Source organism: Bacillus rossius, chromosome 3, assembly GCF_032445375.1.
Source record: "Bacillus rossius redtenbacheri isolate Brsri chromosome 3, Brsri_v3, whole genome shotgun sequence".
NCBI classification, from domain to species: domain Eukaryota; kingdom Metazoa; phylum Arthropoda; class Insecta; order Phasmatodea; family Bacillidae; genus Bacillus; species Bacillus rossius.
In genome coordinates, this window is record NC_086332.1 from 14,906,192 (window position 1) to 15,134,250 (window position 228,059).

The window sequence follows — 228,059 nt, forward strand, 5'->3', positions numbered from 1 at the left end:
AATTAGAAATTAACATTGCAGTTTGCTGACAAGTCACATACTTAAAAAAAAAAAAAAAGGTATACATTAGCTTTGAATGTGAATGGCACTCTGATGCTGGTATCCATGGGCGACACACGGGTGGTTCCGAGGTTTGCTTCCACCTCTACGGACGCGCTCTATGACGCGCCGTCTCCCCGTCGACCTCGCCGCGGTCTTCATCTGGTCCGAAGATCAACCGACTGTAATGTTGCCTCGAGGCAGGGGTCATGTCGGCTCCCAGCAGAGCCTTCCGTCCTGCCTTGCCCAGCGACATTGCTCTGGTCGGGAGAAGCTTTAGCCTCTCGCCGGGCGATAAGTCCCAGGTTGCAGCCGCCCCACAGCTGCCCAAGATGGGCCAGATGCTCTGCTCTGGTTGGGCCAGACGCTGTTATGAACATTGCACTTTACCTTACACACTTCGTGCTGGTTCCTTTAAATTTATCCCTCAATTTCTTCTTGTGCAGCCACTATTTCACTCTGCATCATTTCTTCCTGAATCTTTTTCATCTCTTCCAGGTGCATCTTTATATTTTCTTGGCTCTTCTTCATCCCTTCTTGGTGCCTTTTTATTTCTTATTCGGTATTCTTCATGTATGCATTAAAGGCTCTTCTTCATCTCTTCTTCAATTTTCGGTCCATATTCATCTCTTACTGGCTCTTATTCGTGTATTTTGGCTGTTATTAAACTTTTCTTGGTTCTTAATCATATCGTCTTGGGTCTTCTCAATATATTACTGGTTATTCTTCACCTATGCTTGGTTCTTCTTGGTCTCGTTTCGGTTCTTCTTGGTCTCTTCTTGGTTCATCTTGGGGGTGTGCTTGATACGAGTGACGGGTCGTGCTGCCGGCGACCACACCCACGGCCCTGCGACTGGTGCGAAGACGCACCGACGCGACGCCGTGTTGCCCCGAGGTCGGGCCGCGGTCCCGTCGGAGCCCCCTCGGCGCCCGGCAGTCCTGGAGGGGGGGGGGGTGCGCGAGAGCCGGTATCGCGGTCCGGTTTGGTCATCGTCACGCCTCCGAGACGCCTGGCCTTGGACGGTTCATAGTTTACGCTCTTATTTGTCTCTGCGTTTCGATGTTTCGTTTTCCCCCATGGCACACCGAGGGTGCGGTCCCGTCGACAATATGAGGAACACGTTCCCGCAACGTCATACACGTGCTTAACTTCACATTCGAACCTGTTAAAACTTCCCCAATACCAAAAAATAAAAAATAACCATTATTATAGTAACATATTGTTCGCTGTTTCAAAGTTAATTCTCCTATTTTAGTCGCGGATTCCTTTTGATTTTTCACGGGTCTACAAGTTAGCAACACCTCGTTTGCTAAGCGTCACTTGCTATACCTAATTTCATTGATTCAAATCATTGGCGTAGCTGTATTCATAATGTTGGGGGGGACAAATAATGATTTTGATGTCATGTAAACCCATTCCCCTCTTACTAAGACGGGGGGTCCGGGGGTCCTCCACCGGAAAATTTTGATTTTAAAAGTGCAAAATAGCGCTTTGTAAGCAGTTTTTGTATCTAACCATTGGATACATCGATGTTAACTTTATTATAGTTTCCTTAAGATAAAATTTGATGAGTGAAGAAATAACAAATAAAGTTGGGCAGAATAATATTATAAAATAAAAATATTACGGTCTAGAAAGTTGGGGGGGGGGCGGGGTACAGTCCCCTCCACCCAAAAAGTTCAGGGGGACACATCCCCCCTGTCCCCCCCCCCCGGTTCCTACGCCCCTGATTCAAATAACTTACTTGGTTGTAGAGTGTTCAAGAACGTGACGTTACGTTATCGAAACACTATAACGTTCCTGCAACATTACAGAAAATTTTCGAACCTCAGTCATCGGTACAGTCTAGGTTCTGAAGTATTCCAGTGGAAGATTTTTCAATTTTTAGTTATTTATCTATGGATCATTTCTCTAAACGTTGTGCCAACACATACTGGGACTACACGATCTTCGTTTGCGTGAACTCTAGCTCATACATTTCCAGTCAACGACAACAGGCAGCAGCAGAGTCGAAGAAATGGTAAAATATGGGTATGTATTTCGCGTGAGAAGAGGTTGTAACACTAGAATAAGTAAAATTTTTGATGCTTACGTTGTACATAATTGCAATTTTGTAAATAATACTCTAATATTAACGTCAGATTAAATTAACGTGCTTAAAGTCAGTGAAAATGCAGGCCATTTTTTGCTCGCGCGGAGTTGATGCGAGATCATTGCCATGCACAGACCCGACAGTCGGATCACATAGAGGTTCCGAATGATCTTCGCTCAGCGCTCACAACACAATGCGGTCGAACGATGATCAGACCAGCTAGTGACTTGAGACCACGCCTGAACTCTTATGGTGCAACTGGCCATTAGTAGAGACCTGAAAAATTCGCGGGTTCATTTCGTGTTATGCTAAAATGAAAATAAATATACCTTAGTGCGGCTTCTGTCATTGGTTCACTGCTAATCTGGAGGACTGAGGGCCAATTAGAGACCCTCACTCATAGAAGTGTCGAATCACAGGCCACCCAGTCGAGACGACTCGCAAGTCAGCAGCCAATGTACAGTTGGCATTTGCCCGAGTGTGTAGAGGATATTGGAGTCCATCCTGGAGGTCATTGAACCCGCGAATTTTTCCTGTCTCTAGCCATTAGTGATTCAAGTTGAACTCAGATATATAACGTCTGATAAACGCACCTGTTGTAAGACGTGTGTTTTTTCAAGCAACTTAACAATAACTACATACATCTCACTACGTGGTTTGCTTAGAACTTGTACCGTTTTATTGGAAGTATAGATAGCAAGTGCATTTTCCTTGTCCCCGGTGGGCTGTCTGTAAACCCAGCCATACACGAAACTTGCTTCGATGGAGCACAATATTCGGGGAAGTGTACATAGCAGATACGAGGACGGATTTAATAAATAATTTTGTTCGTACACCAACACTATCCATGAAATTTCCATTCTATTTTAAATAATTTATGGTCTCAAGACGTTCTTACAGTAATTCACTGCCAAACAGTAACAATGTAGACAAAAAAAATGGGTAAAACTGGACATTTGAAACGTGATTGAATTTTTTTTTTATTATTTCGAGAAGGGTAAACCGCGAAGGAATTCATGGCAGTATTTCATCTACACTGGGTGAGTCATGTCATTAATCTGTTCGAGTTTGGGTAAATGAATTTAAGCATGGCAGAACAAGCAACGAAAGTGCACCACGTCCTGGGGCCTCGAAATCAGCTGCGACGCCCAAAATCTTTGATAAAGACCATGATTCAGTTCAGTGGCGTAGCCAGAATTTGTGTATGGGGGGTGTTAAAAAGCATGCCCCCCCTCCCCGTATTAAAGCGGTTGGTCCGGGGGTCCTCCCCCGGGAAAATTTGGATTTTAAGGTGTAAAATAGTGCTATTTTAGCAGTTTTCGGTACTTATATTTAAATATTGGTATGGTAAAAATTTTATTAATTTTAATATGAAATTTGTTTGTGTGATGAATAAGATATTAATTAAAGATTAGTGCTAAGGGGGGGGTTTGAACCCCTAAAACCCCCCCCTGGCTACGCCCCTGATTCAGTTTAAGCACAGGCGTCTCAACTGAGCGAGTTCACTTCATCTTGCTTAGAGAATTGCTTGCACGTGAAAAATAAAATGTGGGTGCGTTTAATTTTACATTTACTTGGTGTGATAAAACCTTACTTTAATTTTGCATTCAAATATTAATACAAATAAAAAAATAAAAAAAAGGACTGCAGTGATATTATAAATACGGTTGGTAAAGTATAAATTCAATCAAATTAAACAATTAATATAATACTCAATATTCAACACTAATATAAATACATGGATAAAATTATTTATTTAAATTAGTAAAATAATCAAGATAAATTTTAATAGATAATTTTTAAATCAATACATATACTGAAAGTTTACTAGAGTTTATTACTTTGAATTATTTATTATATAATGTTATATTTTATAATGTAAATAAATTATACATATGGGAACATAACCTCACAAAAACTACCATGAAAACGGCCAGAAGACTACTAAACCTTCCACAGACACTCCTTCCTAGCGACAATGGAACCTTACTCGTAATCTGACGTTGTACATACAGCAAAAAACTCACATAAATACACTTGAAAAAGTTTATAAACGCGATTTATATCACAGTATTCACTATCAGTCACTAAAATATAAGATTTAAAAGCACGTATATTATTTTTATTTGTAGGTAGCCATTTTTGTATGTAACATTTTTTTTTCATCCTATAAAAATTCCATTGAATGGTGCGCGCGCATCGTAAAAATTCACTCGCATAATTTCTTCATAACGTGCCTAAAGAAGTATAACTTCAAACATTTTTGCAAGATGGGTGCCACGTTTACTCACTCCAGAGCAAAAGCGAATTCACATTCAAACATCTGCCGATAATGCGCGATTGTCTGAGAAGAATCCAGGTGAAGTTTTTGTGCCGCTTTATGACAATGGACGAAACTCAGTCACGCCGCTATATCCCGGAAACGAAACAACAGTCAAGACAATGGGATCACATTTTTGGACCGATTTAAGATTGAAACAGCAGAGAAACGCCCGGGATCAGCAAAATAAAACGGCGATGTTTTATCATAACACACCAGTGCATTAAAACCGTACAGCACAGCAAAAATTGGTCAAGTTGCGAGTTTAACTGCTTCCGAAACCTGCCTATTCGCCAGATCTAGCTCCCTCTGACTACCACAAATTTGTGAAACTCAAAACTTTCCTGACAGGAAGAAAATTTCAGTCAAATAAAGTAGTCGTACAGGAAGTAAAACTTTTCATTTTCCAAGCCTAGAAGAAAATCATTTCCTGTAAATAATCGCAAAGCTGGCGAAAACGCTGTGGCAAGAAAGTCGAACTTCGGGACGACTATGTCAAGACTGCCCCCCTCCCTCCCTCCCTCCCTCGTAGTACTGAGCGAGTTCAACGCGATGCAATGGTGGTAGTCATACTGTATTTCCTTGGTGCGCAGACGCACTAGCATATTGCGTGTGATTTCCGACTATTCAGATTTAACAATACGTATGCTTATTTGAGTGTGTTCTAAAGATATTATTATTTGTTTTTGGTTTACTTGCTAATAGTTTTGGATAATCTATAAAGACAAATGGTTTTAAATTTTAATGAGAAAAAAAGTTGAAAACTCCAAAATTCATCATTAAAGGATAATTGAATATTACCATGTATTAGAAAAAAATTTGCTGATTTGTTCAAAAATTGTATTTTTAAATTTCAGTTTTAAAGGTTGTTTGGTTCTCTTTGACAATATCTTCAAGGAAAAAGTGGTTAAAATTTTCCCGTTTTATTTCCTCGTGAGGAAACACCATCCGGCTGTGGTCAGGTGTTTTTCGGAAACATCCCGCATGACACTTCTACCAGGAAGCGACATTCGCTTGGCGTTTCACGTCACAGGTCGCTTGACGGTATTCACTCCCGCGAGGTGCTGTGAACCATCGACAGGAAACTTGCAGGTGTTTGGGGAGAATCTACAACAAGAGGCTGAGGCAGCCCATCCAATGGCGGCTCCAGGAACACCTCTCGGGCGGGGCTCTCACACACAGGAGGATGCAGTACATTGCCCTTGGGATATTCACAAAATACATGGTCTCAAATACTGAAATTTAGTATTTTCGTACAAATTTTGATTGAAAGAATAGTTTAGCACACTAACGAAAGTATTTAAGTTGACATTAATATTCCCTACAATGAAATAAGAAGTAAAATTTGGGCTCGGAAGGGGCTGTCGCCCCCCTGCGCCCTTCCTCTGGAGCCGCGCTTGAGCCCATCCCAGCCTAGTTGACGCTACTTCCCCGGCTGACCCGTGGTTGACTCGGAGGAGAACCCAAGTCTGTGACATCTCCGGGACTCCGCGGACAACCCAGGGAGCACGGGAGCAGTGAGAGAGAGAGTGCGTGCTCCGACTCTCCGCCAAACCACCCCACTCACAAAACACCTCAGGGTCACCAAACATCCGTTATCCACATCACCATTTAAACCTAACATCTATTTTCACAACTAGAGGTAGTGGGGCGGCAATCAGCGGCCTGGAACTCTACGCGGGCCCGCGGTTCGATGCCCGGATCTTGCACTCGGACCTCGAGGCCCGCAATGGCTGTGATGACAGTACAGTTGCAGCTCACCCTGCGGCGGTATTGCCCGATTAAGCAACAAGTCTGAGCCTCCCCGCCCCGGCTTCACGAAGTCTGCATCGAGGTTGAGTGCGGTCGAACCTGAGCTCAGCTTCGGGCTGCCGGTGTTGGCGCTAATGCGCAAGGGCGTGGTTTTTTCGCCGGACCCCCCTGTCGGCCTGGTGGAGGGGGGAAGGGGGCGACGCCAACAAGGCCTGGTGGAGAGGGGGGGAGAAGAGGCCCCAGCGAGGGAGGGAGGGAGGGAGGGGGGCAGTCCTGACCTGCAAGAAGCGGCGCGGTATTCGGCGAGTCCGCCAAGCAGCGCGGACCCCCGACACCCCGGGAGCAATTGCCTCCAGTCTTGCGACCGCGAATCAGCTGTCCGCGTCCAAGTGCGCCAAGTGCGTCTCTCCGGGAGGGAACCTTCTCCTCTCGCTGCGACGACAACCCCCAGGGACCCGGGGACCACCGGGACTCGTCTACCGCCGACTGGCAGCTTCGACGAGGTAGGTTCGACCGCCCGTCTACTGCGACAGAACATCTACGCGGCGCATGTCCAGTGGTTCTTTCCTGCCGACAAGTCGGACTTGCCTAGAAACAACGTGTTGACGTCGTCTGCATGTGGAATCTTTGCCATGAAAATGGTGCACCAGCGATCTACGTATACTTCTTACAAAAAAGAAATTATATGTACTAAAAAAAAATACACGGATAGTTGAAGTAAAGTTTGAACACTTAAATATATATATTATTTTTAACTTTTTGACTTCATTTCTTAGATCTTTTATAGCTTTTGATAGGTATGGTGTTGACATACTCAAGCTTAGAACGATATTTATTTGGTAGAGAAAAAAACGGGAAAAGAAAGAATTACCACTATACCAACTCGTTTATTACGTAAATCAAGTTTTGAGGTACCGGTACTAATTTTTTTTTCACATGTCAGTTCGGAGACAGTGTTATTATATAACTTTCGAAACATTTTGTGTAAACATTTTTCTGTCAAGTTTTTCTGTCATGTCCAACTGGCCGTATTTAATAACCAGAATAAAATGAAAGGTAGAATTTTAAACCTGCAACCGTCCCGTTAAATTTTACAACACTTCAAGTACGGGATTTGACTACAAATGTGAGTGTTATTTTTGATACCGGTGGTGTTTTCCTTCGCGTATTCCATAAATAAATAAAAACAACGCAAATTTGACATTTAAAAAACAAAATTTCCGATTTATATGCACATATTAATTATAAGTGACACTGGTAGTCATTTGCGTGTTATTTTACAAGAAGATTTATGGCTGGAATGTCACTTACGAAACATGATTGCAGGCGCTTTTTATCCTGTCTTGATGTCGCTGAAACAGACAGTAGTCGTTGGCAATGGCAAGAATATTAACGCGTCGAAGCTAGTTTTTATACGAGCGGAGAACAAGAAGGCCATAACATTTATGGGTGATAATTGCAAGTTAATTTTCGTTGACTGAGCTCGATTGTCGTGCAATAGATAATTTTTTTTAATTTATTTCTTCACTTGTAAAACGTTGTTTGTGTGAACAAATTTCTTTCTTTTTAAGTGTTCAACACGTTTATTGTTCAGTGTTAAACAAATTGATTGCTGGTGTAAACAAATAGTTATCTTAACAAAATCTAGTGGTACAAATAATATATCAGTAAAAGTAGCCAGAGTTCTTTTTTAAGAATGCTTGCATGTCGACTTACAACACCTTTAAACCAACTGCCTTGGCTTTCGAAGTGGTGCCGCATCGGAGTGGTGGACAGTACAGACGTTTCGCTCCGCATTGCAGCAGGCATCTCCAGGGTTAGAAATTCAACTGGTACCTGAGCCAATAGAAAGAGGCCACTCGTGATTGGCCACAAGAAGAAGTACACACACAGGTCCAACCTTTTTGTTACTATTTGATAATTTTGTGTTGGTCTGAAATTTTCCGAGTCTTGTATCCAATATACTTTGCAGACACAAAGACAGATTTTGTCTTCAAAATAAGTTTCAGAACGTTAAAATATCGCAACTACGATTTTTTTTTAATTTAAAAAATTGTTGAAATAATACAAAGTCTAATATTTCAAGAACCCTGATGTTAAAGTAACTGTTGAAATATCACCAAGTTTTATTTTAGATATTATAATAAGCCAAGGAAGCAAATTAAGCTTTTAAATATGATGGGGGAAAATTAAAACCACTTTTGTTTTCCTATTTATAATATTTAAAATCTAAAAAAAAGATTAATATTGGAAAATTAATAAAAAGAAAGTAACCCTCATACACGATTAGCCAGCGAAGCTTGCTTGGTGCCATTTAGTGTGCGCACTTTAAACCACATTATCTGAAATCAACAAATGGTCTTAAACTACTGTTTGCACCTTCACAGCTCTACTGCAAATACATAGTGGCACGTCGGTACAATCTCCAGCAGTCTTCTGCGCGGCTCGACCTCTTAAAACCAAGATGGTTTATTGGACAATGGCCGCGAAAAGTCCGCAGTCTGCCTGCCACACCTCGCCTCCTGGTCCGGGAACAATGTGATGGAAACGTCCAGGTGCGGCGGTATGGACTCTAAACCAAGCCCTATGCCTCCGAGCACCTGGCGGGTCCTTCGTCCTGCCTTTGAATATATATATTCAAAGGTCCTGCTTGGTCTCCGAGGCAGCAGGCCTAACTGCACTCCATTAATATTACCATCACATCAGTTCCATCAGACAACTTCTCCCAAATAATCGGCAACGGTTACGGTGATTCTAATGAAGGCAGGCAGTTCCCAGTAGTTGGCGAACAAACATTCCATGGACGGTTTTTTTCTTTCTCTTCAATCTAAGGGTTTCGAAATTAATCAATTTTTCGTTGACGTACATAAAACTATTCTAAAAGATGGTCACGCTATAACACGTGATTTTGTTTCCGTGGCAGATGGGTCTAGTCTGGTGCACCTGTATACCTACTTTAATAAACTTGAAAATTGTGATTGAATTCGTTTCGAAAATCTAAAATGGTCCGGAAAATATGTTGGATTTAAAGTTATAAACATAAACCTCCCCGAAACTAAATTAATATTGAGAAACTAACAAGATTGTGTAAGAAAATTAATCAACCAAAATGCCGCCCTGCATGGCCGTAAATATTTTTTTTTTGAGCATGTAGATATATGTAGAATGTATTTTGACAAAAGGAAGATACAAAACATTTAACACTTACATATTATAAATTGATACTATTATGCAGTGTATAGGCACTACTACATATTAAGAATACTTCTTTACTTATAATTTATTTTAAGGGTTTGTTTTTCGTCTTTATTGACTGAATTGGGCACGTATTTATGTTCTATGTATAACTTACAGAAACCTACTATCCGCAATTACCATCCCCACTTGAGACTAGCCAATAAGGAAGTTTCACCAACATGGGAATAATGTCTCTCTCTTCTTACTATTTTGTTGTTGGCAGCTGTGGTGACAGTATTTCCAATACAGTTATACCAACCAATGTTGCTTCTAAAGTTGCCTGTATTTATATACTTCAAATGCAGTGTTCCAAATACACGGCCTGAATTTCATCTCGTAAGTAAGAACTTCAGCATCAGTTGCTCATTTTGCACAGACTTACTTCTCAGTACAGTTCCACACCGTGACAACAAGCAGAATGAAACTGTGACCGTGACCTTGGAGGAAGTGACAGCGTTGGCAAACCTGCTTGCGCGCGGCGGATCACAGCGCTGTTAGGGCCTGTCACTCTCTCAAACTTTCGCTTCCAATACCTTCCAATATGTTGTGTGAAATAAATTTGTAAGGTTATGACATCACAGAAAACGTCAATAGGACAGCAACAATTGGTTGAGAAGTTTGATGACTTGAGTTTCCATTAAATATTTTCATTTTGGATGGGTTCTAAAATATGTCGGATGTTGAATACAAGCCAATCGAAATCGTGCTTAGCGAAAAAGGATATGACGTTCGTTTCCAACTCAACGAATCTTTAAAATGGTGAAGAACACGCGAGCGATAACAAAGGTTATAAAGGTTATAAAGGTTATAAAGGTGAAATAACTAAAATAATGTTAGTATGAATGTCGTATGCGGAATAATGTTATATGTAAACATTACTTATGTGTATATAATCCTTAAAAATCATTGAACACTTTATGTAAATAGTATTAATGTGAGTTGAATTGACGGAGAGTTAACAAAGTTAATAAATGCACAACAATCATGAAACAACTTCAGCAATTTTATGCATAATTAAATTGCAACATAAGATTTAAAAAATTGAAAAAATTTGAGATAGCCCAGACCGAAAATAAAATTTGATAGTGTGACGTTTTTTATAGCACGTTTGAGGTTATCTGGCCGAATTGTTTGATGGAGATAATCGGAAGCAATTTTCCGTCCAGTATTACCCTTCCAACTCTATTGTCAAATCAAATGTACTTGGAGACATTATATTTGACCGCGTGACGTGGCCTTTAATAAAACGTAAACGCTATTGGTAGAGACCTGCAAAATTCGCGGATTCAGTTACCTCCAGGATAGACTCTACTACACTCTACACACTCGGGCAAATGCCACCTGTTCATTGGCTGCTGACATGTGAGTCGTCTCGACTGATTGTCTGTGATTCGACACTTCTTTGAGCGAGGATCTCTAATGGCCCTCATTACTCCAGATTAACAGTGAACCAGTGGTAGAAGCAGCGCCAAGGTATAATTATTTGAATTGTAGCATATCACGAAATGAATCCGCGAATTTGGCAGGTCTCTAGCTATTGGTAGAGAATGGAAAAATTCGCGCTTTCGATGACCTCTACGATAGACTCCACAATCCCCTAAACACTCGGGCAAATGCCACCTGCTCATTGGCTATTGACTCGTGACACTTGTTAACTGGGACGCTTGTGATTCGATACTTTTTTGGTTGAAGGTTTCCAATTGGCTAAAAGTCCTTCAGATAAACTGTAAGCCAATCACAGAAGCAATATAAATGTACAGTTGTTTGGATTCTAGCATATCGTGAAATGAATACGCGAATTTTTCCGGTCTCTAGCTATTGGTGAACGCTCAAACGCTGAGCGTCTCAACTTCAAGCGGTCCGGTTCACGAAGGCAATTAACTGTTTGACGCGAAGAAGTGTGACAACTGCGGCGTCGGAGCGGACGCGCGAACTAAGAGGTCGCAAGCGGAGCGGACAAGTAGCAACCTGTCGCCCGCAGCCGACGCGACGGCCCGCGAAGTGCGGCTGTTGTTCGCGTGCACGCCTCGCTCCCCGAGGCCCTTCCGCGCACGAAGGGCTTATCTCCGGCGTCGAGCGAGCGCCGGGGGAGGGGGCAGGGCCCCCACATGGCCAGCGATTGTCTCTCCGGACCCGGATGGCCGCCGGCCGGGTCCTTACCACAACGCCGAAATACCACAACGCCGAACGTACAATAACGCCGAATACCATAACGCCCAATGCCAAATTGACCGCAACGCCGACAGCTAGAAAACTGCTGTGTACCACAACGCCGAAATACAGAAACGCCGAAAAATGTTGCTGCTGGTGGGGGGGGTTCACAGGAGCAAAATGAAAAACAACTGAATGAATTTGTGTGTGTTTCTTAAATGTATCTTAACGCCGAAATTCTACAACCTAGCCTCACCTAGGCTAGCCTAACATAACCTAACCTAACCTAACCTTAGTGGCAGTCCTGTAATGACATTTTTCGGCTTTAATGTATTTCGACGTTGTGGTACACAGCAGTTTTCTAGCTGTCGGCGTTGTAGTCAATTTGGCATTCGGCATTATGGTTTTCGGCGTTATTGTACGTTCGGCGTTGTGGTGCGTCCCCCCGCCGGCCAATGCGAAACATCCCAGGGGGGTTGTCTTGCATCTTGCAGCGTCGTTCAGAAGCGGGAGAAGGAAAAAAAATCTTACCTCTGTCGTTCCAATCATGAATATATATATATATATATATATATATATATATATATATATATATATATATATATATATACACACACACACATATATACACATACATATATCTAACGGTCTCCGCCATAAATGGCCATTTTTGAAAGCAAAATATTATTATTGAAACTAATCCGAGGGTCTGACACATGCCAATTAATAATAAATCCCTGACATTATTTTATAACGTCGTTTTATTCTGTACAATAATCAATAAATACAATATATGTCATGTGGCAAAGAAAATAAATTATCCTAAAAACACTATATATTATTTTAAAAAAATTGACAAAATGAAATGTAAGAAAAATTAAAAAAAAATTATTGAAAAAAAGAATTTGCTTTCCACATTAACATACACGTTACCAAGGGAATACTGAATGAATGTATGTGTGAGTGTGTGAGAGAATGACAGTAGGTATCATAAGAATTTTAATTATATTAAAAAAAACATACCTATAGGTATTTAAAACCACATTAGATGGTTTAATGTTGGAATTTAACTATGTTTTAATATTTTCATATTCAATAAATTATTTTCTTAGTTTTATATTAGTGCTAAATTTGGGTGTTAAATTCTTAGACGATTCATCAGACATTGCTGTAATTCGTAATTTGTTGGTGTTTTCCTGTTTGACTACTAGTTATAACTTATTATATGTTGTTTTTGTCTCATGGTTCAGTGTCAGAGAAGGTGTAGCCTAAACGCCTTAACTGCACCGAACAAAAGTCGAATAAATGAATAAAAATAGAGTGGGAACAATATTTTTTATATATTTTCGTGAGAATATTATGGCTTCCGAGCGGTCGTCAAATCGTTTTTTTTTTTGCAGCTCTGCGCACAGTGAGTGCGCAAAGGTAAGAGGCCTCATCCAATTACAAATTTGCAATAAATTTTCCGCTCATATTTTTTTTATTTATTTGACATAGCATAGGACTTAGCTTTGGCTACTTGAATACAAAACTTCGTGAACTGGTGTGATTATAATAATGATAGTTGTAGTCGTTCGCGTGAAAATAATAAAGTTATTTCCTCGCGGCGCTTACATACAGACTTTAGCAGAGACGCACCACAACGCCGAAAAACAACGCCGAACGTACAATAACGCCGAAAACCATAACGCCAAATGCCAAGTTGACTACAACGCCGACAGCTAGAAAACTGCTGTGTACCACAACGCCGAATTACCACATCGCCGAAATACATTAACGCCGAAATACATTAACGCCGAAATACATTAATGCCGAATAATGTCATTGCAGGACTGCCACAAAGGTTAGGTTAGGTTAGCACACAAATTCATTCTGTTGTTTTTCATTTTGCTCCTATAGCCCCCCTTCCCCGCAGCAACATTTTTCGGCGTTACTGTATTTCGGCGTTGTGGTACACAGCAGTTTTCTAGCTGTCGGCGTTGCGGTCAATTTGGCATTCGGCGTTATGGTATTCGGCGTTATTGTACGTTTGGCGTTTTGGTATTTCGGCGTTGTGGTAACGACCCGAAAAGAGCTTGTTATTAAATACGTGGTTTCAACAAGGCACAGAGGGTCTGGGAGATAAGATTTTTTTTTATGTCTTGACCTGCCAAAAACTTGGGATTGATAGTTCCGAATCAGAATCACGGCGGAGGTGTGTGATGATCCAAGATGGCGGGGGCTGACGCCTCGGAAGAGGACTGGACGTAACGAGGCCAGGCGACCGAGCGCTGGCGGGGCCGTCACGACCGCGAGGCGTGGAGCAACACGCTATTGACTTGGTGCCAGCCGCAATAACATCAGGCTTTCACCCGGGCGGTCTCCCCCTCTACCCCCCTCTTTCCCGGACACCCCTCCCCCGTCGACGGCCACCTTGGGGCCGCGCGGAGACGTCCTTGGAGTCGCGTCCGAGGCGAGGCGCCGCAGTCGCGCGCCCCGTCGAGCGGGCGGGGTGATCGGATCAGGGGACTCACCACAACGCCGAAATACCACATGGCCGAAATGCCGAATTGACCACAACGCCGACAAGTTATTCTGGGCAAAAGCCCGGCCAAGCCTCACCACCTCCTCCACCTGGAACTAAACCCCAGTAGGGGTGTACCAAGTGCACTACTTTAATTTTCCAATTTTTGGCCTATATTCCCATGTTTCCATTGAGTGACTTAATTTTCGTCACTCGAGGGCCATTAACCAGAATAACTCATCCAACCTGTTTTCACCGCCGGCGCTGCAGCCAGGTTATAGCTTTGTCAAATTTTCAAATATGTATGCATTTCTTGTGTCCACAATTATATAAACCGGCGGTGGATATATAAAACTTTTACCTCATCAATCCACGTGGAATCACCCCGCATGTCCCCGGTGACAGGACAATTACTAGTACCCGGCACCGAACCCATGCAGGGGCGCCGATTCCACAGCCAGCAAGTATTTCTCTTCTTTTCCTTCCATAGTTCTATCATAAAATGCCAATCCAGTCCATCTGTTGCATCCGCAACCCTCTCCAACACCTGCTTCCAATTCCCTTACTTAATCATTCTAGTTCCATCAACCGTTGTCACTTTAGTGAGTTAATAAAATACCAAATCCGAGCATGGGCTATATCTTGATATTCTTCAACTATTGTCTCTTGTCTAACTATTCTCCACAATTGCAGATGTTATTCTCCTTCTTGATGTTCTTGAAGGTCCATTGCTGCCATCCAGCTATCGAACTCTTCTAATCTCTTGCCAATCTCATTGCAATAATTTTTCCATATCCTTTGACCCTCTGGATCAGCCAACAAACCAGAAATGTTCCAGAGGGACAATTGTAAATTTGATGCGAGGTCTTCATAACGTTGCAAATTGACCACAACGCCGACAGCTGGAAAAAACTGCTGTGTACCAACAACGCCAATTACCACAACGCCGAAATACCATAACGCCGAATGTCAAAATTGACCACAACGCCGACAGCTAGAAAACTACTGCTGTGTACCACAACGCCGAAATAACAACTGAATGAATTTGTGTGTGTTTCTTAAATGTACCTTAACGCCGAAATACCACAATCAAACCTAACCTAACCTTACCTAACCTAACCTAACCTAGCATAATATAACCTAACCTAACCTAGCCTATCCTATCCTAGCCTAACCTAACCTAGCCTAACCTAACCTAGTCTAACCTAACCTAACCTAACCTAACCTAGTCTAACCTAACCTAACCTTTGTGGCAGTCCTGCAATGACATTTTTCGGCGTTAGTGTATTTCGGCGTTGTGGTATTTCGGCGTTGTGGTATTTCGGCGTTGTGGTGCGTCCCCGTTGACGTTGATCGCTGCGTGCCGCGTGGGGAGTCGTGCGCGGGTTTTTGGTTGATGGCGGATGCTCTCGTCGAGACGTGCTTCCGAAAACGAAACTAAACTTCCGGCGCTCGCCGGTTGGCGTGCGACATCTGACCTCGGCGGAGAGGTAACTTGAATGTGTCCTCATGTTGCAAATACACCTGCAATATAGAAACTCGGACACGAAACTCTTCAAAATAACGAAAGTACGAAAATTGTATTTTTAAACTACGTTTCTTGACGCGAATCACACGTGGTTTCCCGCACCCGCCGCTAGAATTCGCTGTCAGAGAAACTACGTGAACTGTCGAATTGTTCGATGTTATAGAGCGAAAGATTAAACTATATGATGTAACGGCTCTTATAAAAGCGAAGAAGACTTGAAAAAAATATGTTAAACACCTGCTTTGTGCCTGATTTTCGACAAGGAATTTTATTTAAAAACTGACCATCTTTTAAAAATTCAATAAACAGCCACACTATATTTTTTCCCCTTTGGCTTTGCGAAATTTGGTTACACCATTCTCAACAGGAGGCAGCACCATGGTTTCACATTTACGTTCCTTGACTTCCGTTCCATTACTACTACCGGATACCGTACACCGAGATGTGAGAACTATGCGGGGCCCGCGTACCTATGGAGTATTTGCCACACACGTTTGGGCATGAAACTACTGCACATTTACCTGACTTGTTTTCACGCAAAGAAAATATATCTACACACTATACCGAACGACTACTTTCAAGACGTTTCAACATAGTCAAAAATTGAGCTTTTTTTACACATTGGTATATCTTAATACCTTCTAACCGAATACCTACGATACTACCAAATGGATGTGCATTTAACCTTGTTACACGTTTTTCAACGATAAAATTATGAGGTTGTCGCCTTAAATCTCATGCAAGAGGCACACCGTTTCGCTTACTGCCTTGGTCTTTAAGGCGATTGTGCACATGTTGAGCATGTCGGTGCACTTGAAGGCGTCTTCTATTAATGCGCGTATTTGCGTGAATCTAACGTGGTATCACCTCTACGAGCAAGGCTCAGGACTAGTGCTCAGTCTTCTCGTCGTTCCACAAGGCAGTCGTGAGATTTGAGCGGTGACCTTGCAAATTCAAGGCGTTAAAATGAAGATGAAAGTGTTCAAGGTGTTTTATAGGATCTGTAACCCGAGTTTGTTACATAAAAATTAGTCTAATAATCCTCTTTCGAGAAATTTTTATCCTAAAAATAAAAAAAACTATAGTTACCAACATAAAAAACTTAATCTTAAACACTTATTTGCAAACAAGTACCGCTTGGAGTGGTACCACTTGGGTTCGTCTGAAGTTCTTCACGCCTTTTGATAACCCATGTAGGTGGGCTCTTAATTTTCTTAAAACTCAGTTTCACCTCCCACGATGTGTTAGGGCCTACTACATTTTCATGCCATACATTTTATCTGGGAGAAAATTTTTATACGTTCCATTATATAAACATTGCATTTTGTTTTTTGTATCGAATGTTATCCCCAGATACGTGCTACTTGTTATCTGCCGTTTGTAAAAAATAAAAATAAATTTATAATTCTAATTTTTGTTTAGCTGATTTCGTTACGGTCTCTCACTGGAAATTCCTTTTCTGAGTTTCTATAGCTGGTTAACAAATACTAAATTTCTTCTATAGTCTAATTTTTCGTCAATTTCTTTACAAAAATCTGCAATGAGTGAAAAAAAACATTTAGTGCGGAGGGTGAATCCAACCTACTTGTCGTCAAACGGTTTCGTTTCAGTGCGTTATCGAATACATTGTCACGAAGTGCGTTATTCTCCAGCGTTCGTTTCACTATTAAAAGTGACTGTTTTTTTCGCATTGTAAATTAGGCACAGTAGCTCAGTGTGGTAAATTTCAATAGGCTGCCTTAGCTGCCTTAGAACAGTTATAGGGGCAACCTGGTATGACCGCAGGCAGAATTTAAAAACTTGCGTCTCGATCGCTTAGCTGCAAGAAAATCCCAAATCAAGTCTGTCACGTAACGGCGCGGAATTTCGTAGCCTTACGAACACTGAATCAGTATTCAAGTACTCTCCTGAACCAATTTTACGTGACGTAATGCTACGTGACGTAAATCTTTGTTTTAACATTTCCGTAACCATCGTGGGAGAGCGAGTTGACCCGGTGTGTCAGTTGAACCTGTTTAAAAATCAAGCTCAGCCACATACAGAGGTATGAAGTGTTGATAAGACTGTGCGCAAGTAGGCGGGTAAACAAGTTTACAAATGCTCAAACATTCAAGTGCAGGAACATGTAAGTGTTCGTTCTTTGGTTGTAAATGTGCTATCGAGCGCCCCACTCATGAGCGTAGATCTGTGGGAGGGGGAGGAGTCCCTCTTGCGCTGGCAAAATCGTGATTGTGAAGCGGGGTTGATGAAAGTAAAATTTTAAAACTATGTTTTGTTGGAAACGTTCTGTATGCTATGACGTTTTCAACAGACATGGGTGGTTTATGGCGAGCAGGCACACTGTCCATAGATGACGTGTGTCGGTTGGAACCCGCGAGCCAAACTCTAGGGCCTCGCGTGCATCCCCTGCAAATTTTCTGCGGGACCACCCTTGGGAATTCTACAGACCTTGGCCCTTGCCTGAGCGGTGCACTTCTCTCTCCCCTCTGAGCGTTGCACAGTCGTTACTCTCTGAAGACGTCTCGTCTCCTCGACTTAACCCTGGCGACTCTGAATAAAGAAAGAAACCTCGCCATGTTTTCACTGACGGCCCCGAGTCGTTAAACCCCCCCCCCCCTTCTCTCTCTCTCTCTCGCTATCCTCGCTCTGATTGGCCGGTGCTCTCCGTGATCCTCGCTCGACGCGTGGTGTTGGGGAGTGGTCGGGGGGGGGGGGGGGTCAACTTCCCGACCTGGCGCCGCTCGCGGGGTGATACGTGCTTGTTGGGAGAGGCGCCTTTCCCCCGGCCGGTACAGTGCGACACATGATGCAGCCTCTGAGCGGTCGCCACGCCAAACTACTTTCTTTGAAGAGAACTAACGTCTCTCAGTCCTTGCTCCTTCGACCCTAATTTAACAAAGAAACCAACTTAGTATGAATTTAATTAATCTCCACAATTTTATCTTTGTTTCAATTGTTTCACGATTTCGCCCTTATGAAATGAACGAAGCGCTAACAACGGATATTATATTTCCTTTCATTATAGTATATTGTATGTGCATTTAAACGAAAATTTGTTGAAAATACTTTGAGCACTACAGTGCACCGCAAATTTCCTATCTCTGCTTTTAGCGCTACCTCGTGGATTTAAATAATCATAAAGACATAAAGAAACAAACGGCGATGGAGAAAGAGCAGAGGAAAATAGCGGTTATTAGCTCCCAAATGATGTTCACCAGAATCAAAATGTCTTGAGACATTCGCGTTGGCCTTGTCTTTTCTTAGCGCCGACCTCCGTGGGGCAGTATGTTGAAGCGCCAACTTCGGCGCAAGACATGGGTACATGTGTAACTTCTGTACAGTTAAGCCTATTAGCCACCCTCTTCCACCTTTCAAATTAGCTTGCTGGCTTGAAAGCGGGAACGTTAGTAAAACCAATCAAACCTATTATTTTTTTCGTGGAATATTTTTTCCGTAATATAAATAGGGACCATGAAATTCGCGGATAAGTTTTGCGATTTGCTAAATCTCGAATATGTATAAGTTTGCGGAACTTCTGCTCTTGGCCCACGGTTTGGTTAGAGGAATGTCGGGCCAGTGAGAAACTCTAAACAAAATTATCTATTCACACACAGGCCAAGCCGTTGAGACGTCACGTCGGCACATTGGGCGGGTGACGTATGCCCGGGTGTGCGAAGAGGTGCAGGTCCAAGCTCCCACCCATTGGCATAGTAGTCTTTCTACTCTGTCCAACTATTCTTCCAGAACCATCCTTCTGTTTCCTGTAACCAACCTGCTAGTAATTAATGCATGAAATTTTGCATCCTGCATGTCAGTGCCCATGGTTTACCCTGTGTCTATGCTGGTTTTACCTGCGCAAAAATAAAAATAAAAATCCCGAAGTTGGCCGAAGGTGAATTGTTCGGGTGTAATCGGGAAATGGCAGAACTTGATGTGCATCTTAGGTCTCCCAAAGAAGTTCCTCGCGAGAACACGCGAGTCTAGCGCGCCGCACGTGGCCGCACGTGGTCGCAGCTGCCGCGAGCAGGAAGGGCGGGTCTCAGCAGGCCTGCGTGACGTGTCAGTGGGCGTCAGCCCGCCTGCAGCGCTGCGAGCGGCACTCCCGCGCAACTGTAGTCTGTGTGTCGCGTCACTCGTCTCCCGTTCGCCGGCGGTCTGCGTATCCTCCTGCCGTTCACCGATTTGTCACGTCAAAAAATTTCAATTACACTACGTCTAAAAGTAAGAGGTAAATGAATTTTTTTTTATCTGTACAAGGAAATGTAAGTGTAAATGTAAATTATTATGTGATTAAGGATCTATGGATTAATGTAAATCAAAACACCGCAAGACACAGCCACTGGAAACAGGATGTTCCATTTATTGCCAGAATACGTACATGTATGATAGAATTAACAGACAGTAAGTAGTTTTTTGACGTGAAACGTCTAATAAATCGACGAACGCCGGCTGCACGCACGAAAAAGTATCCCGTTACGCACATTGTCCCGTTACGCTGTGTCCCGTTACGCTCATTGTACGCTTGTGCCGCATCTATCTCTCTTCCACTCGATTGGAACAACCATTGATTTGACTTTTTCGAGGCACATTAAACTTGAAACACTCCCATTCGTTTCCTACATTTCCTATCATCGTCCTATCCAAAACAGAATAACACAGATTGGAAGAAGTTAAATAGCAAACATGTATAAAAGTTATAGTTAAAATAATCTCTTCGTTAAAGTAATAAACATATTTGAATTAATGAGTTCAAATAAAAGTAAATTTATCAATTAAATTGTAGATTTCATTTCACTCCTTCTTTGTATCCATACAAAATAGTGATAATTCAATAAAAAAAATTCAATTTTGTTCATAAAAGTATGCAATCATTTAATCAATGTTTTATAATGACGTTGTCACGTTAAACTATCGTCCGTAAACTGACTTTACAGACAACCTATTTTTTTTAAATATGTTAATATAAGTGCGGGCAGTAGTTAAACGTGTCGCCTGACTTACGTATTTGAAACGCAATGTTCAGATTTTAGGTTCTAAATTTTGTGAACTGTGGGTACCTAAAGAAAAACATCCTTCTAATTTACAGGTTATGTTTTATGACAAGATATTTTCTCACAAGGTGCGATATATTTTCTCTTGTGGTGTTTGATGACACTCTAAGATTTTTTTTCAGTTTCATTTGTAAGTTAAAATTTTATTTCTATGTTTTCTTCGAAATTCCATGATTTGTGTGTACATCACTTTCCAAAAATCAGTGCAGCTGTTTCAAAAATAGTGATGTGTGTGTCTTTTGCACACCTGCCAAGCATAGAGTATTTCATTCTTACTTTATAGTGGGCTTTACGATGGTACAACAAGGCAACCCTTTTTCGTTACTTTGACACGTAGATTAGTAATCAGTTTTTAAAATCCACATTATTCCTCCTCGTCACAAATAGGAGAGGGGATGAACTGTGGGAAACAAAGAAACAAAGCAAGCGAACGCGAACGCTGGATATGTATCGTACCTCATTTTAAGAATTCTGTGTTTTACGCCTATAGTAGAAAATTCACGCCTTAAAAAAACTAATGTTTTAATTTTGCAATGACCATCGCACAAAGTACAATTCTCAGCGTACGCACACGCTCTAATTACTTTGTCGCTGCAGATTACAGAAAATTTTATTGATACGTCAAATTCTTAAAGAATAATAAATACCATTCCCAGTACTTTTACTTTCACATCGCCTAGGAAACAAGTCCCCCCACGCAGAAAACTTAGTTTCAGATCAGATGTAAGTAGGCCTAGAACATGTGCTCAATTCCGAAAATTATTTACCAAACAAAGACAGTGACATGTTTTTACGGGCTGTAACATGCTGTTTCATAACATGGCTATTATGTTTTATATCTAAATAGTAGGTATATTTGGTCATTCTTCTTCAGTTTTAGTTAGAAATATTGCTATATATTATGGAACCATTTTTTTATAAACAGATTTTAAGACCATTTTTAACAATTTATATCAGTTAAAGGAAACATATGTATACATATTTTATTTACCAGATGAATTAATTTGCCAGATGTATAACATATTTAATTCATAACAAAACAGTTTGAGAATTATATATTATAAAGTGATTTTTAGTAAGCCTTTTATTCATTTTTAATATATAATGAGTTTCTGATTTTATAATTCCTGTTTTAGCGTGTTTAGAAAATATTTTACCGTGATGAACTTAAGCTTCCTATGCGGAGGCCATCCGGAGGTTTCTCCGGGTTCGTGGAGTTCGCAACTGTACCATGAAAATTAGTTAACTAAAAAATAGAGATCTCTCGTTTTCCGTGCTTTCGGAGCTGATCCAGTCTCTCAAGATGTAAGTTGGAATATCATTAATTAAATATTAAAGAGTTTTTGAGATGGATAAAGTACTATTTAGCGGAACACCTAATACCACGAAATTCCATTTGCAAATTTGACTGAAAAGCGTCTATTTGTAAGATAATTAAAACATATATACCACGCATTGCTTGACGAGGCCTAAATTTAATCATAAGATTATGTTGAAAAGTATTAAAGGTTTTGCTCATGTTAAAATAAATAAAATATTTTATTTAAATCTGGTTTTATACTGGTACACATACATATATATAAAAAAGCGTGTGTTAAAGACGATATTCCTGATTGAAAAATATGTGGTTTTACAGAGCAAAGGATTCTGCCTAAAATTTAACAGGTAATAATACTTCAAGAAAATATATACCGATAAATGGTTAAACACACAACATCGGTATACAACCACTCACTGATGATACACACTTATTTTAAGTTCAAAAGCAAATTTTTTTATATGTTTGTTTGATCTTTATTTATAACATGTTGGAATGTTACTAAAAACTAAAAAAAAAAAAATATTTTTGCAAAACTCCGTTCCCCCGGAGAAACCCCCGGAATGGCCACCGCATGGGGAGCCCAAGAAAAGAAACGGGCTCCCCATTTGGAAGCCACCTGGAAGGTTTTTTTCTGTTCCACCCACCGTTTCTTTGGTAGCCTGACTTGTTACAAGGGATTGTATTCCTACCAGAGAAAATGCCACCATTTTGTCTGGGCAATCCGCCTTGGAGGAGCCGGGGCGCGAACCCGGGTCCTACAAGTCACAAGGCAGGCGCTCTACCCCAGAACCAGAGTGGTAGAGCGAATACTTGCAGTCTTCTTAACACTGACATGATGTTATTCCACGAGTTTACTGTAGTTTCGTGTGTCCTTAATATGTGAAGTAACATCTAACCTCAGTAATGAACAAATTTATGTGTTCTTAAGTTGTTCGTTCAGCAGGAATTATGTAATATCATAACCGTGAAAAATAATTTGTATTACTAGTCTGGCAATTTTTTAGTTTATTTCCTGCAAACAAAATTACAGTCCCGCTGTACATTAATAATATAGAAAAAAAATTGGTTGTCTGTAAAGTCGGTTTACAGACGATAGTTTTAACGTGACAACGTCATAACAAAACATTGATGAAATGATTGCATTCTTTTATGAATAAAATTGAATTATTTTTTTACTGAATTATCACTATTTTATGGATACAAAGAAGGAGTGAAATGAAATCTACAATTTAATAGATAAATTTACTTTTATTTCCACACATTAATTTAAATATTTTATTACTTTAACGAAGAGATTATTTTAACTATAACTTTTATAAATGTTTGCTATTTAACTTCTTCCAATCTATGTAATTCTGTTAAATATTGGACGATGATAGGAAAAGTAGGAAACGAATGGGAGTGTTTAAAATTTAATGTGCCTTGAGAAACAAATGGGAGTCAAGTCAAATCGATGGTTGTTCCAATCGAGTGGAAGAGAGATAGATGCGACGAAAGCGTACAATGAGTGTAACGGGACACAGCGTAATGGGACAATGTTCGTAACGGGACAATGTGAGTAATGGGACACTTTTTCGTGCGTGCATCCGGCTTTTATAGATTTATTAGTCGTTGACGCGTCAAAAATTGGTTGTCTGTAAAGTCGGTTTACGGACGATAGTTATACGTGACGTCATAACAAAACATTGATGAAATGATTGCATACTTTCATGAATAAACTTGAATCTTTTTTTTAATAATAAAAGAATAAATACTTGAAATTATACTAGTAATCAGATTTTTAAAATGCAACAATAATTAACCTTTATTGCCGAAATTGTTGTTGTAATAAGTAATGAAAACTACATTAACTTTTCACTTCACTTTATAACCAGTCGACAAAACAGTTCACGTGTAGATGACTTGTAATTAATTTTTAAAACTGGTGTTTAGCTATAAATTTTTAATACAAATTATGAACAAGTTTATATATAAATAAACTGTGATCAAATATCTATCATCACTTATATGAATCATGCTGTGTCCCGTTACACTCATTGTTCCGTTACGCTGTGTTCCGTTACGCTGTCGGCGAGTGCAGTAATAATAGGTTACGTTACAATAGACTAAAAAATTATTAAATTGCCGTCTCCTCTTCTGATTGCTACAACTAGCATATACATAGCATGCTACGCTACTTACGGGAAGCCTTCTTTTCACAGACGAGAGAGCCAAAACCCGAAGTTCATGATTTTTTTCCGTATCTTTTATGTAGCTATCCTAACCAAATCAACCGTCCACGATGTTTTAAAGTATTTATAATGTAGCTAACTTAACCTAATTGACCATTAGTATCCTTTTATCAACACCGCCTTATTTATTTACAATGAACAAAAAAAATGAAGATGCACGATCGGGCGTTTGGCTCTCTCGTCTGTGAAAAGAAGGATTCCCCGCTACTTACCTCCCCCCATCAAACGGCCGTCTTCCCATTCGACCGCTAGTGCATGCGTTAGAGTGGCGTCGCCGCTGACGCACTTTCCTCCTCTACCGGTTCCCCCACCACGTACCTAACTATTCCCCTTGTGCGATAGAAATTTTCGTAACGCTCGGAAATTGTAATTCCCCCAGCAAAGAAATTTCACTTCAAAAACCGCTAACGCCAACTCTTTGACTCTTTAATCGTCTCTCCATAAACATATCACTGTGTAACGTATGAAATCAATATTGCTCATTGGTGTGGGATTAAAAAAAACGGGGGGGGGGGGGGGTTGAATTGAAATATCTTTATGAGTGGGTAACGGAGTCGACGCGTGTGACGTATGTAATGAATATTTCTCGATGGCATGGGATTTAAAATAAAGGTTTTGAATTGAAACATGTTTAGAGCCGGGTTACACAGATGGCAGCAGCAGCGCGTGATTTTGAATACTTTCCAATTATTTTTTCAAATGTGTACACACTTTCACACACTTTTGCATACTTACCCTTACTTTTTTTTGCTTACTTTTGCATACTTTCGAAACTCATAATTCGCAACTTTAAACTTTCAACTCTGAGGTTGAATCCGGTTTTAGCATTAGAATTGTGAAAATTTTAAAGTACATTTCCAGTAGGGTTATGTATCTTACCTTAGCTATCACAAACTTATTAAAACATTCTTAGATTCTATTGAAGACGTGGACAGGCACTAGAAAAATGAATATCTATTTTCGACGCATGAATGCGCGTGTTTAAAATATTAGAATACCCTAAAATGTCCTATGCATCTTATAGGGGTAGTTTCACTTCTAAAACGTGTGCCGGCCACGCAGCCATGTTTTTTTTTTAAATAGTTAGGGGTTCGAAAAGTTTTTTTCATTATGTAATGGGGAAGGGGGTCGAAAAATATATACGTATTTGCCTCCTGCCGGGATCTCAGTTTATCTCGACGGCCCTGGTCTTTAGTATTCAGAAACATGTCTCACTTGACGCACTTGACGCTTTGTAAGCGACAGTTGTGGAAACGTTACCACTGGTACTACATTTGAGGGCTGTCGGGCTAGCGACAAGTTACGTGGCACGGACTATGTACGGTTTAGCGCCTAGGGCGTGGTTTCGTCACGCCTTCTTCACACACCCACTGCTGGTGTTTCCCCAATTGAGAAGCCTAAGATGTACATCAAGCTCTGTCCCTGCCCGAACACGCCCGAATATTCACCTTCGGCCAACCTCGGGATTTGTTTTATTTTTGCGCAGGAAAATGCATTCAAATATTAAAAGTGGTCGGTTAGGTTAGCTACATTAAAACACTATGGACGGTTAGTTAGGTTAGTATAGCTACATTAAAATAAACAGAGAAATATAAATATATCTAATAAACCCGAGGTTGGCTGAAGGTGAATATTCAGGCGTGTTCGGGCAGAGACAGAACTTGATGTACATCTTGGGCTTCTCTCCCCAATTGACGGGTGTGGCAAAATTACGGACTTTTCAACGATGAATGCTTCCAAAAACCAAAGTGTCCAAAAAGTATTTTCAAATAAAAAAAATGTCAAAATTTGGTTGAATAATTTAACCAACGAAGAGATTTCTTTAATATTTATGTAAGGTTTTGATTTACTTTCGTAACTTATGTACTTGATCTTTTCCTTTAAATATTTCTTTTTACATTTTGATATATAGATTTCAATTCTGAAACAATGTTACTTTAACTTGTATTTAAATAAATTGTTCTTTTGAACTTTAAACTTTATAAAAAACTAAGTAATATTTTAAAAGTTATATTTATTTACTTATTTGTCAATTGTTACAATTTTTAATACGTTTACATTAGTCAAAATAACGTACGTAGACTAAAGTGACTAGATGCACTCATACACAAGCTGGCTCTTGTAAAGTGTTACGTTTTCCTGTTTACTTTAGTTAGTTGTAGCCTCAGTGTAAAAAAAGGGAAATAAATAAATTTATTATTATTAAGTGCCTGGCAACTCGATCTTCGTGGAAAACACGCCAGATTACGACTTAAAACTCTGTGTTACGTTGCTAGCAGGGTGAGCACGAAAGTTTTGATAATTTCTCGTCAGTTCCTAATTAAAGTAAGTTCACTCATTACCGGAAAATTTACGAATATAAACAAAAATTTATGAAGACACTTTAATAATTTGTAACCAGTATTATTTGAACATTTAACTTGGACATTTTTAATATTATACTGCCTGGTACCACGCAGATGGGACTCTGTGAAAAAAAAAAAATGTATTGTGAAGCCATGTCCACCACTCCCCAACAACTATTTTGAACATTTATCTCTCGACTCTAAATGAGAATTTCATCTCTGAAATGATCGGTTCACTATAGATACAGCTGAGGCATGCTTTCACATCATACTTTTAAAAAAATTAAGAGGAAATCACGCAATTTCCATTTAGTTATGATCTTTTGTACGTGGGATATTTAGGTTTTCTCTTCTCTTTACATTTGAATCACTGCAGGAGAATAGTGTCCCCGGAGTCAGCGGTTCAGGTCCATAAATCACTTTAAACTTATGTATTCGCCAACTTGAATTTATGTTTTTTTTACTGTATGGTTTGACGTTAGTAAAAAATCTGAAACATAATGTTTTAATGTCGACGAGAAACATCAACTGGAAATAAATAGTGGCTATAAATAAGAATATAGCTTTCAAAATAAAATACGAAATTTTTTAAATCTTTAGTTACATAACCTCACTAAGACGAAACAAAATTTAAATATGAAACCTCACAAAAATAATCGTACTGTCGAGTACACGGTGGTTACATTAAGTATATGTTTGTTTTACAGCAGCTCTTTCGCGTTAAATTTGACAACCAACAACCAGTAAACCGCGCGTAACGTGTTAAGAATTGTTAAGAGTGGAATCGATGATTAATGTTTTTCCATTATCCCGCGCGACTCATCCGAGAATGGCCGTTAAACCTGTATTCGAGGAAGCAGGGCCAGCGAGAAAAATTAACACTGGCGATTTTGTCAGCAATTAATTATGGAGTCCATCCGTCATGTCACGCAACAGCAAATCCCGAAAGCAAAACCTTGAGGGAGGCGTAATCACGATGAAAACTGCGCGCGCTTTCTTGAATACCTAATTATATATGTTGAACATGAAACAAATGATTAATTATAACTGAATAAACCACCTTTTAGCTATGCAAACATTACCATAGTTAAAATTTCAGCGAGAAAAACTATATTCTAGATTTTAGTAGACGTTAAACTGCAGACATTAGTGACTTCTTGGAGGGAGAGATATTTTAATTTCGAGACATAAATAAGAGACCTTGAAAATTCTGTGCGTTTGTAATAATATTATAATTTTATTCTACGAAATTTCTCATTTTTTTATGGCTTCAACAAAATATTGTTATTCTATACACCCCACCGAATATATTGTTGTGACAGAAAAATAATTTCGTATCTTCAACGCAATCATGTATCAGTGACAGCAATAACTTGTCACTAATAAGCCACTCAGTGGTCATTACAATTATTGTTGTGAGCGCAAAACATATTTTTTTTTATGTCTATAACAACAAAAAATATTTTATGGCGACCATAATACTGTTTTTTTTTTCAATGCGCTCTTCAAGTGATAGTATTCCCACTAGTTTCGAAGGTGATCTGGGTTCGTTTGTCGGCGGGGTGAACCCGGTTTTTTTCATCATGGAACACTTAGCCAGTGGGATTTCTCTGTATGCACTTGTTCCCTAACATGCATTGTGTCATAGTTTCATTGTTGAGGCTCAGTACATTTCATCTCCATAGGAAATGTCAGATTATAATTCAGTAAGTCTCCCTATAGACGCATGATCCGCACCCTTAAGTTTTCTCCAGCACGTCGCTATTAGTACAATTATTCTAGCATATTTATAATTAATTTTACATTTATATCAGAAATTAGTTTAAAAAAATTAGAAGCTTGAGCGTAAAAATGCGTTGTTTGAATAGACAAACCAGATTAGTAACGAGAAAATTGTTCTGTAGTCAAATACAATTCAGTTACGCTTAAATTGGAAGGCAACAATTCACATTTTTGGGAATATTAATTTTATTCTATTCAAAAATTAAAAAATCTAATAACTGTCTGTATTGTACTAATATTTAACTTTGAATAATATAAACTCATGAGGAAATCAATTAACTGTTACATACGTGTTCCTCCTGTAAAAACTAAAATATTGTCTTGTTACCTTTTACCCCGAGATCGTCAAATTAGAATTCAGCCTTATACAAATGTATTCACGACCAGCGAAATCATTCAAGAGTAACAATCATCGCGGTGACTAGATGAGTCAGGTTTGGAACGGTGACTACTATCTACTACTAGATGGGCCATGTTTGAATCAGTGGTTACATTTCAGGAGTTTATAATTCACATGTTTCTGCCAAACCAGTTTCTTTCTTTGCAGAATACTGGAAAGTCCAAAGGAATAAAAACGGTGAATTCATCAAACTCGAACATGTAAACAACTGATCTAGAAAAAAAATCACCTTTGTAGTATTAACTGACAACCACTCTGGGTCAACTTCGCAATGTGAAACCAGTCCTACGCGTGCATTTATTATCATGTGTTTACGCCGGTACGTAGACTAAATACTACGGAAAGCCTTCTTTTCACAGACGAGAGAGCCAAAACCCGAAGTTCCCCGAAGTTTATGTTTTTTCCGTATCTTTAATGTAGTTTTCCTAACCAAATCAACCGTCCACAAGGTTTTAAAGTTTTTATAATGTAGCTAACCTAATCTAATTGACCATTAGTATCCTTTTATCAACACCGCCATATTTATTTACAATGAACAAAAAAAACCGAAGATGCACGATCGGGCGATTGGCTCTCTCGTCTGTGAAAAGATGGATTCCCTCATACTTCGCATTTCGTTTGTTTTGAAGTGCGTCCTCGTTTAAAAGTACGTGAATTCACTGCAGTTTCCAACAGCGTACTTGGCGCGAAATCTCCGGGCGACGAGTTACGAACCCCCAGACACGGTAATCGCGTCGTCGAGAAAGGGAAAAGGTGGGGGGGGGGGGGGGGGAAGAGAGAAACAGCGACAGCCAATCGGGCGGTCGCTGGAAGAGTGTGGCTAGGATATGGGAGTGGTGAAGGGATAGCGGGGTGGAGGGAAGAAGGTCTTCACCGGTCGGCCTTCAGCAGTCGGCAACGGCCCAAGCGTGGAGCGCGTCGTAAATTCAGAGCATGTAGCGCTAAGTAACTGGATTCCCCTGGAGTCCGCCAGGTTAGTCGGTGGAGACGCCGGGCAGCTCGGTACCAACATCGCGAAACTAAAGCGCGGGAAAAATAACCCAGCGGCTACACTTGTAAACATGTTTCTCCCCTCTTACATTTGCGTAGAAACGTACAAAACTTTATAACAATCGTCCAGGCAGCTTCGTAAATTTACGGATATCTGCGTCGCATTAAAGATTCTGCACATTCAGGAAAGTCAGAGGAAATTCAGGGGATGTTGGAATTTGTCAGGAAATGTGAGAGCATTTACTTGTAACCCTTAAAAGTCGTACAGTGATAATTATTTGAAGAAAAATGGCATGCTTCAGTACTAAATAACCCAGAATGTGATAGTTTATCAGATGGTGTTTTATTTCATTGTTTTACGCACTGTAAAATGGCATCTTAAAATTCTACTTGATTTTCCCTTTATTTTTAAATATATTTCTAGGCTAGATATGAAATTGATGGAGCCTGTATTTTCTTTATTTCTTTCATTAAATTACCAAATAGGTATTATATTAAAATTTAATTAGTCAGAGAAATTGTGAAATTTTGGCCAGGGAAAGTTGGGAAAAGTCAGGGAAATTTATCACAGATTTGTTTGGACATCCCGCAAGTTGACTTTCTTAGAAAACATGAACTCACAATAATCAGTTTGGAAGAATAACAGAACCTTTTTTTTAAAAAAAAAACATGTAAAATCAACAGTAAAAAATCACAATCGATCCTTTCCTTTCGAGTGCCATTTTACCCTGTTTACAACAGAGCAAAGAACTCGCGAGTTATAATCCTGAGTCGTTTCAACTGAAATAACAGTGATTTTTCGAAGACCCATTGAATTAGAAATTGACAGGTCTCTTTTTTTACCCTGTTAACGCCATACTACACAGGAAACTGCTGGGGTTATTTTTACTCCATTAACTTTTTTGAGGACTATTTATAAATTTTCAACTGGAAAACTCCCTTGCTTTTTTTTTTTGTTCTGCCACAAAAAATGTTTCCAACATATATTCACTTAGTGTATGTCATGGGCGTAAAATGTGGCGCACATGAAGATAAGTGCCGAGGATTTGCGCGACTTTTTACACCCCTAATAATGCACTAAAACAATATCTGTTGAAATATGCGTGGCACAAAACAACAAAAAATGCAAGTGAGGTATCGGCTTAAAATTTTAGAAGTGTGGCCATCAAATAGAAGTAACAACGGAAAAACAAAACTGAAAAAAAATCGACATGGCCTGTGAGAGCGAGACATGCGAGAACTGGGCGAGGTACGAGTACCTGCAGAATGTTGCGGTTGGGACTCATTCCGGAAATCCCCTCCTAGAAATGGCTGGTCGGAGGCCGTCACTCTTGCTCATGACAGCCTGGCTCCAAGGCTGCAGAGCCGAAGGCCAACAGGCACTGTGGTCAGGTTCAGTGAACCTGGACACCAAAGTACTTGGTTTCATTCATCCCATCAAACATGACAATTATTAAACTAACACAAACTGAAGTCCCTGGCGTTGCCCCGGCTCCACGTGTCATGAATTCGGTTTTCTCTGACGCAACAACATATTTGGTGGGGGTCTGTATATTGTTTCATATAAAAGACGCGATCTCATTTGATCGTTAGCATTCATAAAACTAACCCGATAATAATTTTTTTGGGGGGAAAAAATTTTTACCAAATTTTCGTCAGATAAATTAATTAGCAATACCGCCGTGGATTTTTAAGTTACGTCCCCACTCCCCCACGGTTAGGCTCCACTTCGAAATATTATGGCGTTTCAGGGACCTACAAGGCCAGCCACTGCATGTGTGTGGTGCGACGCATTCCAAAGTAAGACAAGACTATGACCTCGGTACCTATCGGCCAATGAGAATGCTAAGACGCCCCGAGGACGTGCGGAAGGGATGCCTTCATTTCACAGACGAGAGAGCCAAAACCCGAAGTTCCCCTAAGTTCATGCTCGCTTTGTTTTTTCCGTATCTTTAATGTAGCTATCCTAACCAAATCAAACGTCCACAATGTTTTAAAGTATTTATAATGTAGCTAACCTAACCTAATTGACCATTAGTATCATTTTATCAACACCGCCATATTTATTTACAATGAACCAAAAAAAAACCGAAGATGCACGATCGGGAGTTTGGCTCTCTCGTCTGTGAAAAGAAGGCTTCCCCGTGTGGGACAGAGGAGTTCCAGCTAGAGACCGGAAAAATTCGCGGTTTCATTTCGCGATATGCTAGAATCCAAAATGTGTTTAACCTTTTTGCTGCTTCAGTGATTGGACCACAAGTTGTCTGAAGGAATCAAGGCCAATGAATAGAGACAGGAAAAATTCGTGGATCCATTTTACGATATGCAAGAATCCAAACAACTGTACACTTATATTGCTTTTGTGATTGGCTTAGAGTTTATCTGAAGGACTTTTAGCCATTGGGAAACCTTTAACCAAAAAAAGTATCGAATCGCAAGCGTACCAGTTGACAAGTGTCACGAGTCAATAGCCAATGAGCAAGTGGCATTTGCCTGAGTATGTAGAGGGTTGTGAAGTCTATCCTAGAAAGCGCGAACTTTTCCAGTCTCTACCAATGAATAATCCTTCAACGAAAGAAGTATCGAATCAAAAGTATTCTAGTTAATAGTTGCCACGAGTCAGCAGCCAATGAGCAGATTTAATTTGTCCGAGTGCATAGAGGATCTTGGAGTCTATCCTGTAGGTCATTAAATTCGCGAATTTTTCCGGTCCCTAGTTCCAGCGTGGAGTCAAAGAGGCACGCGAAATGACTAGAGACCTGTAAAATTCGCGATTTCAAATCCCTTAAGGAAAGACTCCATGATCCTCTACGCACTCGTGCAAATTACATCTGCTGATTTGTTACCGACTCGTAACACCTGTTGACTGGAATGATCGCGATTCGCTAATTCTTCTGTTAAAGATTTTTCATTGGCCCAGAGTCCTTCAGATAAACTGTGGCCCAATCACTGAAGCAAAATAATGTCAAAAGTATTTGGACTCTATCCTATCGCGAAATGAATCCGCGAATTCTACAGGTCTCTAGAAATGACATGATGCAGATGCGACGTGGCGTAGGTGTGTGTGCTCGATCATGTTCCCGCTGTGTGTGTGTGTGAGAGAGAGATTGGTTGCTTCCCTATTTCGAAGAACTATTGTTGGTTGGATTTGACTTCCCTACCCCCCCCCCCCCTTCCCCCACCGTTTCACCCCGAGAACTGATTTATGGTCATTTCGACCGTTAAATCAATCGTGTTTCCTTTGTTTTGTAATTGTTTATTACTCAAAATGATTTTTAATAACATTTATGCATCAAATTAATTAGGTATGTGGTATTGCCAGTTTGTCTGCTAAACACAAAAAGAAAATAATTGCCAAAATGTTTTTAAATTACTAAAATAATATTGCTTAAAATATCCGCAAAATAAGACTGTATTTATCAGTTACTATTGTTTGTTTGACATTCCAATTATTTACACAGGAATCGATCTAATGAAATAGTTTGTATATTTTTTTCCCTTTTGAACGATAAATAAACACAAGTTCAAATCTTCTAACAAGGGGACCACCAAGTATCAGGTAGTAATAGTTTCCCAAGTATGATTGAAAAAAAAAATACATCACGCAAAAATAAAATATTTCTTGACTATTTATTTCAGCGTTAAAATAAGAATTACTAAACAATTATGAAATAATAATAAAAATGTCTATGAGCAGGAAGCGAACCCTGACCGGCCGGCTGCTAGGCAAGTTTTAGATTTAGATTTATATTGATTTTATTCAACACCTAAATACTCATTACAAACGAACATTACAGCAAATAAAAGAGCATGCTCCAGCTAACTCAGCTCTTTCGTGCTTAAAATAAATATATGTCACAATAGCCTTACTTACCAACTAGGCTAGGCCGGCTCGCCTGGCGCGACGGAAAAAGTACCGGCGTAAAACGTTCGTATAAAACTTAAACCACCATTTTCGCGAAAACTAAGGCGCATTGGACAAAAACCCTTTTAGCTTAGTACTCTGGGGGCCTCCCTTCACAACATAATATATAAGACCCATTAAAATCCGTTTGTACCATACTTGGTGGTCCCCTTGTAAGATATAAGAGAAGGCCTAATTACCTTCACGCTAGTTGGCGTGAACAAAAAAACAAAATCCATGCTAGTTCAGCTGGCTGGCTACAAGTCGACTCTAAGTCTAATCGGTCTGATAACCACACAGAACTTATTTACGAGCGATGCAGCGTCTTCGATAACACGGAGAATAATAATTAATGAACCGACGGTGTTGAAACTGTGTGTTCATAATCGAAACGTTCGAATCAAGCAGCATACGTTCGCCGCATACGTGGGGTCAACGCTATATCTCATTGTAAAATTACATACCGTGCGCTACGGGCGAACGATCGCGTGTGATGCTGTCAGTATTTCCTCCAGCAAACATTCGCGTGAAAAAAAATATAGCAATTTTAGCGCCTGCTAAGCAGAGGAGAAACACACACTATAAAACATTATTACAAGCGGGATTAATCCGCTCCATATTGAATTTTTGGTGTGGAACCACTTAGATCTCGGGATACGGCATTTGGTTGAAATGGAACGGAAGCCCCCACGGAACGGAAATGTGTAACCGCGGTGCTGCCATCTGTGGCATCTGTGCCATCTGTGGCATCTGTGCCATCTGTGGCACGATAACTTTATAGTATTGACAGTTCGATTAATTTTAACAATATGGGCAGTATTTTAATAAAATTCCTTGTCGAAAATCAGGCACAAAGCCAAGTTTTAGAATTTTTTTTTCCAACTCCTATTTTCGCTTTTATCAGCGCCTTCAATTTTTTTTTTTTTTTTTTTTTTTTTTAGTTTAACCTTTTGCTCTGCAAATCGAATTATTTGATAGTCAACGTAGCTGCTCCGGCAACGCATTCTAGTGGCGGGTGCAGAAACATCGTGTTATTCACGTCAGGAAATGTAGTTGAAAACAAAATGTTCTTTTAGTCAATTTATCACGCTCGGCATTATTTTAAATAATCCAACGTTAAATTTCGTGTCCGAGTTTAATATTGTATTCGCAACATGAGAACACATGAATTTGCTCATCACAGAGGTAAGATCTTACACATCTCTGGCGAGTACTTAGACTCGCTCACATTTTTTGTATAAAATTTCTTCATACCTCACTTAATTTATTTATCATATAATTTTTTATCTGGCATCATCAAGGTACAAATAATAAGGTTAATTTTCTTGTAAAATTTGTCATATTTAGCTCCATTTATTTTTCGTTAGTCAATTTCTACCAGTAACATAAAATATGTTAAGGGGTTCGGTACGTTACGATTAGCTTTTTTCTTTCACATTTTAACTGAAATATTTTTACAAAATTTGCAAAAATATCCTAATACATTTTGGAATTATTCCATCTTAAGTGAAAATGATCTCGGATCTAACCAAATAAATAAACCAAAACTATAAACTATAATAAATAAACTATAAACCAATACCGGACAGCTCTATGATATCAATACAGGCAAGTGCACGACAAATAACATGGTGGCATAGCTAATTTTATATTTGACTAGCTGACTCGACAGACGTCCTGTAATTCAATTCAAACTGGAATACTATACTAATAATAATAATTTCTTTTTTTGTATATTTTGATATTGTATATGTTTGTAATTTTTTATTATCTCTATAACATATTGTTTATTGTAATGCTTGTTGATACAATACATTGTTAGTTTTATTTCCTGGTGCGTAAATAAATAATGCTGATGGTTTTCCGACACGGGAACAGGCGACATACAGTTGGCCGTGTGAAAAACATGGATTTTCAAGATTAATGCCACAAACACTTAACGACTGCCCTTGCGATTTATTTATTGACATTGCAAATGCAAGCCGCACTTGAAATTGTAACCATTTAAAGTCGAATGGCATGTCGTTCAGAATTATATGGATGCGTGGAATCAAAACGTCTTCGCCTTTAGACGTGGCTGGTTTATGTTTCGTAACATTATGATTACCGATCCGATTTTTAGTTGCAGGTTATGAGGTCATTATCCGGGCAATTCCAGGGAATTTAAAAATTCCGTTGGAATGTTGACAACATCTTGGTTAGTAAACGTCAAATTTATGTTTTATGGAACACTTTCTGTTAATTTTAAAGTTTTCTGCATATTGTATGCATAAAGGCCAAAATTTTGGCAGTATAAGACATAAAATCACCCTATCCATAAATGACTTTTGTCGGTTAACACTCACGTGTCCCTGCGAATCCTACAGATTTGTGCCTCTGGTTGAAACAAAAAAAAAAAAAAAAAAAAGTTGGTCCCGAAATGGCACACATCAGAACGCGTTCAGAAAACCGTCACAAAAGACGACTGCGAATGTTGGAATTGCAGATGTCGGGTAAGACCAGCAGACTGAGTTTCTGCAGCATCAAAACTCCGTTGTTGGAGTGTGCGATTCCCGCCTGGCTTATCAGCGAAGCTCTTGGCGATCATCCACCAGCTGCCAATGTCTCTACCAACTGCGCTGCTGCTCTTAGCTCCATCGGCCTTCCGCGTGTTTGCCAGCGCGCGGCTTACACGAACCAGCCGCCTCGGTCATCCTCAATAGTCCAGGGCTGATTCGATGCCTGTCTGCCGAAGTCTCGGCTGCTCCACTTGTCTTTGCCAAGTTCGCGCGTGAAAAAATCGTGGGCTTAGTGGAAAGAGTTGGTACGTCCACTTTTTTGTGAAAATGAGTTAACTTCACAGATGAAGTTGTAAGGGCAATATCTTCGCCAAGAAAACGTTTGGAAGTCCAAATAATGAATGATTGTGGACGTTTTATTCTAGCTTTATTTCAGCAAGTCCATTATAACGCTATTATAGGCAAGCAAAACTTGGTAAGTGAACTAACAGTCTTTTTCCAGAAATTAGACTTACCGACTTTTTCCACTAAGCCCACGAAATTCGGACTCTTTACCAACCTCCAGAACCTAATCGTTTTCGGTGCAAACGGAACTTTTACGAATTCCAGCAAAGTTCAAGTAATGCTTAAGATTTTATTGATTTTTCGGTTAAGTCTACTTCTAGATTTTGTTTCTTGGTTTCTTGCTATTCTAAACGTTTAACTGTGGCAAAATAATTAAAAATACCTAACCAAATATTAGTCGTTATTTCTTGGCATTATGCATGACTAAATAAACATAAGTTTTTTTTCCTTGCATCAAGTGGTCAGGAACAAAAGAAAAATGTACAATTTCGATTTTTACAGGGTTGGTTAGACATTCAAGTTTATCGTAAATTGAAATGGCTACTCCAACATGCCCGCGTACCATTCAAGGATTCGCCGCTAATATCTCTGCCAGAATGGCAATGGGTGATCGGCTTCCAGTACTCACCCGATGCTCATAAAATAATTAGTTATGAGCTATTCAAAAATTTCGGTGCGAGAATTTACCTTTTCAACTAAAATGTTAAAAAATTATAACCTTAAATTAACGAAGAACGCTTATGTCAGGTGAACGTGGAGGTCAGCTAATAAAGACCTCTTGTCGTCTCGACCATTACGACAAATCGAACGGTCGGTAACTTCGACGTTAAACCACTTTTGCACGTTGAACTGAAATTTCAGATTACACTCTTAGCGAATTGCAGAACTCAAAACGCTTTACGCTCAGGAGTCGCCATTTTTCTTTTGCGTAGGTGGCGCTGCAAGCGAGAAAACAACAGAGCAGTACTCGCGCATGAGTTTACCTAAAACTGTTTTTAGTTACTCTTTAGAGTTGTGACCTGGAACCAACACTCTACAGGGCTTAACAGTTGATAGTATTAAAATTTATAACTGGGACATTATTTTATGGACATGCTGTATTCAGATGTGCGGTCTACGAGTGTGCTATGATCGAGCGTTGCACTTTCGTTACTTTCGAATGACGTCATCGCCTACAATTGCCTGCCCTGCCGGCAGTTAAAGACGTTCCACTCCAAAAACGACGGCGGGAAGATTAGAACACCTCGGATGGCAGGTGATGGGCGGACGAGGCGGCGAAGATGAAGCGCGGGTGATTGGCGGGTTCGCACTTCGCGTGCAGCGGCGGCCGGTGATTGGCGGGTTCGCACTTCGCGTGCAGCGGCGGCCGGTGATTGGCTGACAGCCCGCGGCCTCGGGTCGAGGAGTCTCCTCTCGGCCTCACATTCACAGGCATGAAGTCAGGCGCGGGTATATATACCATTGGGTGTAGGCTATACCATTTGTCCGAGTGTCCACTTCTCCGAATGACCACTTGTCCGAGCTCCTTTTTTTTCGAAGGACCACTTGTCCGAGTGACCAATATTGTCCGAGCGGCCAACTCCCCGAGCTCTGAGGGGCCACTCGAAGTGGTCCTTCGAACAAAAGGACCTCGGAGAAGTGGTCATTCGGACAAATGGTAGGCCCCCGTCAGGCGCCCGATTCATTCGCGTTCGTGCATCTTCCTTTCTTTTTTCTTTCGCAAAAAAAGGAAAAAAAAAAATTCGTTAATAAATGTAGAGAGGGAAATGGTAGTTAGTTTGGGGAGGGGGGTTGTAGGTGGTGTGGTCATTTATGCCTCTGTAAAAGTTGTGGGGGTCAGCATGTTGCTACTCCACATGAAGGAATAATTTATAAATAATATACACATTACTTTGCCCTTCCTGGGATGCAACCCAAAACCCCGAACACGATGGCGTAAGAAAAACCATCGTATTTAAATGGTTAAAAAAAATTAGTTTTTTTGTTGAGATTTTAGGTAAAATTATAATCGGGATGTCAAATTACACCCTATGTATTGTACTTTAGTAATATTTCCAGTTCCAAAAAATTGTTATTAAGATTTATTCTGGAACTGTAGGTTTTCGCACGTCCAGATAATCGTAACCAATGTTTTGTTATGATGTCGTCACGTTAAACTATCGTCCGTAAACCGACTTTACAGACAAACAATTTTTTTTTTTCAACCAGTCTTTGCACTACACTTTTGTTTCACTTTCTGTGTCTTCATTTTCCCCGTTGCTGTAAGTAATCCAACGACGGCGAGAGCGTCGTCTGTTGACGCCTCAAGGTAACTCTAGGAGACCCGAACGTGTGGGCGCACCCCCCATTTCAGGTCTGCCTTGAGGCAGACCACTGAGGGAAACCGGAGCGTGAGTGGCCGGCCGTAGAGTCTTCGTGCACAAGAGAGAAGATTGCGCGCCATTTTCAGAGCCTTGCGCTTAGAGGCGATACCGCGCTATAAGCACCAGCGAGTGTTGCACTTATCATCCCGCCTGGCCGGCAACAAATTCACTCCCTCTACTAGGCGGGCCCCTTTAAATGAGAGCCGAAATAAATAAATGAATAATTAAAAAGGGGGTTGTATGTAAAGTCGGCTTGCGGACGATAATTTTGCGTGATAACGTCATAAGAAAAACATTGATGAAAAAATTGGATACTCTTTAGTTTTCAAATATTATTTACAGTTTTTTGCAAATTTTATTTAAATAATTTGTCTAAATATAATCACGAACAATTAGTTAAAAAGCCCGCCCTTAACCTGTTTGATATTATAAAAGATTTTCTCGCGCGGTGGTTGGCCGGTTCTCGCACGCTCGGCTCAGGCGGAACGTGACAATTTTTCGTGCGTGCAGCCGACGTTCATAGATCTATAAGACGTTATCACGAAAAAAAAAAAAGAAAAAGAAAAGTGAAAAATGCATTCCAACACCCAGTGTGGCTGTATAAGTTATCCTGAAGCTACAGTGATCACGTAACCAGCTCCCCAAGAGTCAACCTACACATTTGTTACATGATTCCATAAGAAGACTCACTGATGCTCTTCGGTGATCTTCCGCGCATGCGCGCCGTAAATAACGCGCAGGTCGTCGAGCGAGAAGGAGGGGGAGAGGGGGAAAGGAAGTATACATATATTCATCGCCTCGCGCCCCCGGGCTCGGGCAATCTCCGAGCCTGGCTCGGGCTATCTCCGAGCCGCCATCTCTGTCCGCGTCCAGGCGAACGGATACGCGCGCGAGTAAATCGCGGGCCCGACCGCCGGCGCCGGTAAGGTCATGCGAACTCGCGTAAACCTGTCGCGCGTCGTACGCGATCACCGCTAATTGTATACGCCAGGTAGCGCGAGCGCTGCGTTCGCAGATAAACTGGCGTCTGGCACGGGACGTGCAGTTTTAACATAATTTCACGCGTGGAAATCAGTGGGTGCGTGGCCGGCACAAGTCAGATTTCACACTTCAATAACACACACACACACGGACGATAAAACAAAAATATGTTTGGTAATTCACTAAACAAAAATTTACGCAATGGAGTTTTACAGTGGCATGGTGGCGGAAAATCTGCGCAGAGTCTTACAGTTGCCTGACTTGACACTTGATTCTTGTTATTCCCTCGCCATCGAGTGCCCCACTCCTGAGAGTTACACTTTGCGTTACGCTCGGATGATTCGTCGCCAGCTGTAAACAAGTTTCACTTCAAAAAACTGTAAAAAAAAAATTAAATACTCGCTTGTACACTTAAGTTTCAGTCTTAAAACAATTTAGTTTGGTTCAGTTTAGTTTATTGCATCCATTAGATAATTTTTTGTGTGTTTTGAAATCTGGACAAAGATATTCGACAAGTCTTGGTGAACAAAAAACAACTATTATAAAATAACAACGCATTATAAGGCAAATAAACCAATATTTCCTCCTATCATCTCTTCATAGACCGTCATTGGCTCCGCAGTAAGTGTAACTGGTGAGCAATTCCTTCAAAAAAAATCCACTGAACTTTTATTTTGCAATTAATTGAAAGAGTACAACAAACACAATGAATAAATCTTTTGTTCGTTCTTTAAAGAGCTTTCTGTTTGGAAAGGGTGGTTTCTGGTTAACATAGTTTCAGATTGTTTTATTGCTTGCTTGCTGAGTAAGATGGCCCTTTATTTTAAAAAGTTAAGTTTACAGAAAACCTTTTTGGGCGCAAAATGAGGTCCTTTGAGGTGTTTTTGCCACCGGATGTGACGGCCGGAAATAACGTAATCCAAGATGGCCGCCGTGGCTCCCCGGCTCCCGACCCAGGACCCGGTGCCCCAGGACCTACTAAATACACCTACTAACATAATATTTGCAAATACTAAATGATAAAGCAGGGACGTTAAGAGGGAGTTGAAAAGGGATAGATGACTAAGTCTCTGGGAGCCAAATTAGTTTAGAGATTTAAGTGTGAGTTTACCCAGATTGGACGATAATTACAAGCATAATTCAAATTGAATTAATTGGGAGCTTTACAAGGTACGCGGTACAAGGTACAGCTTACGTTGGCAGTTAAAGACACTGTAACGTGGGATTTTACACATTTTTTTGTGGTGTTTTGAGAAATTGTGCAATAGGAAATGGGGAGGAAGCCCGACAAAAATTTTTGCTTCCCGGTTCCATCGTGTCTCTCGACGGCTCCGATAATGAGGCAATGTACTGAAGTTCTGACACTGTATACGTAACGTCATTGGCTGTTATGGCCGGAGGCGACAAAATCTAGCATTTTCTTCTGCTGTGTGTATGAGTTTGGATGACACTTATTTTCAATTCTTGAAACGAAAATAAATTATTTTAATTTAACGTTGATCCTCGCTTTGCTGTAATTGTTATATAATTTGCAATAGTATGTGGTTCTTTCCCACCACAAAAAATAAATACAGTTGCTTCAAACATTAGTTTAAGTTTTTTGAAGAATGTGGTATGAAAAAAAAATATATTCCAACTTTGTCAACGATCACACAGGTGGCCAAGTTCGACGATAATAACTGCGCGGTTTTTGTAAAATAATAACGTACAATTTTGCTTGGCCCTGTGCCCACTTTCCGAGTGTAACTGTTGAGTTTTAAGACCAACCAATTCAAAAATTGGTACGCCCTTTCGTAATTGCTGTTATTACTCGCAACAGCTTTCCACGTGACGTCAAATTATCAGCCGCACTAACGCACGATGATTCTTTATGTCTCTTAATAATCTTGTGCCAATACATCAACGCAAAGAGACCCAGTCGAAAAGACAAGAGACAGAAACAGCCGCGATAGTATGGAAATTTTATGCAACGACCACGAGGCAAACTTAAATTTATTGAGCTGTTTTCTTTTATTACAGCTTTATGGTTCTGCAATATAACGTGTTGGCAACGGCTGTTTGCTTTTTTTGGTCATAAAAGAATGCTTGAAAGGCTCGTGCCAAACAGCTATTCAAAAACTGATTGAACAAATCCCCGTGCTTGGGCTATTCTCAACGACAGAATAAAAAAAAATATACATATATGGAAGAAAAAACATTCCGAAGAAGTAATTCTAGTTCGTATTTCCCTAACTATTGAGCATGAAAAAAGCTATAGCCAAATTATGTTTTATAGCTTTAATTATATGTCTCCCTCGAGCCATGCGCTGTAGGATCTATCACCCAATCAGCGATACCACTACCAGTGATTCACTAGTTGAGAAGTAGACAGAAATGGCGCGGTTTTTTTACTTATTTATTTTTAATTTTATGGCCTTAACCTGAAACAAAAAGTACATAACTAAATAAACCTTTAGAAAAACTATATTCAATAAATTATATACATACAAATACAGTGCAATGCAAACGACATAAACAATTTACTAGCAAGAGTTGAAAAATTAAACACATAAACATGATAACATGATAATAAAAACATGATTTAACGTTTTTTATATTAAAAATAGACTAAGAAAAATATAGAAGATACATAAAGAAGAAAAAATACGTTTACAACTCTAAAATATGCATAGTATTAACTAAAGTAAAATTGTTTCCTGAAAGGACACGTATAACAACGAACCAAGCAATAACCATCAGATAAATACACTTACATTTTCTAATAATAATTCATTCAAATTCGCGCACATTAATCACACATAACTGATACCACAGCTTAACCTGAGCATGGTAGTTAGTAAGTAATTTGCCTTTATTAGAAAGTTGTTTCGTTAATTTGTATAGTCAAGAAACCGTTAACTCAGATTCGAAGTTTTAATGATGTTATTTAAGTCATTTATTTTATGTAGCACACACCAAATATTTATCCAAAGATGCTTTCACAGAAATAAACAAATGATGTCGAAGCGGCTCCTTGTATATAAATTTTATTCTTACAACACACATCATACGCATAGATTTACTATTTATTTTTATTTATTTTTATTTATAAGCCCGCGTGCTCAAAAATTATATTGGATTTTAACATTTATAATGTGAAACGTTTGTTTTGTCTTTAAAATTTATATTTTTAAAATAATATTAAACATTAAATGTTAATCGGGTGTAAATTAACAGTTATTTATTGGTTCATGAAATGTTTGGACTGTTACTGGTTTACAGCAAATCTTTCTGTATGTCTGTCAAATACAAAACTTTGTTACAATACAAAGAAGCTTAAGTCTGTGTGCGTAATAACTGGCTAAATGTCTAATAGGCCCAGGAAACAAAATTATAATAAGCAGCTGTCTCAAATAAATAAAAAATAAAAATAAAATATTTGTACCTGGTTTTCAAAGGCACATATATGGAAACAAAGCACACAAACACATCTTTTTTTTTCCGCAACTCGCCATCGTAAGTGAAGCCGGATATGCTCGGGCAGCGAATGGCTGGGAGAAAATGCCAAGTCTATCATATTTAGAGACCCGTGAATTTCGCGGATTCATTTCGTGTTATGCTAAAATTCAAATAATTATACCTTAGTGCTGCTTCTGTCATTGGTTCTCTGTTAATCTGGAGGACTGAGGGCCAATTAGAGACCCTCACTCATAGAAATGTCGAATCACAGGCCACCCAGTCGAGACGACTCACAAGTCAACAGCCAATGAACAGTTGGCATTTGCCCGAGTGTGTAGAGGATATTGGAGTCTATCCTGGAGGTCATTGAATCCGCGAAATTCACGGGTCTCTAATCATATTGTAACCGTAACGATCGTGAGCAGGGCCGCGGCGCTTGCAGGTTCGGAGCTGGCTGGCGGCCCCGCGCGGCCACTGATGTCACGTGGCCGCCGCAACGTGAGACATGCCGCGCGCGCCAGGTAGATTACAAGGATGACGCTTCCCCCCTCCTTCCCTCCCCTCCCCTAGTGACGCTCTGCCTTTGAAGCGTTATCTGACACCTTGCAGCTGGGGAGTTCCGCGGGTCGCCACGCGAGCCGCCGACGCGTGTCTCGAGATTTCTGGCGTCGGGTCGGCGCGGAATGACGCGACTGGCCCCAGCTGCGCTCGTGAATTCTAGAAGTGGCGCCTGGGCCTATATAAGCCCAGGACGCCAGCCTCCAAGTTTAGTTGGAAGTTGGGAGTTTTCCGGGCGATAGTGCCGCGGGTGCGGCGGAGTTCCGGGCCGAGAAAATACTTTTTATTTCGGATTAAGTTTTTAAACTGTATTTTTAGAAGAGTTCAAAATAGCTAAAAGTGTGTTTTCAGAGTAAATTTTAGGTGTAAAACAACCAGTACAGATTCTTGAAAGCACTTTAGGGACTTTCGTTACACTTTTATCTTCATTTCTCCGCCATATAATGTTACGGTCACCGCTCAAATTTCACAGTTACCCTGTGACCACGAGAAGACTCCGCGCCATTTCAGAGCCTTGCGCTTAGATGCTTTACCGCGCTGGAAATACCAGCGAGTGTTGCGCTTATTATCCCGCCTCACTAACACACACACACACACACACACATGACCCTCTTAATGGCGGGTGATAACGTGAGTCGTGGCATTCGTCGCTGCTTCGTTTATTTCCCCCCCCCCCCCTCCACGAGGCGGCCTTGGGCGGGCGTGGGCGGTCCCGAGCGAGGCTGGCGTTTGTTCAAGGCGAACGCCACCGGCCCTAGTCTCGCCCCCACGGAACCTGAATGGCGAGCAGCAGTGGCAAGAGTGGTAGGGGGAGGGGGAAGACGCCAGCACCGCGGTGCTGCCGTCTGGCGCCCAGGCTTATGAACTACCCGAGCCGGAGGAGGGGGATTGTGCCGGCATGTAGTGCGATCGTGCTATCATGAATACTTGAGAAAGTAACGTAAAATAAAATGTTCCTAGCTATGGTATATATCAAATACGTTTCCCTTGCTAAATGTTTTATTTTTTTATTTATATATATATTCTTGCGTTATACAGAATAAGGGAAAAGTAATCACTCAAATACTGATTCTAAAAAAAAAAATCCAACCATCCTCTATAATTTTCCATGCATTTACTATTTTTTTTTGTAATTGAAAAATTACAGATATTTTTACACAAAAATAAAATTGTATCACTACAAAATAGAGTTCGTTATTAGTACTGGGCATTCTTACCCGGGAGTTTTTTTTACCCTCCAGTTAAAGCTATTTTTAAACCTTTCTCCGAATAGCTTTCCAGTATAAACTGCGCACATTACTAAGCTTGGTAAACAATTGAGTATTCTAATATCTTTTCCATGGTTGAAAATGAAAACTATGCTTGAATGAAACATCATTTAAAATATATGATTATTAGCTAATTTTTGGAAGAATTACTCAGTTTTTCTCGAAAAACGTATGTATTTCATCGCCGTGTGTTGTGCAAAATTGAAGTATTACAAACTATTACTCGGCAAGTGGTGCCAAAGGAATCTTTTGTAAAAATACAGAACTTCAGTGTGGTATTCCGAAATATTTCCAGACAAATAACATAGGTCTGCAAAAAAAAATTTGAAAAGTTTTTTTGTTAAATGGTTAATATTTGTTTCAATTGTCTTAAAAGTAATAGAAAACGGTATTCATATTATATATACCACGTCACATTTATCCGATTTAGATGATGTAGTATTTGAATACGAAAAATAATAAAACAAAAATTTAATAAAATGAATGAGAATTATTTTAGAATATTTTATAAAGTTTTATTGAGTCAGTCGACTAGATTTTTTGGGAAACAATCAATGTGAGACTTCAAAAAATGAATTTTCCGACTCATATTACAGCCTAACTTTTTATAGGCGTTTAACATTTCCTGGACAATATTTTTATACGCAGGATCTTTTGTGTTGCCTAGAAACTTAGATACCTACGACATTTTTAAAGCCATGCCAGGCATTTCGTTCCAAGGTTGTCATCACTTTTTCAAATTCTGTATCCCTAATCAGTTTCCTGATATCAGGTTCCGTAAATATACACTCTTTCAACTTCGCATCAGATAAGCTAGGGAAACATGAACAAAGATACTTGAAAGTATTTCCATCTTGCGGTAATGCCTTTACGAACTATTTGATCAAACTAAGTTTGATGTGAAGTGGTGGAAGCAATATTTTTTCGGGATCCATCAAGCTCGGATTGATGACATTTTTTCTCCAACTTTCAATTCCATTCTAATTTTTCAATCAGTTTTTTTTTTCCAATGTAAATTTTTTGCTCTACTGTCCCATTCACAAGTATAACAGGGGAATTTTGTGTAGCCTTGCTGTTGACCAAGAAGTATACATATGATTTTTAAGTCACCGCAATCTAACCATTTGTGTTCGGTGTATATTTTTCTCCAAAACATTTTTTCAAGTTTTTGTAAGTTTATTTAAGATAAACTGAATGAGCTACAAGTATCGATGCAAATTTATTGCCGATATGCAAAAGGACAGCCTTTAAGCTTCTTTTTGAAGAATCTATAAAGAGTCGCCATTCTTGTGTATTGTATTCGATATTGAATTTTTGTATTAAACCGCCAATATCACAGCAAAATACTAAATTATTCTTTTTCTTAAAAAACTCCACAAATTCTTGTTCTCTTCTTCGATACCAGTAAAATGTAGTTGCAGCATCTAATAAATTGTTTTCTTTTAGTCGAGAACCGAGAAGTTCTGCAGCGTCCTTAGGTAATCCAAGATCCCGTGCCAAATCATTCAGTTCTTGCTATTTTAAAGGTCGAGGGTCATTTGTAGGGTGAAAAATTTCACCACTGCTTTGCAGATGATCACTTTGTTCTGAGTTTTGTGATAAAGGCGTTTAGAAGCTGTTAGTGTTAGTAGGAACTGGTATGGATGATTCGGGTCCATGTGGAACTGGCTTTGTTACAGACGAAAAATCAGGATACACAATTTTGGCGCGGTTTTTAGAATTATATCCTGTTACATTGGTCAAACAAAAATAATAATAATCTGTATGATTTTTTTGTTCCCGCCACAACATAGTAATTCCGAATGACAATGATTTTGATTTACCGCAAGTCTACTGTCTTAACACTTCAACACATAGCCGGCATACTGTATGCGGAACCCACTGTTTCTCTTGGTAACATAACCTCATTCCTAAGTAAGTATAATAAGCATTTTTTACAAGGTCTGTTATTTTTAATCTGTGTTTAACTATTGAACATTGTCCGCAAATTTAGCAAAATACATTTGGATTGTTTTTGCAACTCCGAGGAGCCATAGTTACAGATTTAATAAAAAAATCATTTATTATACTTTTTTTGCAGTTTAAACCACTATGATTAGTCATAGACTACATAAAACTTTTTTTGATACTTTTTCTCACAGGGGAAAGGCAGGTTAGTAACAATAGACTATAGGATGGTCGGTCATAGAGTATAGAATAGAAATATAGATAATGGAATCAATTTTGTAAAAAAAACGAAGTTACCGATCTAACGAACTATTATATATTTATCTATATGCAAAAAGAATGTGACGTGATACGTTAAAAAAAGTTTATATATGCTATATACAGACCAACATCTACATATTTGTGATAAATTACTTTTAAAAACTTTTTCATCGCAGACCTGTATAATTGAACTGAGTGCATCAGGTTTAAAAGTGGTTTCGACAGAAGGGGTCCATAGAGACGATGAGATATATTGATAGGAGGATGGAGATCTGACGGAGTGAATGGGGTGGGGGGAAACGGGAGGACTCCGAGAAAACAAACAGTGAGAGGGAAAAGGGGGGGGGGGAGGGAGAGAGTGATTTGACCATTCGACCACTGCGGCCCTCCTCAAGGTAAATGTTGGAAAATGGTTTCTTACCATAGGTCATGTCCTATTCCAGCCCCTGTTCCCCGGGATTGTGTTTGTCGAATGTTTTCTCAAGATTAATTTACTGAAATGAAAACTTAGCAGAATTTCCAAAATCAGCCATCTTATAATCGATTACTTCCACCCCTGTATCGAATTGAAAAAGAAAATTGCTTCTGGGTAACGACTCAAAATAATAAAAGTAGCTGGTCAAGCCAGAAGAAGTCCAACCGACCTGTAGTTACGAAACAAAGAACACCTTTTTCCTGCTTTCGAAAAGTTACGATATTTTGCGTGTTGCATGTGTGGCTTCGTGTCCTGCGGACCAACACAGACGGTAAAACACTGCCTCGTGCGCCTTCTGTCAGGATAATGATAGTTTCTGCGGCCATCAGAGCTCCGGGCCTAAGCTAGCACTACGCTTCCAAATACCTAACGTCGGAATAAAACATCCAGAACAACTTCAAAACTCTGAACCAACCAACCAACAAAATGGTAATATAATAGTCTTACGTAATGTCAAGTTGCGAGAGTAAGCTGTTTGCGGGTGTGACGGTGGTCTACCAAAATACTTTGTTCGTAACCAAAAACTGGGCCAAATAAAAGATTTTTTTTGTTCATACACGAGATCATGTGATCATAAAATTAACAAAACAGCAAAGAACACTTATTTTTAATGGCGTCACATTCCTGGCGCACTGTAGGAATAAGCCACAAATCAATCAGTAATTTGTGAGCGTTTATTGGTTATTTAAAATGGGTGTGTCACACTATAGCAACTCAAAACTCTCCAAAATTTACATATAAAAACTAGTTGAGGTATAACTCTAAGGCATGTTGGCAGATATATAAAATTTGTTTACACTGTTGTATGGAGTTGATTATTTCTTTCAAAGGAAACAAACAACCTTGACGGTGAGATTTCTTTCACAGAAATTAAAACATATCCATTAATGTAGCCTATAGTTTCTGTTAAACTCGCGTCTATGGGGATTTATATATTTGCTCCAATAATCTTTCGAAACCAAAATTACTTAAAATGCGAGAGCACAGCTGGGAAGACTAGCGTGTCAATATTTGGCTAAAGTAGACATGGAGTAACATCTACCAGCAGAGGGATACTACCAGACTGGACTGGCCCTGCTGGCTTTTTTTAATAGGTACTCAAAAATTTCATGCATAAAAACATCCGTTTAAACACTCGTTTTGTCCTTTAAGCTGACCAAAAAACAAAACAAAAAATGTAAAAAAAGTACTTGTACAAAAGCTTTTAAGTACTATTATACACTTTTTAATAAACCTGGAGCGGTTTTGGAAAGTCGCTTTAAAATGGCTCTGTTTCACATGATAGAGTGAATTGAGAAAATTTATGACGATAGGTTTCGTAGATATGTCATATTTCGTCTTGAAATGGCTCACCAGATATTTAGAAAATATTCTGTAACATTAGTACAACGTCTCGCAAGAGTTCGTGATTTTGAGCGTTGGCGTGACATTTCCCAGTTGAAAAATAAAATTTAGTAAATTTCTGCTACGAGACTTTATGATCCAACAAAATATGCAAGAGAGCTATCGAAATACGTTTTGGAAAAGAAAGAAAAACCTTAGATGACACGAATAAAATAAAGCTAATAACCAAGATGGTAAGTGAAACCGACTCTTAAGGCTCAATCTCACACGTCATGTTAGGTTTAATTTTTTTGGTTTTTACTTTTTTTAAGGGCTATTTCTACCGTTTTATCTTGATACCTCCCTTGCCTTTGCTGTTCTGCTAAAAATATTTTCAATAATTATTCACTGCAAAATTCGCGGTTTCGATGGCCTTCAGGATAGACTGCACATACCCCTGTACACTCGGGCAAATAACGCAAGTTCATTGGCTGCCGACTTGTAAGTCGTCTCAGCTGGTTTGTCTGTGATTAGATCCTTCTTTGGTCGAGAGTTTATAACTGGTTGAGATTCGTCCAGATGAACAGTAAGCCAATAGCAAAATTATTTAAGAGGTATATGTGTTTTTTTCTAGCCTATCACCAAATTAATCCGCGAATTTTGCAGGTCTCTAGTCATGGGTTTAAATAGTCGCGTAAGGGATGATAATTACGACGACTTGGGCGCCTTTTTTGCACCAATGACATTACGCTAAATGAATATATGTGGAAAATATTTGTGGCAGAACAACAAATGCAAGGAAGGTAACGAGTTAATTTTTTATAAATAGCCGTTTAATGAAAGTAATGAAAAAAAAAACGAATGAATCAAGATGGCGTGTGAGTTGGATCCTCAAAGAGGGACTGCTGCCGGGTTGTTGGGACTGCAGCACCTGGGGATGTCGCGATGGGCAGATACCGCCTCCTCGGCACTTTGTCTTGCGCGGCGACGCGCCGAGGACTTCCTTCGCTTCGGGCCTGTCCCCCCCCCCCCCCCAAACACGGCCCCCTCAACCATCCTCGGCCGACCACGTGACCCCACGTCCAACGTTGGGTCCTGCTTTCCGGTGCGCCGCCGCAACCATTACAAACCCAGCCTGCAAAACACGACACACGGATATCCCTTCTTCGAATGATCCCTGCAAGAGTGGAAGATTTAAATGGGTCGTTACCACAACGCCGAACGTACAATAACGCCGAATACCATAAAGCCGGAATGCCAAATTGACCGCAACGCCGACAGCTAGAAAACTGCTGTGTACCACAAAGCCGAATTACAGTAACGCCGAAAAATAATGCTGCAGGGGGGGGGGGGGGGAGAACAGGAGCAAAATGAAAAACAACTGAATGAATTTGTGTGCTAACCTTACCTTACCTAACCTTTGTGGCAGTCCTGCACTGACGTTTTTCGGCGTTAATGTATTTCGGCGTTGTGGTAATTCGCCGTTGTGGTACACAACAGTTTTCTAGCTGCCGGCGTTGTAGTCAATTTGGAATTCGGCGTTATGGTTTTCGGCGTTATTGTACGTTCCGCATTGTGGTATTTCGGCGTTGTGGTGCGTCCCCGATTTAAATTGAAATAATTTAATGAACGCACGCCATTGACGTTTAACTATACCATAAGCGTGAATTTCGGGAAGGAACGTGAACAGAGATGAGCCGCCCCCCCCCCCCCTCCCTTTCCACAAGTTGAATAGCCCCAAAGTCCGCGCGTTCTTGCGAAATCGTTAACTGTGAAACGGGAATGATAAACTTTAATCCTCTGGGAAATCAAAAATTATTATTGTCACGAAACAAACCTCAATAATGGACAACAAATATGAATACATTAACACACGGAGAACAAGCCGATGCCATATGATGTCACATGTTAAATTCCTAAGACAGCACAGATGATTCCGAGAAATGAATGTAATGAGATAATATCACAGCACAGACAAGAAAGTGGGCTGAAAACGACGAGACAGTTGCAATAAAATAACTGAAAACAGGGGGAAAATATACACAGGATTTCTGTTTGTGCCTGGTGACGGGAACAGATGTAAGTTCCCTAAACGTCGTAACTTTTTTTGTCACAGGAAACCTATTGTGTTCATCTGTGCTGTCGTTGTTCTTGTTTCCATTTTATCTGTTAAGTTCCATTGTTTGATTTGTTTTTGCATCGATGTATCTTCCAAAGTTTTTGTTGTTGTTGTTGTTGTTGTTGTTGTTGTTGTTGTATTTACTGACTTTACTGTATTGTTACTAACGTGAGGAGGGCCGCGGCGCGTGCAGGGTCGAAGCTGGCTGGCGGCCCCGCACGGCCACTGACGTCACGTGGCCGCCGCAAAGTGAGACGTGCCGCGCGCGCTCCTGGTAGATTACAAGGGTCGACGCTTCCCGCCTCCATCCCACCGCTCCTTAAGCGAAGCTCTGCCTTTGAGGCGTTATCTGACACCTTGCAGCTGGCAGCTGGGGAGTTCCGCGCTTTGCCTTGCGAGCTGCCGACGCCTTTATGGAGATATCTGGCGTCGGGTCGGCGCAATATGTCGCGACTGGCCCCTTGCCGCGCTCGCGATTTCTAGAAGTGGCGCCTGGGCCTATATAAGCCCAGGACGCCGGCCCCCGAGGGGGAGAGTGGTGTTGATACGGGCGATAGTGCCGTGGGCGCGGCGGAGTTCCTGGCCGAGCGAGCTTCTCGGCGATAGTGCCGCGAGTGCGGCTAGAGTCCCGAGCGAAGTTCCGAGCGAAGCGTCGAGCGGTGCCTCGGCGAAGGGAAGTGCGACGGCGGCGGTGGAGTGCGGTGACGGTGGTCCACAAGGGGTGATGCGGCGAGAGTTGCGCCAGAGGTGCGGCCCAGCGAGGTGTGCGGTGTGTAAAAACTGAGTGACTGGGGCATAAACATTTTTAAGCGTAATTGATTATTAGGCATTTTTAGAAGATAATTTGTTAGTGTTGTAAATATTGGCAATCAATAAAACTGTGTAGTAATATTATCTTTAATTGGTCTATCCATTTACGATTCCAGTAGTTTTCCCACGATGATTTATTATTTTTATTTTAATAAATCGTAACAGTATTTTGTTGATTGGTTATTTTCATCATGAACGAACGTAAATTTTAATTACATTTTTTTATTAGCCTGCTATTTTTTATTGATGATAACGAATATTTTGTGACCAACTTATACGATATTTGCCGTGTGCCCGATGGCATTTCCCAAAGTTTCATCCCCTATTTAACCCCCTTAGGGGATGAATTTTCAAAAATACTTTCTTAGTGCTCACATATGCTATGTAAGGAAATCTTACGCAGAATTTCATGCTTATAGACCCACCGGTTTAAGCTGCGCGTTGTCTGACTGGCAGTCAGTCGGTGTTGGAGTTTTATTAAGTAGATAGAGCCACACCCACGTCTTGGCCGGGACTCGAATCCAGAACCCTTTGCAACGGAAGGCGGGTGGGCCACGCAGATCGGCAATAACACTTTAACGCCCTTCCTCGCACCGCTGGCCAGCGTCACTTGAAGAGCATGATACTCGAGCCTTACCGGCTGCCGAACATTAACTTAACCGAATATTATGACACGGCTGCCTGAAGCACCGGGCGTTGCCCAGACTTCATGCAGATTGAAAGAGGCTTCGTTAAAGGGTGACGGGGTTCGTTTTTATCGAAATCTCAGTTAACCGGCGGTTTTCCTTTTTATTTTTGGCCGAAAGGTAAACGGTATAAAATTTTACCAAGTTTTACACAAAACATTAGATAATATTTAAATACAATATAAATAACCACACAATTTTTTTTATCTGTATTTGTAACCTTTTATTACTATGCTTGAATGTACAAAATGTTTTTTCTTCTGTCCGACCAGAGCGCCCAGAGATTTAGGCAGTCATTTTATTCTTATTTCTAATTTCTATATGTGCAATATTTCATCTAAAAAAACAAGCCAAAATACTGCCTTAAATGATGGAAAAAATGATGATGGCATGTAGGCAGTGCCCTTTGTTTTATAGGGCAAGTGTGCAAACTTTCATCAAGCTTGGGGTAAAATTGTAAATTTGTAGAAAAATAAAACACCCCAGAGACACATTCTTCGTGTGTATAGAACACTGTAAAAAATTCTTCTGGAAATCAGCAGCGAGAAGGTTACATTTAACATTTCACGAGCGCTATAAAATCGACACGCGGCGGTAGAGCGAACAAGGGATTTACCCTCCACCTCAGCCAGTTGCCTTTCCAACGGGAATTGGACGAGATTAACCTTTCAAAGCCACAGCGTGAGCACATCGATGTATAGCGTGTGTAAGACGCATTAAAATTAAATGGCAGTTATGTGAGTAATAAATAAGAAAATAACACCCCGAACCATCATTTGTTTCCTTTTCCGACGAAAGATATTTTTTTTTGTCTCGAAGGTTGCAAACTTTCACTTTCAACGGATTCCTTTTATTGGTGTGCAACGTCTTAACTCTCGGTATAAAAGAGTAATTCCGAAAAATGTGACGGAAGTCAATGGACGGAAATGTGTAACAACCACGGTGCTGCCATAGGTGGATGGCGCAAAATGAAGTTTACAAATGCAAAGGGAAATTATAAAGTATTAAATTTTGGATTAATTTGAACAAGATTGCCAGTATTTTAATTAAATTACTTGTCAAAAATCAGGCCCAAAGAGGGGCTTTGGTATTTTTCAAGTCTTTCCGCTTTTATCGGAGCCGTTTCGTTACATAATTTAAATTTTCGCTCTTCAAATCAAATTATTCGATATTTGACGTAGCTGCTGCGGCAGCGAATTCTAGCGGCGGTTGCGGAAACTACTTGAGATTCGCGTCCAGAAATGTACTTGGAAACACGAATTGCGTATACTTATCAGACTCTGTATTATTTCAAAAAATTCTACGTTATATTTCATGTCCAAGTTTCGTATTATAATTGTATTTGCAACGTCAATTTGCTCGTTACCGAGGTTAATGTGTTAGACGTCTCTGGCGAGTACTGAAAAACTCGCTCACATTTATTTTTAACTTTGTCTTCACGTCTCGTTGGGAGAGAGTAAGTATATTAGAGACGTTTTAACGCACAACAACATCAATGGCAGCTCCATGAAAACTTTTCGGGAGGGGATATCGTACAAAGAGGGATGGAGTTGCAAAACTTATACATCGAATAAGTCAGAGATTGGTCACAGAATATTTACAAAGGCAAGACTGGTTTTACAAGGAAATATATATGCGAGGATGAAGGAATTGGTCATGGTATATAATAAATATTGCATAAAGGCATAGTGGCAAACTATCCCAAAGTTTGACTGAAAAAAAAATTGGGAAGTATGGAAAACCACAGTCAGGATTACCCAGCCAGGAATTTTAACATTTGGGTCATCCATTAATACGAGCCAATTTTCCTATCACTGCACCACCTTAGTCTCTCCTGGAGTTATTACTCTAGGTTTATATATACTGTGTAAAATCCACATTCAATAGTTACAATAATTTATAATATAAACTGATTCTCTGTAGAAAAAATAGCAAATAACCGGTTAACTATATAAATACATTCAGTTACAGCCATCAAAAAGATTGACTTTTTTTTATTGGCTGCTATATCTTGGATAACACTGAATAATGTTACCACACCCTAACATTTGTCACGCCAATACCTCGTAGCACCGGATATGTTGTTTACGCTTTTTGTCGTTCCTAAGAAGCAAGCACACATTACAATATAGCAAAGCGCTACCTTCGCCACCATTTGATATTCCTTCGCATTTGCATACTGGTTGCGTCAATAAAAAAATTATCTGAGACATCTCCGAGCAAGTTATCATTGGTTAAAAGCAAAACTTGTACTTTGAATGCAATCTTTTTTTTTTTGTTTCATATAAATACATACGTATATAGAAACATGTTAGAAGCAAACCATTATCAAGCAGCTATGACTTTATCTAATAACATGTTAGATTGTATACACACTAGGGCGTGTGTTATGTTAATGCCTGTCCACTATTAGTTAATATGTAGTAAAATAGTCTGAGCTAATACCATAAATTGATTACACTGAAATAAAATAATCTAAACGCAAAGTTATATTATTTAGAAGCAATGGATAACGAATTTTAAATAGCATCTTGAACTGTGAAATTAAGTATGTGGTCTAAGTGTTAGCATGTACAGACACATATAAAAAAAAAAAGAAACCAACGGAGATGTAGGAATTGTTTGTTTCCAGGTTCGATAACCACGTATTTATCATTTATTTACCTTTCGGCTGTTAGGCAGTCGGGTATTGCAGGCGATGGACCGCGACAACACGCCAGAGTCCTTGTCAGACCGGTGGTTCACCCCCCCCCCCTCCCCAATTCGTGCCCCGCAAGTACCCTTGTGCCCGCTGGCGTACGTCCAAGTTACACGGTGCACGCCCCACATCGCGGCTACAAGCTGCTCCCCGCGCGTCGGAACTCCACGTCGCGTCGTCTCGGTGAACTATTGCCGCTCCGAGGAAACACGAACGCCAGGTATTTTTTTTTTGACGTGACAACGTCTAATAAATCGATGAACGCCGGCTGCACGCACTAAAAAGTGTCCCGTTACGCACGTTGTCCACGTTACGCTGTGTCCCGTTACGCTCATTGTACGCTTGCGCCACATCTATCTCTCTTCCACTCGATTGGAACATCCATCGATTTGACTTTTTCGAGGCACGTTAAACTTGAAACACTCCCATTCGTTTCCTACTTTTACTATCATCGTCCTATCCTTAACAGAATAACACAGATTGGAAGAAGTTAAATAGAAAACATCTATAAAAGTTATAGTTAAAATAATTCTCTTCGTTAAAGTAATAAACATATTTGAACTAATGAGTGCAAATAAAAGTAAATTTATCAAATTAATTGTAGATTTCATTTCACTCATTCTTTGTATCCATACAAAATAGTGATAATTAAAAAAAATGATTCAATTTTATTCATAAAAGTATGCAATCATTTCATCAATGTTTTGTTATGACGTCACGTTAAACTATCGTCCGTAAACCGACTTTACAGACAACCATTTTTTTTTCTTTCGCTTATCGCGGCGAATGGAATATTCACGCTACCGCGATCAAAAATGGAGGGAAACTGCAAAATAAAGTATTACGAATATCGATCTGCAGCCGGGAATGTACGGCCACCCGTCGCGGTCTCTTCGGGAGTTGCTGCCCCCTCGCGCCGGACTCCCGACGACATTACTCACAACGGATTGATTTACACACGCGACACCCGGCGAATGGGAAACTGCCGAGCAAGTTAAGCTCAAGCGTGGGAGAATTTCGGGAAGCTAAAAAAAAGAAATCGCCTACACGAGAAATCATTCAGCCGTATCTTTTAAAGGTGATGGATGCTCCCCGGGAGTCACTTCTCAAAAAACAGGGGTTGCCTGTTGCCGAATGTCGACGTCTTCATTTGTTCCCTTTCGCGAAACGCGAGGGCCGGACTCGCCTGAGTAATGGCGGCGGATTACACGGTCTCCGCCAGCAAATTGTTCGCTACCCCCTGTCGGGAGACGGAGTTCATAAACTACTGCTTCCAGCGGCGCCGCGTCGCTTTGTCATGCCAGTAGTGCTTTGGCGGGCAGGTGGGGTTGCGAGTGTAAACGACTGGCACACACATATTTTATGCACGCGCGGTTGTTGCGATAACGTTACACGCACCTGCACCCCGTGCTGTTGAACTCTTAAGGCCTCCCAAATCGGTACTTCTGCAGACCTCTAATTTAATCAAAGATAATCAGTTATCCCTACCGAGATTCGTTAATCTTGATATTTTTTTTATATATCGTGTTTACCTGAAGTTAGTTTGGTTGATTAATTCAACCAGTTCGTTTGAGCTACGTGGTTTCATAGCGCATCACGAATGTACTGTTGGCCAAGTTACGGTCCTAAACCGTGGCTTGGCTTCCGGGATGAAGCTACCTACGTCTTGGTGGTCGCTCTTACTGACGTTTCGACATACCTTTCAGTGGGCACCTTCAGGGAGTGTTGCACTGCAGTTTGCTGGAATGCATACTGAAGAAGCAATATAGGAATAAATAAATTGTTTTCTTTTTATTCGTAATTTCAAATAACTGAATATTACTAGAAACCACGTCGTATTTCGACTTCCAAGTGACATTTTTCATTCTAAACAAAGGCAAAACCGATTAGTGGGCAAGAGAAGCGTGTCCTTGGTGTAACTTAACCAGTTTTTGACGTGAAAACGTCTAATAAATCGATGAACGCCGGCTGCACGCACGAAAAAGTGTCCCGTTTAGCACATTGTTCCGTTACGCTGTGTCCTGTTACGCACATTGTTCCGTTTCGCTGTGTCCCGTTACGCTCATTGTACGCTTGCGCCGCATCTATCTCTCTTCCACTCGACTGTTTATAAAGTGAAGTGAAAGGTTAATGTGGTTTTCATTGCTTATTACAACAACAATTTCGGTAATAAAGGTTAATTATTCTTGCATTTTAAAAATATGATTACTTGTACAATTTCAAGTATTCATTCTTTTATTATTAAAATAAAAATGATTCAATTTTATTCATAAAGTATGCAATCATTTCATCAATGTTTTGTTATGACGTCACGTTAAACTATCGTCCGTAAACCGACTTTACAGACAACCAATTTTGTTTCAAATGTTTTGTTAAAATGATACGAATAATTACCTACGTGAACTCAGTGTCCCAAAATATTTCTAAGATAGCCGTAGTTGTACGAAGATCTCGGGATAATTTTTAACCAGCATTCTTCGTAAATGTAAGGTGAAATTTTTTAACAGAGTGATTTGTGGTGGGGGAGGGCGAATCAGAGACGTGGCCAGGAGGAAAGTCCTTGAAGGTCCGGACCCCTCCCTTCCAGACTTTTTTTAAAAAAAAAAAGAAAAATAAAGCTAAGCAACCTAGCAACACAAGGTTACAGAGATATTATTTCTGAAGGATTTTTTTAATCCTTAGTTGGCTGCATTAAAGTGCATCCTCCCTGTTGTATCCCGAAATGCCTCGTGTACAGAAGTGGCAGGAATTGTGTTTCCAACTAGTCGATAATAAATTCCGGTCTACACACGTGGTTTTGTAAGCATTTCTTTTATACAGACTTGACATGAGTGTTTCATTTATTTAATAGTAAGTATTTCGACTTGTTTTAACGAATTATACAAATAATGGACTTAAGAACAAAGTACCATTGAAACAAATAAATATATATAGGCTAATGTTAAAGGTTTCTGATCTCAAGCAAATCATTGCTGAAATTTCCGTTGTGTAAAAGTTTGGAGTTCTGAAAGTCCACTATTCCCAGCGATTTTAGTGTGACAGTCAATTTCCTTTTTTAAAAACAATTAATAATAAAGAAAACGTGACTTTAATTTTTTATGAATCAAGTTTTCAATTCAGTCGACAGTCCCCATGACAGAATTGAAAACTTAAAATTTTGTTTTTAAATTTGTAGTATGAAATAATTTCTACGTCAAATGTACGCAAGAAAATTATTTTGGAATTATATCACTTGCATGTCGGTGACGCGAACCCATAATAACTTTAAAACTAGAAAAAATGAAGTTTTTCATTGAAAGAATAAAATATTATTAACTGAAATCTGCGAATAATCAACATTATCTCTAATAAATCAATAACCTGATATTTGAAGAAATTCACATCGTAAATAAATAAACAAAAAAAAATATAGCCTCAACTTAACTACCTACTAAAAAATATACCATACTCGCAATATGTACCACACAATAACGTTAAAATTTCCTTGGAAAATTAAGATAAAATAAAAAACTTGTATCTTTAAAAATAGAATAAATAAAGTTTTATCCTTGAAATATAAAAAAATTAACACTTCACGTGACCATGTCGATGACGACTTAAATGAATTTACTCCCTATCCAAACTTTCCTATATAAATTTTCACTTCAAAAAGTGCATAACTGATTGAACGTCTAATAAATAGAAAATGTCAATAGTTTATATAAAAATGTAACATATTAAAAATAATTTAAAGGCCTGAAATTCTTAAATATCAATTCAAGAACTTTGTTTCTGCATACTTTCAAATCTTTTCTAATTAAAATTAGTTTATGCAGAGAAAGTTAAAATTTAATGTGTTGTCAATAGTATTATCAACATGTTGGTAAAAAAAAAAGCTTGGCTTCCAATATAACTCGAAGGTCTTTAAAGAGGACACCACGTTTAATGTCATTATTTACTATGATAAGTGATAATTCTGATTAATTTAATTCGTTTTTTTACTAAAGGTTATACAATAAATTCTATCGTAATTCAGAGACGTGTTTTTAACTTGAAAATCAGATCTGGACAGCCGAAAAATATCTTGCTGAATAGTTTCACAAACATATTTCCCAATTATATTTTTTTTTCATCAGCATTTTTCTTGATCAATTCTTGAATGCAGTTGGAATATAATTTATTAAATATCAAAGAGTAGTTGAGATGAACTACTACTTTGCGGAACACCGAATACCATGAAAATGCATTTGCCGTCGCTCACAGCATGCTAGCGGCGGCGAAGAGGCCGTCTTTACACGGGAACCCATCATTTCACAGACGAGAGAGCCACACCCGAAGTTCCCCGAAGTTCATGCTCGCCTTTTTTCCCCCCCGTTCTATCTCATTGTATAAACCGGTGTGGCATTAAATTTTGCGGTCGATTAGGATAGGTTAGCTACATTATAAATACTTTAAAACATTGTGGATGGTTGGTTATATTAGGTAAGTATAGCTACATTAAAAATACTATAAAATCATTTTATGGTTTCTTAGCAGATAACTTTTTAATATGTAGCTATCCAGGGCTAGGAAACCGTTTACATGATTTCACAGTATCTTTAATGTAGCTATCCTAACCAAATCAACCGTCCACAATTTTTTTAAGTATTTATAATGTAGCTAACCTAACCTAATTGACCATTAGTTATCGTGAGTTACAATGAACAAAAAAAAAACCGAAGATGCACGATCGGGCGTTTGGCTCTCTCGTCTGTGAAAAGAAGGCTTCCCGTGGCTCAACACGTGCTCGGGGGAAGCGCTGCGGGTGTTGACACGTTGTTGTGTTGGTGGGGGAGGGGGGGGGGTGCGACCTGGCTGCGGCCCCACAGTCGGCCACGCGCCTGCGCCTAGCTCGTCGCACGTCTCCGCCCCTCCCCCCTTGTCCAAACATGAACAGGGCAGCGACATGCCGCTGGGAAGCCTACGATTCACGCCGAGTATTCGACACGCCCGAACATTACCGAATACTTGCCTTCGGGTGTCTTCGGAATTCTTTTTTTAGGTGAAAAAAACGTCTGTTTTAAATGCCGGAAATGTCAATGCTAACTTCTCCAATGCTACCAATGAGAAAATCTAGTCAATGTGAGTGTTACATATAATGGAAAGTTATGTATGAATGAAAAAAGGAATAAAACACAATTTATGTTTGTTTTTCTGAAATAATAAATTCGTAATTATTAAGGTGAGTAATTTTTATAAAAGGAAATAAATAATATTAAAAACAACTACTTTTTGACGAGGTTTGTCTGACATTGTGATCTAATAGTTCACCATTTTAACAAATGATTAGGTTAGGTTTATGTATTACAAATCTGTGATATAGAGAATGAAAATGGTCAGTTGGGTTAGGTTGTGTGGACAGTGGGTTATGATAGGTTTGGTCCATTTAATATTCTTTAAAATTATGATGATTGGTTAGGATAGGTTAGCTACATAGCTAAACAAAAGAATTCCGAAGTCACCCGAAGGCAGGTATTCGGTAATCTTCGGGCATGTCGAATACTCGGCGTGAATCGTAGGCTTCTCCATGCCGCTCTCCCGTCCTCATAGAGCTTCACTAGGAACAACACGCGCTATGTGGAAACTATCCCCGCTACCAGGCTGCCACCGCTGTTCACGAAACAGCATTTAAGTATCCGCTCCAGGCTGACGGGTGGTTCCGCTGACGTACTTCGTTTTTTTAAACTGCATTTTTTAGGAGCGTTAAACCGGGTTAAAACGCGTGTTTTTTGACGTGACAACGTCTAATAAATCGATGAACGCCTGCTGCACGCACGAAAAAGTGTTTCGTTACCCACATTGTCCCGTTACGCTCATTTTATATTGCTCTTTGCTAACCTGAACCTCCTAGCATTGCGACAGAGTCCGTGGCGTAATTCTGTTTTCATGCATTTCAATGTAACATTTTCATTGCTCTTTGCTAACCCCTTCCTCCTAGCATTGCTACAGAGTCCGTGGCGCAAATATCTCTCTTCCACTCGATTGGAACAACCATCGTTTGACTTTTTCGAGGCACATTAAACTTGAAACACTCCCATTCGTTTCCTACTTTTCCTATCATCGTCCTATCCTTAACAGAATAACACAGATTGGAAGAAGTTAAATAGAAAACATGTATAAAAGTTATAGTTAAAATAATCTCTTTGTTAAAACAATAAACATATTTGAATTAATGAGTGCAAATAAAAGTAATTTTATCAATTAAATTGTAGATTTCATTTCACTCCTTCTTTGTATCCATACAAAATAGTGATAATTCAATAAAAATTATTAAATTTTATTCATAAAAGTATGCAATAATTTCATCAATGTTTTGTTATGACGTTGTCACGTTAAACTATCGTTCGTAAACCGACTTTACAGACAACCAATTTTTTCTATTTCAATTGCGTCGAGCGTGTGACGATACTGAATTGAGCCTGATGATTCAGTTTTCGAATGTTGGTAGTGTTTCATTTACTAAATTCGTTTGTGAAAACTATTAAATACTTTCACTCCGACCATGTGTCTTTCGCGAAATGATTTTCAGACCAGCTTAGAGATAAAACTTTGCAGCGTTGTCTGTGTTTGCTGGATTCGTTTCAGGTATCTACATGTCTGCCGTCGGCACACCAATCACAGCCATCCAGTGCGGAAGCAATCGCGTCCTGAATGGCCCTGCCAAATATGGCAACGGCTTCTCTTGTGAACAGCCACTAATTTCAAGGAAACAATTGCTAGCGTGGGCGTACGTAATTACAGTCTAATGAGCGATGAGTTTTTTTTTCTCGCGAAAAATACATGCAGCTAGTAATGACTTTTTGGAATAATAATTAAATTTTGATCAAACGGATGTTTGCTCAAATATACTTGTTAGTATGGGGGTGGCGTATTTCATGGAAAGAATGTGTTGTTTCTATTTGTGTACTGTCGTGCGGTTAAAATAGGCAAAGTTCGCAATAATGCGATAATCGTTGTCGCATCGCGTCGTCTGCGTCGCGTCGTTCGCACCATTTTTGTTGCAGCACGACAGCGCACTCGCTGCAGTTCTACTGGCTGAGTTGTTAATGTTAGCGAGGCCTTGGCTGCGCCGTGGTGGCTGGCTTCCCCCGACGAAACACGGAATTTGAAAGTTGTTTTCCAGGACGGGCTAAAACTGTTATCCTGGTAGCTTTCAAGGCATTCTGCGGATTACGTAAATAATTAACGACATTAAAACTGCCCATATTTTTTCTACCCAGAATAAAATACCGGTATTGCTATTAATATATCTGTCGTTAAAAGCAATTCGTGCAAAAAGGTTTGGTAGCGCTAATGGGGTCTTGATTATTATCACTTGATCAATTAGTTACTCTGTGTATTGTGATGCAGAGGACTACCAATTTTTTTTGAAATCTTTTTATTTCTATTGCTTGTTCAGTATTTTACAATTCAGAAAGCATAATATTTTCTAACTTTCTAACAATAATTTTCCATTTATTATTTTTTTTATATCCGCTAATCCGTACTTCCAAAGAATCCATGACTTGAAGAAGCATTAATGCATGTCAAGGACACGAACACGAAGAAAGGTAAGCCTTGCTTGAAGCGACGGACATTCAAGATGAGAAGTTTAAGGGACGCCGCCTGCCTCGGCACACATGCGGTGTGCAAAACTTCAGAGGAAAAAAAAATCACGTGATTTGAAAACTACCCAAAATATCCGAGTGAGGTCTGTTTACGAATAAAATTTTAAGATTACGCTGAGGGCGTATGAGTAGTTCAGATTCCGTAGTTCAAAAACAAACTGTATTCTTAGAAGAGTTCAAATGGTTTCAAAAAGGTGTTTTCAGAATAATATCCCGGCATGAAATATCCGGTACAGATTATTGATAGGGACTTGTATTACACCTTTATTTTAATTTTTCCGCCATATCGTGGGGTGAGTATTACAACTATGTAACTATAAAATTAGCTAAATATGGTTAAATGTAAATAAACGTCAGACTAGGCTAGGTTTACAATACGCTACAATTTAAAACTCAGACAAACATGTTAACAAAAATTGCTCAAGTCCTCACATTTATCTCAAAATCACGAAGGAAAAAAACCATTTATATATTTAGTTACCTAGTTGTAGTTTTCACCCCATGATACAATGTTACAGTAACCACTAAAATCTCATAGTAGTCCCAGTCCACAGCCTTGCGCCTAACGGCGATACCCTGCTAGAAGCACCAGCGAGTGTCGATATTATCGTTCCGCCTCACTAACCCAGACACACCCCTGACTAGGTCCCTTAAGGCCCTTTAAGATGACAGAGGACTCCCTTCCTCCCAGTAACAGAGACTCATAGTCGCAAACTGAGTCACGTGGATTTAGCGGTGGTCCTCACGCGAGCATGCAGCCTAGTTTTCTCTCTCGCGTACCTCAGTAATCTTTCAACATAAAGGCATTTTAGTTTAGATTTCAAAGTATGCTGAACGACTGTTATTTAGTGTGTTAACTGTATTATACAGACTCGTCAAGAGTAATTGCCTTAATTTTAAACTGTTTTTTAAGTTATACACACTAGTCGCATCTTAAAATGTTCAGAAATTTTTTTTAAAGATTCAGACCTAGCCGAACTGGAACTAGTTGACCACAACACAAACTGAGCCTTCTGTTGAATGAGTCGCATCCTGCCGATCACACGGAAACTTTGTTCTTTTATGCAACATTGCGTACTGAGAACGTAACGAACATCCATTACCTTCAGAGAGAGAGCTGCAGCAATTGCAACTGTAACTGTGGACACGAATCAGAAAATGTGGCAGGCAACTGAATACCATCTGGATAACGTCAGAGTTAAAAATGGCGCCCATATAGAAGCTTGGTCTAAAACTTTAAACTTTTCTGAATATTTTAATACATACTTATTTTACAATAACAGTTCATTATCCCAGCATGTATTCTCAATGACCCTGTTTTTCCATGCTTCAGTTAAAAAAAAAAAAAAAAGGAATGTCAGTGTTCATACTGTCAAGAACGCCACCTTTATTACAACGGTTCCATAGAAACACAGGAAAGCGTAAATAAATAAATCTTACTTACCATATCGTAAAAAGCGAGGGCTACTGGCAAACTAACAACCGACGAATAGTCGTACAAGACTGTAATTTATTTGTGTCTTTAATAGTGACCGTGCAGTGGCAAAATATAATAATCCTCCCCCCCTTTTTTTTTACTTGATCCATGGAGATACTCAGGACTGATCCCAACAGTGATGTACGAGAACTGAACCCAGGACTCCAAGCCACGAGAGACAGCGCAATAGCTCTCAGCTCTGCTCGTCCCGGTCGACAAGGGGGTTTGAGGGGGGGGGGGGAGAGAATCCTAACGTACGTATCATCTTCCTCTACGAGCATTTTTCTTACAGGAGACACCCTACCAGAAAAATAAACATAATCTGTCTCCTCAGCTTCTGACTTCATCGCAACTCTGTGATGCCTCACGCTTGTATTGTTTTCGACTTTCTTTAAATGAATGAAGCAATGGAAATTTTGATTTAATATAATTTCCTGGACATGCGACCATTGTAGTTTTGCACTTTCTGTCATGGAAAAAAATTCACGAAAGCAAATTAAGAATCAAAAATGAAAACAAACCCACAGAGGGCAAGATAAAATCAGCTTATGTCAAACAGATAAACCCAACCCAATGATGCACCTAAACAGGTACAAAGTTTGAAAACTTTTTAGCTCCATAATGTGACGGACATAATATTTTTTAGTGAATTACATGGGTGGAAATTTAGCCTACATCGATTGATATGTGTGCCTTAGTGTCTTAGAGCCTGTCCACTTTTTATTTTTCAAGTTAGTGCTGCTGCAGAGTCAATATCCGTATATAAAAAGAATTATCCGATAAAAAAAAACTCAATAAAGTTTTGTTAAAGCTACGTAAATATTTGTTTCAGTGAATTTGTAAGTAAAATATAAACACTGTACTTAGAGAAGTAGTATTCATAATTCGTTTCACCTATATTGACTGCCTACTCGTTTTTGTACTTGTTCTTCCAGTGAATGTCTCCACATTTTTTTTTTTTTTTGTAAATGGAAGTGAAATATTTAGGTAAAATTACAAAAATTTGTACATTTGTACATTTATGTGAAAACAACTGTATCACTACAAAATAGTATTCCTAGTAACTCTGAGTACTGATTCTTACCCAAGCATTTATGCTTTGTGTTATCCCAGTACCTCCAATAGTGAAAGTGTCCTGTAAAACTTTCCTTGAATAGATTTCCAGTATTAACTACGAACATAATAAGCATAATACAATAAAATAAAGTCAAATTATTAAATATTCGATCATCTTATCCATGATTTAAATTTTTTTTGTTTGAATGAAACATCAATTAAAATAAATATAAAATTATGCGTCATTATAAATAATCAGTATTATCTCAAAAATAAAAGTATTTCATTTACAAAATAACCACAGTCATGTGTTGTACAAAGTTAAATATTGTTCTTGTAGTGTCAAAAACGACTTCTTAGCAACTGGTTTCCAAAGGAATCTTTTTTGTAAAAGTACTATTATTGACGTGACAACGTCTAATAAATCGATGAATGCCGGCTGCACGCACGAAAAAGTGTCCCGTAACGCACATTTTCCCGTTAGGATGTGTCCCGTTACGCTCATTGTACGCTTGCGCCGCATCTATCTCTCTTCCATTCGATTTGAATAACCATCGATTTGACTTTTTCGAGGAACATTAAACTTGAAACACTCCCATTCGTTACAAACTTTTCCTATCATCGTTCTATCCTTAACAGAATAACACAGATTGGAAGAAGTTAAATAGCAAACATGTATAAAAGTTATAGTTAAAATAATCTCTTCGTTAAAGTAATAAACATATTTGAATTAATGAGTGCAAATAAAAGTAAATTTATCAATTAAATTGTAGATTTCATTTCACTCCTTCTTTGTATCCATACCAAATAGTGATAATTCAGTAAAAAAATAATTCAATTTTATTCATAAAAGTATGCAATCATTTCATCAATGTTTTGTTATGACGTTGTCACGTTAAACTATCGTCCGTAAACCGACTTTACAGACAACCAATTTTTTTTTTTTCCTCTGTGCGCGGCAGCGGCCTCCAGCGCAGGGCTGCCTCGTGGTGAAGGGCGGCGGGGTGATGGTTGCACGGCAGGTTGTCCGGGCCCCCAGGTAGCACACGTGCCACCCGGTGCTACTCGGCGCGGGATGACAGAGGGGTTGCGGCGTCAATCGTTAATCGAAGTCTCCTAAAGTGTCGGCGGGATCTCGCGCGCACTCCGTGTGCCCCCAGGGCCACCGCCAGCGTGTTCCAGTCGGCAGATTGCACGTCGCCCATTTGCATGAAACGACCGGGTGGGCCGTCGACGGGAATCGCCACACAACGAGGCATTATTTTTTTTCTTCTCGATCGGTTGATGGCGCACCGGCGGGAACGGTTTTGCCACCTACATACGTCCTCCGAACACGAAGTGCTTTAGTTCCAACCATGAAGATCCGAGAGTTAATGATCTCCCATGACGCACGCAAAGGGAAACACTTAAGACGTCACGAAACTTCTGGCTCGTTTATGATAGTGGTCATTGTGGGTTCCAAAAAAAAAAAAGTTGCTCGGTGATTATACACAATCTCTTTTACTTTTACTTTAACGCATAAGGTGTTAAAAGAGGTTATACGTCCATCATCTTGGCTTCAGCTATTGCATGACCACATTTGAAAATTAATTTTTGAATAATAATAATAATAATAATAACAAATAAATGCACTCAATTTCTTTCATTACAAAGTCTCCTCCAACCCCCATTAACAAAATCAAATTAAAACCGGTCGCATGTGTTTAAATTATGCCTTATAAGTAGAGACCGGAAAAATTCTCGGGTTCAATGACCTCCAGGATAGACTCCAATATCCTCTACACACACTCGGGCAAATGCCAACTGTTCATTGGCTGCTGACTTGTGAGTCGTCTCGACTGGGTGGCCTGTGATTCGATCTCTTCTATGAGTGATTAGACTCTTAATGAGTGAGGGTCTATAATTGGCCCTCAGTCCTCCAGATTAACAGTGAACCAATGGCAGAAGCCGCACTAAGGTATAATTATTTGAATTTTAGCATAACACGAAATGAACACGCGAATTTTTCCGGTCTGTACTTATAAGCTAAGTGAGATAGTTTGCATTTAAGAGAGATTATTTTTCGGTAGAGCTTAGCTCAAAGCGTAGTTGCGGTCGTCTCTCATAAAGAGTTGGTGGGGGGCGGGGGTGGTGGCTGGAGAATCTTGGAACAGTGACGTTAAAACCTCCCGCAGGTCAAGAGGTCGCGCCATATTTCACCGCGCACCTGCTCCGCCGGCATTCATCACGTCGCGCCGAGGCCGCCACGCGGGGGCGCCTCTGCTGTCTCTCTCTCTCTCTCTCTCTCTCCACCCCCACTCTCCCTCGTGAGTTATGTGTCGACGTCGCCGATTCGCGAGAGGGATGCGGCTACGCCCCCCTGGCCGCTGAGGTGGGTTTTGATGCAATGTTGCGGGCGTCTTGAAATTATTTACGGCGATCGTCGCTTGAGGAATGGGGGTTTTAGTCACTTTAGACCATAGAACATTTAATATTCACAAATTTTATTCTTATAAAAAAAGTAATGAAAAAAAATAGTGGTCAAAATTAGCGATGCATGTACGCTGAGTGTAAATCACGTCATATTAATTTGCTCCTTATTTATTTAACTATAAATGGGGTCATCTAAACTACAAACAACACCGATATATTAACCACGCATGCACGACTTACGAGGCTGGTTGATAGTTGCTGCAGACGTAGTTCTATAAAATTTAGTTGAATTAAATCAGTTGGTGAATTTAACGTTAAAAAACTGTAAAGTATTCATCCTAAACCATGAATTTGGTAATGTAAATAAGTACTTGTTTTATGGAATTTTATGAATTTCATCAATTTCCCTTCCTCTTGATAAAATCAGTAATTTCTCATGAACTATAAATAAAATGGTATGTACCAAAACAAACATTTAAATACAGCATCATATGTTACATTAACTAAATATTTCACATTTTTGACACATAATTTCTAATAAACGTAGGTAATTTTGACTGTGCCTGATCTTGCCAACTTTATGAATGTCATGAATGACTAACTCAGGGTAAGAAGTTAAAAAACTCACTCTAAGTGGACACATGGGCAGAGAATCACGATGAGTTTCTCATGTCGTGGGAAATTGCCTGAAATTTCAGAAAGCGATCTAAAAGAAAGAGAAAAAAAGTTCCGATTCTGTATAATATAATCACTGTGGCTTCTGTAATACGGAGAAATGATGTGAGCATCTTCCTAAAAACACGTTAAAGGTGTGGCAAAGCACTGTCCCAGATAATTTATGATGATGTAGTCTAGCCGCTAGCATTTATTAAAGTTATATTTCATGGTAAATTGTGCCGGTTATTTTAGTTTTAAAAAAAGAAAACCAGCAATAGTTAAATGAATGATTTATTGTTCTAAATAAGTTACACTTTATTATAAATCCTAGTACCAAACTCAGTCGAGTTGGAACGTGTCGCGACTTGCAAAACTTGTTTATTGTGTGACCCTAATTGGGAAGATAAACTATATGTAATATTTCTAAGTATATTTCAGAGGTTCCCGGTTCACCATCATGTGAGCTAGCCTGGCTTTATTCATAAAGTCATAAAATACACCAATGTTTCGCTCTGCGTTGCAACAGGCATCTTCAAGCCCGGAGAGTCAACATGAACCCTAACCATCAGTTCTAATGATGTCTGCAGCTCTGATACTGAACATGGTCTGTTTCTCACCCGACAGCAGCTACGGCGAACTGACCCCATCTCGCATAAAGTACTGACTTCGATATCGACGAGAAGTTAAATCCTTATCTATTCTTTGACACTACATTGAAGTCGACGAGACGTTAAGCCCATATTCATGTAACCTGATGACTTCGACATCGACAAGAAGTTAAAGAAGTTAAGAAGACAAGAAGTTAAGAAGCTGTCACCATCCTACGACACGCCACTTCTAAATAATGTTCGCGATGAGCCGCAGTAACTAATCAGGTAGTAATTGGTGGATCCGCAAGATGTTCTGCTGAAATAAGCGCACGCGTCCTCAATTTAAAAAAAAAAAAAGTTCTACGTGGAGGATAGCGGGGGCCGAAGAAGTTGGAAGGGATGTGTGCCATGGAAGCGGTGGGTGTTTTCACGTCGCGGGTAATTGCAGCGCAAAGGCAGACGCGGTCAGGCGGGAGATAATAAACAACGATATAATTATGATGATCAACAGGTTGGCCGCGATGGCTCAGACGTGTGAGGCCTATGGAAAGAGGAGGGGGGAACATTTCGCCGGGATTTAAAGAGTTGCCTCTACGCGCTGATGCGCCCTCTAGGGGTGCGCGATGTTGTAGGCCGGTGGTCTCCGCTACACGTCACTCGTGACCGGGGTTCCCCCCCCCCCCCCCCGCGGGGGGCAGTGTCCGCCCGTCAAGTTCGAGGCGAGCTGACCTCGCCGGAGATCAAGTTCCCGGCCGGCTCGCAACACCTCAAGGCGCACAAGCCCCGAAAATTGCCGCGCTCGTTAAAATTACAACCTTGAACTTTGTTAAAACGGTTTGCTTTGGAGGGGAAAAAAAGTCAAAACCGAAGCACGGGTTACGAAAGGGAGTAGATTTATAAACAGTACCCGACCAGTAGGTAGTTGACTGTGTCGTTAGAGCTTCTGATGGCTATTGAATGAAGGTACCCGGATTCAACTTCCGATTTTTCGATTTTGGAAAAATTTTCTTCCTGGGCTCAGGACTGGGTGCGTTGATGCCCCTAAGCCGTCACACTTCATCTCGTCCAGTACGTCCCAGACTCGTGTTCAACTCCCCATGGTGATAATGGATATCCAGATCAGTCTTCAGGTCAATATAACCCATTTTTATTATAACTAGTATAGACAAATTCACTACACATTATAACATTCATTATTTACCTGTAATAGAACGATAGGCCTTCAATCTGCAAATTAGAGTCTCTATTATTTATATATATATATATATATATATATATAAATATATATATATATATATATATATATATATAAAGACATATTCGATTAAAGAGTGAATAGCAGCAAACTTTTTTTCCTTTGGAAATCTCATGTCAAAAGTTTACTAAAAAAGTTAAAGAACGCCTTTTCTGGTGGTTCTCAAGAAGTAGGAATATGATTATCTGGATGATTTGAAGAGCCAATACTATTCTTTAGTTTGTAAACTGATTTCTATGTTTAACATAGGGGTGCGTAAGATATATACTCATGACAATTACTTTGATAATAAGGAACATATCACCGGACTCCATGATAAATATTCACGTTCCATCCGAAAACATTAAACATGCGGAACCATACTAATAAAAAGTATGATTTAAAGCACAGCGATAACGGGTCTATATAATGATTTTTTAAGTAGTTAGTAAGCAGTACAAAGTGAGGAAGGTTTAATAACAATTCTCTCGGGCGTGTACGTGGTCCATGTCATTGGTACAACACTCCAAAGATTGTCTAATGGCCATGGTGACAATAATGATTAGCGTCAGATGCAATAGTTTCTGTTATATATTTCGTTACGAACAGTGTTAGTCAATGCCAATAGTACATTGTGCGCATATTCTTAATGAAAATTTTATTTCTTTGGTGCCACGCGGATTGACTTATAAATATAAAAAATGTTTTTTTTTTTTTTTTTTTTACCCCTGTTGGGTGGCATTCCAAATGCTTAAATTACAGTGTACCCTCGTTAAAATTAATTAAAAATGGCAGACTGCCGAATAAAAAGAGACAACGTAAACAAAGGCAATAAAACTTTAACTACAGTAATTCATGCAAATTAATTCAGCGCGTGTGTAATTAAATCATTCCGTAAGGTAAATTACATGTTTGCGACTTACTCGTAGATTACATTAGGTTTAATAAGCGAGTACTGGCTCCGCATTCAGTACCCCTGCTATGCTAGTTGTCCGCAAGTCTTCTACCCGTTTATAAACGGAGAGTAGAAGCATTCTCCGCCTATATATCTCTCTCTGTCTCTTCCTGCCTTTCTTATGTCTTCTTCGGCGCGCAGGAAACACTCCAGACACGGAAGACAAAGTTTCAGCGACCCCCGATCACTCCCAAACATATCCGAAGATCGCCGTTCGCTTGTGCGAATTCGCGGTCTGAATTTAAAAAAAAACACATCATTTTGTAATTATTTTAGAGCATTTTAAAAGTCGCTGAGCTAACTTAGCCAAACTTTAATACTAGCTACGAAGCTACAACTATATAGACGTCGAAAAACATTCCGTCCCATAAAAAATAAATAAAGTTCGAATTTTCGCGAGAATTTTTTTTTTTATGTAAGAGACCTAATAAAAGAAGAAAAAAGGCTGATTTTTTGTGGGCGTCTGACTCGGGTTCAGTGACTAGTAGGTTTTCGCTCCAGGCAGCGGCGGAGCGCAGGCGGAGAAGGGGCCAATTTTCGCGGGCGGCGGCTTTCATCTCGTGAAGTGGCCAGAACAGCTGGTCACCGCGACTTCTCCTCGAACGCCAGTCGGCACCGCCAATTAAACTCACTCTCCGTGGAAGATCTACCTCTGAGGAGCTGTTATCCACTCCGCTCTGATGTCCCTGGTGAATCTCCCGCAGGGTCAGAGTACGCTGCAGCGCGGCGTGTGCCGCTAGCCGCATCGCCACAGCGGCAGTAGCCTCGTAAGATCCGGAGGCTTTGCCGGGCATCAAACCACGGACCCAAAAAAAACAAAGAAAAATGGACTAAGAAAACGAAAAAATCCCCACAAATGATGACAGCACAAAAATGTTGAACCCAAAAATTTCAGCACAAGAGTTGAAACGAGACAAAAACACGACAAAACGAAAAGACGAAACAAACGCATTAGTTTTCCAAAACAGAAGGGAACGAAAAAAAAAACCACAAATGATGACAGCACAAAAATAATGAACCCAAAAAAAAATTCAGCACAACAGCTGAAATTAGACAAAAACACGACAAAACGAAAATACGAAACAAAAACAATAGTTTTCCAAAACAAAAACAAGCGACATTTCGGGAACTGTGTTTTCGTACCATGTGTGTCTCTGCATCAGGACGGGAGCAGATAGCAGTTCCCGAAACGTCGCTTGTTTCTGTTTTGGAAAACTATTGTGTTTGTATCGTCTTTTCGTTTTGTCGTGTTTTTGTCTCGTTTCAACTGTTGTGCTGAAATTTTGTGGGGTCAATATTTTTGTGCTGTCATCATTTATGGGGGTTATTTCGTTCTCTTGGTACATTTTTCTTTGTTTTTCTTTGTTTGTTGACCATATTCCTGTTATGGAATATTATGTGGTATTTATATCCTGTTGACAACAGCAATTTTTTCTTAATTTGTGTTGTTGTCTTTTGGGTATTTTTTAGTTTTCTTCTACAGAAAAAGTGCTTAGCAATGGCATATGTCCAAAACCTTACATCAAGTCAAGGGACGATAATGGTTCTCTTTTTTCAACCCGCCATAGGGTATGACGCTTCGTCACTAAAAGCGAGCATGGATCTAAAATCGTCTTTCGTTTAAGGCGTCGTCGCTATGACACCCCTGTTGTGCCAATGACGTTCGCCTGACCCTGTCATACAGCCGACCACTTGTCTCGCTTGCATTTAATACTACAAATAATTCTGTCAAATGAGCTCAATAATATATTCTCGCCTAATTTAATGTTCTACCTCAATCTCATACACTCAGAAATGATGTAGACGCGTTCTGATAGTCTCTGAACAAACTTCGAAACTACTAGTCTCCGCTAATAGCTACGCGGCATGAATATATAGTATTTTATGTTTCGTGTGAATAAGTTACATTGATTCTTAATTCTTAGTTACTTTTTAACCGCACAATACTCATTTCGCCAAAAATATTCTATATTTGAAATAAATAATCATCTGCAGTCAATCGGTCTGATATTGTCATATTAAATAACAAAAAAAAAGTAAAGGTCAGGACAGAATCACGTAATATTTTAGTACGACAACGTCACTTTAGTTAATTATTCTTGACAACAATTAAGTGTAAATCACATATAAGCGTGTTGTTTGGATAACTTCTAAAAAAACTAATTTTTTTCCTTTTGTTCCCTACGAGATAAAATATTTACAATTGTAAAATTAAAATACGAAAACTGATAAAGTTGAAAATACACAAAAATGTTGCTGGTTAAATACCGAGCAGTCTGCTGGTTATTTATAACCCTTTTTAATCACATTTAAACAGAAAGCATTTTCTCCTAAGCCTACTCCACACTAGCATAGGAGGCCAGGTTTGCTCCTGCTGTATCGCATTTTGCCACATGTTTTACACACAAAGGCTTCCCTAAAACACTTTGGAGTATGATAAATTGGAAACAATTTAGGAACGGTGTTTTAAGTAGGTTCAAGAAGTTCCGTGTCTATACTGCCGATCTCTGCATATTGTCGAGTGCCGAGCCGTCCTAGGTAAGAATCCTTGGCGATGACGGGAGAGTTACGACGATGGGATCCGTGCTCGCAATTCCACGCGGCCTTCAGAGCTCAGCCGTCGATACTGGTGACGCGTCGTCGCTGTGACGGTGGCGAGTAAGAGAACCACGCTCGTGCTGCAGGTGACTGAATGTCGCCCTTTAACCTCCTGCAAAAAAATTAATTGGTTGTCTGTAAAGTCGGTTTATGAACGATAGTTTAACGTGACAACGTCATAACAAAACATTGATGAAATGATTGCATACTTTTATGAATAAAATTGAATCATTTTTATTTCAATATTAAAAGAATAAATACTTGAAATTATACTAGTAAACAGATTTTTAAAATGCAAGAATAATTAACCTTTATTGCCGAAATTGTTGTTGTAATAAGCAATGTAAACCACATTAACTTTACACTTCACTTTATAAACAGTCGACGAAACAGTTCACGTGTAAATGACTTGTAATTAATTTTAAAAACTGGCGTTTAGCTATAAAGTTTAAATATAATTATGAACAAGTTTTCATATAAATACACTGTACTCAAATATCTATCATCAATTATATGACTCACCATAATTTTTTAGTCAATTGTAACATAACCTATTATTACTGCACTCGCCGACAGCGTAACGGAACACAGCGTAACGGAACAATGAGCGTAACGGGACACAGCGTAACGGAACAATGAGCGTAACGGGACACAGCCTAACGGAAAATGTGCGTAACGGGACCCTTTTTCGTGCTTGCAGCCGGCGTTCATCTATTTATTAAACGTTGTCACGTCAAAAATGGAATATTTTTTACAATTGTGTTAAAAGCAAGGGGTTTTTTAGATACTACCTGAGCTCGCATCTTCATTCATATCGATATTACAATTAATTCACAAAGGTTATTTAAATAGAATAAATGGGCAGTTATTATTTATAGCTATGCCGTGACTTACAAATTAATCTACCTTTTTTTACAATCAAAATAAAAGTAATGATACTTGTTATTAGATAGTAGATATATTAGTATGTTTGATTAGGAATTATATTAACAACACAATAATTTTTTACCATAAGTAGGTATTTTTGTGCCGAAGTAAGTATTTAAAAAAAAATTACAAATATATGTGTTAATTAATAACCACGATATAGCTATATGAAAATAAGATGCAGTGAAGACATAACTCAACGTTAAAATGCGTTGCGGAAATCAGTATTTGGTCCTGTATATTTATCATCATACCTTCGGAACAATTTGCGATATCATACACTATATTAATCCTGGTGTTGCTATGTAAAAGAGGTTTAAATATTAAGTTCATAAAATTATAACAGATTTGGGTTAAATTATTTCGCACGGACCGAAAAAAAAAATACTTTAAGTTTGTTTGCTAACAAGTAAAACTCTTATTATATTACAATTAAAAAATCACAGACAGACACTTCGATTTAAATTATTTTTCTTGATTGTCATTCAGTTAATTTTAATTTAAAGTAGTAACACGTGCGGTTAGAACACACTCGTCGGTTTGTTAAGCTGCTATTATCATCATAATTGTAAGGAGAGGGGTGGAGGAAAAAAAAGAGCGAGATTTGGGAGAGTGGGTTTGAATCGACGCGAAAGCAGTTTCAACTGTATTGCCTGTCCGGCGTACATTTTTACAACGTTTGTCATTTTATATACAGGTGTATTTCTATATAAGGGCAGCTTCGACAATACTTCCGTTGTACGACTTTTTCACTTCTTATTTCCCTTCAGTGACGTCATCCTTAAATTTAACATAGTGTATTTAGTGCCTCTCATACCGTCTCTACGACAAAATTAAATCAATTCCACAAATACCTCGGTAGGTTACATGGTTTGGAGCGGTATGTCAAAATCACTAGAAGCAAAACTATCACTTGTATCTCAGAGTCCAACAGAAATCACTCCTCTCACCCTCGGAGGCAACTTTTAAAGGTTCACAAACATCATATCACTGTTTGGAGGCCAACATCGTCAGGCAGTAGGCGAATTGATCCGTTTACGAAATTTCCCACGGTCGGCGTAGCCAATCAAGAACACGGGAGGTTTACTGAACCCCAAACAGCCAGTTCGCAGCCGAGTACACCTCCATCAAAAGACCCGCTCCGAATTTCGAAGGCTACCGAGGACAAAAGCTTAACGTATCATTCACTTAATTCGTGTTACTCCTCACTGGAGCACAATAAGGATAAGAAATTTCCCAATCTCTTTTAGATCGGCAGCCACACTCCCCATAATCATATATTTGCTTCTCAATCTGCTATTTTTTTTCTGTTCACGCAGCCTTGATATGCCGCCTTTTCTTTTGCCTTTAATTTGGGTGCTTCTTTGTCTTCCCACCCTCAGTGTTAACGATAAACTTATACTGCCCCATTTTAAACTTTCTCTTTTCACCAGACTTTTCTGACATCATCTGGCGTGGTGTTGCAACAGAAAAAACATTGCATTCGGGTTCAGGAGGACCGCGGTTCGAATCACTGGCCATAAATCTTGATGTTGGAACTTCCCAGGCAAATGAAGGGATGCTTCCTTGCTATAATAAACGGCCAATAACTTCCCTACGTCGAATTTACGTGTTCATCCTTCGCCCTCAAAGGGTAGCTCGGAACATTTGACATGTCTTTCAAGACATCTGATAAAAAAAAAGTGCTAATTTTCAGATTAACAGTAATTTTCCGCGAGGTTGTTCGGCTCAAATTTACAAAATTTTGTATACTGTGAGTGATTAATCAAAGCAACCCATTAAAAAATTTGTTTAACAAACAATGTTATATCTTATCAAATCAACCGAACCTAACAATTTTGTGGTCCGCTGTTACGATAAGAAGAGCCATGAAAATAATTATAGGCCTCCGTATTGTGCGAACGTGTAAGTATTCAAGTGTGCACAAACAAGCTAGTTCCTGAAGTGTTTAGTTTATTTTTTATGGAGTTATTTTACGTGTTGAAGTTAGAGATACTGTTTTTTTTTGTCAGACATTGTGGGTTTTTGAAGGTTGAAATGGTGGGGAATTGTGCCCGAGTATTCTTCGCATCAACTTTTTTGACGTGAGAACGTCTAATAAATCGATGAACGCCGGCTGCACGTACGAAAAAGTGTCCAGTTACGCACATTGTTCCGTTACGCTGTGTCACGTCCGTTAAACTGTGTCCCGTTACGCACATAGTTACGTTACGCTGTGTCCCGTCCGTTACGCTGTGTCCCGTTACGCACATTGTTTCGTTACGCTGTGTCCCGTTACGCTCATTGTACGCTTGCGCCGCATCTATCTCTCTTCCACTCGACTGTTTATAAAGTGAAGTGAAAAGTTAATGTGGTTTTCATTGCTTATTACAACAACAATTTCGGCAATAAAGGTAAATTATTCTTGCATTTTAAAAATCTGCTTACTAGTATAATTTCAAGTATTTATTCTTTTATTATTAAAATAAAAATTATTCAATTTTATTCATAAAGTATGCAATCATTTCATCAATGTTTTGTTATGACGTTGTCACATTAAACTATCGTCCGTAAACCGACTTTACAGACAACCAATTTTTTTTTGCTTGCCCGTGACTCTCACGGCCGTTAGGCTCACAAGCTCAGCTAGCGCGCGTTCATCATTGGCCCATTCTGTAGCTGGGCGTGGCCGCCACGGCCGCCGCGCGATCGCATTTGCGATACTCAGCGAACCCAACACCATCCATCACGTTCACGGCATTGGCGCGCGGGCAATCGATTTGTCCACGGGGGCGTTTCTTCCCAGAAGTATTTTCTTTTTGTACGGATGCCAGGGAAATTTCTCGAGTTGGATGGATGGCGCAGAAAACTCTCTAGCACTCGCACCATGGCGTGTCCACACTTGTAGTTGGGTGATAGCTAGAGACCGGAAAAATTCGCGAGTTCATTTCGCGATAGGCTAAAATACAAATAGTTATACCTCATTGCTGCCTCTGATATCGGCTCACAACTCACCTGGATGACTCTGAGCCAATGATAAACACCCAACCAAAGCTGTATCGAATCACAGGCTGCTACGTTGGGACGTCTCACAAGACAGCAACCAATGAGTGGGTGACGTTTGACCGAGTGTACGTAGAACTATGGAGTTCATCCTACAGGTCATTGAACCCGCGAATTTTTCCGGTCCCTAGCTATAGCTTATCTGGTACCGTCTGCAGAGGAAAAATCCCAACTAGGGATATGTTTTGGCCGAGATATAAGATAACTGGTTACTCATTCAAGTAAACATATCCTTAAAATGATCTACAACCCACCAGTGAATAACAGACAGCATAGCACCCACAGTTCTTAGATGAGTCCGAAGTGGGTGCAACCTGCTTTTCAATCAACACATCTCTGTGTTTTCGGTCGAAAGTTTCAAAGTTACACATAGAAAATAAATTATCCCTGCGTTGAACGATTTGGGTGTAAGTTAATCTTAAGTTGCGGAGTATATAATATAATAATGCTAACATTTTGTTGAGTATATTTGAAATGAATCACGCTTCCTGATAACATTGAGCGTATAAGATATCAAACGCTTTAGGGAAGTGGCTAACAAATTCAAACGAGAAAAATTTATAAAAAAACAAACTCTACCAACATTTTTAATGTAAAATATAATTTTAATATTTATACTGGGAATGAAACAAAAATTTTAATTGGCAAATACAATATTGACCCCTATAAACACATAAAAAAATATCTGTTATATTTTTAATAAGGTCTTCCAAATTTACAGGAAAATTACTTTTTTTTAAAAATTAGAGTGATCGGATGGTTCAAGATCGGAAAAGCAACAAATCGAGGATCTACACTGTCCATCTCCTTTGACATGTATGCAATGTGACTTGACGCAAATTGTCCCCGGGATCGCAACACATCGAGACTGGTGATCTAACCTCAAGACTACTGGTTGGACAAGTTTACGAACACAGCTGGAAAATGCAATGGGTCTCAGTGTAGTGATGGTAAGTACAGATGGCCCGATTCATCCGAGTACCATGTTGGGAAAGTTTACACAAGAATTATTTTCCATCAGTGTTAAGATGGTTTGAGTGTTCAGGCAATCCGGGTTCGATTCCCTGTTTATTTTTCCCCAATGGGAAACGTGGTGGACGTTTCCGTGAAGCAATGGGTATTCGGGGTTATCCCGTTTCCCCCAACTATTCATTCCATCAGTGCTCCATTTACGTGTCATTATGCTTGGCCTCTACCTCAAAGTCGACGAGACATTAAAACTCAATTAATTTAGCCCGTACAGAAAACGAAGGTCATGATTATTGACGTGCGGAACAACTTAAAACTGACGGCGGAAGACTTAGTCATGACTGCGCCAGTTCGCGCAGTCTAAAAAACCATCCCGAACAGCAATTCAGCTGCCGTAAAATGCTAATCAATTTGTCGCGCTTAACATTCTGCTGCGCTATTAAAGCTTCAAGGCCGACGGGGGGGCTCCGGAATGCAAGGGAGACAACCATAGCGCTGGCAGAAAGGACAAGTAACCAACTCTTCAGAAAAGTCGTCCAGCCGATATCACGTAAAACACTACAAAGGAGCGGAGATGTGAGCCCGATGTATACCGCGGAAGATTTACCAAAAAAATAAAAAATTGGTTGTCTTTAATGTCGGTTTACGGACGATAGTTTAACGTGACGTCATAGTAAAACATTGATGAAATTATTGCATACTTTTATGAATAAAATTGAATCTTTATTGAATTATCAGTATTTTGTATGGATACAAAGAAGGAGTGAAATGAAATCTACAAATTAATTGATAAATTTACTTTTATTTGCACTCATTATTTCAAATATGTTTATTACTTTAACGAACAGATTATTTTAACTATAACTTTTATACTTGTTTGCTATTTAACTTATTTCAGTCTGTGTTATTCTGTTAAGGATAGGACGATGATAGGAAAAGTAGGAAACGAATGGGAGTGTTTCAAGTTTAATGTGCCTCGAAAAAGTCAAATCTATGGTTGTTCCAATCGAATGGAAGAGAGATAGTTGTGGCGCAAGCGTACAATAAGAGTAACAGGACACAGCGTAACGGGACAATGTGTGTTACGGGACACCTTTTCGTGCGTGCGGCCAGCGTTCATCGATTTATTAGACGTTGTCCTTCAAAAAAAAACATGTTGAGGAATAACGTAGGCTTTTTAGCACGCGGCTAAAGCTGGTGGGTAGTCACGCCGAAGATTCATACGTCGGTTGTAAAAAGGTTTACGACGGAGTTCCTGGTCCCTGACCAAAACTTATTCGTAAGCTATGTCCCTACGTGCCCTTCCGAGGGGACAGCCAGTCCCGCGGCTTTCATTTACGCAGCAGGGGTCCCATTTTTTTCTTCCAATTTATGTGGCGACACCCGCCTGCGGAAATTATGTGGCATTCTCTCGGGACCGATGTCCGCTGGCTTCTACAAGCAAGTTCTCCGGGAAAGAGAGAAAAGAAATCCGCGTAATTATTGCTGTTAACGAACGAGCCTACACGACGGAGAGACGCTATCGCTTGCTTTATCGTGACGTTGACTGAATGTTCTGCTTAAGGGGGGGGGTGGGGGGGAACTTAGTCTCGCTGGACGGGGAATTTTTAAAACACGTGTCCGGGAGCTTGGTCAGATAAACTTTTAACGAACAGCATTCCACGTGTTTGTTGGGGCCCCCACTCAGCATTCTGTCCTGATGTCCGTAATTCGAAATTGTCAGGAAGCATATTATTAATTTTGTTTATAATCGTTCCTATATTTCTATCGAGTGGTTCTTATTCCTCTGCAATCTGAACAGCATCGTCACAGATTCAAAGGCCCAGGTGTATCTCGTTTTGACTGCTATATGTATATTAAAAATTATAAAACGAATATTATGTTCTTTGCATCGCACAATTACACGTTAAATAAAAATCGTATTACAGTACTGATATTTGGTTTTTTATATTTTTATATTTTTCTTGTTCAAAAAGTTTGATTTTATATTATTATTCCATTTTTAAAGCAATTTTGTTTAAGGATGAGTATATATTAATTGCTACGGAGCTAGTTCACACTTTTTAATGCCTAATTTTTTTTATTGGCTTATACGCTTTAAGTGTTTTAAGTTGTCTAGTAATTTTTTATGATTTTATATCTAAGTAATTTCTTTACTGAAGCGCCATAATTCCCAGCTGAGACAATTTTTCTGAAAGCTTCGTACCTAATCGATGGTTTTAGTGCTTGCAATTAGTGTGCGTTTCCATGTAATAATAATGCTAATGAATATGATATCTTACAATGTAACAATGACTAATTATTTTGAACTTTTGCTTTATTTAGAGGTTAAAATTATTTTAAATTAAATGAGAGATGGATAATCACGTAGAGACATGCAAACTTCGCGTATTCATTTCGCGATAGGCTAGCATCAAAACAACTATACCTTCGTACCGCTTCTGCGATTGGCCCACATTTTATCCGGGGAACTGTGAGCCAATGGGAAACACTTAACCAAGAAAGTGCCGAATTACGGACAGCCTAATGGAGACGTCTCACGCGTCAGTAGACAATGAACAGGTGTCATTTCCACGAGTATTAAAGGACTGTGGAGTCTATCCTAGATGTCAATGAATCCGCGAATTTTGCAGGTCTCTAAAATCAGTTGAGTATCTTCAATTATGATTTCTAAGTCGTCAGTGAGAGATCATCCTAAGATACGTTAACTTAGGAAATTTATTGAATTTTTTGCATTTGTATTCCCTTAAATTATTTGCATATCTCAGTTTGCTTCATTATATTGACAACTCGAAAACAAATATCTGGTGAGAAAATTTGTGAACCAACAATGAATACGAGATATCTGTTGGAATATAATTGCAGTTAAATCTCTCAAATAATATAAGTCACAAACAAAATATGATTAACCGGGGTGAGTTACCAAGCCTTAAGACGAAGAAAAGTCTCCTAATTATTTTCCCAAACAGCAATTCGATTTTGTGGCATCAGCCAAACAGCGTGTAGGTATTTTTTCTGTCAAAGGAAAAACTTCACTCAATGATGTAACATTCCCAGATGTGCCTCTAAAGCGAAGACCCTCTTGGTATCTTCGAACTCGGAGGTTGCGAACTCCAGCTCGCGGGTCAGCGAACTCCAGGCCGGAGGCGCGCCGACGACGGACAGAAACCACCGTCGGGTTCCCTCCTGGGCAGGCCCGCTGCTCTGGCGGGGAAGGAGGAGTCATTGAACCAGGCAGACGGAGGTTCTTCGCCTCGCCGAGCAGAGGGCAGGCGGGCGCGGCAAAAACGAGTTTCCTCCGATATCTTTATAAAAGTAGTTTAATCCCCCGCGTCCTTGCCTACGGACCCAGCGCTGCGCCGATGTGTCGGCGTGATGCCTCCCCTCCGTCGCCGCGCGCATTCCCCCCCCCCCCCTTCTTCCCCCGGGACGCGCGGCAGGTGTGCCAACACTGCCGGCCGTGTTTACCCCGCTACCCGGCGGCTTCCAGTGTTGCGCGTCGGCGCGTGTGGGAAGCCTTCTTTTTCACAGACGAGAGAGCCAAAACCCGAAGTTCAACCGAAGTTCATGTTTTTTTTTTTTTTCTCCCGTATCTTTAATGTAGCTATCCTAACCAAATCAACCGTCCACCATGTTTTAAAGTATTTATAATGTAGCTAACCTAACCTAATTGACCATTAGTATCCTTTTATCAACACCGCCGTATTTATTTACAATGAACCAAAAAAAAAAACCGAAGATGCACGATCGGGAGTTTGGGTCTCTCGTCTGTGAAAAGAAGGATTCCCCTCCGGCAACCCGGGGTCGGATTCCAGCGACCCCTAACACACACTCTCTCTCTTTCCCCCCCCCCCCCTCCTTACCACCTCCCTTCACCATCGTGTTGGAATCTCGGATTTATTGCGTGGACTTCAATGAGTTCATGTATTCATTAGTTATTTCCTCCGCAGCGCGCCGAGAAGAATAAATGGTTGTTGAGGAACCAACGTTCCACGCACACAAGCTTCCAAGACAGTTGAGACAGAGGAAAAGAAGAAGCTCTGTGGGGGATTAGCTACTGCAACGAACGGAACTGCCATGAACTACGTTTCGAATGTTCGGTACGCGGGTCATTCTGTTGCTGGAGTATGTTTGTTGTCACCTCGTGTGTCTGTTACATAACTGTTTTGCTAACAGTTATATAATAATTATTCTTTTTCCAGTGTTCAAGAAAAATAAAGTAACGACAATCTATCACTCACCGACTGATCGTAAAATCTCCAGACCCAAAAGACCAAACGAGCTTAAATCTGGCGCATGTGTTTATATCTAAGGCCCTTGAGGTGCACTAAAACTGATTCAGAAAATCTTGAACTAAGCTTAGGCTAAAACACGATTTTTGAATTATTTTCGTATCCGAAATTACTAGAAAGCTGAAATTTTGTACATAGGTTCTTCTTATGCTCAAATGTCTCACTAAGAAATGATTTTTTTTTTGTTTAGCTCTTTTGTTTTTAGATTGAAGCTAAGACCAAAACCGAGAAATATCTTATTTTCAGATTTCTTTTTTTGGTAAACTGATAAAGAAATCTGGTTTAGAAGTACCTTTTGAGATTACTTAACAAATATGACATATTCATAACAAAAATTTGGCCCGATTATTGACTTAGATCTAAGTATGGTGGTTAGGATTCAAAAATCCAAAACAAATGTGACAAGAGCACTCGAAACTCTCTTTCCTGAAAGATGGTACAACTTATTATATATGAAGAAGTATCTGAATTCACCAATGATATGATGTTCAACAACTTAGTATAAAAGCAGTCCAGAAAGTTTTCAGAAAGGTAAAAATAATCTAGGATACTTAATTTTCTGAAACAAATAACAACTACGTACTTAATTTTTGTATCGTTGCTTGTGCTTGCTGCTTGTGAAACAAAAAATATTTTTTTTGTTATCTGTAAATATAACTAAACAATTATAACTGTTAATTTTTGAAACCGTCTTTTCAGATATTTCAAGAATGTTCACTATTAACCTTTTTCAAAATTTCTCATTATACAAGAAAACTTTCCCAGTCCAATAACAGTAAATTTTAACTCACTACCTCCGGATATTGTATACGGGGTTTAAGAAAAAATCTTATTATTATTTAAGAGCTTTGGGATTTATTTGTATTTATTCTCAACTTCTATGAGCCGTACAATTATTGTCAGAGTATTATCAAAGATTTAAGGATTCGTACAAGAATCGCACACCTCGTACTGAAGTTGACTTGGTAATCCAATTCTAATCAGAAAAAAATACTTCATCAATAAATGTGAAATAAATATCACTATCCACATTTTGAATATAGGTGAAATAATCTTTAAAATTTATTAGTTTAAACTCATATGATTTCCGTAAAAATAATCTCTCTTCTATTTTGTTAGTTTTGATTGTCCGTCAATATATTAATTGCGGGTGAAAATGAAAATTATCTTGACTTCAGATAGGAAAGCTGATTAGAAGTTTCACTACAGAGAGCTCCTGTGTTAACAGCAAAAAGTACTGACACATGAGGCATTAAAGTATTTAAAATTTCACTTATATGAGTTTAAATGAAACATTATATTATACTAGTTCATTTCAAGTACCCTGTTAGTTGGATTGGTGTCAAGTATAACAATTTCTAAAGATATCTCGCTATTAAAAATTAATTAAGAAGCAATTACCACCTCTAATTGAAAATTAATACATGTTAATGTGTCTTCTCGAGTAGTTTGGGAGAAGTTTTTCCCCGTTGGTCATTAAATAAACACGTATAAATTATTACACATTCGCAAGTTGCATGACGCTAGGAAATACGTACGTCTGTTTTGTGGCTCTTATTTGTGTGATGCATCACAGAGTTTTTATTTTTTAGAAGGTGGCAAGCAGTGTGGCAGGATTCCTTCTTAATTACTCGGCGCCGGCCATGAAAGCCAACTGCTGAAGGGAAATAAATCGTAGCGGAAACACCACGAAATCATTTGCTGTGACTCTTCGGCTCTTAACGAACATGCAAATTAGCTGTCGTAATTAACTTTATTATACGGTGGCGTGGGTCAAAGTTATGCATAGCCAAACCGCTTCCAAGGCATGATCACTTAAGAGAGGCGAGAACGATTGCTACTGGGTTAGGCATTAAACAATTTCAACTTCGTACTCATAAACTACAAACGTCTTAATCGGTATTACGAATGTTCATTGTATTCTGCCTGCCGCTTCTAAATGACATCGCAAAAGTTTTAGCTTTTAACTGCATTAGCAATTCATGTTTTCTTCACATTCATATTTATTTAGGATACTAGGACAAATTTTTCGTTCTTACTTTACATTAGCTGTTTATTAGGAAATAAGTAATTGTAGACTTTACTCAACATGTTATCTTTCCTTACAGCTAGGCGATCGCAATGTTTGTTATGATACGACCGTTACGCAGCCTTATATTACCCTCATTACTACTCTCAATCTTTGGCATCAAAATTATATTCTTCACTCACATTGGATTACTTCTGTACCTTTCTCATTTCAAAAAAAAAAATCACGTTAGAGTGAGTGCATTATGAAAATCATTTAATTGTGCACAACATAGTTTTGCAGCATGTAAATTAATTTATGACTACGTTAATTTTTTTCCAATAATATGAATATTTAATACTCATTTACGTGAAAAATTATGTGTTATTAACTCAGAATAATTAATTTGACGCTAGACAAAATTTATAGTTTGAACGCTACTTATAAATTAATAATTCTTTTTCGATTCTTTATTAATTCTGAATTCATTATTAATTTAGAAGTTAATGGAATTAACATTTCCGTTAAATTAATACGCCAATGTAATTTATTTTCGATATCACAAAACAAAAAATTACAATATCAAAAATTTTAAGGTGAAATATAGACACTTGAATATAATAACTCACAGTTTTCAAAACACAAACCTTTGACTACAATTTAAAAAAATAATTTATTACTTATATGAAGATCCAATTAATACCCACCATTTCAAAATTGTCCACGACCGGTTACATGAATTTGATTACAATAACAATTAAGAGCTATTTCACTTTCCTAGTTTTGATTCATTCTGTTTTTCATGAATACATGGGCAGTGAAGAAAAGGCTAAAATTAGTATTTTTACAGCGGATTTTAGGTATAAAATATTTTTTTGTACGCGGTATTGTAAATAGGACATGTACGTACGTGCGATACCCATCTGGCCACACATGCGGTGTATATATGTTCAGAAATTTCACGCGATTCAAAAACTGCTCAAGATAATCGAATGATGTCAGTATCATACGCTGAGGTAGAAGTAGTAGTTCTGTTTCCGTATTTCGTTTTAAAACTGCATTGCTATAAGCGTGAAAATGATTAAAACATGTGTTTTTATAAAAATATATTTAGGCGTGAAACTCCAGGTACTTACCTATTCTTTAAAGCGTTTTATGTACGTGAATAATACCTTTATCTTCATTCAAGTGTTAATGGTCATCACTCAGATCTCATAGTTGGCCTATGCACGACGTAAAGACTGCGCGCTAGTTAAGAGACTTGCGTTTGAAGGCGATACCGCGCTAGAAGCACCAGCGAGGTTCACACTTTTATCATTCCACCGCACAGACACAAATAATATACCCTTGTCTAGGCGGGCCACTTAGACCCCTTTCAGACTAGGCGACTGTTGAACGGACGGGTGTGAAGGAGTGTGGTGATGTAGCAAGCAGATGATTGGGAACCGCCTGAAAAACATCACACGCAGTCAACTAGTCCGCTCTGGCGGAGGGCCAATTGGCACCTGTGCCGATCACTAGTGGACAACACAAGATACGCCTAGTTGAGTCGACCGAGGTCGTAATGAAGGGCGTTCCATCTGTCGGTTTCAATGTGGAGCAGTTTACAGAAGAAATTCGTAGTCGTTTCGAGATATGGAAGATGGGGTGTGGCTAAGTAGTTGTTGACTTAGTGGTGAGAACGCACCAGTTTCCAGATTTGTGACAACGGTTGAACTTGCACTTTTCTTCAACTGGGTTTACTTATTTTCTCTCTCTCTCTCTCTTTCTCTCTCTCTCTCTCTCTCTTCTTGCAGGAGATCAAGCCCAAGAAGTGCCCCTGCTTCCTCGAGTTCTAACATCTTACTGACCTCCCGTTAGGAAGAGACATTGACGTCATAAGATGTCTGGCATGAAACGAGCCCAAAAAGGTTCTTCACACGGCAGTCAACTAGTTTAAAGTCAACCAGGAAACTTAGTTGAATCAACCAAACCACCTCGTCTGAAAGGGGTCTTAACATTGAATATTACACCTCGAAATGATAGGGGTCGCAGCTTAAAAGTCCCGTAGAGGATATGTTGCCGCTGGTTCGGTGCCTCGCGCGTAGAGGCCGTAAGACCGCGTGACGAGCTCTAGAGCCCGCGGCGCACGCGCAGAAGGGGCGTGGTCGTCGCGCTCCCTAACCCAGCGCGGATAGCGATCAGGAACCCGGGTTCCCCCGCCCCCGAGTCGCGACCTCCGTGGGATGTCAAACCCGGCTGCCCGCTTTGTAATTGAGTCACGACTCCGGCGCGACCTCCGGACGGGCCTGGCGATTAATCCTCGCCCAGGTGTGTCCCTCGTGTCGGCGCGCTCGTTCCGCGTGTCCCAGGCGTTGTCACGCGCCGACCGCCGCGCGCGGGCGTGGTCCTTTTGTGTCGCAAGCACTCGGACAGCTGCTGCCGCTGTCGACACCTCCCGCCTCCTTGTTGCCCGAGCGCCTCGCGGGAGGATTCGACTCTGCGAGCTCTGAAGGAGGAGAGGAAAATGACTGGCGTGAGGTCGTCCTGTAGAAGAAAGGCGTTAAAGCCATCGAACTTGCAGTCAGGAGCATCTTTGTTTGAATCTCAGATCGGGATTAAAGGTATTTCTGATTATATTTCGGGGGTCAAGCAGGCCCAGTCGAACCAAACAACAGTTTATGACGGCAATGGTGCAGCCCATCAGCGCACGAACAGATATTTCATTCACCACACAGCTGTCGCAAGCTTTCCTCGCCCAAGGGTTGCATGCAAGAAGACACAGCAGCTCCTGCTGGTCGCCACACGCGGGACTCAGCTCAGCTGATGAGGAGGCGATGAAGGACCACCACACCACGGTTTCCCGAAATCACTCCAAGCAAATGCTGGAAAGTTTCTTGAGTGCAAAGCCAGTTACATTCCATCTCTAATGACCTCGCTGCCGGGAAGACGTTAATCTACTTAACTTTATAATTAAAATATATATATGAATAAATGGTCACACACCCATTGAGCTAATCGCCAAACTGCGTCCGAACTCGTCTATTCCATTTTCATCACCTGGGGAAGGAAAAACCTCCCTCAACCGCGACATTTCCTGATGTCTTCGCATGCCGAGCGTTGAGCTCAAGGGTGTCTTTGTCATCGGGTGACATGGCTTTCGAAAGAATTGTGAGCCATATTTGCCGTTTTGGTTCTGATCTGAGACTGGATCAGCATTGATTCAGCTAAAGGCGTCCCTACAACAACAATAGGCAATGGTCAGCCACCGCATAATCACCCAAAACCGTGCAGCTACCTCGGGTTACCACCCTTGAACGTGAGCAAAAAGGACACAACTTCATCATCATTATCATCATCAACAACAACAATGTCCAAAAGAGGTAAGATTTTTAAAAGGTGTTAGTCAATAAGGCGTAAATTTTTAATATTGCACTTCTTCCAGGCTTTCCGAGTTCAACTGTATTTTGTCCTGACTGATCTCCAGTCCTTCCGCGTTCTTTCACCGCCAGTTTTCTGTTTTGGTACACAGTGATTTTGCATTATTGTCTGTTACAGAAGCCTCTAAAACACCACCTACGAATCACGAGTTTATAAATAGCCTAGTAATGTATATAAGCTGTATCTTAACTAGGTTTCGAGCAGCGAGGGTTTGTATGAACAACAGATTAATCTCCAAAATTATGAATACCTTTTACATCGCCAAAGCAGTTCCCGGTGGGGTCAACCCCGGACACCAGTAGCCTACATTCCGTCGCTTTTACCACCCCACAGTTTTACGCCTTCGTTCATCTCTGATGCCTCAATGTAGACGAGGCGTCGAATTCCAGTTCATTCACTCCGCTGATGAGGATCCCAACCTCTCGCGACTGTTGCTTGGCTAGTGGACTCCAGCTGCGTCAACGACGAGGGTTGAGGATCTTGCCACCGATCCATAATGAGTGAGCGAGGACGCGAAACCGAAGTTTCTATAACTCACATTGTGCACTTTGTATTTCAATATTTCGGATGTTTCTTCGCTCCAGACGGGCTCTTGATTCACCCGCAGATTCAGCCCATCAGGCAACGCACCCTTTCTCAGGCGAGAGAAGGAGGAGACCGATACTCTCAATACGGCGACTGCAATGTCGACCGAAACGTCAGAAAAACCCTTCGCCTTCGACACGCCTTCAACCCACGAGCCAAGAGACCTCATTCATCCAGTGCGATTTCCTGAAATTATAAGGATATTTAATAGCTGTGTGTGCATTTGTTCACACACTCAACTTGCCATTGACTTTTAAGAGCCGCTTGCAGTGTCGGGTGAGTAAAGTCCAAGCAAAAAACTTTGCAGGTTAATTAGATGGAGAATTACTTTGCTTCGCCTCAAGTCGTGACTGTGCAAGCCGGCCTGAAAAGCGACCTCGCTTCGAGGAGTAACTTTCCCTTGCGGAACCCCGAAAATTTGAGGACGTCGGCCCGACGCGCGGCATCACACATCCGCGTGCTTGGCCCGGGTGATCGATGGACCCCACCGGCTGGACCACCTCGTGAGTTACGGACAGTCATTAAGTCATTTAGATAAGATGGCGTGCGGCGGGCTGTTAGCCTCCCCCGATGAGAGCGCGCCCACGCCCAGGTGTCGCTGCGGAGAATTACGACGTTCCACACCGCGGGGCGAAGCGTGGCCCTCTTTTTAGCCGGCCTTGATTTACCGACCGTCGGCGGCGCCGACTAGAGGGTCTCCGGGGACGACCTCTTTCGGGACCACGTCTCTGCAACCCGGCCATCACCGTCCACCAGCGAGTGCGCTGAATCCAGCGGCAGCTGGGAGACACGTTTGAAACAGCGAGGTTTGTGCGTTTGTCACAGGCACTTCCAAGACTGATCCATCATGTGTGTCGTGATGAATCTGCGGCGGCAAGTGTTAGGCAATTGCGCGCCCATTCCCTTCGACCAAACTCGCTCAATCGAAAATTGGGGTTACTAATTAAGACTGACAAAACGTGCGAAATTGTATAAAATAACTAGCTGAGTTCCCGGCGTTGCCCGGGCTAATCCACGCTTGATGGCTTGATGGCTATTTAACACAAGGAGCATAAATGCCGAGTTTCAAGTCTATAGGACATTTACTTGAAAAACGAATATTTTTTTATCTTTAACATCCCAGCCATCCCCTTAGGAGCTGATTTTCATAAATTCATTATTAGCGGGTGTCTGTGTAGCTAAAGGAATACACATGCCAAATTTCAATTCTGTAGGTAAATAGTCCGGAGAATTCGTGATGGGTGATTCTGTAAGTTAGTGCACGCCATTTCGCTTAGATATAGGTTATCAGACCGGAAAAATTGTTCAGTAAAGACTTAAACACTATTTGTGCCCAAAAATGGGTTTTCACTGAAGGGCACAACGATATTATGGTTTTCCCCACAATTCTTACTTACATAATATTTTGCTTCTGCCGCTATTATTATTTTTACATTGTGAATTCCCTAATTTCAAACTGCTCCGTGAAATTTTTACGATGATTAAAACCACGTGACTTATTTAGTTTCAAAATTCCTTCTTGGTGGCATAGTGAGCTGAATTGTAGGTAACCGAGCGACAACTACCAACAGGCAATGTTCAGTTCCGTTGAAATGCAATTTTTTTTTTAATAGATCTCCAGTTCTGGTTAGATTTGTTTGAATTACAGTAATTTAACATATACGTTTACAATCACCTGTACACTTTCTGACCAAATTTGTATTCATTTTGAGTAATCTCCTAGGTATTTGATCAGAAGAATATTTTTGTGAATAACATCTAACGAACACGTCTTCAAATAAATGCAGGATAAAAGAACAGTTATGCATATCAATTATTTAGACGAGACAGACTAGAGTTTCCTTTAAACTATATTTGACTACCTTGACAATGCTCGTTAATTATATCGTACACTGGGGATATTGACTGGAACATAAAGTTGTTCCAATGGTGCAGATGATTGGCTGAAGAACCATTGTTTTCAGATTAGATTTCCGACCAGGTAAAATGTTTTTGCAATTGCAGAAAAGTTTTGCACTCTCTTTCAAGACTGGCCTTTCGTTTTACTTTCCTCTCCGTGCTACGGAAGGCAACGACAACCCACTGCGGTATCTCATTGCAAAAGTCCGCCCAGCTCTTCCGCGCTTATTTCTTGGAGTTGATGAATGGTAGTGACCACTTAATAGTTCTTCAAATTTTATTATTTCAAAAATAACAACAGCGTTAAACAAATAGCTCTTTTCGGCAAATATTTGACCGCCTATTACAGTGATGCTACGAGATTAAAAAATAATAATACAAACTTGTACAAAATTTTAAATATAGGTCAATGCTTTATTTTAATGTTTATTTCAAAGACTTGGAACCACTAATTTTTTCATTTGGTTGAAATAATTTCGTGAATGTGATGGAAGTAAAGGAACAGAATTTTTTTAACAGACGGTGCTGCTATCCATGGCAAATGGTGTAAACCAAAGTTCACAAAGCCAAAGGGAAACTTTACAGTATTATTTTTCAGTGAATTTTAACAATTGAGCAGTATTTTATTAAAATTTATTGTCGAAAATCAGGTTCAAAGTCGAGTTTTATTAATTTTTTGTTTTTATCGGAGCCGTTTAGTTATATGGTTTAAAATATCGTTCTGCAAGTGGAATGATTCCACATAGCTGCTCCGGCAGCGAATTCTAGCGGTGGGCGCGGATACCAACGATTGATTCGCGTTCAGAAATACAGTTGAATTTGCGTATATTTATTTTAAGAATAGTTTGAGTCTGATTTTCGTATTATAAGTGTACATGTTTTGCAACATTAGAACACGTGAATTGGCTTGTTACCGAGGTTAGGTGTTACACATCACTGGCGAGTACAGAAAGATTCGCTCACGTGAATTTTTCCTCTGAAATCCATTGATTCACCATTCAGCAACGATTCACTTACTAAATTTTTCGAAAATTAATAAATTCACTGATAAAAAAATTGGTTATCTGTAAAGTTGGTTTAAGGACGATAGTTTAACGTGACAACGTCATAACAAAACATTGATGAAATGATTGCATACTTTTATGAATAAAATTGAATCATTTTTATTGAATTATCACTATTTTGTATGGATACAAAGAAGGAGTGAATGAAATAAATGAAATCTACAATTTAATTGATAAATTTACTTTTATTTGCATTCATTAATTCAAATATGTTTATTACTTTAACGAAGAGATTATTTCAACTATGTATAACTTTTATACATGTTTGCTATTTAACTTCTTCCAATCTGTGTTATTCTGTTAAGGATAGGACGATGATAGGAAAAGTAGGAAACGAGTGGAAGTGTTTCAAGTTTGATGTGCCTCGAAAAAGTTAAATCGATGGTTGTTCCAATCGAGTGGAAGAGAGATAGATGCGGCGCAAGCGCACAATGAGCGTAACGGGACACAGCGTAACGGGAAAATGTGCGTTACGGGACACTTCTTCGAGCGTGCAGCCGGCGTTCATCGATTTATTAGACGTTGTCACGTCAACAATCACTGGCTGAGATGTAGGACGTGTGCCCACACGGAGTTAGCTTGGTCGAAGGTGACGAGCGAGATGTCTGACGGTGGTCGTCCTTCGCCTCCCAGCTCGTCAGCCCGGGCTCACGTCTGCGAGGAGCCTTCATTTCACAGACGAGAGAGCCACACCCGAAGTTCCCCGAAGTTCATGCTCGCTTTTAGGACGTGACAACGTCTAATAAATCGATGAACGCCGGCTGCACGCACGATAAAGTGTCCCGTTACGCACGTTGTCCCGTTGCGCTGTGTCCTGTTACGCTCATTGTACGCTTGCGCCGCATCTATCTCTCTTCCACTCGATTGGAACAACCATCGATTTAACTTTTTCGAGGCACATTAAACTTGAAACACTCCCATTCGTTTCTTACTTTTCCCATCATAGTCCTATCCTTAACAGAATAACACAGATTGGAAGAAGTTAAATAACAAACATGTATAAAAGTTGTAGTTAAATTATTGTCTTCATTAAAGTAATAAACATATTTGAATTAATGAGTGCAATAAAAGTAAATTATCAATTAAATTGTAGATTTCATTTCACTTCTTTTTTGTATCCATACAAAATAGTGACAATTCAATAAAAATGATTCAATTTTATTCATAAAAGTATGCAATCATTTCATCAATGTTTTGTTACGACGTTGTCACGTTAAACTATCGTCCGTAAACCGACTTTACAGACAAGCAATTTTTTTTTGTCCGTTATCTCGGCGGTCACGTGACCCGAGCCCAGCCGAGCGCCGCCCACGCAGCGGAGGACGGCTGCGGCCGAGGATTCGCGACGCTCCTCTGCGACATTCCCGTAGCGACGCGATGGTCACGCCACGCCCGGCGACCATGGCAGGAAGGTCGAAACAGTGCGTGTGGGGGGGACAGACACTATACAATTCTACAAGCCGCACATTCATGCTCTGGAACTCATTGTATTGAGATTAGCCTTGTAGGAAACGTAAATGCATTGTGCCGAAACGGGCGCAGTTGTATCATTCAAACTGCTTTGTTTGTTTAAGCATTGACATTTTAACAATATTCACTTTTTCCTACAGCTTTGTTACACCTGAGATAGTAAACACATCTATGGATCTGCAGACTCAATGGCTACAGATATCCCATTACAAGCCAATTGTCCAGACCCCTCTAGGAGTCAATGTGATGTGTAATGATTTCATCAATGAAGTATTGATAATTTATAATACCATTGGCAAATAATTTTGTTAAATTTTAATTTTTATGTTTGGATTGTCGATATTCTACCCCTGGTGACAGTTCGTCAGCGTAGCAGTCAGCCAATCAGGAAGCAGCTTCACATATTCTGGCAAATTAAAACGTTTTGACTTAAGACGTTCTTCTGTGACTGACTAGACGCCATACTGAATATATATAATTGACTCATCTTAAGATAAACCAGTGGCGTTAGCTAGTTATCTTAAGCATCCATCGCACTAATGATGGTTAATTGAAACTACCAAGTCTGATAAAATTAAGAAAACAGTGCAATTTCTTACGGATTTGTACTTAGAAGTGAAACTCAAGTGGTGAAAGTTCTCTTAAAGTCTTTAAAAAACTCCTAAGTCACACGTCTTATTGTTGAGAACTTAAGTAACACCAACGGCGTAAAAACAGTGGCTTGAACTTTATTTGAATACTTCTGAAACGTAATGTTCTTTTTATATTTCAAACTTTCAGTGATTATATTCAGATTGAACTACTTTATTTTTATAACTTAACACACATGATAAGTCACATCACTCTCAACATCAGAGGTCTTGTTGGTTCAACCCTCCTGTTCTCTGATGAACTAACTAGCTAGACAAAACGAAACCTATAAACAAAGTAAATTGTTTGCTAAACATTTATGCGTTACGTAAATTACGTAACTATCTGACACTGAGTGAGAATAGTAAAAGTCGTTTTTTTCAAATACTCTTAAAGACTTTTGTGAGTGAGACGTGCCCTACATATAACCAAGTAAATTAGCAAGATACGGACTGGTTACAGTCCATATTAACTGTGTTAAGTATTTTTGCAAGGTTGATGAATATTGTATTAAAGTTTTAATGTCTAACTGTCTAGTGTATACTCGTTTTTGTGAAGTTATCGTGCCTGAGACCAGTTGTGAAGAAGGCATAACTTGTTTCCCTTGCATTTTCAAACGAGATATGAAATTACACTGTCATTTTTTTCAACACACTGTTGTTATCATTAATTGGAAATCCTCAGTAATTATTTATTTTACTCAGTAACTAAATTTGTTACTGACGCATAGCAAATAACCTAGTGGTATAAGTTTATGAAAATATAGATGCATATGTTCTGTATTGGTACTATAGTACCAGATATTTTGACACATATTTTTATATATTTTTTTAATATTTAGAATACACATGTACATAATAATTATATATTGTTTTAATAAAGTAAACATTTAAGAACAGACGAGCAAAGTTCACTTTATGCTCCTCAGATATACATCTTTAAGGTTAAGCAGTCATCAACAATTTTCAATTTTATTCTTAGAAAGCATGACTTTGATATGAATAAAAATAACAATATTCTCTAAGAAATTGTAAATCTGACTGACCCCCAATCAGTAGGTACCTAAACATACCGCAAACTCACCACCCACTCGTGCAATTTCGTGGTCAGAATAAATGAGAAACCGTTTTGCAAGGAAACTGAAATTTTCATATTTTAATATTACTTCAAAGGTCACACGGCGGTACACTTTTAAGCGATCTTTTATTTTAGTTGCCATTACCTAGACGAGTGAAAAATTAAATACTCCCAAAAAAAAAATAAAGAACGGAAATCTTTCTAGGATTTTAATAGGATACTTAAACAACGATTTGATGCGTTATTCATGTAACTAACCTAACTTAATCAAACATTAATTTACGTTACTATCACCTTATACAAGATAAAACCTACCGTATCAAAAAATTATTATAACTGATATTTTATTTATATAACAGGCCTATAAATATAACCTACCTTTTACATTGTACAAAAGCAAAATAAAAATCGAAGATGCACGAAAGAGTATTATTTGGAAGTCTGACTAAGGTCAGAGAATAGAAGGTTTTTAGTAGTACATTTATTACTAGAGCAATAAACGTAACAACTTACTAACAACATTTGGATGTTAAGTGCTCCGACGTCTGGGCCTCCAGGGAAGCTAAGGTGACATTACCGCCCCCAGCATCCTACGTGTTATTTAAGTGAATTCCTCACTACACTTACCAAACAACCCATTTTCATTTGCCAATTTCATTATTATTTTTTTGATATAATGGAACAGCCCAGCACAGAGAAGCGGGAGAGAAATTGGCCTGTGGTTTTCATAAGTGGTCATCCCAGGACGTGAAGAAACTGTGGAAGACCGAGATAGAACAGGCTGGACTGAAATATGGACCCGTGTTCTTCCAAAATGTAAGTACATGGCGCAGCCTCACCGAGCTCCGATCGCCGATCTCCGATCCCCCGGCGATTTGCGAGCGCGCAGATCGGTGTCGATGGTGGCGTGACGTCATCAAGTGTTTCGACATGCCTGCGACAAACCAAGGCGTTCGCGTTGTTTTCTTCTTTTTTTTGGAGGGAGGCAGGAAGTAAACAAGCACTTGGAGTAGGATCTCTGCGAACAATTTCTAAAGAGACAAGAGACCAGCAGTCAAATCATCGGGGTCCGCAATGATTACAATCCAGACGAGACCTCCAATTTTATAATCGGGTTTAATATTATGTGTCTCAGAGGGTTTCATATAAAGTAACTAGTTACTTGTAAGGATGCAGGCGCCCGTTGAAAAATTATGAATACAACAAACACTTTTATTAAATAAATGTACACAGAATAATTTATTTTAAAAAATTCAATTTGTTTTAATATTGTGCAAATGAATATTATTTCTGAATTATTTCTGATAAATTTATTTTAATGATAAAAATTATTCACAAAGATTTGTTTTTAATGAAGAACCTCTTGAAAAACTACATTGTATGTTAATTGTCTCTAGTCATTCAATAATCTTTTTTAGTTGTGGATGACAGCCATATTAGCAGTGTGATTAGAATGAAGGTGCCCAATTAAATAGAGTTCGCTACAACATAACATGCTACAGTTAAAATGTGTCTTAAAGTCTATTCCAGATCAATTTAATCCTGTCATTAGCGCTAGAAAATTAACACAACAGTGGTTGGTAGATTCATATTTTCAAGTGGAGGCAAACAACTTGAATTATATTCAACATATATACGCGGCCAAAAAGTGTAAAACTAAGCCAAGGTTCGCTACATTATTACTGAAAAATTCTCAAACTATCTGCCTCGTCAGAATATGACGCTATGTCCCCATACATATTAACTTTACGCCACGGACTCGGCAGCAGTACTAGGAGGAACAGATGAGCGAAGAGCAATGAAAATGTTGCACTGTAAGCACATAAAAACAGAATTCATAAAGCGTTACATAGTCAGTGAGTCAGTGATGAGCGTATTTATATTAAAATATTATATTAACCAAGAGGGAAATAGTGAAGACTTCACTGCTACCAATAGTGATAACATCTCCTTGAAGTACGGCAACATATTGAGCTGCACGCAGATCGGACTGCCTACGTGGTAGGGGTGAGTCAATGTTAGCTAACTATGCCAGTATTGTTAGAAAGTCTTTCCAGAAATACGTTTATTTGCAAAAAAAATAAAAAATTGGGGGAGGGGACAAACTATCACTTCTGTGGTAGTGAAATAGTTTCCAATAACCAAAATGTTGATGATTGGCACGGATATTCCTCTGAGCTTCACCTATCTTTCTTCCGCCAATTTTTCCAACTAAATTTAAAGTTTGCAAGGAACCCGACATACACTTCAGATGAATCCTGACACTATTTATATTACTTCCCATGAAATTTTTTTTGTTATTTTAATGTTACTCACGCATACATTTCAGTACACAGAGAAAAAGGTTTGTATGAATCAAACAAATATTTGTTTATATATGGCGAAACAAATATTTACTTGGTGGAACAAAATATTTTGTTAGCTTAACCAAACTCGGTAAGTAATAAAAATGATTTGTTATACCGAACCAAATATATATTTAATTTGACAAAATCATTTTGTTGGGTCCTACTACAAAATATTTGTTTGAATTAACAAAAAATATTTATTTCGCCATATATAAACCAATATTTTGTTGAGTCAAACAAACCTTTCTCTCAGTGTACTTTGACAGTATTAAAAATATATACCTCAGCTAAATATGGCCTATCAAGTTGCAGAATATCCTTCAAGGATATGTGGAACTATCCACGCATTACCTGTACACGAATATTTTACTCATCGGATATGCTGATCCACCGCAAATACAATTGAAATCTCTAAAGTAATGAGTGTGCGTTGAAATAGCTCAGCTTGGTAAAATGTTTTCTTTCCGAATAACTTTGTAAAGCACCCTTTAGTCTAAAGAAATAGATAATCAAAAAAAGACACGTTAAAGAATGTTAACCATTTTTGTTGACCTTCCGAATGGTTGGAAAGATCCTTATAGGATCTACGATGCAGCCTTTCGTGAAAGGAAGAGAACAACCTCGTGTCCTTTCAAGCATCCTAATGGTCTTTGAAGGGTTTGTAGGGCTATTTTTGAATAATCAAAAATAACGATATAAGTTACTGAGCCATGCTTTTAAGATGATATTTTACTTTAGTGTAAGTGTGTAAGTGAAATGATTAACTTGAACGTGTAAAAAATTGAACATTGCCTGAAAATAGTGTGAAATATTTATAAATTTAAAAAAAAATAGGAAAACATTATTTATATGTTGTGTTAGCATCGAAAGGATTCGGATATCCTTTCACGGCTGGTTTCTCACTGAATGCAGCCCCCAAAAGATCCTTTGGCTATGGACACTGTTCCATTTCTCGGAAACAGCGGTGGGAATGCCAGCCAAGTAAACTCCAAAAGGGAAGGAAGACGTTGAGCAAGAAGTAATACGTCTGCCACATCACTAGAAACTGGAAAAATTCACGCTTTCGATGACGTCTAGGATAGACTCCACAACCCTCTACATACTCAGGCAAATGCCACTTGCTCATTGGCTATTGACTCGTGACACTTGTCAACTGGGATGCTTGCGATTCGATACTTTTTTGGTTGAAGGTTTCCCTTCATATAGTCCTTCATATAGACTGTAAGCCAATCACAGAAGCAATATAAATGTACAGTTGTTTGGATTCTAGCATATCGTGAAATGAATCCGCGAATTTTTCTGGTCTCTACACATCACTCGTGTTAGCGCCGTGGGGGGGGGGGGGGAGAGAGAGAGAGAGAGAAAAGGCTCGGCCATTGGCCGGCCGAAAACCTGTCTGTCACCCACCGGCCCGGAGACTGGTTGCTCCCTCAGGAGACATCAGCGTGTAGGGGCCCGCTCTCCGGGTTGAAATTCGCGAACCCTTTGCCCCACCCCCGTCCCGCCAGGCTTGTCGGTTATCACTTTTCCGTCAACTAGTGATGGGGAAAAAAAACGATACAATATTGGCCGAATCGATTCATTTGAATCAGTTCCATGCAACGATCCAAAAGACTCGTTCATCTCGTCCTTTTTTAGTTCTGACCACCGACAGCGGAATCCGGCACATTTCAAGAGTCCCGATTCGTTCACCAATTAAATTAAGTATTCGTTACGTCTAGGTGGCTGGCCCTGTAGTTTGGCTGGCTGTCGCAATCTGGTCAGTTCCTCTAATAGCTTAATTTCCAGGTGTCAAGATGAATACCATGTATATATTTATGTGCATGAACACATTTCAAAACTACCGCCGATAAATTTAGTAAATATAACCTAGACCATCCAACGAACATAACCTAGTCAATCCACGTGATACTTGTTGAGTTGCTAACCTCCCCACTTTCACTCCTTTTCATGTCACCCTTTCTATTCGATCAGTTATCGTTCGCTCCTGTGAATATGTGGACGTTGCGATTACTGATTACGCTGACTCCTGACGTCATGAGTTTTTATACTAACGAATCAAACTGGCTGCTTCACTTGCCACGCTTCTAAGGAACACTATTTAAACTTTCTCAAACATTGCTCCAAATGCCTCTTCCGTTCATCAAAACAAATACATCGGCTGCATGTTGTAACTATATTAATTCTGCTCCAAGCAATCACTAAAATTAAAATAAAGACATAATATGAAGTTATAAGTTTAACACTGGTACTTAATGATGTCTCGAAGTCAAGAATTGAACAAACATATTTTTAATACTTAACTAGGCTGCAGTCTTATGGGATTTAGCTAAATCTCAGACGACTATCGCACAATGAACAGAGCAACGTGAACCGTTGGCTGTAAACCGTTTATATTTATCAACGCGGCCTCGTAGTTTTTAAATGTTACAAGAAACAATTCCAGCCGCCTATTTGCCAACCAGCATAACAGGAGGGGCATTAACAAGCCATAAAAAATTGTTAAAAATTTAAAGTAAACAAAATGAATGAACTACGATTACAAAAATTGAAATAAATTAAAGTAAGCTACAGTGTCGATTTTAAGTCGCCAAGAGACCAAAATCGACGAAGCTTCTTGCGTAACGGTTTGCAAATAATAATAACAATATATTATGCGCACTTGAACTACGGAGGGAGTTTCTTGAGGCTCAGCACAACCTTGGAGATACCAGGCGATGCTAGGCCCTAACTTTCACTTTCAACCATCGTTTGCAAAGGCATAAATCTGTATCGGTTCGAGACATGAGTTACGACGAGAAATTACAATATTTTCTCTCGTGTAAAGGCTACGATAAAAAAAGAAACATGTTTTCAAGAACTTCCTCCTTGTCGATTGTGGTAGATGTGCCATGTTCCACCGGGAGGTCGCGCTCCCTGTTCGCCCGCGAGCGGGAAAGCTGAGTTCGAACCTATTAGCGGTGCCTTAAATGGGAAACGAGGGTAGCGAGCAGCAACAACAACGTAACAAGGCGATGGCAAATAAATCCTCCTTCAAAGCCAAACATATTTATGATAAAAGATCTTATCTTATTCTGAGATGCGTGCCAAGTATTCCAAGCTGCCAGCTCGCGCCAAGCTTTCAGTTGTTCCCAAAAGTGTCGGTGACGAATGGACGCGATATTATTTCTCGCACTTTCTCTCCCGCGACAGGTTCAGACAGGCTCCTGTGCGGAACCGCCTCGGCAATCCGCGAACAATCCTGAGGTTGACGGAGACGTCGCTCTGAAACGTAACGACTTGATGTAAGCTTTTGGACATACGCCATTGCTATGCACATGTATGTCTGTAGAAGAAAACTACAAAAAAAAACAAAAATGACAAAAAAAAACACAAATAAAGCAGAAAATTGCTGCTGTCAGGATATAAACACCACACAATACCACAATTGTGTGGTGTTTATATCCTGACAACAGCAGGATACAAACACCACACAATTGTGGTATTGTGCGGTGTTTATATCCTGACAACAGCAATTTTCTGCTTTATTTGTGTTTTTTGTCATTTGTGTTTTTTGAAGTGGTGTTTTTAGGTGTTTATATCCTGACAACAGCAATATACCTGACAACAGCAGGATATAAACACCACACAATACCACAATTGTGTGGTGTTTATATCCTAACAACAGCAATTTTCTGCTTTATTTGTGTTTATTGTCATTTGTGTTTTTTTTTTGTAGTTTTCTTCTACAGACATACATGTGAATAGCAATGGCGTATGTACAAAAGCTTACATCAAGTCATGCACTCCCATTGCACAAATCTTTCAAAGATAATATCTGAAACGTAACAACGTCGTTCTCTTTGAAGCGCGCGGCCGGGTGATTGGGCGGCGCGCGGGGACTGGATTCCAGAGAACCCGTCCGCCATGGACCGCGAACCTCCGCAGAGTCTCTGCACCGTTCCTCTGTTTGTTTCAGTCTCCCTCGTGTAACTTGTCCCGAAACTCCACCGGCGAAGCAACACACGATGTTCGTTCACGAACAACGACAACCGCACAAGTTGTTTGCAAACACTGTCGACAGAACAGCAGTAGCGCAAGTACACATATACAACTTGTACTAATTTTAAGAAACTTTAAATTTTGAGAAAAGTTACATTACACAGTTTTTTTTTTTTTTCGAACTACAGTAAAATTTTCATTGCGGCAAATACACGGTCGTGAATAGACCTACACATTTCTACCGTTAGCATTGTCAAAAAAAAAATGTTTTTTTTTATTTTGTCTGCTGTGCTTAGTAAAAACAACCACGAATGACGTGTTGACGCGAAGAGAATACTCGCGGTCTTCAGTCAAGGGACACAAAGCACTGACGGAAACCCTTCGTTCGGCAGAAGCGAGGTACGCTGGTACGGCAGTTGGCAGACCGCACCAGTTGTAAGTTGCGGCGTGGAACGAGTAAAACAGGTGAAGGGGGATAAAAATGATACGAAATCCGTCGACCACGTTCACACGCGTGGGCTGAGGAACTCCCGGAAAAAAAATCGTTTACATAATTTATAAAAAAAGCAATTTTCACCCCTTGTTTTTCTCCATTATAATAGGTTAGTTGCATCTGCAGTATATATTTTATACCAGTCTATTAACATATTCTCCGATGTTAAATTACACTCTGTACAAATAAAGTCAGGGAAACAAAAATTAATAGGGTTGGGGATAAAGTCCCATTTTGCTGCACGGTTTCAGCCAGTATCTTGTTTGAATATTGAGGTGAGTAATAATTAAGTTGTAGGTTTCTGTTATTAATAACACTATATATATGGTTAATGAATCGCCCTTGCAATAGCTCAGTGCGGGCATCGAACCCAGAACTCGGATCCTCGGGCGCCGGCGAGGAAGTGACTACGAAGCACGTTTGTCCATCGACGCTCGCTGACCGCGCGACCCCCGCCTCGCTAATGGACCGGGTTCCCCGGCCGCAGCTGCGTGTCGGCCGGTGTAATCTCCCTGGCTGATGTCCCCGGGGAGGGCTGCGGTGACCAAGCAGTCCGCCCCGGACCGCAGATCCTCGTCACGTCGGCGGGCTGCTATCCCTCCCCGCGGGCCGACACGGGCGCTGCCGCCAGCTCTGCGGCCGCTCGGGGAAACTGCGAAAAGTTTCAAACCCCACGAAAAATTCCCTAGTCGTACACCGTTAGGTTGTATTCTTGTACGACGCACCAACTGACTCACGCGATCGTGAGCATTTTTGACGTGACAACGTCTAATAAATCGATGAACGCCGGCTGCACGCACGAAAAAGTGTCCCGTAACGCACATTGTCCCGTAACGCACATTGTCCCGTTACGCTCATTGTACGCTTGCGCCGCATCTATCTCTCTTCCACTCGATTTGACTTTTTCGAGGCACATTAAACTTGAAACACTCCCATTCGTTTCCTACTTTTCCTATTATCGTCCTATCCTTCACATAATAACACATATTGGAAGGATAATAGCAAACATGTATAAAAGTTATAGTTAAAATAATCTCTTCGTTAAAGTAATAAACATATTTGAATTAATGGGTGCAAATAAAAGTAAATATATCAATTAAATTGTAGATTTCATTTCACTCCTTCTTTGTATCCATACAAAATAGTGATAATTCAATAAAATTATTCAATTTTATTCATAAAAGTATGCAATCATTTCATCAATGTTTTGTTATGACGTTGTGATGTTAAACTATCGTCCGTAAACCGACTTTACAGACAACCAAATTTTTTCTCTGGGATTGAAGATCAACAATGTGTATTTGCCGATTGTATCCATCGATACTACCGTAATACCAAAACACATATTGACTTGCCTGTTTAAATAGCGAGAATTTATTCGAAGTGTAACTATGGCCGTATCCGAATTTACCTGAAGTATGTATGCACGCAATGTACTTGTCTCCGGAAGTGACGTCACGAGAGCTGTCCGAACTTGAATTAAAGTTTGCAGTTACTTAAATAAGTAAATGAATTAGTTTACATCTGCGTGCTGTCATGACTCCATTTAGAAAAACTCTTTGTAGGTTATATTTGATTGAACACTTTAGTAACTAGAATACTCGTAAAATAATTCTTACTTTATATTTTACCAGGATTAACCTACCTATTTAGTAAAACGTTAATATTTAAATTCATGTATATATCCAATTATTTTTAACAAAAACGTTACAGCCTTAATATGTTTTGCCATCTTGCAACTGTTATGATGAAAACGAAATGATTATGTTTTAACGTGAACGCCTTTAGACGCCGTACAGTCTCGGCTTTGATTTTAATACAATTTTTTTTTTGGACGTACGCCATTGCAGTTTTGCACTGTTTTTCGTGGAAAAAAACTGAACAATGCACGTCAAGAAATAAAAATTAAAACATAAACCTTCAGAGAACAAGCCTAAATCAAGCGATATCGAACAGTTGGACTCGGAAATGAAAGTGAAAAGGTGTTATAGACAGCAAAAAAAGGCTACAGCACAGGCGAAAACAGTAGATTTACTATGACGGAACAGTTGCGAAGTTTCGGGAAGATGGCATCTGTTCCCGTTGTCGTCAGGCACTTAGGGACAAAGAGTCTCTGACGTTCCCCCTTCCAGTTGCTGACTTGCTCCGCGGCTGGAGAGATCTTCCTCTGCCGTCGGGAGACTGTGGTTGCTTCCCTCTTCCCCCTTCAACCTCACCAAATTGGTGCCGGCAAACAAGCCAGCTGCCAAACCCGTTGCCGACCAAATCTCCCGCACAGCACGTCGGGGCAACACACACAGACAGGTCCTCAGCGCAGACGTGGTAACTCTTTACCACGGTCATCGGGCCACGGGAAGACGTTACCCCCCCCCCTCCACCTCATCGAACGTACTGCTAAGCTCGATACACAAGCGAACACGGCCAAGTCAGTTCGTGCCGAGTACGGGTCAAGTATCACGCCGGACGAAACCATCAGCGACCTGCAATGCTAATATTTGTAACGGTGCGGATAATATTATGCCTTAACTAGGGACCGGAAAAATTCGCGGATTCAATGACCTCTAGGATAGCCTCCATCATCCTCTGCATTTCTCAAGTAAACACGCGTGTTCGTTTGGGTACTAAATTGTGAGGCGTCTCCGCTGGGTAGCTTGTGATTCAACGCTTCTTTGGTCGATAGTCTCTCATTGGCCCAGAGAGATCCAGTTAAAAGTGCGAGCCAATAGCAGAACCAGCAGAATTGTACACATGTTTGAATTTCAGCCTATCACGAAATTAATCCGCGAATTTTTCCGGTCTCTAGCTATAACTTATAATTACCTACTATAGCAAATTATTTTACAGTAAAAATAAAATCATAATATTTTTCTGATGCAATAAAGTTCCTGAGTCTTTTAATCACAATATCAGAATTTAAAACCACTGATTATTGCTATAAGTAATAAAACTATTTCTTCGCAAAGCTAATTCATTCACCGAATACTTTAATTTCGTTTCTTCTTTATTCCAAGAACAGAGTTTTGCATTTTAAAAAACAGAGACTGTCATTTTAAAAGTAATAGATTGCTAGTGTTCTGTCCACAAGTAAACTGCAAGAAATTAAAAAAATAAAAATAATTACATATAAAGAAAATCAGTCAAATCTAAACTTTTCACAGCATCCGCCCGAATGCACACTCCATTGTCATCTAGAAGCAACGTGGAGTTCTCTAGTCAAATTTTGGTCAGTTAATACAATTTATAATTACAATTTCATATTTTGACGTGACGTCTAATAAATCGATAAACGCTGGCTGCACGCATGAAAAAGTGTCCCGTAACGCACATTGTCCCGTTACGTTGTGTCCCGTTACGCAAATTGTACGCTTCCGCCGCATCTATCTCTCTTCCACTCGATTGGAACAACCATCGATTTGACTTTTTCGAGGCACATTAAACTTGCAACACTCCCATTCGTTTCCTACTTTTCCTATCATCGCCCTATCCTTAACCGAATAACACAGATTGGAAGAAGTTAAATAGCAAAAATGTATAAAAGTTATAATTAAAATAATCTCTTCTTTAAAGTAATAAACATACATATTTGAATTAATAAGTGCAAATAAAAGTAAATTTATCAATTAAATTATAGATTTCATTTCACTCCTTCTTTTTATCCATACAAAATAGTGATAACTCAATAAAAAAATATTCAATTTTATTCATAAAAATATGCAATCATTTCATCAATGTTTTGTAATGACGTTGTTACGTTAAACTATCGTCCGTAAACCGACTTTACAGACAACCAATTTTTTATTTTATTTTATTACTTGAAGGGAAGGGTCCCGACCTACATACCTCCAGGGTGAAATTGTTATCTCTACGATCGTTCCAACTCCTCCTTTGAAACTAGATGTGAGAGATGGTGGGCATAGATTGGAGGGGGGGGGGGTGAAATGGAGATAGAGTTAGAGAGAGAGGGGGGAAGTCACTATACCCACAGGCGAGGAACGGTTTATTACATCACCGGCTAATTACGCCGTGTAATGAGAAGGCTGTTCCTCGCTGAACAATCCGGCCTTCTGGGCGTTTTAACACATAGTTACACCGACCACGAGGTACTTTGCAACTTCAGGGGAAATTAATTTCTCCTCCTTTTCTCTGTTCGCGCGTCGCGAATGCACGTAGACATTCGTGTTAGTGATCTTTCCAATCCTCCAAATCCATTTGCCTTCCTTCCTCCGTATCAACGCCTCGTGACTTGGAAGGCTGTCTGGGGTACAACTTTAGCGGTTTGGACTCCGAAGTAAAACATCGGCTAACAGCCTCAGGTTTATTTGATAGCCAACGGAATGACACAAAACTTTGTCTTATTTCCAATACAAGCATGCTAAAATGAAAACGTATCTTATTTGTGCCCAAGTTTTCCTATATCATTTAACCGCAGAGAAGTAACCACTTGCTTGACTTGACTGAAAAGAAACCAATCGAATAAACGAGTTTTCAAAAATTGCAGAACAGATGTATTCTGCAACATTTTCTTTAAATCAAGTTAAATTTCAGTAACGTAGACAAATAAACTATTACTATATCAATACCACAACTTACTAGCGCTTGTTTGCATTCGGTAAATTTTACTATGTATACTATTTTTAGTTTTTTTTTTCAAAGTTGGTCGTTTTTACATGTTATAAAGACCTGCGATTTTGATGACATACCATTCAAATCAAACGAAGCTGTTACCACTTACGCTATAAGAGGAAGCGCTTGGGATGGCTTCGCATGTACGTAAAATAACAACACGAAGCTAAATAGATGTTATGTTACACAATTTAAAGTTCAATCATTTAAACGATGTTTTTAGTTTGAGTATCATAGTAAACCATACGAAGTCTTATTGGCAACATAGAAACGTCGAATGGAATCATACTTTCCTATCACAAATACTTATTACTTTCCTGTTGACACGGAGTCAATTACAAACCTCTCAAGAACAACACAATAAATAAGAGCAAGAATTAAAACGAAGTGTAAAAATGACGTTGCGCAGCTGAAATATGGCCTGATTGATTGTAGCAGTTTCGAATTTAGTGATAAGTGAGGGGGGAGGGCTGTTAGCAGATGACCGGAGAAACTTGGGTGATATGGAATACCTCCCAGTTAAATGGGTATCCGAAATTTGAAAATAGATATCACCTTAAAACACTATCTTTAACGTAATGTGTATATTCGTTAACCTTGAAAAGTCATCAAAACTATTGTTTAACCTTTTTTTAGTACTAGAGTTAAAAAAAAATAGACAGTACAGTGGCACTAAACGTGTTAAATTATAATATTTTTGAACAACCTGAACCGATGCAATGGTAGATTATTTTTTGCCATCTCTTTTTAAAAAAGTTCTAAGAGTTTATAGTAAGGTCAGAGGGCTGAGAATTGATTGCATTGTCCCTCCTATAACCCTATCCTGCCTAGAAATGTAAAAAAAAAATTGAATTTTGTAATTTTTATTTCATTTTTATATTTAAGTAGGCATGAAAGGAGACCATAGTTTTTCCAAATTTTTTATTTATATTTAAAACATTTTTTAATGATGGGACTTTTAAGTCCTGACAGGCATTTATCATATGTCCAGCTCAACGAACAAAAAAAAGGGCGCTCCAGACTGGTGCAGCGCTGCCGTTTTAGTGCTGCAACCTCTCGGCTGTCAATCGAACTTCTTCGACAACTGGCAGAGCGGAGCTATACAGGAACCCAGAGGTCCCGACAGGCAGCATGTGGTTTCAAACATGCACACACTATTTCTATGGGGCTTCAAACATTGTGGGACTCACAAGTCCCGCCAGGCAGGAAAGGGATAAGATCACTACTAGATTGTACTATGTAATATAACTCGGTTTGATACGTACCTATATACTATGTAAAAAAATTCTAACTCCAATAAATTCATGTTTGTGTACAAACAAGTAATCTACATTTTTCTGGTAACATTCGTACCATGTAATGGCAGTTATTAACTTTTACGTTTGTTGTATAGGAAATTTACCATATAGATTTGGTATCTATATTATCTCTCCAATGAGTTTAGATAAAAGTCAAATGCATAATAAATGTGCCATATTTTTATAGTAAATTTTCTATAAGTTTGTTTTGATTAGAGTAACTTCTATTGCATGTTAAGGAATGTTACGAAAATGTTTTAAAGTGTATCTACCATAAACTTTCTTCCTGTGAATTGATATTCTGCTAGGTAAACGTTAATGGCATTCTTTATATTTAATTTATCGTTGTCTGTATTTTATTGATGGTATTTTTCTACATTTTTATCTCTAAATAGGCATATTTTATGGTAACTTCTACTATCGGAACATAAACTTTAGATCCTGCTTTATTTTCTAGGATTTAATTTATGGGTTTTGAAAGAGATGTTGTCCACTGAAAAATTCTTTACCAAACACGCAACATTGAAACTATAAAAAAAAACTTTAGACTGGTTCGGAATGTATCTGTGTTTTTTCCCCCATAGATAAACGTAGGGAAATATATTAGACTGTTTATACATAACTATGCGATAAAGAGTAAAACTGGTTCTTGAAAGATTTTCCTTGCCCAATAAGTGACCATTAGTACATAATTACAGCTTTCAAGTGCTTATTTGTCAAAAATTCCAGGTGGCCTTCTGATTTTCAAAGGACGTAAACAGATTGGCTGTGAAAACCACCAGCGCGAAGGGAAAGAATGGGTAGCAAACACTCCGGTCCACTCTTCGCGCTGAATAAAACGTTAAACTTTTGCCTCATATTTGCGTAAATTCCATGCTGGTTGACATTTATAGAAGCCTAAACTTACTATCTTTAATCTTTTTAGCAATTAAATGTAAATGTTTTCTACAACAATGCATGATTGTCTTTTATTTTCCTGTGAAACTTTTCAATCATATTTAGATAATCTGCGTAATTTTTTATGTCGAAACAAATAGGTAGCTATTCTTCCGAACAAACAAGTGAAAACAATTTTTGGGGGGGTTCGAAGCTCCATTAGCCTTATTCTGGACATATTAAGTGCTTGTGACGATTGCGGTACTTTATTGTTTCACATGTTTATTTTTTTTTTATTTTTTTTTGGTAGGTTGACAAATATGAGATTCTCAAGTACAAATTATGTAAGGTAACTCAGTTGTGGTACAAAAATTCAAGATAAAGTTCACATTTTTGATAACTTCTCTATGTCGCAGTACATGACATATCGATTCCATTTTAAACCAAGTGAACGAACTGTAATAAATAATAGTAATTTGTAATGCAAAATACACGAAGTTAACACTTTCGGTCACGCTTGGTCAAATCCTCCGATGTAATATTAACAGATTTTTTTAATCAAACCTTTCTTATATTTGATGTAATAGACATGTAACCAACTTATTTTTTATAATTTAAAAAAAAATTTAATAATTAGAACATTATTATGATAAATATTGTTGTAATTTTTATTTCGTGATCGTTCGTTGCTGGTAATATTAACCTTAATAGGTTTTCAGTTTATTTATTTTGCAAATACGACAATAACACTACGTTAAATGCTTCACCTTTTGTTTCTAAAATTAAAAAAAAGTTGTCTGTAAAGTCGGTTTACGGACGATAGTTTAACGTGACAACGTCATAACAAAATATTGATGAAATGATTGCATACTTTTATGAATAAAGTGGAATCATTTTTATTGAATTATCACTATTTTGTATGGATACAAAGAAGGAGTGAAATGAAATCTACAATTTAATTGATAATTTACTTTTATTTGCACTCATTAATTCAAATATGTATGTTTATTACTTAAAAGAAGAGATTATTTTAACTATAACTTTTATACATGTTTGCTATTTAACTTCTTCCAATCTGTGTTATTCTGTTAAGAATAGGACGATGATAGGAAACGTAGGAAACGAATGGGCGTGTTTCAAGTTTATTGTGCCTCTAAAAAGTCAAATCGATGGTTGTTCCAATCGAGTGGAAGAGAGATAGATGCGGCGCAGGCGTACAATGAGCGTAACAGTACACAGCGTAACGGGACAATGTGCGTAACGGACACTTTTTCGGGCGTGCGGCCGGCGTTCATCGATTAATTAGACGTTGTCACGTCAAAGAAAAATGTTAGGACGCAAAACTTTGAGTGTTGAAAATCTAAACCTCACTTTCCGTGCTCACGCCTACCATAACCTTACGTTTGAGATGTAATCAACATGTGCAGAATGGAAACAACGCACAGGCAGGCAGCTGGCCACGTGACCGGGTCAACACGCGCGGAACCACAATGCATCATTCTAACGACCACAGGAGAGAAAGAGCGAGAGAGAGAGAGAGAGAGAGAGAGAGAGAGTTTGGCCGGGGACATGATCGGCATTCGCACCACGTATTTTGTTTTTAAAACCAGGAACATTTTTTTTCCCAGTTGGACTCCGTGTTCCGCCATTAGAGACGGAATATAATATCACACTTGATTTATTTCAGATGGACGTACACTCACGCTAGCCACGAATAAACTTCGCTACAGGAAAGAAGAGGGTGATATATGGCAGTATAAATTTCCCTCGCGGTTGCACGCCTGTAAGCAGAACTCCAGGTGGTACAAAATATATAAATTCATAAAAAAAAAAAAATTAAAAGTAGACGTTCGGAGTCATGTTTCGGAAAGTGTGCGACCTTTCCTGCGCTTTTGCACCCACGTATATCATCCCAAGCCTTCAGCGTCCCTGTTCGCGTCTTCGGGTGAGGAACACAGATGCTGCTTGAATTCAAAACCGGCGAAGAAATAAAGAGCTCCCAGGAATGAATGTGGCATACTTGAGCTTGGTCTTATTGGAAGAATGATGAACGAGGGGTTGATTACTTAAGAATTAAAAAAAAAATGGTTGTCTGTAAAATCGGTTTACGGACGATAGTTTAACGTGACAACGTCATAACAAAACATTGATGAAATTATTGCATACTTTTATGAATATAATTGAATCATTTTTATTGAATTATCCCTATTTTGTATTGATACAAAGAATGAGTGAAATGAAATCTACAATTTAATTGATAAATGTTACTTTTATTTGCACTCATGAATTCAAATATGTTTATTACTTTAACGAAGAGATTATTTTAACTATAACTTTTATACATGTTGCTATTTAACTTCTTCCAATCTGTGTTATTCTGTTAAGGATAGGACGATGATAGGAAAAGTAGGAAACGAATGGGATTGTTTCAAGTTTAATGTGCCTCGAAAAAGTCAAATCGATGGTTGTTCCAATCGAGTGGAAGAGAGATAGATGCGGCGAAAGCGTACAATTAGCGTAACGGGACACAGCGTAACAGGAAAATATGCGTTACGGGACACTTGACGTCAAAAACTTGACACCAACAAATCTGTAAAGTTATCGTGCATTATATTCAGGTCTTTGCCCGTTACGCACAGGAGAAAGAAGATAAGGAGCAGCAGTGTCGCGTATAGCAGTGTGATGGAGAAGCGGGCCAGTCAAAAGATTGAAAAGTGTTAGGCAATGAAGGGGTTTGGTTGTCCCTGGAGGTAGGAGGGTTTTGAGTTACGAGATTTTTATTTAATACGCGTGCGTTTACTCTGACAGTAGGACGAAAATGAATATAACTGATTGGAAATCTTACAAGTCACGTGAAACGCACAGATAAAGTTTACAATATATAGATATTTTTTTAAAATTGTGGTAATTGTGTAATTTATGAAATGGGGTGGAGGCCTAGCAAAATTATTTGTCTCTCTCCCTCTTCCCAGACCCTTAGTTTCTGTCAACCAGGGGGTAGCTACGTCTGCATGATTACATGGTAAGGGTGTGAAGGGGCCTCCCCCCCTCCTTTAGTTCCCCTTCAACTAATTGTATCTCCATGTTGGTTAGACGTCAAAAAAATTGACTCAAGCTTAGTGTTGGAGTTGTGTAAACAGTTTTAAATGACGTTTTTTGATGAAAGTGACTGTTTTTAAAGACGGAGATTCTAATTCATGCTTGCTGACCATCATCAAGCACCATTTCCGCGATGTTTTGGGTTGGAACAAAAAATGGCGATGGTTGAGGTTAAAGAGTGACTTCAGACCACAGTCACAGCATATCGCCGCCTGAGTATTGGAGTGTTCTATGTCCACTTTGTAGGTTTTTTATGCTATGGACACAAAATTAATATTAGTATTCATTTGTACTATATCCACACACGTCTACGCACATAAAAATGTTTGTTCTTAATTTAAGACCAATATTATTTTGTTCTATGTCATGATATTCATAGTTATTTGAACTTTCAAATGCCTATATCTCAGTTCCGACTTCAATGGACATAGAACACTCCAATTCTCAGGCGACGATATGCCCTTCTTCTCCTGACCGGTTCCTATAACTCCCGTGATCTCACCGGCCCTTTCGATCGGACAAGTCCCTCGTTGAACTGGCCCGACTCCGGAGAGTTTGCGGACCCTGTTGAGGCCGACTCGCGTCTCCCTGATGACGGGGCAGTTCGCCGAGCGAAGGCGGCGGTGACTCGGCGATACGTGCCGGCGGTGTTGCGCGGGTCCGGGGGAGGCCACCAGAGCAGCCGAACAAAAGACTGCGGCATGTGTGCCCACGAGGTGGGGGAAAAAAAAAAGAGAATCCTAAGATGTCCATCAAGTTCTGTCCGTGCCCGAACACGTCCGAATATTCACCTTCGGCCAACCTCGGGATTTGTTTTATTTTTGCGCAGGAAAAATGAATTAAAATATTAAAAGTGGTTGGTTAGGTTAGCTACTTAAAAACGCTTTAAAACACTATGGACGGTTAGTTAGGTTAGTATAGATACATTAAAATAAACAGAGAAATATAAATATATATAAATAAACCCGAGGTTGGCCGAAGGTGAATATTCGGGCGTGTTTGGGCAGGGACAGAACTTGATGTACATCTAGGCTACCAAAAAAAAAGGGTCCGTGTACGCTATGAAGTTAACTGCCAAAAGGAAAAGGGGGGGGGGATTAGACGAGACAGACAGAATGAACGACTGGACTCGATAACTCACGACGGATAAGCAGCACAAAAGAACAAAAAAAATACAATTATTCTGCCGACCACACGGACCGCGATTGATCTCACTCACTATCAACTACACGAAGTGAGCGAAAATGATTTAGATGCAACCTTGGAGCTCCTCGACTGTAAAAAAAATTGTTTGTTTGAGCTTACACTGTACTAAGGCCTCTCTCAGACGAGGCGGTTTGGTTGACTCTTCAACAAGTTGACTGCCGTGTGAAGACATTTTTTGGGCCGGTTTCACACCAGGCAACTTGTAAGATCATCATCTCTTTCCGAATTCTCTTCCTTTTCTCTTTTTTAATTTTAATGCAGAAATCTTTCTCGTAAATAAAAAGACTTAATTTTCATAATTAAATAATTACTTAAATATTTCTAATAATTTGAATGCAATGTTCTTACCGATTGCACCTTGTTTGGCGGGCGCCATGCTGTTCAAATTACCATAGCATTTGCTTGCCACTTCCGTCTAAGCTTCATTGATTTTGCTGTTATCGCTGTATTCCTCACATCTCATGTCCCACATCGGAACGACTACGAATTTCTTCTATAAAATGCTCCACATTGAAACCGACAGATGGAACGCCCTTCATTACGACCTCGGGGCACTCAACTAGGCGACTGGTGTGAAATAGTGTCTTGTGTTGAGTCCATTAGTGATCGGCACAGGTGCCTATTGGCCCTCCGCCAGAGCGGACTAGTTGACTGCGTGTGATGTTGTTCGGGCGGTTCCCAATCATCTGCTACATAGCCACACCCCTTCACACCCGTCCGTTCAACCAGTACAATCAGCTAGGCATCTCGTCTGAAAGTGGTCTTATTCTATGCTTTTCATCACTAATTAACGATGCCCGCAATGAACTGTCTACTAACATTAAATAACTTCAAACACAGCTCTGACTTCTGTTTCATCCGAATCCACAGGCTAAATGAATCAGTCTGTTCAAAAAGACCATATCTCCTTTGCATGAAATTTGTCAGTAGATCAAAATAACAGCCATTTCTCCGGAGATGTTTTAAAGCAACTCTGATCTGGCTACCGTATATTGGAGTGATACAGAAGCGGTATAGAAATGGTATTTTCACAAGGACCATGATTCGGCGTCACTAGAGTGCCTTCATACAATAAAGTGAGTTAGCCTTTCTCCAACAGACTGATTCAATTAGAAACAGTATCATCAGTGGTCATTACACAACGATAAGTCTGAACGTGTTTTATACTGTGTGAGCGTTTAAATCTGTTAGTATAAGTAATAATTAGGGTAATGGGATTAAAACTGGCATATTTTAGTTGACGTTTCCTTTTCAGCTGTTACTGACATGAAATATATTTCTACGGTGGTTGTTATTGATCAAATATAATTTGGTAAATTAATTTAATACGCACATTATATTTTATTCCTGTCTCATTTAGTTTCTATTTGCCAAATACGAAACTTCGGAAAACTACTGCATATCCATGATTTTCCACTGCAAAACATGCAACATTGCTTTAAATTAAATTATTTATGGAGCAGCTGTAACCGTTTTTTTATGGAAATTATACTTATTTGCAACCAGTTTTTCACATTTTTGTTGTATTTAGAAAGAAAAAAAAGCAATTTCAGCTATTAAAATAAGTAGATTACCAAAGAAAAGACCAGTGTCCACGAACGAGTTATTCTTGCTGAACATAGGCGCTTTTTCTCCTTAATCATGTAGCAATCAATCAGCGGTAGCCTACTTTGAATTGTGGGTTCAAAAACCTTGACTGTTGTATAATCAAAATGGCCGCGTGAAAATGTTTGTGTTGTATACTACGTTAAGTTTTTCTCTCTCCAGCAAATGAAGTTGTGTAGATAGAGAGTTATTATTTTTTTTTTACTTGGAACATATTAGTATATAGTCACCGTCAAATAAGTGCGACCGCCAATTCTCATGACGTCTTGACCCAGAAGTAGCGCGCAACTGAGGAACAAGCAGGTATATTCACGCGAGTTCTAGTGGGCGTTCACATCACTTAGTATGAGGGTAAAAGGGGGGAGGGGAATTTCCCACTTCTAAACTGTTACAAAATACAATATATTTACAGGGATTTAAAATAAGAATTAACCTCAAGTAAACGACTAATTCTTGTAAATTTTAAACAACAGAATCTTCGTTAAACTTACTCCGTATTCCAACTTTGAGTATCCGCTGTAAACAGTGTGCAAGGAAGAAGGTTGTTTGTTATTTATGTTGACTTAACAAGTTTTGGATATTTTTTTTGTCTACTAAGATTAATTCTTGTTGGTGCATACTCAATGTAATTGAAATAATTACCCGTTAATTTACGAAGATAACCTTAAAATAACGAAGATTCCTTGATAATTTGTAACAAGCTTTCTCCGTAAATTAGATTAAAAAATTGTAACTGTGCAGATGCGTACTGGAGGGTGCAAATTCCTTGAAAAGATCAAGCAACTATAATGATGCACGGTTCCTAATCTTTTTTTTTTAATCTCTGCACTTAACCTGTTTCTAATATTTCTGCGACGTATTAATGTAGGTACCTACAAAATGTATGATTTCTAGAGACCGGAAAAATTCGCGATTTCAATGACCTGTAGGATAACTGCATGATCCTCTATGCACACGGGAAAATTACATTTGCTCATTTGCTACTGACTCGTGACACCTGTTAACTGGGACGCTAGTGATTCGATACTTATTTTTTTTAAAGGTTTTTCATTGGCCGAGTATCATTCAGATAAACTGTGGCCCAATCACTGATGCGGCAAAAGGGCAAACGTTTTTCGGATTCTAGACCATCACGAAATGAATCCGCGAATTTTTCCGGTCTCTAATGATTTCCCACATTGGTGCCTCCGATATTTGAACGGTAAAAAGTGTTCAATTCATCTTAAAGGAACTATTCTTTGCTCCAAACCGCGGCTGCTGACAGCATTTCGAATAAATCATTCAAAACGAGTTGGCCGTGCCTTGCGGGATTGGTGCTGCCTCTTCCTGGACCTGAGCCAGATCGTGGACGCCTCCGCGGTGCTCTTTGTGGTGCGTGCCGGGCCGAACAGACCGAGACCTGCGGTGGTCTCTTGTGGGACGGGATCTTTGGAGAACTCCCGTCGACGTATAAATCACCGGCGGTTTTCGCAGAGGCCCCGTCGCACGCACGCTGAACCCGGGCCCGGCACATCCATCCCGCCGGAGCCCGGAGGCGCCGACCACGCTAATTACCGCCGCGTCAATTACCCCGGCCTTCGCGCGGGCGGGCGATCCTTCATGCTCGGCGCGGCGGGCGTCACGCGAGTCGACCGCTTTCGGCCGGCGAAGTAAATGAGTGGTCGGGGAGGAGGGGGTGTTAAGCAGCTTCCGAGAACCCCCGCGGAAGTCGGAGAATGATCTCCCGAGTCCCCCACTGCGTTTCACGTATTTCCAGCCTGGCAATAGGGGACGCACCACAACGCCGAAATGCCAAATTGACCACAACGCCGACAGCTAAAAAAACTGCTGTGTACCTCAACGCCGAATTACCACAACGCCGACAGCTAGAAAACTGCTGTTTACCACAACGCTGAATTAGCACAACGCCGAAATACACTAACGCGAAAAATGTTGCAGCCGCTTCCGACCCCGAGGAGCAAAAAGGGACTACAAACCATGTGCGCTTATAAGAGAACAAGTAGAAAACACTAAGACAGACTAGAGACGCGGCTCCGTTTCACTACGGAGGATTGGAGTAGAAGTTGTGTCTATGCTTACAAACATAACAAAGAATCAAGTCTCAAGGTGAATGGCAAGCCACATTTAATATCTTAATTTCTTTTCCCTAGTTTCGTACACAACCAGTTACAATATTTACAAGGCTCTAAGGCATTAATTTAACGTCAACACAGAATGACCTTAATCGCCGTGTACACAGTTAGAATAAATAATATTTAAGATTTTTAACATACTTTTTAAACATATTCAGAAAAACTGTTACGCAGGCAGTCAGCCAGAGCAATACAATTAAATATAAGTAAAACAATACACATACAAGTAATCACAAATATAAGTTACAACGTAAGGCCAAACCCACGCATCGTTACGTAAACGAGCTCCGAAAAGCGAGCTTAATCAGCATGCCTCAACATGGCATGACATGGCACAATAAAACAAGCCCCGAATATGATTCTGCTACGCAACAAGCACAAATGTTAAGAGGGGGCTGGCTTACACACGACCAAGAAAATCAGTTGCTAACATAATCTCTACACGCGACCCTGGCACAATACACGTAAGAAACTTACCCAACCACACAAAAACGTAACTCCTGAAACGTTAATTCTCCCAAGCGCCAACAAAAACTCGAGTCAAAAAGGCAGCGTACGGCCAGTAAGCTCACGCCAATTACAGTCGAAGCCGAATCGAACGTTACTCTGAGAGCACCCGCGGGTACCCAAGGCAAGGCCTCCTCATAAACCCTACACAGCATGATCAGAAAACTTAAGCGGCAATTTTACTATGCCCGGCAAAAGGTTCAATTGGCACAGCACGTAAGCACATAATTAGCTAAGCCCCTACAGAAATGAAAATTTAAGTGCTATACAGTTACGCGGATCCAAGTCTGCCAAATGACACAATCTCCAGAAAATATGATTACACTGGACTGACATAACTGACATAACTGACTAGGTAGGACTAAAAAAAAAGCAAGGCGACTAAGGCGAATAAGAAGGCCCTAATCATTCTGCAGATCCTTATATAGACGAGCCAACAAGTGCGCGTGCGCAGAACGGAAGGGTGGGGAACCTGCGCACGGCGCTAAAGACGGTGAGGGAGGGGGGGGGGGGAGTGGAGAGAGGAATGGGGAGGGGTTCTACCAAGAGAAGGAAGGGAGGGTAAGGATGGCGCGCGTTTACAAGACGGCGGAAACGTCCGCTTCAATGTCATTGCAGGACTGCCACAAATGTTAGGTTAGGTTAGACTAGGTTAGGTTAGACTAGGTTAGGTTAGACTAGGTTAGGTTAGGCTAGGTTAAGTTAGGCTAGGCTAGGATAGGCTAGGTTAAGTTAGGTTAGGTTATATTATGCTAGGTTAGATTAGGTTAGGTTTGTGGTATTTCGGCGTTAAGGTACATTTAAGAAACACACACAAATTCATTCAGTTGTTATTTCGGCGTTGTGGTACACAGCAGTTTTCTAGCTGTCGGCGTTGTGGTCAATTTTGACATTCGGCGTCGTGGTAACGACCTCCGGCAATATCGCAGTTAGCTGCGACGTCAACCTTAGACGTTAGGAGCACGAAAAATTATCTTTTATTCATTTATTATCTACTAAGAAATCTCTTCAAATGTTTTTTTTTCTTCCAACTGAAAAAATATATATAGACACTTCCCAAACAAATTTATTCACAGTAGTGAACTTATGTTTGATTATATTTTTATATCTTCAACGTTTGGTGGCTGTGGTAATGTATTACTATCACATGGTTTTAAATAAACGTTTTATTTTGCCTAGATTGAGACTAAAAAAAATAACGAACCACTGGAAAACTTACGTTAATAAAAAACCACGCTGCAAAATTATTAAATTGCACACGTCAACTCCCTAACTCCTCCAAGATCTTACCCCTTGGTCAAACCTAAAATAATTTCAACCGCACTTGCTAAAACTTTTCCTTCACTTCGGGAACCAATATGGTAGTTAAACATTGGTTGTGTGAACACAAATGGAACTATCTCTCATAATACTTATAACTATTATATTATAACTATAACTCATAATACGTATAACATAACTATAACAAAACCCGTGTAGAATTAGCGATTTATGGAACGTCACAATAGTTATTAATAAATTACATTAATATTTAAAAAACCCAAGAAGCTGTTCTGTGAAGATAAAATAATAATACACAATAGCCTAACTTTTTAAAAATATATCTCTACATCACGTTGCTTCCATGGTCAACAAAAGGCCGAATCCACACGATTAGTGCTGGACTACAGGATGTGTCGAAATGAATAATGACAAATTGTATAGCTCTGATTGTATAAAAATGGCACACTATTATTCTTAAGTGACCTCCTAAGAATGTTGTTAACATGCTTTTGTGGCTGGTTATCTCACGTTTGGTTTACTCCAGCATGACACAATTACGGGGGGAAAAAAAACTGATCGTAGGTGTGTGTTTGTGAGTGGCATGCGTGAACGAAGATCCGGAAAGGGGGGGGGAGATTCCCCTGAAATTAACCCCCCCCCCCCAAACTAAGGGGGGCCTACCTGCATTTGCAAACGCGTGACTGTGAAACGGGTTTGATGTCAAAACTATGTCTTATGGAAAATTAATTGCATGCACGTAGGCCAACGTATGGACAGTATGATACAACATACAAGCACCGTGTGTCCAGAGATGGCGTGTCAGTTAACCCAACGTGCAAAAAAGTTTCACCCGCCGAACTTGGAAATTTCCTCTCCCCCCCCCCCCCCCCCAACCCTTCCTGGCAAATCTTGCAGATCTGCGCCCCTGGTGGTATGCACTATCAGTATCGACGGGTCGACGGCGGAGGTCCCGGGACCACCCCGAGGACACCCGGTGGCCGCACGAGGACGGGGGTGGCGGTAATGAGACCCCGCGCAGATCAAGGCCGCGCGGAGGGATAATGTCAAGGTCCCGGGGTTGCGGGAGAGGAGGCCCCGTCAGACCTGCCTGCCCCCCTCCCTCTCCCCTCCACGAGGCCCCGCGGAAAGGAGGGGGTTGGAGAAACAGACCACGACGACAGTTCCGGGAGCTCGTTGCGAGGGCGCGGGCACCTGTTTGTCGCAGTACAATGGCGGCTCCAGGAACACCTCTCGGGCGGGGCTCTCACACACAGGAGGATGCATGACATTGCCCTTGGGATATTCACTAAATATATGGTCTCAGATACTGAAATTTAGTATTTTCGTACAAATTTTGATCGAAAGAAGAGTTTAGCACAGTAACGAAAGAATTTAAGTTAACATTAATATTCCCTACAAAGAAATAAGAAGTAAAATTTGGGCTCGGAAGGGGCTGTCGCCCCCCTGCGCCCTTCCTCTGGAGCCGCGCTTGGTCAGGTAGGTCTCTCCCCCTTTCTCTCACTCTCTCTCTCTCTCTCTCTCTCTCCCAATTCTGACAGCACCGCGGACTAACTATCACGGAGACCACTGACGCGAGGTACGCAGTAACACATTATCGGGTCCAACACTGAACGACTTATTTGCCAGTAGAATTATCGACAACAACCAAATGTGTGTTACGGCGCACGTGGTTTGCGCATTATTTGTGGTTACATAATCTCTTACCAAATTGTACAACCAAGTTGAAATTCAAGTTATTTAGTTCCTCAGTAAAACTGCTTCGAATAATGTTTGATGATTCTAACAAAAGCGTGGGTCTGTTTGATTATCAATTGTTATAAGACACCCCTGGCATTGTCTGCATCTGTTGATTCCGATAGTTCTTACAGCAAATCCTAAGACAGTGATGGAATCTGACTATATCAAGTATCTTGGAATTTAAGTCTCTGGAATTTACAAGACTAATATTACGCCACGAGCTAGTGTGTGTAGTGCATCTAATGCGGGAAGCGCCTTAATCACGACCATTCAAATTTTGGCTAATAATAATTTAACTTTGAATTGAAAGAAAAAACTACAGGAGGAGATGTTTAACATAGCTCACTATATCGTGAGCGGTGTTAGGCAACTCCGCCCGTATTTCTTTTTTTTTTCAGTTTAGTGTTAAATTATCATTCAAAAATAAGCATTTTATTATGACGAGTGGCAAGCGAAATGTACGACATTGGCAGGGAAAACACTGCAAAGAGCGTCAGAAATATTATCTTCACCTTTATTCACAATATCTAACTGCCATACCCCATTACGTCTAATTGCTGGTCAAACATTTCTGACTGCTTTTATTTTGCGAGCTAACTTAAATCGAGTTTGACATTCATAAATATCATACCAACTTGAATGATCATTCTCAATTCGTGTCTCAGCTCTTCTGTATTGTGTCACGTGGTATCGTAAGCGGCGTTAGGCACCTCCACCTGTAGTTCTTTTTTTTAAAGCAGTGTTAAATTATTATAGAACCAAAATATGGTTGTGAGGAAGGCGAAAATTAAGCCTTTTCATATAAGGGACAAGCGACGTGTCTTTAAAAAAATATGGTGCTAATTATAATGTGGATGAGAAACAGACTTTTATTCACTTTATTGCAGTAAGTGGTGTTTGGCACATCCTCCTGTATTTTTTTTTAATTTGGTGTTAAATGGATTGTAATGAGCTAATAGTATTGGTCAAGAGAACTGAGAAATTATTAAACAAAAAAACCTGTTTTATGCAAACTTTTCATTTCAACGATGAGCGTCAGTCACAAAGTTCTCAAAAAGCCAAGTTATCAGTATTTCCCATAGAAACGCAGATAATATTCTAACAGCTTAGGCCCTAAATCATTTACTAAGCTGAGAAAGTTCTTGTCTACTTATTTTGTTTAGAGCATTTAAGTATGATCGAAAACTTAGTAACACCAATGTGTTGCTTCGACAATTCCTTCCAAGAGAACATAATAATTCCTTTTTTTTACAGTATTTTCATACAGTACGGATAACTTCAACGATATATACACTCAGAAAAACATATTTTAAGCCATTTGAGATTTTATGCCTTTTGCTACGTAAGCCTGTGAGTAAATAGTGATGATGAAATGCTTAACTCAGCAAGAAAGAACCTATACCGATATTTTATGTAAATTGAAAGAAGGTGTGGCATGTTATTTTAACACATTTTCGATTTATTTAAGCTTTCTCGTCTGAATTATGTTTACGTTCATTTTCGTTGTCTTATTTTTTTTCGCACTATCGTGGCTCACACACTCAGCCCAAGGAAGATAAATTATTTAGTGTTCTTTTTTTTTCCTACTAGCTGGGCTAAAAGTCTATCGAGTCTCTGGATAGCAGCAATGAATTATCCTCAGTTACGAACCAGTTGGGGAGTTTGAAGAAATCTTGGGGCAGAAACCGCAGCGGTCATTACAAACTACTTTCTATTTGTTTCTTGACAGGTCCAGGATTCACGACTTTCAGGAGGAAGGGGTGAGGGGCAGAAGGAAAACAACAAATCAATTGGTCTCGCCAACCTTCAAAATGTCCACCTTTTCCCATACAATTCCATTTACTCATTCCCACTCTTCCAGAAAAGACCTAAAATGTCGAGTGGATCGATTGACGCTATAACTATGCGTGGGGGTGGGGACAAACTGCGTAATCATTTCGGTGGTCACAAGCCTTCGACTGAAACAGCAGCCTATAGCAAGCCTTCATCGCATAGTTAATGGGCATAAAACTCGTGATCCCAGTACTTTAATGACAGAATATTTGGTGTTCGAAATTTTATTTTGTAATTCGTTTTTCATGCACTCTAGTTAATAATGCTTCCTTTAGTTGGAACCTAGCGAAACAACTTTTAAACCACGCTCACAATTTCAAGGAATTGCCCTTCTTGCATTTTCTGAAGCTACCCCATCTAGGAGAACCCCTCTCAATCATATAGTATTTTTCACAGCACTAGTAGTTTTTTTTTTTTTTTTAGTTTAAACAGAATTTTTGATTAACGATCTCTTAAATTACATGTTCAGCAGGAAACCTGTGGCTATGGTAATTTATTTATTAATATCCCGTGTTCCATTAGCAGCGGTTGGTTTGCAATCAAGCAGCGCGAGAGTCGATTCCTGGTGACGGCATGGCTAGTTTATAAGCCAGAGATGGACCAGTTTGTGACTAATTTAGCTTGATTGCCACTTACTTCAAGGCGCGCTCAGACCGGCGGGTAACTCGAGACCCTCAGAAGTCAAACAACTGTCAACGTGGAAAGAATGTAGTTGTGAGCACAAAAAAAAAAGTGATTTAATGCCGGGTCGGGAGACGTGGTTCTCCTGCGCAGCGCACGTTTAAGTCTCCAGAAGGATGCGGTAAGTGTAGAGGGGACGGCAGGCTACAAGCCTATGCCTGCAATAACTGCAGCTAATTTACGTTTTCCATTATAGGGTGGTAGTGCAGGTGAACAGCCTGTCGGCCCGACGCTGCTATTAAAACACCATCACAGCCACTTCTTATCAACGTGTCATACGAAATGTTCGTGACTGCACTGTTGAAAATGATCAATTGAAATTTTCTAAGAACTTTGCTTGCAAATTATCCAGTGATATTTATTAATTATTCTATTTGCTCATTTCATGTGGCGAAGTTAAGGTGAGTCGCATTGTCTTACACTTAACCACACAAATGTGTATCAAGTAATCACATGCAATACAAGCTTAGTAAAAACGAAACACGTTCTTACAAATCAATAAAATACAAACTAAAAAAAAACAAATCACTAGTAAATATAAAAAATAGCAAACAAAATGAACACACAAGATAAACATTATTTACCTAGCGTACAATTTATTTTAAAAGACGTTTAAAACGGTTGTTTGAAAATCTCTCAAACGATATAATTTTAACGGATTTTTTTTTTGTTTTTGTAATTTTAAGAGTTTGGATTTATTTGTTTCAAATTAAAACGCATGAGAATCATCTTTGAGTATCAAGAAAACCACCAAAAACATTTTTTTGTGAAATAATTAAAAAATTATTTTTTTTTTTTTTTTAGTTCCACGCTCCTTTTTACCATTTTCACAACCTAGCGCAGAGCTTGGAAGTCGAATCCAGAATAGTTTATACGTAGTTAACTATGAACTACCAAGAATACTTTGTTTTCTGTGCCTTCTTCGTTGAAAGTTACGTATTTGTACTGTAATTTCTAAAACTGTGTGCATTCGCCCATCATACGGGAAAACTCTACCGGTCGTGACTTTATAAACCTGGCGGAAAGAGGCTTTCAAACTCACACCGCTACGCTGTCATTAATGTGGCTCTGGTTTGTGGCAAATTGTTGCGGTTTGAAACGACCCGCGTGTCTCTCGCGCTAAATGTTTCCGAAACTTTCAGCACATTCCCTCGTCGGCCGCACATGCCAAGAAATAACTGTCATGTGACTAAGAGATCGGACCTCTTACATGATGTGTCACTGGTAGTACCTTCATTGCCTGGATATACCAATTTCGGTTATTTTAAATCGTTCGTTAAGGCCACGTATTGTGCTATTTTTCAGTACACGTAACATTATAATCTAACTTATACTAATAAGTAATAAATAATTATAACTATATCAAAATAATTGCATTCATATTTTTATAAAACGTTTTAAAAAAATAAACCGACCAATCGTCGTATCTTGTTCTTCATCTAGTATTTAAATGCATACCGCATTTTTTTTACTTAATAAACATAATAAACCAAGCCTTAAGGTTATAATAAATATTTAGTACCTTTAAAAATAACGTGACTGAAATTTAACGAAGACTTATTTAAATAAAACCATCTCAATTAGAGACCAAGCTACACTTTACTTATCTTGTTGTAATGAATGACGTGTATCATACGTAATGTTAAGAGTATACTATAGGATAAGGGTTAAAAAAAAAGTTTGGTTTAAATTTCTGCATTAGTTTTCGAGTTGATTAAGTAGTATACATACCAGAAACACAAAAGTTTTTTTTTCCTTCATAATACTATAGCTTCTACTTGGTTTTGACTATAAAGGAGTAAATTATTTTGAGAAAATCCAAATACTACGCACAAGATTACCTTCACGATCATTGGCTTAAACCACAGTGATACGCTGGTAAGTATGGTTTTAAAACCATAATGAAAGGCTCTTTAAATGAAGGGAAATTATTCTCGGATCATCAACTAAGGTATAAATGTTTTCTGATAAATATATTTTCATTTTAAGCTTTAAATTTAACCGCAATGTATAAAAACTGCTTCGCGTTACCAAACTATAAACTGTGCACGCACTATATTGTTGCATTTTAGCAAAATGTTTCAAAAAATTTATAATGTACATTAAGATATGCAATTTATATTTGTGAGGACTAGGCCTACAATTATATACGATATGACATGGACTAGTTTAAAATCTATCATTTGTTAAACACCGTGCTGTTGCGAGATAAAGGTCTCTTGAAGAAGAAAAGTATGTGAAAATGACATGTTTTCCCCCTTCTGTTTCAGGATACTGCAATGAAGATGCTGCCATCGAAGTCTTGGAGCCGAAGTACAACGCTAGGTGCCTGGCTCATCTTGTTGCCGGTAAGGGCGTACCGCTCATTCATTGCTGCTAAACAAGTAGGCATTATGTATTTAAGTTCATTTCATTAGTTTTGTATAAAATTGTTCGCGCATATATTGTGCAAAAATCTGCGCTAGACGATTAAAAATTCTGAAATAGGATTAATTTGTTTTAGTTAAAATTTCATACAAAACTATAACATTTTGTAACGTCGTAGGAATCTCATCCAAGCTACCAAAATACAAAATAAACAAAAAAATATGTTAAATTGTTTGCCTAAGTTAGATGGATCCAATATGGTAGTAGTCAAATCAACCTTAAGAATAAAGAAAAAGTACTCACTGTATCAATTATTGGATTCAGCCCTAAGCTATAACGTAAATATTACTTCCGCCATGTACCCTAAAAATACCTTCAGTAAAACGATGCTGAATATGTGGTTGTAGGAAATTACTTCTTATCATCCCACTTTTTTTTTACTTGGCTATGAGATCGCAAGTGCTATATTATGGGCTGTTGTGAAAAGAATCGTACAGTGAATTATCTTGAACACTTTTTTTTTTTGCAACCTTCTCGCTTTCTTAATCTTACGAGCCGGTGGTTAGCGACAAGAATAATCCTAAGGCAAAATAAAACATTGCAGGGAGGCAATCAAGCAAACAGGAAACAAAAAGACAAATAGGAAAATCAGTTTGGAATATATATGTAGATATGTTTGATTTAGTTTGTTTTCTGCTAGGTTACTACGTTGTATATTTAAAAAAAAATTAAATTGTTACTGTTTTTGTTCTTTTAATTTCGTCACCTTTCTAAAGAGGGCCAGGGAAACGTATCTGTTCCGAAGCCATTAATTTAATTTAGGTATTTTTTGCAGTCACGTTCGTGCGAGAAGAAAAAATACTGTTATAGTAGAAGGCGAACAGATGGAGCTTCCATGAATTAATTGTAGTGTGTTGTGTGAAACTATTAACTCGGATTGGTGATTCTTTATTGAAACCTGATAGCCACCGAGATCTTGTCTCTTTTTTTTTCTTTTCTTTTTAACTGCTTGGCTTTCGACTGCATAATTTGCCTCCGAGAACACGGAAGACTTTGCCGGGTGTCAGCCAATCACAGCTACCGTCCATATGCGTCAGCCAATCACAGTATCATCTGCGCGTGTCAGCCAATCACAATAACCGCCCATATGCGTCAGCCAATCACAGCTAGCATCCGTGAGAATCAGCCAATCACAGCAACTATCCGTGTGCGTCAGCCAATAGCAGCAACCGTCTGAGAGAATCAGACAATCACGGTACCATCTGCACGTGTCATCCAATCACAGCTACCCCAAGCGTGCGTCAGCCAATAGTGGCTGCAATAGGCGCGGCTGTGCCCACACTCAGCGCATTGTACTGCTGACGCCGCAATTTGCACCCGGTATTTTATATTTTACTGATGTGCCATTAGCTAAGCGGTGACAAATTTTCTTTAAGCTGCTGGTACGTGATTTTTTCATTGAAAAATTATAAATATTTATAACTGAACTGGTTCTTTCTTAAAATGCACTCACAGATGTGGAATATAAAATACAGTTTATTTAATCCTGTTATTCCGGGTAAATTTCAAAATATATACACGTTACTAAAATAATATTCTCATACAAGAAAATTTTCAGATACAAATATAAATACTAAACATGCAGGAATAATCTAAAAATTATTTGCTAAAAAAGATTTTCTATAAAAGTAACAAAAATTATTTAATTTGGTTTTAAAAAAGACTGTTTAAATGTTTAAAACTATGAATAATTTTGTTTCACTATTGTTTATTGTGTAGTGAAGATCATTAAAAAAATTAATGTAGACAATATTCCCACACGAAGGCTGTGGTAGTGCAAAATCTTAAATTGCCCATAGGTAATGGTAGTTACGTTATGGACGAACTTTATATTCGACCATTCACATTTGGTGCGAAATTAATAATTATTAGTGTTTGAATGTTCATGATAACATGTTTAATTTGTCATATAATTCCTAATCATTATTGATTACCATACAAAATTACTTTAATTTCAAAATTTTGTCGTCAACCAAGCGCTTTGGAACCGTCACTAACGAAGTATTTCCGAGACCAGCACAAAGAATAGCGAATCCGCATTATTGGGGTATAATAAATCACAACTCCCTAGCCTCCAGCTTCTTTCGAGAGAGGAGGGGAGGAAGGCGAATAGCTCCAGCCAGTCTCCATCGGGCGTAATTACATCCGCGACTGTAACCTGAGGCCATGGCGAGTCGGAGGCCGCGGCTGGGTCGCACGAGCTCCAGAAACACGCGGGCGTTAAGGGTGGGACTCGCTCTCTCGGCATATGCATCTTCGCCTCTACGCGCTGCTGGCACCGAACTGGCTTGCGGGTCTTCGCGTCGGCGACACGACTCCATGGGAATACAAGCGGTGGCCCTGTAGTTCCATGGCGGAACCAGCCGTGTGTCCGATGGGATTTCCCATCGGCAACATCTCAAAATGTTAGAATTTTTGTGTAACCTACTCTGTCCATGATGTCATTTCTTACCCTTCTGGTCGCCCTCATTTTCACACCTCCCCACCAACCCATTGGGAGAAAAACAGGAAGGATGGTTTTGAACTGAGAACGAGAATTAATGAAGTAAGTAACTTTATACACAATTACGTCAAACATAACCGATAAACTAAACTGATGACATCATTCCACACGTTTTCTTATTCACATTTTTACAACGCGCATGATTCTTCAAGAACAACAAGGCACTCCGCGAAAGTTAGTGACCTGAGGTGAACGCAACTCCTGGTGTTGATCCAAAGCGAGTCGCTATTTTGTCTCCTGGTCGCCCGCCGAGTGATACCCTCAGTCTCCTGTGGTGCGGTACACGGACTTGGCCTTCGGCGGCTGCTGGCTGGGCTTCAACGACTTCACGGGTGACTCGGCAGCCACGATGAGGATGTCGCACGAACCTCGAGTCGCAGCTTCCAGGCCACTGCCGCTCGAGTTGACCTTGGACACTCTCAGTATGTCTCGCACCATTTATAGTTTGTACCGTCTCGATATTTCATGTCGCTGTCAGGAATATTCCTCTCGGAATAACCCCAGGAATAGGCGGCAGTCGTGTAATAGCGACACCAGTCTCTTATGCACACACGCACCCGCACGTAGTCTTTGGCCAATCAGCCTTTTTTCTGTAATGTTACCAGTGTCTAGTCCTCCCAACTCACTTCCACCTCACTCGCTCAACGAGTGACCACTTAACAGTCGTCGGCAAGTGGTGATTGGCACGCCCCGGTACCCTACACGCCGAGTACTCTCGAATACCGAGGGAGCGAGTTTTTCAGTATTTTAGTCGCTGAGCGAGTTCACTACTCGTTGAGCGAGTTACCTCCTTTGTTAGTCGCCGGGCGAGTCCTCGTGAATCGGTGTGGGCTGCTTCCTCCGGTCATAGGCCAAGTCCGTTCCCAAGAAATGCGGTTATGTCTCACCCACATCGAGGCTATCTCAGCGCTTGTCCGGGCGGTTGTCAAGGTAGCGGCGGCATTGTCCTCTTCGGACAGCGTGTCAGTCTCGGACAGCGAGAGAGGAGTACTCTGTCTAAAACGACTCTCGGGGAACTAACCAAAACAATCTTTCATAGTCTGGCTCGCCACCCCTCTTTCCCCCACGAGTGATGACGTGCTGTTTACGTCCAGTCACGTGTAATGAAACTGAACCAAATCCGAGTTTATTGCCCCTTAAATCAAAACTGCAGGCACCTTTACAAGCACCTACGTAAAGCGGTTGGTCTGCCACCAGGGGATAACTAAACACAAGACAGGCGGAGAATGAAGAAAGTTACAGGTGACAGCTTAAACCTGTAGCACGTGTAAAAAAAAGATTAAAAGGTGACACAGAAAAACTGGAACTAATGGTAAATGAATAAAAATATAATACATGCAACAACAACAAAATTTATTGACAGTAGTTTAACCATTGCAACTTGCCTTTTAAGGAACAACAATCCAAATTGCATCCTTTTCTACGTATACATTCTTATAATCTGTTGTTTAGGTTCACTATTGATCGTTGCAACACCTCAGCTGGGATGACACGAATTTCATCTTCAATTCTTTGTTTCAATTCATCCAGTGTCTTTGGCCGAGACGTGTTGACCCAACTCTTGAGGTAGCCCCACAAGAAAAAAAAAACCACAAACCGATAAATCCGGTGATCTTGGGGGCCAAGGAATGTCACCGAATCTTGAGATGACACAATTGCCAAACAATTCTCACACAGCTGCAGTTGATTGCCTTGCAGTGTGCGATGTCGCGCCACCTTGCTGAAACCAGGTTCCCGTTTTTCTGTGTCATCTTGTATAAAGAAACTTAAATTATACTGCACGCATCAAAGAATCACCTACAGGTATTCGCGATAAACCACATTTTGAGTCCAGACTTGAGAGCCAATACGTCTTGATTCACGGAATCTGCCACAAAAAAAAATCACATCTTCAAAGCGCCTGACTCGAGAAAAGGCGACATAATTTGACCATGTCCTGGGAGATAAAGTCCGGTTTTGTCCGAGGTCTTACCTAAGGATTTATGTATTTATTAAATATTTTATATACATAATGTATGTGAGTATCGTCACTAATTTCACTCACGGGACGAATTTCCGAAAAAAGCTAATACAACTGACTTTCATTTATAAACAGAAGCCTAAACACTAATTTCCATATTTATAACTTCAAATACGAGTATGACGAAATTCCATACAAACTTTCATCCTCGATTTCAACTCCTTAGGGAATGAATGTTCAAAAATCCTTTTTTTGGTGCTCATCTAACGTTATATAAGGAATTTCTATGCAAAATTTTATGCTTCTAGACTCACTGGTTTAAGCTGTGCGTTGTATGTCTGTCAGTCAGTGCTAGAGTTTTATTAAGTATGCATTTAAAATAAAGCCTTCCTTGCAGCACCCATTCTACTAAAAACAGTGCGTAAGAAAATTTTCAGATTTGAAAATGCTTGTTTAAACCCAAAACCACTAAAACGAAAACTAAGACGGAACTACTACAGGAAAGTGCAATGGCTGTTAAATGTTATTCGTAATCGGACACCTTTAATATCTATATATTTTTACGGTCGTGGAGTATTTTAAATAAAGCTATCCCGACCTAACCAACCTTTCATTTTAGTTACGATAGTCCAACCTAACCTAAAAAAAATAATAACTATTATTTATTACACTGAACGAACCTTACCTCCTTCGTTAAACTTTTGAACTGTTAGCGTTATGTTTGTGGCTTTCATCCCTGTGAAGTATAGGCCATACGTCACGAAACTTGGGACCAGTAGGCAGGGCCGTCGAGAGAAACGGAGGCCACAGGAATAAATTAATTTGTCTGGACTCCTCCCTGTTATTTAATGTACAACTTTTCAAACGCGGCCATTCATAAAAAATATTACGTTTATAAACATAACTGTGGCTATAACCGTGTTCATAATCTATAGCATTATTTTTTAAGGTTTACCATGAATTCTATTAACATCAAACTAGTAGAGTTTGTCCTAACATGGCAAACACAACTATAAAAATATCCTGCAACTCAACCGGAAAAATGGGGGGGGGGGAAGCCATGGGCCCCGAGGATTTTGCTCCCCTTAACCCTTTCCATATCCGTTTCAACGGCAGGAGGTGTCGAGCACGAAGGACACACCGTCAGGAACGTCTACCTGTCCCAGCAAGAGGTCACTGTGTAGCTGTCGAAATGAATACATCGGCGGTTGCACGGCTTATTCTTACGTTTGCCCCCTCCAACGTTGCGGTTCGATATACCGCAGTGGCACGCCGTTCGGGTGAACCAGAGCTGTTTCCACTCGGCGATTTCTTCTACAGTATATGAACTGTTTATGTATTTGATTGTGATAAAAATTTACTTATATCACTCAAAAATAAAAGCGGCTGAAAGAATATTCAGCCAAAAAAAAAACTCTCGGGAAAAACTCATACACATAGTGTGACACCGGGCTTAGGTGTCGAGATTAACAATTTTGTTTTACCCACCAGTTCCCTAGAATAAATTTTTTTTACATCGTGTTAGAAATGGTCCTGCTTCATATGCGTAAGAAGTGAACTAGGCCGTAAGGGGATGAAAGCTGGTTAGTTTGTTTGGTTTGAGCTCAGCCCCAGCTATGAAGCGGCCAAGAGACGGGGTGATCTGACGGGGAAGCCATCTTTTCACAGACGAGAGAGCCAAACGTCAGATCGTGCATCTTCGGGTTTTTTTTTTTTTTTTTGTTCATTGTAAAAGGTTAGGTTAACTACATTATAAACACTTTAAAACATTGTGGACGGTTGATTTGGTTAGGATAGCTACATTAAAGATACTGTGAAATCATGTAAACGGTTTCCTAGCCCTGGATAGCTACATATTAAAAAGTTATTTGCTAAGCAAATATAAAAAAATGATTTTACAGTATTTTAACGTGACGTCTAATAAATCGATGAACGCCAACTGTACGCACAAAAAAGTGTCCCGTTACGCACATTGTCCCGTTACGCTGTGTCCCGTTACGCTCGTTGTACGCTTGCGCCGCATCTATCTCTCTTCCACTCGATTGGAACAACCATCGATTTGACTTTTTCGAGGCACATTAAACTTGAAACACTCCCATTCGTTTCCTACTTTTCCTATCATCGTCCTATCCTTAACAGAATAATACAGATTGGAAGAAGTTAAATAGCAAACATGTATAAACGTTATAGTTAAAATAATCTCTTCGTTAAAGTAATAAACATATTTGAATTAATGAGTGCAAATAAAAGTAAATTTATCAATTAAATTGTAGATTTCATTTCACTCCTTTTTTTATAAAAGTTATACTTAAAATAATCTGTTCGTTAAAGTTATAAACATTTTTAAAAAAATGAGTGAAATAAAAGTAAATTTATTAATTAAATTGTAGATTTCATTTCACTCCTTTGTATCTATACAAAATATTGATAATTCAATAAATATTATTCAATTTTATTTATAAAGGTATGCAACCATTTCATTAATGTTTTGTTATGACGTTGTCACGTTAAACTATCGTCCGTAAACCGACTTTACAGAAAACCAATTTTTTTTGCTATAATTCTAATTTTGAATTATTTATCTCAATTTTTGGCATATCAAGGCATAAATCATATCTCACAGACCTTTTACGCCTTGTTACAACTACGTATTTACTAACCAGATCTAGTCTGCAAGCGAGGAAATAAATTTTTATTTCACGCTTTCGACTATAACTGTCATAATCACACCAGTTCACAAGGGTTTACGTAAAAAAAAGTATTCACAGCTAAGTCCTAAGCCATATAACGCCAAAACATTTACAACGGAAGCTGTATCAAATAATTTGTAATTGCTAGATAAAGAGCCCTAATTCCCCTTATCAATAGAGTCCTGACAGCCCAAATGTTTTTATTACTAACCGACTTCACAATTTATTACTTATATTGAATAATCTCATAAAAATATTCTTTCTTTTGTTTTCTACATCAACTAGTAAAATTCAAAGAAGGGAAAAAAAATCTAATTTTCACTCAACTGCCTCATAGCATACATACACTTTACAGACTTAAGGCAACAAGTCCTTAAATATTTTAAGTGGTTTTGAATCACTTAACACGAGACAATGCTTATGATTAGCGGGGTCCAATCATTTTAATAATGACTCTTTGTTTTAAAACAATATGTCATACCAGCGGCTGAGTGCGATCCATAATTCCTTGTCTTGACACACGAGGAATACGTTTTAACATGTGCTGCTTCAGAGACTCCAACTCATCGAAAAGCTGTTTAAATGTCTACGGAAACATTTTACTGCACGTTTTACCAGCAGTCATTTTAGCAAAGTTTGCGGTATCTGTTGAAAAATAATGGAAGAGATATGTAATGGTGCTCACAGAGCTGTTAGCGATGTGACCTTTCACGCCACGAAGACAGCAACATTAGAAGGTAATATATGTTCACAAGATGTAGTTACAGTTGAAACCATCAATATTTTGGGTGCTTTTAGTCCATACGGATGATTCATAATGTTTAGGGGTTCGCCTGGAGAACAGGCAATTTCAAGACGGCCGCGAACTGTGTGCTGCATTCTGTATAATTGATAGGCGCAAAGTGAAGCCGGCTTCAAAATCCGCGGTGTTTGAAAAACCTTCGAGACCGGTAATCATCCACAATGAGCATTGCCCTCCGCTTCTTAAGGTGAAGGTGCCTCCAAGAATACTCGCCTTCGTTCCACCCGCTCTTTCCGAGTAACCAATTGAAGTTCGAAATTATTGTTCGTTACCTCTCCCCCGTCATGACCTTGTTTCATTGTCGCTTGGTCTCCCGTAACGCAGCGAATGACCACAATCGGGCACAAATCGGGTAACTCGTTTCTTCCTACTGGGTAATCATTCAGTCTCTGCTGTGGCGAAGCCCGTGATTGGACTGGCATTGAACTTTCTTCGTGAAGTCCCGCCGTGCCCGAAGAACGGCCAGTTTGTCTATTTACAATTAATAGAGTTCACCGCAGTTTCGATCGAACCTCGCTCGCAGTTGAAATGTTCATGAGATGTATTTTCGGGGGTACTTTCACCCGAAAGTTATAACTCTGTTGCAGCGCATGGCTCAAGAAATTTACATGATAGCTGATTCAATTATATTTAAATATTTTTGTATTTAAAAATTTATGTTTTAGGTAAGTATTAATTATATTTTAATCTTTAACACGATAGTTTATATGGTTTATGTTAGTACTAAACTTGGATGTTAGATTGGTAGATGATTAATCAATAATTGCTGTAATTTGTAATTTGTTAGCATGTAATTTCATATTTGATTCATAGATTAAACTTATTATACATTGTTTATGTCTCATGGTTGAGAAGCTGTACACGCCATAACTGTGCCAAAGAAAAGTCGAATAAATAAATAAATAAATAAATAGTCGAATAATACTGTAAAATTTTCACTTATTACAAATAAGGTTTCTATTCATTCGTTGGTTTAAATTATTTTATTAACAAGAAGAGATAGGAAACTGAAAGAAGCCACCTTGGTTTTTTTAATTTTTTGCAATAACAATTTTATATAGTTTAGTTTTCAAAATTTAGCTTGGTAAAAACACATTAAAATTTAGTGAATTGCCTCAGTTACTGGCAGAAATAAATAGTTTCTCGTGTGAAATATTTGGTGATTAGTACTGAATTGATTTTTAGGATTGACTACAACTATAATAATAATCTAAGAATTCATAATGTATGATCTACGAAAACCATGAAGGTTAGTTTTCAAAGTTAGTTTTGTTATGAACAACAATTGAAATTAATATAGCGTTTTTGGTCCATATCTTTCCTCCTTAATATTAGGCCACTTACTCGTATACATACTTGCAAACAGTCGCAATGTAAATATTCACTTCAGGGCCGTGTAAATAGTTTTTACAAACTTAATTTTGTTCCTGCAAAGATGAAAAGGTTTTATGTTCTATTTTGGATTGTAAAGCGGTATTTTTTGTCAACGATTTAAGCTTAGATATGCAACCTTTTGAAACCTTTGACAGACTTGACCTTTGACAGACAGCACGGAACTGTGAAGTGTTGTTGCCTGTCATCTTGTACAGCGGACGTCTGCTCCGAGCCCCCCTCCTTGGGACGGGAAAGGTCACGTGGTTCATGTCTCGACGAGGCGGGCCGGGTGTTCTCGTGGTATCGCGCAACCAGATGTCCTTGGTTTGAAGTCCGGGCACGCCAAACCCTAGTGTGTAGAGGGAGGGAGGTGTTTCCGTGTGTCCGTGTGAGACAGTGAGAGAGAGACCTGGGTGGGAGTCAAGGGCAGAGCAGGAATTTTTGTTTAGGGAAAGGAATATTTATTTTGCATTGATTTCAAAATACTTATATTTGTTATTATTTCTTTATAGGCTCAGCGTTTTTATTCAGCGACCAATTTTATTCTTATTTATTTAATTTAGATAAAACCACAGAACTTACTAAATAAAATTTGGTTGTCTGTAAAGTCGATTTACCGACGATAGTTAAACGTGACAACGTCATAACAAAACATTGATGAAATGATTGCATACTTTTATGAATAAAATTAAATCATTTTTATCGAATTATCACTATTTTGTATGGATACAACGAAGGAGTGAAATCAAATCTACAATTTAATTGATAAATTTACTTTCATTTGCACTCATTAATTCAAATATGTTTATTACTTTAACGAAGAGATTAATTTAACTATAACTTTTATACATGTTTCCTATTTAACTTCTTCCAATCTGTGTTATTCTGTTAAGGATAGGACTATGATAGGAAAATTAGGAAACGAAAGGGAGTGTTTCAAGTTTAATGTGCCTCGAAAAAGTCAAATCGATGGTTGTTCCAATCGAGTGGAAGAGAGATAGATGCGGCGCAAGCGTACAATGTGCGTAACGGGACACAGCGTAACGGGGCAATGTGCGTTACGGGACACTTTTTGTGCGTGCAGCCGGCGTTCATCGATTTATTAGACGTTGTCACGTAAAAAAAAGGAGCACCTCTGTTAGTAGAATTATTAAGTGGGAAGTTCGATGAATATCCTGAGGTCCCCCACCCCTGGCTACTTCCCATATGAATGGTTTCTTGGTTTGCGCTCTTAGATAACTGAGAGAAAAGTTTGTTTTTCTAAACATATTGTGTTTTTATATGGCCATAAAACTATTTTTTTGACGTTATAACGTCTTCTAAATAGATGAACGCCGGCTGCACGCACGAAAAAGCATGACTCATTGTCACGTTACGCCTGAGCCGAGCGTGCAAGAACCGGCGAACCACCGTGCGAGAAAATCTTCTATCATATCAAACATGTTAAGGCGGGCTTTTTAACTAATTTTTCGTGATTATATTTAAACAAATTATTTAAATTAAATTTGAAAAAAAACTGTAAATAATATTTGAACTTTAAAAAGTATGCAATTTTTCATCAATGTTATCTTATGACGTTATCACGTAAAATTATCGTCCGTAAACCAACTTTACAGACAACCCCCCTTTTTTTACTGAAGGCTTTTGTTCTAGGCCAGAGCCTAAATTTTCCATAATCATACACATTTGGGCCTATACTTTTTGATGTGAAAAATCTTCTTAATCCGATCACTATATATAATTTTTTTTGATAGTACAAATTATGCAAGAGAATATTTTTTTTCCACAAGTATAATTGAGGGCACAAACCCTAGCTCTTTAGTTACGTTTAAAAATGAAATGTCCATAGGCCTACAACCCGCTGAATTTTGCATCCGTTCGTGTGGTCGACACTCCGATTCTGAAGCCAGCGTGATCAGTACGCTTGTCTATAAGTCTGCGATTACACTTCAACTTCCAGTGGATCCCGTACGTTTTTTTTTTCCACCTATGAAAACAAAATAACATGGTGTGAGATGCAACAGCCGATGGCTGCTGGATTTTCTCGGAGTCCTAAATAAATAAATTCCAGGGCCCCATTTTGTGTCACTTTCTAATGGGTGACGGCACCGCCACGTTCGACTTCCGCCTCGGCAAGTAAGTTTATTCCATAAATACTTTTTCCTGCCCCAATACTAGACAGCAGTCCCTTGCACGAAAAAAAATTTTTTGGTTTTCTGTAAAGTCGGTTTACGGACGATAGTTTAACGTGACAACGTCATAACGAAACAATGATGAAATGATTGCATACTTCTATGAATAAAATTTAATCATTTGTATTGAATTATCACTATTTTGTATGGATACAAAGAAGGAGTGAAATGAAATCTACAATTCAATTGATAAATTTACTTTTATTTGCACTCATTAATTCAAATATGTTTATTACTTTAACGAACAGATTATTTTAACTATAACTTTTATACATGTTTGCTATTTATCTTCTTCCAATCTGTGTTATTTATTCTGTTAAGGATAGGACAGATGATAGGAAAAGTAGGAAACGAATGGGAGTGTTTCAAGTTTAATGTGCCTCGAAAAAGTCAAATCGAAGGTTGTTCCAATCGGGTTAAAGAGAAAGATGCGGTGCAAGCGTACAATGAGCGTAATGGGACACCGCATAACGGGACAATGTGCGTAACGGGACACTTTTTCGTGCGTGCAGCCGGCGTTCATCGATTTATTAGACGTTGTCACGTAAAAAAAAAAAACATTCTATACTTTACAGAGGGCACGTCGGCCTGGAACGAAATTAAACTGCAGTGAGTTTTAGAGGGTGCGGGGGGGGGGGGGGGAGGGTGTTGCCGCCACGCGCGTTAGAAGTGAAACTTCACTGGCTGGTTGTAGTTTTCAGACAGCTCACTAACGGCGCTGCAGACAGCCCTGCTTCTGCCATCTGTTTTTTTTTTTTTTGTGAGTAGCTTGATGGCTAAAATATGATACATAAGATCGCGATTCGAGGGGCTTTACTGTTAACGCTAGTGCAATTGCAGGTTATGCGTATGTTACGTGTTTTTCAAAATTTATTTACACCTGAACATTCAGAACAATATGTGTGATTTGCGTTTGACGTATCCGTAGCCACAAGGTTTTCACCACAACCAAACTGCTCAGTGTTGCCGTAGAAAAGTAAGTACAAGTGGATCAAACATGGCGTCAAATAGCAGTGCAGTAACACCACACTCTCTCTCTTCCTGGTTCTTTCCGTGACTCTCTGAGCGTTACGCTTACCGTTACGCTTATTTTCGTTATGTACTGATAACTCACACTTTTAACTTTAATAAGAACCTGCGCACGGTTTCACTCCCTCCCCTTCATTACACCATGGACGAACGGGGTGGGTCCTCCACGCCCGTGGCACGAGCCGCCAGCCGCTCCACGGCGACCGCGCTACCAGGCGCCCATGTCGGCGCAGGAGGTGCGTCGCACTGCCCGCCGCTATCTCCTGGCGCCTCCTGGTCGCCTGGTCGCCTGGTGCGCCGACGAGGCTTCGCTGCCGCCGCAAGCATCGTCCTCCGTCCGTCCGTCCGTCCGTCGGCTGGCTCGTATTTAATTAATTTTGGTTTGGTTGTCTGTAGTCGGTTTACGGACGATAAACATTGATGAAATGATTGCATACTTTTATGAATAAAATTTTATCATTTTTATTGAATTATCACTATTTTGTTTGAATACAAAGAAGGAGTGAAATGAAATCTACAATGTAATTGATAAATTTACTTTTATTTGCATTCATTAATTCAAATATGTTTATTACTTTAACGAAGAGATTATTTTAACTATAACTTTTATACATGTTTGCTATTCAACTTCTTCCAATCTGTGTTATTCTGTTAAGGATAGGACGATGATAGGAAAAGTAGGAAACGAATGGGAGTGTTTCAAGTTTAATGTGCCTCGAAAAAGTCAAATCGATGGTTGTTCCAATCGAGTGGAAGAGAGAAAGATGCGGCACAAGCGTACAATGAGCGTAAAGGGACACAGCGTAACGGGACAATGTGCGTAAAGGGACACTTTATCGTGCGTGCAGCCGGCGTTCATCGATTTATTAGACGTTGTCACGTCAAAAATATTCGAAAAGTAACAGCGTAAAGTGTATGTATATTCGACGTCTGTTTTCACGGGAAAATAAATCTAACTTCAGGCTAGTCTGAATGCCAAACTTCATAACATAATGCGTTTGGTGAACAATTTATCGAAACTATTTAGCATAGCCAACTGAACAGATGCGGGAATATCCATTGGCTGTACACTGAACTTCGTATTACATTTACAAACAGTAAAATGATCTGGTTACGGCTTAAAATCCCATGGTTGCTCGCAACACTACGTAGACTCCAGTTCACTGCCGTGTACGTAGAGGCAGTAGGGCATTTAATAAACGGGCTGGGGTCACCCTTGGTGATATTTTGATGAAATTATAATTTATTCTTCAAATAGACGGTGATTACAGTATCCTTAAGATACCAGATGATTGTGGTTGATTAATTGTTTGTTTTCCCCCACTTGACAATAATGATTCAATTATCCTAAAGGTATGATTTATAACCGAAATTATGCATAAGTTTGGTCCTGGTTCTCTTCTCTGTGCATTCGTACCTGTAACTTACAGTTGAAAGTATGTTGGAAAAGATTGAAATCGCTTCATGTTTACTTCTTGGAGAACTTAATTTATGTATGGAAGTTCCACGAATGCTGATTCATAGACGATAATTTTGTTCGTGAAGTGAATGTCCTTGGTTTTAAAATCACGTTTAGTTAAAGTATATGTGGTTGTAATTAAGAATACCGCGAATTGATGCAGAATGACACAGCAGTAATATATCCGCGTCTTTTCAGGTCTAATCTTACAACCCGAAAAGTGCCGCGTACTTGAAATGAAAAAAAAAAGTCATTATAATTCATTGCTCGTTAATTAAAAACTGTCATATATGTCATTCCACTTTTATTTTTTAATCTTTTCACTCCAAGGTCATTTCAAAATTGTGTTTGCAAGGATTTAACTCTTTCTCCTGTTTCTTAGAAGTTAGAAGCATTCTATCGATTCTTAGATAACGTAGAAAGTAATTAAATTTATAGCTTAACTAGTTATGATATAAATGGCCCAGAGGCTATTATTTCTTCTACGTATTTTGTGATAGGTAAATACCAAATGTCAGGCAGTAATGGATATGTACTGAGCCATGCAATTTTATAGGAAAAAACTAAGTCCAAAATATTATTAATATCTAACATGAATTACCTTTCACGGGTTTCGGAAAAGTAATTGACAGTCACGTGATGGAGCAACCATCACCAACAGGAAAGAAGTTACTACAAACCAATTAAAATTTTATTCAAAACTAATTATATCGGTTATATGCTACACATATGCAAATAAATTTACTTTAACGAATTTATATTTTAGTTTAGTAATTTCTACGTTTTCTCCCGACTACTATCGGATCTCGAGTCAACGCAATAAATTATTGGCGTTCCTACAAACACTGCCCTTGTAAACGTTCCACGAATGAAGATCGCATGCTTTCGCGGCCATTGTCTGAAGTAGCTTGGCTTCTGGGTTGTAGCCGCGTCCAGGGCGAAAATATCACCGACGTTTCGGTCGACATTGCAGTCACCATCATCAGGGTAGAGTTATCTACTGAGGTTATTACAAATTCTTCTTTCTTTAATACTCTCGCCTGGGAGGAACGTTTCCCGATTGGTTGCAGCTGTGGGCTACTACTTTAACAATATATTATGGAGGCACGAAACCATGATCTATGTAAACTCATTATGTGTGATGTCTGCCTTTAAGGATATTTTGCCATAAAAATCGTTGAAATCGTTACGGTGTATCTCGGTTCATATCTTTCCAGCTTCAACAAGCTTCTGAAACTAGCCTTTACACAGCCACGGCTTGCTGACTGAACCTTGGACTTAATATCTCAGCGCATCCAAGAAGTAACTTCATGAGAAAATAGATTTCTCCGTTCTGGCATTGCTCAAGACATACAGAATTCCAAAATGTATGAATTGTTTTATTCTACTAATTTCACCAGTAGCCGTAAAAGTCCGAAACTTAACTAGCTTAAATACGAAAAAGCACCGGTACATCAGCAGACCAGAGCAGTCGCGATGGTTGCTGCGGGGAAGAGGGGGGGGGGACAAATCAATGGCGGCCCCGGTTGAGTATCGAGAATTTTTTAATGCCTGACTTAGAGGCCTATTGTTAATATAATATGAATAACGCAATACGCACAGATTTATTTTACAGTCAATAGCTTTTTTTTTTTTTAGTGAAGGGTTTGGAAAGTTGTGCATTAAATAACAGGGCGGGGGACCAATAAAATTACTTGCCCCCCCCCCCTTTTTTTTCCCTCTCCTAGATGGGCCTAAAGCTCACTTCAGAATCAGTTAACGTCATGTAAAGAACAGCACGTGCTCTGATGTTTTAGGGGGGGGGGGGGGGGGGGAGTAAGGTCTCATCTTGCAGTAAAGCTTCCGTGCTAAATTGTTTGGTTTGACACGGGCGTATGACTTAGCTTTGGCTACTTTTTTGAAGTAAACACTTGTGAACTGATGTGATAAAACAAAATAATAGACGTAGTCGCCCGTATGAAATAACAAGTTATTTTTTCCTCGTGGCTCTTACAGGCAAGAGCTTAATTTGAATGTGTGGTCGCAACAAGGTACAGGAGGTCAGTGAGATATGATTTATGCCTTGAAATTCCCAAAATAAATTGTGATAAATGGTTCAAAACTAGAATTTTAGCAGAAATATGGGGGGAAAAGCCATAATGACGGGACATATTCACCCTTAAGAAATGTGATGCTGTCGCATGAATTACGACATCCGCTCCTCCGAGAGGTGAAATCCGTCGAGAAGTGATTTAATACAATTTTTTTTGTACATGCGCCATTGCAGTTATGCACTTTTTTGTCATTAAAAAAATTCATAAATACAAAATAAGAAATTATAAAAATTAAAACACAAACCCACAGAAAAACAAGCTTAAATCAGCTGATGTACATTCAAACTTAAATTATCAGACAGTGTAGGTCCGTGCTGTCGACGTGGTGTTGTCCGTAACAACCTGTTTATGTTCATCGTCGGGTTTTAATATGTTGGACACCCAGCTGATTTAGGCTTGTTATCTGTGGGTTTACGTTTTCATTTTCATTTTATGAATTTTCTCATTTATGAACATTTCCCGAAAGGAGGGGGGGGACTGTGATGGCGTCGATGTTCGAGAATGGAAACTTCTCGTCGCCGTCGCAAGAGAGAGAGACAGAGACAGAGACAGAGACAGAGAGAGACAGAGAGACAGAGAGAGACAGAGAAAGACAGAGAGAGACAGAGAGAGACAGAGACAGAGAGAGACAGAGAGACAGAGAGAGACAGAGAGAGGGAGAGAGAGACAGAGAGACAGAGAGAGAGAGACAGGGTGACAGAGAGAGACAGAGAGAGAGAGAGGGGGCTCGTGTGTCGCAGGTGCTGAGGCCGGCGGGGGTGAGCGGGCACGGCCGCCTCATGGACCCTCCGGCGCGCAACAGCATGTGGAGGTTCGGCTTCCCCAACCCCGTCAACTACAACGACAACGAGCTGTTCTGCGGCGGGTACGCAGGTGAGTCGCTCGCCGCGGCCCCCCTACCCTTCCCTCCATGACCCCCCCCCCACCCACCCACATTCGATCACGGGCCCTGGACCCAGGATCGGAGACCTTCCCCCCCCCCTCCCATCATTTTACAGCCACGTGCTATATTTATAATTGCATGGTTTATTTCTTACCTACAATCTTTTTTAGAATGTTATTTAACCTAACTGTTTTATAAGTCAAAAACTAGGATTTATTTATAAAAACTATTTGACCTTAAAATAACCACAGCGAGTACTTCACGGAGGCGACCTTGATAACACTGTACTTTTTTAAAGGGAAACCCAGCTGCCAACGGCACCACTTGTAAAAACCACCACAAGGCAGGGCTTCGTACAAATTTTATGTGTTGCAAAAAGATCTGCCTTGCAGTTTGACGAGTGATGCGTTTGGCGACTCGGGTTTTCCCAAAGATTACCCTTGTAAAAGTACCGAGAAAAAAAAGTCAATTCGATGGTTGTTCCAATCGAGTGGAAGAGAGATGCGGCGCAAGCGTACAATGAGCGTAACGGGACACATCGTAGTGGGACAATGTGCGTTACGGGACACTTTTTCGTGCGTGCAGCCGGCGTTCATCGATTTATTAGACGTTGTCGCGTCAAAAATACTCTCGCACAGTGCAGCGACGGAAATTCTCATTCGCACTTCGTCAAAGCTCGGTTCCACGTGCCGTTTGATACTTTTGATGTGTAACCTCTCAGCTCTCACCGTACGGCATTTGGTGGGAGGGTTTCCGTGAACGCAAACCGGAAGTCGCGTGAAACGGAAACGTGTAAACCGCGGTGCAGCCATCTGTGGCAGATGGCGCGGACCAAAATTCACAATGGGAAACTTTATAGTGTTAATTAATTAGTGAAATTTAACAAGCTGGGAAGTAATCTAATAAAATTTTCCAAAGCAAGGGGTTTATTATTTTTCCAAGTCTTTTTTTTTTTTTGCTTTTATCGTAGCCGTTATATAACTGAATGTTTAGCTCTTCAAATCGAATGATTCGATTGTCGGCGTAGCTGCTCCGGGAACGAATTTTAGCGGCTGGTGTGGTAACTACGTTTGATTCACGTCAAAAAAATGAAGTCGAAAACGCAATTTGCGTATATATTTATTACGCTCGGCTTTATTTTAAATAATTCTACGTTTAATTTCGAGTCCGAGTTTTGTATTATACTCGTAAGCGTATTTGCAACGTGAGGACACGTGAATTTTGCTCGTTTGACGTTACACATCTCTGGCAAGTACTGAAAGACTCACTCACAATTTTTTTTTTAAATTTCTTTTATACAAGGCCTTTTCTAAAATACCTTCCTTGCGTTTGTTTTTCTACCAAAAATATTTTCAACAGACATCCAGTTTAATATCGTGGCTGTGGAAAGGCGCGGAAGTCATCGTAACAATCATCGCTTGTACGACATTTTTACACCTAATGATATTAAATTAAGGAGATATCTGTTGGGGGGAAAAAATGTGTGGCATAAAAATGAATTCAATGGAGGTATCGATTTAATTTTAGAAATAGCCCTTAAAACATTTAATGACAAAATTGCGAAGGAAATAAAATCAGCTAATGTCGTGTGAGATCGAGTCTTGACCATCATCAGGAGTGGCGCACATCTCCGCAATGATTCAGGCGTTTGATCCTGACGATGATGAGTTAGGAATTACCTCCCGCCGTGCCCATTTACTGGCGATTCATAACTCCACCATCCCCCATCAAAGGCCGATTCTGATCTCGCGCGCACCGGCGCCAAAGCTGTCTCGAGACTTTTCATTAGAACCGTCCCGGTCACGGACGTACCACAACGAAAGTACCTTTCGCGCAATATGGCCAACCCCAAAATTAGAATTAAATATTTACTCAAGCGAAAGCCAATAGATAGGGGCAAGTATTTTTTTTTTGCGAAATAATCCGATCGCTAGAGACCTGAAAAATTCGCGGATTCATTTCACGATAAGCTAGAATCCAAAAAACTGTACATTTATATTGCTTCTGTGATTGGCTTACAGTTTATCTGAAGGACTTTTAGCCAATGGGAAACCTTCAAGCAAAAAAGTATCGAATCGCAAGCGTACCCGTTGACAAGTGTCACGAGTCAATAGCCAATGAGCAAGTAGCATTTGCCTGAGTATGTAGAGGGTTGTGGAGTCTATCCTAGGAGGTCATCGAAAGCGCGAATTTTTCCAGTCTCTACCGATCGCTCATTAGACTCCAATGAGTAGGGGCAGACATTTTTCGCGAAAATATATGAACACTTATTAGACTGCAACAAGGTATACCTGCACCTGTGGTTTCTTCCTTGTGATTGGCGGCCGTCTGCGAGAGAAGTAGTTGCCTTATTTGACCGAGCCACTCAGGACGCGTTTACTTCCGCACTGAATCACTGTGATTGGTGTTGTTACAATCGATATGTACCTGGAAGAAACTCACCCAATCACGAAACACAGACGATGCTATAGTGTTTTAACTTTCATCTAGTCTCGAAATCTTTTCGCGAAATCTGCATGCCCCTACCATTGAGGTATCCCCGTGCTAGCGACTGTTTTCTTGCAACTGGCGGTCGTCTGCAAGAGAAGGTCATCGCCCTGTTTGGCCGGGCCGCTCATGACAGCGTTTACTTGCGCACTGGATGGCTGTGATTGGTGTGCTGACAGTAGACATGCACCTGAAATAAACTCAACCAACCACAAAAAAAAAAAAAACAGCTACAAAGTTTCGACCCACAGCTGGTTTGGAAATCTTTTCGCAAAATCTTAATGACCCTACTGATAGATTACTTTTGTGCACACCAACAGATTATTTGCTGTGTGAGAACCATGCCAAACTTGTGTACATCAATAGACTAGCATTCACCCAACTGTGTTAAAGGCCCTGTCTCACTGTCAAATGTCTGTCTCAAATATATTTGACAGTAGATTTGGAGGGGAAGTATTGAGCGGAATATGGCTCCCAGTTTTCTCCATCAAATATATTTGGACAGATAACCTCAAATATGTTTTTAATCGTGTCACACTTTCAAAGTTTATTTTTGGTGATCCAACGCAAATTTTTCGATATTAATCTCAATATTTTAAATTAAATAATTCATCACAGAGTTGGACATATTTTTCTAAACTTGTTTTTATATTTATGCATTTTTTTAAGTTTTTTAAACATGAAAAAATGTAATTCAAAATAATATTTGTTATATAATGTAATAAATTTAAAGAGATTTTTGGAGTTAATGAAATATTTCATATTTACGCATAAAATGTTTTCGCATACGACATTCTTATTAACATTATTTAAGTTATTTAAATTTTTTTAACCTCTTTGATCGGCCATTTGCATTTCACCATTTTGAAGAATCGTTGAGACGGAATCCGAAGAGGGTTTTTTTTTTTTTTTTTTTTTTTTTTCGTTTCCGCTGACAACATCCGGCTCATTTCAGAACCCCGTCCTGTGTGCGAAATATTTTATGGAAGCTCGAGTCACCCCACCCGCAGCGCTGGTGACGCTCCCAGTGACGTCACGACCCTCCCTCGTACTGGAAGGTGTCGGGAGCGAACAGTTGAAAGAGTGCGACAGGGCCTCGGGCGCAGCGCCCCGGGAAGCCTACGATTCACTCGTCCTTCTGGACACACCCGAATGGGAAGCCTTCATTTCACAGACGAGAGAGCCACGCCCGAAGTTCCCCGAATTTCATGCTCGCTTCTTTTATTTCCGTACCACAACATGTGTATTTATTTGGGATGTAGCTTACTCATACTTCATACGCCATTCTATCTCATTTTATAAACCGGTGTGGTATTAAATTTTGCGGTCGATTAATATAGGTTAGCTACATTATAAATACTTTAAAACATTGTGGATGGTTGGTTATATTAGGTAAGTATATAGCTACATTAAAAATACTGTAAAATAAGTTTATGGTTGCTTAGCAAATAACTTTTTAATATGTAGCTATCCAGCCCAAATCAACCGTCCACAATGTTTTAAAGTATTTATAATGTAGCTAACCTAACCTAATTGACCATTAGTTATCATGAGTTGTCCAAAATAAAGTTTCACGGACACACGGCAAACGAAAAATATGGCGGCGTACAAATAAATACCGTTGCCTTGTTTATGGTCTTTCCTTTTATCAACACCCGCCATATTTATTTACAATGAACCAAAAAAAAACCGGAGATGCACGATCGGGCGTTTGGCTCCCTCGCCTGTGGAAAGAAGGCTTCCCACACATCACGAAGTTGCAACGAACGTGAGTGTTCGGGTATGTCCAGAAGGACGAGTGAATCGTGAGCTTCCCCAGCGGCCCGGGAGGTTGCGAGTGCGGCTGCAGTCGTGAAGCGCGCGTGCTGTCCTCAGTGCAGTGGGAGCAGAACCAGGGGCGGTGCGGCGTGTGCGGGGACCCCTTCCACTTCAAGACGCCGCGGCCGCACGAGGCCGGCGGCCAGTACGCCAAGGGCATCATCAGCAGGCACTACGTCTCCGGCCAGGTAACCCGCCCCCGCGCCGTCGTAGTCTTAGATTTGTTTCCTTGTCCATTCCCTTACAGAGAAGCCGAAGATGTCCATCAAGTTCTGTCCCTGCCCGAACACGCCCGAATGTTCACCTTCGGCCAACCTCGGGATTTGCTTTATTTTTGCGCGGGTAAAATGAATTGAAATATTAAAAGTGGTCGGTTAGGTCAGCTACATTAAAACACTTTAAAACACTATGGACGGTTAGTTAGGTTAGTATAGCTACATTAAAATAAACAGAGAAATATAAATATATATAAATAAACCCGAGGTTGGCCGAAGGTGAATATTCGGGCGTGTTCGGGCAGGGACAGAACTTGATGTAGGCCTACATCTTTGGCTTCCCTCCCTTACATGTGCGCGGGGGTGAAAATTTCAGATCAGGGGAGTGGATCTGAATGCTTCCCTCTCTTTTCCTTCCTGGTCATGACCACGAGGAGGGGACTTGAGCTTTCTGACAACGACCTCCGCACTTCCCATCTCGATCATTTTTTAACTTCGCTAGCTTCCTGGTTCGCGCTAAGAAACTGCAAGATCGTTCACAAACTCTAGCGGGAAATTCATCTCTTCTGAACTCCCAGATCAACAAAAGTCTGTCAATGGGGGGTATCACGGTGACCATTAAAAACAGGGAAAATTAGACATTTATATGCCGAATTCTGAGTATTCAAGCGATGAAACGATATTGTATGTACGCATTTAAATGTCACATTAAAATTTCATCTGCTGTTCTTGATATAATCTTGATATATTTCAACGAGAATTTAAAATTTAAAATTTATTTATTTTATTTGACGAAATATTTTCTTCTTATTTGTCCTTTTTTTAATTGCAGCCTATTTTAAAAAGGTATTTCATCATTTGTGTGTTAATTATGTATACTCAGTTCATCAATTTTTGCTGAAAGTTTTTTTATATAGTTCGCAATCATGAAATAAAACATGGCAAATATTTTAATTTTTATCTGTTATTGCATTTTCAGTCCATATCTAAGACAAATTTTTTAGTACATTTTAGAATTATCAGACCCGAATAAATGTAATATAAATTTTTTTTGTAATCCTACCTTTTTATTGTTTTTCTTACGTACGAATCATATTTAGGAATGTAAATAAATATGTCACACTTAATTATTTTATCACAGCATATTTTTGTATTTTTTTAATTTTAATCATAAACCAAAATTGAAAAAGTGTCTTGGATATTTTATTTCTGTAGTTCTTTTCATTCATGCAATTTTTATGTAACTTGTCTACCTTGAGTTAGCGCATAATAGAGTGATTGTTTTATACAATTTTATTTATGTTTTTATAAATAACTTCGTAACTTCACGTCGTGATAAAAAAAAACTTATTTTTTTGTACCCCATACCAATATAAACAGGTACTGGAAGATCAGTGCTATTTCGAAATATTTTAACTTTTACTGTCTGTATGGTAATTGAAAATTAAAAATCATTGGCAAATATTGTTTTTACTTCATTTTATAAAAATAAAATTTTAAATTACTTTTAACAATTATTTAGAAATAGTTTGTCTGATTAGCATTTTGCAACTTTGCAGTAAGCAATTAAATCTGTAGATATTTCGACAGTATAAAAATAAATTATTATGAGCAGGCACCTAGGAAGTAGTGCAATATGAGGATGAACTCTAATTATCATAAGAAATATATTCAAATAAACTGATCGTAAAGCAACAATGCAAATATTTTCATTATTGACGTAGTTCGTTTTGTTTGTTGTAGTGAAGTGCTAGGAATATTTTTTGACTCGTATACTTCAATTTTTTTTAGCGACTCTCTAAATTGATGATACCTAAGTAATAACTGTAATAACTTCAATTAATCTCGTTTTATAATAAATACAGGCTAAACTAAGTAGTTCTGTAATAATTAGAGACTGGAAAATATTAGCTGATTCATTTCACTATATGCTAGAATCCAAAAAAAGTGTACATTTATATTGCTTCTGTGATTGGCTTACAGTTTATTTGAAGGACGTTTAGCCAATGGGAAACCTTTAACCTAAAAAGTATCGAATCGCAAGCGTCCCAGTTGACAGGTGTCACCAGTCAATAGCCAATGAGCAAGTGGCATTTGCCGGAGTATGTAGAGGGTTGTGGAGTCTATCCTAGAGGTCATCGGAAGCGCGAATTTTTCCGGTCTCTAGTTATGAATAGAGACCTGAAAAATTCGCGGATTCATTGACCTCTAGGATAGACTCCACAGTCCTTTAAATACTCGCGTAAATGGCACCTGTTCATTGTCTACTGACGCGTGAGACGTCTCAACTAGGCTGTCCGTAATTCGGCACTTTCTTGGTTTAGTGTTTCCCATTGGCTCACAGTTCCCCGGATAAAATGTGGGCCAATCGCTGAAGCGGTACGAAGGTATAGTTGTTTTCATGCTAGCCTATCGCGAAATGAATCCGCGAATTTTGCATGTCTCTAGTTATGTAACATATAGAGGAATTTAATAATTAACGTTTTTTTTTTTTCAGGAAATGGATGTTGAAGTGGATCTGACGGCAAACCACTGGGGTAGGTTTGAAATGTACCTCTGCCCGAACAACAACCCCAAATACGAAGCAACACAGGACTGCTTTGACAGGTTGTGTTATCATTGTATTACTATCTAGGAAATTTCTTCTTGCTTTGAATGTATCTCATCTTCTCTTGCAGATGGTTAAATATAGTCTAAACACTAGTTATGTATTTTTTTTGGGCTTAAAGTTTCATCGCAGTGAGGTCATTAGATGCGATGGCACTAAACTTCACAGAACAGGTATATCGCATATCGGTTAGGACATCTGCTATGGCCTTATATACGAGGCGTGTTCGTTAAGTACTGTTTTAAAATTTTAAAGATTTTGACTTATCTTAACAATTTTATTTTTACATAAAAGACTATACCTTAATACACTTTTATACAGAATGTCCATCAATGTTAGGCACTTATCGTCTCGAACAAATAGCTTTTAAATCCCATTTTCGTAGAAGTCTACGGCCCGATTTAACAACTACTGCAGCACGTCAGATAAATACGAAATGGTAACACGTGTGTTCCCTTTCACCTTTTCGTCAACTGCCTACACCAAATCTTCAGTAGCCTAATGATAGAAGGTCGCTCACTTCGTTCCCCATACTGAACATTAGGGTGGCCACATTTGAAAGCTCTAACCCATTTCCGTATTATTCTGAACTATTCTGAAAACACGCGTTTTAGGCCTTTCTTCACCTTTCTTTATCGAAAAATGGTTTCCCTATAATAAATGTAGATAGGTAATGTGGCCGTACGTCTTTAAAGTAGCTTCGTGTCTTACCAATGCGTCACCCCGCTCCATAGGGAACCTTAGTCCCACGCCACGTAAGGTTCGTGCTTTTGTTTTTCATCACATCCTAAATTTTTTACGTGACAACGTCTAATAAATCGATGAACGCCTGCTGCACGCACGAAAAAGTGTCCCGTAATGCACATTGTCTCGTTACGATGTGTCCCGTTACGCTCATTGTACGCTTGCGCCGCATCTATCTCTCTTCCACTCGATTGGAACAAACACCGATATGACTTTTTCGAGGCACATTAAACTTGAAACACTCCCATTCGTTTCCTACTTTTCCTATCATCGTCCTATCCTTAACAGAATAACACAGATTGGAAGAAGTTAAATAGCAAACATGTATAAAAGTTATAGTTAAAATAATCTGTTCGTTAAAGTAATAAACATATTTGAATTAATGAGTGCAAATAAAAGTAAATTATCAATTAAATTGTAGATTTCATTTCACTCCTTTGTATCCATGCAAAATAGCGATAATTCAATAAAAATGATTAAATTTTATTCATAAAAGTATGCAATCATTTCATCAATGTTTTGTTATGACGTTGTCACGTTAAACTATCGTTCGTAAACCGACTTTACAGACAACCAATTTTTTTAACTTGACACCACCCTTGCATTTTTTTTGTTCTACTGCAAATAGTTTCAACAGATACTCACTTAGTGTAAAATTGTGGATGTAAGAAGGCGCGCAAGTCTTTGTAATAATTATCTTCACTTTCGCAACTTTTTTTAAATCCGTGATATTACACTTAGTGAATATCTGTTGTAAATAATTAAACAGTTAAATGCAAGGGAGGTATCGAGGTGATATTTTGGAATTATTCCTTCAATGAAATCACAATGCCGTGTGAGACCGAGCCTTGGACAGCGCTGAAGTTTGGTTGTAGGACTCGTGCGCAAGGGAAGCGTCGGACATGACGTCACGCGCGGAGCGAGGCGCTCGGCCAACACCGACTAGACACGACTAGACTAGACTAGACTAGACTAGACTAGTCGGTGTTGGCTCGGCTGTCTCTCCAGAGGACGTGGGCTCGCCGTGACCTGGCTCAGTGACCCACGGCTTCCAGGAACCACCTCGGCCGAGAGGCGGGATGGCTTCAGGCCTCGGCTTCGGCCTATTCATTCTTATTTTCCTTTCTTTCTTTTTTTGTCTACTGACATGTAAAAAAAATTATGGATAATAATCCTGGAAAAAAATGAAGAATTAAATGGTTACTAGCATACAATTTAAAGTGCTAGTCAATACCTTTCGATTTCAGTTGAGTTTTCATTATTTCACAACACAAAAAAATTTATATTTCTTTATGGCTATGCTGATGCATTCAGTTCGCGGTAGACTGTGTTGTCAGCACCAGCAACTGATCTAAGCCATGCCTCCTCCCCTTCCCCTTCTCCCAGGCCAACGCGGTAAGGCCCCTCTCGAGGGATATTAGGGCCCCGCAAATTCATCGGACGGTGTCTCGCCTCGTGGGCTGAATCCATCCCCAACATCCGCGATCTCTGTTGTGGAGCGATAGGCCGGTGTTATAAACTACGCGAGTCACAATAACGCAACGCAAGTGTTGTTCAACTTCCAACTGCTTGCGTTTCAGCTTGCGTTTTCGGCGGCCATATCTAAAGAGAAATGGTCCCCAAAAACATTTAAAGACATGGACGTAATGCGCATAGAAACCCACGATGTTATTTTTACTATACACATCATGTTTACACGAATTATTGACAGTTTCTTCCATTTTTGCCTGATTAATATGAATTTTTGAAAAAGGAGCACAGGGTATAAATATGTTTTCTACTGTTTTACAATTATAAGTTATAAGATTGTTGAATTCTTGCAACTTGCGTGCATTATAAACGACTGTGATTTTCTTGCATTGGTCATGTGTTGCGCTGTTGCGTCATTGCGATCCTTGCGTGGTTTGTAATTATAAACATAGCGTAACTGTCTCTAGTGACCGTGTTGTCGACAAAGCGTCAATTTAAAAAAAACTATATTATAGTGATTAATTTTTTTACAATCTGTGCCTGTAATTTCCGCGCCCTACTGTAGCAATGTGATAAATGGTTCTTATACACACCCGGTTGAGTTGCAATCGTTCTTCCCACAGGTTCCCTCTGTACGTCTCCGGGAGCAACGACGTGAGGTTCGAGATTCCTCTGGAGACGGAGAAGAAGGCCATATTCCGCTACAGGGTGCGGCTGCCTCCCTACATCACCTGCAGCCAGTGCGTGATCCAGTGGACCTACTTCACAGGTGAGATGATAACTAGAGACCGGAAAAATTCGCGAATTCATTTCGCGATAGGCTAAAATACAAATAGTTATACCTCAGTGCTGCCTCTGCTATTGGCTCACAACTCACCTGGATGACTCTGGGCTAGAGACCGGAAAAATTCGCGGGTTCGATTACCTCCAGGATAGACTCCACTATCCTCTACACACTCGGGCAAATGCCAACTGTTCATTGGCTGCTGAATTGTGAGTCGTCTCGACTGGGCAGCCTGTGATTCGACACTTCTACGAGTTAAGGTCTCTAATTGGCCCTCATTACTCCACATTAACAGTGAACCAATGGCAGAAGCAGCACTAAGGTATAATTATTTGAAATGTAGCATTTCACGAAATGAATTCGCGAAATTTTCAGGTCTCTACTCTGGGCTAATGAGAAACACCCGACCAAAGCTTTATCGAATCACACGTTGGGACGTCTCACAAGACAGCAGCCAATGAGTGAGGGCATTTTACCGAGTGTACGTATAAATATGGAGTTCATCCTACAGGTCATTGAACCCGCGAATTTTTCCGGTCCCTAATGATCACTAGGGACGGGAATTTATCGCGAAAAGCACTGAACGCCTATTAGACTGCAACGAGGTAAACCCGCATCGGCGGTTTCGTCCTTGTGATTGGCTGACGTCTGCGAGAGAAGCCATTGGTTTATTTGGTCGAGCCACTCAGGACGCGTTTGCTCCCGCACTTAATTACCTTTATTGTTTTTCTGTCAAGTAGACATGGATCTGAAATAAAACCCGGACCAATCACTAAACACGGAAAGTGTTACAGTGTTTTAACTTTCAGCTAGTCCAAGAATATTTTCGCGAAATATGCATGGCCCTAATGATCACACACCACACCACCCCCCCCCCCCCTTTCCCACCTTTCCTTCGCTCCACCGCCCCACGCGGTCGTCACGGAAACTAGACTTCGCTGAGAAACTCCATTAACGTCTTTTAAACACGCCAGTAAGCATATCAATACACATTTACCTAAATTATTATACCTTAATATATTATAATCTACACTACCATAAAAATATAAATTACAAAAGTGCTAATATTTACCAATGGCGGCTCCAGGAACACCTCTCAGGCAGGGCTCTCACACACAGGAGGATGCAGTACATTGCCCTTGGGATATTCACAAAATACATGGTCTCAAATACTGAAATTTAGTATTTTCATATAAATGTTGATTGAAAGAAGAGTTTAGCACACTAACGAAAGTATTTAAGTTAACATTAATATTCCCTACAAAGAAATAAGAAGTAAAATATGGGCTCGGAAGGGGCTATCGCCTCCTGCGCCCTTCCTCTGGAGCCGCGCTTGATATTTACTATATTGAAAACTAAGTGCCAACGTTATACCAAACATAAATCATTTTGCTTACAAAAGAACAGTAAATTATAATCGGGAAAGAAAAATTGACAGTTTAAAAAATTGTTCTGAAATTAATAAAAGTTTAATTTTCTTGCAGTCTTAAAATTTCTTTCTTTTAAAGTATTTGAAAGACTTGTTAACAGTTTCGGAGCAACGCACGCTGCTGAGGGGTTACTCACGATGGACATTTAGGTTGTGTTTATGTACGCTTATATTCAAAATTGCCTTAGAAAAGGATCTCTCCTATGTATTTCTCAGAGAATTATGGTAATGAAAATATAATTCCTGGGTACAGGGCTTTACCCACCAAAAATTTTAATTACTAATGACAATGAAAAAATCCAAATTTTTTTTGTTTAAAATATACCTACTATGTAACATTAGACTAACGATTGTATTAAAAGCTATAACTGCTAGTACGTTTTTTTTTTAATGTTACCCTATATTTAATTATTTATTTATACAATTATATGTCACGTTACACGGATTTGACTTGTAACACAAACTTATCTTATTAGAAATAATAGTAAACTTTGCGGTTAAAAAAAAAAAAATATATATATATATATATATATATATATATATATTGCTCTATTTCGAGACAATGTAGAGAAACTTGTTTTTTACATAAAGATGCATGTAAGAAAAAATATAATTGTACCTGCAGCCAAGGGCGCAAGTCTGTAGGAGTAGCAAGGGGAGGCCCACGAAAAATCGCAAAAAGGGGGTAGGAGGGGAGAATTCAGAAAGGGGCATGGACCGGCCGGTGAGTTTTCCACGTGGTGTTTGTCGACTTAAGTAATCTCTAAAATAGGGCGCTTTCATAAAGATCGCAGGCTTTCGCGGCCATTATCTGAAGTTGCACGGGCTTCTAGGCTGTAGCCGCTTCCAGTTACATACCTACTCTGACCTGATGATGGCGACTGCAATGTCTACCGAAACGTCGGCGGCCACAAAACCATCAGAAGACAAGCAACTTTAGGGTGCTTTTGTGTTGTACAATTCCCATATTTTTTGGCCTAAATGCATGCAGTCTGCAGAAAACTATAATTTTACACGGAAAGTTTTCCACAGGACAAACATAGTTTTTACGTCTATGTTTATAAACCCCTTTTATCATTCAAGCTGCTTTAATTCCAGGGGAGCCCAGGCCCTCTGAGATCTACATCATGTAGTGGTTGTAGGCACGTGCACGAACTTGAATAACGACCTGTCTGCCGCGGCGAGGGAAGCTGTTGTGCCCAGACTGTTTGCTTAGTCAGACAACACTGCGACACAGTGTGCCGCAAACTGTATTGTCATCATAGCTTCTGCGGGCCTCGTGGTCCGGATGCCAGAACCCAGCATCGAACCAAGGGCCCGCGAAGAGTTCCAGGCCGCGGAGTGCCGCCCACTACCTCTTGTTCGTGTGCGGATGTCTGTGAAAAGGATGATACTGGGTTACTTATAAGGCGGTGTTGAAATTTGTTTCTCTAGCGGGATCGCGGTAGAGACTCGAACCCATATGCTGCTGTGGGCATTGCGATGAATAAAGATATAAGTCACTTCTTTTCCTTGGGCTATCTGCAACCGATGTGGGCGATTTCTTGTGGACATGAGTGAGATGACACCCTGCGCAGTAATACGGCCCCTGGGAGCTCCCCCTGCAAGAGGTCGTCACTCCAGCCCTCCGCTCGCTCCAGGAGACTGCCACATCCAGCGCACAGCCACGCGGTCGGGTTCCCCGCCTCGCCCCGCACTCGGTGCGGTCCATGTCAGAGTCGTGGGCTGCAGCGCGCGCGCCTCTTGTGCCGCAGGCAACATGTGGGGCACGTGCGCCAACGGCACGGAGGCGGTGGGCTGCGGCCGGCCGGAGACGTTCCGAAACTGCGCGGACGTGAGCATCGTGACCAGCACGGCTGGAGTCCCGCCGCAGTTCGTGGGCGGCCAGGACAACCCCTTCCTGCTCTACTACCGCGACTTCCGCTCGCAGCTCGTCTCGCCGCTCGTCATCAGGTGGGCTCCCCGCCTCTCTCCCTCCTCTTCCCCTGCCGCGCGATGCGTGGAACCGGGGTGCTGTCACTACTTAGAAACACACAAGATAGAATCTTATAAGTTATGCCTGTTCCAAGTTGTGTGTTTCTAAGTTATAACGTTTCTAAGTTGTGTGGTTCTGCGTTGCGTGTTTCTAAGTTACGTGTTTCTATGTTGACAGTTCTAAGTTGTGATAGTTCTAAGTTATGACTTTCTAAGTTATGACGTTTCTAAGTTGTGTGGTTCTGTTTTGCGTGTTTCTAAGTTATGACAGTTCTAAGTTGTGAGTTTCTAACTTGTGATAGTTCTAAGTTTCGACTTTCTAAGTTATGACGTTTCTAAGTTGTGTGGTTCTGCGTTGCGTGTTTATAAGTTACGTGTTTCTAAGTTATGACAGTTCTAATTTGTTGTTTCTAAGTTTTAATGGTTCTAAGTTATGACTTTCTAAGTTGAGTGTTTCTAAATTATGATCGTTCTAACGTATGACAATTCCAAGTTACGTGGATTTTTTTCGAGGTTTCTAAGTTATGACTGTCCTAAGTTGTGTGTTTCTAAGTTATGTGTGGTTCCCCGTGGAACCAACGAGACTGCATTTCAGGGTTACGAAATAACAATTTAATAACCAAAAAGGGGGTTGTCTGTAAAGTCGTTTTACGGACGATAATTTTACGTCGTGATAACGTCATAAGAAAACATTGATAAAAAATTGCATACTTTTTTAATTTTACGAATATTATTTACAGTTTTTTTGCCTATTTAAATTTAAATAATTATTTGTTTGAATATAATCACGAACAATTAGTTTAAAAAGCCCGCCTTAACCTGTTTGATATTATAGAGGATTTTTTCTCGCACCGTGGTTGGCCGGTTCTTGCACGCTCGGCTCAGGCGGAACGTGACAATGAGTCATGCTTTTTTCGTGCGTGCAGCCGGCGTTCATCGATTTATAAAACGTTATCACGTCAAAAAATACGCTTCGTGGCATGGTCAGAATATTCATACATAACAAAGATAAACGACAAAGTAATAATATAACACCGCGTATTCTTGTACTTGAAACAATTTTCAACGTATTTAGAACATAAACAAACATAGCTACCAACGTAGCCAAGTACTCGGCTTATATTGGTCGCACAGAGCAAAGTAAACGGAAGAGCTCAGCAATGGTGTACTACTCCGTCTGCGTTCTATTATGGGGGGGGGGGGGGGGGAAACTGTGTGAACTCTCAGAGATGCGTCTGCGTCTGTCCATCTGTCCACAAGCCGAGCATTTCACAAAGATCCGCACGTCAATCAAATACTTTTCAATTTTTTGCGCCAAAAGACTAGAAGGCTTGAATAGTGACGAAAATTTCCCTCGTGCAGGTAGATTAGCACCTACGTATAAATCGTTAAACTCTTTTTTTTATATTTCATATATTTATGTATTTTTGAAGCTATACTTCTTTAAGCGCGTTATGAAAAAATGATGAGAGTGAAATTTTAAGATGCGCGCGCATCACTGTAACACAAAATTAACAGGTTGAAGCTGCGCGCGCACCATGTGACGACATTTTCACAGGAAGATGGCGGACCCACGTGTATGAACATAAACCCACATTAGGGGACATACCAAACGTATTGGTGAGCCAAATGAAACTTTATGATAATGAAATTACCATGGAATTTATTTTGGTAAACTAAAATAGTCATAGTAAATAGTAAATTCCAAGGTTAAAAAAAACACATAATTGTGGTATTACATTAAATATAATACACATTTTCCTCGTAACCTTCTGTCAGAGCAGTGGTTATACTGCGCTGTCAATAAGCTGAAGGGCCGTGGTTCAGAACTCGGCGATAGGTGTTTTTTTTTTTTTACTTTTTTTGAAGTTATACTTCTTTAGGCGCGTTATGAAAAAATGATGAGAGTGAAATTTTAAGATGCACGCGCATCACTTTAACACAAAATTAACATGTTGAAGCTGCCCGCTAAACCGCTCGTCTAGAAAACAAGCTACCAACAAAATAGAAATAGAACCTCTATTAGTCGCACATGTTGGCACGCTCGTCGCCACTGTTTTCATATCCTTACTAATATTATAAATGCGAAAGTAACTCTGTCTGTCTGTCTGTCTGTTACCTTTTCCCGGCTGAACGGCTGAACGGATCGTAATGAAATTTGGCAAGGAGATAGATTATATCCTGGGGATGGACATAGGCTATCTTTTGTCTAAAAAAAAATAAATTTTAAACGGGTTAAAAAATATATCTTAATTTTATGTAATGTGTGTCATAGATATACAAACTGTTAGTGTAATACCTCTATGTCTGCCGAGCAATAGCTTTCAAGCCATTACGTTACGTTTTGCTATTGTAAGGAACTAAGTAGAGAGTAAGAAAAAAAAGATTTTTAAGTTTGTAGTGTCGCCATATTTGTTTCAATTTTCAATACCGTTTTTGTATATTACAATTTAAATTGCAGGAAAAAAAATCATGTTTCATTGACACATAAATAGTGAGTGTGTGTCATTTCTCTATGTCCACGAGGTCTTGCCGCGTCAATTTTCTCCTTGGGGCGAACCCGTCCGCTTAATTAAATAAACAGCTTTTATCGTTGAATGATTTCATGATTTATCATATTGTATCAAATCAAACTAAAAAAATTAAGGAAATAAATTTTTAACGATTCATAGATTGATCTTGTATATTTTGAGTAGTTTTCAAATTGCGTGGTTTTTTATGAAGCTTTGCACACCGTATGCTTACCCATGTAGGCAGGGACATTAAAGGTGTACACTCTATGACTTGTAGACATTTTGAGTGGCTTAGCTTTCACTAAATATTCATTGCATAATTTCTGCAGGATTAGCTGCCAAAGAGTCATTTTTAATGAATTTGTGACGTACCAAAACTGAGAATTAAGTGTATTAGAGAAGTGAAACTTTTTATGTTTAAAGGTAATGTTCATTTACAGTTCTTGAGAGGGAGCTGGAGGGGGTGCAGAGGAGAGCAGCTAGATGGGTGAAGGGCAAGTGGAGGAGAACGGACAGAGAAGGGAAGGGGGAGTGCAGCACCACAGAGATGATGAAAGGAATGAGATGGGAGAGCTTAAAGGATAGAAGACAGAAGGAGAGATTGGTCAAGATGTACCAGGTGCTGAGTGGAGTGGGAGGATGGGGAGAGCTGGGGGGAAAAGTCAAAATGGGAATGCCTAGAAGTAGGAAGGAAAATACTATGAAGGTTTTCAAAGAGAGAAGGAGAACAGAAAGGGGAAAAAATGCGATGGTCGTGAGGACAGTAGGGGAATGGAATAGGCTGGAGGAGGAATGTGTGGCGGCTGGGAGTGTGGACCAGTTCAGAAGGAGAGTGAGGGGGAAGTAGGGAGAATGCTTGCCACCGGGCACTTTGTACCCAATTGCAGCTAATTAAATTAAATTAAATTAAATTTCAGGCGGATGTTAACATTTTCATTTCAGTTGTATAATTTTTTTTGTCAAATTAGTTGTTATTTATACTTTTTGTTTCATTTTGGACTTTTTTTTTTTTTTTACTTAATTCAAAGATTTGTGGTGTGTACAGGGAGTGATATCTCTATTAATTTCTATACTCCTTTGGATAAGCGGAATATTGCCACCACAGTTTTACATATAAACAAATCCTGCAAATGTTTTAAACATTATGACAAATAAAAAATAGTTTCACAAACATCCTTAGTTTTTTTTTGTGTGTATAGTTTGAAGTTTAATATTATGTATGTACGTAAATTCTTAAACATAGATTTATTTATTAATTTATTTAGATAATTATTCATAGGTAGGTAATAAGCTTTCTATTTGTCAATATTGTTATTATGGTAGATAGGAGTACAGTAAATGCCTACATTCTTATATTCCTTTATATCTCTTTCGATTTGGAGTGTTTCCGAGCCATTCGGGGTTCTCAACATCACCCCCCCCCCCCCCCCAGATGGTTAAAGCCCCAAAATTTCGAAAGTTTAAAAAATTTGAAAAATCTATCTCTTTTGATTTTTAGTGTTTTCGAGCCATTCAGGGTCCTCGAACCCGCCCCCCTCTGGGAAAAATGCCCCAAAATAGTGACAATTTCAGGAATTTCAAATATCTATTCTTTCGAGATGGAGTGTTCCAAACCATTCGAGGTCCTGAACATCCACTTTCCGCAAAAGTGAAACCCCCAAAATTTCGAAATATAAGAATATATATAATTGGATGTTGGCATGTATGACGTCGATAAACTCTTACACCGTTTGACCAATCGCCATGAAAGTTGGCACATCGAAGTGTTTTTATCATGAAGGTTTTTATGCTAACCATTTTTTTTAACTCGCCGCTAGATAGCGCTGTAGCGCATCAACTTCTAAACCTTTCAACCGATCGCCATGGGTAAACAGAAAACCATAGGTCACAGATACACAAACAGTAATTATGTGTCATTTCTTAATGTCCACTACACTGGACATATCGCTATCCATTTTGCTGTAACTCGCGGACAATATATCACCCGGTGTTCAGCCCGGGCAAAGCCGGGTACTGCAGCTAGTTTATAATATTTATCCACATGTTTCTAGTTTCTACATTCACAAAACGTGTTTAGTTTCATACAAGTGTGAATTATATATATGCAAATAAATTATATTCAGTAGTGATTTAAATTGAATATTTTGATTAATATTATTTACTATTCGTAAATATTAGTAAAAAAAATTGTACCTTTATACTTATTCAAGTGCTCCAATATAATTGAGGTTAACTATCCGTATGTATTATTTATTGATATAATTAAAATATTATTATTTAATATAATTAATACTAAATATGTTAAATTATTACTGTTAAATATTTATTATTGGTTATTTAATATTTACAAAATAAAGAAATAAAATTAATATAACATTTAATGAAAAATTTGTGATAAAAATTAAACTCGAACATCAAATTCAAATATTAATTTTTAATATTTATTATTAAATTGAATAAATAATAAATATTTATAAAAATAAATGAGCATATTTAATGACAACTTTTTGATACAAATGAAAAGTGAATATTAAATTAAGAAAATAATAAATATTTAAAAATTAATAAACTTAAATTAAATTTTTTAATTTATTAATTATATATTTATTTTCTTTTAAAATATTAAATAATCAATAATAAATAATTACAATTAAGAATATTATAATATTTAGTACAAAATATCTCATATATTTATTATTCTCTAAATTTTATTTATTTAAGTTTTCAAATTTAAACTGAACCTTATTGACTGTGTTGACTATCTTTTTCCAGCCCTTTTATTATTTTATTGTAATTAATTATTTACATGCAATTAAAACTATTTTTTAATGATGCCAAGAAGTATAACTTCTCACGCGCGTACATAAGTACACGCGCCCATTTTTTTTTTTTTTTTAAGCGTGTGTTTACCCTGGTAGGACAAATATTACACGTTTATTGCTAAAAATAATAATAATAATAATTTTGAATCCTTATAGTTTTCCAAACACCTGCAGATCACCTTTACAGTTCTGGCCAGGTTAACATTTAGTGTTTAGATATTTTCTGGTTTGTAAAATTGTACATTAAGTAGTCGGGGCGGGGCACGACAATATTATCTACCACTGAGCCCTTATTTTTTCTCGACGGCCCAGTACCTGTGACAAAGGCATCCCTTAATGTCAGGTCGGGCCGGATCGAGCGGTGAACCATGACTGTAATGGGAAGCCTTCATTTCACAGACGAGAGAGCCAAACCCGAAGTTCCCCGAAGTTTACATTTCACAGTATCTTTAATGTAGCTATCCTAACCAAATCAACCGTACACAATGTTTTAAAGTATTTATAATGTAGCTAACCTAACCTAATTGACCATTAGTATACTTTTATCAACACCGCCATATTTATTTACAATGAACAAAAAAAACCGAAGATGCACGATCGGGCGTTTAGCTCTCTCGTCTGTGAAAAGAAGGATTCCCATGAAAAGTGTCGGGAGGCCGGCTCCAGATCCAATGGGAACCATGGGTTCAGATACTGATGTTTCCCCATTTATTTTTCCTATAACGACGGTTCAGCAAGTGTTTGTTAGGTCAGAAAGAAGAAAAGCTTTACTCCTCAAAACTCCCATCCCAAAAAAAAAAGTTATGTTTGGATCACTATTGCAGGATCAAATGTAGATAAACATGTAAAACATTAACATACAATAAAATAAATGTTAGGACTTATCATAAAAAGCCAACATCATTGAGCTGTAAGAAAAAAATCACAAAAAGAATGGAACTAAAAATTTTTACTTGAAGCTGGCTGATAGGTCAGTGAAACTAATTCTGTTAAATAAAGTGAACTGTGACTGAACACCTGAACACTGAATTATTACATCCACTGCTTACAGATTTTAAATGTGATTTCATACTGGATACTTGCTGATCCACTGTGTACGTTATTATACTGAATTTCTTCCCCTCCTTAAACCCCATGGCCCACAGTTAACAATTACAAAGAATATTTTTTTTTGACGTGACAACGTCTAATAAATCGATGAACCCCGGCTGCACGCACGAAAAGTGTCCCGTTACGCACATTGTCCCGTTACGCTGTGTCCCGTTACGCTTATTGTACGCTTGCGCCGCATCTATCTCTCTTCCACTCGAATAGAACAACCATCGATTTGACTTTTTCGAGGCACATTAAACTTGAAACACTCCCATTCGTTCCCTACTTTTCCTATCATCGTCCTATCCTCAACAGAATAACACATATTGGAAGAAGTTAAATAGCAAACATGTATAAAAGTTATAGTTAAAATACCTAATCTCTTCGTTAAAGTAATAAACATACTATTTGAATTGATGAATGCAAATAAAAATATAATTTTATCAATTAAATTGTAGATTTCATTTCACTCCTTCTTTGTATCCATACAAAATTGTGATCATACAATAAAAATGATTCAATTTTATTCATTAAAGTATGCAATAATTTCATCAATGTTTTGTTATGACGTTGTCACGTTAAACTATCGTCCGTAAACCAACTTTACAGACAACCAATTTTTTTTCTTATTCGTCCATGTGCCTATTGAGATTTTAAAATTTTTATGGAAGAAATGTATCTGTCATTTTGTTTCGTTCATACAAAATTACTTGCACATTGCAAAATGGCGCTTCTCACAGGTCGCAGATATGTGTGCCGACGGCGTTCTACAAGAGGCTGCCCGGAATGGACCAATGGTGTCAGACCAACTGCCTGCGGTACCCTCCGAACTGCAGCCCTTCTGTGTGCACTTGCCCGTGAGTATGCCTCGTGTGCCTCACGGCATCATGTTCTAGGCTAGAACAGAATACATTAACTCACTACCTACGCATAACCAGGGGTGTAGCCAGGGGGGAGGGTTTAGGGGTTCTAACCCCCCCCCCCCCCCTTAGCCATTATTATTTTTATCTGAAAGCAGGTTAGCTAAAAACCTGGGTGTCTTACTGCTATCACCGGCCACTGCACTGGAGGGGAAGTGTAAGCGAGCCCTACCGATTCTCCTTCCCTTCCCCTACCCCTGTCACGAGCAGAAGCTATAAGGTTGTGACGCCGTGACGGGTCCCAAGTTTTCAAATATCTTACACCTAGTGTATTTAACCAGCGCGGTAATTATAAGCAGATGGTGACTGGGTAACTGTTCAAGCTAAAGCTAATTGTTTCCAGGAATAGGCCAGTTCTGCCGAAACCCAACCATTTTTATTCCCTTCTTTTTGTATTGTCGAGCTTCGATCATGATTTATGATTTTGAGTGGACGTGGACAAGGCCCTTGGATTGATTATAATATCTTTAATTAATTTCTTACTTCATCACTCAAACAATTTTTTATTAAAAAATTATTAATATTTTTACCATTACAATATTTTAAGTTAAGTACCGAAAACTGCTCAAATAGCACTATTTTACACCTTAAAATCCAAATTTTTCCGAAGGAGGACCCCCCACTTTAATAGGGGGGGGGGGATGCTTCTTAACCCCCCATACACAAATCCTGGCTACGCTACTGCGCATAACACTACCAGAAATTTTTTATGTGTAAACATCTTAACTCTCCGTATTCCGCATTTTTGTAAGAGTAATTTCATGAAATGGAACGGAACATCGGAACATGGAACGAAATGGAACGGAACATTCGACGAACGGAAACGTGACACAGAGATTGCGGACTAACGTGTAGCAAACGTAAACCCGTACATGGTCACTTTCGTAAAACATTAGGTACTTACCAAACGTATTGGTGTGTCAAATGAATGAAACAACACAGAGAATCGCTTAGTCCATTCTAGGAAGCAACCAACAGCAGAGGGTTTGACCTGTTAGTTCAGTGGTTTATAGATACTGACAGGAAAATCAAAGGTGCAGGGTTCGAATCCCAGCCACGTTGCAGTGGTCGTCCTATGGGAGGGATGATGATGGCAATCACAACCCCCCCCCCCCTTTTTTCACTCTCGCCACATTGAAGAAACCCTATTACTAAAACAATCTGAAGTGATAAAAAATATATATAACTTACTCCATATAGCACCTAATTTTGAAGTAAGTTCAATATATATATATATATATATATATATATATATATATATATATATAAACTCTCAGGTCACCCGTCCCTCCCAAAATTCAAGCCAGGTCCAGGATTTTTCATTTGTGGAAAATTTCCTTTCTGGATCCAGGGCTGCGTGTTGCGCAGGGGCGACTCTGGAACCGGGCAATCGGGCAACTGGCCAGGGCCCTGCACTGACACGTTTTATTCTCATTTTGCTGGTTTGTTTTAGTTTGCTGTTAGTTATATTAACTTTATAATGTATATATAATATAATTAAATTTAAGTGCTCATCAATACCTTTCAATTTCAATTGGGTTTTCATGATTTCGAATTAGAAAAAAACCTTTCAAAGATTTTATTGCCTCATGAATGATGCAGTTCAACCGAGTTTTATTGTTAGAATTATTTTAAAAAAAAACTAACCCGAGTATAATTTATTGAGAAAGAAAAGAATATTTTAAATTCTTAATCCAAGTAAGCAAAACCATAATAGAAATTTAAATTCCAGATTGGCTTAAAAAAACTTGTTTCAAAGAGTTTAATTTTAAATTTCCAGGGTAGAGCCCTCAAATGTCCTTTTCTCTGGGCGCTATTCCTTCCGCCTTCTCAGCCCCACCCCCCTGCCACACCCTCCCCCCAGGGGCGTAGCCAGGGGGGGTGTTTTGGGTGTCCAAACACCCCCCGAAATATTAAAAAAATATGTATATATGTAGCCTACTTATGACAAAATTTACACTTGCCTAGCTGTTGCAAATGCACTTAAATGAAACTAAGAAAGAACCCTTGAGCCGATAACCCTTAATATTCAGCAATGAGTTTTCAAAAGTGCTTTGTTAAAAATGTCATAAAGTCTTGACACAAATTTATGTTATTTAAATCCAATATTTTAATTACGAAAGTGCTTAAATAGCACCAAATTGCACATTAAAATAAAAACATTTCCGGGGGAGGGCCCCCGGACCCCTCCCCTCCCTAGTACGGGGGCAGGGTGTAAGTAAACACCCCCCGAAAATAAATCCTGGCTACGCCCTTGCACCCCCCCCCCCTCCCTTGGTACAGCCACTCTCCAAATTATTATGGCCCCTCAAAAGTAAATGGGCCCAGGGCCTCGTATAGTCTAAGGCCACCATTGGTGTTGTGTTGTCCCTTCACCTCCATGCCGCGAGAGGCAATGGCAAACCACCGCAGACTCATCTTGTCACACGGAAACACCAAGTACAGCTCAACTTCCTTGACTAGGTGTCACCCAGTGTCTGCATATGCCTGGTGAACCAATTTCAGGACTTTTTGTAAAATTTGCTTAAAACTTTTTTAGTAATCACAGGATCATTTTTATATTTCTACAATAAATAAAATGTAAAAACACTACAAAAACATTGGCATATCAATAAGTAACGTACATAATGTAAAAAAAGAACAAAGCAATTAATGACAATATGAAATAGAAATGAAAGTATTACCCATTTATAACGTTTCCACATAACTTCCATTCACGTTGAGGCATTTGTACCAAACATGGGTCAGTTTGAAAATCCCAGACTCATATAAATCCATCAGCTGCGAGAAGAGTCACATTCGCACAGCCCGTTTGAGTTTGGAGTTGCTTGGCTTCTGGGTTGTAGCGGCTACGAGAGGCCAAACAACTCAGACAATGGCCGCGAAAGCCTGAGATCTTTATTAACCATTAAAGTTCATCATCAGAGTCAAACTTCTTACTGCCGAGGAACTTCTTCATGGGTCCAAACAGATGGAAACTGGAGGGTGCTCGGTCCAGGCTATATGGTAGGTACTCCAAAACTTCCCACATTGGTACGGTCAATACAGTTTTTTTTAGTAAACTTCCGCCATCTACAAATGAATTCCACCAACTATCTTCCCTTTTTCAAAAAAAAATCTTATCACAGCTCGTTGCTCCTCCACAGTTGACGATGTAATCACTAACACCATTTTACCACTGACTGCATAACGTTATCTGTACGTGGAATCACGAGATCTTGAATTGTGCCCAGTCAGTCGCACCCTTTAGTTCACCTTCTAGTAAATAAGTTTTCCTACTTAAAAATTTGCCATGCATGTTACTTATTGGTATGCCCTCATACTACAAGCAGGAACGAACCAATATTTGTGTTATAAAGCTAGAACCATTTTTCAGATATAATTTTCACGTGGTTTAAGTGTACAATCTCCAACCATTTATGCTCAATGTGAGAACATGAACTGGAGTGAAGCATCGAAAAACCAAGAGCAAGTTAGCAAGTCGTGACTTCCAGCAGTATTGCCGTTTAGTTCAGGACTTTTTTTCGGGCTATTTTCGTGACCAGTTGTCAGTCTGGTTACTTTTTCGTGACTCTCATAACCTGCAGACACCATTTCACCGAGCTCAGCCAAGAGTTCCAAGGACTCATCATCATCATCATCGAAAGAGATGGTGCCATGATAAAGATCATGTGCTGTGAGAGACTAAAGCTGGAGTCACAATACCGCAACAGGCCCGACACTCTCGATAGCCAATGAAATACAAGGTCGCCGTGACTTCACCCCGACAAAATACGCACCCCAACGGCTCGCAAGGAATAGATTCTATTTCTAATTTCGTCGTGTCGTGCTGCCCGACAAAAACCACAACGGAAGCGGAAAGGAAATACTGCGGAACTAAATTTCAAAAATATTTACCTTCTTGGTAAATGTTTATGCTGTTCCTTTTTAATTCTTAGCACAGTTAACATTAGGAGTAGTTTTCTATCCTTTATTAGCATAATATAATATATCTTCTTCCTATAGCAATAAACGTAACCTCACTTCATGCCAGAGACGACGACAAAACGTTATGTTTTTATTCACTTCAACTGTCAATAGGAAAACAAGTGCCATACTGCATTTTACGGCCGTATATGGCTTGGAACGATTTACCAACAGCCAAATCAGAAATCGTCGGGCTAATGTTGTCGTGGTATTGTGACCCTAGGGCTATTAAATCTGTCGGGCTGGAATGCCGCACGACGGTTTGTCGGGTCTGTCGTGTCGTGTTCGTCGCGGTATTGTGACCTTTTCACAATACCGCGATGCGACGCGATATGGCGACGCGATGTAGCGAAGGCAGCGGCGTAAATTTATGTCGCCAGCTAGTGCACTTCGAAATAGCGCGACGCGATCGCGATGCAGCTGGCGAAAAAAACCGAACCAGCCTGCACTCTGCTGGGGATATTTTACAACATGGTTGTAAACAAAAGTTTTTGGCGGTAATATTCAGATTGTTGTTATTATATTTGTACACTGACTGACTGGTAGAAGCATTTAATTATGGATAGGAATCGCGAAGCCCATAATATATTTCTAACCAAGCATTATCTTTCTCCGTCTGATTACAATATTTGTTACTAGAAACATCGTACAAACACGGCTTTTTCTGAACTTCATCAATCAGACGCTCTTCAAAACTCATTTCAATTGAACAAAATCCACGTGTTGTTTACTAACATTACTTAGATGCATCAATACATCGTTTCTTAACTCTTGTTTTCAGTTCTTCTTCTTCTTTACCACACTCTTGTTTCTGATTGGCTGTTATTTCTGACGTCATTAGTGACATCGCCGAAGCGACGAAACAGCCTCGTCGCCAAGTGAGCTGTCGCGCATCGCGGGCGATGTAGTTGTGATTGGCTGGTTTGGTATGACGTCACGTTACATCGCGTCCCGGTATTGTGAAAAGGGCTTTAAGTAAAGCCTGCTGCGACAGCACTGCTGACGCCGGTGGTTTGCCTCTGCCGTGCAGGGAGCTGTGCGACGCGGTGGGGGAGCTGCGGGGAAGGGACGGCGCGGACCGGTACTGCCAGGACAAGTGCATCGTGTACCCCTCGCAGTGCCCCACCGACCGCTGCTCCTGCTACTGACCCGCTCCGTCTCCCAGCCAACCAGAACCACTCTGCGCCGCCGGCTGTGGTAGGCCACTCCTGCTGCAGTTCACCAACAGCAACTGCAAAAAAAAATATATGAAACGAAAATGCCTCAAGCTTCCTGTTTCTCAAAAAAAAATTTTAAGCTTCGAGAACTGCATTTTTGGTTCGATATGTCCCAAAATAAAATATAGATGTGATTATGAAAATATTAAAACAACTTACCACTTCTGGCTTTTTTTTTATGTGACCTTACGATATCACCCCCCCCCCCCCCCCCCGCTTGCCTTTATATTTATTTATTCTTCATGTAAAGTCAATCAAAAAATGTGTTTAAACAATATAGCTGGTGAAGTGAGCCTTTCCAAAACTGAACTATAGGTACACATGGGTAGGTACATTTTAAGTAAATTTAACTATTTCATAGACTATTTTATGTAGCCTACCTATCTAACCTTTGTTTCTTGAGCATAATTAAGAAGATACGTAGCCTACTTGATTAGCATGAGAATTAATTTAAGATTTGATTTCAAAGATGCAAATTTAAATTTCTATCATGAGTGGTGGAACAATGATACTTGTTTGCTATCCTTCTGCTGTTTTCATCAACATTCACTCACTTTTAAAATTTTATATTTGTTTTCTTTAAGTACCTACCGTAATGCAAAATTATCAGTCACTTCAACATGTCATTAAAATTATTTTTAATTATCTGTAACAATTATTTTGCTCAATAAACTGTCAATAATTATAAACTCATTTAGGAAATGAGGAGAGGCTGTCCACATGTGTCAACTGTTATTAATTTTCAAATATCTTTTTACTTTGTAAGAGTACCTATTCAGCAAGAAATGTTGAAGTGTATTTTTTTTTTACTGTATTATGTGTAAAGATGTTTTAAAAATTCTCATTAGCAGTTTAAATTAATCAAGATAGTCATACTTATGTTTTCAACTAATTTATTTTAAGATTTTTTTGAGAATACATCTCTCTTCGAAACATTCAAAAACAATAAAAGAACACATGGTCTAGTTTGAATGTGAAAGCAACTGCAATTTTGTTATATTCAGCTAAACTGTGCTTCAACTTTTAAACTGGTTGTATTTATATATAAATTTAAAGAGGCAATGTTCAAAGTCATGACTGCCAAGTACCTATAAAATCAGGTATGTTCTGTTCTGCCATACCTACAAAGCTCACAAGTAGAATCAATTGGTCGAGAAAAAAATTTCCACAACTTACCGCTCCTTTATTATTTATCCAGCCCAAGCTTTTTGGATGTACCACTAAATAAGCATTGCATTTTGTGTTCTGTATATATGTTAAAATATACCGAACATATGCTAAAAAGCTCTTCCGCTTTTAATAAAAATTCACTAGAAAATCCTTTAAGCTTAGGCTGGGTGTGGATGAGTAGTTTAGTTGTTTCCCTATTTCATTTTTAAAGTTCTTTAATAAGAGTGAAAATGGCTCAAATGTGTTTTTTTCAGAACAATTTTTAGGCAATCAAGGGAATTGCATCACACCTTTATCTTAATTTCTCTGCCATATAATTTCATGGTTACTATTCAAATGTCTTAGTTACCCTATGCACGACGAGAAGACTGCGCACCAGTATACAGTCTTGCTATTAGGGGCAACATCGTGCTAGAAAAAACCAACGAGTGGCGCACTTATCATCCCGTCTCACTAACAAAAATACACCCCTGACTATGTGGGCCCCTTAAGTACTCATGTAATTGCACGAAAGTCACAATATTGAAAACGTCAAACAGGCAAGGATGAAATTTCCTACTAGACGGTACTTCTTGAAATAAAAAAGTTGAGCTTTCCCCGAAATTTCAATTCAACTCCTTAACTATGCATTGCTGTAATCCTGGAATATACGTTATTGCAAAGCAAAGCTGATGGATTATGTGTATGGTATTCTGGTCAGTAACACAGCTTTCTAGATTAACATTTGATTTATCATTGTAAGCTGCAGCTCAAAGATGCACTCGGTGCCCATAGAAATGAGTAAAGATAGCAAAATTTGTTTCATGCTTACACACAAAAGAAAATACTAAGTATTGTACCAATACTTAAAATACAGTTAAGGTGACTGGGAATTATGAAATTGTTTTAAAAAAAAAAAAAAAACATTTTTTATGTTTTTGCAGATTATTTTTCTTCAGAATGTTAGCTTTAAAATGACATATATTACACTAAGGGTAAATACTATAGTAATTTAGTTAAAAATAATAATTTAAAAGTTGTGATTTTCAGGAAAAACCATCAAAGTACGAAAACAATTACAAAATTCAATAACTTTTTATTTTAAAATGCTATTATATTGGGACTTTTATAGTTAGAAAGATATTTTTTCCCTCTTTCGATGTTGGTATTTTTCCAGCTCGTAGAGGGCATGTTTCACTGCATGGTGTTGTAACATGTACGAGTGTTGATACTGGTAAAGTTATAGATGTAGACATTTTATCAAAGCACTGTACATGCAAGGATAAACTAAAAGGTCAGCATGAAGAAGCATGCACTGCAAACTACAAAGGCACTAGTGGTGGCATGGAGGTTTCTGGTGTTGTAAACATTTTCAATCGATCCATATCACAGTACAATGTACGATATACAAACTATTTAGGTGATGGTGATTGCAAGGGACACAAAGATGTTCTTCAGGCTGCCCCTTATGGCGATAAAACAGTATCAAAATTAGAATGCTTAGGGCATGTACAAAAGAGGATGGGTACTAGGTTGAAAAATTCGAAAATCAAATTGCAGGGAAAGAAACTAGAAGATGGCAAAGTTTTTGGTGGCCGAGGACGAGTTACTGATTCAGCCATAGCGGACATTCAAAAATATTATGGTTTGGCAATAAGAAGAAATTCAAATAATCTTCAAGGAATGAGTGTGTATGGGCAGAGTATTTCCATTTACTATCATCGGATGAAGACCCCCAGCATGGACTCTGTCCTAAGGGTTCAGAAAGTTGGTGTAAATATCAGCGTGCAAAGAGTAAAGGAGAATGTTATAAACATGCTGATCACTTTCACCTTCCTCGTGTCGTGGTTGAAGAAATGAAACCCATATTTAGAGACCTAAGTGAGCCCGAGTTGCTGAAGAAATGTTTACATGGAAGGACACAAAATTCAAATGAGAGTGTAAACAGTGTTATCTGGAACAGACTTCCCAAAACTACATTTGTTGGTTTCCGTACCTTGCATTTTGGAGTGTGGGATGCTGTTGCATCATTCAATGATGGAAATTTGGTGGTGTGTCATGTGTATGAAAGATTGGGTTTCCCTCCTGGCAAAAATTGTGTGGAAGCAATGAAGAGACTAGACAGCTACAGAATAGACGAAGCAAAGCGTGTGGTGAAAAATATTGAAATGAAAGCCAGGCAGAAGAGGAATGCAGCAAAACGGAAGTTGGAGGATCTGTATGAGCAGCAAGAAGACTCGGATGAGCCATCATATGGAGCTGGAATGTATTAGAATGTTAAGTGAGATTGTATTGTATACAGTATTTACTTTAAATGCATTTTTCTCAAAATAAAAATTTTCTCTGCAAACGCCCCTTTTTCTCAGGAACTATTCGAGATAGAATAATGAAACTTGGAACATAAATTGCTAGTATGATTATGCGACTTTTAACACAAGATTATTTTTCTAAATTAATTAGAAAAAAAGTTATTGCAAAAAATTTTGATAAAATTTTGTAAAAAAATTTTAAAATGCTAAATATCCCCCCCCCCCCCCCCCCCCCCAATTATACCACAACACAATACAATTTCCTTATGTCTATTCCATAAATAAGGCTTCATGAATATGTAAAAAAAATTCAACATGCTGTGACAAAAGGATCCTGAAAAAATGGAACATTAAGATGCTAATTTTAACACTGTCAAGATAGGGCATTCCCGGTCCCCTTAAGCCATGACAGCTTCACTAAGATGTTTGAAATATGTTTGTTACAATCTAATGCAACTTGTCACAGAAAAAATTAATTCTTTTTTTACGGTAAATCAAATTAAATTCTTGTTTTTCATATCAAGCCTTTACTTTTAACTTAAAATGTATTTATACTTTTTTTTTTCTGACTAGTTGAACTCTCATCATGTTTTATCTTGTAAACTTTAACGCAAACACGGGAACTACAATGATTATTTATGGTATTAAACATTCATAAATATTTTATACACTAGATCCCATCATCATCTATACACACTGTAATACTCGCAAAAATATGCAAAATCATTATAATTTTGCTGCATCTATCAATGTCATTTCTAGCTGTAAACAAAAGAATATAAAGTGCTGTGGCAACGCTTATTAGATGTTAAGCGAGCGTTTTTCTCTCGAAGCTCTTGCTGACTGTCACACCAGATGCATATGGAAAACGGTAGTGCTCAACCACTTGTAAAAGTTCTGTCAATCAAGATTTATGCAAGCTTATAAACTAAAAAAGTTACCTAAGCTGGATGGTTTTATAGGACCACTTTCATGATGCTACATTATCAACCAATTAAGTACTGTGCAATCATAAAATAAATTTAATAACTACTTAAAAAATTTTTTTTCTTTAACGCTTGGCTGCAATTCACTCTCAAAATATGCTTATCTTCCTATACCACCACTGGACTGTAATTAATATCTATTTTTAAGCAAACATTACACCAACAGTTAAACTACATGCTAAGTCTCATAAAAACTGAAAATTTGCAACAAAATGTTTATTCTAACAGATGGCACAATTGCCATAGTAACAGAGAAAAATAATTTCAACACAAGCTACTGTAAGGGAAAGAAAGATCTAAGCTTTGGTCTAAGTTACCACTTATTACCTTTTAGTGATTAGTTTGAACAATAGCATTTACAGTTGGAAGTTTCCTTCTAACACACAACAATTTAAGTTGAGCTATTTCCTATTGATATAATGTCCTTGTAATGGTACAGAAAAAAAACAGTAGTTTAAAATAATTGTATGTACCTACCACTGTAGTGATGGAAAGAAAATATAAGGAATTCGCACATGTATTTGTCAGTGCAGCAAAATTTATCAATTAGTTCACTGTATATATACTGTACCAACAAAACTTCCTCCTGGATTTAGTATTAAAAAGTAAATATAACATTAGATAACTTTAAAGCCAAATTTATTTTCAGTATATTTTAATTAATAAAAATTTGAAGATTCTCTTAAACCTAAACTATGTCCTTTATATTCATGGAGACAATCAAAATCAGTCAGCAATTGAGCCTTCTTTGAAATAAAAGCTGATACAGCAGTTTATGCAAATAGTAAACCAGACACACATTAAAAAATGTCGTGTGTCGCAGTCAGTCTTGAGCTGGCGCTTGCCGCAAGCACGCGAGAACTGTAACAGAGGCTGTGATCTGGTGTGGTCATCTCTCGCAGCAAGTGTGCGACACACAGGCTCGTCCCAAGGCACGGCCGAGAACCGGGTCGCTAGAAGACGCAAGCAGGTGGCGGGGAGCATCTGCTAAAATTCCATGCAGGTAGATCTTACATGGGGCCAGCAATGTCCCCTGGAGTACACTGTAAGTGTAGCATAAACCATTTTGGGAAATAAAGTGCCATTATTAAAACATGTGTGTGTCCTTTCTTAAGAGATCCCTGGTCCTTGGTCTAACATACAATTGAAAGTGTTATTTGTTTTTCGAACAAAACATTTTTACACGTGCGTCAAGCATTTTATAAATACAGTAAGTCAGCGCTGAATTCTGCATCTCACCCTCCACCGACGTCACGTCGCAAGATAACAGACAGCCACCTACATTAATCGAATGCTTTGTTTCCGTTATCGTTACTGCTGGCTTGCTTCCTCCGGCCATGCAAGCAGGGGCGGGGAAGTTGGAGAGGGAACAGTGAACACGGAAGGGGGCCGATGTAGAGACCATGCGTGTAGGTTTACTACTAAGGTGGGCATTTCCAAATTGCTTACATGTTAACAAATATTAATTTATTTCAAGGACCATGCAAACCAATGAGAAGGGAACGCAGATGAAGTATGGGATTAGAGTATATTAAAAGATTTATCTTAATGTGGTATTGTTATTAGTAGTTATACGGGACTGACTGCAAAAAAATTACACTTTTGAACTTTCATGTTTAATGTCATTTCAGATCACTTAAAATGGTAATCGGTTAATGAACACTTAAATTATGGATCTTCAAAATTCGAAGAACATTTACCAATACGCAAATTTTGATACCTAAAATATTGTTTTCCCAACTTTAAAAACCATTGTTCACCCCTGCTGCAGCAACAACGCAATACTGCATTAGCTATGACTTTTTCGGCTCATGTTAACAAATATAATAACACTAACATTCCCTGTTAAATTATATTTTCTGTTACATCTTTGACATTTTTATAGTTTGTCAGTATCATATATCCAAATAACTGAAAAATCACATTTAACAAATTTTTTTATAGAAACATGTTAACAATACAGAAAAACCTTTTTAGAAAATACCACTTCAAAAAATTTCCTGCATAATAAGTTTAAATTTCTAAGTACCGTGAGAATTTTCTTAAGAGGTTTTACAGTACCTATTCAAAGTATTCTAAAACTATACTAATTTAATTAATATGATAAATTAAGGGAGAACTACACTAAAAACAAACAAAAAATAATAACAGGAAGATCAGTGCAAACATTTAGTAGTTTCATTTCTTTCTTGTCAACAACATAAATTTGATACAAACTGCAAGTGTCTACTGAATTCATTACAGATCCATAACCATAATATCTTTTCAAAACATGCATTACACTATCAAAACACAAAAGTGTTTCAAATATAAAAAACACTTCATTAAAAAAAATTAGGCAATTAAAAGCAAATTGTAAATATTCCATGCTGGCAAAAATATATAAACGACGATTGTACTATTGTAAATAACTCTTCTTTGAAGATAATATATATAAAATTATATGTACAAATTTTTCATTTCAAATAGTGTACTTGGTTAAAGATCTTCACTATTTATTAGTACTGTAATTAATACTATATGATACATAACCTACAAAAGAAAGGTTTAAAGTCACACAATCTCACAGGAAGAACTTGGTGTGAGGCTGTTTTCATTTGCAGGCTTATTTGCAATCCATTTCCAGCCTTCAAAGTTGCTGTCACTAGTATGTGTTCACATGAATTGCTGGCATATTATGTACTAACAGGCATACACAACTCAACAACAATACTTTTATGGGTAAAAACATGTACAAAAGCATACATGATAGAAATAACATAATATAATGAAAATAAAAACATTTTAACTAGAAAAAAAGTTATAACATCAAAACAACACATTTCTCCACTAAGATGCAAAATGTTTTGTAAATAAAAAGGGTTAGCAGTAGGAAAAAAAAAAAACTTGCACCTCATGAGAGTGATGTAAACAAGTTGTGCATCTAAGTATGTAGTTGAGTAGTCCCTGGGAATGTTGTAATATGTACAACACTGGTGGTTTGATGTTACACAATAAAAGAAAAAGCTTTAAATATAATAATTTTTTGCATTGTTATCTAACAATGCTTCTCCCTACTTCCTGCTACACATTTCTGTCGCACTCACGAAATTGCTCCCACCGAATAACATATACTTAAGAGCTAAGATGTTACACATCCGAAACATGTTACTGCCTGAGAAAATTTCTAAAACTTAATACCTTGTACACTGCACACACAGATATGATGCGAGACTTTTCATTATGCTAAATAACACATTATATACACAACAAAAGTACAAATTTTTTCATATGGAATAAATAACACTGGGTAAACAATACAGTCCTTGGTGGTCGTATCTACAGTAAAGTTTATTTACATTAGAGAGCAGCGAACTCTAGTATTGTAACAGTGAGACGAGCCAGGCGCTAAGCACTTTTCAGTGGCTACAGTTGGTTCATGGTTAAACAATCACTTAAAATATCAATCATTAATCTCCTTTGTAACAGTACATAATTTAAACAGTGCCAAATATACACCCAGTCAGTTCAAGAAAATAGAAAAATATAATTCCTTGTTTTCACATCTGCTTTAAGGTTTGGTATCTTATTTATAAAAAATGGAGTTCTCAATGTCTTAAAAGTAATTAATTTCTACCTATGTAACTAGCTTACCACCCGTGGTTTCGCTCACACAAAATACTGTAAAATGGCAAAATAATTATGTGCAATAAAATAACCCAATAAAATGCCTGCACTACAAGTTTTTACTCATTACAAAACTATTAAGGGTTGGAAAATAAATACTGGTAATGTATATAAGCCTGTATATTTTTAACATATTATATAAATTTACTACCTCTCGTTTTAGTGAATTCTGAGATATATTTAGCCTTGATAAAATCACACTCGCTTCCTTCCCATGCCATGAAACGAAATTTAGAAAAATTGTAAAATACACATATACTTATTTTGAATATAAATTATTCCATCGGCCACATTTTAGTCTCATTTTAGCAGAAAAAATTTTAAAAAATTAAAAAATGACATCACATACTTTTATCTAGCTCGCCTTCCTGGGCACACAAGTGTGCAGAGCTTCAGTGAAAACAATGCGATTTGAAAACTGCTCAAAATTTCAGTCACATATGATCTCGCTTCACTACCACAGATACACCCCTGATGAGATGGGTCTCTAATACCCTTTCTATTAAGTTTATTATCTCCTTTTATAGTGGATTCCGTTTTACCCCCCCAATAGGAATGGAATTTCAGAAAAGGTACAAAATAAGTTAGAGGGTTTTGTTTGTTTAATAATCATGCTCAATATCTTCACTTTTGCTTCATTGACTGGAGATTATGTTCTTTTGCATAAAACCTTATTTACCGATTTTTTTCCCCTTAGGGAACAAAAAAAATCATCAATAACTGTCCTTTTATTCTTTTTGTTCATTAGTTTTTGAGTGATACTGGAAGAAACAGACCAAAATTTTAAAAAACTATAAATGTACTTGAGTTTCAAATAATATTATTAGTTTCTTATAGGCTTTTTATAAAGCCATGCAATGTACAGACATTTTACCCTCAACGATTATAAATAATACATCATTTTCACATGCCATAAACCAGTCAATTAACACGTGGCAAAAAGATACACAAAAAAAGAAAGAAAAATATTACAGGGCTAACTTGTGTTTAGTTAACCATGAACCATTAACAGTTGCCATCACAAAATATAAATATGTACTGACTAATAAGACACGTTGTACACACTACAGCAGCAAAGAAAACCAAGAATACCAAAAATTATGTATAAGGCTCTTACCAACTAATTTCCTGTCAGGCAATTGGTCAGTGTGATGTTCTGTTACATTAAATGGAATCACATTCAAAGCAATTTGACAGTTTACAGATTGATATATTAAAAATAGAAACAAAGAAATTTAATTTCAACAAGGTTTGAAAAATTTACTTACAGAATAAACATATTCTTTCGAATTTGGATCAAAACTTATCATTAAAAAGATTTCAATTATGATCATTATGATGTTTATGTGAACAGAGATAACATTATAGCTCTTATGTACTTTTCAGGAAGGCAGGAATTTACACTTAGTTCATAAAAAAAATACAATGAAAGTTTGTATAATTGATTACTTTGAAATATCAAATGCATAAGTGACTGATATTGAATACTGGTCCATATAATTCAACACCTTTATTTACTGTGAATATTAGTAATAAAATTTGTGTTTATAAATTTTTTCAAGTGTATTTAAATGAGGTTAGGTTCCCTATGTACAATTTATTTTTATTATAAAATTTTACATAATTATTTAATAAATAATTATAAATTAATAAAATAGAATATAAATTCATTAACTAAAATTTATTAATTTATTTATTAATTTATTTATTAATGGTATACATGTGTTAATTTTTATTAATTTGATTGAATTTATTCTTTACCACCCGTCTTTAAATATTACTCAAATCATGAGCGTATATCAAAGTTAGGGGGGAGGGGGGAAAATAACAGAAGTTTTGAACAGAATCCTGGGTATGTGATTCTATACCACAACAGAACCAGGTGAATTTTCAATTAAATAGCTTGGAAATTAAGTTAAATAACATAATTTCATTATGTTCTTTGTTACTATAAAAGGAAAGAAAGCATTTGAAGGATAAAAGAAATATTCATAATCCTCTATGTGTGTATGCAATAAATTTACAAGATCTCTACTTAATTTACTTTTGATTCAACAGCATTAAGCAAACTCACAGAAAAGTAATTATGTATTTACAAAATATAGACTTCCTAGGAGAACATATCTTAGTCACTGTCAAACAGAATTTTCACACACAAGTAAAAATTACTTTAGTTCAGAAAAACTTATGCATTTTAGTACTGACATTCTGTAATGTTGACACTTCAGGTTTTACTAAATACCATGAAAGAACTTACATAAAAAAAACTTCAGTGGAACCAAACCTTAATCTCTATACTTCATGCTTTTAAATGCTGGAAATGGATGGCAATAAATTAAAAAATTTGTTAACAATAACAATTGCACACAGCTTTCATTATCGTTTACGCTTAGATTAGTCTCACTTTGGACATACACAAATGTTCTTACCACAAGTACTCAAATACCGCTTAGAGGGTCTGAGTTAACAATACCCGTAGTTTCTAGATTAGAGTCTGATGAATCAGAGGTAGTAATTTCTTCATGTAAGCTTGGCGAGACAATCAGAAGCGAATTGTTGCCCGAATTCAAAGAAACTCGTTGACACGTCTCATTATCATCCGGTAATTCACCACTGCCTTCCACTTCACTGACAGAGAGATTCACGATGTTAACTGGATTTTCGCTCACTTCGGGATCAGGTGCACCAGAGCTACTTTTTCCCTGCGACTGGACCTGGACAGCATCTTGCGAGTCGGAATCGCTTTGCTCAGAACCCACAAACAAGCGGGACCCCGTTCGGCGCAAGCAGAAGTCATAGAATCTTCCGATAAAGTCAGGGGATTTCACTTTACCAGGAGGTGACGACCCATCTCGACTGCTTACATCGCCGGACACAGAGTCTAAATTCTGATCGACACCACTTTCCTCGGACATTTCCGGAGTGCAGACCGAGGAAGAAAATCCTTTGCTACTGGCACTTGTGTCTGAATGACATCGGGTGGCAAATGGAGAAGTCGAATGGACCTCGCCGCCGTCCGGAAGTTCTTCGTGACCTCCGCCGACTGCAGATTTCCGACCGCTGGGACCAGTCAGGACAGATGAGGGCAGTCCTGTGCTGGCAGTCGTCTCCTGGCTTGGTGACACCCGATTCTCATCAACAGAAGGAAGTGGCCTCAGACCGCCAGGATGATCTTTCGCCACATCTGAAGCTGCATCTACACAGTGAGAAACTGCAGGCTGCACCATCACTTGGGATGGGAAAATATTCAAAGAGAAGATGTGACCCTGCTTGTACTGGTTCAACTCCCTGACGACCCTGGCCAGCTCCATTCTGACACCTCTTAACTCGCTCTGCAGATCCCGGATGGTTGCCTCGAGCTCAGAGCGCTGCTGCTGCCGACGACTGCGACACGTCTGTGCGTACCCACGATTCTTCAACATGCGCCGCCTCTGCTTGAGACGTAGCACCATATCACGAGGAAACTGGCGCAGTTTCCGATTGAGGTCGCGCATCGACAATGACAGCAGAACCTCGTCTGTGAATGCCAGCTCCACATCTGTGGGGTCCATGTCATCTGGCACATCGAAGACGGGTATCTGCTGCTGTGGCTCGTGCTGTTGCTGTTGCTGTTGCTGTTGCTGCTCTTGCAGCTGTGGCTGGATGTTTCTCTGCTCGTTGAAGAGTGAAAGCAGGGCGCGGCTGCTGGATATGAGCGAGTGAAGGCCAGTGTCGTCGATGTAGACGTTTAACTTGTTGGGCGTCGGAGCACAATCCGAGTCTTCCGTCTCGCCGACCTCACACGGCCGCTTGCGAGCGACACCGGTGCCGAGAGTCAGATCCAGCGGCTGCTGTTCGTCTTTTTGGCTGTGCTTGCTGTGGTTGACAATGACGTGTGGGTCTCCACGGTACGGCTTCTCGGGTGGGTTGGCCAAGCGCCTGTCACTCGGGCTTTCCAGAGGTTTGGCCACATTCTTCTCAGGCGAGCACTCCAACAAGTTGGCTAAGCGTTGTTCGGCATTGCTCTCCTGTGGGTTGGCCGCGTTCTTTTCAAGATAGCTGACCGGAGGGTCTGCCAAGCTCTTTTCAGGACGGTCGCCCAAAAGACTGGCCAAGCGCATTTCAGGACGGCTGCCCAAAAGACTGGCCAAGCATAAGTCAGGTGGTTTCTCCACTGGATTAGGCAAGCGCTTTTCAGGGAGGCTGTCCAGCAAAGTTGTCAACCGCAAATCAGGCGGATTTGCCACTAGATTAGGTGAGCTCTTTTCAGGACGACTCTTCAGCAGGTTGGCCAACAGAAAGTCAGGAGGTTTCTCTGGTGGGTTGGCTGGGTGCCTATCAGGTGGGCTCTCGGGTGGAGTGCCAGGTTGGAGGACACCCGCATTGAGCAGGCTGACAAGGAGACTGTGGCTGTTCTTCTTTGCCTTCTTCAGCATTTCTGAGTGTGTCTCCTCATCTAGTGTAAACTCCTCTCTTGGCGGCGTAAGTAAGTGCTGCACCAACATGTTGCTTCGCCTAAAACATCCAAACAACAGTGTTTAAAATTAAAATACTTGGAATAACAAATCTTGTAGATTTTCACACATGCGTAAGACAAATTTAATTACATTCTTATTATATTGTTAAAGAAGATGTGTATGAAAAGTGCTCTTTTTTTTTTAAGTTTAAAATATATCTCTGCAATAAAGAGAGCAAAGTTCTGTTTATATAAGATGCATTGTAGATGTAGAGGATGGTTATGAGTGAATTATGAACAAATGCCCTTAGACTTTTGAGGTATACCAGTTATGTTCATTTAACTTCAAAACTGAAAAAACTTCACAGAGAGTATTTAACAAAAACTTATCAGTAAATTTTCAATAATCCCTAAAAGGTGTTTTAGGATACACTTTAAAAATGATATATTGCGAATTTGAGTCAAATAGGGTTAGAAAGGTGAGGAGGAATGCACAAAAGCCAAATTAATTACATAACATTCAACTGTACATTATAACACTAATCACAACACAACTAGATATTAAAATTTTGATAACACTCCACCCTATTTTGTACACCATATTTTAGAGTGTATAAAAAATTGCAGTCAGTGCTCTAAGGTAAATGTTCAATCAACAAAAAAAAACCAGGAGAAAGCTACCCAACTAGCCTGCTGATTTTCTGCAACACTCAAGATGAATTAACTGACAAATTTGTTTCTTATTTCCAAGTTACCTTTTATTTACCACTTACCGACTACTGTTGTGCAAAGACAAATGAAACAACTAATTTTAAATTCACGGATATTGTTTAAGTACAACAGAACCCTTTGTTTTACTCCTTCCTGAATTTCACAATACTTTTCCCTGATTCCATGCAACTCTTGTATTGTACAATTTAACCCCAATCTTAAATATGCCTGAGTTTCATTATGCTTTTTTCTTACAAAGTTGAAAAATTAAGTTTCACATTATTCAAAGATGTGCATGTAAAAAAAAATTAAGGCTTTACATTGCACAGTTACACTGCAGGAGACAATGGAGATCACACATAGCACTACCCAGTTTTGCTCCTACTCTATTCCCATTAGAAAAGAGGTTTACTGTACAATTAAAGAATTTAACTTAGCAAAAACTATTGTGTTCTGATGACAGTTTAGTAAATGAATCATGCCAGCATAAAATAGTTTCAAACATTTCCAGATTGACTCAGGCATTATGTAGCATTATAAATAGTTAGGTAAAGTTATTTTAATCTTGTTTAAACTTTTATTTAAGTAAGCCATTTTATTTAATTATACATTTTATTTTAAACATTCAAGTTTTAGATTTGCTGTTACATTTTTCTTAATTGTTGTACACCAAAACATTAAAAAATAATTGTTGTGGGAGCTAACCATGTAAAACTACACCACACTTACGTATCAGAATCTTGTGGGCATAACTCCTCAGATGTATCTATGAAAACTTCATCCTTGATGGAAATGCTATCGTACATGCTGCTGCATGATGACACCATGTCATCCGCAGAAGCAGCCACATTCTCAGACTCATCGCACAAGGCATCTTCTTGATCCTCTTCGGTATCTAGCTCTTCTTCAATATCTTCTGGCTCTTGCTAAAACAAAAAATAAAGGTCTTTAATTCAAAAGACAAACATAAACTTACAGGGAAATTAATTCCACAATTGAATGCCCAATCCTTCAAAATAATACAATATTTATAACTGCCATGATGTGGTTTTTTGTTTGTAATATTTTGGCAAACATTTTTTTAAAAATTGAATTTGATGTAAATCAAGAAATACAGTTAGGAGCAATTCCTTCGTGGGTCACTCAAACAAGAATAATGTAGACATACTAAATTCACTCAACATTTTTTTCTTTCTCTATTTCATTTATAAGTTTCCTTGTGGGATATAGCTTCAGTAAATGTTTTTTTTTTTCTCCTGAAATCACTGTCAATTCAGTTCAAATAACCATTTGCATAAACTAAAGATAACAAAACAATAAATAATATCCCTTGTAATTATAAAATGATGAGCCAATTTTACTGAGACACTGAACATCAACATGCTTTCCATTAAGATAACTGATACAGTTTGGTATATTCCAAAGTTCAAAATACCTATCAGAAATACTTTTCCACGTATCTTCTATTGGCTCTAGCATAAATTCAAGCTGAATAACAGACCATTACAGCACAAACATACACACACAATAATTATAATACATCCTACTTTTGTTTCACATTTTTTAAATTGAAAAATCCAATTCCTAAAGCTGTTGCCAGTTGCAATATAAAAATTTTAATACGGAATTTGTGTTTTTATTTTGAGTTCATGTGAAGACAAGTGAGAAACTATAAAAGTTGTGAAGCAAGAAACTGGCCCACTTTAGTGATTCTGAAAGTAACAATTTTTTTCATGTTGGCTTGCCTTATTTCCAAAAATTCAATAGGCAGGTTTATTCAAAATAGGCAAGTAACTTTTACTTTGATGTAAATATATGACATAATAGTTAAAATTTTCACATAGTAGGTATATTATAGATTGTATAGCGAAAAAAATACTTATTGCTAAATTAAACTCATGTAATGCAAAAAAATATAACAATGATATTTAATATGATGTGATAAGTAACTTCTCATCAGCAGCAATTGCATTTCTGTAGTTGGTGTCTTGTTTCCTCAATAGCGAAAAACATTTTGATGAAGTTCGTGATATGTCTTCAGATTTATTCGATTGAAATGATGAAAAATAATTGGATCTTTCAATAAATCACGAGCTAGGATGCATGCCCCAAGTTGCGACAATAATAAGTTGAATTTGTACACCCATTTTCTTATTTTTCATGTTATTTAAATCACACCAGATATATATTAAAATATCATCCCTAAAGAAGTCTTCTCATCAACTGATGAAACTACACCTGTCACAGACACTGAGTTTCACCGGTGTGCGGAGACTTGTCTGAATCGTGACTTCAGACAATTTCGTTCATATCTTGCCTTTGACTTATACATTTGGTGTGCGGCAAGCAGCAGAGGCAGTGGGTGGCGATATCTGTCTCATTGCAATACGCTTTAGAATCTCCTGAAAGTTTCCCTTACATTACCTATTTCATGGCAGCAGCCCAGTGGTTCAGTGAGATATGAACCTAAAGCAGAACTATTAACAGTAAACATTATGCAGCAAAAAAAAAAAAAAAAATCTAGTTTTAACGTGACTAGTGACTGGTAATGACTAACTAGTAATTTCTGAAATGTTCAAGATACTAATTATGAACGGTAATAACTACATTTTAAATAATACCTTCAGCTACCCGAGTAGAAGCAATGCCATCTTTTCATTAATTATATTTATAGGAAAATATTTCAACAAAAATTTAATTGACAATAAAAAATTTAAAATATCCAAATTTAATTAAATTTTTAGAAGTGGTGAATGCCTTACCAACCTTTCTGAAGATAAAGGAACTAGTTAATATTTTTTAAAATTTTAAGTATTAAAAACTTTTATATTAAAAATTAACTGCAGCTGTTAAATAATCACATATTTTCTCCCAGTGGTTGTACACTATAGCTTTTAATAAGTATCAAGCTCTCACTTGGTAAAAAAAATTGCAAAGATATTTTATACACCCTCCCATGCCATAAATTTGGATCAGTAACAGGAAAATGAGAAGATAACAAAAAATGGAAAAATCTAGGATTTTGAGGTCTAATCCCCCTTAATGAAATATGATAATTTGTTTTATAGAATAATAATAATAGTTAGCTAAATGTTGTATTTATGCTATGTATAGTTTTTGCCACTTCAGGATGGTGTATAAGCAGTATTATTCACCATTGCTGCTGTTTATTTGTGGTAAAATAACGTAAGGCCAGAAACAGAGCAAATACAGTTACTAACCTTGATTTCCTTCTTGACCAATGGAACAAGTTGATCCACGACTTTTTCATCAACAAACGTTAAATTCATTCGTCCATTTTCCTCCTGAAAGAAATGCACATATGAAAAAATATAGTATCATAAAAGATCAATCACACAGTTCAAATTGTATAAAAAGAATTCATCCTGGGAACCAAAGTAAATGTTAAGCCTTAAAAAGATTTTAAAAACTAGTAATTTATGATATATAAATATAATTTTGTGTCAATAAATGTGCCCTTCTGACAAGGATATCAAATACGTATTTCTTCCTACTATCTAACGGCATATTCTCTATGTAATTACAGTGAGGGTTACTATTCTGCTACTTACTGCAGTATTTCTGAAAATTAGCAAGCTTCTAAGCAGTTTATTGTAAATGACATTCAATTAGCCAGCGCAGCAACGGCATATGGACGTCTGTACATTCTACAGCAATCCTATTATGGCGAAGACGTTTTTTACAACCTAAAGTGGAGGGAAGGGTTTATTTTTGTCTGGAACCTGCGGAGATGCAAAATCCAGTGGTTGCGTACACTGAAATGTTTCTCCGAGATTCTACTATGACTGCTCAGGACAAATTTTCTCACGTGAGGGGAGGGAATGGAGTTGACTCATATAGGGGACTTTAAGCAGTGAGAGTTACAACACAGGAATATTTCAAAAGTCATGTGCAAAAAACTCAAGACCAGTGAAAATTCTTTAAACGACCTTAATATAAACCAAATACTCTTTTGGGTACCAAAAAACCTTTGTTTTAGATTATATTTACATAGCACACAAATACTGTTCTTATTAAAATAACATTGTTTTTTGGCTAATTTACCATAGTGCATTTACAATGAGCGCACAATTGAATAATTTTACTTTTAATGAAAAAAACACCAGTTTCAGGAGCAATTCGAAAGAACCCAATGACTAAATTACTTTAAAAAGGTGAATGATTTATAAGAATTAGGGCACAATCACTTAGTTTACATTCATAGAGAACCTGACAAAAAAACATATTACAAGAGAGTACAGCTCTGCATGTGAAAAACTGACATACGGTACACATATTCTCTGGAAAAAAGATTTTAATTTCAAGGAAAACAGTTAGAGGAAAACTATTTAACAACCACTGAAAAAGTTTATACTATTTCCTCAGTCGTAACACTTTTTTGCTGGTGTTTTAATGATAAGACCAAAATCTGTGAAACTGTGGATGTTAAGGGTACTGTGTTGCTTATAATTACAGGGTTGCCATCCAGCTGGACCTCCAAAAATAGGGTGTTTTAGGGACTGACAGAATAAGGAAAGGGACCTTTTAGGGTCTTTTTAGGGACTGAAATTTTGCGGAAACCTTAATGTTTCTAGAATTTTTCATGCAATTTTATGGTCGAGTACAACAAATAACACAGTATTAACTCAGCATACCAAGTAATCCAGTATATAAAACTTGAGTCCCTGTTCTGCTACAACCAAAACCACAATAGATAATGTGTTCAATACCGTTGTTAAAAGAATGGTCACCCTTCTCCCCAATGAGCAAAAATACTATATGTGTATGTCATTCCATAATATTATACTTTATAGTTGAATTTACCTTGAAGTTTTGCGGTAAGAAATGTCAATTTCTTATTTTTCTTTTAAAGTCTTGCAATCTTCAGTGTTAGAAAATATTTAAGAAACATTTTGTCAAAAAATACTAACAAGTAATGCAAATAAATGCTGTTTTTGATTATAAATTAATTTAGGGAAAAAAACATTATATATTTTGCTCATATCCCTTTCCACCATATCTTTTATTCTCGACTTTCATGACCCCTTCAATCATTGCCTGTTTGCTTTTTCTTTTAAAGCAGCAATATCATTTGACTTAAGTGCCTCTTTAAGTCTTTTATTAGCTTCTGAAAATAACCTTTCAGCAGTTTTCATTTTTTTCTCTTTTTTATTTCTCAAATCTTTCAACTTCTCTTCAGCTTGGAAAATAGACATCTTTTTTTTCTCCAACATTATAGTATGCTGTTTTTCTTCAACCTTTTTCCTCTGTTCTTCCAGTTTTTTTGCTTCCAATCCTTTTTTGCTTTCTGCTCCTCTAAATAAGCACAACATTTCTGTTGAGCACACCTTGCAAGATTCAGGAGCTCTCTTGTCACAGGTACCAAATGTGGCTTGTTGTCATATATTTTTAAGGCTGACTTTACAATTAACACAGCATTGAGAGTGCGTTTTGACAACAAAGACCTGTCTTCTGTTAAAATTCTCACTGAAGTTGAAAACCCTCTCTCTACATCTGAATTTCCATGTGATACTGCCAATGCAGCTCGACTACAGTTGAAACTGTTGGATACTTTGGAGACCCTAAAGCATTTTTTAATGTCATGAAATGATACCAGTATTTGTCAATTCTTACTTCACACTTGTCAATTATGTCTTGATCTGGTTCTGACTGCAATAACTTCCACTCATCAAAAAGCAGGTTTTTATTTATGTTCAATGGAAGAGTTTTGCTGATGGTAACAATATCAAGTGAACTCTGGTCTAACACTCTCTTGTTAGGCTGAAGACACTGAAAACATTTCAGTATTGGTTTAAGTAATGACGACTTTGTCATTATATGTTCTGCAACTAGATTATAAGCTATATAGAAGGTACCTGAAATAAAATGCTACAAACAACTTGTGTTATACCAAGTTGGAGCATGTGTGCCCCTCAGTTAATCTTCATTGGGGCTTAAGAATGTTATCTCCCCCATAAAATTTTAATTTGTTCACACAATATTTTTTAATAAAAACATTGAAAGAATAATAAAACAATATCAATACTGTAAAACTTACATGTAGTAAGGTGCAGGAAAATTTAGCTCGACAGATGCAAAACTTTATGGATGTGTGGAAGCGTGTTGATGGCCACTGTTCATGACACATTCATAAAAAATTAAATAAATATGCTAATTTTCCAATGAATCCATTTCAAAATTTAAAAAAAGGGACTTTAGGAACCTATCAAAAAATAGGGACTTTTAAGGGACCTACGGAAAAATAGGGACTTTTAGGGACCAGTGGCAACCCTGTAATTATTAATTACCTTACTAGTAATTTTAAAGCTAATTTAATAGTAGTAGGTATATCCAGATAATGCCCATTTTAATCAACTAATACAGTAATTTTAAGGAGTTACAGGACCCAAGATTTACTTCACCTATTACACTGACAATCTTGATCTTTGTAAGTACTAAGGCAAAGAACATTCACTTCACATAGTGCATTACTGTCACCCTTAGACATTAGACATGTTGGTAACGGATGTGACACATTTCATTTGGTAACGAATATGAAAAGTGTTAATAGGCCCAAACTTGCCCAGTTAAAAAATAAAAAATTCTTGAAACAGTTATTACAATAATTGGTACCTTACTATAGGTGTTTATAAGTTATTTCTAGCCCCTTTGTTTTTGTTCAAGTAGCATTTCTTTGAAAATATATGAATTTTAATATTGAAAATTACAAATTTTATTTCTAACGAGGGCTTGCATAAGGATCTTAAGTTTTCAGGAACCTGAGTGTGTCATTGTTTTACTTATCATCTTGAATTGTAGTGTGACATTGGGTCAAAACTATCTAGTTCCAAAAATAACATACTTTTCAGCTTCATGTTACACAATCACAGGATAGTGTTGTAGCCATGGCAATACTTTTCTCAGCAGAATTTTTCAAGAGAGACTACTCAATTCTTATATTTACCCAGCATCATTCCATAAGTAATACAATTACTTATTTCTATAAAACAACAAACATGAAATAGTAGCATTAAAAATCCCTTACAATTACAATACAGTCCTTATTTAAAAAAATTCCATTATTACAACATATAAATTGACTAAAATTCTCAAAAAAAAAATTTTTTTACCCACACGGGTAAACAACGAATGTCGGCGATTGCCTAAATACATACGTATTGTAATGTAAGCTGCAAAGTGTTATTTTTTCACAAACCAGTAGGAATTAAATTTACTTTTCAGGGTTAATTCAGGAACATCTCTAGTAGGAAAATATATACTCCTATTTATCGCGGGTAAACAATGAATAGCGGCGGCAGCGTAAAAGCACAGGTATTGAATGTAAGTTATAAAATTTTCATTTTTTTCACAAACTAATAGGAATTTTGAAACCATCCCTTCGGAGTAAATTTAGGGACGTGTGTAGTGCACGAAAACCATTTTTTTTTCTGAATTTTTTCTTTCCGTTCCGAAATGCCACGACGTCCGATAACTACCCAAATAAAAGTAATTGTTACATTAACTTGCACCAAGTCAGATGAATTTTAAGTAGTTTCTGCAAGTCTAGCGAATTTAATAGTGATGTGTGCATCACGTCCGTTATCAACTAAATTAACACATTTCTTATATATATTGATATATGAATAGTTTTTTCGGTAAATATGTATTGTACGGATTAGCGCCAAAAAAAATTGTACAAATATGAAATAACTTTCATTATATGCTCTTTTACGTCCTCTTTTCAAAACCGCCTGCGGAGATTAAAAATTCCAATTACTTTTGGAGATATCGCCGTTCTTATTTTGCAATACAAGCCCTATGTAATCATTCAACAGACGCCATTTTATATTTTTCCGTGTGCGCGTGAATGCCTATATAACAGAAATTTTCCATTATGTAAGGTTAGTTACATGATAAATACTTCAAAATAAACGGAAATTAAAAATAATATCAATTAATTTTACTTGTATAGTTTTAAGTATTTATAATGTAACTGACCTGACATAACAAAACGGGACAAGGTGGATTAGGTCAGGTCAGCTACAGTATAAATACTTTGAAACTGAACGGACATTAAAAATAATAAAAATTAATTTTAATGGTTGTTTAGTTTTAAAGTATTTATAATGTAGCTGACCTGACCTAACAAACCGGGAAAAAGGATGAACAGTAGGAACTCACGTAATTTTCTTTTTACGTGATGTAGTCGTTCAACTACGTCGCGGAAAAAAAAAAACATAATAATACTTGTAAACAAGCAACAATGGAAAACGCGGGAAGCCTACGATTCACTCATCTTTCTGGACATACCCGAATACTCACGTTGGCAAGCCTTCTTTCAACAGACGAGAGGCAAACGCCCGATCGTACATCTTCGGTTTTTTTTTTTTTGTTTATTGTAAATAAATATGCAACTCATGAAAACTAATGGTCAATTAGGATATGTTAGCTACATTATAAATACTTCAAAACATTGTGGATGGTTGATTTGGTTAGGATAGCTACATTAAAAATACTGTGAAATCATGTAAACAGTTTCCTAGTGCTGGATATCTACATATTAAAATGTTATTTGCTAAGCAACCATAAAATGATTTTACAGTTTTTTTAATGTAGCTATACTTACTTACCTAATATAAACAACCATCTACAATGTTTTAAAGTATTTTTAATTACTTCTTGCTAATTTTAAGAAAAAAAAAAGGCTTGCCAACGTGAGTATTCGGGTATGTCCAGAAGGATGTGTGAATCGTAGGCTTCCCGCTAAGGGCGCGTCAGTGCACAACATGAAAATTAAAAAATTCCATATCTCCTGAAGTATTTGAAATTTCTGATCTCCGCCGGGTTTAATGAAAAGAGGAAGTTAAAGAGCACAAAATAAAGGTATTTTCGGATTTTTAAAATTTTTTTTAAAAAAAATCACCAAAAAATGAATATTAAAAAATTCAATATCTCCAAAAGTAATTGGAATTTTTTATCTCCGCAGGCGGTTCTGAAAAGAGGACGTAAGATAGCATATAATGAAAGTTATTTCATATTTGTACGATTTTTTTTGCGCTAATCCGTACAATACATATTTACCGTTTTTTCAAGTTACAAAAGAGATATAAAGTACTAAGTTTATATGGTCTTCAAATTTAAAATTCAATAACATATTATATTATTAGGTAAATATTTACTTGGGCGGTATTTCCGAAAAAAAATGTTAAAAATCCGAAAATACCTTAATTTTATGCTCTTCAACTTCCTCTTTTCATTAAAAGTGGCGGAGGTAAGAAATTCCAAATACTTTAGGAGATATCGAATTTTTTAATTTTGCAATACAAGACCTGTGGAACCATTCGAGCGGCGCCATTTTTGTTATTTTGCCGTGTTCGTGAATACGTGAATCGTCAATGCGTTATTAATAAAATGGTTGATTAGGTCAGGTCAGTTACATTATTAATACTTTCAAACTAAGCCGACATTAAAAATTATTTTGTGAATTAATTTTAATGGCTGTTTAGTTTTAAAATATTTATAATGTAACTGACCTGACCAAACAAATCCGGACAGACGGTGAACAGTAAACTAAAATGGTCGATTAGGTCACATTAATTAATTCACATTATTTTTAATATAACCTTAGTTTGAAAGTATTTATAATGTAACTGACCTTACCTAACAAACCCGTAACAAAGGATGTACAGTAACAACTCACGTAAATTTTTTTGTTACTTATTACTTGCGCAACAATATCAAAATAACAAATAAGACTTTAAAATTAGAAACGTTAAAAACTCACCTAAGTTGGAGGCGGTAATTAAACACCGTTTTAAACAATAATTGAACTAAATAATCACGTATTAGTTCATTTGAATTCTGGCCTATCACGAACAATCACGTGACATCATTATCCAATAAAAAAATTGATACTCGTACGTAAACAAGAAACAATGGTGCACGCACGCCACAGGAATGCGCTGGTTTTGTGCTGAAATTTAAAAATTCGATATCTCCTAAAGTATTTGGAATTTCTAATCTCCGCCGCTATTAATGAAAAGAGGAATTTGAAGAGCATATAATAAAGGTATTTTCGGATTTTGAACATTTTTTTTCGCAAATACCGCTCAACTACATATGAAGAAATTTAAAAATTCGATATCTCCTAAAGTATTTGGAATTTCTAATCTCCGCCGATTTTAATGAAAAGAGGAAGTTGAAGAGCATAAAATAAAGGTATTTTTGGATTTTTAACATTTTTTTTCGGAAATACCGCCCAAGTAAATATTTACCTATTATTACTTTAGAATAGCTGAATTTTTTTTTTAATTCTTAAAATATTTTTTAATCATTCTTAAACTGCATTGTGATCTAGGTAGGTATATAACATTTCATCGTTCCTTCAGATAATCACGAAGTAAACATAAAATATTTTTTAGTATATTTATCCCACTTACAATAAGCCACTACTTTCAGGATTTACCTCTGCTAATGCCGAATTGCACTAATAGTTGCCACAGATTTAAAAGATACTCAGCGTTATTACGTAAAGTTTTCGTTTTAATGATTATGCAATTCCGCATGGGCCGTGTCAATGCACTTCGCAACACCATTGTGAAATTCTTAGCAAGTTTCGGCTAGCCATTCTAACACTGATTTCATGAACAAGAAATACAAAAGCCTGAGTAAAAGTAATTAAAATAAACAGGAAAAATCGTGCAACGAATATTTCTTAGTTTGATATATACAGAATTAGACATTGTCTTTGTCAACTTGGGCAAAGTATTGCAATGTTTACCTTAATTGTCAGTAAGCGGAATGAGTTTCCTCCTTCAGATGTTACTTTCAAGCATTTCTGAAGTTCTGCTGTTTTGCTTGCCATTTCGCTTCTATCTATGACGTACATTAATTAAATGATTCAAATTCATATCTTTAAAATTTATTTACAAACTACATCACGGAATTATTTCTTCATACATACATTCCTGTACGATTTACATAGAACCAGAGAGCATCATAGAACCACGCCTTAAGGCCTTCGGCAATCCAGTAAGGCATTTTATAATGAAATATAAATATTATCTAAATAGCGTTTATGTTTTTATTTATCGACACGATCATGACTATAAATCAGGAGGTGGCCACATCTGCACGAGTACATAGTAAGTATGCGAAACCGTATTTTTTCCTTCGGCTAATTTTTGCGCCGCATTTGTTAAAAAAAAAACTCGAAAACATTGGCCGCTATGTAATATTTACATTGTGAAAAAAGTTAAAAATACTTTTATTTTTTAAAAAGTGCCTGCTTTTAATGACAGCTATTTTAATTTGTACTTACTAACCATAATTGACATTATTAAGCACCATTTCGCAATGTTTTTGGTGAAACAATATGGCGATGGCAAAAATAAAAAAGGACTTCAACTACATCACAGCAACCATTAACCTAAAGTCATTTGTTCTAATATCGTTTTGTCCCAATTTCTTTTGTCGAGATGTCTTTTGACCTAGTTTTAGGACAAAAATTTTAGAAACCATAACTTTATTATACCACATCCATAGAAATAATGCCTTTGTTATGTCTCTTCATTCCCTGTCAGTTCCGAATCCATTTCATTTTCAATACTTTGTGTGTCATTTGACGTCGACCCAAGTGTCGACCCAGCTCTCACAGCCCGTTATGCCACGCCAAAGGCTTCTCCTGCCCTGTGTTGTGTGCGCACCGAATAGTGCAGTTGGGCTAGTAAAAGGGGGGGGGGGGGGGGGCGAAAGAGATTCGCTCGCCAGGAGAATCAACGATAAAAGACGAACATCCTTGAAAGAATGGACGCTGTATTTAGAGCAGGACAAATCTTGTAAATATTTTACTAACATTATTTTATTGTAATTATTTAATTTCATCGTTTGAAGTGTTTATGTTTTGTTTTTATATTTGTTCACTGGGCGAATACGTCACACCCGTCTGCGACACGTCAGCGGCGGCGCGGAATGCGGGGAAGGGGAAGGGATGTCACCACGCGCCGCGCCGCAGCGCAGAGGGGAGTTAGTTGAGACCAGGCAGGCACGAGAAGCGGTCATGTGACGAGAGGAGTCGTGCCGCGAGACGGTCACTGAGTAGTCGTGCCTCGAGACCGTCACTGAGGAGTCGTGCCGCGAGACGGTCACTGAGGAGTCGTTCCTCGAGATGGTAACTGTTAGTCGTTGCCAGGCAGGCACGAGGAGCGGTCGCGTCACGAGAGGACTCGTGCCTCGAAATGGTCGCTGAGCCTTGAGCCAACCAGGAGTAAGTGGACATTGGCGTCGCGACGCAGGCATAGCAACAGCTAGGAGTCAGTATCCGAATTACAACTTGTTTATATTTATATGGCGAGGATTAGTAGCATTTACGGAGTACATAATATCTTGCGGGACATTTAGGTCTGAGTATAGTAGGGCCGCGACGTTTTGGCGGGTCGACTCCCTAGAGCTCAGCGACCTTGTAATCGACACGTCCCTCCTTGTCTGCTCCGCAGATAACAACGGCCTTGAAGTCTCCATGCCGTTCCGAAAACATTGGTCGAGAACAATCTCACGTACGGTGCAACACAGCGCAGATTTTAATGATACAAAGATGCGATAATGCTTTACGGTAATTTATTATTTAAAGGTAGTGCACCATTTGCTCGACTGGGCAGCTTAGTTAAACATAGTTAAACATAGCTATACAATACTTTAAAGTTAAGGACTAAATTTGTAATTGTGGGTTGCTGTAGGAAACACAATTAATTAAGACTTGCATGTAACTCCCTCGCTGATGCTTTCTTTTCCATTTGGTTTGGCTGAAATGTGAAGATGATCGACATGACACTTTCACGCACTTCAAGAACCTTACCACTTTTATGCACACGGGTTGGTATTTTTTCCATAAAAGCACTCTGAAAGAACCATTTTAGTAATTTCGAGGGGTCCGAAAACCATATTTATAACAAACCATCCTCGCGTATTTTATAGTCTCCTGTTGTTGTGCTTGCTTTATAAACAAGAGAGGCTCCAGGAAGGAAACCCTGCCTAGAACCAACGCTTAAAACTATCAGCCTGTGCGCTGCATTTCCTGTTGCCATTACCTACACCTTCAACGTCACCTTTCTTTGCCAACATTTCTGAAAGGTTAAATTAGTGTCAACCCAGGATTCATCCATGTCAAATATATTCTTCCCAGTCTCCCTGCACTGTTTCATCTGAGTCAGCTACCGTTATCGCCAAGCAACAACGTCAGATCTTTCGAGAAGAAGCATTCGCTTATTTTGGCTTCTTCTCCACACAAAACCCATTTCTTTGAGTATTTTACGCAGCGATGTCTTTCCCTAACTCCATCCGAATTTTTTCTTTCAAAACTGGCAGTAGTTTCCTTGTCGTTTTTTTACTGCATAAAATTGGTGGCTAGTGTCTCTGATCACTCTTCTATCAAAGTCATCAACTGACAACAAACGTTTCCCAGTTTTTTTTTTGGCTTGAAATGAATAATTAAACATGAGAGGCTGTTTAACGGTCAAATAAAGGAGTGATATACATATGTAAATATAAACATATATATTGTAAATAAATAATGTATTAATATAATATACTTTAATATATATCATAAAATCATATATATCATAAAATCATATATATCATAAAATATATAATGCAATATATAATGTATATAATGTAATATAATATCATGTAATATAATGCAATATAATGTGTAGCAATATCGGCTACACTTGTAGATAAAAAATATTCTAACAAGCGGTGCAGAAAGTTTGGAAAATTGCCAAATGCAAAACAAACAAACCGCGGGTGAAATTACGGGGAATGCGTTGAAAAACTTATAATGTTGTTGTTTGTTTTTTATTTGGCGTCTCTCTGTTGTGTTTTCGGATGCGCGAAACTGATCTTTGGCTTATACCTGTGTATCGCGCAGCTCTTTCGGTTGCATTTGTTAGAGGTACTAGCAGACATATGTTGGCAGCTTCTTCATCACAACACTGGATTACACTACTTCTAATTTCCCTCTCCCCACTATGTATTACTTTATTGTATCTTGAACGTCCTGCGTCGGGCTCCATTTTTCACTTCAGACTGAGAGCGTGGCGCCTGATGTTTTTGCTATGAACCGCATAGCGGCTGATGTGCGCGCGCAGCTGCTTCCCCTCTCATTTACTCTTCCCCGCTTCCCCGCAAAACGACACGCCAAGACGTCGCGGCCCTACAGTACAATAGCTTGTGGCATAGAGTGTCAGTGTCGCACCACATTTCTGGGTGTCTCTAAACTATCGGACATAGTATGGTGCAGATTAGCCTGAATGTAACGCCGAGTATTTGGACAGGAGAAGAACCCTTGTGTCGCCGCTCGCAAAACTATACTGTCGCAGGTGGGACTTGGACAGCCCCATGTACAGGGTCCTGTATCAATAAATCGGGTGTTCGTCACAGACTGGTGGTGAATAATTATACGTCTTAGCTTGTCCCTCCTTGGCCACACTGGCCGAACCTCACTCTACCTAGTGCCATCACCCGGGATCTTGAACTCAATACCCAGGGTGAGCCTAGTAGTTGCTGGTGTTTCTGTTGAGGTGTTTGTTCTCCAAGAGGGCGCCAGGCTAGTCTTAAGCGTCTAGCCGTTGTTGTGGTGGGTCGTCGGCCCCAGCGTGCACTACTAAGCTCCTAGGCTATATGGTGGCTGAACACAATGAACACACGCACGTTTTTGAATGGATGGGAAACGCGGGGAACGGCACGTCTGTCCTAGTTGATGACCCGTTGTCGACTGCCCTTGACCGCGGCCGGCCTAGGAGGGGGGGTGGCAGCGTCAGCCTGCATAGGCTAGGCTAGGGGTGCGGTCTCGCAGCGGGGTAAGGTACTGGATGGGTGGAGACAGGGCTTCACTGTCACAGGCGGTATGACGTCAAACGCACCCCCCCCCCCCCTGGAGAAGCCCGGTCTTTCCCTGCAATCGGTAACCCGCAGCATGGTTGCACCCCTAGCATTGGCAGCAGGTCCAGGCTGGAGGCACTTGGAGTGGCAGCAGCTGGTAGGGCCCGCGCTCTGCTCACAGGTCATCCCGATGTGTGAACACGGGGGCTTCATCAGCATACCGGGCGCCCCGGATTGTTCCCAGGTGATAGTCTGCGAGGTATCTCGGTGGCAGTCTGACGTGTTGGGGCCGTCTGGTCAGGTTGTCATATTGGCGGAGGTCAGTTAGGGTAGCCGACGTGGTCTCTTCACTTTCTGGAATCCCAGGTGCTGCCAGACCACTCGAGTTCTGGTTGGTTCGGTCCTCCTCTGGTTCCATTGCGGGTGTTGACAGCGCGTGGTCGCTGCTCCTATCAGGTTTGGTGTCTGCGCCTGTAAACAGCCTTGTTCGCATTTTTCGATGCATTTGTCGCTGTGGGGTCATTGGCTCATTGAGGCCATTATCATCCAGGTGACACGGGTGCTGGGATGGCCGGCGGGGCTGTTCGTTAGCCTCGTCGTTCGGCTCGATCACATGGACAGTGAAGTGGGCATCCTCCAGGGATGCCAGGTGGCCCCAGGCGCCCCGGGTCAGTGACACAGGTGCATCGGGGTCAGTCTCGTACGGTTCGGTCACGACCGGTGGTGTACTTGGTGCCTCGTCTGCATCGAATGTCGTTTCATCCGCCGAGACCTCAGTGATAATTTCTCGTGGTAATCGTTTGCGTCTGAACCGTCGGCGTAAGACTTGCCCACCGTTCTGATCCTCGTCCCCCTCACCCTCAGGGGTGGTCGGATCGTCCAGTTCTCTCCTGGGTGCTGGGTGTTCTGGCGGAGTCAGTGTTACAGGCGATTCTGGGAGCCTGTCTCCCGGGAGTTTGGCAATGCACAGGTCATCACGATGAATCTTCTTCACCCGCCGTCCACCTAGGTGTACGAGGTATGTGGTCTGGCCCAGGCGTCTCTGTACCGTGTAGGGGCCTCCCCAGCGGGGGGCCAATCCTGCGCAGTAATTACGTGGTGTGGCCGACAGGGGATGGACACGCACAAACACTTGGTCTCCTGCTTGTACGGTGGGTGGCATGTGGTTCGTCGTTGGTGTTATTTCCATCGCGTAGACTTTTTGCCGTTGGCGTGCTTCTTCATGTGTGGCTGTGCGGCGGCGGTCTCGCTCTTCCGTTCCTTCTGTCGGTTGTGGTACTCCATGCGTGGCCTATTCACTGGGCAGGGGTAGATTGTGTCCCTGAACCATCTCGGCGGGTGTTCTACCAGTTGCCGCATTCACCCGACGGCGCGTGCAGAACAGGGCATCTGAAATGTGCCTGTCCCACTGTGCATGGTCTGAGCTGAGACGTATGCGCATCTGTGCCTTCAGCTCCTGGTTGCGTCGTTCGGTGGGGTTTGCCCGCGGGTGGTATGCGGGTGTGGTGTGGTGCTGTATTTGGTGGTCGTCGCGCCAGGTCCTCCACTGTCGGCCCAAGAACTGGCTGCCATTGTCGGAGAGGGCTGACTGCGGGTAGCCCCAGCGCGGCAAGAACTCTTGTGCCAGGATCTTGGTGATGGTTGCGGCTCGCACATTTCGACAGGGATAGGCCTCCGTCCACCGGGTGAACAGGTCAGTTACTACAAGCAAGAACCTGTTCCCCCTCGGTGTTCGTGGATATGGGCCCATCACATCCAGTGCTATTGTCTGGAAGGCTGTGGTGGGTTCTCATGGCCGCTGCTGCTCCTCCCCATCTCGCCGTCTTGCCTTCCGTGATTGACAGACTTGACATTCGCGCACGTACTCGCGTACATCGCTGGCGACTCCGGGCCAGTGGTAGTATTGGCAAACAGCCCGCTTCGTCTGGTCGGTGCCGGGATGGCCGGCTAGGTCGTGGTCATGGTAGAACCGTAGTACAGCTTCCCGGGCTTCAGGTGGTACGTACGTCTTCCAGTCCACTTGGTGTCCAGGTGTACGGCACCACACGGTCCCGTCTCGTACACACCAGGTGTCATGTTCCCCCATCGTCGCCTGTTGGCGCCGTCGATCGGCCTCTGGTGACGTCCATTGGGCTTCCAAAACTCGGCGGTGGACGTCGGCTGCTGTACTCGGTGGTACGTTGTCTTCCTGGGCATCGGCTGTAATTCGCATGCATGTTGCATCTGGTTGGGCTTGCCTGTTTTGGTGGCTGGGTGGCAGCATATACTCCCAATCTTCATGGTCAGCTAGCTCGCTGTTCTCATCTGGCTCGCGAGACAGAAGGTCGGGCAGCTGGTTGTCTGTTCCAGGGACATGTTCGACTTCAAAGTCAAAAGATTGCAGGAACAATGCCCACCGGATCAGCTTGCCCTTCCTCCCCTGCATGGTGTGCAGCCAGGTCAGCACCTGTTGTCGGTGCGGAGCGTGAATGGTTTTCCTTCCAGGTGCGGGCGGTACTTCTTCACGGCCCACACGACAGCCAGGCACTCCTGCTCGTTACTGTGGTAACGACACTCTGCCGAGCCGAACTTCGCACTCGCATAGTCGATGACTTGTCGGTCTCCATTTTGGTCCAGATGGAACAGCACAGCTCCCACCCCTAGGGCACTGGCATTGGTTTGCAGGTACAGGCGGCGCTCTGGGTCCACCCGTGCCAATGTGTGGCAGCTCGTGAATGCGGCCTTGATGTGGTCAAAGGCATTTTGTGCGATCGCATCCCACCTGTAGCGCAACTGTGGTGATAAACGGTCTGTGAGTGGAACAATGATACTTGAAAAGTTGGGTATATAGCTCCTTAACCAGTTAACGAGTCCCACGAAACGTTGTAGCTGTTTGCGGGTCTTCGGCACCTCAGCCTCCGCGATTTTCCGCAGGTGGACTGGTTGTGGGCTGTTGCCTGCCGCATTCACCAAGTGCCCTAAGAACTCGACTTTGAGCGCCCCGACATGACACTTGGCTGGGGCTGCTGTTAGGTGATGTGTCGCGAGCCGCTCTAGGACGAGGGCAAGGTGGCAGATGTGGTCCTCCCATGTCTCGGAAAACACAATGAAATCATCAAGGTAGGCTATGGCAATCTGTCCCACATACCCCTCTAGCACCCGTGTCATCATCTCCTGGAAGGTGGCTGGCGCGCACTTAAAGCCGAATGGCATGGCCCTGAATTGGAAGCGCCGCCCATCTGGTGTTGTAAAAGCAGTTTTACCTCGGTCCCCAGGCCGTATGGGCACCTGCCAATAGCCAGCCTTGAGGTCAAGCATGCTGAACACTTTGGCTCGTCCTAAGCCTGCGATGGCGGCCTCGACACTGATCTGGGGCGGAGGTGAGCTGATGGTGATGGCATTCAGGGGCCGGAAGTCCACACAAAAACGCAGCGAGCCGTCCTTTTTCGGGGCCAACACCACACATGAATTATAATGGCTATTGGAGGGCTCGATGACACCATCCTGTAACGTTTCTGATACCTGCTCTCTGATGACGCTCTGCTCTCGGAAGCCATAGCCCCTGGGTGGTTCATGAATTGGTTGATCATGCATGGTTGGGATCCGATGCTCTGCCACTGTGGTGCGTTGCAGGGGGTTGGTAAGTGCAAACACATCCTGCCTCTCTTGCAGCACCTTTTCCACAGCTTCCTGATACTGCGGGGGTACATCGTGACGCAGTTGCGCCAGTGTAAGCGGTTCGCCAGGTGGTTCGGGTGCGAGCTCCGTGGCATACACTGTGTATCGCTCCCGGGTTCCCACGTGGACTCGTGCAGCCTTCAGCTCCACCACAGCATTATGCTCTGCCAGCCAGGGCTGTCCTAATACGAGGTCTTCATGCAGGTCCTCCACAACAAGGGCAAGAACTGTGGTCGACATTTCCCGAAGGTTTACCTGGAGTTCGGCTTGGCCCACTGTCATCCCTGGCCGTGTAGTGGTCGCGAGGCGCAGCTCGGCACGGTAGGGTTGGAGTGCTCCCGGGGGTACCAGGCTTGGGGCGACAAACACATGGCTCGCACCTGTGTCGACCAGTGTCGCCGTCGGCTGGCCATTCACCTCCACCGGGATGCGCAGCAGGTGGTCGTGTGGCCGGAACAGTTGGCCCAGCGTTGGTGTGGTACCTGGCATCATCCTGATAGGTGGTGGTGCAGGTGGCATTGAGGTCTCTGCACTGTGTAGGCCCCCCCCCCCCCCAGCGGGGTGCTAGCCTGGCGCAGTAATTGCGCGGTGTTGCGGACAGTGGGTGGATGCGGGCGTATACGCGATCACCTGCTCGTACCGCGGGGGATGTCCGGCCGCATAACTTTTAAAACCCCCTGCACCCCACTTGGTCTGCGGGGTAGTTTCAGCATACGGCACGGGCCGCCTCCCGAAGAACAGAACTTTAACTAAAACCAGTCGCTCCGGCGCTGACACCACCCCGTAAGGGAACTTGAGCGAATTTAGCTGCGGTCCGCGCTCCACTACAGTGGACGCGAACACCGCCTCGAGACATTGATACACGGGATTGGCCGCCTCCAATCGCCCTCACCCCTCTTTTGAGTAACCAGGCTCAGAACCGCCTAGTGCCACGCTAATACTTAATATTTAGTAACTTTGTGCGACGCCTTGAATCTAGAACGTTTTCTTTTGTAAACTTGTGCGACGCGCCACCGCGTAACATTCAATAAACTTGTGCAACACACCTTCGCGTAACATTTTTTGTGAACTTGTGCCACGTCTTATTACGTAACTTTCAAACTAACTTTGTGTAATTGTGTAACTTCTGTATTGTGTGACGTCACCCTCTGTACGACGTGGCGTGTAATCAATGGTATTACACCAAGCCCACAGTCGCATGAATAAACGACACACGTCATTTGTTGCATCACTTCAGCGTCTGATTAATTAACCATACGACTCCCAACCACCGCCAAGTAGGGAATTCCTCATAACCCACGCAACACCGCCGACGGTCCTAGTGGGCCACGCAGGGCAACCGACCCCACGACCCACCTATCGACTAGAAACAGAGCTAGTCTGGTGCCCACCCGGAAACACTGCATCGACAACCGCCATTCCCGCTAGGAGCCGCACCGGGACTCGAGCCCGAGACCCCGGACAACGGCAATATTGTGTATTTTAATTGTAATAAAGGAAAAACCTTTTTACTTCAGTAACTATTCATGAAATATAAATGTGTTATATATGTGATACATTATATTAAAAAATACATTTTAGTGTTAAATGGGATACAAACAAGAGATACTTTTATATGCTACGTAATGAAACAACATGATAGCTTTGAAAACTTGTAATATTTTTATGTATATTATCAATTTGTATGTAACCGCGAGGTAAACTATTGTAACTTATGTATTTTGTTTACAAATCAGCTTTACAGTTTTGTGTAATTATTCGTATTTTGTGCTGAGCTTATAGTGTTGGAACTGCAAAATCTGTAAAACTTATCCCCCAATAAATGCCTTGAAAAGTAATATCCCACGGTATATTTAGTTTATTTAATTTTTATACAACTATTATTATTTGGTTGAAAATAAGATGTATGCCAAGTAACCTAAAAGCTGACGCCGCCGCCAGTGCTCCCTCTGAGAGCACAGGCCGTTATGTGTCCTCAACACCTGATAAGTGCCGCGCCCCGAACGCGCCCGCGCGCGCAACGTAGTGCAGTGCCCCGAACGGCGTGACGTCAGTCATGGCCTCCTACGTGTGCAAAGCGCCCGGCCGGGTGTGGCACTGCGCAAGGGTATTGTTTCTCAGGCATTTTATAATATAAACAAAAACTAAGAAATCTAAACCATTCAATAATTAATGTTAATTAAATGATCATATGTTAAAAGGGTATAATTCACAAAACTGGCCGAAGTCACCTTCCCGCGCTCCGCAGTTTTCCCGCGGAATTTCCCCCCTCCCTGGCCCCGGCGGCCAGGGAGGTTAGTCAGTCGCCATCCAGCACTCGCCCGGGCCAGCAGCCCACGCATGGGGAGCCTTCAACTTTCGCGCCAACACCATATAACTGCAATAGGTAAATATAGTCCAAACGTTTTATATCAGCTCCCCGGTCGGCCCAAATCGGCCGTTAGCAACCACGCGCGGTCTTTTAATAATATGTGTATCCCGTCAGGGATTTTTATAGTTTACGTAAGCAATTAGGTGACATGTCGTGGCACCTGCGCCTCACGCTTTAACGTCCCACCACGGGACATAGTTCTTTGCCCACGCAGGGCGGCACTGCGCCGAACGCGACCAGAACTTTCGGACGAGTATTCACCTGGGACGTGCCACGGCCACGTGTGTGATATCGCCCCAGATTCCACCGTGTCCGTGCCCAGCTTAACGTGGCCCAGCCACCCCGTGGACTATCCGCGCATGCATATTCTCCTGTGCGGGACTAATCGCAGTAATTCAGTGTAACGTGTTTTAATAAGTAAATCATTCTCCTGTGCGGGACTAATCGCAGTAATTCAGTGTAACGTGTTTTAATAAGTAAATCATTCTCCTGTGCGGACTAACCGCAGTAATCTAGTGTCATGTATTGCCTTAATTAATTTGCGGGACCGATCGTCCACACACGTCACGCCACGTCCGTGTACTCTCGCAGAGACCCTAGTAGGTTCAGGTGCGCGGAGCTTAGGTCGACGGTGAAGCGGCCAGTCACGTGAACGTGTGACCTGTAGAGTGTGCTACGTAATAAATCACCAAAAGAACTCGTGTGTTTCATTAGTAAGGCGTCCTGGGAGGCCATAACAGCCCGGGGAGTCCTTTGTCGCCGCATCCCTGCCTACTGCCACGAGGCCAGGAACCCCCCCTTGAGATTCAAAATTAACCTACCAGCTTAAATTTACGTAAATTCAGTTTAGGCAACGGGGACGGCGTCAAAGCAACTAAAAATTATTAATTGTATATCCACTATCCAGTTAAATATTTGTAAATAAACAGTACTATAAAATATATATGTGCAAAGAATACTCTAAGAATAATGTAAATGAGGTGGACGCGAATGCAATGACAAGAGAAATGCAGAGTAACCCGACAAGACATGTGTTATCGAAAACCAGACCTTCCTCTACACCCCTTCCACACATTCGTCAACAAGGCGCAGATAACAGCCGGAACCCAACCACTCTAATGGCGAGGATTATCTACAGCGCTCGGATCTTGCTGAAGGGATGGAATAAAAGTGTCCTATCTCCAAACAGTGAAGTGGCAAATTTTCAGTTCAAACATGAATGTACAGTGACTTACGCGTGTGCAAGTAATTCGCAATTGTATGAAGATAATTATTTCCAAAAATCATATACTGTAAAATAATGTTACATGTAAATCGTTCAGTTTTTACTTTTTTGTTATTCCGATGCCGTCGTCCGGGGTCTCGGGCTCGAGTCCCGGTGCGGTTCCTAGCGGGAGTGGCTGTTGCAAATGTAATGAGTCCGGGTGGGCGCCAGACTAGCTCTGGTGCTAGTCGGTAGTTGGGTCGTGGGGTCGATTGCCCTGCGTGGCCCACTAGGACCGTCGGCGATGTTGCGTGGGTTTAAGGAATTCCCTACTCGGCTGTGATTGGGGATGGTAGGTTTAAAGAAGCATACGCTGAAATGAGGTAATAAATGACGTGCGTCATTTATTCAGTCGACGGTGGCTTTGGTGTAACTTTGTTGGTTACACGCCACGTCGTACAACAGGTGACGTCACAAGATACAAAAAACTACACAATTACACGCAACTAAGTCTGAAAGTCACTTAACAAACGTGGCACAGGTTTACAAAAGAAATGTCGCACGGGGGTGCGTTACGCAAGTTTATGAATGTTACATGGAGAGACGCGTTGCACAAGTTTACAAAGAAAATGTTACACGAGGGTGCGTTGCACAAGTTTACAAAGAAATGTTACAAAGTCACTAATTATTCCGTATTATCGTGTCCCTAGGCGTTTCTGAGCCTGGCTGCTCAACGAGGGGTGAGGGTGATTGGAGGCGGCCAATCTCGTAAATCTGCGTATCGAGGCGGTGCTCGCGTCCACGGTAGTGGAGCGCGGACCGCAGCTAAATTCGCTCAAAAGTTCCCTTACGGGGAGTGTCAGTGCCGGAGCGACTGAGTTTAACCAAAGTTCTGTCCTCGGGAGACGGCCCGTACCAGATACTGAACCTACCCCGCGGACCAAAAGTGGTGCAAGGGGGGGTTTTAGATTTATGCGGCCGGATTAGGTCCTGGACCGGGTACACACGGAGAGATGATTAAAAAGGGGTTTTAAGAATGACTATATTTACCAGAAGTGAACTCGGTGTGGACAAAGGATGATGTCTCTCCGTGGGACGTGCGTCCGCCCCGGTCCACGAGTCGCGCTGTACTGGCGTCATGTCATGGCGTCCGGCCGAGGCTCGGTGGCCCTCGCGCCAGGGTTGACCTCATTACGTTAGTTTCTGATATGATATGTTAATAATAGAATTTAAGGGCGTTAAATTCTTACGTTAATTATTAAAGCTGAATCAAGGTCATTCGTCCCTTCTACAAATGAAAGTTATTATATTTAAGAATTATTATGTTTGAATTTTTACGTCACACCAGCGACTGTTCGTCTCTTGTCGGATTGCTCTGGTGGGGTTAATGATGCAACACAAGGTTTGAATAATTATGTCATAAGGTCTGATTGACTGATTCAGGCAGAAGGCCGCCAGGGGAACACTCACACACGTATTGCTGTAGTTACACACGTGAGTGCCCGGGCACTCCTACGTCGCACTTTCGTTGACCAACTTCAAATAAATACGTAACACTGTTTAATAATCTATGTTTGTTTTTTAACGTGGTTGGTTTTAATGACGGTCTGTTTATTTTGGGGGGGCCGGGTTCTACCTTGGTTGCTGGTGGCTCGCCTGACTCGGGTGGGCCATGGCTAGGGGCGCGTTCCGTTAGCGGGGTTGCATACTGGCGGTTGCAGGTCGGGCTTTAGTGTGGCCTTCGGCCGGACGACGTCACCGATTACTTTATTTTCTGCAAGTTGTCAAATTTGTGCTAGTATAAACCTTTTTACTAATTAATTTTGCTTATTAATAACAACATTAACCACATTCTGACACCTGGGATCAGTCATTATACCTTTCCTCAATGATGTGTAAAAATCTCATTCATCTGCATTAACTGGTTTGACCTCTACTTGCCATCACATTGACCACTAAAACAGCTCTAAATGAAGCCCTTTATCGCCCTCTTAACGACCATGGTCGGTACGACGTCAAGGCGATATCTTGAGATAATAATTCTTCTCACCAAAGCCAAAATGGTACCACACTAGATTGATGAGGCGACTACGATGCCATCTCGTTACGAGAATCTCTATTAGCATTTTATTGGCAATGAAAAATTATCATGGCTTGATGAATTCTATAAATATATTAAATAATATAACTGACAATGTGTAATGCAACTTCATAGCCTTCTAAATGTAGCATAACTCACTATTCAAAATAAAGCTACCTATTTGGTTTTATGAGAGAGTAAGACCAGTTATACATGTGATGAAATCACAAGGAACCATGTGAAATTAGTGAGAATAAAGAACATACACCCCACCATCATTGGGATGTTGACATGAAAACAACCTTTCTCTTCGAAGTCGCTTAGCGTCTGGGTTGTAGCCGCGTCCTTGGCGAATAATTCACCGAAGTTTCGTTTGAAATTGCAGTCGCCATCACCAGGGAGCAGTTACCTAGGTAGGTAACTCAGTAGGTAACTTTTCCCTGATGATGGCGACTGCAATGTCGATCGAAACGACGGTGAATTATTCGCAAAGGACGCGGCTACAACCCAGAAGCCAAGCTACTTCAGACAATGGCCGTGAAAGCCTGTGAACATTATTAGCCTTTCTCTTCCTTCGTTACCTCCGTAAACGTCACTTGTTTCTACAAGGAGTTGGGTTCAATAAAGGACACCATATTTCATGCACTTTTTTTATGTATCAATGTTTTATAATTTTTCGGCAATATCACACAGACATGTCAAATTTTGTGTTGTATATTGTGAAATGTACATCCAAATACATGCTCATTGACGGTGGTGCTGGTAGCTAGCTGGTGGGTAGGCTGGTTAGGAGGAGAAAGGGGCAATTCTATATTAGCAAAAGGAGTCTAATAAATTCACTCCAAACTAGTTTCGTACGTATTAAGATACAAGTTAATGATGTCTATGGCTATATTGAAGGGCTTGGTATATATTACATTTATATATTAGTAAACATACAACATAACCTAAATCTTAATTTTTCCTTCAAATTCAAAATCATAAAGTAAATATATTCAGTAGTTAACTGCAAAACAGTATATTAAAAAAATATTCTGCATCCATATCCAACAGAAGGATATCAGGTCTCTGTAAAGTGGGTTCACCTTCCACTGAAACTTAATTTTTGAGAATTTTTAATTTACCTGCAGAAAGAAGTAATATTGCACTGAATTTTTATTTTTTATTTTTCATATTCAGCAGCAGTTAGTGACGTCACATCTGTAAGCAAAATCCAAAAGTAATTTTAATTATTATTTTTTTGAGTAAAACAAGAATAAATAAACATAATTCTATTTGTGTAATATTGCAAAGACTGTTATTTTTTATATATAATAATATCTATATATTTAATCTCTAAAATAATTTACAACACTATGCGACGAAACAGTGTGTCCATAAAAGAATGTCCCAGATATAAATTTTAATATTATTGCCGTCGGCCGGGGTCTCGGGTTCGAGTCCCGCGGCGAGTCTAAGGGGCTGGTGTGTTTTTCCGGGAGGGCGCCAGGTTTGCTCGTACGTCTAATCAATGGGGTGGGTCGATCGGCCCCAGCGTGCTTCCATAGACTCGGTGGCTGTATCTTAAGGGTGCTATTAAATGCTAGTAGACAATGGTGACATTCCCTGTTCAGCATTAGGTGGCTGGTGCCTAACTACAGATGTAATACACGCACTGGAACTGAAAACGTGTGGTACACATATTTATTAACGGACATATTTGGGTACACGATATTGCACGACACTACTCTTGGTTGATAATTTGGACATAATTGATACACGATATTACACGACACAGCTCTTGATTAATTATGATTGTCTCTCCCTAAGGCAGTCCGTTAGAGGGGGGAGTTCGTTGGTTGTTCTGGAGTCGGCCAGGTCCGTAAATTGACTGACCTTAAGACGGCCCTGTGGCCCGTGGCCTTAAGGCAGGAATTACGACAGCCAGGTTAAGCCCTGCACCGTAAAAACCGACCTGGGGTCGCGTGGGGAATTGACGTTACAAATGATTTGGTTCATGACTATATTAACCAGAGTGAAGAATCGGTGAAATACTAAATTGAAGGTTCCCCACAGAACGAACACACGAACACATCCACCCCGGGCCACGAGCTGATCTGGACTGCCTGAAGGGGCTGTCTGGAGATGGTGGAGGGGGGGGGGGGGGGTGAACAGTTCCGCCGCGCGCCAAACCACGAGTGAAAAAAACAAATTACCGTTTTTCGGTTTTTAATTGAAAACTTACTTGTTAATTGTACAGGACCCTTGTTGGAGTATTAATGCTAACATTAGATGTATTATGAAATATTGATTAAAGCTTTAGTTTAAGAAATTTAACAAATATTATTTAAAAAGATGAGTCAACTTAAAGACTACTGACTAGTTGGTGAAAACCACTGGTTATGTTCATGTTTGTGGGTTTGTTCTGGATATTGCTTCAGCACCTTGTTTCTTACTTAAATTAAGGCTCTAGGCCGCGATGAGAATTAAGGGCGTTCATTAGACACTGTGCCCGGAGGGAGCTAACACTCGTGCTCTACGACGCACATTTCTTATCACGTGTTAATTTAAGGGGATGGCTTGATGAGCTTACTCCGTGAATTATTATCGGTTGTTTGCATCAGGTGCAGTTCCGTGACAAAATTTATACACTGGGAGTACTTGCGTATCTACTCCGAGTTTGACCCGGGTTGAGTTTGCGAGGGGTGCGTTCCACCAGCGGGAGCCAATACTGGCGGTCGAGGCCGGGCTTAATGGCCTTCGGTCGGCACGACGTCAGTAGGTATCACCTGTAAGTGTTGTAAAGTTTTGGTTCAAGATCACAATTAAATAGAAACACCAACGACCTAGAAATATATAAACTGCTAGTGGGAGGCCATCTTTGATTCGAATTTAACCATCGCCGGCAGCCATGTTGACGGCGCAGTTTGACAGTTTGGTCAGCAAAACAATATTTAACTATCTATCTTTGCCAACATAAAATAAGTTACCCAGAGCAGATTACGCTTGTATTAATGTCAACTGTGGAAAGTTGACGGAATAAATGAACTGATGATGTTTTGGAGCGATTGATGATTTGGGTCATGTGACACTTGTGTTCAGGGTCAGTTAAGAAAATGCTCATTGATAATGTGGAATACAGTTGCACGAACAGAGGATTGCGTGGCAATGAACTCTTGACTAATTTTTAGCAATTAGAGCTGTATGCACAGAGCAGTTTGTGATGCCAATTTTATTTATATTTAAAATATACATACATTAATTGAAATCAAGCATATATAAGCTACAAAATGGTTGTATAATTCATTTATTTATGCTGCAATGTTTATGTATTATTAACACACATGGCCTAGATTTGTACTCGTCTAATGTGATTTCTTCTTAAAATCCATCCTAGCAATAAGTTTGTTTTATCTTGCTACGTAATTTAGATTATCCCGTTCAATAACTGCATTGAATCTGTAATATAAACAGTAAAAAGACAACTAAAACTCGTAATGAATGTATACTACTACAATAATAACATACACACGCACATCATTTAAAAGTAGTTCTTAATCCACTGCAATGGAACTCAGCACATGGAGATAAGTTACATTCCATGTATTGTATCAAATTACCTACCCAAAATAAATGTAGTCGGTTCAATAACATATCTACAAATGGTCGCAAAACGTTGGGTCAAAGAACGGTTAGCTAATTTTAAAGTGCATTAAATGTCGTACCTAATTAACAGTTCGCACGACAATAAAACTGTATTAAACATTATTTTTTCACACGTTCAATCTTTAAGTATTGCCCGCAAAAACTGTAAAATTGTGAAAAACCTAAATTTTTAGGGGATTTACTAGCAACTTGCAGCTCTCTCCCATAATAACCAATGCTTTTTTTGCCCACAAAACTGTCAAAACAGCTCTCTTGTCTCTCTCGCTCAGATTCTAGTTCCCCAGTAGGTCGTCGACAGCAGTAAATGGCGCTGAAAGCCAGGCGATAAGTAGTTTATATAATGACGCCTTATGCCTTCTGCCGAGGTGATGTTAAGGGGGTGGAGTTGCTTTTGGGCGCCAACTAGCAATATTAACTACGTGCTAGTGCGTAGCCGAGACTCTTGACTCAGGGCGTGACGTCTTCACGTGGCCGGAAGGCAGTAGGGGTCGTTCCATCAGAGTTACCCCCGGCTGTTTTAGCCACCAGGGACGCTATGCTACGGGCGTTGTGAAAGATACGCGGAGGCTCAATTTAAAGTGTTTTATTATAAGGCACGCTATACATGCGCTGCGTCGTTCATGGTCCGCTTACTGGGAGCTGCGCTCTACAGGCCACGTTTCTGATGGGCTTGTGCTGCGCTACCCTAATGTTCCGTGCACACTTCACACTCCACTAACCTTGAACAGTATTTAAGTAACACTGGGAGTTCCGGTGATGAGCACGAATTAAGTAAGGGGTGAACTCAGGTCGACTAGTCGGACTGTCCGTGAGGCTCGGAGCTGACGGGTTTAAAACTCACGCAATTCCGGTAGAGATGGCAAGGGCGGAGTTCGAGAGGCTCCGCGGGCGACTAGCGACTTGTCTCCTCGGAGGGCGGTGATCAACTGGCGATGGCTGTGGCGTCCGCACGACTCCCCAGCCTCGCTCCCGCGAAAACGTGTCGTGTGCAAAAGTAATCCCGGGCCATGCACGCCGCCTGATCGCGCTAAAGTCCAGAATTACAAATAACATTTAATCATAGCCATTACTCAATTAACATTGTTTTTAAAAGCGCTGAAAGTTAATTACAAAGTCCAGATAATCAGGTCACCTCACAGTACCCCCGTGGTCGACTATCGCGCGGGCGACAGTCGATTAGGCGGGGCAGCTTATGTTCGAGGCGTTGCACCACCCTGCACCCAGGTGCGTTCACGTCGCACACGCTCGGGGCGAGGCGGCGACGCGCCATAGCGGTCTGTGCGGATTCGAGGAGCACTAATGGTTGGCGTCAATACCTCTAGGTCGTTGAGTAACACAAAATGTTTTAAATAAGTGTATGCGCAAGTACTGTTTTGTAGTTCTCTCGCTAGCAGAGCCATCTATGCAAAATGGCGACTCCTGAGCATAAAGCATTTTATGTTCTGCAATTTGCTAAGAGTGAATCTGTAATATCGGTTGGAAGTGCGTTTCGTTTTCAATTTAATTGTATAAGTCCATGATCGTTCGATTGGTCGTAATTACCGAGACGACATTGCTCTTTTTCGCTGGCCTCCACGTTTACCTGACATAGCACCATGCGATTTTTTTTCCTTTAGGGCTTTATAAAAGATCATGTCTACATTCTGCAGCTACCTAATGATTTGCCAGAGTTGAGACATAAAATTGAAGAAGCTATTGCTTTCATAACTTCGGACGTGTGTAACCAAAGTGCGGGAAGAATTGGACTTTAGGTTGGATGTGTGCTGTGTAACGAAATGTGCACATATTGAACATTTGTAAGAAAAAACTATAGGTTAGTTTATCGTCAATTTGATGTTCGATTTGTTGTAAACAGACTAGATTGAACTGTTATAGTATACCAGTGAACAAGGACAATCTTTTTTGTACACCTGTGTTATAGATTGGAAGTATTTACGTGCGTCCAGCTCAGGGACGTCGGAACAGGGGGGGCAGCAGGTGCGAGTCGCCCCCGTGCTGTTATGCATGGGGGGGGGGGGGGGCGAGAGTATTATTTCGCCCCCCTCCTTTTCCCAGAATAAATGTTTGGTCCTAGTAGTATTTTTCTCAACCAGTAGTTACAAACGTTGCATTGGTGATCACATTGATTAGAAAATCAAATTTATGATTGTCAATATACTGTAAAATGATTGCAAAATCCTAGACGGTATTTTATTTAAATTGTACTACATCTACTGTCAGAATAGTATTTAATACATACCACGTCATCAAATTCTTGGAATGGTATATTTAATATTTTGGTTCGGAAACTCATCAAATAGCACAATTTGGCATCTAAAATTCCAAATTTTTTTCCGGGGGAGGGCCCCCGGACCCCGCTCTAGGACTGAGGTAAGTGTGATACATCTTTTCGCCCTCCCCCCCCCCCCCCCTACACAAGAAAACGTTCCGACGTCCCTGCTCCAGCTTAACTTTGCAGGGTTCTCCTGCCCCCGCCAGGTACTGGGGCACCGCAGCGTGACGGAGCCCCCGCCAGAAGCAGGGGCACCACCGTGCGACGGCGGCTGGGGCGGCGGTGACGACGCTTCCACCGCGCGCGCAGCAGCTCCACACACAGCGTCGCGGCGCCGGCGCCGGCGCCCGCCGCCAGCAGCACCAGCGCGAACGCCACGTCGCCCGCGGCCAGCGGCCTAGCCGTGCGCAGCTCCTCGTGCACGCGGGCCCCGTGCGGCGGCTCGCGCCTCTTCTGCTCGAACTTGAGGATCAGCCCCGACTCGAAGATCCGCCCCACGATCCTGCCGCACACGTTGGGACGGGTGGGAGCCGCGCGCTCCCTCGCAGGGGCTCCAGGGCCAAAGACAAAAAGATACGACACGCGGACCGATGTCTTGTCTTCTGCGCATGGTTGCCACCAGAGCTGTCATAACCAGGTATACCGCAAATGGAGTTTAAAAATATTTGGTCAAACAATTGAATATCAAGAAATATTTTGCCACATAACATATTACATATCACCAGTAGGCAAGAGCGTACACGAAATTTCATTTCCGTGGTGGATGGCGGGGGATTAACCACTTTTCAAATTAGTTCCTTTTGTAGGAGGGTGGATTGAATGAGAAAGAGACACTGCACTCGTGTTGTGGCTCTTTGAGGACATTTTCTTAAGCTGCTGCAGACCATACCAGCTTCTGACCAGAAGAATTATTATTATTTGTATTATTAGAAGGTACTGAGCTAAGGTATGGTGACCGACACATGGGCAAGGTGTACAGGTGCTATGATAACACGCCAACAGCGATCCTCGGAAAAACTTCAGGGATTCGAGGCAGACATTGCAGGCTCGTTCACCTTGCTTAGCCAGAGGCTCCCGCTGAATTCCAATAGCAGGTAGCTACTAGTGCGATTATTTATGGACTCAGGGATGCATTAGCCCAGGACACTATGTTTAGCCCGCCACAAGAAAAGTGGCGATGCCCTGGTTCATGCTCTTGAGATAGAATCGGGGTGCGATCCATCCAGGTACACCAATTTCAAGACAAGAAGAATGGGTTTAGACAATGACATACAATGAGGGAAACACTAACACCAACACCTTGCGAATGGGACATCATCAGAGATCTGAAGAATCTGTTGAATAGTACTCATTAATCCCGGTTACAGAGAACTGGTGGTTTACCTGCCAAGATCAAGGGCATATTATTTGGGTCTGCCCAACATTCAAGGGAACCCCGCAGCAAGAAGTGCAACAGGGAAACGAGTAGTACCTGGTGTGAAGGGGCGCATGCCAGCTCTTCGGGAAACGATAATCCCTAAGTTCTTCCCTTCCGAGTCACGTAACAGGTCTCTGTCACAAGGCTGTTCCTGGTCACGTGGTAGCTCCTGGTCACGTGACAAGCTCCGCGGAGCAGTATTGCGTGTATTTAAATGCACGTAAAGTGTATTTAAATATCATCTCAATCCAAGAAGTAATGTAGTATATATTTTTTACACTGAATTTTACTCGGAACAATTCGAACAAGAACGAACACATTGAATATTTTATTCTGGTCAATCCTAGACTTCCAATTTTTTAAATAATTTCGCGTAAGATTTATGAAAACTAAAATCTGTCACGATGCCACAAATAACCAGTGTTCCTACATAATTAAAAATCGATAAATCTAACCTAAGAATATCGCTTACCTGGAATTAATACAGCTTCTGTTTTGACATATATCAGGAACCATGAAATGCCACTCGATCCGCGCATGATAGTGAGCAGAAGTGCAGTATTTTCGTTGTGCAGCATGCATCTATGATACTTTAATCTGTGACCACAAAATTTTATCTTTGGAAAGTATTTAACAAATTTCAGTACACACAACATTGGTTATTTCGTATTTATTCGCTTGGGTGTAATTAAGATACAGCAATTTTGAAATGTCATTTTGGCCATGTTGAAGGATTAGGAATAAAGGTTTATCAAATCTTAAATTTCTGATAAGTGCAGGTCTAGGAATCTTTCACAATATGTGGATTTTTCTTTTCGCGCGAAAAGTAATTGAGTATACAGTCAGTCGTTGCAAACACTCCACATTACATTTCTGTGCCAGGCAAGACCAGTTGAACAGAAAATAGTAGTCACTTACCTGTTGAACCAAAGTAAGTATGGGCTGTTCTTTCTTACGATGTATGATAACAAGTAAGTCTTCGGGCATTCTGTAATTTTGTGCAATAACGATATGCCTTTTCTATCCTTGACGTCGTAGTTATTGATGTCAGCCTGGTAAGTTGTGTCAAGAAAAGCTGCCTCCTTCTCTAAAGCGACTCTCCTTATAAGATCTTGCATTGTCCCCTCGACAACACGGAGCTTCTTAGCTAAGTGTCTATTGACAGGTGAATCTCCAGTGAAGGTGTCTCCCAGGTCGTGGTACGTTGTCTCTATCGGCAATTCAAGCTGGTCAAGATCTTCCAGAGTTTTCGCTTCCCTAACTAAGAAGGGCGAGCTCGTGCTGGTAGCTAAATTACTTTGAAGAGAATTGACAACGATGACACTAAAAAATAGAAGAGGAATCAAGAAATTCCTTTCAGCGAACGATTTAGTTTCTTGAGTTCCCTTCCATGGCAAACCCAAAAGAATATGGAAAATTTCAAGACAGCTTGTCGTGAATGTAAATTTCTCTCTATTTGTTTCCATTGAGCCAACCTTTTTCAAAGCAAACCAAAACACAACTGCTGCAACAAATATGCATAATAGATTTAATCCATCATAGATATCCAAGCCAAGGAACATAGCTAACCACGGTGCAATTATATCAGGTCGAGGAACATAAACACAAAGGGAATCTTGCACTACTGGTGGGGTTACGAAATCTATAAGGTCTTTGCTGTCGTAGTCTTTGATGAACCTAGAGTTCAGAGCAACTTCTGCTTTTCCCGATACAACATCTCCAATGGAGCCAACAAAAGTCCCATTTTGCAGCTTGAAACCAAAGTTGTATTCGTTTTGAATAATGAACACAGGAGTGAAGTTGAGTTGATGAGACAGGGTTTCAATAAGGAGACCTACAGCCCCAGAGAAGCTCTCAGTACCATTGTCTTTGGATTCGATTCTGACACAGTCTGGTGGATTCTCGAACACACTAACTCTAAGTAGGTATCCAAACATGTTGGCGTTACTTTCCATATAACCTCCTAGAAAGTACAGTGGATTTTCAACAATTTGACTTTGAATATCCCCTTCAAAAATTTTTGTTTCTTTAAGGAAAGGGTTGTTAACGATAAGTGTGCTAGGGCAAATCATTTCAGACATTGCCACATGTAGGATTTGCAGTTCCGACCAGAGTGCATCAAATATATTCCTGTATGAGCGAACTCGGCTTTCGTCGCCACAAGAATGCGAGGCTCTCCCAAATCCTCCTGTCATTATAATGACTAAGTACTTAGCTTGGGGATTCGAAAAACTTGTTTTTGTGTAATTACTGTGGATAATATTTGCACTATCTCCAAATATAAACACTATGCTCTGCATTGGTTTGCCGATTCTATGCCTGAAGTTTACACTCTGCAGCTGGACGGAAAACCCCATCTTATAAGTAAGAGAAACAACGAATCCGTAGAGAATTTCGTCCACCGCGACAACATCGGATCGAGGAGACACTAAGGATTCAACGAACAACAGTTTCGACTTGTCGAAATAGGACAAGGTAAATGGAGAAAACACTGACTTTTCCCATGATGCGAAGAGTTGTTCAGCAGGCAAAAGGTTGACAAGTATCTTGTTTTTGTCAGCGTTGGCAAATGAAAACACTACCACTGAAATAAACAACAACGTATTCAGTTTCTCCATTGTATCAAAGAGAGTATATATAGAGAGAAAGTGTTCTTTAAAACATAAATATCCTGTATTATTACAATTGTAACAGTAACGGAAACAAGTTAGCCTAAGAATAAAAGTTATTTATAGCTCATTCCCAAAAGTTAAAGTCTGAGAATCGTATGCACCATTTCACTGCTGACTCCGTTTACCTATAAACTCGAGCTCTATTGATTTACACTTGAGGTGGATCTTTCGACTCCAGCAGCTTTATACCCGGTAGGGTTGTCTGGATTGTAATTATTCAGGTGTTGTTGAACGAACGGGTTGGTTGAGGGGGGGGGGGGGGGGAAGGATGGCGCCTTCGACGACCGCGGTCACATCTGTAAATAACTGATGAGCTGCTAAGAGACGTGCGATTGTCGACGCACTCTCGCGGCCGCTTTTCCCCGAAGTAGAACAAGACACACGACCACGTCACCAACGCCATCAGCAGACCGAGTGTGGGCTGTTGAATGCGAGCCCTGACTTGTCCCGCAACGCTGGGATCACAATAGCCCGTTCCGTCCGTCCGTCCGTCCGTCCGTCCGTCCGTCCGCCAACCACTCGCCCGCCATCTCACCGAGCGATTCAAAACTGTCCGCACGTCCATCACAACCCTTTTACATGTCAGTGCTGCCAACTGACGGGATGGCTTAAAGTTTGGAGAAAATACATCTGGTAGGCATAAAGGTATATTTGTTTGAACACTATGTAAACTATCCATTTTAATCATTAAAGTCGAGTTTTTTCTAGTTCCAATATCTATTTATACAATTTCCGCGTTATCGAACATAATTAGTAACACTTCCGTGTCTTTGCACCATTTTGTTTTTCAAAAATCAAAAATTTAACATGTTATTTATATGGATAAGCAGATCAATTAAACTTCAAAACCTTCAAAGATGCCAACAGGAAAAACCTTACACACATTTAAAGGTTCATTTGTCTGTCCATCCGTCTGAAGAAAGTTAAATTGCGTGATAGACAGACAGATGACGGACGGACGTTGAAGGTTGTCGTGCGGAACTCGCGGACCGAAAACAAACAAAAACGCCCATTCAATGCGACGAGGAAAACACTGATCCCTAAAAGTACGTAACTGTACAAATAACGTTGTGGTCGATGTTACAAATTTATTCCTGGGGGCGTTATTTATTTTCGCTAACGGTCCTTTAAAGTGTGAAATATATGTTAGGTGTTCATTATTAGTATTGTTAGCATTACTTACTCAAATTGTATGAGGAATTAAGAGAGGAGAACATAACAGTTTTACCAGTGATGAATTTAGGTTTTTTTTTTTTTTGGGTTATTTGCGCTTTTTTTTTAATGTGACTATCATCCAGTGATTAAGGATGGTTTTCAGGGGTTTTAAACAAAATTTTGTGACTAAAAATTATAGCTATTGCTATTATTTCTTAAAGTTTTCAGTTACTTTTTATAACTGAACTGAACTAATGATTTCTTATATGATAGCACGTTGTTTTATAACACGCATGTATTTAACATTTAATTGTATTCGCGTTAATAATATTTTCCTCTCTCCCCTTTTACTAACTTAATGTGTTAACTTTTTTAAATACCTAATGATTTTTTTTCTCTGGTCACAACAACACAATAATGAAAATTTTGTAAAACGGAAAAGAATGATGGTATATTATTTTTGAGCAATAAATACGGTGTCATAAAGTGAATAAATTAAAAAAAATATTTGCCTTTTTATATAACGTTTACAAAACTAAATCCGAATTTCTCGGTACACTAGCAAACTTGTCAAGAACTTCATCGCTTATTTTAATGTCTCTATGGTTGGAAAGCAATGCTAGTACATTAAGCCTACTTTCCGACGTATTATTTCTTAAGTAAGTATTTAATCTTCTTAAACATGCGAAGCTTCTTTCCACGGATGAACAGAAACAGGCAGAACTTCGAGTAATTTCGACAGAATATAAATGTTGGCAAGAAAGTCATATCACATTTTTCTAGAGAACTAATGGCACTTTTGGGAAGATTTTCGGATTTTTCCTGATTACTTTTTTCTTTCCATAACAGAAACTCACTTTGCACGACCTCTTTATGTGACCAATATTCTTCGTAGAAATTGAAAGCAGCTTCCAATGAACCGAAATATTTTTGGTACAAAATTCTGGAAGGATCTGTTGTAAGAACGCAACTGTTTCCTTGTGAGATCCAAAGAGTTCCTTCAGTGAATTACAAAAATCATCAAGGTAAGGTACATAAACAGCTCGTCGATAGTATTCTTCTTCTGTTCTGTAAGGGACGTTGTTGCGGGCTGTTTGAAGGAGACAAACTCTTGGAATCTCTTCTTTAATGTCGAGTTCTGCAGCGAATTCCTTTACTTGAGAATAAAGAATTTTAAAGTTGTCATTAGCATTTATCCTTTTGATTTAACCGCAGATATAAGACACTTGTAACATTTGTTATTTATTTTTAAGCTTCTCAGATAAGTTATATGTAGTGGACAGCATACGGCTCAAAATAAAAAGATTGACAAGAAAGTCAAATTGACTGATAGAACTCCTTAGCGCATGTGCCTTAGGTGCTGAGTCACTTGATTCTTCTTCTATTTTCAATATAGAGAGAATGATTGGTTCTAAAATATTGTTACGAACGTGAGCAAGGCCGCGACACGTGCATGTGCACAGCTGGCTGACATCATGTGGCCGCGCAACATGAGACGTTCCGCGCGCACCTGGGTCGCCGCTTCCCCTCCCTCCAGCCTTCAGCTCCCCGCGCGGCGCTGTTAGTTTGACATCCGAAACCTGACAGCTGCGGAGTTACGCGAGTCGCCGACTCGTGCTTCGAGATATTTCTGCCATTGGGTCGGCGCTGAATGACGCGACTGGCCCCAGCCGCGCTCGTGATTTCTGGAATGCGCATGGGCTGATATATAAGACGAGGACACCGGCTTCAGTCAGTCAGAGTTCAGTCGGGAGTTCTCCCGCTGCGGAGTTTACGGGGCGATAGTGCCGCGGGTGCGGCGGAGTCCCGAGCGAAGTTCCGAGCGAGGTGTCGGGCGGATCCTCGGAGAAGGCAAGTGCGTCGGCGGCGGCGGAGTGTGGCGACGGAGTCCCGCGACGGAGATCCACGAGGGGTGCTGCGGCGAGAGTTGCGCCAGAGGTGCGGCCCAGCGAGGTGTGTGGATTGTGAGAACCAAGTGTCTGGGGAATAGACATTTCTTTAAGTGTAGTTAATTATTAGGCATTTTAGAAGATTGTTAGTGATGTAAATATTGGCGATAAATAAACCTGTGTAGTGTAATAAAATCTTTAATTGGGCTATCCTTTACGAACCCGGTAAATCGTAACTATATCTTTAAATAAAAGCATCGAGTCGTGCCTTTCCACCCACCGTGTTTCACAGAGTAAAATATGTTTATTTTTCTGTTCAGGACAGCAGTCAGATATCGTATTTCAGTATATTTCAGCTCTTTTGGCTGATATATGAAAGAATCAGCAGACTTCTTTGATAAAGCCCATACAATTTCTTATAGAAGGAATGTTACTTGCATCCGACAAAAAAAATCAGACTATGTGAAAAAAAAAGTGTATACAAGGCTTGTGGTAGTACTTCTTTGATAGAAGCATGTCACCAATACCACTACCGTTGATCCAGACCCAGTTGTGGGGAACTTCAACAAAGTAAGAAAAAATTGTTAAAGCAATTCCGTTCGCTCGTTAACAGATGAAGAAAAATTCGCTTGTAGAAAATGTTGGAAACCTCAACCTGTAAACAAATTTCCTTCCACTTCTAGTAGTTACAGTTCAAACCATACTAGCTAGATCTTTTCAAATGAAATGGCTAGAAGAAAATGAGTGGTTAGCTTATTCTGAAGAAAAATCTGGATTTTTTTTTAAATATTGCGTTATATTTTCTTACTCCAAAAGTGCAGGAAAAGTAGATCACCAAGTAACAGGGGCATTAGTAACACAGGCATTTATTGATTATAAAAAAAACCAAGGAAATCGTTGGTAAACATGAAAATTGCACATATAAAAAATAAGTTTTCATTTCTGAAAGCACAACATTAATTGTTACCATAAACCCCGAGAGTGGTATCAAGCCAATGCTCAAAGAAGATTGGATACCGAAAAAAAAAAGACTGATCCCTATAATATAAACTATAAGATTTCATGGAAGGCAGCAAATAGCAGTAAGAGGTCATTGTGACGGTGGACAAATAGGCCTAGAAGAGCCAGAAAAAAAATTATGGAAATATTCGATCATTGCTGAGATACGGAGCTAACAGTGGAGATAATGACCTTAAAGACAAATTGATGAACAGTGGTCGGAGCAGCATGTACATGAGCTCATTAACACATTTGGTCATTTAAACCAATCTCAAATTGTGACAAATGTTAGGAAGTCTAATTTTTATTCCGTTTAAGCAGATGAAACCACTGATAAAAATTGCCCTCTAATCGTGGCTGCAGCATCGTATCCTTGATATCTCATTTCTTTAAGTCAAACCCTAATTTTGTATGATTTATCTTCAACATACCTTACCTAAAGAGAAAACGGTTCTATTTGGCTGTAGGACGCAAGTACTAATATCCAAGTATGGACCATAGTCTCCAGAGGCGCACCCAGGAATTTTTTTTGGAGGGGGTTTGAAGTATGTTTTTTTATGAAGAAACACCGGTTTCAAAAATAAAGAGGGGGGTCCGGGGGTCCTCTCCCGGGAAAATTAGGATTTCTAGGTGAAAATTGGTGCTATTTAAGAAGTTTTTGTATCTAATTATTGAATATACTGCTGGTAGAAAAAATAATAATTTTTAGTACGGTACTAAATTTATTTTAAGACAAGAATCAAACAATGATACCTTTATCAAACCCAGTGTCTCGTCCGCTCAAAATCAGTATTATTTTAATACCATGAGAATCATAGCATGCATTAAAGTCCACATTCTGTGCAACTTAAATCACTGACAATGATGGTTTGCTTTTTACTGCATTCACACGCACAAATTAAGTTCACTCTATGAGTAAAAACAAAGGATATAAAATTCACATATATAATGTCTAGTTAAAACTGCAGAAATACAGTCCAAAAATTATGCAAAAATTGAGATAAATGTAGCGCACAAACAATTCTTATTTTTTATATAACACAAACTAATTTGTAAAAAAATTAAAGTAATTCACGGTAGCAGACTACACATGTAATACTAACACCATAATGTATACACTGACGTGAAAACATCTCACAAAGTTTGAGCGCTGCCCATAGACCATCGTACCTATTTTGCTGGGAATGGGAATGTTTTTACTTTTCCCATTCTAGATTTTTTCTTCACATTTTCGGAGGGGGTTTAACTCCCCCCCCCCCCCCCTGGGTGCGCCATTGATAGTCTCCCGCGGCCATTGTCTGAAGTTGTTTGGCTTCTGGGTTCTAGTCGCGTCGAAGACGAAGATTTCACCGACGTTTCAGTCTACTTTGCAGTCGCCATCTTTAGGTTAACAATTGATTGGTAACTTATCTTCTGAAGAAATGTGTGTGCCCGGATGGAATGTGAATTCAATTCTCATCCTACGTTCCCAAGGTATGTTTGTTTTTATTTAAGTAAATGTGGTAAGTATTTAATTTTTACAAAGGATTTTTTTTAGCTTATTTGAATTTATTTTAATATTTTTGTGTATTTTAATGTTTCCTTAAATAATATAAATTTACACTGTTGACACAGAAACTTCCCTTTAAATATACGTGTGTTAAAAATCGATACAAAAGTACTTATTTGATTTGCGTGTATCACAAAGTAACAACTGAAATAATTTGAATTTGCAGCGTGCCACCGTCCAGCTTATCACGCGCTGGGACAATGAGAAGACGAAGCAGAAGAAGGTCCTTGATCATCCCTGGAGGCAGCGGATGGCCACTGGCGGAGGACCTTTTGGAAAGATCCTCTGCCAGGTCCTGAGCTGGTGAGGAACCAGCAAACTGTGTGGCGTGTTACACTGCGAGAATGGTGCTGCAGACTGAGCCATGACTGTGTCTACAAAAGCTGTAGATTCTGTAGAGACTTAGGTATGCCACCGACTAACAAGACAGGCTACGGCTCCGATGGTGGTCATTGTACCCGCGAATTTTTCCAGTCCCTAGTTATCGTTTATTATTGTACGGCACCATGCACCATCCTAGGGAAGCCTTCTTTTCACAGACGAGAGAGCCAAACGCCCGATCGTGCATCTTCGTTTTTTTTTGTTCATTGTAAATAAATATGGCGGTGTTGATAAAAGGATATTAATGGTCAATTAGGATATAGGTTAGCTACATTATAAATATGTACTTTAAAACATTGTGGACGGTTGATTTGGTTAGGATAGCTACATTAAAGATACGGAAAAAAAACCATGAACTTCGGGGAACTTCGGGTTTTGGCTCTCTCGTCTGTGATAAGAAGGCTTCCCCACCATCCTAACCCATGAAAGAAATGAAAAAAAATTCTGTTCCTTCCAGTCTTCCATCCGGCTTTGAGTGGGACACGCCCCATTCGGAGCCTAGGGCGACGTCCGCGTGCGCGCGGGGCTGTGCTCGGGTCGTTCCGTCGATGTTCGGCGTGGCGTGTAGTTTCTTAGTTTTTCAGGTACTGACTGGAGGCGGAGTGAGTGGTCAGTGTAACCACTCACCACCAGGGGTGCTTGCGTCCCTGGTCAAATATTCCAGATACAAATAAAATTTAAAGCGGACCGCGAGTCCAAGTGCCCAACCCCCGCATGGTAGAGACTCTTTTCTACTCTGTCCAACACTTCATCCAGACCATCCTCTTGTCTCCTGTAAATTCCTACACGTAATGCATGCCAATTTGCATCCCGCATGAATGTGCCCAGGGTTTTCCCTGTGTCTGTGCAGGTTTTACCTGGGCCCAACCTACCTCTAGTTATAGTCTAGATTTAAGAGTGAGGGGAGTTAGTCATGGCGCCAATCGTTGCTATGGCTGGCCAATCCCCTCCTAGCACATTATGCATGCGACCCTCCCCCTGCATGGCTAATCCCAGCATGACTAGGCGTATAGTCTTCGGCCTGAGACGCACCTAGGTCCCTCCCTAACCCGGACCCCTCCAAAATACATTTAGTTTTAGTTAGGTTAGGGAAAAAATTTGTTGTGTGTAAAGTCAATTTACGGACGATAGTTTAACGTGACGTTATAACAAAACATTGATGAAATGTTTGCATACTTTTAAGAATAAAATTGAACCATTTTTATTGAATTATCACTATTTTGTATGGATACAAAGAAGGAGTGAAATGAAATCTACAATTTAATTGATAAATTTACTTTTATTTGCACTCATTAATTCAAATATGTTTATTACTTTAACGAAGAGATTATTTTAACTAGGCTATAACTTTATCACATGTTTGCTATTTAACTTCTTCCAATCTGTGTTATTCTGTTAAGGATAGGACGATGATAGGAAAAGTAGGAATCGAATGGGAGTGTTTCAAGTTTAATGTGCCTCGAAAAAATCAAATCGATGGTTTTTCCAATCGAGTGGAAGAGATAGATGCGGCGCAAGCGTACAATGAGCGTAACGGGACACAGCGCAACGGGACAATGTGCGTTACGGGACACTTTTTCGTACGTGCAGCCGGCGTTCATCGATTTATTAGACGTTGTCACTTCAAAAATCTCGGAGCGCGGGTGTTCCTCCCGCCTCATCGAGGAGGGCAGTGGGTGTATTGGTTTAGTCCCGGGGTCGGGAATTCTGCGCCTCCAGCTCCTGACCACGTCTCGTCAGGACCGCCTCGTGCGCCCTGCCGTTCCGTTTCCTGCGGCGCGCGCCGACACCACAAGAGAGCCTCCCATTTCAGGTCATGATTTTACATTTATATTAATCACTGATCACCATTTAGACTTTTTCAATTGTTTAACTTCCACGAAATGAAAATATATACACAGCGCATTCCTTTTTGCATAATTAGCTGCCAAAGTATACATTTTTAACGTTTTTTGGGTTGTGCAAATAAGGAGAATTTAATTTATTGCAGAACTGAAACTTTTTAGGTTTAACTGTTATACCACTGGCTACTTCATGATACGGTTTGCATTTCTATAAAAAAAACTCATTTCATGTTTCTTGGCTGTCAAAATCATAACAAATTTGAGAATTTTGAAATCCCAGGTAAAATTAATTACTATTTTCTCAAAGAAATTCAAACTATTTCTTGAAGTAGCCTTCTGCCTTAAGTTTAGAATACTGACGAAACTATTCAGACTACACGGAAGCATTCCTTCATCACAGTTTCCACGATATATATTTTTTAATTTGGCACAAATGCGACACCCATATTTTAGAGAACGATCTTGACTTAAATGAGAAACATGCAATTTTCATAGATGTCGTGAGGTATAGCTAATATAGTGGGCGTAGCTCCCATGGAAAGGGGGCAGGGGGACCCTGGTCTCCCTGAAATCAAGAAGCCCCTCACCGATGGACCCCGCCTGAGCTTACAAAATCGTGACTGTGAAACGGGGGTTGATAAAATAAAACGTCAAAACTATGTTTTATGAAGAAAAAAAAAATTCCGTTAATTTTTTACGTTTTCTGCTTATTGCACGCACGTATGCCAAAATATGGGCAGTAGTCTATATACGACATACGAGCACCGTATCCAGAGATGCCTTGTGAGGTTAAAACATTACGTGCTAAACTCTCGGACCGCCCCCAACCACCACCTGGGAAAATCCTACATACAGTACACTCCCGATTATCCGCGAAATTAAGTGGCAGGGCCACCGCGGATAGTGAAAATCGCGGATAATCCGCAACAGAGCCGAAAATAGGAAACAAAAAAAGGAAACATTAATTTGAAAGCAACCATACGACTAGAAACAAAGCGCGGCAGAGACAAATTAGCAACGCATGCCAGCCTACTGCGTGAGTTCCGAGATGGCCTGTGGCGTTATACTGTATATACTGCACTCGGTAGAGTTCAAATTAGCTCACTTGTAATAAAATACAGATTTTCATATTATGTGCTGTATGTTTTTCGTAGCATGCGCGGATAATAGGGAGTTTACTGTATTTGCGTCCCCCTGGCTTATACTGTGTAGCATAGGCGTACCCAGGAAAATGTTTCGGGGGGTGTTCTTCCAGATTTTTTGGAAAAACTGCATAAACACAAAAAATTAATTATTTCTTGAGTAAATAAATAGAATAGTCTCACATTTAATTTTTTCACCTGGGCTATTATTGATATATAATTTGTACGTAATTTTTCTTTCAATTAACTTAAGTAAATTCACATTACAATACTAAAATACCTACAAACCCCCCCCCCAATATATATATATATATATAAATATATATATATAAATAATTAGTTAGCTTAACGAATTTACGTACGCACTTTACAAACTTATTCCTAATAAGTTGACGGCATGACAATAGAATAATTGCTGTATAATTTGATTGTAAGGGTGTTAGCAACTAAGGCCGGAATTACAATAGCCCGTCCATCCGTCATCCGTCTGTCAATTACGTGACCTGCACAATAAGATGGACTGAAAAATGTCATCCAATCGTCCGTCTAAAGCTTGGTAACTTTAAAGTTTTGACGGGTGAACGGATGAAACTATAACCTCCTTATGTCTTCTAGGTGTTTGCATATAAAATATTATATTAAAATGTATTAAATTTTGTTTAACTGTTTAGCTGAATCCAAAATAATTTCTTAGCTTACGTTTAGACACATTTCGAAAGATCTTTTTTGAAACAAAAATGGTCTAAGTCACGGAAGTATTATAATTACGTATGGTAACTCTGGAAATGTGAAAATACATACCGAAAAAAAAACACTCCGAGTTTAATGAGTTTCAAGCACCTACTTACTTTACATAATTGTTTAAGTAATATAATTACATATGATCATTTTTTTCCCCCAAATTGTTAAGTTTTCTCAACAGTTGTCAGCATTGACGTGGAGAAATATTATGACGGACGAGCGGAGTGTTGTAAATCGCCAGCCGACCTCCGTAGCGTAGTCGGATGCACACCGGCTTATGGTGGGAGAGGTTCTGGGTTCGAGTCCCGGGTAAGGCATGGGAGTAAAACTGAGACTTATTCAAAATATACACTTGCGATAAAAGATGATGAAAAATAATAATTAAATTGATATTTCTGGCTAAACGAATACCGCTCAATTCCAAAATCCAAGCAGTGAAGTGAAGTGAAGTGAAGTGAAGTGAAGTGAAGTGAAGTGAAGTGAAGTGAAGTGAAGTGAAGTGAAGTTGTATATCGCTTGACGGCTGACGGACGGATGCGACGGGCTGTTATAATTCAGGCTTTACAATTCAAGTGTAGCAAAACAGAATTAAATCTTTATATATAAAAATCTCGTGTCACGATGTTTGTCCGAGCTAATTTCCGAAACTACTGCATTGATTTTAATGAAATTTTGCACAAATATTTGTAACTTTGTTCAACTTAATATATAGGCTACATTTTATTGCGATTAATGACAGCGTTTTCTGGAAATCTGCTCCCAAGGGTGTTTCAGCACTGGCAACAGTGGGTACTCCATCTCCATGACAACGGGATTTTTCATTGTTTATGCCTTCTGCGTCTTCATGGCAACGGGCATCGCTTAGATCGATTTTTTTTTTCAATTCGAGGCATATTTCTGTATAGATATAATTATTATTTAATGTAAAATTATTTAAATTTAAAAATATATTTCTGCGAAATACCACTGACTGACTCATTACGATTGACTTGAAATCTTTCAACCGATTGAAACTTAGCATAGTTACTCATTTTGTGATGTATGTAGATGCTCACTAAGATATGATTTTCTGAAAATCAGCGGATTTTTGGGGGTGTAAAATATCAAAATTCCAGTTTTTGGTAGAAAATCACCATGGCAATGGCTGCTGCTTTGTTGATGCTTCATTCGTTTCTATGGCAACAATTAATTCACTATTAGTGCAGTCCTCATCACCTTTGAAATTTTACGGGGACTTTAAATATCAAAAATTGCCCTTTTTTCAATTTTATATCCTACAGACTTGAACTTGACAGTAATGTTCCTCATGTTATGCAGGATGACGTTTTCCGAAAATAAACTCCCAAGGGTGGTTAAGCCCGGGCAGCAGTGGGACAGCAGGATTGTGCATTGTTTATGCCTTCTGCGTCTCCATGGCAACGAGCATTGCTTTGATTTTTCTTTTCCATTCGAGGTGCGGCAGTGGCGTACCCACAAGGAGGGGCATGTATAATGAGCGGCGCAAGTGTTCTGCCTGTAGACTGCCGTAGCGTAGTACTGGTACATCAGTTGTACGTATCGGGAAACCATCGGTGCTACTCGTTTTCTCTCCGGTACATTACAAAGCATTGTAATAAATTTTTGTCGAAATTAATTGCATTTTATTTCATTTATTATTACTGTAAATGGGATATTTAGTCTCATTTTTTCCCCATTAGTATAGCCGTGCGAAGCTGGGAACGGGCAGCTAGTATATTATATATATTAAAATATATTGTTCTATTACAATATTCGCTAAAAACACCTACACATTGATTTGAGGCCATTAAGCTACTGACTCAAACATAACTTCACACCACGTTGCACTCAACGAGGTCCCTTTCATCTGAGGCGAGAAATTTACATTTCAGCTTTTCAATGTTTGTAACAGTCATTTAAAATAACGCACCTTGCGTCATCAAAATTTTTTCTTCGTGTTATACGTACAGATGTACAGTATTTAAATGAAAGTACCTGATTTGACAAAACGACCAAAAAGTCCAATTTCCCCCCCCCCCCCCACGTTTTTAATACTTTTATAGAGTTTTGTATGAAATTAGGTCGCAATCACTACTGTTACTCAATGCCCAATTCTACTAAGCAAATCTAAAACATAATCAAAGTAGAGTTGAACTGATCATTCCAGAGACCAATCACCGCGATTTGAGAATTTAGACGGCCTATCAAGAACCAACCACTGCAATTCAAATTTGTTTACGTTTACTTACCAAATGGGCTGCTTGGTGACGTTATTTCTCTCGTTGCTCTGTTTTTAGAAATTGAGCTCGAATGACATGAGCGTTCATAATTTT

At 39.6% G+C, this 228,059-nt stretch overlaps 2 protein-coding genes across 2 annotated transcripts; one reads left to right on the plus strand and one right to left on the minus strand.

The window, feature by feature from the left end:
* The first annotated feature begins 6,474 nt into the window (after positions 1-6,474).
* LOC134530261 (uncharacterized) lies at positions 6,475-168,743 on the plus strand. The gene is made up of 9 exons (XM_063364955.1): positions 6,475-6,707; positions 125,378-125,455; positions 142,377-142,509; positions 146,882-147,012; positions 149,537-149,646; positions 152,485-152,630; positions 155,829-156,027; positions 163,216-163,332; positions 168,392-168,743. The coding sequence occupies exons 2-9, from the start codon at positions 125,387-125,389 to the stop codon at positions 168,507-168,509; spliced, it is 1,023 nt and encodes a 340-aa protein (XP_063221025.1). The 5' UTR covers positions 6,475-6,707; positions 125,378-125,386; the 3' UTR covers positions 168,510-168,743.
* A 3,961-nt stretch (positions 168,744-172,704) lies between these two features.
* On the minus strand, positions 172,705-192,948 carry LOC134530262 (uncharacterized). The gene is made up of 4 exons (XM_063364956.1): positions 192,615-192,948; positions 185,056-185,139; positions 182,564-182,760; positions 172,705-181,182 (listed from the first exon to the last, which is right to left on the minus strand). Exons 1-4 carry the CDS (start codon positions 192,720-192,722, stop codon positions 179,127-179,129), a joined length of 2,445 nt encoding a protein of 814 aa, XP_063221026.1. The 5' UTR covers positions 192,723-192,948; the 3' UTR covers positions 172,705-179,126.
* Positions 192,949-228,059: the final 35,111 nt, after the last annotated feature.

Excerpts from the sequence above, each read along its gene's own strand:
- LOC134530261 (XM_063364955.1), top strand. The coding sequence starts at position 125,387 with ATGAAGATGCTGCCATCGAAGTCTTGGAGCCGAAGTACAACGCTAGGT. Across the intron at positions 125,456-142,376 it reads CCTGGCTCATCTTGTTGCCG|GTGCTGAGGCCGGCGGGGGT; the intron begins GTAAGGGCGTAC and ends CGTGTGTCGCAG. Across the intron at positions 163,333-168,391 it reads CCTTCTGTGTGCACTTGCCC|GGAGCTGTGCGACGCGGTGG; the intron begins GTGAGTATGCCT and ends TCTGCCGTGCAG.
- LOC134530262 (XM_063364956.1), bottom strand. The coding sequence starts at position 192,722 with ATGTACGTCATAGATAGAAGCGAAATGGCAAGCAAAACAGCAGAACTT. Across the intron at positions 185,140-192,614 it reads TCCGCTTACTGACAATTAAG|GAGGAAAATGGACGAATGAA; the intron begins GTAAACATTGCA and ends CATTTCTTTCAG. Across the intron at positions 182,761-185,055 it reads TGGTCAAGAAGGAAATCAAG|CAAGAGCCAGAAGATATTGA; the intron begins GTTAGTAACTGT and ends TTTTTGTTTTAG.